General features: G+C 37.6%; 5 protein-coding genes and 4 long non-coding RNA genes across 21 annotated transcripts; 4 read left to right on the forward strand and 5 right to left on the reverse strand.

Moving 5' to 3' along the window:
- The first annotated feature begins 8,725 nt into the window (after positions 1–8,725).
- On the forward strand, positions 8,726–10,046 carry LOC141406678 (uncharacterized). The gene is made up of 2 exons (XR_012413469.1): positions 8,726–9,606; positions 9,681–10,046. It is a non-coding gene; the product is annotated as an uncharacterized lncRNA (long non-coding RNA).
- On the reverse strand, positions 9,030–10,221 carry LOC141406690 (uncharacterized). Its single transcript, XR_012413475.1, has 2 exons — positions 9,956–10,221; positions 9,030–9,887 (listed from the first exon to the last, which is right to left on the reverse strand). It is a non-coding gene; the product is annotated as an uncharacterized lncRNA (long non-coding RNA).
- On the forward strand, positions 10,220–22,548 carry LOC141406655 (uncharacterized). 3 transcript variants are annotated; one of them, XR_012413456.1, is made up of 9 exons: positions 10,220–10,629; positions 10,690–10,773; positions 10,838–10,950; positions 11,024–11,219; positions 11,323–11,637; positions 11,704–11,940; positions 12,566–12,778; positions 22,006–22,106; positions 22,181–22,548. It is a non-coding gene; the product is annotated as an uncharacterized lncRNA (long non-coding RNA). The 3 variants fall into 3 exon arrangements; XR_012413457.1 differs by having other exon boundaries at positions 11,708–11,899; XR_012413454.1 differs by having other exon boundaries at positions 10,222–10,629; positions 11,708–11,940.
- Positions 22,549–27,560: 5,012 nt separating this feature from the next.
- Positions 27,561–30,587, reverse strand: LOC141406645 (uncharacterized). Its single transcript, XM_073992490.1, has 2 exons — positions 28,244–30,587; positions 27,561–28,169 (listed from the first exon to the last, which is right to left on the reverse strand). The coding sequence occupies exon 1, from the start codon at positions 28,980–28,982 to the stop codon at positions 28,278–28,280; it is 705 nt and encodes a 234-aa protein (XP_073848591.1). The 5' UTR covers positions 28,983–30,587; the 3' UTR covers positions 27,561–28,169; positions 28,244–28,277.
- A 3,600-nt stretch (positions 30,588–34,187) lies between these two features.
- On the reverse strand, positions 34,188–238,338 carry alpha-Cat (catenin alpha). Of its 4 annotated transcripts, none has more exons than XM_073992454.1 (14): positions 238,054–238,214; positions 237,801–237,978; positions 202,644–203,020; positions 202,255–202,572; positions 201,995–202,198; positions 149,747–150,431; positions 149,538–149,689; positions 99,207–99,279; positions 99,081–99,148; positions 96,938–97,119; positions 96,640–96,880; positions 96,458–96,574; positions 37,342–37,519; positions 34,188–34,858 (listed from the first exon to the last, which is right to left on the reverse strand). In XM_073992454.1, exons 2-13 carry the CDS (start codon positions 237,952–237,954, stop codon positions 37,355–37,357), a joined length of 2,736 nt encoding a protein of 911 aa, XP_073848555.1. In that variant the 5' UTR covers positions 237,955–237,978; positions 238,054–238,214; the 3' UTR covers positions 34,188–34,858; positions 37,342–37,354. The 4 variants fall into 4 exon arrangements, with proteins under 4 accessions (XP_073848555.1, XP_073848549.1, XP_073848539.1 ...); XM_073992448.1 differs by having other exon boundaries at positions 34,188–34,875; XM_073992438.1 differs by lacking the exon at positions 34,188–34,858 and having other exon boundaries at positions 36,114–37,519.
- Positions 65,439–68,509, forward strand: LOC141406661 (uncharacterized). Of its 7 annotated transcripts, none has more exons than XR_012413466.1 (6): positions 65,439–65,624; positions 65,704–65,799; positions 65,876–66,002; positions 66,081–66,664; positions 67,887–67,951; positions 68,013–68,509. It is a non-coding gene; the product is annotated as an uncharacterized lncRNA (long non-coding RNA). The 7 variants fall into 7 exon arrangements; XR_012413467.1 differs by having other exon boundaries at positions 65,918–66,002; XR_012413461.1 differs by having other exon boundaries at positions 65,704–66,002.
- On the reverse strand, positions 114,572–124,744 carry LOC141406638 (uncharacterized). The gene is made up of 2 exons (XM_073992478.1): positions 115,028–124,744; positions 114,572–114,953 (listed from the first exon to the last, which is right to left on the reverse strand). Exon 1 carries the CDS (start codon positions 123,239–123,241, stop codon positions 122,255–122,257), a length of 987 nt encoding a protein of 328 aa, XP_073848579.1. The 5' UTR covers positions 123,242–124,744; the 3' UTR covers positions 114,572–114,953; positions 115,028–122,254.
- LOC141390569 (zinc finger BED domain-containing protein 4-like) lies at positions 146,241–147,188 on the forward strand. Its single transcript, XM_073963519.1, has 2 exons — positions 146,241–147,006; positions 147,073–147,188. Exons 1-2 carry the CDS (start codon positions 146,241–146,243, stop codon positions 147,186–147,188), a joined length of 882 nt encoding a protein of 293 aa, XP_073819620.1.
- Positions 238,339–252,029: 13,691 nt separating the features above from the next.
- Positions 252,030–266,667, reverse strand: LOC141406647 (uncharacterized). Of its 2 annotated transcripts, XM_073992506.1 has the most exons (3): positions 266,391–266,643; positions 265,496–265,894; positions 252,030–252,444 (listed from the first exon to the last, which is right to left on the reverse strand). In XM_073992506.1, exons 1-3 carry the CDS (start codon positions 266,503–266,505, stop codon positions 252,383–252,385), a joined length of 576 nt encoding a protein of 191 aa, XP_073848607.1. In that variant the 5' UTR covers positions 266,506–266,643; the 3' UTR covers positions 252,030–252,382. The 2 variants fall into 2 exon arrangements, with proteins under 2 accessions (XP_073848607.1, XP_073848616.1); XM_073992515.1 differs by lacking the exon at positions 265,496–265,894 and having other exon boundaries at positions 266,391–266,667.
- Positions 266,668–288,358: the final 21,691 nt, after the last annotated feature.

Genomic DNA, 288,358 nt, shown 5'->3' on the forward strand with positions numbered 1-288,358 from the left:
AGTGGAGACTGCCTTGCATGAGGTGATCGGGCATGTTGAGAAGCATATGGGAAATTCAGGCTACACGCTGGCGGCCATCCTCGATATAGAGGGAGCTTTCAATAACGTGAAGCTTGAATCAATCCACAATGCTCTCAGCAACACAGGCATTTCCTCCATCCTTGTAGAATGGATTGATGAGATGCTGAAGAGTAGAATCATCAACTCATGCATAGGAGAGAGTTCCGTGAAAAAATCTGTTAACAGATGCACTCCGCAGGGAGGAGTTCTCTCACCCCTGCTATGGCTTCTGGTAATAAATGAAATGCTTGTGTGCTTCGACCGGCTGAAGATCAAGGTGGTTGCTTATGCTGATAAGTGGAAAATTCCTGCCAACCCTGTCTGAGCTCATGCAAAGAGCCTTAGTAAAACTTGCATACTGGGCCCAGAACAACGGTCTGGGAGTAAACCCGGAAAACAGAGCTTATACTATTCACTAAGAAACGCAAAATTCCCAATTTCGAGCCTCCAGTCCTGGTCGGGGTGGCCCTGGAACTTTCTACGGAAGCTAAATATCTCGGCACTATTCTGGACCATCGCTTGTTACGGAAAAGAAATGTAGAGGAGCGAACGAAGAAAGGACTCATGGCACTCTATTCCTCTAAGAACTCCATTGGGAAAAGCTGGGGATTGAGACCACAGATCATACACTGGTTGTATGTAACCGTGGTCCTGCCCATACTTACCTATGGTTGCTGTTGTAACAGAGTTTTTATTATGTTTATATGTTCGTTCCTCTGTTCAATCTGGCTCTGGGTCTATCTCCAGTTCCAGAAAAATGGCTGCTTCGATGGGATGTAGCCACAGATCCACTGGAGTTAGATGGGTAGGTTTGGCGGGGCAGTTAAAAAGGTGTTGTGTGTCGTGCGGGCCCATGCCGCATACTGGGCATATGTCTTGCAAGGCGCGATCGATTTCCGCCCAATACAAATTTAGGCGACTGCAATATCCCGAGCGTAGTTGAGCCAAAACTACTCTAGTTTGTCGTGGCAGCTGACGCTCCTCAGCTGCGATAGATGGAGGATGTACTCCGAGTACTTTATTCACACTATAATTGCTTAAGGCCTTGGCAACTGCGTCCGTTTGAATGCTATTCAATCCTGCTTGATATGTTTTTTGATCTAGGGATTCTCTCCTGTATCGTTGGACCTCTCCCTCTAGAGCATGGATATCCTTCCTGATCTCCCTGAATGGGCCGGGCCTACCCACAAGATGGTGATTGGAATGGCTCACACGATAACATCCAAGCAGGTACTGCAACGAAAGCATCTCATTGTGTTGCTTTACAGGAAGAATTTTTGCCTCCTCATGTAGATGGTCCACTGAAGATTTGAGGAGGCACCCTGTTGCTGTTCTCAGGGCGGCATTCTGGTTTGAATCTTTTTCCAGTTCGTATCACACAATCTCGGGGACCAGACTGGAGCCGCATAGCTTACCACAGACCGACCTATCGCGTTATACGTGGCCAACAAGGTTTCTTTATCTGCACCCCAAGTGCTGCCGGCCAGGGACTTGAGGACCTTGTTCCTACTTTTCAACTTGTCGCAGATAGCTGTGGCGTGTGCGCACGACGTGAATGTAGTGTCGAATGTGACCCCTATAATTTTAGGGCAGTTTGTGGTCGGAATTCTGCTACCGTCGACCACGACATTCAACTCACGTCCAAACTGCGCTGTCCATGTGGTGAACAGAGTGGCTGTAGATTTTGTGGCGGAAATCTGCATATTCCTCGAATGGAAAAAGGTGGTAAGATCGGTTAAATAGTTGTTCAGTCTCTCACAGATGTCATCAGGATAGGTACCCGACGCCAGGATCGTCACCTTCACGTCACGATCTCAATGCCGTCTGGAGGGGGTGGAATACAGGAGAGGTAGAGGTTAAACAGTTCCGGAGATATCACCCCACTATGGGGAACTACCTGTTTCACTCTACGGGGTTTGGATTTCTTATTCCTGAATTCCACGTACGACTGGCGTCCACACATATAGTTGACTATCCAACGTTTCAAGCTTGGTCGGAGGGTTGTCTGCTCAATGACCTCAAACAGCGTGGAGTGCCTGACTGTATCAAAGACTTTTGATAAGTCAAGCGCCACCATCACTGTTCTATCGCACGGCCGTCCCTGGCTGAGTCCTTTACAGATATATGTGGTAATGGCGTGCAGCGCTGTTGTCGTGCTGTGCTGCTTACGGAATCCATGCAGATGATCGGCAACTTGATAGCTGTTTCTAATGATGGGGGGACTAAGGGTCTTCCCTACAGTTGACAAAAGCGAAATCGGCCTGTACGATTCACCTTTGCTGGCATCCTTGCTTGGCTTCAGTAGCGGGACCACTATGCCCGTTTTCCAGACTTCGTGGACAATAAGGGTGGCTAGCAACAGGTTGAGAACTTAAGTGAGATACTCCACCCCCGGCTCAACCAGCTGTTTCAATATTACCATGGAAATTCCGTCAGGGCCCAACGCTATGGATGATTTAGCGTTCCTGATGGCATTCGCAACATCATCCATTGTAAACTGTGGTGGTTCATCCTCGTCAGGAAGAGATCTAATGCGACGTAACACTCTTCGCCCTGTCACTCTCGGGATGCTCGGGATCTCTTAAGTGTCGTCTGATAGATGTTACGTTAACTATATCTTCTTCACTATCATCAAAAAATAGTTCCACTGAGCTTATCATTTTAGAAAACTATAACTTTTGTGTACAATTTGTTCTGATATTTTTTCTAATTTATTGAAATCAAAAGAAAAAACTCTCCGCTACATCACCGATAACTTGTTATCGATGGTTAAATCATCTGAAGAGCTGCAACATTGGAGCCGGTATAGGTGAATTGCGGGCAACGGTTAAGTTACTCACGAACCCTGGAAGAAGGGAAGATAGGATCTCAGTCACGTTTGGCGAAGTTTCGTTGACTGACCCGAAGAGGTGCGCAAGTAATTTCAATCGAGCATCCCGAGAATGACAGGGCGAAGAGTGTTACGTCGCATTAGATCTCTTCCTGCCGAGGATGAACCACCACAGTTTACAATGAATGATGTTGCGAATGCCATCAGGAACGCTAAATCATCCATAGCGTTGGGCCCTGACGGAATTTCCATGGTAATATTGAAACAGCTGGATGAGCCGGGGGTGGAGTATCTCACTAAAGTTCTCAACCTGTTGCTAGCCACCCTTATTGTCCACGAAGTCTGGAAAACGGGCATAGTGATCCCGCTACTGAAGCCAGGCAAGGATGCCAGCAAAGGTGAATCGTACAGGCCGATTTCGCTTTTGTCAACTGTAGGGAAGACCCTTAGTCCTCCCCAAACTTAAGAGATAAATCTAATCCTTTAGAATTGCCATCAGTATTGTTAGTTTGTTTGGTTTCCAACATTCATCAAAATAATTGTTCATTTTTTAGGTTTAAAGCCTATTTTCGGCTTCTAAAAGACGCTGTTATTTATATAGTGGAGGCATTAAAAATGACTTCAAAAAACCCACAGATCAACAGCAATACAGCCACTACTTAAAGTGTGTGCTGCTATAAGGTTTTTTGCAGAAGGAAGCTTTTAAAAATCTCATGGCAATGACTTTAACCTCGGGATGTCTCAACCCACATTGTCAAAGGAATTAAGCGAAGTTCTGGAGTTAATAGAGGAAAAACTGTGTACAGTTTGGATTGTTTCCAAATTAACAGAAGAGGAAAAGCGTCAAAATAAAAATCATTTTTATTCAAAAACAAATTTCCGGGGCGTTGTCGGATGCATTGACGGAACACACGTATATGTACGTGTGGGACCAAAGGAAGATTTTCGCCATTTATATCTGAATAGAAGAGGATATTTTAGTTTAAACGTTTTGTTGGCAAGTACGTAGTCAATTTTTACTTCATTTTGAGGTTTTTCATTTTCTACCTCAGCAGATTGTCCAATTTCACAGTTATTATCATCCCATGTCTCTTCAATTCCGTATAGCACCTGCAGGTTTTGTAACCATATTAATTTGTTTGCTCCATCGACGACAAAGATATTTCTTGAGATAGTCCACCTCCTGTAGCTGTAATGTTCTTATTTTAAGAAATTTTGTTTGTTTTGTTTGGATTGAAAATGAGTCCAAACTCTGTTCCATTCATCTGGTGGACGCACACAACTATTTAATTGCTCCCAAACATCCTTCCACATCTCATCAAAAGTGGCTTTAGTTTCGCCAAAAAGTCTGACTCCACGAGCGGGCTTCCATTTTTTCAAGTAGCATTTCAAATTGCTGTTTTGTAGTAATTTTTACCAGTATAAGTACTGAAAACCCAAAAAACGTATAAAATATTAAATAAATTCACTTAAAATAAATGAAAATGCGATATACGTTTCATTTTTTCATTTTTATTCGTTTGCAAAAATGCACGGCGACAGCTAATTTGTTGTCGCCGGAAAATGAACTTTATGGCGACAGAATTTGACGTCGTCGGGCGACTTTTGCCATACGTAATGGAAAAATTGCCACTGGCAACGCGACACGACTCCCGTCGCAATACGGAATCGACCCATTGGTCTTACTTCGGGTATTCGACCAGCAGGGATATGGCGAGCGGCTGCAGCAGTGATGATGTCCCGGAACGTCCTTTCCGCTACCCGAACATCAGAAGGATTAGGCAATTCTCTGAAGCGGTGATTGGTGAACTCTCTGAAACTCGGCCAATCAGCTTTTTTATGATTGACGAACGTGCGGCGTTCAGAGGTGATGAAGTCGGGTGGTCTGCTAATGGAGACAATTATGGGAAGATGGTATGATCCAAGGGAAATGACGGGTTGCCAGGTAACGTCATTTGTCAGACCAGGTGACACGATGGTTACGTCAGGCGAACTGTGACACTCTTCTCTAATTCTGGTAGGGGCGTCCTCATTGACCGTGCAAAACGTAGAGCTATCAATCTGCTCAGCCAGCGCTGTACCTCTCTGGTCGTTTCCGAGGGCCGAATGCCACATCTCATGATGCGCATTAAAATCCCCCAGGACCAGACGATTATGACCTTGCAAGAGCGGGCTAATGTCAGGCCTATAATCAGGGATACAGCTATTTCTCGGCGGGATGTATACATTCAGCACATCTATCTCGGCAGCTCCACACCTGACTGCTACCCCATACATTCCATGTACGGGTCATTACAGATAGGCTCAAGCGAGATAGATCTGTATTGGACAGACTGGTGCAATAGGAAAGTCAATCCCCCACCTCCACTTCTGGTGCGATCTTTCCTCAGAACATTGTAACCATCACAATGCTCTAAGCAGTGGTTGTTGTTCAGCTTGGTTTCCTGCACCGCCGCAATCTTGATGTTCTTCCGACTCATAAAATCTACTATCTCCTCGATCTTACCTCGGAGTCCATTGCAATTCAATTGCAAAAAAGCTGCATTTTCGGGGATTGGGACAACAACGGCTGGTGTTAAAGGCTGCGTGTGCGGTTGTTGTCGAGGGGACTGCGGGGGAGTTTCGTAATCAGACGACGAGGGAGTCTCGTAATCCGACGACGACTCACTGGGGACTGTGTTCACACAGCATGCAGCAACATAGTCCCTCACGTGGACGAGTCCAGAGCAACCCCTTAGATGCACCCACTCCTGACATCTATTGCATCTCACCGAAGGTTGGATGTGGGTGAAGATGCGGCTGTGACAAACTGAGCAAAGATATATTGGTCCTGGGTTTTCCTCCGTCCCGGCTCGGACCAATAGAATTCGGAGCAGGCATTCCGGGATATCCTGCTCCCAATACAGAAAAACGAAACAAATACAAACATGTTCACACTGAGGTGGCAGCCGCTGGCCGGAACATTGGTTTTGTGTTGTTCCGGGTCAATCCGGTACGAAAGAACCCGCTGCCGTGGGATTGGGACGGGTCTGGTGGCAAGCTCTTGGGAACAAAGCGTTACTTTCCAAATTATCAAGTGTACAAAGAACCGTGCCACTGCTCATTACCGGATCGATTAAAAGCACTCCTCAAGCTGCTTTAAACGTCATCCTGGATCTCCAACCTCTGGACATCCTAATCCAGTTTCAGGCGGCGAGAACTGCTTTTAGACTCCGGGAGTCAGGGTGTTGGCGTGATTCACACTTTGGACACTCGAATGTCCTAAAACTAGTTGATAGTCGACTTGAGTTAGGTGACAATGATTGCCTACATTATGTTTACATTTACGAAATCCACTCGATTTCAACTGTCAATTCCATTGCTCAAACGTCAAATGAAATCCAATCGATTTCAGATGAGTTTTCATTTGACGTATACACAAAGGAATTGACAGATGAAATCGAGTGGATTTCGTAAATGTGTTAGCTCTTCAGAGGGTACGCCAAGAATGGCTTCTTTTCATTTTATTTCATCATACTCAGTTCTCTATACTAGTGTACATATAGATTACAAATACATTGTTGTGTTTTATCGTACTAAATGCTATCGATAAGTGTATTATTTACAATGGGTGTGTTCATTACTAAATACAACTACACAATGGGTGTGGTCGTTACCAAATTCGACTACAGCTCGGCCAACCTGACAGTAGTGACCGCCCCGGTCACTCGGGGTTAAGGTAAGTATGTGCTACGGGATAAGGTTTTTAAGCTAAATGATTATATACTTAAACTACTTAAGCTAATACTATATACATACTACGGGGCAGAGCAGCCCTGGGTCCCCGTATCTACATCGAGCGTTCTCCACAATCGCATGTTACATGCCTCGATCACTCCGTCGTAGAGAATTTGAGTGATCTGGCAATTCTCAATGTCTCCGACAACATATCGATCGTTCGGTAGCACCCTGCGCACCACATAAGGTCCCTTGAACTTTGGCAGTAATTTCTTGTTAACCCCCACAGACGTGTCAATGTTCTTAATCACCACAAAGTCCCCTTCCTTAAATATATTGACTTTGTAACCCTTTTCTTTAGACCGTTGTTCATTATATTTCTGCGTTTTCACAATAGCTGCCTCCGCTTTGTCTCTTATGTCTCTAGGTATTCTGAAAGTTTATCTATTATTTCACCTCTTTGGTTGACCCCAAATAAGACTCTGTTTGGTGTATCCCCAATAGACCTGTTCACTGTATTGTTGAAAGCAAATTCTATTTTCCCCAGTTGTTTCACCCAGTCCGCGTGACCTACTGGTTCACTTAATTTTGCTAGCATTCCCACTAAGGTCCTGTTCACTCGCTCCACATGACCGTTGGCTTGGGGCGAGTGGACAGCCACCTTTACATGGTCTATGTTTTTCTCTTCCAGGAACTCCGCGAACTCTTTTGACGTGAAACAACTTCCTCTATCTGTTATACACCTAACTGGTCTGCTGTAATAATCAAAATACTTTAAGAGTGCCGCCTTGACCTCCTTAGTACTTGTTGTCGGTACTGGATATAGTCTGACAAATTTTGTAAACGCGTCAATTACCACTAAGATATGTTTCCTCTTTGACTGCAATGAAGGTAGGGGACCCAAATGGTCCAGGTGTATAGTGTGAAAGGGTCGTGGTTCCTTAGGAATACTGTGCTCTCGCATTTGGGCGGTGAGGTGCAGTATACATAATGCATTTTACGCAACCTTTTCTATATTTTTCTATTTTTTGCTTCATTTCCGGGAACCAGTAATGTTCCCTCATATTCAAGTAGACTTTATCCACCCCCAAATGTCCTAACTTTTCATGAATATTTCTTATTATGTCTGTTTCCAGTTCCTTTGGAACGAAAAACCGCATAGTATCGTTTACTTTTTTATAAACTTCCCCGTTCACCATGTCATATCCATTTACCGGCCCTTTCTCTAATCTTAGTTTTAAATCGTTTATTTCTTTGTCCCGCTCCTGAGCCGCGCATAGTTGGAAATCAATGTCTTCTGATTCTATCGTTGCTACCTTCCTATCATTATCTTGTTCTATCCTGGAAAGCGCATCCACGTGCCCCATTTTCGTTCCCGTCCTATGCACGATAGTGTAGTTATAGTTTTCTAATTCGAGGGCCCACTTTGCTTTTCTGCTGTTAATATTTCTCTTTGCTAGCGTTAATGTAAGCGAGTTACAGTCTGTTAAAATTTTAATCTTTATTCCCTCTAAGTACGCCCTGAACCGTCTCAACGAGTAAACAATTGCTAACGTTTCTAGTTCAAAACTATGGTATCTGCTTTCCGCATCTGTGGTCCGTTTTGAGAAATAGGCTACTGGGTGGAACACATTATCATCTTGTTTTTGTAGAAGGATGGACCCCAATCCTATGGCGCTGGCATCGCAATGCAGCTCGGTCTCCCTCTTAGGGTTATAAATTGCTAGTGTCGGACTGGATGTTAAATGCAGCTTAAGTTCTTCAAAAGCTTTCCTACATTCTTCTGTAATTTCATATTTAGCTCCGTCCTTCGTCAATTCGTAGAGGGGTTTCGCCGTTAAGGAAAATCCTTTACGAATCTTCGGAAATAGGAGCATAATCCTAAAAACGCTTGCATCTCCTTGACGTTCTTTGGCAATGGGTATTGCTTAATCGACCGCACGTGTTCTTCTGATGGCTCTAGATACCTTGTATCCCAAGTATTCTATTTCATTAAACGCGAATCTGCATTTTTGGATTTTTATCTTTAGTCCGTACTCAGCTAGTCTGGCCATAACCCTTTTTAATAGATGTATGTTGTTACATTCTGCCTTTCAGCGGCGTTTTGGTGGGGTTCCACACTAGCTCAGATAGGAGCACACCTTCAGGGGGAGGTTTTTAACCCTGCCACCAATACCCTTAGGGAATGAACACGTAAGTAATTGGATCTTATAAACAAGACAACTAACAACATGAAAACACATACACACCATACCACGATGACACAGGAGCTTGGTATCTTTTGCTCCCCCACTATGCCCGCCCTGCCATGACCCTTTTGTCCAAGCGTTGAAATATTAAAAAGGCCCCGAACGCCACACACACTTACCACTTCATAGCATACCCCTGATGCCCTCTCTTACAAACAAACTAGAACAACATATTTACGATAAAGTTTACATAAAAGAATTATAATTTATTGCAAAAGTCATATTTCTTAAAATAACAAAACAATCAATATCATATGGCAATTCATGGATCATCAACACCTAACAATTACTTCGTGAGCCAATGACTCAGACTACCATCCAAGTACGAAGAAGAATTCTTTAGTTTGCCAACTCTGGCTAAATTTTAGAGAAAATTATATCAACCCTCTAATTGAGCTCGATTAGCGGCGTAATGATGGACGTTATCAATCTGTCCACAAACAAAATTCACCTACTCCTTTCGTAATCTTTGGGGTAACCCTACGCCCACTGTTAAAATTTGGTGTTAATAACCCTCACAATCAAAACGTACTTATATACTAATATTCTATCTACGGACAATCACAATTTAGTTTGACACTAATATAATAAAATATAACACAAAAAGTTTCAGTCTTTGAATTTTTCTTGCGTCAATTAGTTATATTTCTTCTCGTTCCTTACAGGCAAACACAAGGCACCAAGAAAGCGCTCCTGCGCAGACGTAAGCAGTCGTTATCACTTTTGTACGTGGATCAATTTTGCTATTCGGTAAGTCTACAACAATATTTTCTTTTACCTTCGCATCCAGTTTACTTATATATTGTGTCTTTATTTTTTTATAGGCACTCTAGCTGGTATAAACTTTGGCTGCTTTCCGTCACAAATACAAAATCATCAATTGCCTGGTTGCCCTGGCTCGCACACTAATGTGGTTTCTCTGGCAGAACAATATTTACGATTTTTCCCCAAAGATCTATGACCTCCTCCAGGCAGACACTTAGAGGGGTCAATACTTGGCTGGTTTGGTTGACGCTGGGTTTTGGCGATATCTTTAAGAAACACACAAAAGAACAACCAATCAAAGCCAGACCTTGTCACAGACATAATCTCAACTTACTCTAGCTTGCTCGCACAAAAACATCCATGTAACAAACAACCGACACCAATCAATCAATAAAAAAAATCACAAATCTTTTGTATGAAAATTATATCGTTTTTTTCTTTTATTTGCTGACACTGGTTTTATCTGGGTTTGTATAAAAGAATCTGATCTCTAACTCCAAAGACTGATTAATGATGGCGGAATTTCCCTCCGTTAGGCCTTTTATAGGGAACCATTTTCCCTTATTATCCAACTTTTTGCGCTTTTTCCTACATTTATTTAATTTTATTCTGTACGCCTCTACTGAACCCTTTACGCCCCTACAGTGCTGTATTTTATCTGATTTTGAGCTGGCAACACTGATAGTTGAACATATGAACCGACCGTTTAATGTATCCGGTTCGCTCACTTTTTCTTTGCCGGCAGCTACGTGTCACACGTTTAAAAAATGCTGTGGGCTTCGACAAACAAAGAAAATAAAAATGCATAAAGCATAAGTCACCCGCAACAAAACTTCGGCATTTTCGAGGCATTCCAAGAAAAAGGCGATGTGCGGGCTTTTAAGGTGCTTATTGAAACTCTCTGTAAAGAATGGCTGTGAATTAATGGGATGAACGATTTCCCTTAATGACCATTAATCTTGGTTAGTACATGGTATGACCGGAGATATATGGAACGCTGACAAACAGGTAAGTTCATGCAAAATTCTGGCCTGAAAATTGATATAATAACTATTATTTTCTTTACAGCCATGATTTTTTCGCCAGTATGTTTGTGCGTACGCACTGCGAAAATTGTAGCGTGGTTCGATACATACGTACGCATATACATATGTAAGTATGTGTTTACCGGTTCCATTCACCGATTGACTGTTGTCTCATTCCATTACATGACTAGCTGTTGGTATTTAACCAGGGAAATTTACATGTGTGTGTGTGCGCGCAGTTGAGTGTTTCACAACTGCCCTGGCTATACCAGAATGAATGTTATCAGTTAGAAGAAGACTGTTGGTGAGTAAAATCAATAATATATGTTATCTTATTAATAGTAATAGCTAATGTTGTCCATATCTTTTCTTTTCAGGAGTGAGGACCTGCTTCGCAGTTGGCTGTTTCTTCTTTTTTATGTTATTTTGCGGACGGCAGACAATATCTATGGAAAATACTCATTTTTCGTGCCATTATGACCGTAGGTCTGATTTCATGAGTATCGTAATGTTCATAATCTCCCTTGGATAGCCTGGAAGACGGGAAGAAAAACCCACCCAAAAGAGGACCAGGTATAAAAAAGTGTTTTATTAAAAAAAAAAAAAAAAAAACAAATAAAATCATTAACTTCCATTTCCCACAATTCACATTTTTTCTTCTACCTATCTATTTCAGCAAACGGCTTGCCTGGTAACCACCATGTGTACCCATTGGCACATACATACATATAAGTGTACACACATCGAATCGGTCACACACAACATTCCCCCACTCGCCCTTCAAATTGCGAGGATGTGTGTGTGTCACAATGTGTGCTGATTAGCGGAATCACCATTTAATACAAACTATTGTAGCTCGTTGTCATGACGTCGTACATCGACGTCGCTGTCCATTGCAAGTTTGTGACAAACTTCAATGAAAAAAATTATTCTATCCACTCACAATAATGTTTACTCACAGCAGCTTTTGTTTACATTCATAGTTAGGCAGGTAATATATGTATTCATCGCGAAACAATTGATAATTGTGTTTTTATTCTTACATTTTCTTTTGCAGGTAGTTAATTGTTAAATTTTCGTGTACGGGGATCTTATATGTATGTGTGCCAATAACCCACATCGGAGTCGACATTGGAACAACCGGTTATACTTTCCCGACCCAATTCCGTCAATAAAAGTGATTTGTATTGTACTATTAAAGTCAACAAAACATGGACAATATAATTTTGGAATATTCAAGCAGACAGGACAGGGTTAGTTGCCTCTATTGCATATTGAATGATTTGGAAGACAGGTTAGTTTATAATTTTTTATTATTATGGCTGATAAACAAGTGTGAATGTGCAATTTAAAAACAAGTGTTTCTCTGTGATGTCAATGGGATTTCCGTGTTAATAAAAAAAGAATTCTATGGGTAAAGTGATGGTGATCATTGTTAGTGTTGTTTCTTAACAAGGCAGGTAACCAACGATATTGGTCGTGGAAAACAAAAAAGTGGCTCAACTGCCTGACTAACGACACAGTGTTAAAATGAGAGCAGACCGAATATTGTATAACATCCAACTATTATCTACAACCATCTTCGACACCACGGTACACGGGTACCTGTAAACAAATGTTGGCCACCTTTATGAGGATTTTATAAATTGTCGTTGACCTTTTATAATTGGTTACCTCGGTATAGCTTGTTTACCGTGTGCAATGTTTGATTTCTTTTTTTTTAAAAGAATAAAAAATACAATATTGTGTGGGCAAACGATTTGGAAATGTTTGGCCCATTTGCTTGTGAACATTTACCATTTCAATCCCATCCCTTAAGCCTATTGGTTTCCTAATGCCTATATTTATTTTTTATTCTTCTTTCTTGTTGTGTCCGGTGTTGTGGTTCATTACTAACATTTTTTGTTATTTCTTTTCAGACTAATATTTCTATTCGTGTTGCTGTCTTACTTTATGGGTACCTAACAATTAGTGGCTGGCATTAATGTGTGAAACAGACTTGCAAACTTTAGTGAATTTATATGTGACAAGCTGTGTACCATCTCATTTGTTCCTGAAAACAACATCAACTACCTGTGATGGTGATGTTCCGGTTATTCCGTCAACTCAGCCAGGAAACCGCATACATGCAGGTGAGTTTTGTTTTGTGTATCTTTATGGGAATGGCAGACATAGTGACGTTGTGTAGAGGGGGCTAAACGATGTCGGTTCTCGTGTGTTTTGTCTTGATATACCACAGTGCGTTAAGGGGGAGATCATAACCTTGTTGCATGACATTTTTATCGCATGCGATAATTACACTGTGATACAAAAGTGGACAAAATTTTTTTGCAGGATTTCTGATGCACAAATTCGGTTTTGTGGGAGTCCATAGAAGACGAAAATACCTTTGGTTTCTTTGGGTCACTTCGGGTTTTGATTTTATAACGGTAAATGTAGTGAAAAATGGGCTTTCTTGGATTTTCAAGTTTAAACGGACATTTCTTCTTTTTTCCACAACCGATTTGCACACACTGTGTTTCATTATAAAGGGGAGAGTAATGCCTTTCGAACAAGCCATAGGTTTTTAAAATCGGTTAACAAATGGCTAAGTAATAGTGGTTTAAGTGTGACAAAAACTCAAACAGCAAGTAGGAAATTTAGTTGGCTTTCCAAAATGGGAAAAACCAACGAAATCGGTTGAAAAATGAATGCGTTATGGCATTTTTTGTGTTTCAACTTTTTGGTTTTTTTCACATTTTCCTTTATAAAAGATGGGTATCTTAGCATGTATGATTCCAATTGCGATTATCCTGCTTAACAATTACGCACAAGGTATCAATGTTTTATAAAGGAAAATATTAAAAAAACCAAAAAGTTCAAACACAAAAAATGCCATAACGCATTCATTTTTCAACGGATTTTGTTGCTTTTTCCCATTTTGGAAAGCCAACTAAATTTCCTACTTGCTTACTGTAAATAATTGTACTGTTAGGTATCATTTACGCAGCCTAGAGCACAAGGAAAAACATTTTACTGTTTTTTAATGCTTTTTTGTCACACTTAAACCACTATTAATTAGCCATTTGTTAACCAATTTTAAAAATCTATGGCTTGTTCGAAAGGCATTACTCTCCTCTTTATAATGAAAGACAATGTGTGCAAATCGGTTGTGGAAATAAGAAGTAATGTCCGTTTAAAGTTGAAAATCCAAGAAAGCCCATTTTTCACTACATTTACCGTTATAAAATGAAAAACGGAAGTGACCCAAAGAAACCAACGGTATTTTCGTCTTCTGTGGACTCCCACAAAACCGAATTTATGCATTAGAACCCCTGCAAATTTTCACTGTAGCACAGTGTTATTTACGTGTGAGTCAACTCTAAGTAAATTATATTGAAATGAGGGAATATCGGTGGATATTTATAAGCATTCATTTTTTTACTGCGTAAAACCGCTTGAACACATCTATTGAACAATTTTAATTTAATGTGAAACGATCTTTAATCAGAATAAAATATCAGTGGATTATATAAAATAGTTTTTTTTATTGAATGTGGAGCGCTGGGATAAATACAATATCGGGGGATGGTATTGAAGAATATTAATTTTACGTGAAAATATACCTGGAGCAATCAAATGAAAAATATTAATGGGTTATAAAATTGTTTATTGAATCTAGAGAGATATATGAGATAAAAATGTCAGTGGATGATATTAAAGAATATTAACTGCACGTGAAAATATACCCTGAGACAATCAAATGAAAAATGTTAATGGATTATACTATAGAATTGTTTATTGAATCTGGAGAGATATCTGAGAAAAGAATTTTTGTGAATGATATTAAAAACTTTTATCTGGAAACAATTGGGGATGGTGATTCAGGGGAAATTATACGGAATACAAATTGAATAACTGAAACAAAATATATGTTCTCTTTTCAGAATCTGATATTGGTTTTGATCTGCGAAAAATGTTTATTTTTATTTTGGGTATCGCAATGTTTTGCCGGGAAGTCTTATAGCTTTTCGCATAACATATGAGGTGGATAGTTTTTCAAAAAAAAATTATGTGCAAAAAAATGGGGGTTTATTTCATTCTTTCTTTGGATGAGTGTGTACAGGTTAAAGGGCCGCTACCTACCGGGAATTTATGTTGTTTTTTTATTTTATGTTTTGGTTGTGATTTAATTACATACTCTTCACATTGGTTATAGTTGGAATACGATTCGGGGCAGGGCGTTTATGTATGGGTGGGTGAAACTTTTTCATCTGATAGATTTTTATGCTTTTGTTATTATCCCATTTTTCAATTGCCATTTCTCGTCTGAGATTGTGACCATTGCTTAGCCTTTTTTTTTTGTTAAAAATAATTTGGTATACTTATTTATTTGTATTAATATGTACTGATTTGGCTATGCTTATCCCAACGTGGGGAACTCCCACGCCCTGTTTGTGTCATTCAGCCGGGCTATTGTGACATCTCCTACGCTATGGTAAATAAAATATGCAATAATAACTGATACAAGAATTCTTAGAACGATAGATTAATAAATCGGGACATTCACAAACAGATTCATTAAACCTATATTAAACTAAGATATTCGGTATCACAGTTTTATATTGCACATGTGTTGAATAATGACATCTTCGGCCCGAACAAATAAATGTATCTTTCAAAGGTTTTTATCATGGGATATTTAAGATAATTAATTCGGTAAATAATCTGTTCAGCAAATAATCGGTTTTTTTTATCATAGGATATGTAAGACAATAAATTCAGTAAATAATCTGTGGGTATATAAAAAACAACTAGTACAACATAAATTAAAAATGGACATGCACAACACACATTTTTATTCTAAATTGCACTTAGTTATTTATTATATCACAGGCTTCTATCACAGTTTATGTTTTAATATCCTTAACATGATAATTTCCGAGCGATTTTCCCTGTAGAGTTTCCAACTCGAACATGTTGTTCCCGACAGGTCTCACTATTCTGCATTTCAAGAATTTTTTGCAAAATGTTGCATTTATATTGTTCTTGAAATCAGACAGCATGTGATTCCTCCGGTATACTTCCTGTCCTGGCCTAAAAGTTACATTCCTCGCTCTACTGTTGTATCTTTTAGCACTGGACTCATATGCCTGATGCATGTTGTCTTTGATCTTTTCCCTCAACAACTCTAATCTTTCGTTTTTGTCCAGTTGTAGAATCTGGTGGTCCGTAAGGGATTGAAGTTTTTTCGCTAGTTTAAAGTCAGTTCCGTTTGTGAACATATTATATCCGAACAACGCAAAGAACGGATTTACTCCTGTGGAGGAGTGCACGGACGTTCGGAGGGCTTGTTCAATTTCTGGCAGGTATATGTCCCAATCACGATGGTCCTTTTCCACATAAGTTCTTATCGCCGCCAATACAGATCGATTGACACGTTCTGCCGCATTAGATTGTGGCGAATAGAAAGCGGTCGTTATGTGATTAATTTTGTAGGTTTTAGTCATATCTTCGAACAATTTCGAAACAAATTGTTTCCCGTTGTCGCTGTGGATGCATTCGGGTACACCGAATATGTGGAAAACTTGATTTTCCAAAAACTTTACCACATTTTTAGCCGTTGCTTCTTTCATCGCGTGTAAAAAGATAAACTTGGAAAAGTGATCCAACACTATAAATATATAGGCGTTGCCGTTCTTGGATCGTGGATACTTTCCAAGGAAATCTATGTAAAGTTTCTGGAACGGTCTTCCAGTTACTACTTCGTTTCCCATAGTAGGTCGCATAACCTGATTCGTCGACTTTGTTTCCTTACAAATTTGGCAATTAGAAATATACTTCTTGACCTGAGATAACATATTGGGCCAATAATAGTATGTTTTTAAACATTTTACTGTTTTGTTTATGCCATCGTGCACAGCTTGGGTGTAGTTGTGTGCTTTCTCGATCATGACGTAGGTAATTTCTTGTGGTATCCACAATTTCCATTCAAATTCCATCGTTGCCTCATCGAAATGTTTGATTCTAATAAAAACCTTTTCATTATCCACTTTTAAATCAGGGAGACGTTCCTGGTTAGCTATTATGGTATCTCGCAGCGCCATGTACTCCTCGCTTTCAAAAGCTGTGGTCTCGAAATCCAGAATATCGTCAGCCGAAATTTCTTCTACCATTACATCCGAATCAATAGGTATTCGTGACAGGGTATCCGCTACAACATTTTCCGCGCCTTTACGGTGTTCAATTGAAAAATCGAACGCTTGAAGTTGTAGGGACCATCGGGCGAGCCTTCCACTCAAGTCCTTTAATGACATAAGCCATTTTAGGCTCGCGTGGTCGGTAATAATCGTAAACTTCATAAGCTCGACATACGGGCGAAACCTTTTGACAGCCAGTACCGCACCCAAACACTCTTTTTCTGTGACGGAGTAGTTCCGCTGACTCGCATTCAATTTTTGGGAATAAAATGCGATGGGATATTCCCCACCGTCATCATCCCTTTGAAACAAAACCGCTCCAATTCCATAATCCGAAGCATCACACTGGATGAAAAATTCACTTCGGAAATCCGGATGTCGGAGAACGGGGGCCGATGTCAGGGCTTTCTTCAATTTGTTAAAAGATTCGGTGGCTTGGGGCGTTGTCATAAACTTCTGTCCCTTCTTCACTGTGTCTGTTAGCGCTGCGGAGATGGTAGCGAAGTCTTGTATAAATCGTCGGTACCATCCTGCGGTACCCAAAAAGCTCCTCACTTCCCTAGGACTTTTTGGTATTGGTATTCTCATAATCGCGCTCACCTTTTCCGGGTCAGTCTTCAGACACCCATTTCCGATGATAAACCCTAAGTATTTCAGTTCGCGAAAGCAAAATAAAGATTTTTTTAGACCGATTGTTAACTTCGCATTCCGAAGGCATTCTGCTACCTCGTTCAGCAATCTTAAGTGGGTATCAAAGTCTTCCGAAATTATCAGTAGGTCATTTAAGTAGATGAATACGTTCGATTTAAGTTTGCCGGGGATTACTCGATCCATTAAGCTACACAATCTCTGAGCCGCGTTGCATAGACCAAACGGCATCATCCTGAATTGATACAGCGGCCGACCTGGTACCGTGAAGGCGGTGTATGGTTTGGCATCTTCTTCCAACTCTATTTGCCAAAACGCATACTTCAGGTCGACGCTGCTGATGAAGTGGGTTTGGTCTATGCGGCTCAGTATCCCATCAATATTTTGTAAGAGATAAGCGTCCTTGATCGTTAAAGCGTTGAGCTTCCTCGCATCTAAACAGAAGCGGTTCTTTCCCGGTTTTCGCACAACGGTTGTCCGATTGCTCCATGGCGAATCGCTAGGTTCTATGACCTTCAGCGCCAGCATATGATCAATTTCTTTGTAAACGATATCCTGTACGGCGGGCGATAGAGGGTAATGTTTATCTTTTACGGGATTTGCCCCGTCCACTAATTTTATAGCATGCTTCTCCAACGTGGTGCATCCCAACCCATTCTTTTCAAACGTACGGAACTTTTCAATTACTTCGGTCAGTTTCTTCTGTTGGTCATCAGTCAGTTCATGCATGTTACTGTTTTGATTTGTTGAGTTTCCGTGGATTTTGATCTGAAGGTCTAGACCGATTTCAGAAACAGGAAAGATTTCTGGTGCAATTTCAAATATCTTCCAGAAATCTATACCTAGATATAGTTCCTGTTCTAGATCGGGACACATAAATAAAATCATTTTAGCTATTTTGTTTTGGTACTCAATGTTTACCTCAACCGTTCCTAAGATTCGGTGACGTTGACCAGATGCTGTAGTGACATTTGAAATATACATTTGTACGTCTGCCCCTATCTCTTCCACTATTTCTCTACATGATTTCCCTAGAAGACCGACTGTTGCCCCTGAGTCTAGCAAACCCTTCATTACTTTTCCGTCTATTTTTACATCGGCATACGGCCTTTGGTCCTTACGACTTTGGCATCTTACAATTGCTTCGGACACGGATTTCTTTAATACTTTATGCTGCTTTTGTTTTTGCCTAAGTTTTAATATCTTTTGCCAACTCTTAGCATTCTTCTTCTTTTGTATTTCGTTGTCCGCCCATGAGTTTAGTTCCTGGTTTTCACTTTTATTTTCGGTTTTATCTTGAAAAATTCTAGACCTAGCGCGGTCATAATTTTCTTTTCTGACCTCTAACGGCAAGTAATGCCTAATTTTGGAATAATTTATTGAGTTATTTTGTTCACATTCTGATTCAGTTGAAGGTCCGGTTCGGCGGGTTGTTCGATCGAACGGCGGTTCCCCGCGGCAACCACGTTCTTTCTCGAGTTTCCCGCTCTACAGTTTGCGCATTTAGGGGTAATCGTATTTTGTTTTCCGCACTTAAAACAAAATTGGTTTTTCTGTGAAGACGTACATTCTCTAAATAAGTGGCCTGGGGTTTGACAATTCCAACATATTAGTTGGGTATTAATAGCTGAAATGTCTATTTCTTCCTCTTGTTCACAAACTACCTGAAAATCGTCCCTTTCGTTTCCTTCTTGTAAAGCATTGACACGCACGGGTTTGTTGATGATTGGGTTTGATATTGGAACCGATTCACGACGGAAAAAAGTTTTATCTACCTCAATACATTCTATTCTTAATTGTTCAAGGGAGGACACTGGCATTGAGTACACAATGCTTGATATATTCTTCCTCAGATTTTTCTTAGCGAGGGCTATCATTTCATACTCCTTTACGGGTTTTCCTAATTTAGCTCTCATAGAATTCAAATAATGGAAGAAGGCATTGATAGATTCTCCCGGCATTTGCTTACGCTCAAGCAAATCCCGCATTTCTTCGAAACAAGTTCGTTTTGTCTTAAACCTCTCGCCTAAAGCATGTTTTAATGATTCCCACGTAGAAATATTTTCATTCATTTGCTCGAGCCAGAACCATTCATTGGCTGTTCCCGAAACTAGAACATGAAATTCATTCAATATATCTTGCCAAGGTAGATTATAGAGCTTTTGGAAGTGCTCCAGGCGATATATGAAATCTTCCACTGCCAGTGTATTGGGACGACCAGAGAAATTTAATCCTAAACGGTCCAGCTTTATACCTTGATAATTCAGACTGGTCACAAATGATGGGACGATATTGGAACTACGGCTTGTACTTGCATTACCTCTCACACTCCTTGGGGTTGAGGGCGGTCCAGAACTTTGATCAGTATTTTGTTGTTGTTGGTCTGGTTGGTTTTGTGACGTAGTTTGCCCATTAAGTGAAAGCCTATTTATTGAATCGTTCAATCTGTCTATGACTGAATAAACCTTTTCCATTTCTTTAGTAACCGATGCCTGTACCATAGCCTGTATTTTAGTCTGTGCCTGATTCAGGCTATCATAGACCATACTCTTTACTAGTTGGTTCAGTTCAGAATTTGAGTTCGGTTGGTTACGGTTGAGTGGGAGACCTCCAGCAGAACTAGTACTACTATTAGGGTTATTGATGGAACCCGATAGATCCCGGATGGTTGGATCGATGTTAGGGCTATCAGTTGCCATTTTGGATTCAGGTCTTTTTTTCTTCTGTTTAGGTAACACAATAAAAGGTCTACTCAAATCAAATGATCTATCTCTTTTCAAACGTCTTTTACCCGCGGCTGCACTCATTAGCTTATGTTAAGTTTAGCGTTTATTTAAATTGCCGATTTTGCCCTCACAAAGAAAATAAAAAAGAATAACGTAAGGACATAAAATCATAAAACTAAGATTTAACTAGAACTAATTAGGTTACTGTACTTGATCTATTTTTTACTTAAAGGCTTATATTAGTATAAAAATTAGACTAGGATTTTAAAAATATGAAGACAGGTTAGTCGTCAAAACAAAAGTTTTTTTTCTCCTTTTTTATAAACAAATACACATACAAGAGGTGATCAGAGGTGTTTTCAGCTATACGTAAGATAGTGTGTGGATTATTTCCCTAAAAAAAGAAACTATCTTTATAGTTTAGTGGCCTAATCAGGTTGTCATCGGGTATTGAATAGCTTGGACTTTACACTAACGAACATAAATTTAGGAAGTAGGTCCATGGCAGTTTTTTTTATATATCTAAAAAAAAAGGATCTCATGGAAGATGATCAAATTGAACGATACAGTTTCTGGCTTTTATGGCCTGAACAGATATCGCAATTTATCCTATGCTACCCATTTTCTATGGACTTTACTTTAAACAAACAAAAAAATAACAGACATATACAAACACTGGTCATAAAACAATACATATTTTGTTACACTTGACGAACAAAAGCTATTGTACTAGACCCTAATCTCTGGAACGAGGTATCCTAATTTCTAACTTTCCTATACTACATATTGCACTTTTATCACAGTTCGATCTATAAACAGTGGATACAATATCCGATAGGTTGTTAGAAATGCGATACTTCGCTTTAAACTATTGTTCCCTATGATCTATTGTACAGTGCGTAGGTTATATTGCACATGCTTAATTATTCATGCCTATAAGGCATTAACGATTTTAATTGGGCGCCATACTGTTACAATCTGCCTTTCAGCGGCGTTTTGGTGGGGTTCCACACTAGCTCAGATAGGAGCACACCTTCAGGGGGAGGTTTTTAACCCTGCCACCAATACCCTTAGGGAATGAACACGTAAGTAATTGGATCTTATAAACAAGACAACTAACAACATGAAAACACATACACACCATACCACGATGACACAGGAGCTTGGTATCTTTTGCTCCCCCACTATGCCCGCCCTGCCATGACCCTTTTGTCCAAGCGTTGAAATATTAAAAAGGCCCCGAACGCCACACACACTTACCACTTCATAGCACACCCCTGATGCCCTCTCTTACAAACAAACTAGAACAACATATTTACGATAAAGTTTACATAAAAGAATTATAATTTATTGCAAAAGTCATATTTCTTAAAATAACAAAACAATCAATATCATATGGCAATTCATGGATCATCAACACCTAACAATTACTTCGTGAGCCAATGACTCAGACTACCATCCAAGTACGAAGAAGAATTCTTTAGTTTGCCAACTCTGGCTAAATTTTAGAGAAAATTATATCAACCCTCTAATTGAGCTCGATTAGCGGCGTAATGATGGACGTTATCAATCTGTCCACAGACAAAATTCACCTACTCCTTTCGTAATCTTTGGGGTAACCCTACGCCCACTGTTAAAATTTGGTGTTAATAACCCTCACAATCAAAACGTACTTATATACTAATATTCTATCTACGGACAATCACAATTTAGTTTGACACTAATATAATAAAATATAACACAAAAAGTTTCAGTCTTTGAATTTTTCTTGCGTCAATTAGTTATATTTCTTCTCGTTCCTTACAGGCAAACACAAGGCACCAAGAAAGCGCTCCTGCGCAGACGTAAGCAGTCGTTATCACTTTTGACAGTGATCACTTTTGTACGTGGATCAATTTTGCTATTCGGTAAGTCTACAACAATATTTTCTTTTACCTTCGCATCCAGTTTACTTATATATTGTGTCTTTATTTTTTTATAGGCACTCTAGCTGGTATAAACTTTGGCTGCTTTCCGTCACAAATACAAAATCATCAATTGCCTGGTTGCCCTGGCTCGCACACTAATGTGGCTTCTCTGGCAGAACAATATTTACGATTTTTCCCCAAAAAGATCTATGACCTCCTCCAGGCAGACACTTAGAGGGGTCAATACTTGGCTGGTTTGGTTGACGCTGGGTTTTGGCGATATCTTTAAGAAACACACAAAAGAACAACCAATCAAAGCCAGACCTTGTCACAGACATAATCTCAACTTACTCTAGCTTGCTCGCACAAAAACATCCATGTAACAAACAACCGACACCAATCAATCAATAAAAAAAATCACAAATCTTTTGTATGAAAATTATATAGTTTTTTTCTTTTATTTGCTGACACTGGTTTTATCTGGGTTTGTATAAAAGAATCTGTTCTCTAACTCCAAAGACTGATTAATGATGGCGGAATTTCCCTCCGTTAGGCCTTTTATAGGGAACCATTTTCCCTTATTATCCAACTTTTTGCGCTTTTTCCTACATTTATTTAATTTTATTCTGTTCGCCTCTACTGAACCCTTTACGCCCCTACAGTGCTGTATTTTATCTGATTTTGAGCTGGCAACACTGATAGTTGAACATATGAACCGGCCGTTTAATGTATCCGGTTCGCTCACTTTTGCCGGCAGCTACGTGTCACACGTATAAAAAATGCTGTGGGCTTCGACAAACAAAGAAAATAAAAATGCATAAAGCATAAGTCACCCGCAACAATGTGCTCATTCAGTGTTTTCGACGCTATCACGATATCATCCATGTATATAACCATTTCGTTGTTTTCTAAAAAGTCCTGAAATATCCCCGTAATAAATCTTTGGAATATAGCCGGTCCGTTTTTTAACCCAAATGGTAGCCTCAAGAACTCATATTGTCCATTCGGTACTACGAAGGACGTATACTTAACGGATTCATCTTCCAGTCTGACTTGGTAAAATCCCGACTTCAGGTCCAATATGGTGAACCATGCTTTTGCCTCGAGATATTCCAAGCAGTCTTCTATTAACGGTAACGGATAATTGTCTCTAACTGTGATTTTATTAAGGGCCCTATAATCTATACACATCCTTGTTTCCCCGCTCTTCTTCTTAGTGAGGACGATGGGGGATGCGTATGGCGAATTGCTGGGTCGTATAATCTTTTTGTCCAAAAGTTCTGTGATAATTTTATTAACCTCCCCTTTCTCTGCAAAGGATTGCCTTCTAGGCGAGCAATAAGTTATATTTCCTGAGTTAACTAATATGGAGGCCTTATAATCTGCTTCCTTCGGGTTATCTTCCAGTTTCCTAAAATATCCCTCCTTTACTATATCCTGAATCTCTTTCTTTTCCTTCAATTCCAACTGCGGATTTATGTTCCATGTTTCCTCCTGGTTATCTATTTCAATTTTACAAACTTCTTCCCATAAGTTTTGTTGGAATTCCCCTTTTTGTTTTTCCCACCCTTCATTCTTATTTGCATTCTGCAAAGTATCTAAACTTTCTTTAATAATTTGCTTCCGTTCATTTTCCTTGAAATTTTCTTTAACAATCGATTCCCCGTTGTTTTCTTCAAAATTTTCTTTAATGATCGAGTTTTCATTGTTTTCTTTAAAATTTTCTTCAATATTCAGTTCCTCGTTATTTTCCTTGAAATTTTCTTTAATAATCAGGCTTCCATTATTTTCTTTAAAAATTTCTTTAATAATCAGTTCCCCATCATTTTCTTTAATAATCAGGCTTCCAATATTTTCTTTAAAATTTTCTTTAATAATCAAGCTTTCATTATTTTCTTTAAAATTTTCTTTAATAATTAGTTCCCCATTATTTTCTTTAAAATCTTCTTGAGCTTGCTCTTTCTCTTTTCCAAAATCATATACGTTCTCTTCCGTCTGTCCGATATCCCTTTTCAAGTTTCCCCCAGTTTTCTCATGGTCACTCTTTAAATTTCCGAAATTCTCTTTAATTTCTTCCAGTGCTCCTATGTGCTCTTCTTTCTCTTTATTAGTTTTCCCCAACCGACTTCTACCTTCTTTTCCCCCTTTTAAAGAAACACTGCACAGTTTTCCGATGATTTCATTTTTTATTTTTTCTGGCTCCACCTTGTCTTCATTTGTGGAGTCCATACCAAAAAATATCTTAGGGCTACTATTACATTTGTTTGTATTTAGGTTTTTGTGTTTTACACTTAAAATGATATTAAAAAGATTTAGAAAATCTCTCCCCAATATTAGGTAGCAAGGCGCTTTTTCATTAAGTATGTTTAAATTCATTTCTTTCTTTTCCCCATGAAATTCTATTATTACTTTTTTCTTCCCGCAGGTCTTCAGTTTTTCCCCATCTAAACTTTTATATTTTGACACCTTTTCCTCCTCAATTCTAGCCTCTGGGTCAATGTAGTAGATAACGTCTTTATTTATGAAGCTGCAGGGGCTACCAGTATCGATAAGAGAATAAATAAATTTGATGTTAGATTCTGAATAAGGGGACCCAAAGACTACTCTTACCTGCATGTTCCATGTGACTTCTTCCCGCTCCTCTTCATCTTCCATTGCTGCTACCGCTCTGAGTGGGCAGTGTGGTCTGATGTGCCCTTGCACCTTTAGGTTTGGGTTGCTTTGGGCATGATGTGGCATAGTGCCCAAAGTTTTGGCAATTGTAGCATCTCACCTCACTTAGATTTTCTTTAGCCCCTGCGGCCCAACGGCGTTGGCTTCTCTCCCGGACTAATTTCTCGTAGCGTGGAATGTTGCGCTTGAATACCTCGAGTGACGTCACGTTGAGGAACATCGCTGTTGCTGACGTCTTGTCCCGCATGCCTTCCACGATAAACTCTATCAATTCGGCTTCATTGATAGGCGCCTCTTCAGCCAGCTCCTGCATGGCCAATACATACCGGTGGAGACTTTCGGCTTGTCTCTCCCATTTTCTTTCCTCCAAAGTTTTTAGGGCCTCTTTTACCCCTGTTGATCTTTTGAACTCACCAGTCAGCTCTGCCTTAAGTTCTTTCCAAGTGGTGGCCTTCGAAGAGCGCAAAAACAAGCTGACGCTGCCCGTCATCATCCTTCTAGCAAACACAAACTGTTCAGCAGCGGTACATCCCATCACTGCAGTAATCTTTTCGAATTCTCTTGTCCACTTTGAGATATTGTACTCATTATCTCCGCTGAATTTTTCAAGGGCATTCTCGATGTCCACGAAACTTACATAGCTTTTCGGTTTTCCACTTTTTGTTTCCAGCTCGCTTATTTCGAATTGCAATTGTAGCAAGCGTAGTTTGGCTTGCAGTCTGTCTATTTTTTGTGTTTCGTTTTCATCAGCCTTACTTGCCTTGTTGGATGTACCCGCATGTTCGTTTGTCTGTGTGTGTGTGTTTGCTTGCTTTGGCTTGTCTGGGCGCTGCCACTAGCTTGCTCGTTTTGGCTTGTCTGGGCGCTGCCACTGGCTCGTTCAAAAATGTCTGCTTGCTCGTTTTGGTTGCTGCCGCTAGCTTCTTCGTTTGTTTGTGTGTTGGTTTCACCGGGCATATCTTTGTTCTTGGCAGTTTTTTCTGCCGGCCCACCAACCACCTCCTTCAACAAGTCTCGTAGCTGCATTTATGTGGCAGTTTCTGGAAACTGGATGCCGAGTTTTCTTAGCTCTTCTCTTAAATTTTCACAAGACATTTTTCAATTTTAGTTTTTCTTTTCTTTTTAGAATTTTAGTTTTTCTTTTTCTTAGAGTTTTTCACTATCTATTTTTTCTTCTAGTTCTCCGCTTAGTTTCACTAAATTTCTTCTTTTTCTTTCAGTTTTTTTCCACTCCTGTTCTTTTGCGTTTTAATTTAATTTCACCATCCAGTTTTTTTCGCCGACGGGGTCTTTGTCACACCTGAGTTGTTAGCTCTTTAGAGGGTACGCCAAGAATGGCTTCTTTTCATTTTATTTCATCATACTCAGTTCTCTATACTAGTGTACATATCGATTACAAATACATTGTTGTGTTTTATCGTACCAAATGCTATCGATAAGTGTATTATTTACAATGGGTGTGTTCATTACTAAATACGACTACACAATGGGTGTGTTCGTTACCAAATTCGACTACAAATGTAAACATAGTATAAGCGATTATATGCCTACCTAATTCAAGTTTGACTCCTTAACTGTTATCTTACCAAACAGAGTCGCATGGGCTGAGTGCATATCTCCTCTGGACGGTCTGGCAATTTACACAGACGGGTCCAAGATGGAAGAAGGAACTGGCGCTGGCGTCTACTGCGAGTATCCACTTATTAAAAACTCATATAAGCTTGACGATAATTGTAGTGTTTTTCAGGCGGAGATTCTTGCTATCAAGAAAACAGCTTAATTGGTGAAAGGGCTGTGAGGCAGTCTTACAGGACCGTTGACTATATATGTCGATAGTCAAGCGGCCCTCAATTCACGGAACATAAATTCAAGAGCTATTCTTGATTGTAGGAGAGCTCTGCAGGATATACACGATATCGTAAAACTATGATGGGTTCCGGGTCACAGCAACATCATGGGAAACGAGGTAGCAGATGAACTGGCTCGAGGTCTATCGACTTATCAGTTGATGAAACTGTCCGGCCACCGATGTGCCACTACATTGGCAAACTTCGGGAGATCTTCAACAAGAAAGCACATCAAAGATGGCTATTGGAACCTGGTTGTAGGGTATCCAAGGCAATCTGGCCAGTGGTTTCTCGTCGAAGAACGGCTTCCCTTCTATCACTTGATAAGCTAGGGATAAAAATCGCGGTGGGACTATTTCCTGAGTTAACTAATATGGAGGCCTTATAATCTGCTTCCTTCGGGTTATCTTCCAGTTTCCTAAAATATCCCTCCTTTACTATATCCTGAATCTCTTTCTTTTCCTTCAATTCCAACTGCGGATTTATGTTCCATGTTTCCTCCTGGTTATCTATTTCAATTTTACAAACTTCTTCCCATAAGTTTTGTTGGAATTCCCCTTTTTGTTTTTCCCACCCTTCATTCTTATTTGCATTCTGCAAAGTATCTAAACTTTCTTTAATAATTTGCTTCCGTTCATTTTCCTTGAAATTTTCTTTAATAATCGATTCCCCGTTGTTTTCTTCAAAATTTTCTTTAATGATCGAGTTTTCATTGTTTTCTTTAAAATTTTCTTCAATATTCAGTTCCTCGTTATTTTCCTTGAAATTTTCTTTAATAATCAGGCTTCCATTATTTTCTTTAAAATTTTCTTTAATAATCAGTTCCCCATCATTTTCTTTAATAATCAGGCTTCCAATATTTTCTTTAAAATTTTCTTTAATAATCAAGCTTTCATTATTTTCTTTAAAATTTTCTTTAATAATTAGTTCCCCATTATTTTCTTTAAAATCTTCTTGAGCTTGCTCTTTCTCTTTTCCAAAATCATATACGTTCTCTTCCGTCTGTCCGATATCCCTTTTCAAGTTTCCCCCAGTTTTCTCATGGTCACTCTTTAAATTTCCGAAATTCTCTTTAATTTCTTCCAGTGCTCCTATGTGCTCTTCTTTCTCTTTATTAGTTTTCCCCAACCGACTTCTACCTTCTTTTCCCCCTTTTAAAGAAACACTGCACAGTTTTCCGATGATTTCATTTTTTATTTTTTCTGGCTCCACCTTGTCTTCATTTGTGGAGTCCATACCAAAAAATATCTTAGGGCTACTATTACATTTGTTTGTATTTAGGTTTTTGTGTTTTACACTTAAAATGATATTAAAAAGATTTAGAAAATCTCTCCCCAATATTAGGTAGCAAGGCGCTTTTTCATTAAGTATGTTTAAATTCATTTCTTTCTTTTCCCCATGAAATTCTATTATTACTTTTTTCTTCCCGCAGGTCTTCAGTTTTTCCCCATCTAAACTTTTATATTTTGACACCTTTTCCTCCTCAATTCTAGCCTCTGGGTCAATGTAGTAGATAACGTCTTTATTTATGAAGCTGCAGGGGCTACCAGTATCGATAAGAGAATAAATAAATTTGATGTTAGATTCTGAATAAGGGGACCCAAAGACTACTCTTACCTGCATGTTCCATGTGACTTCTTCCCGCTCCTCTTCATCTTCCATTGCTGCTACCGCTCTGAGTGGGCAGTGTGGTCTGATGTGCCCTTGCACCTTTAGGTTTGGGTTGCTTTGGGCATGATGTGGCATAGTGCCCAAAGTTTTGGCAATTGTAGCATCTCACCTCACTTAGATTTTCTTTAGCCCCTGCGGCCCAACGGCGTTGGCTTCTCTCCCGGACTAATTTCTCGTAGCGTGGAATGTTGCGCTTGAATACCTCGAGTGACGTCACGTTGAGGAACATCGCTGTTGCTGACGTCTTGTCCCGCATGCCTTCCACGATAAACTCTATCAATTCGGCTTCATTGATAGGCGCCTCTTCAGCCAGCTCCTGCATGGCCAATACATACCGGTGGAGACTTTCGGCTTGTCTCTCCCATTTTCTTTCCTCCAAAGTTTTTAGGGCCTCTTTTACCCCTGTTGATCTTTTGAACTCACCAGTCAGCTCTGCCTTAAGTTCTTTCCAAGTGGTGGCCTTCGAAGAGCGCAAAAACAAGCTGACGCTGCCCGTCATCATCCTTCTAGCAAACACAAACTGTTCAGCAGCGGTACATCCCATCACTGCAGTAATCTTTTCGAATTCTCTTGTCCACTTTGAGATATTGTACTCATTATCTCCGCTGAATTTTTCAAGGGCATTCTCGATGTCCACGAAACTTACATAGCTTTTCATTGTTTTCTTTTTTTCCGATGATTTCATTTTTTATTTTTTCTGGCTCCACCTTGTCTTCATTTGTGGAGTCCATACCAAAAAATATCTTAGGGCTACTATTACATTTGTTTGTATTTAGGTTTTTGTGTTTTACACTTAAAATGATATTAAAAAGATTTAGAAAATCTCTCCCCAATATTAGGTAGCAAGGCGCTTTTTCATTAAGTATGTTTAAATTCATTTCTTTCTTTTCCCCATGAAATTCTATTATTACTTTTTTCTTCCCGCAGGTCTTCAGTTTTTCCCCATCTAAACTTTTATATTTTGACACCTTTTCCTCCTCAATTCTAGCCTCTGGGTCAATGTAGTAGATAACGTCTTTATTTATGAAGCTGCAGGGGCTACCAGTATCGATAAGAGAATAAATAAATTTGATGTTAGATTCTGAATAAGGGGACCCAAAGACTACTCTTACCTGCATGTTCCATGTGACTTCTTCCCGCTCCTCTTCATCTTCCATTGCTGCTACCGCTCTGAGTGGGCAGTGTGGTCTGATGTGCCCTTGCACCTTTAGGTTTGGGTTGCTTTGGGCATGATGTGGCATAGTGCCCAAAGTTTTGGCAATTGTAGCATCTCACCTCACTTAGATTTTTTTTAGCCCCTGCGGCCCAACGGCGTTGGCTTCTCTCCCGGACTAATTTCTCGTAGCGTGGAATGTTGCGCTTGAATACCTCGAGTGACGTCACGTTGAGGAACATCGCTGTTGCTGACGTCTTGTCCCGCATGCCTTCCACGATAAACTCTATCAATTCGGCTTCATTGATAGGCGCCTCTTCAGCCAGCTCCTGCATGGCCAATACATACCGGTGGAGACTTTCGGCTTGTCTCTCCCATTTTCTTTCCTCCAAAGTTTTTAGGGCCTCTTTTACCCCTGTTGATCTTTTGAACTCACCAGTCAGCTCTGCCTTAAGTTCTTTCCAAGTGGTGGCCTTCGAAGAGCGCAAAAACAAGCTGACGCTGCCCGTCATCATCCTTCTAGCAAACACAAACTGTTCAGCAGCGGTACATCCCATCACTGCAGTAATCTTTTCGAATTCTCTTGTCCACTTTGAGATATTGTACTCATTATCTCCGCTGAATTTTTCAAGGGCATTCTCGATGTCCACGAAACTTACATAGCTTTTCGGTTTTCCACTTTTTGTTTCCAGCTCGCTTATTTCGAATTGCAATTGTAGCAAGCGTAGTTTGGCTTGCAGTCTGTCTATTTTTTGTGTTTCGTTTTCATCAGCCTTACTTGCCTTGTTGGATGTACCCGCATGTTCGTTTGTCTGTGTGTGTGTGTTTGCTTGCTTTGGCTTGTCTGGGCGCTGCCACTAGCTTGCTCGTTTTGGCTTGTCTGGGCGCTGCCACTGGCTCGTTCAAAAATGTCTGCTTGCTCGTTTTGGTTGCTGCCGCTAGCTTCTTCGTTTGTTTGTGTGTTGGTTTCACCGGGCATATCTTTGTTCTTGGCAGTTTTTTCTGCCGGCCCACCAACCACCTCCTTCAACAAGTCTCGTAGCTGCATTTATGTGGCAGTTTCTGGAAACTGGATGCCGAGTTTTCTTAGCTCTTCTCTTAAATTTTCACAAGACATTTTTCAATTTTAGTTTTTCTTTTCTTTTTAGAATTTTAGTTTTTCTTTTTCTTAGAGTTTTTCACTATCTATTTTTTCTTCTAGTTCTCCGCTTAGTTTCACTAAATTTCTTCTTTTTCTTTCAGTTTTTTTCCACTCCTGTTCTTTTGCGTTTTAATTTAATTTCACCATCCAGTTTTTTTCGCCGACGGGTTCTTTGTCACACCTGAGTTGTTAGCTCTTCAGAGGGTACGCCAAGAATGGCTTCTTTTCATTTTATTTCATCATACTCAGTTCTCTATACTAGTGTACATATCGATTACAAATACATTGTTGTGTTTTATCGTACCAAATGCTATCGATAAGTGTATTATTTACAATGGGTGTGTTCATTACTAAATACGACTACACAATGGGTGTGTTCGTTACCAAATTCGACTACAAATGTAAACATAGTATAAGCGATTATATGCCTACCTAATTCAAGTTTGACTCCTTAACTGTTATCTTACCAAACAGAGACGCATGGGCTGAGTGCATATCTCCTCTGGACGGTCTGGCAATTTACACAGACGGGTCCAAGATGGAAGAAGGAACTGGCGCTGGCGTCTACTGCGAGTATCCACTTATTAAAAACTCATATAAGCTTGACGATAATTGTAGTGTTTTTCAGGCGGAGATTCTTGCTATCAAGAAAACAGCTTAATTGGTGAAAGGGCTGTGAGGCAGTCTTACAGGACCGTTGACTATATATGTCGATAGTCAAGCGGCCCTCAAGTCACGGAACATAAATTCAAGAGCTATTCTTGATTGTAGGAGAGCTCTGCAGGATATACACGATATCGTAAAACTATGATGGGTTCCGGGTCACAGCAACATCATGGGAAACGAGGTAGCAGATGAACTGGCTCGAGGTCTATCGACTTATCAGTTGATGAAACTGTCCGGCCACCGATGTGCCACTACATTGGCAAACTTCGGGAGATCTTCAACAAGAAAGCACATCAAAGATGGCTATTGGAACCTGGTTGTAGGGTATCCAAGGCAATCTGGCCAGTGGTTTCTCGTCGAAGAACGGCTTCCCTTCTATCACTTGATAAGCTAGGGATAAAAATCGCGGTGGGACTTACGTCACGGCAGAGTGAGGTCCCTAACTTCAAAATGGGACGACAGTGGCATTGACTACTGCAGACTATGCGAAGATGCGGAGGAGATAGAGACTGTCGAACATCTGCTTTGTAGGTGTCCCATGTTGCAAACAAGGAGATACCGTACACTAGGCAGTTATGAGATAGACACTCTGACCTTCCTGTCTAACATAGACCCCACCGTCCTACTCAACTTTGCCAGACATCTAGCATGGCTTGGCAAAGGTCCTTAACAACCCTTAATAATCATACTCTTTTCGCTCTTCCAGATAATTCCTTGGCGTCAATCTCTACATCTCATACACTCACCATCATCTCTGTCCTATCATCCTCATCTCATCAAGCTGCATTAACACTCCATCATCTCCTTCATCTTTAATCATCTCAACAACACACCTCCATCATCTTTAAATCATCATCTCCATCATCTTTAAATAGCCTACACAGGATGAACACAATGGACCAACGGTCTCCGAGTGAAACAGTCTAATAGAGGGCTGCGCATCCTTAAACCTAACACAATTTATAAAGTACATACAGTAGAGTGACTCTACTGTACAGTAGAGTCGCGATAATTCGTAATCTTCGATATTTCGTATAAGCTGCCGGTCCCTTGAAGCCATTTCCTTCGCATTTTAACTTCGCTAATTCGAAATCTTCGATAATTCGTATAAAATTGCCGGTCCCTTGAATTACGAATTATCGAGGTTCTACTGTATTAGCAACAATCATCAACAATAGGCTACATGTGATCGAGCGCTCACTACGCGACGAACAAGCCGGTTTCAGATCCCATCGCAGTTGCATTGACCAATCGAATACACTTCGAATACGGATCGAGCAGTCTATCGAATGACATTCGCCCCTCTATATAGTGTTCATTGACTTCACGAAAGCCTTTGATTCGGTAAAACGCACCGCAATATGGAATGCTTTACGAAACAAAGGAGTCCCACATAAATAACCAACATAATAAAAGCTATGTACGAGAATGCACCCCTCAAAGTTCGACACAACAACATATACAGCGATACGTTCACTACAAACATCGGAGTGAAACAAGGTTGTCCTCTATCCCCACTATTGTTTGCGTTAGTGCTTGATACTGTTATGGCTGAAGTTTGCAAAAGAAAGAGAGGAATTGTATGGGGATTCCAGCGTCATCTTGAAGATCTAGACTTTGCAGACGACATTTGCCTAATATCCCATAAACATAGCGACATGCAAAGTAAAATCAATGACTTAATAAGGCTCTGCAAAAGTATCGGCCTAGAAGTTAACATCGGAAAGACTAAAGCCATGCCAATAAACTGCAACATCATACGGAAGTTAATATAAATAATATAGGTAGAGTAATACCAGCGTCTCTCAGGACTGAGGTTTTGTTCTACCTGGACGACTTTCTAGTGGTATGACGTTCGAAAGGCACATCGATGTTCTCAAGGAAGTAGCTAAGTGTTTGCGCATTGCGGGAGTCACAATAAATGTTGAGAAGAGCAAATTTAGCATGAAAGAGGTTCGGTATTTGGGCCACATTGTTGGAGATGGCACTATACGAACCCCCAACTCCACGGTCAGTTAAAATACATGTAATTTGTGTAGCAAGGAATCAAGTAGACATTTTGAGTTTTTTTTCAGATTGGTATGTGATTCAGCTATTGCCCAATGGTTTTAACCGAGGTTACTAAAGGTGGTCATTTTGTAGCCATTTTTCACATTTTTGTCCAACCTTACATTGATTCAGATGCAGAGCTTTGCTGCAATGCTAATCAAAATATTTTCTTTGGCGAAAAAGGATTTTACATTGGTTGCTTAATCGGTTTATACTGGTATAAAAGTTGCAAAGTTTTATGTTGATCGCGAACTTTGTGCTGTATTTTGCTGTGCTATTTACTGAATTTTTCAATTACCAATGGAGAGTGCTGAGAAAATTCTGTTTTGCATTCGCCTTCTTTTTAGGGGGATCCATGTATTCAAACCTGCCTGTGTCATATGTTGATACATAGTTTAATACTCATTTGGTCTTCCTTACTTCATTGATGAACATGTATAGTTGCCAAAAGAATTTCTAATTGTTTTTTTTATTTGTTACTTTCAACGTAAAACACAAAAAAATACAATTGATTATCATTACAAATGCAAAATATTCGTTTTTGCCGATTTTTTTTTTTCTATAAAAAATTTTCATATTTACATTTTTTTGTTCAACTCACCTTGATTTCTGTAGTGAGAAAAAATTGCCTCACATTCTCACTTTTTTGACATTTATGATAGCTACTTTTCTCACGAACGTGAGTTTTGTTCTCCCTTATGATGTTTATAATAAGGGAGGAAGCGAAAGTGAAAAAACTCACTGTGAAATGATGTTTATGATTGGGCTGAATGTCATGACAAGCATTTTCAGGAAGCAGGCGATGGAGTCAATTTAAACTTCTATCAGGCATGTCACAGATTCCGATCGTGTTGTGTACTTAAATTGAAAGTAAGCACGCGTTTGATACTGATTAAATAATGATGCTTTATTTTATAAATAAGTAACAACAAAGATATAAAAGATTAACAATGGAGTCGAACGTTTTGATCTGGTTGATAGTTGAAATCGAAGTGAACAAGTTAATGATAACTAGTAAGAAATATGGAAGTAACTAAAAATGTAACGAATACTAATTAGTACAAAAGATACATTGATAGAATAGAAAAAGCATAACATAGAATCAGTGTTGCCATATGTATGAAATATACTATTGAGATACACTATAGTCTCCCAGGCTTAATAAGGACTTGGTCCGTCAGGAGAGCAGGATGTAGTTTCCTTAGACTTGATCGTTATCTGGCGCAGCATGCACTTGCTGACTTCATTGATGGCATGGCACTTCACCAAAGCAGGTTTTACATTTTGAAACAGGTTGATGATTCTGATTTGATGATTTGTTGAATTGACTTGGATTGATGATTGATGCATTTTTCTCTGAAAGGGTGTTTCGATTTTGTTGAGTTGTTGATGCTGAATTTTAGCTGTTGTTGTTTTTCCGCACTAGGATTTGCACCATGTTTGATTCGTCGCAACTTGTTAACGATGACACCGATTTGTTGAAACGACCATTTTTATTTGAAATGTAGTGTTTTGTGTTTATCCTCGTCGCCAATTTGATACGCGTTTGATACTGATTAAATATTGATGCTTTATTTAATAAATAAGTAACAACAAAGATATAAAAGATTAACAATGGAGTCGAACGTTTTGATCTGGTTGATAGTTGAAATCGAAGTGAACTAGTTAATGATAACTAGTAAGAAATATGACAGTAACTAAAAATGTAACGAATACTAATTAGTACAAAAGATACATTGATAGAATAGAAAAAGCATAACAAGAATCAGTGTTACCATATGTATGAAATATGCTATTGAGATACACTACAGATCGGAATGGTTTCAATGTTTTAGCTTCTCCAGATTTCGATCGATTTGGTGAATTCCGAAAATCTTATTTTTTAGTATAAATATGGCAACATTAGAGGAAACAAAAGAAACAAAACAAAAACATATGATTAGAAAACACTGTAGAAGTGGGAATTCTGAAAATATTGTGTTTAAAGAAAGTTTTTTTGTGTGAAAATAATGTTCATTTTTATTGGATTTTCAGTTTTACTGTGATTGAGGCGCAAAAAATCAACATAACTTTGAAAAATACAGTGTTTGAGTTCATTCTTATTTTGTTCTTTTTTATGTTTGCTTTAAGTTATCATTCGTAATGCCAGCTTGTTTAGTTTTTAGAAATGATAAATCGTTGTTCGAAGAAAAACGTGATTTTCACGAAAAAATATGTAGCAACATTTTGTTAATAATTGGTTTTGTTGATTTTCAATAAAATGATCAAAAATATGAAACTAAATGTGATTTTATAATAAAACAATATTTTTATTATTTTTAAGTGCTTTTGGAGTGTTTTAAAGTGACATGTTACCAAAAAATACAATTCCACTTGATAAACCAAAAGTGATTTCATTCCGAAAGAATCAATTCTACTTTCGATCGGAATTGGTTTCTGTGACATGCCTGTATATCTAAAACCTAAAAAACACTAAAAATGTAACTTAAACTTATACACATATTTCAAAAATCATAAAGATCAATCTTGCAGATAAATTTCACAACTACAACATTTTAACCTAGATTTATTTTTTCCATCTGTGAAAATTGTAGTTTCAATATCTGAAAAAACTTCCCAGGTATAAGCACTTTTAATTTAGTTAGTTAAGGCGCACCGTGTATTACAAAATAGCAAAGTTGTACGTTTTGTATAAAGCTTTCGCGAACGAAGTAACTGGCTCTTGCTATTACTCCGAATATGAAGAATCTAGGTTTTTTACAAAATGTTGATGTTGACTGTAATTTTCCATGCAAAACAACAAAATATTTGGAATTTAATTGTATTGATAATATGCTTTATTGTATAATGTATTAGTTAATACTGAAGACCAACGCCATTAAATAAATTGGAAAGAAAAAGTATGAATTAATACCAGGTAATTATACTAAATGTGTACAAACTGAGTTTATCTCATAGTTTGTAAGAAGTTACCCTTGATTTTAACAACCATCGGGATGTGGGATGAAATATTAATGTACAGTTTGCGAAGTATTTTTGTAAATGCCAACAATTGCAAATTTTGTTGTTTTATAAAATACGATAACAAAAATGACAAAGTGTTGAGTCTTTTGCACAAATAAAAATAATATTGTTCTAATATAACCGATTGTCTTGTATACGATTCTTCCCACGATTTCTCTACCGAATAGAAGAGTATGTAGAAGATTGATTGAAAATATGAGACCATTGTGTTCTAGGAGCCAATTAAAAACCAATAAGTTGTTGAGGAAATTGCAAATGAGGCGTTCTCAAGTGAACCCAATATGAATTTCAGAAAAATCGACAAAAAATTTCATGTCTTGAAATGGAATTTTGGAATTTACTTAATCCTGATCTTATGTTAATGTTTTACAAATGCTACGATATCTGTGAAAGAAACATTTTTTAAACCTTACTTATTGTTTATTAGCATCAATTGTATTTGTTTTTTTTTTGTAGCTGTTACCAAAACGAAAGAAATGTTAACAACGTTTCAATTAATATCAGTTATTAAATTCCTACACAGGAATATTTAGAAGATTAAGAATTCGAATATTATGGTCCTCTTGAATAATAAAATTTATTAAACATCTTTATTTTCAAAATTTTGCCGAAATCGTTTATATGATAACTATTCTATATCATCTATTCTTTTTTTCTTCAACTTTTATAAATGTTATTATAATTAGAAACAATCTTGTTTTAAACAAATAGAGCATCTTATTTGTGCAAAAAAAAAAAACTTCATATACATATATCACCATTTGTTATAAATTTTTTAAACTCATCGTATAAATTGAGGCTATAATGGGTATATAGGCAGCAACACGTAAACCATACAAACCATTCACAAACTGTACGTAATTGAAAATTAATATGGGTTAGTACATAATGTATCAAATATAAAATACATTATCACTTAGATGAAAGTAAATTAATTTATATATGCTTCATTGTAAGAACATCGAAAATTCGTGAGTTTTTCATATATAATACGTGCATAACAGAGATTACTTTTATTTTAATTTTAAACAGCATCAGCTGGGCTTTGAAATTCCGATAATGCATGAATGGGATTCTGAATCTTTTTTTGGGATCCCTTCCGGACTTTCGCCCGCACTTCTTCCGGTTTCTCGGGTCGCACCAGCGGTTTCTTTTCTGGGGCTTTCATTTTCCAAACAACAATTGGTGACTGAAAATAAGAAAATAGTATGTTATTACAAGGGCAAACAAAATAAGAACCGATAAAAAAAACTTTTTAACATTATTAATAATGTAAATTAGAAGCAATTAGCCATATTCTGGACTTAACCGTGTATTCGATACACATTACACTCACACTTTACCGCTTGCCACAAAGACATTTCTGTCTATCACGTGTGTAGAACTTTCAAATTTCTCTAAGAACATATTAAGCATTGGCCGTGAAGCTTTTTTGGCGGTCAAAGAAAAAAGTCTGTCGAACTTACTGAAATTGGGTACTTTTCACTTGGACTGAGGTGAATGCCGAACAGGCCCGAATAACTCGGTAGAAATTTAAAGAACATAATAGGTTTGTCCTCGTACTTACTAAATGTTGCTGAAACACTTTTTTCAGCAACTTTTCCTTTATACAACTGTCACAATTTGAAACATTTGTAATTATTACAAATTAACGAGTACGCAGACAGGCATAATATGTGGCTTTCTATGTTTCAATTCCAAGGTAGTTTTTTCCTCACTTCTTCGAGTTGATTCAAACAACATAACAAATAATAATCAACAAATTTACGGCAATTACTTTTTGTTATTGGCTGAATAATTTTTCATTTAAATTTTCAGACGGCTTCTTGGAAGTAATTGGCGTGTCTTTTTACTTACCAAATGTTGCTGAAACATTTTTTCAGCAACTTTTGCTGAATTATCACGTAAAAAGACACAGCTTATGTTAGCAAATATACCTTATTAAAACTACAGGGTTATCCATTTTGTGGTTTCAAAAGTATGGGACTGGAATTTGACATCTGTCAAACTAAGCTGTCAAACCAATTTTTTCTTTTCAGTTGATAGTCTGACATTGAAATGGATCGCTTAACAAACACACAACGTATAAACAGTTGTGTCTTTTTACTTTTTCAGTGATAATTATTCAGTAACTTGTTTTCAGAGAGTAGGAGAGATTTTACTCTTTGATACGAAAATAGAGAAAAAAGTAAAAAGACAACATTTAGTAAACATTAACAAAATAACAGTTGATGACCAAAACATTGGCGCCAATGCATGAAAGGAAAACTAACTCCAAATCAATGAAAATGTTCTTCAATTTTAAGCAAAATAAATAAAAAATAATGAATATATATATTGTACACGTCTTGTTAGTTCGGCAATCACTCTAACGAATGACGCGATTTATTCATTCAACTCTTATCGTCTAACAATGTTGTTATCGATTACTGATAAATACATGATTATGTTATCGTATTAACTATTACCGATGTGTGTTTTACTTATAATAGGTGTGTTCATTGTGTTATTCTGCTACAGCTCGGCTAAAACAAACTAGTGTATAGTGTACTTAAACCAGTGAACTAGATACTTATTCTACTTAACCTAATACTATGTACAATTTACTAATACTACTATGTACAATTTACGGGTCGGAGCAACCCTGGGTCCCACTATCCGGATCATTCATCTTCCATAATCGCATATTGCATGCTTCTATCACTCCATCATAAGGAATCTGAGTGATTTGAAAATTTTCTATGTCTCCGCCGACGTATCTGTCGTTCGGTAAAACTTTACTCACGGTGTAAGGCCCTTTAAATTTCGGAATTAATTTCTTATTAACCCCCACTGTGGTGTCCACGTTTTCTATTACCACAAAATCGCCTACCTTGAACGAACTCACTGTATGTCCCTTCTCTTCAGACCTCCTCTCTCATTATATTTTTGCGTCCTCGCAATAGCAGCTGCTGCTTTTTCTCTGATCTCTTTGATACCTTTGATACATTCTCGGAACTATTTGGAATTAAGGAAATAAAAAGAACGAGGAACGAGAAAGATGCATTGAACTATAACGGTCCCGGAACTATTTGGAATGAAGGAAATAAAAAGAACATGGAACGAGAAAGATGCATTGAACTATATCGCTCTCGGAACTATTTGGAACTATGGAACTATATTAAGGAACTAGTTCCTTTTGGCAAAAGGAACTAGAAAGATCGATCCGCTCCAGGAACTATATTGCCCAACTCTAGGTATCATATAGACCTGTTTACAGTGTTGTTAAATGCAAACTCTATTTTGCTGAGTTGTTTCACCCAATCGGCATGTGCTACAGGTTCGCTGAGTTCGCCTGAGGCGAGTGCACTGCTACCTTTACATGATCAATATTTTTCTCTCCCAAAAAGTCTGCGAATTCTTTTGATGTGAAACAACTCTCCCTCTGTCGGTTATACACCTAACTGGTCTGCTATAGTAGTCAAAATATTTCACAAGTGCTGCCTTAACCTCCTTGGTGCTCGTCGTCTAAACGACTAAGGGGTCGATCATCGATAACAATTATCGTTGAGTGGCGTTGCCAGTTGTCAAAATTGATCCACGTATGGCAACTCTCAACTGAAGTTGCGAATCTCAGTTGACGAAGCGGCTGTTTTTCAGCAACCAGTTATTTTCAGTTGCAGTGAATATTTTCGAAGAAACAAGAAGTAAAATAGAAGGAAAAATAAAAAATTTGTTAACAATTATTGATTCTTTGCATCATTAATTAATTTTGTGTATCAATATGGTGAAAATAACGACAAAGCAGCAGTTCGAAATATTAATTGATAAACTGAGTGAAAATCCAAACTTAGCCCGAGGAGTTCGGGAGTTTTGGTGAAACCAAAGCCACAGCGGATGAAGCGTGGAGGTCCATTTCGGACAGTTTAAAAAGCCATGAACCTCCAACACGAACACCTGAAGAGTGGCAGAGTCTGGATTCACTTTAAAGCAAAGTTGAAAAAGAAAATGCCTCAAAATAAAATAAACTTAAACGACACTGGTGGTGGTCCATCACAATAAGTGAATTTATCGCCTTTGGAGCGGACAGCAGCAAATCTTTTGCAAATGAATTTGGTGACAAATACAGTAGGTTCAGTTTAAGTACAAATGACGAACATCCTACATATATATATATATATATATATATATATATATATATATCCAACTACACCAGGGAATTTCGTTTTTGAATAAAAATGGTTTTTATTTTGCCTTTTTTCCTCCTCTGTCAACTTCGAAACGATCCAATTTTGGCACAATTTGTCCTCTATCAAGTGGACAACTTCCTTCAATACTCTCGACAATGTAGATTGAGCCATGCAATTGTTGAAATCATTGCCATGGGAAACTTCCGTCCTCCAAGAATCGCAACGCTGCGCAAGTTTAACACTTCCACAACGAAAACTACGGCATCCTTTGGCAAGAGAAAATACGCCTTAAACCTGAAATAATTTACTCGGATCTTTCCACATGATCATCAGCTTACAGTGCAGATGGCAATTCCAATGGATTCGACTTGTCCCTCAAATTTCTTCTAATAGATGCAATGTCCTGTACATTTTCTTCATCATCAAAAAATAATTCCACCGAACTTATCATTTTTTTGGGACAGCAAATAAAACTTGACGATCCGAAGATTCAATGGGCAGGTTATATTCCAATCTTGGGTTGTTTTCCAAATTTGCTCGAAAACTCAGCCAAAATATTAAAATATTATCCAGAATACACAAAAGAGTTATCCAAAGCGCAATTATTTTTAAAATGTTTTTTTTTTTTTGCGAATAGAGGTCGCAAGTTTGAAAAAACACTGATCGATAACATGTTTATCGACCACCCAGTTGAGTTGACATTAATGGTACATTTCGTCTCAGTCGCGCAGACAACTGACAACGCAACTCAAGTTTAGTGGCAATACAAGATAGACCCATAAAATGTGCTTCCTTTTCGACTGTAATGATGGTAGCGGTCCCAAATGGTCCAAACGAATAGTGTGAAAGGCCTGGGTTCCTTTGGGATGCTATGTAATGCCCTCGCATTCGGTTTATGGGAGGCTGAATACATAATGCACATAATGAAATTCTTTTTATATTCTTAAATTTTTTGTTTCATCTCTGGAAACCAATAGTGATCTTTCATTTTCAGATAGCATTTATCAACCCCTAAATGACCTAATTTCCCATGCATTTCCCGTATTAACTCAGTTTCCATGCTTTTTGGAACAAAAAATCGCAACACGTCATTAACTTTTTTATACACAACTCCCGTTTACCATATCATATCCATTTACGGTTCCCTTTTCGAGCTTTGATTTTAGTTCGCCTATGTCTCTATCCCTAGCTTGGGCCGCGCACAGCTGAAAATCTATATCTTCTATTTCAATTGTTGCCACTATCTTGTCATTATTTTCCTGTTCGACTCTTGATAGGGCGTCAACATGTGCCATTTTTTCTCCCGGTCTATGTATGATGGTGTAATTATAATTTTCCAATTCTAGGGCCCAGCGCGAGATACGGCTGTTGATGTTCCTTTTTGCCAAAGTTAAGGCCAACGAGTTACAGTCTCTCATTATTTTGAATTTAATCCCTTCTAGATACGCTCTAAACCTCCTTAGGGAATAAATTATTGTCAATGTTTCCAACACGAAACTATGGTACTTCGTTTCTGCGTCCGTTGTTCTTTTGGAGAAAAAAGCTACAGGGTGGAACACGCCATCGTCCTGCTTTTGTAGTAATATGGATCCAAATCCTATCGCACTTGCATCGCAATGCAGCTCTGTTTCCCTTGTCGGGTTATAGATTGCTAGGATTGGACTCGAGGTTCCCTACACTTATCGGTTATTTCGTACTTAACTCCATCTTTCGTTAATTCATATAATGGTTTAGCTATTAGGGAAAATCCCTTTACGAACTTTCAGAAGTACGAACATAAACCGAGAAAAGCCTGCATTTCCTTAATATTTTTCGGCATCGGGTACTTCCCGATTGCCTCTACATGTCCGTCCGATGGCTCGATGCCCTTTCGTGACACCTTATACCCTAGGTACTCAATTTCATTATATGCGAACTTACATTTTTGTATCTTTATTTTAAGTCCATACTGGGCTAACCGTTCCAGTATTTTCCCTACCAATTGGATATGTTCACCTAATGTCTTTGATGCCACCACAATGTCATCCATATACACTACCATTTCACCTCGCTTCAAAAAATCCTGGAAAATTCCCGCGATGAATCGTTGAAACACCGCTGGTCCATTTTTCAAACCAAATGGCAGCCTTAGGAATTCATATTGGCCATTCGGTACCACACAGGATGTGTATTTCGGACCCGGACGTGATAGAAGCCCGACTTGAGGTCCATTATGGTGAACCATGACTTTCCCTCAAGGTACTCCAAGCAGTCCTCTATCAGTGGGAGGGGATACTTGTCTCGCACTATAATTTTATTAAGGGCCCTATAGTCCACGCACATCCGTACTTCACCACTTTTCTTCTTGGTCAGTACGATGGATGAAGCATAGGGAGAATTGCTCGGTCGGATAATTCCCTTTTCTTGCAAATCCGCTATAATTTTCCCTACTTCCTGTTTTTCCGCGAAAGACAGTCTTCTAGGCGAACAGTAGGTCGCATTCCCTGAAGTCACTAGGATTGACGCCTTGAACTCTGATGTTTTTGGTTCGTCTTCAAGTTTATCGAAATAATTTTCTTGAATTAGTTTACGCATTTTATATTTTTCGCTTACGTTTAGTTTCTGGTTAATATCCCAGTTTTCCTCAGTGTCCTCAGTTTCTACGTTACCTACTGTTTGCAACTGTCCCAACTCCTGTTTGTTTTCTATTTCTTCTACTATGCACGCATTCCTTTCCCCAAAATTTCTTTACTTACTGTCTTCGCTTTGTTATTAATTACTTCCCCAGAATCGAGTTTCCCATTCTCTTTAACCTTCTTACCATGTTCTGCGGTCCCTACAGGGTTAAGTCCCCACTCCTGTGGGCCGTCTGTTTTTGTTACTTCCCCTTTCTCACTTCCAGAAAGAACATTATTTTCATTCAGTTTCATTTTTTCATTTATTTTTAGCAGCCCTGGATTTAATTCAGGTTGAGGGTCTGCTTTTAAAAACAAATTAATACATTTTTTCCCGAATTTATGACAGAATTCAATTGGGTTCGGGTTCCCATGTTTTAAACATAAAACAATATTGAATAACTTTAAAAAGTTACGCCCGAGCACCAAGGTGCACGGGGCACTATCAGGTAAAATCATAAAATTATTTTTTCTTTTAACACCTCCGAACTCTAATACCGCTGGAAGTTGTCCACATACTTTTAGTTTTCTACCGTCTAACCCCTTTAGTTTGGAAACCCTCTTTTTCTTCATCTTGAGTTGTGGGGACACGGACCGAATCACTGACTGATTAATAAAGCTACATGGGCTACCGGTGTCGAGCAAGAAAGCGATGAATTGATCATTAGACCCGGACATATTAGAACCCAAAGTTACTCTTACCTGTATATTCCACGATACTTCGTCCTCATCTGGAACGGCTGCTACGGCAATTGATTTTCATATGCCCTTTTCTTCCACATGTGAAACAAACCATCGGCCGCTGCCCCTCTATGCAGTTCGTTGAGTAGTGATCCTCCTTCAAGCATCTAAAACACCGGACTGCTGGTGGTGTCTGCTTCACCGCACTGCTCTTCAGCTGACTTTGTCTTCGGTCCTGCCACCGTAGCCACGTTGAAGAACATTGAGGCAGCTACAGACTTATCCTGCATACCATCTATTATGTATTCCACCACCTCTTTTTCTAGGAGTGGAGTGTCCGCCGCCAGTTCCTGCATTACCAGGGCATACCGATGTAGGCTTTCCTTTTGTTTGTCCCACTTTCTGGCATCCATCTTTCGCAGGGCTTCCTTTGCCCCAACCACTCTACCAAACTCATTTATTAATTCCTCCTTCAAACCTTCCCAGGAATTTAATTTTGTGCTGCGTAGAAAAAGTGCGGCACTGCCTTTCAACATACGTCTTGCGTAAATAAATTGTTCTGCTTTTGTGCATTTCATTACATTAGTAATGTTATCAAATTCCTGCACTCATTTTGTTACTGTGATTCACCGTCCCCAGAAAATTTGGGCAACACACCTTCCACATCAGAGAATGTGTCAACACTTTTTTTTGTTTCCAACATTCCTTCCAATTCACTGATTTCCTTTTTTAATTTCAAAATTTTTATTTGTTTTTCTAGCTCTTGTATCATATCGTTTTGTTTACTTGCATGCCCTGATTTATTTGCTGTTTCGTCATTTTGTTTATTTGCATGCCCTGGTTTGTCTGTTGCCGTTTCAACCGTCTACTTGCTTGCATGCCCTGGTTTGCTTGTCGTCTTTCTTGTTGTTGTTTGTGTTATCGGCGACGACGTGCTTACCGGCAGTTGAAGTGGCAATGTGCCCGTTGGCAAAATACATATGTACTCGCTGTTGTTGTTGTAGTGGTGTTGGCAAGACATCTGCTTGTTGCTGTTGTTGTAGTAGTGGTGGCGATGATGACGCACTCGATGGAGTACTGGCTCCCACCACTTCTCTCAACAATTCACGCAGCTGAGTGATCGTTGCTGTTGGTGGAAAATCTATTCCTGCCAGCTTTAGCTGGGCCATTAAATGATCACGCACCATTGGCTTTTGTGTATCTATTGTTTCTTTTCTTTTAGATTTCACACAGTTTTTCTTTAACACTGTTAACTTTTTATACCCTCCACCATAGGATGGGGGTATATTAAGTTTGTCACTACGTTTGTAACTACTCGAAATAATCATTGTAGACCCCACAAACTATATATATTCTTGATCAGCGTGTAATTCTACATCGATATAGCCATGTCCGTCCGTCTGTGGAAATCACTGTAGCGTCCGAACGGATTGACGTAGGTGGATGAAATTTTGGGAAAATCTATTATATGTACGTAGGACTTTTGGTATTGAAAGCGGGCTATGTAGGTCCACGCTTTCGTGTAGCCCCCATACAAAATGACGCGTGACGCGTCGTCGTTTTAAGGAATTTTTAAGATATTTGTCCCATTTTACCACCGAATTGGTTGTAAATTGGTGTTTTGTGTCTCCAGAGGCCAAAAAACATTCCTACCAAAGTTGGTTTATATAGGTCCACGTTTTGGTATAGCCCCCATATAACGCCCCATATAAAGTACGCGTCATTTTAATATATTTTGAATGTATTAGTCCCATTTGACAACAGAATCGGTTGTAACTTTGAATTTTGTGTTTCCAGATGCTAAGAAATATTTCCACAGTAAAGTGTTTATATAGGTCCACGTTTAGACATAGCCCCCATAGGACGATATCTCCCGATTTTCGGTATTTTGAAAGTTTTGGCCTCATTATCACACCGAGATGGCTGAAATTTGGTATTTAGTTTTCTTTGGGGGTACAAAACTTTCCCCCAGAAATTTTTAGGTATAGGTCCACGCCATCATATAGCCCCCATAGAACGGTACCTTCCGATTTTCGGTATTTTGAAGGTTGTGGCCACATTAATCCAACGAAATAGCTGAAATTTGTGGTGGAGGGTATAAAAAGTTCGGCCCGACCGAACTCAACGCTTTTCATACTTGTTTTCTTTTAGTTTCACAGCGTAGTTTTCTGTTTTTATTTTCTTCAGTTCCTCAGTTTTTTTTTGTTTTTTTTTTCTAATGTATTTTTAATTTAATTAGAAAATTTTCACTATTCGTTGTTGGCACGAATTTCACAATGCTTAGCTTGGTTGAATTTCACAATTCGCGTGTTTTCGTTCCGCACCTGAGTTGTACACGTCTTGTCAGTTCGGCAATCACTCTAAAGAGGAGTACACACCATCAATCAAAACTGACAGTCAAAGCACTTTTAGAACAAATTTCTGGCAAATAAAAACACTTGTTTAGCAAAAAATGCTTGAAATGCAATATGTAAAGTATTATTTAGAGTTTAGAAAAGTAATTAATCAGCTAGACTTTGAAATTAACGAAATAGACCTTCATGACTGTCAGTTTTGTTGTTCGGTGTGTACTATGCTTTAAGCGGGGTACACACGATCAGTTTTGACAGTCGATTTTTCGGAATTATCGATAACTGTCCAACCGTCCAGCAACCACAAAATATTTTGTGGTTGCCTGATGACTGACAAAAGTGAACGGCCACACTGACAAGCAACCGATTATTTGAGCAAAACTGACAGTCAAAACTGATCGTGTGTACCCCACTTAACGAATGACGCGATTTATTCATTCAACTCTTATCGTCTAACAATGTTGTTATCGATTACTGATAAATACATGATTATGTTATCGTATTAACTATTATCGATGTGTGTTTTACTTATAATAGGTCTGTTCATTGTGTTATTCTGCTACAATATTAATAAAATAATCAATAAATATAGCTGAATTGTAATATTTAAAGTATTTTTCCACAAAAATTAGATAAACATTGAGCAGCTGACCATTAGCAGATGATCAAAAAATAGCTGATCGAACTTGCTAAATGTAGCTGGGAAAAATTCTTTCAGTAACTTTTAACAATTTCTCAGCAAACAACTGTCAAAATTGTTCTCTCACTCCGCTCCCTTTTACTGAACTTTTCTGTAAAAAGACAGCATTTAGTGACATTTCGTAATAATTATTACAAATTATCACGTAAGAAGACACACCTAATATTGCAGATTTTGACAGTTCGTCGGTGTCATGCTTAAGTGTTCCATACGCCATTTTTGATTTTTTGAGATACAGGTGGTTTCTAGGGTTTTTGGGTATGCTCTTTATGAATTTCTAGTCGGCTTTCTCCTATCTGCTCTAGTTTCCGAGATACCAACGCCTCGACGGAAAAGCATAAACTTTTTTCAGTTATGAAATTAAAATTTTAAAAACTTAGAAGTTTAAAAACCCTTTTAAAAATTCAGAATTTAAATTTTCGATTTAGAAGTATTTAATTTATTGAGGCAAATATGGAATTTTTTTTTTGTCACTTTGTTCCATGTGATTTGCAATATTTCACTTTTGTGTCATAAGTGCGGATATGGAACAAATCGATAAAAATTCTTTTTTTAAAAAAATTTCAAAAACTTTTATATTCCAATACATATTCCTCTAAATTTTTGCAAATATGTACTAATAGTATAGTAATATTTCAAGTCAAAAATATAAATATTTGCCATAGTCAGCTCCACACAGTTGTGACGCAAAACATTACAATGCGATTATCTCAAAACGGGAAAATGGCGTATGGAACACTTAAGCATGACACCGACGAGTTGTATAAAGGAAAAGTTGCTGTAAAAAATGTTTCAGCAACATTTAATAAGTGAAAAGACACCCCTATTATCAACACCTACTACAAAAGTTGCGTTTTTTTTTTTTGATTGATTTTTTGAACCAGGGGGGTTACTCTGTATTGCGATGCGTTTGCGTTTTGGTATTTTGTTAACGCAAGATATTTGCATTAACGCACGATTTTGACATACACTTTTGTATTACAGATTGCGGTGATGCCAGAAAGGAAAAAGGAATATAAATAGTTGCGAAAGGACATACGTAAACGAATTAGAGACGCATTTAATTAGGTTACGCATCGCAATTTTCTTGCGCATCGCAATAGAGAGTAACCCCCAGTTATCTTCAGCGATGAAGCACATTTCTCACTCGGTGGGTTTGTTAATAAACAAAATTGTCGTATTTGGCTTTCTGAGAATACTCAAGTAACTGAAGTGGGGTCATTGCAGAAAAAGTCACTGTTTGTTGCGCTCTTTGGTCCGAAGGTGTGATTGGATCTTACTTCTTCGAAAACGATGATGGAACGACTGTCACCGTCAAAATGGAGCGTTATGGTCAAACGATAACCGGCAAGAATTTGGATTTGGAACCAACTTCCCATGTCACTACGTACTTTCTCAGATCCTGTCCATGCATTTAAAAAAAGCTTGTTGATTTTGCACTTAACAACCTTAATTTACAGCTTTACCAGAGTAATACTTACAATACAAAATTCGTAAAGAATTTTCACAGCTACTTGCCGTTTTCAAGCAAAATCGTGAAAACCTACAAAAAAACCTAAAAACATGAACTTCAACACCTGAACTTCTAAATCTCAATTCCCTCGCCAGGGATAACAATCTTGACGCGATGCGGGGGCTTAAGGTCACAGTTTCCACACTCAACACCCTGGAAGTGTTTAGTTGGGGAACTGTGACCGACCAAAGGTTATCCAAGTAGCGGTCTCCTACTTATTAGAGACCCCCTAACGCCGGGGTGTCAGGCGAAACCGTGCCCATCGGTGTTCTAAGGTTTGCAGTTAGGGTACCAACTGTATTAGAACGGAGCCTCGTTGATACCTGGGCATCTCAACGCAGTAATGGCTTAGTTGTCATGTCCTTGCCATGGTACAGGAGGGCTATGCCATGGTGGACCTCACTTCCCCCACTAAATCTATGACGTATGGAGAGCAAAAATTTAAACAAAAAAACAACCAAAACTAATCCGATTGATGACAACAATGCAATGCCAAAGGACAATTCTTCAAAATCTATTACCAAGTCTGGGGCAACCCAGTCAACGGTTGACGGGACGGTAGTGTCGGGAGGGGACGGACCGAAGGTACCCACTCTGGGAGCTGTCACTGACAGTTTGGCTGAACAAAGCCGGAAACTCCTGGAGATACTGGAGCAGACGTTGGCCCTGCGTCTCAGTCAGGGTGGCTATTCTACTGGGGCCGAGGACGGCTTATCGGATGACGAAATGAACACCACAGTCATTCCAGCGACTGTAGTCAACGATGAGTCGGCCTCGACCTCAGTGGAAGCAGCCACCTGTATGAACTCTGGACCAACCGATGCACCAGCTACCCAACCATCGGCCGCAGCCGATGTTGCTGGCTCAAAAGGACTGGCTGCTGTTGAGGAAGGAGCTCCGACCAAAATACCGGCCGGGAAAGCTCCCACCACCTCAGATAGCTCTGCTAGTAAATGGGCCAAAAAGAGGAAGGCGTACCACAGAGCAATGCACTTCCTCAGGAAGTTCATTGACAGGGAACCCTCATCTATAACGCTGAGAGAATTCAAGCTGATCAGGATTAATCTCAAGGTAGTGAAAAAGATCGAAAGATCTCACCCTCACTTACCCAAGGGAAAACCTGATATCAGCAAGCTTTCTCTTATTACGGCAAACGAAGAGGTTAGGTCAATGCCAAACTGGGAGCGATGTTGACATGATCCGTAAACCATCAAATGATTCGCCTCCTTCGACCTCAAAGCTCTCTTCAAAGGGATGTCCCGTCACACAGACAGGGCAAACCTCAAAGAAGAAGGCAGCCAAGCCGAAGGGGACGCATCATAAGAGTTCAAAATCTGGGAAGTCCGACCGAACACCGGTCTCCGCACCTGGGGGAGCACCTACCAAGCCCAATCCATCTCCACCAAAAATCGCGGTGAAGAGAGACAGGTCAATGGAGGAGCCACTCCCCAGTGCAAAGAGGCCCACTTCAGGTCAAAAACCCATTATTCATACCTCCCCAGCCGGTTGCCCTAAGACTGGGAACAGGAAAGATGCCGCAGCCAGTTCAGCCTCACAAGCTAACTTGGGCCACAAGGAATCTTCCAGTTCCCATCTCAAGACCAACAGCAGGGGAAAAAGAACAAGCAGACCGATGGTGCCGGATGAGTTGCGAGCAGCGGTCATCGATAAATCTGACCCTGATTGGATAATCAGAGAGGATCGATGGCTACTTATCGAAACTCGTCTGCGTGACATCGTGTTCGCAGGAGAAGGGGAACCTCCTAAACACACCCAATTTGGCAGTGCCGCTCCATACAGAGGCGTTAGGGTCATCTGTTGTGAAAATAGGGAATCTCTGGATTTCCTCACTTCCACGATAGAGGGTCTTGGCGAACTCTGGGAGGGATGTCAATTGGCAGTCGTTGGGGTCAACGAGGTCCCTTTCAGAAGAGTGTTGTCAGCTTGGGTGCCACCTCCACCTGTGGATCCCGCGCGCATACTGACCATACTCGGCAGACAAAACCCCAATCTCCGGACCAGCACATGGAATCTGGTCAGCCACAATCCGGAAAATGGAGGTGTTGCCATCAGGGTGTCAATAGACACTCAGGGGCAAGAGTACTTAAGGACTCGTGAGGGCAAACTACATTTTGGTCTAGGATGGATCAGATTCCGCCTAGGACGAAAGTAGTGGAGGAACGGAGGCAGCAGCCGCTTCGCATAATGCAGATTAATCTGCATCACTGCAAAGCGGCTGCTGCTGAACTTCTTCTAGCCCTCAAGAAGTCTGAAGTTGACATCGTCTTAATCCAGGAGCCTTACTTATACAAGAATAAGGTTGCTGGGTTAAACGATAGCAACTACACCACCTTCGCCACATCCAACGGGGACAAGGTAAGAACCTGTGTAGTTGCTAAGAAGAGTCTTAAACTAATATTCCTCTCTAATTTCAGCGGAGGTGATATTACGGCTGTAAGGATGGAATGCAGCTCCCATGGAGCCACCATATTCTCGTCCATTTACATGCCATTCGAGAGCCCTGACCCACCGGGTAATGACGTGGAGAAGCTTGTCAAAGAGATGGGTAGCACTTGCCTCATCATCCTAGGATGTGATGCCAATGCTCACCATTTCCACTGGGGCAGCAGAGACACAAATGCCAGAGGTGAGTCCGTATTCGATTTTATCTTAAAATATAATCTCAGAATATGCAACAGGGGAAATGAATACACTTTTCAAAATAGAATCAGGGGGGAGGTTATAGACATAACCCTCACTAATAAAGACGAATCTATTATCAGTGACTGGAGGGTATCGGAAGAATGCTCCTTTTCGGATCATCGGAAGATATTCTTCCAAGTCTCTGTTAATGGCATTCGACAGCCACCATTTAGAAATCCACGGAAAACCGACTGGAACAAATTCAATGAACTAGTAAGCTCCAAGCTGGGAGTGTCACGATACCCCCAAACAGCCACAGAGGTTAATAGTGCAGTGAATCACGTGACAGAGGTTTTGGTGGACAGCTATGAGACCGCCTGCCCACTCACTTACCCAGGCAGAAGATGTCAACCGGTCTGGTGGTCGAAAGATCTGGCTAATCTCAGGAAGATTAGCAGAAGGCTCTACAATAAAGCCAACAAAACGAAGTTGTCCACAGATTGGGAGAACTACAAGGTATCTTTCAATAAGTACAACAGCGAAATAAAGAAGGCTAAACGCAGATCTTGGGTCTGCTTTAGCGAGTCTATAGAGGGAGTAAAGGATGTAGCCAGGTTTCGTAGAGTACTGTCGAAGGACCCTAAATCCATCGGCAGTATCAAGCGGGATGATGGCACATGGACTAACTCCGGTCTAGAAACTCTGGATCTCCTGGCCAAAACCCACTTTCCCAACTGCATGGATGCACCAGATCGCTCAGCCGATCCACCATTGTGTAACCAAGCCACAGGGGAAGTGAGTGTCATCGAGGAGATCATAAGTCACACAAAGATAGCTTGGGCGATAAACACTTTTAAGCCCTTTAAATCACCTGGTCCAGATAGTATCTTCCCTGCTATGCTACAAAATGCATTGGAGGTGTTGATACCACACCTGGATCATATTTATAGGGCCTGTCTACGTCTATCGTTCACACCGGTTCTGTGGAGGGAGGTCACGGTGACATACATCCCCAAAGCGGGGAAGTCAAGTCACACGCTTCCCAAAGACTACAGACCAATCAGCCTATCTTCCTTTCTATTGAAAACGTTAGAAAGATTGCTTGACCTAGGAATAAGGTCCAAACTTGGAAACAGTGTTATTAGTCCTGCCCAACACGCCTACATCAAAGGCAGATCGGTGGAGACTGCACTTAATGAAGTCGTTGGTTTAATCGAGAGGAATATGATGGGCTCAAACTATACGTTAGCAGCGTTTCTATTATTTGACCAACTACGTATAAAGACTGTAGCTTATGCTGATGACGTGGTCATAATGATCACCGGGAAGTTCCCACAAACGCTATCGGAACTCATGCAAGGAGCTCTGGACAAATTATCAAGATGGGCACACAATAATGGACTTGGGGTGAACCCATCTAAGACAGAGCTGGTTCTATTTACGAACAAGAGAAAAGTAAAACCATTCACCCTACCAACGCTGGATGGAGTGGCCCTAAAGCTCTCCCTAGAGGCCAAGTACCTTGGCATTATCCTGGACCACCAACTAACGTGGAAAAGGAATGTCGAGGAACGTGCCAAGAGAGGACTTATAGCCCTTTATTCTTGCAAGAACTCTATTGGTAAGAGTTGGGGTTTGAAACCACAGGTCATACACTGGATTTTTACGGCCATAGTTCGCCCCATTCTAACTTATGGTTCATTGGTATGGTGGAATGCTTTGAGTAAGACATCCCTTCTCCGTAAGATTAATGTCGTTCAAAGAGCGGCATCTCTTCTAATTACCGGTACCATGAAAAGCACTCCACAGGCTGCTCTCAATGTATTACTGGATCTTCATCTCGTGGTACAGGAGTTGGCAGCAAAGAGTGCTCTCCGACTCAAGGAGTTAAATTCATGGCGTAACTTCGACTACGGCCATGCTGCTATCTTACGACAATCTGGACTATCGGTGGGTTTGGAGGTAATCAGTGACTATATATCACCACAATTACACTTCGACGACATTGAAGTTCGGATACCTGACAGAGAAGCCTGGACTCACAACTCCCTACCTCTACCCGGTATAGAGATTTATACCGACGGATCCAAGATGGAAAAGGGAACAGGAGCGGGCGTCTACAGCGATACCCTCAACTTACGGATCTCGTACAAGCTAAGCGAAAATTGTAGCGTCTTCCAAGCCGAAATCTTTGCGGTCACGAAAGCAGCAGAATTGATTAAAAACATGGAAGGGGATATAACCGGACCGGTGACTATCTATGTGGATAGCCAAGCGGCCCTAAAATCACTTAGATCCCATTCAATCAAATCTGCTGCGGTCTTGCACTGCAGGAAAGCTTTGGAGGCCCTACGATCAATCGTTACCTTGTGCTGGGTCCCGGGGCATTGCGACATCGAGGGAAATGAAAAGGCGGATGAACTGGCACGTCGCGGATCTGAGTCAAACGACATCGAAATCGATAACTCAATCAGGCCACCCCTGTGTCACTTCATGCGGCTCCTAGAACAAACATACAGGGAGAAGGCTGGTCAGATCTGGAATAACGAACCTGGCTGCAAGGTATCAAAGGCAATCTGGCCCAACCTCTCCAAAAGGAAGACCACTTCCCTACTCTCTATGAGAAAACCCGATCTAAAACTAATGATTGGAGTTATCACGGGACACTGCAGGATAAGATCAATGACCTGCAAATGGGATAGAGATGACCCCACGGACTACTGCAGATTATGCGAAGACGAAGAAGAAACAGAGACGATTGAGCACTTATTATGCCGTTGTCCAATGCTCAGGACCAGGAGAGTTCAAACAATGGGTGAACATACATTATCATCTCTGACAACATTCTGCCAAGCCGAGCCGACAACACTGCTTCTTCTCGCCAAGGGTCTGAAGTGGCTTCAAAACGAACAAACTACAGCATCTTAATACGGCTAACCTCCTTACTCGCTCTCTCTCTCTCCTTACAAATAATCTCTCAATCCATAGCACTTACTTAATCATTCTCAACCAGGGATGTAAAAATAAAAATTTCAAAAAGTACTAAAATGGTACATTTTTCATTGAAAAGGTACTTCTTATTTTTTAAGGAAAAAAAAAAGATTATATTCAGTAAAATACAACAACAAAGTCTTAAATCTATGAAATCTGAAGAATGTTCCAAAATGATATATATTTTTATACCATACTGGATGGTATAATTAACTGTGTCATTCAGTTTGTAACACATCGAAATATTCGTGTGAGACCCTTTAAAGTATATAACCAGGACCGTCCATCTGTGGAATTCTAGATACAGCTCTCAATATTTAATATGGAGCTGTTTTATTTGGTACAGAAGCTTCAATTACTCCTAGGGAGTTTGGTACTAAAAATGGGATCCATCGGTTCACCTTTTGATATAGCTCCCATACAACGGTACCTCCCGATTTTCGGTATTTTGAAGGTTTGAGCCACATCATCATAGCAAAATTGTTGAAATTTGGTATTTAGTCTTCGTTGGTATTTAAAAGATTTAGCCTCCTTATCCCATCGAAATTACTGAAATTAGATTGTTTGTATTCGATATGGGTATAAAACATTCCTATAGAGAATGTGGGTATAGACGCACGTTTTAAATAACCTAGAGCTGGCAAACGATCGATAGTCCAACTATCGTTTTGATCGCTGTCGTAAAGCCTTGTTTATATTGAACTCTGAACAAATTATTTTTTAGAAAAATTCGTGAATTCGTCAGTAATCAAAACGAAAGTCAGACTGTCGATAGTTTTCCAGCACTAATATAGCCCACATAAAAGAGGTATTGCAGATTCTCATATTGGAATGTACTTCGATACCGCTTGATATGTAATATTTTAAATGATTAGTCTACCGTAGCGACTGTAACTTGATATTTCGGATTCTCAGGAAGAAAATGATCAATATATGTTAATATTTTGGTATATTCCTAACATAAAGGCACATACATACATATGTATATCCAGATTTATAAATTTTCTAGTAATTTTAAACCTGAATTTTGCATTTTTAGTTCCACATAAAATTTTTCTAGACGAGTATGGAAATGGTACTGAATTGGCCGCGGGGGTACTTCGGTACTTTTTATGGTGAAATGGTACTGAAAAAAGTACTATTGTACTGAATTTTCCATCCCTGTTCTCAACTATAATCTAACTTACTTAATTATTCCTTTTCCCTATTTCTAAACTCGATATGCTATTATTTCTTTTCTTTTCTCCTACCCTTACTATAGGATGAACACAATGGACCATAAGGTCTCCGAGTGGAGTGGCTGTCCAACACGACAGCTGCGCGTCCTTTAACCTAACCTAACCTAAATCTCAATTATAATGGTCTTGTAGAATTTTCACAGCTAAAACATTTTCTTTAGCTCCATTTTCGTTTTCAAGAAAAATCCTGAAAACATAAAAAACTTTTTTTTATTTATTATTGTCTTTTTAGGACGAAGGTCATTATTTATGAAAGTTTTTAATTAATTAATTGGATTTGTCGCTGCCGCTGATATTTATTATGTTTGTTTACATTTTATTTGATCTCAGTTTACATACAGCATCATATGGGTGACGGTGTGACGTCACTGACACAGCCATCCATATGTTTGCATGTGTGTTTTTCTATGTTTTGATTTATTTAGTTTTGAGTCGTTCTGATCAGTTGAGCCTTTGTTATGTTTTTTGTTTACCGCAGTCCTTTTCTTCTCATATTCTACTGCATTGATTGTCACTCAAACAGGTTTTTGTTGGAACAAAACCGTTAGAAATTTGCAATGCAGTAGAATTTTGTGGTTTATTATTGTCGCCCTTTTTTAATAAATTTAGTTCGTGAGGGATAAAGACTGCGGTAAGTTGTGTGGCTCTATTTAATTTTTTATTAGTTTGTAATTATATTTTTTTTTTGTTAGAAATAAACGCTCTTTACGCTACGTGCGCTACTAAATACCCACATATACACATACATATAAATTTATGAAGGTGTTTTTATTTGGTTGGTGGGAATTGGTGGCTCACAGGGAGTTGTTAAATTCGCTATCCCTCCCAGGAGAAACTCAAGTCGCAGCCAGCGACAGGATTAATCGAGCTAACATGGCCTAATGAGTTTTGTATTGAAAAATGAATTCTAGCGAAATACCATACACTCAACCATTACGCTACGATCGTTTCGCCTGGTGGTTTAAGCCAACTTTTAAAAATACTTTTTGACCGCGATTTATTTAATTTTTTTTTTCATTGTTCTCATCTATGAACATTGTTGTTTCAGAATCCGCAAAAACTTACCAGGTGTAAGCACTTTTCACGTATTGATGTCCTATTAGGACGAAGTTCATTATTTACGAAAGTTTTTAATTAATTGAATTAATCGAGCTAATGCGTTTTGTAGTCAAAAAAGGAAATCTAGCGAAGTCCCAAACATCCAACCAATATGCTACGATCGTTTCACTGGTGGTTTAATTCAGCTCATTAGGCATATCGGATGTGAATAGGTAGGAGACAAAGGCTGAGTTTGATAACTTCTAGTTAAACAAAAATTATTACAAATTTGCAGATAGGAAGTGTCCTGTCTAGAATCATTTCTGAATACATACACACGTACAAATCAAAGGGGGGTTTCCTTCATGAATTGTAATTCCTTCAATTTCGAAAGTTTGATATGATAGATTGGCAGTAGCTTAGAACGCTGAGACCTCGACAACATTGTCGGTTTGTTGAAGAGGATCCAGGTTCAAACCTCTGCCGGGACAGTCGGACTCTGCTGTGAATTTTTATTTATTGTTGTCTTATTAGGACAAAGGTCTTAAAGTTAGTTCAGGGGCACCATGTCTATTAAGTTCAGTTTTATTACACTTTTTTCTTTTTATTTTTTCCCAATTTTTCTACCACAGAACAAAACTCCAACATAAAATAAAGCCCAACAAAGTGGCGGCAAAACAATCAGCAGTTCTACAACATTTGTAAAAATTAAGTACTGTTCATAAAAGAACAACACAATATGTTAGATCATGTATTTTAGATAAGTAGATCATAAACGATGTAAAGCATAAGTGATAGAACTTTATACGAACAGCTGGGGTGCACTGATAATAAAGGCAATGCCCAACAGATAGTTACTGAGCAATGGAGCTAGAGATAAGTGCTTAGAATAAGAGAAGATAGGCTAAGAATTATTTTGCAACTTAGTTCTTAAGACTCATTTTAACATTAATAAAATTAGAACTGAATATTCAACCAAAGACAATGGTTGTGCAATTATTTCTCAACATTTTGGTCCTTCGAGAAAAAAAATGGAAAATAAAACGAAAATATTTGAATTGTTAATCGAAAAAAAAAAATTGAAATATAAAAGAAAAAGGAATAGAATCTTTAACCGCGTAAAAAGAAAAAAATGAAAAATTAAACAAAAAGGAATAGAATCCTTAATCGTGGAAAAAGAAAAAATTAAAAAAGCAAACAAATAAAACAAATCCTTAATCAAAGAAGAAGAAAATAAAAACCAAAAAGGCAACATTTGAAGGAAAAAAAGATCGAAAAACCGAAAAGTCTGAAACAGAGAACGAATAAAAACCAGACAAAACAAAATTAAATACGAAAAATAAAAGTATAAAACTAAAAAAGCAGTTATTTTCTAAAAAGGAAGAAAAGTACTGTTCATCTTATGAAATTTTGAAAATTACAAAAAAAAAACATATCCAAGAATTCGGATTCTAAGTAAAGGGGAAGTTAAAAAAAAGAAAAGATAATAAAATTTGAAAAGAGGACAAGAGTCCCATTAAAAAAAATATACAAGGAAACAAAAAGAGGACACATGGTCCCACTGGAAGGAATATAGAAAAGCTTGGAAAAAAGGACAGAGGTCCCAAATAAAAACATCGAGTACTGCAAGTTGCAATCATGGAAATCCAAATGCACGCAATGTGGGAGAAGGTGCAGCAGCGCATGTTTGACTTCTTGGAAAAACAGGAAGAGAAACGACGAGATAAGGAAAAGCAATTCGAAAAATACATGCTTGAAAAGATGAATCGGGCTATGTTACAATTAGGACAGCCATTGCGAAAAACCACTTGTGGAAGAATATCAAGTGGGAAGATTACGTGCCCATTAGATGCCGAAAGAGAAAAAGAGGGCCCTAAAGAAATATTGGAAACCGCAAAAGATATTACCCACACGACTGCGAATGTGACTGGTGCATGCCAGTCTGAGCTATGACCAAATGGAAACCTTCCCTCCGGCAAGTCCTCAGGTTGAGTAAGTAATAGAAGCAAGAGCCATGAATGAAGATAACAGTTTTTTGGAAATGGATAACACAGCCTTGGAAAAACTGCGCACAGAGCTGAAAGAAACCAAACGTTATCTCGATGTCGTGCAACAAGAAAATACACACCTCGTAAAGGAGGTGAAGTTACTGAAGTTTAATGTAGCAGAAATCAAAGAATCATACGAATAAATTAATTGTATCCAAAAGAAGACAACGCAACAGCTGGAAACACAGCTCTATAAAGAATACACTAACAAAGAAACGTTATGGTGTAAGGTTGAAGGCCTCCAGGAGAAGATATCAGAAATTAAGAACGTAGTTGCGGATGTTCTTATAAAGTTTAATTCATTGCAGTCTTCCAATGAAGAATCACAAAACCGTAATCAACAATTAGAAGAACAAAATTTACATAAAAATATAGATGTAAACAAAGCAAGTGAAAACAAATTACAACAATCTCTGCAGGAGTTTCGTGATGAAATTAAAACGCTGCATACACAAGAGATGGAAAGTATTAAAAGTAACTCTAGCGCTATCGAAGAATTACTTATTAATCGTACACGTGTTGATAGCATGAATGGACGTATTAAGGATTTGGAATCGACAATTGCTAAATTGAATGCCCGCATATGTAATTTAGAACAATTGCTAGAAAATCAGCGTACAAGTCATATTTCGAATATGTTAGGGTTCCACTGTAAACAATCAGAAACTAGGCATCATTGTTATTATGCATGCATACATACATACACACACACATGCAATCCTCATGCTATACTCTTTCTCACTCAGTCGTCTCTTTCAGTCATTCAGACAACACAGTCATTGTATTACACCACAAGTAGTAACACGCACATCAACTCATTGTAACGTATTTTCAGTTTCCAGAATTAAACAGAATAAATCTTGCTTAAGTTTGTTAATTTATCAATAAGTCTTTTATTTACAACATAAAAGCACAACTAAATCTTTTACTCAAACATAAGAGTACAACAACTGGCGACGAGGACGGTGAATAAAGAAATAAATTCTTTAATTTCAATTCATCTACGCAAAAATCAACTGCACATAAAATGTCAAGCGAGAACATTGTGAAATTACTAGCTGAACAGCAAGCGGCTATGAATCTTCAAACGCAGTTACTGCAACAATTAACAAATCTACTTCAAGCACAGAGTACTGGAAACACCAAAGATGCTACGAGTCCCAGCACTTCAAAAGCAGCATTAATGGAATCTCTTTCACATTCCATGTGACGTAGGGGATGAATGATACCAAGCAACGGTCTTGACCGGCTTTAACACGGCAAAGCCCAGGATTTATCTTGGTCCCTCTTTCATCTCAAGTGGACACTGACCTCCCCGTGGTGTCACCTGGAGAACTGCCTTTAACACCCGTTAAAGGTAGTGAGCTAACATGTGCCGCGCGTTCACCCATAAGAACGTTAAAAACTTGGGTTTGGGCGTCGGGTTAGTAACCCTCCCCTAGAAAAAACATCCTACTATGAAAAAACGAAAGAAAAGAAAAACAAACCCCTCTAAAGTTGACGAACCCCGCAAACGTTTTAAGGACCATAATCTGCGAATCTGCACCTGGAATGTTCGCACTCTTTATAGAGAAGGTGCAGTCTTCGCATTGGCAGACGTACTTGAAAAGTACAAGGCTGATATTACTGCCATACAGGAAATACGATGGATTGGGAAAGGCGTCACAACAACACCTAAAGGTGACGCACTGTATTATAGCTGCCATGACGTAAAGCCTGAGTTTGGTTGCGGATTCGTAGTTAGTCGGAGACTAAAACATCTGGTATCCAGCTTCACCCCAGTGAATGAAAGACTTGCTGCAATTCGAATAAAAGCTAAATTCTTCAACATCAGCTTTATTTGCGCTCATGCTCCCACTGAAGAAAAGGACGAACAGACCAAAGATATATTTTACGAGTGCTTAGAAGAAACATATGACCGTTGCCCTGCCCATGACATTAAAATCATTCTAGGCGATTTTAATGCCAAAATTGGAAAGGAGAACATCTTTGGCCCAACAGTCGGGAAATTCAGTCTCCACAGTGAAACATCTGACAATGGTATGAGGCTGATAGACTTGGCAGCTGCAAAAACATGGTAGTTAGCAGTACCAGATTTAATCATCTCGATATTCATAAGGGCACCTGGCTGTCTCCAGATCAAAGAACAAGTAATCAAATTGATCATGTTGTGATAGATGGAAGACATTCATCCAGCGTGTTGGATGTACGATCGTTCCGAGGCGAGCAAAGGTACGTACCCGTCTAAACGTTGCAAATAAAGGACGAACAGACACAACGCGGAAGTTGGACATCGATAGGCTGCAAACACAACAGATAGCCACAGCATATTCCACTCAACTAGCCCGATTGCTTAACGCAAGCACTCCTTGTCCCGATAACATAACAACACAATGGCAAAATATTGCCCACTCCATGCAAACAGCCGCAAAATCCATACTTGGATTCCAGAGACCTCCACAAAGGAATTCATTGTATGACCAGGAGTGTCGTGCTGCTACCGAAGAGAAAAATGCGGCATATAGAGCTACTTTACAATCAGTAGCAACGCGTAGCGCACGAGAGAGATATTGGGAGAAAAGGAGAGAAGAGAAACGTCTTTTCCGCAAGAAAAAGAGACAAATGGAAAAGCGGGAGTGTGAAAAAATCGAGATGTACAGGAGCCAGAATGAAGTCCGAAAATTCTACCAAAGAGTGAAGCATCAAACAGATGGCTTTGGTACAGGCACATCCTCCTGTAGAGACCAGCAAGGTAATCTGGTAACAGATACAGATAGCGTGCTCAGGATATGGAAGGAACATTTCTCCAATCTGCTGGTATCCAATAGTAGCGCAGACGATGATACCACAGATCCAATTCCAGAAGATGGTATAGAATGTATACCGCCCGGCCAAGATGAGGTAAAAACAGCAATCAACCGGCTGAAGAATAATAAAGCAGCAGGAGTCGATGGCTTACCAGCCGAGCTGTTTAAAACCGGAGGCGAAGCGCTGATAAGGTGTATGCATCAGCTAGTTAGCACCATCTGGCAGGAAGAACGCGTACCCGACGATTGGAACCTGAGTATCCTATGTCCCGTCCACAAGAAAGGAGATAAGACTGTATGCTCAAACTATAGGGGCATAAGTCTTCTCCCTATTGCCTATAAGATAGTGTCAGGGATATTGTGCGAACGACTAAAGCCAATGGTCAACGAAATAATTGGACCATACCAATGTGGCTTTAGACCTGGCAAGTCCACCATTGACCAGATATTTACCCTGCGGCAAATCCTAGAGAAGACCCAAGATGTGCAGATCGACACATTTCATCTTTTTGTCGATTATAAAGCAGCATTCGACAGTCCCCTCCGATCAAAGGTATTCCACGCAATGTCTGAATTTGGTATCCCCGCAAAGCTCATCCGGCTTTGTAAGATGACATTAACTGATACTAGGTCCTCAGTTAAAATTGGAAAGAACCTCTCCGAAGAATTTTGTACCAAAAGAGGTTTCAGACAAGGAGACAGCCTTTCGTGTGATCTTTTCAACATTTTGCTGGAAAAGGTAATACGAGATGCAAATGTCAAAAGAAATGGCACAATTTACACCAATAGCCACATGTTACTTGCCTATGCTGATGACATAGACATCATGGGACGATCAGTAAAGGAAGTAACTGATACCTTTATGAAGGTCGAAGCAGAATCTGCGAAAGTGGGTCTGGCGGTAAACGGCGAAAAGACCAAATTGATGGTGTCGACGCGCAAAGCGTCCATAGAGCTCGGACCAACCGTGGAAGTTGGTACCTACGATTTTGAGGTAGTTAAAGACTTCGTCTACCTCGGCTCTGCCATAAACACAACAAACAACATCAGTTGTGAAATAAGAAGAAGAATTGTATTGGCCAACAGATGCTACTATGGTCTAAGTAAGCAATTTAAAAACAAAGCCACATCTCGTCAAACAAAAATAACACTATACAAAACGCTGATACTACCCGTGCTAATGTATGGCTCCGAAGCATGGGTACTTGCGCAAGCAGATAAGGCAGTGCTTGGTGTGTTTGAGAGGAAAATTCTTCGAAAGATCTACGGGCCGATTTGCGTTGACGGTGAATATCGACGTCGTATGAACCACGAACTATATAAGCTATACAAAGAAATGAATATAGTTAAACGTATCGAGATGCAACGATTGCGTTGGCTAGGCCATATCATGAGAATGAGCGACGATGAACCCGCTAAAAAGGCGTATGAATACATGCCCCATGGCGGTGCACGCAGAATCGGCAGGCCTAAGCTTCGATGGAGCAAACAAGTGGATGAAGAAATTGAAAGGCGCGGTAATCCAAAAAGTCAAGCGAAAAACAGAGAGGAATGGAGATCTTTTCTTAGTTCGGTCTATGGAACAAATGTTCACATTCCATGACAGACTTCGTTTATGAACCGGAAAGCGGATTAATTTTTCAAGCGTGGTACAATCGCTACCAACATGTCTTCGAAAAAGAAGCCCAATCTCTGGACGATCATGACAAAGTTGCGTTACTCTGGAGAAAGATGTCAAACAGTGTTCACGAAAGATTCAGGAACTACGTCCTTACAAAGAATCCAACAGAAATGAGTCTCAAAGACACCCTGGAGAAACTTAACAAACTATTTGGTAAGGTAGAAACTCAAGTGTCTCAACGCTACAAGTGTTTGCAAATGAAAAAAACTTGATGGAGAAGACTATAAGGAATACGCCGGTAGAGTTAACTTACAGTGCGAACTCTTCAAGCTAAATGAAATGCAAGTGGATCAATTCAAGTGTCTAATCTATGTCTTAGGTTTACAATCAAGCAAAGACAACGACATTCGCTTACGTTTACTCAAATTGCTAGACGAAGCAAAGGACTCCATAACTCTAGACACTCTTGTAGATGAAACTCAACGACTCATGGATTTGAAAACAGACAATACATTGATCGAGCATCAATCGCAATCAATTTGCGCAGTCAAGAAATTCGCCAAGAACAACAACAAGCATTCCAATAAAATTCCTATGCGGAGACATGCATTACTCAAAATACTGTCCATTTAAAAATCATAAATGTTCAAAGTGTCAGCAGACAGGTCACAAGGATAACTTTTGCAAAAGCGCAAAACGAGGCAAGTCCACTACAGACAAAACTGAAGTCAAGTCGGACAAAAACAAAAAAACAACGCCAACGCTGTATTCTCTTCGAAGCAACTCCAATTTCAACAATTGCGAAAATATACCACCGTGGAGATAAATCGACACAGCATCTGATATTTCAATCATATCACGATTAACATGGGAATACATAGGTAAGCCACTGGTACACAAAACAAATGATACTGCAACAGACGTGAATTCCAACAGCATCAGCCTAATCGGAAATTGTCAATGCAACATAACGGTATCAGACAAAACGCTAACTCTACAATGTTACGTCACGGAAATCGATAACTTAAACATAATGGGTATCGACTGGATACAAAGTTTTAACCTTTGGGACAAACCAATTTCAGCTTGGTGTCGCCAAATATCAAACGATGAATACATATCAAACCTGAGAAGCAAGTTCAAACCTGATTTCGACAACAGCAGTCTTGGCCTTTGTGCAAAAACCAAAGTGCATATTAAACTTCTTCCAGACGCAAAAGAAACATTCATTGCAAAACGCCCAGTACCATATGCCGTGAGAACAGAAATAGAAACAGAGCTAGATACACTTGAAAAAGCAAATATCATCACACCAATCAATTCTTCAACATTTGCAGCGCCAATAGTCGTGAGTAGAAGGAACGGAAAAATTAGAATTTGTGCAGACTATTCCACGGGTCTCAACAATTCAATTGAACCAAATCAGTATCCTCTGCCCACTCCTGAAGAAATTCTCTCAGATTGTCACGATTGTATGATATTTAGTCATTTTGATCTATCTGACGCATATCTACAAATAGAAGTCGACGATCAAAGCAAAGACTTGCTAACTATTAATACTCACAAAGGGTTATACAGATTTAATCGCCTCACTCCAGGTATAAAATCAGCACCAGGATCCTTCCAGCGAATCATGGATGAGCTATGCACAGGCATCCAAGGAGCACGAGCGTACATAGACGACATAGTCTTGGCAAGTAGATCTCTTCACGATCACAAAACTAATCTTAATTTGTTATTACAGAAAATTCAAGATTACGGGTTCAAACTCAAATTCGAAAAAAAATGTCGATTTTTCAAACCACCAATCAAGTATCTAGGTCAAATCATAGATAAAAATGGCATACGACCTGATCCAGATAAAATTCTTTCAATACAGAATCTCAAGGTCCCTGAAAACATTTCAGAAGTACGATCTTTACTTGGCTCCATAAATCACTATGAAAAGTATGTCTACGACATGAGAAACATCCGAAAACCACTAGATGATCTCTTAAAAAAATCACAAATTCATTTGGACCAAAGAATGTCAACAATCTCTCAACGAATTCAAACGCATTCTAACATCGGATTTACTACTAACTCATTACAATCCAGCATTGCCAATTCACATTGCAGCGGACGCATCATCACATGGCATCGGAGCCATACTTACCCAGACAACAGTGTCAAAGCCATTCATCACGTCTCAAGATCACTTACTCCAACGGAGCGAAATTACAGTCAAATCGAAAAAGAAGGACTAGCACTAGTTTTCGCCGTACAACGTTTCCACAAAATGATTTTCGAAAGAAAATTCACCCTACATACCGACCATAAGCCATTACTCACCATATTTGGTTCCAAAAAAGGCCAGAAAACAAAAACAGCATAGTGAAACGGATCGCCTTATTTTATTAGGGCGCACACAATGTGTGTCGACCTTAATATGACTGACGACATACGCGATGCTATACGCTACGTCAATCATTAAGGATGGCCTAGTGGCAACACTGGAGTTTGGCACCACTGTAAGTCTAGTAGTAGTAGTAGTAATAAAATTTATTGAGTCTTCTTTCTTTTCGTTTACAATTCGTTGTACTTATCGATAACAACTATAAATCGCAAAACTGTAATCGTTTTGTTTCGCTGCACAATGACATTCGTAAAGGCTACTTGCCATTATAAATAAAGAGTAATAGTAATATAGAAACATGTGAATGAGAGAGTTTAGATTTGCTCACGATCTATGTTTTGACATGCAAAGCAAATGTTTGCAAAATACTTAAAGACTAATCAACACTTAAATACTAAATTTAATAAAAACAAATATATATGCTAAAGCGAACTGATAAACTGTGGTAAGTATCAAATAAAAAATTGAAAACATATGGATGTGTGTCGAAAACACATTTCAAAAACAACAAATAATTGCGACAGCAATCAATTGTGAAAATTGTAAACAATGCGTAGATAAAGGGTAAATCATTTGGAATGTAACGAATGGAGATCAATAATAAATAATTTTTTCACAGGGTAAGTGTATATAAAAATCAGGTACTATCGTGGTAACTTAGACTCTGAATAAATAATTGTAAATAAATTATCACAGATTATGGCGAACAATGTTCTAATTATCCCCTGTGTGTTCCAGGAATCGTCTTGTTGAAAAATTGAGGTAGTGAGTATTGATCGGGATCGTTGTCAAGATTTTCATTTAATATGCCAATTGGCGAAAGGTAAGTGGATCCGGACCATGTTATATTTCTCTCAGCAGCATATATATCGCTTAATAACTGATTGTCATGTACTTCCAGATTTTCTACAAATCTCTTTTGCAAGGACAGCGCATATCTACAGAACGGCACAATGTTAGCGCTGCTGTAAATATGTTGATTAGAGAAACGCTTAGTGGGATTCTGGAAATTCTTGCCAACGCATTTTCTCAAGATTTTCCGTTCAAATAATTCAATATCTTTTGCCACAGTTGGAGAAATGGAAAACCACATTGGGAAACCATAGCAAATAATGGGGCGAATTGCAACTTTGTACAGCAGCAACTTGGTACTCTGACGCAGATAAGTATTACACATCATAAACGAAAGACGGCCAGCTGTCCTTTTGGCTTTTTTTAATGAGGCTCTGGCGTGATCATTAAATTTAAATAGTTTGTTTATATTCACTCCCAAATATTTGAAGGTATCACTAAATGGAATTTCTACACCATTAAGAGAGAGATGTAATATCTTGGATTCAGGCACTACACTTCTGTGGCATTTTCCTGAAGCATTTCTGATGCAAATTGCCTTTGATTTAGCAGCATTTATGGAAATTCCCCAGGTTTTGTAGTAGGCGTTTATTGTGCCTAGATGATGAGCCGCATTGCTGAGAGCAGAGATTGGTGAGTTATTGTGACTATAAATCAGACAATCATCAGCGTATAAAATAGCTTTGGAATTTTCAGCGACGTGAGGAAAATCGTGCAGGAACAAATTGAAGAGGAAGGGTGATAGTACACTGCCTTGGGGGACCCCACTTTCAATAGCGCCATAGGTAGACATAGAATCGTTGATTAGTACGGTAAATTTTCTGTTGGTCAAAAAACTCTGGAACAATTTGATTAAAAAGGGATCTACATTAAGCTCTATTAGCTTGTATAGTATTCCTTTGTGATATACCGAATCAAACGCTTTCTGAATGTCTAGAGAGATAGCTACGGTACATGTCTTCTCTCTTAGATGGCTCGTTATATCGCTGTGAAATTTGAGTAAAGCGTGATTTGTAGAATGAGCTGCTTTGAAACCAAATTGGAAGGGCGAAACAGGATGTATAATGAATTCATTTTCCAGTTTTTCTCTTAGAATACGTTCAAATATTTTTCCAATATTCGAAACTAATGAAATTGGTCGGAATTCTTCAGGTGTTGCACTATCAGGCTTTTTCTTTACAGGAATGATTTTTGCCAACTTCCATGCGTCCGGGAAATAACCGTTGTTCAGGCAATTATTGAAAATGATGGTAAGAAATTTAATGGCTGTTTCTGGAAAATTTTTTATGACGAAGTTTGATATGCCGTCTAAGCCACTCGATTTTTTCGTATTTATACAACCAATATATGATTTGACGATGGAGGTAGAAGTAAAGTGATAATTATCCAAATTATCCAGTGAGTTGAATTCGTCATTAAAAGTATATATATGGTTGGATATGGGCTCCAAACAAGCTGATATGCAATTTTCAATATCAGGAGGCGGAGTCTCTGGTATGTTCTCACGAAATGTATTCACAAAGTGGTTATGAAAAGCACTGGCAATTTCAGGGCCTGTAGTAATTGTTACATTATCTATATGCAACTTCTGACAAAATTGTGATTTTCCTTTTCCAACAATATTATAAACTTCCTTGAAAGCAGTGGGCCCAGGCTTAATGTTTTTTAATTTATCGTTAAAAATTTTTGCCTCTTCTTTATTTATAAGGTCTCTTATAATTATTTTTAATAACTGTATTTGTTTAGATAGTAAGTTGTACTCACTGCTTAATCTGTTTCCATTTCTATGGAAGATGTTTTTTAATTCCTTTTGCCACTGATATTTAATTTTAAACATTTTTTTTTATATTTTCAGAGAGTATAATTTTATGATTTTTGAACTCAATTTTCTGGCAGTGTTGATCGTGTATGGTGTGGAAGGTATTTTCAAAATCCTTTATATAGTCATTAATTTCATCATTATTCAAACTTCTATTTGCAGGTGGCAGAATTTGAGTAACGGCTGAATCAAATTGATGGCGATAATTGACCCAATTAGTAGTTTTATAAGAAATAAATACTGGTGGAGACCTCAGGATTAGATTGGCCGTATCGAAGGTTATTTCCAACTTCATCGGAAAATGATCAGAGAATGAAGGAAGGCTCGTGATCTTATAATTTCCAGAATGGACATCAATTAAATTGGGGCTAAGAAGAAAATGATCCAGGAAGGAACATCCGTTTGGGTATGACGGAGTTGAGCAGCAAATTCTCAAAACATCCATAGCATTATCAAGCAACCAATTATTAAGAGATCTTCCATTGGAATTATCAATGACATCTCCCCATGAAACATTTTTTGAGTTAAGGTCACCACCAAAAATAAAACCATCATAACCAGATGTTGCTAGAATACAATTATTTAACCCATTGATAAGTTTTTGTGAATTGTAGTTGCATGGGATATATAGTGAGCCCAGCAAATATTTGCGCACAAAATTATTTCTTGTTTCGATTTCTACAAAAACGGCATTAATGCCAACATTTTGGATTTCAAGACGTCTGTAGCTTAGGGTACGTTTTATTAAAATAGCCACCCCAATGTGGGAAAAAGATTTCATCAAATATTTTTTTAACTTTTTCTGTATCAATTCCATGATACATTCCTCTTAACACAAGATACACTTGTTTTAGTTGTTTTGGAGTGTAGGAGTATGCCTGTACAGGTTTTTCACGCAATTTTTCCAACATTGCTCTATGCGCTTCAGGATCTGACAAATATAGCTTGCATTTATTCAGACCAGTATTTTTTAATTTATAGTCAATTTTTGGTTCCATGGCTTCTAGTTGTTCAACTAGACGTTTTACATTTATGTTGTGGAAAAAAATTGGCGGGCAAAAGGTTTTGCTGGGTTTTTGATTATCAGACGTAGATTTGGGATCATCATTGCTGTGTTGTTGACGACGTTGTTGTTGGGTATTTTCTATTTCTAATTGCGCAAACATTGCAAACCTGTTTTGGTTGTTAGGATCATAATTTAATCCAGTGATATCAATTTCTGCCGGCGGCGGTCCATCTTCTAACCGCAAACGTTTGTTGTTATTGTTGTTTATACCAATATTCGATGGCGGTGGTTGAGTTTGTTGCAACGGATTTGCAATTTCCATTGCCGATGAATGTTGATTTGCAGGTATCATCAGACTTGGTAACATCTGATAGAATACCTGCTAAAATTGTTAATAAATTGTTGAATTCTTTTTAATTCGGAAAAAAATAAAAAGCGCTTATAAAATTGCAACCAAATGGTTAGGGTTCTAAAATCCGAAATCCACTGTAAGTCTAATTACATTCACTATCACACATACGTATGTGTAAATGTGAAACACGATCAAGCCATCACAGTGATCATTTATTAATAATCAGCAAAGGGAGCACAACAGCAAGAAAATAAAAATCATATTTCGACCGTAGTGAAAATAAATATTTTAGCAAAGTGTGCACGAATGTTAAAGACTGTCACATAACCTCTTTAAAAGGGGATATTCTAATAAGAAGATCTTCAAATAATAAGAACCTTAATAAGTGAATATTACATTGTGACATTTTGCAAAGACCTCAAGCCTCACAAATGAATTTGCATTTAATGCAATAAATTTGAATTATTTTCAAGGCATTGCAAAATATGCATGTTTGCCCAAAGTGATTTTTTTTACTGATTTTGCGTTTTAATGCATAGTGACATCAACAAAACTGGAAAATTCCAAATCTTGTAAAGGGCATTCCTGACCTTACATTGGTGAATTGCGAAGAGAATTTACAACAACAATTACGAGTATTATTCTGGAATTATTGACGTCACTGCCAAGCAAAGGAACAGATCTCTATAGACACAGAAGAAAGAAAAAAAAAACCATCAATCCTTCCCAGCTGTGGGACATGCACCCAGACATAACCACGTAAACAATTTATGCGGTGATGTATTAATGAAATTAAAATGTAGTGATTTGTGGAAATTTAGAATATTATAATGTGGAAATTTTAGACATCATAAAACTTTTACAAAATAGTTTCGTTCCACTTAATTTTTGCCATTTCCATAAAAATTAACCTGCTGCAAATAACGGTTCATAAACGACATATTTACATATTGATAAATATGTAATACATATGTATGTATACATAATTTTTTTTCGAGTTATTGAATTTTGCTTTTCCTGAATTTCTTGCTTTCTGTACATAACGGTACTTAGTTGACCTTCATGTGCATACATAAATAGACATACATTTTTTCTATTCTTTTTTGTAAATAACATCCCGTTAGGAATTTAAGAATAGTTTAGAGTTTTTGTAAAAGAAGATGAGTGTCAAATATTAGAACACAACCCAGCAAACATTTTTAGACCTGACCCAAATATAATATTTTAATGGGTAATTTTTTGAGTGCTAGATTATTGAGCTCAATCATCAGGCTTCCTAATTAGACTTTTTGGTTAGTGCCATTGCACAAAATGGGGTTTTTGTTATAAACGAAAATATTTTGACATTTAGCCTTTTTTCTAGCTTTTTCTTCTTATTTTTTATGTTTAATTAACATCTTTGTGTTTATTTCAGCTTTAGTCCATATTTTGTTGTATTCAAGTATTTGAATAACAACAAAATGTTTTACAGTGGATATGAAATTGATTAGTTGCGGGCGGAGGGTAGGGAATACTATAGTTTCAGTTGTCACCAAACAACTTCATCAGTTCCCTTTTCCGCCGACTCTGTATCGATAAACATGTCAATAAGCCCATCCAGCAAATTAAACAAAATGAGAAATTTGCTATATGGCCCTAAAGCTGATTACCCTACAATTTGAGTCGAACAAAAGAATTTCATATCCATTAATTAATTTAATAATTAATGCAAATATGCAATTAATTTTTCATTTTTAATTTCAATTAATTTTTTCTTAAAATTATTATGAATTATGTTCAATAAAATGAATTTTGTTATGAATATGAAATGCTAAACTGACTTCGCATTTAAAAGGAATGTTGGGTAACCAAGGCTTTTAGGATTTGAAGGTCACATTAAGGGACATTGCTAAATTAAAGGTACATACAATGTCATAGGCGACAGGGTGGGACAAGTGTACCTCGGTATGACATTAGACCTCGTCATACCACAAATGGTCACAGGTAAGGTGCATCAATGACTCACAATTGACCTTGTGCAATATAATTTAAAATCAACTCTACTTTTTAATAAACGTTTGGTTTCCGTGGCATGGAATGTTTATTTTAATATGTTCGCGCGCTGAAGAATAACGGGTTGAGAACTTACCTCGTGGATGAGTTAGCCAGGCAAATTTGTTATCTTACCATGCCCAAACCGACCTCGTATATTTTTCATACATTTTTATTCGATTTTATGCTTAGATTTTATTCAGCGGATAGCCGGCGCGTAACATATATGGCGCCCAACGAAATACATTTTGTGTATTTTGACCTTTTGATTTTAAATTATTTTTGCAACTTTTTCCAAAAATCAGTTCTTTTGAACAAATTTAAAAATTCTGAGTCATTGATTGGATCTTATTAACGATTGTTTTAATTGAATCATATACAGGTGATTTCTGTTGGAACATTTTAGTGACATATTTGTTTTTTTTTCTATTCATGGATATTTTTGACATTTTTATAAGACCTTTTTACTGGGACCTGTATATACTTGGTAAAATTGACTATAAAATGACATACATTGAAATAAATAGATCTGTATTCAGATTTCTATTTTCAAATGCCTAGATCTTTTTTATCTTTTGATGAGGAATTTAGAGTCCAGACTGACGACTAAGAGTAGTTCAGTTTATGTTGCATAAAGGAATCATTTCTAGGTAAATCGATTTTGTCTTGACTTTTCCTTCAGACTTTTGTCTGGTCTTTTATAAGATATTGGACAATAGACGCTGGTCAATGTTAGGACATAAGGCTAAAGCACTAGAATAATAAAAATAGATCAGCAGATTTCTGAATATGAATAAATTTACCTTTGAGTCATCAATTAATTTCTTCATTTGGGAGATATTGATGAGCCAAAGATATATAGAATAGACAGTATACTTCGGTATCTTTGCAATTCTTTGAGTGTGACCTGAAGACTTAATAGTATTGTTACTCAACATTTCTTGAAATTTTATGAAATATTTTCGATTTATTTGAAAACTTTAATACATTTAAAGTTATTTTCTGACATATATATATATTTTTTTTTTTGAAATATGAGCAAACGTGTTACTCGATCGACTTCAAGTACATCAAGTAAACGTTCACTAAATACACCATTTTCCAGTACCAGAGGTAGAGGTTCTCCAACTACTAGGATTTACAATAGAACTAGTAGTGCAGGACTTTTCAGTACCAAAGCTAATTCTAAAAATATTTTAAATACTTCTGCTACTTCCACTAGAGGTCGAGGTAAATCATTATTTTTATCTATTGAGTCAGAAGATACTGATTCGTCTGAAGACTTAATTAATCCACCAAATATGGCGTCAGAAGAAAATAACGAGGGATCTGGTAGACCTCCTCCACCATTGACAAAACGCCCTGATAATCAGGACCTTGATTCACAGTCACTTCTTTTATATTTCCGAGAAGTTATGAGGGAAACTCAGGAAGAATTTAGGAGAGAAATTAGCTCGATTCGACAGACATTAAGCCAACCTACGGGTTCTAGAGCGACTTCTGAGAACAGAATTGATGGGGACTTACCTTCTCCAAATACGAGCATACCTTCAAACTTTTCTTCTAGATTTTCGAAAAATCTTAAAGATTGGAATATCACATACAATGGTACAGGTAGTGTTTCGGACTTTTTATTTAAAATAGATACCCTTACGAAAAGGTCTCAGTGCCCATATGATCATTTAATGGCAAATTTTCAAGTTTTCCTGAATGGAAAAGCTGATGAGTGGTACTGGATGACCTACCCTCAGCTCAAAGCTGCCATGACCCGCGAATTTGGAAATCTTGAAAGTGATCATGAGGTAATTATAAGGATGTCTACTCGTAAACAGCATTCTAAAGAAAGTTATGATGACTTTCATTCAGTAATAGTCCAAATGAACCAACGGCTTGGTCAACCATTACCTGATGCTTCAGTAATAGACATTATTAAGAAAAATGTGAATACTGACCTTAAGATTATGCTTTTCATAGCTAGCCCAAAGGATTTAAGTGAGCTTAGGGACATTGCTAGGAAGGCCGAGAAGGTACTTCAAGAAAATAAATCCCAAATTACTGTAACCCGACCTAGACATGTAAATGAGATCTCGGTTGAAAATGTTTCCGACGATTCTGATGAAGAACCCGATCCACAGGTTGAAGCTTTGAGGGTAACCAGACCTCAAAATAAGCGAGATTATTCTAGCATTAAATGCATGGTAGAACAAATACAAGGTAAAGTTAATACTACAACAAATACAACTCAACAACAACCACATTGAAATTTGTTTTTGTTTGTAAACCTTAGTGTCAACGTACATGTAAACAAAACAAGGAAATTATAAATTATTGGAATTTAAAAAACTAATAATTTTTCACATTTGATTACAAATTTTGAAGAACATGAATGGAAACTCGTTAGATTTTCAATTTGAATGTTTCCATATTATTCCACTGAATGCATAACTTCTCGCAGAAAGTAGAATTCTTGCAAAAATGTTTGGGGTCGCTGGTAATTCATTGAAAACAGAGAAGCTGCTTCAATCGTTTGTTTTTGAAAACGAAAAAGCACATGTTTATTAGGGTTTTATTATTTTCAAGTTTAACAAAATACCACGCATATTAACAAATATTGTACCGCCTCTATAAGCGGTGTTTTAGTGTGCGGCATGTCGTTCGGACCTGTAGGAGGTTACAATCAATGATATGAAGCCGTCTTTATGGGAAATAGTTTTTTTTTTATGAATAAATTTGTTCTTCAAAAATATATATCCCTAACATACATCGAACATAGAAATAAATACATAAAATGTCGTATGGAATTTGACACTAACACTACAACCCAGTTCAGTCAGCTGGGTATTGCTGCTACCTTTTCTTGTTCTACCATGCATTAAATGTTGGAATTGCCTTCAAATGGGGCATAGTTATATTTATTGTCCTGATGAATCGAGACATATTTTTTTGTTTCAAATGTGGAAATAGGGGAGTAACCACACCTAAGTGTACGAATACACATAATTTAAACTTCCGTCGGAGCGAGAAGTTAACCGGGGACCCTCGTTCCCAAAATTAATTCCCGAATCGAATTTTACATCGGAAGGAAATATTCTACAGGGACATTTCTCTTCCGATCAATTACCAGAATGGACTAATAAATTAATAATTCAGCCTACGTGGCAGATCTTAAAATGCAGAGAAAGGTACAAAAAGAGAAAAATATTTAGAAAAGCTATCGAATCATCATTCTTATCCACTTCTGATGATGGTAGACCATATGCCAGGATTACAATTTTTGATTATGACCTTCTATGTTTGCTAGACTCTGGGGCAAATGTATCTGTTTTAGGAAAGGGTAGCTTAGACTTTATAAAGAAAAACAATATTAAATTGGATAGATTTAGATCTAAAATTTCAACAGCAAATGGTACGAAGAATGAAGTTCTTGGTTTTTGTTCACTTCCAGTGATATTTAAAGGTGTGAAGAAAAATATCGTCTTTTATATAGTTCCGACCTTATCTCAAGAGGGATATCTTGAAGTGGATTTTTGGAGAGCATATGCTCTTGCTCCCAAGATTATACCCGACATTTCAAGTTTGGAGATAAAAGAAAATAAAGACGCTTTATTTCACGACCTCACCCCAGAACAAAAACTTGAACTCGACACCAGAATTTTAGACTTCCCATCTTTCGAAAAGTTAGGGCTTGGTTGCACAAAACTTATTGAGCATCATATTGACACTGGAGATGCAACTCCTGTCATATCCAAGCATTACCCCCTTTCGCCCCCTAGACAAGCAGAAGTTTACGAGGAGTTAGATCGACTTTTAGACCTCGGTGTAATAGAGGAATCAAACTCTCCTTGGTGTAGTCCCATAGTTACAGTTAGGAAGCCTGGGAAAATAAGACTTTGTCTTGATTGTAGGAAGTTGAATTCCTTAACTAAAAAGGATTCCTACCCACTTCCTCATATTAACGGCTTATTGAGTCGTCTTCAAGACACCCATTATATAACTGGGATAGACCTTAAAGACGCTTATTTTCAAATAAAATTGTCTGAGACCTCTAAAGAAAAGACAGCCTTTGCAGTACCAGGGCGACCTCTTTATCAATATAAAGTAATGCCTTTCGGTGTTTGCAATGGACCTCAGACTATGAGCCGTCTTATGGACAAAACTATACCTTCAAGGATAAGAGACCGAGTCTTTATTTATTTAGACGACCTCCTCGTAAGTAGTCCTGACTTTGAAAGCCATATGACCTTATTAGCCGAAGTAGCTCAGTGCCTAAAATCAGCTGGCCTCACAATTAATGTGAAAAAGAGCAACTTTTGTCAACGAGAGATGAAATATCTTGGTTATAGGATAGGAGGTGGAATTTTGAAAGTTGACCCCGACAAAGTCGAGGCTATTGTTAACTTTCCTCTCCCAAAGACCCCACGCCAAGTTAGACGTTTTGTTGGCATGGCGAATTGGTATCGTGCATTCATCGATAATTTTTCTGACCTTTCTGGACCTCTTACTGATTGTCTTCAAAAGTCAAATAAACCTTTTAAGCTCTCACCAGAAGCCATACACTCATTTTCGAAATTAAAAGTTGCACTTTCAAGCGCACCTGTACTGGCACAACCAGACTTTAATAGGGAGTTTGTAGTCCAGTGCGACGCCTCCCGAGTAGGAGTAGGTGGTGTTCTTTACCAAGTAGACGATGAAGGAAAAGAACATCCCATCGCTTTTGTGTCACAAAAACTGAATAAGGCTCAACGCAATTATACAGTGACAGAGCTTGAATGCCTAGCAGCCATCACTTGTGTACAGCGATTCAGACCTTATATTGAAGGACTTCCTTTCAAAATTGTGACCGACCACTCAAGCCTCAAATGGCTCATGAGTCAAAAGGACCTGTCTGGTAGACTTGCTAGATGGAGCCTCAAGCTCCAAGGTTTTGATTTTAAGATGGAGCATAGGAAAGGTACGTTAAACGTAGTTCCAGATACTTTATCAAGATTTAATGTCGATGAACTCGACCTTAATTTAGCTCCACCTGATATAAACCTCACGTCACCCGAATTTGACAGCCCTGATTATTCGAAATTGAAAAATAACATTCGGGAAAATAAAGAATCATTACCTGACCTTCGTGTTTCTAATAATGTGATCCACAAAAGGGTTCGTGATGGAGAAGAAACCGAAGAGAGTCTTTGGAGGATATGGCTACCCCAGACCTTGACTCATGACATTATTAATAAAGCTCATGAACAAGGTTGTCATGGAGGTTACCACAAGGCACTCTATAGACTTAGACAAAAATTCTTTTGGCCACGGATGGCACGTGATGTTAAAGACTTTATCAGGAAATGTGATGATTGTAAGATGATTAAGCCGAATAATCGGATCTCTAGACCACCAATGGGTGAACAATTTATTACTTTTAGACCTTTTCAGAGGTTATATTGTGATTTCTTGGGTCCTTACCCATGTAGTAAGTCGAAAAATTGTCAGTTGTTCATTGTGGTTGATCATCTTACTAAATTTATTTTTCTGAAGCCTATGAGATCGGCCACTTTATAAACGTCATTGACTTCTTCGAGAATGAGCTCTTTTGCACTTTCGGTGTTCCACAATATGTCCACAGTGACAATGGTAGACAGTTTGTCTCCAAAGAGATGCAAGACTTCTTTTCACTTTTTGGAATCACCCACATAACAACAGGTTTTTACTCTCCGCAGGCGAATGCCTCCGAAAGAGCAAATAGAGAGATTATTTCGAAGATTAGACTTTTCCTTAAAGATGAGTCTGACCATACAAATTGGGATAGAGACATTTATAGAATTTTATCGGTATTACGCAGTGATTACCATTCTGCTATTCAGACTTCACCTTATTTTGCAGCATTTGGTCAAAATATGATTTTGCATGGGTCGACATATTCAATTTTAAATCAATTGAATATGATAAACGATGATACCAGAGTTCAAAATGCAGATCGACTACAAAATATACGTGATAAAATTCGAAAGAATCTTGACCTAGCACATGAGAAAGCTGCCAGGACCTATAATACTAGAGTCAGACCCATTAATTTTGTTGAAGGACAGGAAGTCTTTAGGGTAAATCACTGTCAAAGTGATTTTAAAAACGCTATTAATGCGAAATTTAATCCAAAATATGTCAAATGCCGAATTCGGAAGAAAATAGGTAATGCCCTATATGACATTGAAGACCTCAAGGGGAATTACATTGGTAAATACCATGCTTCAGACCTTCGAGCATAGCATATGCATATTTCTGTTTTTAGTAGAGCCCGGCTTCGTGGGTCGAGCCACACGTTTTTTTTCGGCTATCCTGCCTGTTCGTTCTACGATCATAGATCTAGAGACGAAGGATGGCCTAGTGGCAACACTGGGGTTTGGCACCACTGTAAGTCTAATTACATTCACTATCACACATACGTATGTGTAAATGTGAAACACGATCAAGCCATCACAGTGATCATTTATTAATAATCAGCAAAGGGAGCACAACAGCAAGAAAATAAAAATCATATTTCGACCGTAGTGAAAATAAATATTTTAGCAAAGTGTGCACGAATGTTAAAGACTGTCACATAACCTCTTTAAAAGGGGATATTCTAATAAGAAGATCTTCAAATAATAAGAACCTTAATAAGTGAATATTACATTGTGACATTTTGCAAAGACCTCAAGCCTCACAAATGAATTTGCATTTAATGCAATAAATTTGAATTATTTTCAAGGTAAGGCATTGCAAAATATGCATGTTTGCCCAAAGTGATTTTTTTACTGATTTTGCGTTTTAATGCATAGTGACATCAACAAAACTGGAATATTCCAAATCTTGTAAAGGGCATTCCTGACCTTACATTGGTGAATTGCGAAGAGAATTTACAACAACAATTACGAGCATTATTCTGGAATTATTGACGTCACTGCCAAGCAAAGGAACAGATCTCTATAGACACAGAAGAAAGAAAAAAAAACATCAATCCTTCCCAGCTGTGGGACATGCACCCAGACATAACCACGTAAACAATTTATGCGGTGATGTATAATTGAAATTAAAATGTAGTGATTTGTGGAAATTTAGAATATTATAATGTGGAAATTTTAGACATCATAAAACTTTTACAAAATAGTTTCGTTCCACTTAATTTTTGCCATTTCCATAAAAATTAACCTGCTGCAAATAACGGTTCATAAACGACATATTTACATATTGATAAATATGTAATACATATGTATGTATACATAATTTTTTTTTCGAGTTATTGAATTTTGCTTTTCCTGAATTTCTTGCTTTCTGTACATAACGGTACTTAGTTGACCTTCATGTGCATACATAAATAGACATACATTTTTTCTATTCTTTTTTGTAAATAACATCCCGTTAGGAATTTAAGAATAGTTTAGAGTTTTTGTAAAAGAAGATGAGTGTCAAATATTAGAACACAACCCAGCAAACATTTTTAGACCTGACCCAAATATAATATTTTAATGGGTAATTTTTTGAGTGCTAGATTATTGAGCTCAATCATCAGGCTTCCTAATTAGACTTTTTGGTTAGTGCCATTGCACAAAATGGGGTTTTTGTTATAAACGAAAATATTTTGACATTTAGCCTTTTTTCTAGCTTTTTCTTCTTATTTTTTTATGTTTAATTAATTTAATAATTAATGCAAATATGCAATTAATTTTTCATTTTTAATTTCAATTAATTTTTTCTTAAAATTATTATGAATTATGTTCAATAAAATGAATTTTGTTATGAATATGAAATGCTAAACTGACTTCGCATTTAAAAGGAATGTTGGGTAACCAAGGCTTTTAGGATTTGAAGGTCACATTAAGGGACATTGCTAAATTAAAGGTACATACAATGTCATAGGCGACAGGGTGGGACAAGTGTACCTCGGTATGACATTAGACCTCGTCATACCACAAATGGTCACAGGTAAGGTGCATCAATGACTCACAATTGACCTTGTGCAATATAATTTAAAATCAACTCTACTTTTTAATAAACGTTTGGTTTCCGTGGCATGGAATGTTTATTTTAATATGTTCGCGCGCTGAAGAATAACTAGGTCGGAAAATGAGAACAGTTTTCGATTTAATAACAAAGCCTCCACCAGTGAGCAGAGAGAGAAACATTCAAATGGAGAAACATTACAACCGGAAACATGGTACAAAACAACGAAATTTCATCACTGGAGATCTTGTCTACGCTAAACACATACTTACTTACTTAGTTGGCCCATTACAGAACATTTGTTCCATAGACCGAACTAAGAAAAGATCTCCATTCCTCTCTGTTTTTCGCTTGACTTTTTGGAATACCCCGCCTTTCCATTTCTTCATCCACTTGTGTGCTCCATCGAAGCTTAGGCCTGCCGATTCTGCGTGCACCGCCATGTGGCATGTATTCATACGCCTTTTTAGCGGGTTCATTATCGCTCATTCTCATGATATGGCCTAGCCAACGCAATCGTTGCATCTCGATACGTTTAACTATATGCATGTCTTTGTATAGCTTATATAGCTCGTGGTTCATACGACGTCGATATTCACCGTCAACGCAAATCGGCCCGTAGATCTTTCGAAGAATTTTCCTCTCAAACACACCAAGCACTGCCTTATCTGCTTGCGCAAGTACCCATGCTTCGGAGCCATACATTAGCACGGGTAGTATCAGCGTTTTGTATAGTGTTATTTTTGTTTGACGAGATGTGGCTTTGTTTTTAAATTGCTTACTTAATCCATAGTAGCATCTGTTGGCCAATACAATTCTTCTTCTTATTTCACAACTGATGTTGTTTGTTGTGTTTATGGCAGTGCCGAGGTAGACGAAGTCTTTAACTACCTCAAAATTATAGGTACCAACTTCTACGGTTGGTCCGAGCTCTATGGACGCTTTGCGCGTCGACACCATCAATTTGGTCTTTTCGCCGTTTACCGCCAGACCCACTTTCGCAGATTCTGCTTCGACCTTCCTAAAGGTATCAGTTACTTCCTTTACTGATCGTCCCATGATGTCTATGTCATCAGCATAGGCAAGTAACATGTGGCTATTGGTGTAAATTGTGCCATTTCTTTTGACATTTGCATCTCGTATTACCTTTTCCAGCAAAATGTTGAATAGGTCACACGAAAGGCTGTCTCCTTGTCTGAAACCTCTTTTGGTACAAAATTCTTCGGAGAGGTTCTTTCCAATTTTAACTGAGGACCTAGTATCAGTTAGAGTCATCTTACAAAGCCGGATGAGCTTTGCGGGAATACCAAATTCAGACATTGCATGGAATACCTTTGATCGGAGGGGACTGTCGAATGCTGCTTTATAATCGACAAAAAGGTGAAATGTGTCGATCTGCATCTCTTGGGTCTTCTCTAGGATTTGCCGCAGGGTAAATATCTGGTCAATGGTGGACTTGCCAGGTCTAAAGCCACATTGGTATGGTCCAATTATCCCGTTGACCATAGGCTTTATTCGTTCGCACAGTATCCCTGACACTATCTTATAGGCAATAGGGAGTAGACTTATGCCCCTATAGTTGGAGCATACAGTCTTATCTCCTTTCTTGTGGACGGGACATAGGATGCTCAGGTTCCAATCGTCGGGTACGCGTTCTTCCTGCCAGATGGTGCTAACTAGCTGATGCATACACCTTATCAGCGCGTCGCCTCCGGTTTTAAACAGCTCGGCTGGTAAGCCATCGGCACCTGCTGCTTTATTATTCTTCAGCCGGTTGATTGCTGTTTTTACCTCATCTTGGCCGGGTGGTATACATTCTATACCATCTTCTGGGATTGGATCTGCGGTATCATCGTCTTCGCCACTATTGGATACCAGCAGATTGGAGAAATGTTCCTTCCATATCCTGAGCACGCTATCTGTATCTGTTACCAGATTACCTTGCTGGTCTCTACAGGAGGATGTGCCTGTACCAAAGCCATCTGTTTGATGTTTCACTCTTTGGTAGAATTTTCGGACTTCATTCTGGCTCCTGTACATCTCGATTTTTTCACACTCCCGCTTTTCCATTTCTCTCTTTTTCTTGCGGAAAAGACGTTTCTCTTCTCTCCTTTTCTCCCGATATCTCTCTCGTGCGCTACGCGTTGCTACTGATTGTAAAGTAGCTCTATATGCCGCATTTTTATCTTCGGTAGCAGCACGACACTCCTGGTCATACCATGAATTCCTTTGTGGAGGTCTCTGGAATCCAAGTATGGATTTTGCGGCTGTTTGCATGGAGTGGGCAATATTTTGCCATTGTGTTGTTATGTTATCGGGACAAGGAGTGCTCGCGTTAAGCAATTGGGCTAGTTGAGTGGAATATGCTGTGGCTATCTGTTGTGTTTGCAGCCTATCGATGTCCAACTTCCGCGTTGTGTCTGTTCGTGCCTTATTTGCAACGTTTAGACGGGTACGTACCTTTGCTGCAACAAGATAGTGGTCCGAATCAATGTTTGCGCCTCGGAACGATCGTACATCCAACACGCTGGATGAATGTCTTCCATCTATCACAACATGATCAATTTGATTACTTGTTCTTTGATCTGGGGACAGCCAGGTGCCCTTATGAATATCGAGATGATTAAATCTGGTACTGCTAACTACCATGTTTTTTGCAGCTGCAAAGTCTATCAGCCTCATACCATTGTCAGATGTTTCACTGTGGAGACTGAATTTCCCGACTGTTGGGCCAAAGATATTCTCCTTTCCAATTTTGGCACTTCAAAGGTAATAAAAGCTACTGGGTTCCAGGTGAAATTATCAACAAAGTGGGAAATGTTACCTACAACACTCTCATTCAAGTGGATAAGAGACAAATTCTTGTGAGATCTCACGCAGATCAACTCCGAGCAAGAGAAACCGATCAAAATGTACCTGCAGAGCAAAATGATAATCTTCCTCTTCAAATCCTACTAGAAGACTTCAACATTAGTCCACCAACGGAAGAAGATTTCACAACTCCACCATCATCACCGGTTATACACCCACAACGCATCACTTCTCGAAGAAACCCTGTACAGCCAGTATCCAGGACCCCCGAGAAGTCTCAAAAATGGAGATGTTAGGGTTCCACTGTAAACAATCAGAAACTAGGCATCATTGTTATTATGCATGCACACATACATACACACACATGCAATCGTGCTATACTCTTTCTCACTCAGTCAGTCTCTTTCAGTCATTGTATTACACCACAAGTAGTAACACGCACATCAACTCATTGTAACGTATTTTCAGTTTCCAGAATTAAACAGAATAAATCTTGCTTAAGTTTGTTAATTTATCAATAAGTCTTTTATTTACAACATAAAAGCACAACTAAATCTTTTACTCAAACATAAGAGTACAACAGAATATAGCCAATTTGGAAGCCGAATTGCAACGTTTACGTAATGCGATCGTACCAAACATGCAAGATGATCAACTTTTAATGGACATGGAAAGTTAATTGGGCTTAGAAATGGCTTCCTACAACGAACTATTTAGTAGCAAAGACTATTTTAGCAAATTTGAATGTTTTGTAACTAGCAGTGAAAAGAGGAAAACCAATATCTGTGAAGATGATTTGAATGAGACGGCTGGAACAGACACGGGAAGCAGTGATGAAGAAAGGGATGTGGAAGAGTTTGTGCATAGCAAAAATACAATCAATCAAGACACTCCAGGAGAAGAGTATGAGCTTGGAAAAGATTCCGAGAATGAAGAAGAGTATGAACTTGGAAAAGATGCCGAGAATGAAGAAGATACTACTGACGACAGCAATGAAGAAATATTCGATGCAACTAATAAAACTGATGACAGGAATAAATACGATTTATGTATGAGATAAGTAGAGCATAAACGATGTAGAGCATAAGTGATACCACTTTATATTAACAGCTGATAACAAAGGCAATGCCCAACAGATAGTGTACTGAGCAATGGAGCTAAAGATAAGTCCATAGAATAAGAGAAGATAGGCTAAGAATTATTTTGTAACTTAGTTATTAAGACTCATTTTAACTTTAATAAAATTAGAACTGAATATTCAACCAAAGACAACGGTTGTGTATTTATTTCTCAACAAGTACAATACTTTTTGGTGGAGTAAATTAACAACCCTGTATGTGTGGACCCCAAAAAACGAAAAGATCCCGTAAAATTGGCGATAAAAAATGGCTATCCGACCAGGCCAGGTTGTCTTCAAAAAATTAACAACACTGTAGTAAATAAAAATGTAATGTATTTTCTTGTTGTGGTATTGTAAACAGTTGTATGTCTACACTATTAACAATATGTACAAGATATACAATACCTCCTTACCACGATTTGTGAATACCGGAAATTATCTTGGCTTTTGACAATGGAAAAGATTGGTTAAACATATTTGTGGTTTAACTTTTTGGTTTTTTATGCATATCCGTCCGTCTGTGGTAATCACTAGCATCCACAAAAATTATGATAGGACGTTGAAATTCTGGAAAGATCCGTCTTTTGATTACAGGCAATCAAGTTCGATGATGGACTATATCGGTCCACGTTTTGATACAGACCCTATATAACGGTACCGCCCGATTTCGGGTATTTTGACGTTTTAACTAAATTTGTTGACGGATTTAGCCATAATTTGGCATTTGATAATTCTATAAGTTGTCAAAAAACTAATTATACCGTTTGGTAATTCTAAACAGCCTAAAGCAATTCCCTGTTTTTTGTAGCCTTTGTTTAGCACCTTTAAATAAAAAAAAGAATAGTAGAAGTCCGTTGTAAAACAAGAAGTTATGCCCGTATAAAGTTGAAAATCTAAGAAACTGCATTCTCACTACATTTACATTTTATAAAATCAAAAAACAAAGTGACCCAAAGAAACCAAAGGTACGTTCATCTTTCATGGGCCCCAACAAGATGGAATTTTTACATTTAAACACTTGAATAATTTTCGTGTAGCACGGTGTTATCGTAGTAGGCTCTGTGAGATTGAGGAGGAGATGGAAACGAATGAGCATTTACTATGTCGCTGTTGCATGCTTAGAGCAGACGTGTACACGGGCAACCACTTGTGTTGCTGAAAGATACTCATAATTGCTGAGTTTGGCTAATTGACTATTTCGTTTTGTGCTTATATTCTGTAACATTAGTTTATTGTGTTGTTGCAACAGTTTACCTGATTTGCTTGTCATCCCAAAACAGAACTGCAAACGATTGCTTTTTATTTAAAAAAATAACAGCCCTATTCCTAACGCGTATTCTGAATAAAATATTATGGGAATTTTTCCCAGTTCCTATATCCCCTTATTCTGGATGAAGTTCAAATTGGGTAAAAAATATGTATTCCCAATCTACAATTGTGGAAGAATTTTTAAATTGAAAACAGTTTTTAAAGAATTACTTGTATTGTTATCTGTATTGATTGTAAAGCATAGATACGCAAAGAGTGGGATGAGGTTCAATTAACAGAAGGTAAGTTAAAATATCCTCATATCAGAATGTGATCGATATCACTCATCTGCGAAGTAACTGAATTTATTGCAGACAAATGACGAAAATATAGAATTGGATCAGATGTTGGTGGAATAGTTTATAGTTGGATAATTCTATACAAATGCCTATGAACTCAATATCATCAAAATTATTTAATATAATCAAATTAGAGGAAAAAGAAGAATCGGAGGATATAAGAACACCAAAGCCTTCTTTATTAAAAGGTCCATTCCAAACATTTGATAAAAATTGTTGTATAGGGAGATGACTCCCCTCCACTTTTCTTAACAATTGTTAAGTGAAGTGCAGTGGTTAGTGGCTATGATTAGGGAGTCTATTTATATTTACATTTCCATGAATAGTATGCATAGTATTTATGTATATATATATATATATATATTTATGTATATATATATGGCGAAAAACAAAAATTTTTTACAATCGATGAATCCGAGTTTCACCCTTTGAGAATTCGCGAACTTATAACATATTCTATATAGTATGATATACATTCTTTAAACTGAAGTGTTTTAGGAGGAATCCCATAAGGTCAACCATTAAAATTAATTTACGTCGAAGCTGTGTTGGCATCAATGTAGAAAAATAGGTAAAAATGGGTTGAAGCCAACAAGTTTTTTTACGCTCCCTTCCGATTTTAGGCTTAACCTTACATTTTATAGACATATGCCCAAAGAAAGACTCAAAGAATACTTCATGGGCAATATGATACTAGTGTATCATTTTTCGATATATCCACTGCATCCACCTAAAATTGATGCTGACATTTTGAAGCCGGAATTTCGGGGTTTTTTGAATTGTTTTAATAATTCGGACGCGCAACAAGATAATATTCAAAACTCACATTAGGATTATAAAACTCGTGATTCTACGTCGTTTAATGCATATCTCATGAGTGTGCTCCTTACAGCATCCTAGTAATTGGAGTCTAAAGGCCAATATTTGATGCGTGATTTTTTTTAAAAAACCTATTTTTTGCGTTTAAAATTTACAAGTGCCATTCAATTTCCTTTGTACCCCGCGTGAATTTAGTTTTTTTACGCGACGGATCTAATGAGACCTTCCGCTATCGAATCCATCCACTAAAACCGCGGATATAGATACCCTGAAAATAGGAAAAGCAGCAAAAAATGATTTCGACAAATCCGCGTACTAAACCGCGATTTTCTTGAAATTTTTTTACGTAAATGGAATCCTTTATACGCGATTATAATATTTGCGAAAACTCGTGTCATAAATTACAGAGATTCGCGTGTAATATGGGTTTTTTACCAAAAATAGAATGTGGAGGCACATCCGCGGTTCTTGAAGAATCTAATTAAAATTGGTATATTTGGACGTATTTTTGATAGGCGCTGACGAAAGCGTATGCACATTGCGCGACTTTTACCAACTTTAAGGTTTTTTGCAGTGTATGATGCAACTGGTGGCACACAATGGCCCCTGAGTGAAACATCGAAATATGCATAAATTTTGACAGAGATTGATTCGCTGTATCCAAAAACGGATGCGCATCAACCGACTTTAACTAATTCGCGAATAACAGGCTTTTTAATTATAATATTAATTGAATGATTGTAATTTCAATAGTACTCTTAATTTCCTACCCTTATAAGTTATCACAGTAATCAGTTAAACTCTCGCGATGGTAAACCATATGTTTTGATGAAGTTTTAACTGTATACATTTATTATTCTATGGGATTTTAGCAAAATAGTTGGAGAACTCCCAAATATTTTTTTTCTAATTTTTAGAATCAAACCAAAAAAATATTTGCAACAATATTTTCCAACAATAAGTTTTTCTCTTTTGTTGTTGCTATAATATGCAATTTATGTACCCAATCTCTATAAATTTGGTATCATATTTTTCTACGCATTGTCTAGATTCCGCATATATTCTTTAATTTATTTTTAGAGGTTTGTACGGATTCTGGGGCAGGATAATTTGGATTTACTTCAAAATTGTTTTATTATTTGTTGACTTTCCGCGAAAATAATAATAAATTTAATAACTATTTAAACATCTACGAATAGATATGGACTGCTGTTAACGATTTATGCATACATTTCCTCATAACAACAAAAAAGATATTTTTAAATATTTTTTCTTTATATGAGAATAAAAACCGCTATAACTTTTGCGCGCATTGGCCAATTTCGTGAACGCGAGCAGATTTGAAACCGGATTTTTTTCCTTTACCTCTGTACCAAAAATCGTAGATGTGCTCGTAAAAAAAATTTTTAATTTTTTTCAAATGGAATTGTAAAGGAATTTTGTTATTCGCCATATATATATATATATATATTTTTTTTTTTATTTTAATTCTTAACTTTTAAGTTCTTGAATGTTTGGATATTGTAGTAGGATAATATAAGTTATTGGCCATGTTGGCTTTTTTATATTACAATTGATGAATAAGTGAAATGAAATAACGTGGACAAAGAATTTCACTATTTAGGATAGATGACTTTAACCAAGTCTCGGAAAATGCTAAAAATGTATATGGTAAAAACAAAAAATATTTTACAATCGATGAATCCGAGTTTAACCCAGAATTCGCGAACTGTAAACATATTCCATGTAAACATATATATACATATATTCCATGATGGTATGATTAAAATTCTTTAAAATGAAGTGTTTTAGGAGGGATCCCATAATGTCCACCATAAAAATTTATTTTCGTGGAAACTGTGTTGGCATCATTCATTCATTTTCATTTCATTTCATTTATTTACTATGTAATATAAACAAGCCAATATGGCCAATATCTTATATTAACAATATACAATTCAAATAAAGTTAACAACAAAAAAAAAAAAAAAAATAGAAATTAAAAACTAAAATTAATTACCTATCATATACATATATATAAAAAAAAATATACTCAGTTAACAAAATAGGCATCCTGAGACTATCCCAACACCACTGTACCTTTCTAAGCCAATACTTAGAAAAGTAGAGCAAGAGAAGGGATTAGGAAGAAATAATCATTCCCTATAATTCGCTCCACAAACATGGAACAAGTATAGCACTACAACACAAAGTGAATATAAAGATAAATCTAAGCAAATTTAACAATGCAAATATGGCTCCCCAGCCCAACAAAACAAATAAAATTAAAAAACAAAAAAAATATATAATAACCCATAATTAAGTAAAAACACAACTCATAAAATCATAAGGAGTTATTCCGCAAGTACTCAAAGCACCTTGCTCTATATTCTCCTGTCAAACCATTAAAGCGTCGAAGCTCTAGCGGCAACTGATTCCATAATCTATCAACCCGAACAACAAAAGATTTTTCACCAGTTCGGGACGAAAATCTGGGGTACAATAATTGAGGGTTACGCAAAGACCTCAATCTTACAAAATCACTACGTAGTGGGATATCAGTATTCCTCATTATACTATAATAACACTGAAGAAGGCGAAAATTTATATAGTTTTCAAAGGACAATCCAAGAAAATCAACAACATACAGAGATACATGGTCCCAACGACACAAACCATACACATAACGAACAATAGAGTTAACAATTCCAGAGATTCGTTCAACTTGGCCAGAAGATGCACCAGATATAATTTCCAAACAATAGTTCACATGGGTCATCAAAAGCGACTGAGCCACTCTCTTCCTAATATCCAAAGGCAAATATGCACTAAGGCTGTACAATTTCCGAAGCTGGAACCTCACACGAGATAAGAGCATATCAATATGCACATTGAAATCCAATCTACTGTCAATAACAACACCCAGACATTTTATGCAATCAACAAGCTCAACATCCATCGAATTAACAGAAATCCTTAAAGCAGAATTAACGTCATGATTATTAAAAACTACTGCTTTAGTTTTAGACCAATTCATTACAAGCCCATTAGAATCAATCCACTGGGACAACGAGTTAAGATTTACGTTCACCAATGCCTCCAGGTGAGAAAGGCTATCGCACTTAAAAAACACATGCACATCATCTGCATACAAAAATAATTTACATCTCTCCAAAGAAACAGAGCGAACAATATCATCAATATACATAATGAAAAGTAAGGGTCCCAGGACAGATCCCTGAGGAACTCCACACCGAACACTACGACACTCAGACCAAACACCATTATGAGATACAAATTGAGATCTACCAGATAAGTACGTGCCCACCAACTATATATATATATATATATTTATGTATATATATATGGCGAAAAACAAAAATTTTTTACAATCGATGAATCCGAGTTTCACCCTTTGAGAATTCGCGAACTTATAACATATTCTATATAGTATGATATACATTCTTTAAACTGAAGTGTTTTAGGAGGAATCCCATAAGGTCAACCATTAAAATTAATTTACGTCGAAGCTGTGTTGGCATCAATGTAGAAAAATAGGTAAAAATGGGTTGAAGCCAACAAGTTTTTTTACGCTCCCTTCCGATTTTAGGCTTAACCTTACATTTTATAGACATATGCCCAAAGAAAGACTCAAAGAATACTTCATGGGCAATATGATACTAGTGTATCATTATCGATATATCCACTGCATCCACCTAAAATTGATGCTGACATTTTGAAGCCGGAATTTCGGGGTTTTTTGAATTGTTTTAATAATTCGGACGCGCAACAAGATAATATTCAAAACTCACATTAGGATTATAAAACTCGTGATTCTACGTCGTTTAATGCATATCTCATGAGTGTGCTCCTTACAGCATCCTAGTAATTGGAGTCTAAAGGCCAATATTTGATGCGTGATTTTTTTTAAAAAACCTATTTTTTGCGTTTAAAATTTACAAGTGCCATTCAATTTCCTTTGTACCCCGCGTGAATTTAGTTTTTTTACGCGACGGATCTAATGAGACCTTCCGCTATCGAATCCATCCACTAAAACCGCGGATATAGATACCCTGAAAATAGGAAAAGCAGCAAAAAATGATTTCGACAAATCCGCGTACTAAACCGCGATTTTCTTGAAATTTTTTTACGTAAATGGAATCCTTTATACGCGATTATAATATTTGCGAAAACTCGTGTCATAAATTACAGAGATTCGCGTGTAATATGGATTTTTTACCAAAAATAGAATGTGGAGGCACATCCGCGGTTCTTGAAGAATCTAATTAAAATTGGTATATTTGGACGTATTTTTGATAGGCGCTGACGAAACCGGATGCGCATCAAAAGCGTATGCACATTGCGCGACTTTTACCAACTTTAAGGTTTTTTGCAGTGTATGATGCAACTGGTGGCACACAATGGCCCCTGAGTGAAACATCGAAATATGCATAAATTTTGACAGAGATTGATTCGCTGTATCCAAAAACGGATGCGCATCAACCGACTTTAACTAATTCGCGAATAACAGGCTTTTTAATTATAATATTAATTGAATGATTGTAATTTCAATAGTACTCTTAATTTCCTACCCTTATAAGTTATCACAGTAATCAGTTAAACTCTCGCGATGGTAAACCATATGTTTTGATGAAGTTTTAACTGTATACATTTATTATTCTATGGGATTTTAGCAAAATAGTTGGAGAACTCCCAAATATTTTTTTTCTAATTTTTAGAATCAAACCAAAAAAATATTTGCAACAATATTTTCCAACAATAAGTTTTTCTCTTTTGTTGTTGCTATAATATGCAATTTATGTACCCAATCTCTATAAATTTGGTATCATATTTTTCTACGCATTGTCTAGATTCCGCATATATTCTTTAATTTATTTTTAGAGGTTTGTACGGATTCTGGGGCAGGATAATTTGGATTTACTTCAAAATTGTTTTATTATTTGTTGACTTTCCGCGAAAATAATAATAAATTTAATAACTATTTAAACATCTACGAATAGATATGGACTGCTGTTAACGATTTATGCATACATTTCCTCATAACAACAAAAAAGATATTTTTAAATATTTTTTCTTTATATGAGAATAAAAACCGCTATAACTTTTGCGCGCATTGGCCAATTTCGTGAACGCGAGCAGATTTGAAACCGGATTTTTTTCCTTTACCTCTGTACCAAAAATCGTAGATGTGCTCGTAAAAAAAAATTTTAATTTTTTTCAAATGGAATTGTAAAGGAATTTTGTTATTCGCCATATATATATATATATTTTTTTTATTTTAATTCTTAACTTTTAAGTTCTTGAATGTTTGGATATTGTAGTAGGATAATATAAGTTATTGGCCATGTTGGCTTTTTTATATTACAATTGATGAATAAGTGAAATGAAATAACGTGGACAAAGAATTTCACTATTTAGGATAGATGACTTTAACCAAGTCTCGGAAAATGCTAAAAATGTATATGGTAAAAACAAAAAATATTTTACAATCGATGAATCCGAGTTTAACCCAGAATTCGCGAACTGTAAACATATTCCATGTAAACATATATATACATATATTCCATGATGGTATGATTAAAATTCTTTAAAATGAAGTGTTTTAGGAGGGATCCCATAATGTCCACCATAAAAATTTATTTTCGTGGAAACTGTGTTGGCATCATTCATTCATTTTCATTTCATTTCATTTATTTACTATGTAATATAAACAAGCCAATATGGCCAATATCTTATATTAACAATATACAATTCAAATAAAGTTAACAACAAAAAAAAAAAAAAAAAAAAAATAGAAATTAAAAACTAAAATTAATTACCTATCATATACATATATATAAAAAAAAATATATACTCAGTTAACAAAATAGGCATCCTGAGACTATCCCAACACCACTGTACCTTTCTAAGCCAATACTTAGAAAAGTAGAGCAAGAGAAGGGATCAGGAAGAAATAATCATTCCCTATAATTCGCTCCACAAACATGGAACAAGTATAGCACTACAACACAAAGTGAATATAAAGATAAATCTAAGCAAATTTAACAATGCAAATATGGCTCCCCAGCCCAACAAAACAAATAAAATTAAAAAACAAAAAAAATATATAATAACCCATAATTAAGTAAAAACACAACTCATAAAATCATAAGGAGTTATTCCGCAAGTACTCAAAGCACCTTGCTCTATATTCTCCTGTCAAACCATTAAAGCGTCGAAGCTCTAGCGGCAACTGATTCCATAATCTATCAACCCGAACAACAAAAGATTTTTCACCAGTTCGGGACGAAAATCTGGGGTACAATAATTGAGGGTTACGCAAAGACCTCAATCTTACAAAATCACTACGTAGTGGGATATCAGTATTCCTCATTATACTATAATAACACTGAAGAAGGCGAAAATTTATATAGTTTTCAAAGGACAATCCAAGAAAATCAACAACATACAGAGATACATGGTCCCAACGACACAAACCATACACATAACGAACAATAGAGTTAACAATTCCAGAGATTCGTTCAACTTGGCCAGAAGATGCACCAGATATAATTTCCAAACAATAGTTCACATGGGTCATCAAAAGCGACTGAGCCACTCTCTTCCTAATATCCAAAGGCAAATATGCACTAAGGCTGTACAATTTCCGAAGCTGGAACCTCACACGAGATAAGAGCATATCAATATGCACATTGAAATCCAATCTACTGTCAATAACAACACCCAGACATTTTATGCAATCAACAAGCTCAACATCCATCGAATTAACAGAAATCCTTAAAGCAGAATTAACGTCATGATTATTAAAAACTACTGCTTTAGTTTTAGACCAATTCATTACAAGCCCATTAGAATCAATCCACTGGGACAACGAGTTAAGATTTACGTTCACCAATGCCTCCAGGTGAGAAAGGCTATCGCACTTAAAAAACACATGCACATCATCTGCATACAAAAATAATTTACATCTCTCCAAAGAAACAGAGCGAACAATATCATCAATATACATAATGAAAAGTAAGGGTCCCAGGACAGATCCCTGAGGAACTCCACACCGAACACTACGACACTCAGACCAAACACCATTATGAGATACAAATTGAGATCTACCAGATAAGTACGTGCCCACCAACTTGCATGCAGAAACAGAGAACCCAAATTTTAGCTTCAACTTATCCAACAGAAGAGCATGGTCAATCGAATCAAACGCCTTGGACAAGTCAAGGCCAACTAACATACCCACTTCAGAGCCATTAAAAACATCCCTGATTAAGTCTGTTAGATACAACAAATGCATTGTAGTGCTACGCCCACGCCGAAAACCATACTGAGAGCTACTCAAGCATTTACGGTCATCCAAGAACTCAACAATGGCATCCTTAATTATATGCTCTACAATCTTCGACATGACAGGGAGAATACTTATGGGACGCAAATTCGAAACATCATACGATTCACCGCACTTAGGAACAGGAACCACACGCGCTACCTTCCACGCCTGCGGAAAGGTCGAAGTCATAAAGATACAGTTTACTAAATGCAGAAAATGACTGGATATAAAAGGAAATACACTTTTGAAAAACTTTATTGGTATACCATCAACACCGACAGCTCCTGACTTAACTTTACGCAGCGCATCAACAACATCATCCATAAATATACAATAAAACCTAAATACATCCTGCTCACATGTGGCATCAGTACCACCAAGTCTACAATTTATAACCGGAGCTCTCACACTACTAAAGTAATCATTTACAATATTAACATCAATATCAGGAACATCATCCACATTATCCAAACAACCAAATGATCTGAGTGACTTCCACAGCTGACTACATTTCATAGGACCAAATATTCTATTGTAAAATTTTCTTCTCTCATTTCTCATGACTCCCTTACAACGGTTTCTATACAGGCAAAAAATACGCCTGTTAATATCCGTAGGTCTTCTACGCCACTCAGCATATGCAAAATCCCTGAGAGCTCGGACTGATCTCACAACATCATATTGCAACCACTCATCACCTCTGGGTTTGACACTACGTGTAACCATTGGAACAAAAGACATCAATTCTGCAAATAAAGTATTAAACAGAGACACCTGGAAGTCAACATTAGTCGTAAAATATAACGGGCTAAAATCAAAATTGCACAAAAATTCGTTAATACCTAACCAATCAGCCCTGCTGAAATCCCTATACTCAATAAACTTCTCATTTATGACTACAGGGAATTTAAGTACACCAAATATAAGGGCATGGTGAGATATACCAGGGCACTGACCCTGTGAAGCAAATTCCAAACACAACAGATCACTGACAAGACAGTAGTCAATTAATGACGTCGAGTCATGTGCTAAATCATAATGCGTTGGTCGCGAGTTGTGAACAACATTCAACCCCAAAGATCTGCACATATTCCTTAGCACAATCGAATTGGAAGTCCGAAACAAATTATAATTAAAGTCGCCCAAAACAATCACATTAGCATACATGTCCAGTATACCCTCATGCACACTGTAAAAAAAATTAATATCCCCATGGGGCAAGTAAACGACGACTACAAGTATAATAGTTGACTCAACTCTAAGTTCAATACATAACGACTCACATATACCATATCGATCCGAGCGAAAAACAACCTTATATGATAATTGGTCGGAAACATACATGGAAACACCACCACCAACACGGCCAAGACGGTCACTCCGCAACAGCTTATAACCCGGAATATTTAAGGACCTTGATGACACTGACGAATTGAGCCAAGTCTCAGTAACTGCAAAGAAATGAATCCCTAGAAAAATGTGTAAAAATGGGTTGAAGCCAACAAGTTTTTTATGTTCTCTTCCGATTTCTAGCTTAACCCTACATTTTATTGACCTATGCCCAAAGAAAGAATCACTGAATACTCCATGGGCAACATGATACTTGTGTATGATTTTTCGAAATATCCACTACCTCCACCAAAAATTTATGCTGACATTTTGAAGCCGAAATTTCGGGGTTTTTTGATTTTTTTAATAATCCGGACGTGCAACAAGATAGTGTTCCAAACTCATAATAGGATTATAGAACTCGTGATTCTACGTCGTTTAATTTATATCTCATGAGTGTGCTCCGTACAGCATCCTATTAATTGGAGTCTAAAGACCAAAATTACATGCGTGAATTTTCTTAAAAACCTATTTTTTGCGTGCACTTTTTCCGTCCACTAAAACCGAGGATATAGATACCTTGAAAATAGGAAAATCGACAAAAATATATGTTGACAAATCCGCATACTAAACCGCGATTTTCTTGAAAATTTTTTAGATAAATGGAATGTTTTTCAAATGGGTTTTTTACGCAAAATTGAATGCGGAGGCATATCCGCGGTTCTTAAAGAATCTATTTGAAATAGGTGTATATTGACGTATTTTTGATGGGCGCTAATGAAACCGGATGCGCATCAAAATCGTATGAACATTGCGTGACTTTTACCCACCTTAAAGTTTTTGGCATTGTGAGATGCAACTGACGGCACAAAATGACCCCTGCGTGAAACATCGAAATATGCATAAATATTGAACTAGGCTGGTTCGCTGTATCGGATGCGCATTAACTGATTTTAACTAATTCGCGAATTACAGGCTTTTTAATTTTCATATTTTTTGAATGATTGTAATTTCAATATTACTCTTAATTTCCTACTTTGTATCATCGTAAAATTTAGATTTTCTACTTTCATTTTCATGGTTTGATTTTGGGAGGCCACCAACAAATGTTTGATAATTAAATTCGCAAAAATGAAAACCTGGGTTTCATTACCGATATATTCGTTGTTTGACCACCATTCTTTCTTTTTACGATACATCGTTAAAAAGGTGATATTTTCTACTTTCATTGTCAGGTTTTGCTTTTGGTATTCCCCTTATAAGCGCTGAGGTATTTGCTTTGGAATAAAACGTTGACTTTTTCTCCAAATACGTTTTTTGCCCATTGCGACCCCTGAATATTATCCGGCCATAATAAAAATCAAAAAGACCCCACGTTTTGAGCTGAAATGTTGTCGTTTGTTACATAACTTTTCTGAAAACGCATGCTTGTGATGGGAAATTAATATAGAGAAATTTGTATATACTCATACATGTAAAAATGCGCCATATATGTCAGGGGTGCTCAAAGGGAGTTTGCTGTCGATGTGTGTCAATTTTAAAAAGAGAACATTTGTTGTTGTTTTTTTTTTTGAAAATTTTCAAAACACCGATTTTTTATGACAAAAGACAACCCAAAGTCCATATTTACAATAGGCAATTTTCCTTGCGGCAATTGTCAGTTTGATGGAGAGAGAGGTGAGGCATATGGTAACCATTTGCCTCTCAACGCCCTCTCTCACCGACAAACTGACAATTGCCGCAAGGAAAATTGCCTAATGTAAATATGGACAAACATACTAAAATTACTTGAGATACTTTTAAAAGAAATTAAAATTGAAGTTTTAAATTGAATATTTTTTGAGATTGCCACAGGGAACGCAATTTTTAAAGAAAACAATTAAAAAAAATGTTCAAAATAAACGTTATGGAAACACTCCAATATATAACGCTTTTCGGAATCAGTTTTTTTCATTTTTAGGTCGAAACCTAAAACTTTGCGTGTTGCGTGTGCGTTCAAAAAAACAAAATACATGTATTTTAAATTGAAGTACATGTAATTTGTATTTGTTTTTTCGAAGGCACACGCAACACGCAAAGTTTTAGGTTTCGACCTAAAAATGAAAAAACTGATTCCGAAAAGCTTTAGTTTTAGGTTTCGACCTTAATAAAAACCAAATTTTAAAGGAGTACGTTTGAGTACGAGCAATTGTTAAATAAACACAAAAACTTACCGTCACAGTTCCTTGTCTAGTATATTTTGTAGATGCAACATATGAATATTTGACAGTTAAGACAACAGCGTTCATAAGATTTTTAGCTGCTTGAATTAAAGATGTTGCACTATCCAACTGTAATAAGTAAAGTTATGCATACACAACTAGTTGTGAAAAATGTAATATCACGTTTAACTTACCCCAGATACAATTAATTCGCCGCTGATGTTTTGTACATCAGCTTTGACTTTAGATGTTATTTGAATTTGATGACAGTAAAGAGCTATGCGTTGCAAATAAGCCAATAAATCTTTTTTCGTAGAACTCTCAGGACATTGTTCTGCTATTTCACGAGTTAATTTATCGAGTTTTGTGCCGGCCTCAGAAATCTTTTTAGCTGCATTTATAACGTCCATTGTCGTTTTTAATGGGCCACGACCTCTGAAATACATATGTATACTTTACATTCTTAGATGTAGTATTTAATAAACAAAATACCTAGTGAAGTCCGTCATTTCCATCATAATCATACACATATGTTTTGCTAAAAATATAATATCATTTCCGGTATCGTCCCATTTAGCTACCTCAGAATCAAATGTCAATTTCTCCCTTCGGAATAGCTCCACCTGTTGGGCAATTTTTTGTTTGTCCTCTTCGGTCATTTTCCGCATGGCCTCCTAAAAATAATAGAATAAAATATTTTTGTCTTTTAAATTGCGTGTACAGTAGCTTATTATTAGGAAAATACTTTGTATCTAACTACTTTTACCTTTAATTTAAATGCCTGTTCTAGAACCTGGAAGAATCTACAAATATTTACTACGATAACAAATTTTTCTTTAAGAAAAGAAAGAAATAGTACAAATAAGTAGATTCTTGCTTAGGCCGGGCCGATTTGAAAACCTTCATGGGCCCTTCGCGTTTCTTATTCCTGGGATTGAACTGAGCAAAAAAGTCCACTGGACTATATATCTACCGTGAAAATCGAGCCTCCCAATTTTGACTTTAAGTTTTTCATTGACGTTTTTTGGATATTTTGCCATATAGCAGCCAAACCATTGAGATTTTCGATCCAACACAATGCCAAACATTGTAGCCAAGACAGTAATTGAAAACTCTCTAATACATCGCAAAAGCATTGGAACGCTCCTTTAGGCAGTTTTGGCCTTAAGAATGTGCAAACTTTTCGGAAAATGTCGATAAATGACATTGTGCTCTAGAATTTGACCCGAAAAATATGCGAAATGCAAAATTATATCGTGCTGGGATCCATGGGCAACGACAATGCCTTTAGTTCGTTTGGGTCACTTCGTTTTATTTTTTTATAATGGTTAAAGTAGTGAAAATCTGGGTTTCTTACATTTTCAAATTTAAACGGACATATCTTCTTTTTTTTTTCACAACGGATTTCTAGTGATCCTTCTTCCTTTTAAAGGGATGAATAATATCTTTAGAACAAGTTATTATTTGTTTAAATCGGTTAAGTGGTTTAAGTCTGAAATTATAACTGAATTTCTCATAATTTTCAAAAATATAATGTTTTTTTGTTTTGTTCAATAATTATTTTCAAAATTATGAGAAATTCAGTTATAGTTTTTTTGAGGCGGGTTTCAGACTTAAACCACTATAACTTAGCCATTTGTTAACCGATTTAAACAAATAATAATTTGTTCTAAAGATATTATCCATCCCTTTTAAAGGAAGAAGGATCACTAGAAATCCGGTGTGAAAAAAGAAGATATTTTCGTTTAAATTTGAAAATGTAAGAAACCCAGATTTGCACTACTTTTACTGTTATAAAAAAAATAAAACGAAGTGACCAAAACGAACTAAAGGCATTGTCGTTGCCCATGGATCCCAACACGATATAATTTACCATCAGAACACTTGAATATTTTTCGGGTCAAATTTTATAGCACAATGTCATTTATCGACATTTTCCGAAAAGTTTGCACATTCTTAAAGCCAAAACTGCCTGAAGGAGCGTTCCAATGCTTTTGCGACGTATTAGAGAGTTTTCAATTACTGTCTTGGCTTCAATGTTTGCCTTTGTGTTCGTTCATTGTCGTTGCCCATGGATCCCAACACGATATAATTTACCATCAGAACACTTGAATATTTTTCGGGTCAAATTTTATAGCACAATGTCATTTATCGACATTTTCCGAAAAGTTTGCACATTCTTAAAGCCAAAACTGCCTGAAGGAGCGTTCCAATGCTTTTGCGACGTATTAGAGAGTTTTCAATTACTGTCTTGGCTACAATGTTTGCCTTTGTGTTGGATCGAAAATCTCAATGGTTTGGCTGCTATATGCCAAAATATCCAAAAAACGTCAATAAAAAACTTAAAGTCAAAATCGGGAGGCTCGATTTTCACGGTAGATATATGGTCCAGTGGACTTTTTTGCTCAGTTCAATCCCAGGAATCAGAAACGCGAAGGGCTCATTAAGGTTTTTTTCCTTCCACACAAATCGCCCCATCTTATTCTTGCTGTTCTGGAACAGACCAATATTCTTCTGTTTGAAAAATTTTGTGTTTTGTAATTTTAATTTTAATTTTTTAACGATATATTTGAATTACAAATGAAATGTTGCAAATTAAAACAACGACATTTATTCAAGCAATTAATTAACTCACCCTTGCCGTGCAAATACCACTTATATCGGGATACTCATCAACTGTTTGGTCAGCGGTATGCGCGCTTGCTGTAATGAGATTGCAATGTAATGTTTTAATTGCATATAAAAAATTGAGTGTACTTACATCGACTACGAGTTTCCAAAGTCATGTCCTCAACAGGTTCAAACTCAGTGTCTGTATCCAAATCCTCGGAGCTCTGCAATAACAGAATGTAAATGATCAAATATAATAAATGCTATAGGAATATAAATTAGTTGTTCTGAAAACAGTAGTTATATTTATTGCATTCTTCCCTCTATTTATCTTTAATCATAAGAACTGATATACGAATTACTACTGCGATTTGTTAACGATTACACGTTCCCTGATTCGATTGGTACATGGATGTACACTGATGAGTAAAAACGTTGCAACGCATTTAACAATTCCCAAAACACTTCCGTGGTAAGGAAAGTATGGTTATAACTATTTGCCAAACCCACGGCAGCGGGTTCTTTCGTACCGGATTGACCCGGAACTACACAACATCATTGTTCCGGTCAGCGGCTGCCACCTCAGTGTACATATGTTTGTATTTGTTTCGTTTTTCTGTGTTGGGAGCAGCATATCCCGGAATGTCTGCTCCGAGTTCTTTTGGTCCGTGCCGGGACGGAGGAAAACCCAGGACCAATATATTTGTGCTCGGTTTGTCACATCCGCATCTTCACCCACATCCAGCCTTCGGTGAGATGCAATAGATGTCAGGAGTGGGTGCATCTAAGGGGTTGCACTGGACTTGTCCAAGTGAGGGACTACGACAGGGACTATGTTGCTGCATGCTGTGTGAATACAGTCCCCAGAGAGTCGTCATCGGATTACGAAACACCCTCGTCGTCTGATTATGGGGTCGATTACGCCACTAAACTTGAGTTGCGTTGTCAATTGTCAGCACAACTGAGATGAAATGTTGTATTATTGATGTCAAACCAACTGGGTTGTCGATAAACGTGTTATAGATCAGTGTTTTTTTTAAGTTGTGAACTCTATATTAATCCAAACGGCACAATTCGCAAAAAAACTATTTTAAAATGATAAGTTCAGTGGAATTATTTTTTTATTAGAAGAAATTTGAGGGACAAGTCGAATCCATTATAAGTTGAAGCTCATGTTGGAAAGATCTGTATAATCAGTAAATTATTTTAGGTTTAAGGCGTATTTTCGATTGCCAAAGTATGCCGTAATTTACATTGTGCAAACGTTAAAGGATGACTTCAATGTAAGTTACAGATTAACAGCAATACCCCCACTTTTAAAAGTCTGCGCTGCGTTGAGATTTTTTTCGGAGGGAAGTTTTCAAAAGTCCCATGGCAATGATAACACTTGATAGAGGACAAATTGTGCCAAAATTGGATCGTTTCGAATTTGACGGAGGAGGAAGAAAGACAAGACAAAAATCATTTTTAGTGAAAAACGCAATTCCCTGGTGTTGTCGGCTGTATAGGTGGAACCCATGTGCACATTGGATTTGCACTCAATTTATCAATTAATATTTCAAACTGTTGTTTCGTTTGTTATTGTGTTACATTCTGCCTTTCAGCGGCGTTTTGGTGGGGTTCCACACTAGCTCAGGTAGGAGCACACTTTCAGGGGGAGGTTTTTTAACCCTGCCACCAATACCCTTAGGGAATGAACACGTAAGTAATTGGATCTTATAAACAAGACAACTAACAACATGAAAACACACACACACTATACCACGATGACACAGGAGCTTGGTATCTTTTGCTCCCCCACTATGCCCGCCCTGCCATGACCCTTTTGTCCAAGCGTCGAAATATTAAAAGGGCCCCGAACGCCACACACACCGCTTCATAGCATACCCCTGATGCCCTCTCTTACAAACAAATTAGCACAACATATTTACGACAAAGTTTACATAAAAGAATTATAATTTATTGTGAAAGTCATATTTCCTTAAAATCTATAAAACAAGAAACATTATATAAAAATTCTTGGAACACTAACACCTCTTAAAACTTTTTGTGAGTCAATGACTCAGATCACCTGTTTACGCAGGTTTACAAACCCAAACAAATCAATCACAAACAAATCACTAGGGATATACTATATATTTGCTTAATAAATTCCTAAAAGAGCTCTCTTAGCAAATCTGGGGGTATTACATTAGAACCCACGACAAATAATGAATATTAAAGACAAAACCTCTTCTCGTAATCAGGGTAACCCTACACCCCTCCTTACAATCGAGATAAACTTACAAGCTAGTAACTAACTACGAACAATACAATTTATTATTTTAAACAACACAAACACACATATAGTTGATTAAGTCAGCTATCCTTATTTTATTTCTTTTTCTATCGTTTAGTATAGTGGTGCTTTTCTTGTTTTATTTGTTGTTTTGTGATTATTTGTGTTGCGGATAATTAGCGGGTTTTATTTGGCCGGCACCACTTTGTAATTGAAAATGGCCGAATTTTATCTTTTTTTCCTTTTATAAGCGGATAAAGGACGCTAATTTTCCCACTTTTCCGCCTTTTCTTGATTTTCCGACATTTATTTATCTTTCTTTAGCTTTGTTCCTTTACTTTTTTAATGGTAAGAGTGGTAAAAGAGAAAAGTGTCAAAATTGTTCAAAATTGCTCTCTCATGAACATTTTTACCAGAAAAGTAAAGGAACGGAAAAATGGTAGATCCGGCAGCAATGTCAGAAAAAAAAACATAAAAAAATCAATTTTCGTCTTTTATTTCATTGTTTTTAATTTAGTGTTGTCAGTGTTCGACTTTTTCTTCGGTCAATCGTCAAAAAAAAGTCGAAAAATCAGTGCTGCCATTTTCTACCTGCAGAAATTTTGCTGGTAGCCTGTGGTAGAAGAGAAGAGATAGAATTGCTTCCAGTTTTGCCACTTTTCGGGGTTAAGGAACGCTTTGCAGGTTAAAAATGGTAACAAGTGGTTAAAATGGTAACCTCAGGTAAGTAAAGGAATACAGATTTTATTTACCTCGATCTACGAAACCCTATGGATATATACAGAGTTGCATTTTGATGTACGTCCATCATTGGCAAAGTATATTCAATAGGTAGTGGTATCACCTATTCCATTCGTTCCTTTCCGCATCAATTTTCTTTTGCCGGCCGACATGTAAAGTATAAACGTGATTGAGTTACTGTCGAACTTCCATTCTTATTTAAGGGGAATATAATTGGAAAATAATACCACGCAACAAAACTTCAATATTCCCAAGGAAAACGCTGGGAATATTGATGTGCGTGTATTCTTCAATAAAAACCTTGGCCACGCATAATACCAAATTCTAAAAAGATTGAAAAAAACGCTGATTGTGTGACCACGCGGAAAAGAAAAATATGGTCAATTTAGCGCTTTACCCCTAAATCCCTTGGAAAGACGGTAAGCACAGGAATATAACCATTATTTATTTATAATTTCTTAATAATTTATTTTTTATGCATTTCCCAAAAAAAAAAAAATGGACAAGATCCATTGATTCCAGTAATTTCTGTTCACGCATGCAAGAACCTGTGTGTGTGCTTTTACAACTCATTCACACAAACCTCCGTTACGCGCCAAGCTCATGGTTTGTAGATTTATACACCCCTCCAACATATCTACCATTTATACTTTGCTGCCCTAGTTATAATGCATGTATGCATTTTTTTGTTAATTTGATGCAGTCTCAAGCAAATGTTCCTTTGTGTACGCTATTGCTCACACCACCGACATAACAACATTAACCCCGAAAAGCATGGTATAATAGGCCGTTTACATATAACCGGGTTAACCCAGTGGGTCTGGGTTTCAAATGTCATTCCCTAAGGGTATTGGTGGCTTGTGTGTAATCATCGATTGCAAGCTTAGTTTTGTAACGCATATTGATGTTCTGTTGTCTCGTGTTCGCTTTCAGCTTAAGAGACTTTATAGTCTCCAAGCATATTTACCCCTTAATGTGAGGTGGAATGTTGCTATGTCGTTGTTGATGTCTCATGTAAACTACTGTTTGGAGGTTGTTTCTGAAGCTAATTCTTGTCAAATGCTGCGTGTTCGTAAGGTTGTTAATTCTATTGTGCGTTATGTCTTTGGTTTGCGGCGTGGTGACCATGTTTCGCAGTTTGTTGTTAAATTTCTGGGCTTGTCCTTTGACAAGTATGTTGAATATCGCCTTCATTTATGCCACTATAGGATAATGAAGGACGTCAATTCTCCCCTCTTTAATAAGTTTGTGTTTAGTCGATACATCAGGAATCCTCAATTGTCATTTCCTATATTTTCGACGTGGATAGGAGAGCATTCTTTTGTTGTTAGGGTTGCAAGATTTTGGAATCAGTTACCTCTTGACCTACGTAATTTTGCTTTCTCCACCTTTGTTTTTAAGAGAAGGTGTTTTGAGCATCTCTCTAATAGATTAAAGTAGATTAATGTTTGTTTACTAGTCACTAGTTACATATATATGTATATATTTGTGATTTTTATGGCTGGGGAGCCATATTTATATTGTTTGTTTTTTTACATTTTTTATGGGTTTGATTCCTGTAGACCTTCTATGTTCACTCTGGTGATTGAGTGAAACATAGCATTCATTCGTGTAGGGACCTCCCTTGCTCATTTCCCCTCCACTTTTCTTAACAATTGTTAAGTGAAGTGCAGTGGTTAGTGGCTATGATTAGGGAGTCTATTTATATTTGTATTTCCATGAATTCCTTTGATAGACATTAATCATAGTATGCATAGTATTTATGTATATATATATATATATATATATATATATATATATCAGGAAAAATGTCTAAAATTGTCTTTTCCATTTCAAAAAAAATCAAAAAAATTTTTTGATACTACATCAATGATTTTTAGTACATAGATTAAGAAAAAAATCAGCATTTCAAATCTGTTTTCGTTACTAACTTTGATCGTTGCGCGCAAAAGATATGACCGTTTTAATTATGATAATTAGAAAAAAATCTAAAAAAATCGCGGTTTAATATAGTTAGCTGTTATATACTATTATCGTTAACTGAATTCGTAACCTTTGCGATGATGGAAAAAATAATCGCGAAGTCTCAATGAATTTGCGAAAAATCAAATTTGTTAAATAATTTCACGTATTTACAAACATATTTTTGAAACAGTAGCGCTTATACTTACAAAAAATATATATAAAAAAAATAAAGCAGCATCCAGACATTGTGAGGAATAAAATGAAACCTAAGCCGTGAAGTTTGGAGCTATAGTATTCATGTTATTTGCAAAAATACAATGAAAATATGACGAAAAAAATAAAAATCATGTCATTCTAATTTTATTTTTTTATGGTTTTATAGGAAATGTTGAAGAAAAAATGTTTGAGTTCTTCGTCATTTTCGTCCAAATTTCAGGCAATAATGAAGATATTCCGTTGCAAAAGATGTTTCGCTTATAGTTTTCCTATTCGCGAATATTTTTAGAACATTATATTAAATCACAAAGAATTCCAATTGTGGCGTAACAATAAAAAATTGTTTTATTGAATATGACAACATTTGAGACACACATAAACCGCGTAATTATGAAAATGACATGATGCGCATCCGATTTTCCAACACAGCGAATCAATCCCTTTTATTTGATGTACAGTTTGTCAAATTCTATTTGGCGGCCACGATGTAGCATCTGCTGCATTTAAGGGTGCAAAATACAGTAAAATGGTCATAATTTCCGCGAAGTTCATTTACATTTTATGCGCATCCGATTTCAATAATCACCATTAAAAAATACATCCTTCTACGCCGTTTCAATGCGATCCATCAAGAACCGTGGATGTAGCATCGCACTCAATTTTTAGAAAAAATCTATTATATCTCTGGATTTACGAGAGTTTTTAAATATCTGTTTTCGCGCAGTTTAAACACGTGTATCGGTCTATTTATTTAAGTAGAACTGACACATCCAAAACGCGTTTTAATATGCGATATTTTTAAAATAATTTTTTGCAAATTTTCGAAATTTGAGGGGTATCATATCCGCCGATCTAGTGAGTGGATTTTTACGCGTCGTGGCTTGTTAGATTCAGGACGTAAAAAAACTAAATTTACGCGGGTTTCCACGGAAATCGAATGACGTTTGTAAATTTTAAACCAAAAAAATAGGTTTTTGAGAAAAATTTACGCACAAAAATTTCGTGTTTAGGCGCAGATTACTGTGATCCTGTGAGGGCTACACCCTCATGTTATACATTAAAAAATGCGAAATCGCAAGTACTACAATCCAATAATAAGCTTTTAGGGAAATCCAGCTGCGCGTCCCGATTAGAGCAAAAATTCAAAAAACACCATTTTTCAGGTTTCAAAATGTCAGCATCCGTTTGAGGTAGATACAGTGGATATATTAAAAAATCATACATTAGAAACTTCAACTCTGAAGTGTGCTCTTTAACTTCTCCTTTGAGCATTAAGCTCTACATTGTGTTGTAAAACCACTAATTGGAAAATAACATAATGAAACTCGTTTATTTCAACGATTTTTTCCGATTTTTTTACATTAGTACGACCACAGCTTCCGCTCAAATTATTATTTTAAGAGACCCCTCGGTGAATCGGGCTAAAACAGTATATTTTACCGAAATGCGGTCAAAAGTTATGGTATAGTTAAACTGATCGCGAGTTACAATACCTCATACCTCAGTTTCAACATAAGTTAATTTTCTACAAAAAGCTTGATATACATAAATATATATATATATATATATATATATATATATATATATATTTTATTTTAATTCTTTACTTCTAAGTTCTTGAATGTTTGGATATTGTAGTAAGATAATATAACTTATTGGCCATGTTGACTTTTTTATATTACAATTGTTGAATAAATGAAATGAAAAAAGTAGCCAAATTTAAGGGAATAATTAAACAATAGAGTTAAAGGTGTGTCTAATGTACAGTGCTGCTCAAAACATTTGCAACTCAGATGCCTATATCACATTCAGTCTATTTTTAGGGACATTTTGTGTTTTGAAATATGTTTGTTTTTGTTATTTGATTTTTTATTGACCATATTTTCAAGATTTAAAAAGGATTATTCAGTTATGAACACTTATGTTTAAAAAATGTGCGAAATATCGGAGGAACACATGTTTTAGCCTGCTCAAAACATTTGCAACTCCGTGGTACGAATATCTATTAGTTCATTTTTGACGAGTTTTTTGTATTGATGGCATCAAATTGTTTTTAATCAGAAGAAGGGGACAAAAAGCTTCCATGATGAGTACATTTTATCCCACATATGTTTACTTTTGTTAGACAAGTATGCCGAAAACAAGACATGTCTAATTTTTTAAGAAAAACTTAAATTATGACCAGAAATTTTTATCAACGCTTTGCTAAAATGGTAATTTTTGAAAATTGTGGGTCCAACGAGGTCCAAAAATAAACATAGGAACATCACAATATCTAAAACTGGGGCTGGATACCGCGTAAAAAGAACTAAGATCGCCATAAGATGGGAAGGGGATGCAAGGACAACAACATCTACTGCAGAGGATGATCAAATAATTATATGAATTATTAAGCAGATTTCTTAGAGGTCATCAACAGATGTTAAAAAAAGACTTGACACCGATAAATCTATACAAACAGCTCCGATACATACCAAGACAATCCCACGGCAGCGGGTTCTTTCGTACCGGATTGACCCGGAACAACACAAAACCAATGTTCCGGCCAGCGGCTGCCACCTCAGTGTGTAGATGTTCGTATTTGTTTCGTTTTTCTGTATTAGGAGCAGCATATCCCGGAATGCCTGCTCCGAATTCTACTGGTCCGAGCCGGGACGGAGGAAAACCCAGGACCAATATATCTGTGCTCAGTTTGTCACATCCGCATCTTCACCCACATCCAACCTTCGGTGAGATGCAACAGATGTCAGGAGTGGGTGCATCTAAGGGGTTGCTCTGGACTCGTCCACGTGAGGGACTACGACAGGGACATGTTGCTGCATACTGTGTGAACACAGTCCCCAGTGAGTCGTCATCGGATTACGAGACTCCCTCGTCGTCTGATTACGAAACTCCCCCGCAGTCCCCTCGACAACAACCGCACACGCAGCCTTTAACACCAGCCGTTGTTGTCCCAATCCCGGAAAATGCATCCTTTCTGCAATTTAATTGCAACGGACTCCGAGGTAAGATCGAGGAAATAGTAGATTTCATGAGTCGGAGGAATATCGAGGTCGCTGCGGTGCAAGAAACCAAGCTCAACAACAACTGTAGCTTACAACTTTGCGATGGTTACAACGTGCTAAGGAAGGATCGCACTGGAAGTGGAGGTGGGGGATTAGCTTTCCTATTGCACAAGTCTGTCCAATACAGACCTATCTCGCTTGAGCCTGTCTCTAATAACCCGTACATGGAATGTATGGGGGTGGCAGTCAGTTGTGGAACTGCCAAGATTGAGTTGCTGAACGTATACATCCCACCGAGAAATAACTGTATCTAAGATTACGTGCCTAACATTAGCCCGCTTTTGGAAGGTCATAATCGTCTGGTCCTGGGGGACTTTAATGCGCATCATGAGATGTGACATTCGGCCCTCGGAAACGACCAGAGAGGTATAGCGCTGGCTGAGCAGATTGATAGCTCTACGTTTTGCTCGGTCAATGGGGACGACCCTACCAGAATTAGAGGAGCGTGTCACAGTTCGCCAGACATAACCATCGTGTCACCTGGTCTGACAAATGACGTCACCTGGCAACCCGTCATTTCCCTTGGATCAGACCATCTCCCCATAATTGTCTCCATTAGCAGACCACCCGATTTCATTACCTCTGAACGCCGCACATTCGTCAATCACAAGAAAGCTGATTGGCCGGGTTTCAGAGAGTTCACCAATCACCGCTTCAGAGAACTGTCTAGGTTTCCATCGGAAACAACGGCTGATGATATAAATTATGATGATATAAATCATTATATCAAATCAAAGATTGAAGGTGACTATTTTCTACGAGTTTTTAACCTTCGATCGTCATTTTCTATAAATAGATCGTCTTTTAAAATCGTGGTAAATGAGAATATTTTCAATCAATTGATGTTGAAGGAATTTTGGCCTGCTAAGGCGTTCATAAAAGAATTTGTTGAAAGATCTGACAATTTAGCCCATTTACCTCAGAGACCACTTTCTTTGTCAAAAAACTAAATAATTCTTTTTCTATATGTTATCAGAATGTAAGAGGGTTAAACACAAAATTAACTCGCTTATTTACTGATAGTCTTGGATTTGATTATAATATAATTGCATTCTCGGAGACATGGTTAAAACCATCGGTATTAAGTAGTGAAATTTTATGTTCAAATTATCAAATTTTTAGAAGGGATCGCATTGATAAAAAAGGTGGTGGAGTTCTCATTGCAGTTGATTGCAAATATTAAACCCACTTAATTGAAGTAAATTACTCGGACATTGAATTTATTGCCACATCCACTGAATTTCACAATTTTAAGTTATTTGTCACTTGTTCTTATATACCTCCATCATCCCAGCTTGATACTTATAATAAACATATATTAGCAATAAGCTCAATACTTAGAAAAATGAATGATTCTGATAGAATTTTGGTCCTTGGTGATTTTAATATGCCGTCTGTTAAGTGGCTTTCATTGCCCGGTTCTGAAGCATTGACTCCTTTAACATCTGATGCAAATATTAATCAAGATACATTTGATATTGTTAATCGTTTTTGTGACCTCAGTATTCAACAAATCAATAATATTCGAAATAGCTATGATAGAATTCTAGACCTAGCATTTGTAAATTTTACACAATTTTTTGAAATAATTAGAATTTTTCCAATTTCTACACCTGAAGATAATCATCACCCTACATTATGCATATCCATGATCAATAATAATAATACCATTGTAGACAATCAGTCTAATTCAACCAAATCCGTTCTTGATTTTAAAAAAAAACGACTTTAGAAAACTTAACTCCCTAATTTCTTCTGTCGATTGGACATCAGTATGCCTCTGTAAGAGTCATGCTGACCTTGAATTTACATTAGCTAGATTTTATAATATTCTAGATCGATTTGTTTCAGAATGTGTCCCAACTGCTAGAATCAAAAACTCAGGTAAATATCCATGGATAACACCTGAACTTTCATCAATAAAAAATTCCAAAAATAGGCTTTTTCGAAAATATAAAAAAAACTGACTCATCTGTTGACTATGCCAAATACTCCATTGCTCGATCAAAATATACTTTTGAGTCCAATAGATTGTATAATAATTACCTCAGCAAGATCAAGGATAGTTTAAAATCAAATCCAAAATCCTTCTATGAATTTGTTAACTTGAAAAGAAAAGTTTCTTCTAAACCTACTATCTTGAAATTCAATGATCATGAGTATGTAAAAGACTCTGATATCGCTGAAGGTTTTAAAAATTTTTTCGCTACAACATATTCAAATGCAGTTTATCAATTTAAAAATACATATCCTTACAAGATAGATAAGATAGACCAAATTTGTATGCCATATTTAAAAACTCAAGACGTTTCCAGAAGTCTACGAGCTTTAAAGTCAATTAAAAGTCCAGGCCCTGATGGGATTCCCAGTATAATTCTTAAGTTCTGTTCGTCTACATTATCAAATCCGTTAACACAATTATTTAATTATTCCCTTAAATTTGGTCACTTTCCTGCTTTATGGAAATCATCTTATATTATACCTTTACATAAATCTGGCAGTCTATCAAATGCTTCGAATTATAGAGGAATTGCAAAATTAAGCGCTATTCCTAAATTGTTTGAAAAATTAGTCACGGAAGTAATTTCCAATAAAATTCAACCCATGCTAAGTCCTTATCAGCATGGTTTTCGTAGTGGTCTCTCAACAATAACAAATCTTATTCAATTTACATCTATTGTAATAAAAGGATTTGTTCGACGTTACCAAACTGATACAATCTATACAGATTTTAGCAAAGCTTTTTACAGAGTCAACCACAAGCTTTTGCTATATAAATTAGATTTTATAGGATTCAATGAAAACTTAGTCAAGTGGATAGCATCTTACTTGCACAATAGATCGCAAGTAGTTCTGTTTGACGGATGTCGATCAACATCGATTATAGTTCCGTCGGGTGTTCCTCAGGGAAGTCACCTTGGGCCGGTTCTCTTTCTTTTGTTCATAAACGATTTACCAAGTTCAATAAAGCACTCAAAATTGCTAATGTATGCCGATGATGTTAAGTTGTTCTTTACCCATAATTCTGTGAAGCAAGCTGATTTACTTCAAAATGATTTAAATAACCTTTTTCAGTGGTGTAAGGTAAATTGTATGGATTTAAATTTGAATAAATGTAAACATATGTGTTTTTCCAGATCATCTTCTTTAATAAAGCAATTCATTATTAATGATTTTGTTTTATCTTCTGTAGAATCGTTTGTTGATCTTGGCATTTTAATGGATCAAAAATTAAATTTTAATAATCATGTAATTTCTATGGTAAATAAAGCCTATGGTGTCTTAGGATTTATAAAAAGATGGGCCAAAGAGTTTTCTGATCCATATATAACAAAGCAATTATTCACTTCCCTTGTCAGACCTATATTAGAATACGGGTCTGTCATATGGGATCCGCAATATGCTTCTTACTCTGATAGAATCGAATCAGTGCAAAAACAATTTCTAATTTTTGCATTGAGGGGATTACATTGGAGTAGTAATTTTGAACTGCCTTCATACTCTAGCAGGTTAAAATTAATTCGACTACTGTTGAAACACGTCCGTTCAGTTTGCCGATCACACAATGAATGTCTGCATGACGCGATTATTTATTCTTATCGACCCTTATTATCTACTGTACAATTATCGATTACTTAAATACATGGTTGTATTCAACCCAATAACTACTATCGATATGTGTTTTACTTAAACTAGGTGTGTTCATTACTTTATTCGACTACAGCTCGGCCAACCTGATAGGTGTGACCGCCCCGGTCACATGGGGGTTAAGTTAACTACGCAAGTGTATAGTGTACTTAAACTAATGGACTAAATACTTAAACTACTTAACAACTACTATGTACAATTTATTTACAACTATATACATCGGGCAGAGCAGCCCTAGGTCCCATTACCGGGGTCATCGGTCTTCCATAATCTCATATTACACGCTTCTATCACCCCATCATAAGGAATCTGGGTGATTTGACAATTTTCTATGTCGCCCACAACATATCTATCATGTGGCAACACCTTGCGCACGGTGTAAGGCCCTTTGAATTTTGGTATCAATTTTTTATTTACGCCCACTGTCGTATCTACATTTTTGATTACTACAAAATCACCTACTTTAAATGAGTTTACTTTGATACCTTTTTCTTCGGATCGCTGCTCGTTATATTTTTGCGTCCTCGCAATAGCTAATTCGGCTTTGTCTCTAATTTCTTTGATACCCCCCCCCCCCCCCCGGGCCTGAAAAGTTCTCCTCTAGGTATTCTGTAAGCTTGTCAACTATTTCTCCTCTTTGGTTAACTCCAAAAAGTACCCTACTCGGAGTATCCCCGATCGATCTATTCACCGTATTATTAAATGCGAATTCAATTTTACTAAGCTGTTTCACCCAGTCGGCATGTGCTACTGGCTCACTAAGTTTAGCCAACATTCCCACCAAGGTTCTGTTCACTCGCTCAACCTGACCATTTGCTTGGGGCGAGTGGACAGCCACCTTAACGTGGTCTATGTTTTTCTCTTCCAAAAATTCTTCAAATTCCTTTGAGGTGAAACAACTTCCCCTGTCTGTAATGCATCTAACTGGCCTACTATAGTAATCGAAATACTTTAATAACGCTGCCTTGACCTCTTTGGTGCTCGTCGTTAGTACTGGGTAAAGTCTAACGAATTTCGTGAAAGCATCTATAACAACCAGAATGTGCTTTCTTTTTGATTGAAGGGATGGTAAGGGGCCCAAATGATCCAAATGAACCGTGTGGAACGGTTTAGGTTCCTTCGGGATACTGTGTAGCGCCCTTGCGTTAGGCCTATGAGGAGCGGAATACATGATACACTTGATACAAGTCTTCTTATATTTTTCTATCTTTTGCTTCATTTCTGGAAACCAATAATGCTCTTTCATTTTCAAATAACACTTGTCTACTCCAAGGTGTCCTAACTTCTCATGCATGGTTCTAATAATCTCCGTTTCCATGTCCTTCGGGACGAAAAATCGCAAATCCTCAATAATTTTCCTATAAACCACCCCATTTACCATATCATATCCATTTACCGGTCCTTGTTCTAGTTTCACCTTCAATTCACTGACTTCTGCATCCCTAGCCTGCGCTGCGCATAACTGAAAATCTATATCCTCTACTTCTATAGTTGCTACCACCTCGTCCCTATTACCCTGTTCTATTCTTGACAATGCATTTTCTCGCCCGCTCTATGGACGATGGTATAACTATAGTTCTCCAATTCTAATGCCCAGCGCGCTATTCGGCTATTTATATTCCTCTTTGCTAATGTTAACGCGAGCGAATTACAATCTGTCACTATCTTGAATTGTATTCCTTCAAGGTATGCTCTAAATCTTCGTAATGAATATATAATTGCCAACGTTTCTAACTCGAAGCTGTGGTATCTTGTTTCCGCATCTATCGTTCTCTTCGAAAAATAAGCTACCGGATGAAATACACCGTCATCCTGTTTCTGCATCAGGATAGACCCAAACCCTATTGCACTCGCATCACAGTGCAGTTCCGTTTCCCTACTTGGGTTATAAATCGCTAAAATAGGGCTTGAAGTTAAATGACGCTTCAAAATTTCGAAGGCCTCCCTGCACTCGTCGGTAATCTCATATTTTGCCCCATTTTTAGTTAATGCATACAAGGGCTTTGCTATTAATGCGAAGCCTTTAACGAACTTTCTGAAATATGAACATAACCCTAAATATGCTTGCATTTCTTTTACATTCTTCGGGTACTCCTCGATTGCCTTAACATGCCCGTCTGAAGGTGCAATACCTTTTCTCGAAACCTTATAGCCCAAATATTCAATCTCGGTATATGCAAACTTACACTTCTCTATCTTGAGTTTCAGTCCGTACGTGGCTAGTCGGTCCAGTACCCTTTTCATCAATTGGATATGCTCTCCTAATGTCCTTGATGCTATCACAATGTCATCCATATAGATTACCATTTCGTTCTTTTCCAAAAAGTCGTGAAAAATTCCCGCAATGAACCGTTGAAATACCGCTGGTCCATTTTTCAACCCAAATGGTAACCTCAAGAACTCGTACTGACCGTTTGGCACTACAAATGACGTATACTTCACCGAGTCCTCTTCTAGTCTCACATGATAAAAACCGGATTTCAAATCCATTATCGTGAACCACGATTTTCCCTCAAGGTATTCTAAACAATCCTCAATTAGGGGCAAAGGGTAATTGTCCCTTACGATCATTTTATTAAGTGCTCTATAATCCACGCACATCCTAATCTCCCCACTTTTCTTCTTGGTCAGCACTATTGGTGATGCATAAGAAGAGTTACTAGGCCTTATGATCCCTTTCTCTAACAGGTCCACAATAATTTTGCTAACCTCTTGCTTCTCCGCGAAGGATAGTCTTCTAGGCGAACAGTAGGTTGCATTTCCTGAGTTCACTAAAATTGACGCTTTGATGTCAGAAGCTCTCGGTTCATTTTCCATTTTTTCAAAATAATTTCTCTTAATCAACTTGCAAAGCTCTCTTCTTTCATATTCATTCAAATATGGATTAATATCCCACCTCTCCTCAGTGTCCTCCGTGTTTGCACTATATTCATCTTCCTTTTGTATTTCTTTAACAACATACACTCCCTGTAGGGGATTATCTTCTCCCACTAGCACCTCAGATTCATTAACTTCCTTACAATGATGAAATTCTCCACAATCCACCTCCCTTTCGGGCTCATTATGTTTGTACTCATCACCCTGTATCTCATTATCATTTACTTTATTTATAAGTTTTAACTTCGCACCCTGTTCCCTTTCATTAGCTCTGTTCCAGAACTAAAAAGTTTTTACAATTTTTACCACTTTTACACATTTTGCGTTCCCGTAAACTAAATTTATATGAAAATCGTTTACGACTTTCACAACTTTTACGAGTTTTACCACTTCATAAAGTACGGGAACAGGCCAATTATTATTTATTTCCTTTAAACGTTTTATTTCCGTACCCTGTACTTTCTCATTGTTCATTTCCTTTACCAGTTTTATTTCTTTACCCTGAACTTTCTCATTGTTCGTTTCCTTTACCAGTTTTATTTCTTTACCCTGAACTTTCTCATTGTTCGTTTCCTTTACCAGTTTTATTTCTTTACCCTGAACTTTCTCATTGTTCATTTCCTTTACCAGTTTTATTTCTTTACCCTGAACTTTTTTATCCATACTCACTGCTTTTACAGGGTTAGGCTTTTCCCCTTTATTGGGATTAGAAAGAACACCACACAGTTTATGATTTAATTCATTTTTTATTAGCGGCCTTTGTTTTCTTTCATCATTTGGGTCCGCGTTTAAAACCATCTTAACATAAGTGTTCCCGGTATTTTTACATGATTCACTGGGATCCGGGTCCCCTTTTCTTAAACATAAACTAATTGAAAATAATTTCAAAAAATCTCTTCCGAGCACCAAAGTACACGGAGCCTTATCTACTAAAATTTTTAAATTAATCACTTTTGTTCTCCCTCCAAATTCGAGGACTGCCTGTATTTGGCCACACACTTGTAATCTCCCTCCATTCAGGTCCCTAAAGCGAGAGGGCTTCTCCTTTTTCATTCTATACTTTGGACATAGGGACCTAACCAGCGCCTGGTTGATGAAGCTACATGGGCTACCCGTGTCAAGCAAGGAAGAAATGAGATAAAAATTAGACCCGGAATTTCTAGGACCTAAAGCTACTCTTACCTTAATATTCCAGTCAACCTCCTGCTCCTGCACCGCTCCCACAAGCTCTGAGTGGGCAATGTATTTTCAAGTGGCCCGACCGACCACACTTAAAACAGGCCCCCTTGGGCCGCTGCTCCTTCTTACAACTGGACTGATAATGTCCGAACCCCTGGCAATTGTAGCATCTGGTTCCAGCCAGGGCTGGACTGACTGTGTTGCTTCTTGCTAGCCGCTGGGCCTTCTCGGCCACCATTTTTTCATAACGTGGAATTAATCTTTTAAAAGCACCCACTGTTGCTGCATGTAAAAAAACTAGTGATGCCGCCGACTTGTCGCACATTCCCTCCACAATATATTCGACAAGCTCCGCTTCTGTAATGGGAGCCCCATCTGCCAACTGCTGCATCTCCAATGCATATCGATGCAGGCTTTCCTTGCCTCGCTGCCACTTGCGGTTGTCTAAACGCCGTAGTATTTCTTTAGTTCCAAGTGGCTTCTGGAACTCATCGCACAATTCCTTCTTTAGTGCCAACCAGCTTTCCGCCTTTGCTCCTCGCACGAACAAGCCTGCACTACCAGCCAGCATTCGACGCGCATACAAAAATTTCTCTGCCTCCGTGCAGTTTATAACGTTCGTTACTTTTTCATATTCTGCTACCCACTTAGTAACAGCATACCCGTCGTCACCAGTAAATTTTGGCAGCGCTGCTTCTATGTCCGCAAACGTAACCACATTTTCCTTCTTCTCTTTCTCTTTTTCCTTCTTCTCCTCCAACAAGTCCCTTAGCTGCTGGGCCGTTGGTGTTTGTGGGCAATTTATGCCCATTTGCTCGAGATGAGCCTTTAACTTTTCGTTCACCATTTTCTTTAGTTTTTAACCACTTTTAGTTTTAGGTTTAGTTTCTTTTCTTATTTCCTCAGTTTTTTGTTGAAATTTATTTTCAATAGCCTCAGTTCTTCAGTTTTTTATTTTATTTAATTGATTTTCATTAACTTTTGTTAAAATCACACTTTCATTGGTTGGCTTGTCTTATTTCACAATTGGTGGTTGAGCGTCGTTCTTTTATACACCTGAAGTTGTTGAAACACGTCCGTTCAGTTTGCCGATCACACAATGAATGTCTGCATGACGCGATTATTTATTCTTATCAACCCTTATTATCTACTGTACAATTATCGATTACTTAAATACATGGTTGTATTCAACCCAATAACTACTATCGATATGTGTTTTACTTAAACTAGGTGTGTTCATTACTTTATTCGACTACACTACCTACATTAAAAAGTAGACGCATTATGTTAAATACTATGTTTGTGTTAAAAATATTGAATGGTAGTGTGCCGTGTGATTTCTTAATATCGTCTATTAGAATAAATGTTCCTTTGAGATCTACTAGATATTATCAATTCTTATATATAGATTTTCACCGTACCAATTATTCTATGGGTGAACCCCTTAGCAAAATGTGTATTGATTTTAATTCCATGTACTATAATGTAGACTTTTGCACGAGTTTGGAAGTTATAAAATCTAATATAATCTTATTTTTAAATAATTAGTAGTTGTATGATTTTTAAAACTGGCTGATGAAGTAGATTCTGTAGCTGGTTTTCGAATTTCCTTTCTATATCCCATCATGGTGCGGATCATGGTGTGTACGCGATCCCTACGAAAAGGGAGGTCGCCCCCTCGGTCGGCAGGGGTGGGAAAGAGAGGCGTGGGAACGTTCGAAAAAGAAAAAAAAAAAAGTTGCCGATCATCAGCATGGATTCCATAAGCAGCACAGCACGACAACTGCGCTGCACGCCATTACCACACATGTTTGTCAAAGACTCAACCAGAGACGACCATGCGATAGAACAGTGATGGTGGCGCTTGACTTATCAAAAGCCTTTGATACAGTCAGGCACTCCACGCTGTTTGAGGGCATTGAGCAGACAACCCTCCGGCCAAGCTTGAAACGTTGGATAGTCAATTATATGTGTGGACGCCAGTCGTACTGGGAATTCAGGAACAAGAAAAAGCCTTTGATACAGTCAGGCACTCCACGCTGTTTGAGGGCATTGAGCAGACAACCCTCCGGCCAAGCTTGAAACGTTGGATAGTCAATTATATGTGTGGACGCCAGTCGTACGGGGAATTCAGGAACAAGAAATCCACGCCCCGTAGAGTGAAACAGGGAGTTCCCCTGTATTCCGCCCCCTCCTGACGGCATTGAGATCGTAACGTATGCGGATGATTGCACGATGCTGGCGTCAGGTACCTATCCAGATGACATCTGTGAGAGACTGAACACCTATTTAACCGATCTTACCACCTTTTCCATTCGAGGAATATGCAGATTTCCGCCACAAAATCAACAGCCACTCTGTTCAACATGGACAGCGCAGTTTGAAAGAGAATTGAATGTCGTGGTCGACGGTAGCAGAATTCCGACCACAAACTGCCCCAAAAATTTAAGGGGTCACATTCGACACCACTTTCACGTCGTCCTCGCATGCCAAAGCTATCTGCGATAAACTGAAATGTAGGCAGATAAAGAAACCTTGTTGACCACATAAAACGCGATAGGTCGGTCTGTGGTAAGCTATGCGGCGCCAGTTTGGTCCCCGGAATTATGTGATGCGAATTGGAAAAGGATTCAAACCTATCCGAATGCCGCACTGAGATCAGCAACAGGGTGCCTCCTTAAATCTTCAGTGGACCATCTACATGAGGAGGTAAAGATTCTTCCAGTAAAGCAACACGATGAGATGCTTTCGTTGCAGTACTTGCTTGGGTGTTACCGTGAGAGCCATCCCAGTCACCATCTGCTGGGTAGGCCCGACACATTCAGGCATATCAGGAAGAATATTCATGCTCTAGAGACGGAGGTCCAACAATATAGGAGAGAACCCCTTGATCAACAGACATATCAAGCAGGTTTAAATAGTATTCATACGGATGCAGTTGCTAAGGCCATAAGCAAATATACAGGCATGTCACAGATTCCGATCGTAATGGTTTCAATTGCGTAATTTCATTTCGATCGTTTTTGTTTTAGCTTCTTCAGATTCCGATCGATTTTGTAAAATCGGAAAACTTCATTATTTAGTTTAAATATGATATTAAATGTAAATTTGTTAACAAAACAACATTTTTATTATTTCTAAGTGTTTTTAGAGTGTTTTAAAGTGGCAAATTAAAAAAATAAAAAATACAATTTCGTTTGCAAAATCAAGTGGTTTCATTCCGAAAAATTCTTCGTTTTTCGATTTTTTAAGGAAGCAAAATACGGAATGAATTCCACTTTCGATCGGAATTCGTTTCTGTGACATGCCTGATAGTGTGAATAAAGTCCTCAAAATACATCCCCCATCTATTGCAGCTGAGGAGCGTCAGCTGCCACGACAAACTAGAGTAGTTTTGGCTCAACTACGCCCGGGATATTGCAGTCGCCTAAATTCTTCCTTTTCAACTGCAAAGCCAAACCTACTCATCTAACTCCAGTGGATCTGTGGTTACATCCCATCAAAGCAGCCACTTTCCTGGAACTGGAGATAGACCCAGAGCCAGATTGAACAGAAGAACGAACATTCAAACATAATAATAAACACTGTTACAACAACAACATAACTTTTTGCATTTTTTGCAAATATCAAAAATATCACTGCATACCCGAGTAAAGGATAGAAAAAAGTGAGCAAAGGCTATAGTCGTTACGGGCCCGACTAGGTGACACCCTACACCACTACCCCTGTGCAATCCCGGGGCAGCGAGTTCTTTCGTACCGGATTGACCGGAAACCAGTGTTTCGGCCAGTGGCTGCCACAACCCAGCATCAAATATACGTTTCTAAGTAGGTTTCTATGCTGCTACCACAACAACAGATATGTAATAGCTTTTCACGGTAAACATTATTACAGCACTCTCGAAATCTATGTATTTTCATTCATAAATGTACAGCGATTACTTTTAAACTCTTATGTCCTATAGAAAACTCGAACTCGGGAAAATAACACCGACATAATTTATATTAATTTTAAAATGAAAGTCCTCTGAAAACTATGATTAAAAACAGTAAACTTGCACGAATTTTAAAGTTAGATGTTTCTTATCTATTTTTTATTTATTTAAAATTCTTTCATGTAAACAAAGCCTTAAGGCTAAAAGAGATGATTACATTATACATACTCCAAAATCGGGACAAATAATCCTATATTAATATTATTAAAAAGCATACTAAAATCTAGTGAGATAAAAAAATATTTTAAAGGTTACATTATGAATAACACTGGGAAAAATTCACTACTCCAAAATCAGGACATAATTATTATTAAAGAAATTATTAAAAATTATTAAAAAAATTTAGTGAGATAAAAAAAATATTAAGGGTTAATAATAAGACTGTAATTAACACACGTTTTTAAGTTCAATATAAGTACGTTTGAACTATTAGATGTTATCCAAAGTGATTACGAAGACGTTTTGAGAATGTAGAGGGAGTCATGGTGAAAATTTTCAATTTATTAAGCAAGTCGTTGTACAATCTGTGACACGCACCAGAAATGATTCAACCGTGATATGGTGAATAGGAATTTGATTACGACTACGCCTAGTTGAGGCGAAGAAGACAAATTGGTCCACCATAGACTGAGGGCATTGATGTTTGATAGCCTTGAAAAAACTGAGGAGTCGAGAATTTACAAGGGACTGAAACGTGCAACCAAAAAATCACATAAGGGGTGATATGAACTCAGCGCTTTAGCTTATATAGGAAGCGAATAACCCTATTGACTGCTAACTGTAATATATGAAGATTACTCCACGTTGTACCAGAATACGTTTCAACACAGTACAGGAAAATAGGCATCACTAATGCATTAGCCAAACGCTTTGTAATAAAAAGTGGCAAAGCCAGGTCAGTGGTGTAAAGACCACGCAGAGAGGAATTAAGTTGGTATGTTACCATGTTAGGTTAGGTTAGCAAAGCTTAGCTTGTCATCAAGCATCACTCCCAAACACAACAACAAAGTCAACATGAACCGAAACATAGTTATTATTAAATGTAGCAAAAAATACAGCCTTTGTGTTTGAAGGATTAATGTCAAGAAAGCTGTTTACCATCCATGAACGCAACGCTTTCATGGCGTCATCAATTTTAGCATGAGCCACTGATGCAAAGCGAAAATCCCCTTGGAAAACCAGCTGTACATCATCAGCATACGCATAAGGCTCACACAAATAGCTCAAATCCTGGAAAAGGTCATTCAAAAACATAATAAAGAGGAGAGGGTCCAATACCGATCCCTGTGTAATTAATGTGTAGCTTCGACTTCAGCAAGTGTAATTTACTCATATTATAGACCATGTAATGAGCAACGCTTAATCTTGAAAAATTCTCAATAATAGTGCGATTACAATAAAAGTAAAATGATATAATATTGGGATAGATTGACACCTTTTGCTAGATATTTTATATTTGACCACTGTCTACAATCTACTTGGTACTAATTTAAAGCTCCAAATAGAAGCAGAGATATTTGCCATTGAAATAAAAATTTCAAAATATTTATGTTGTTGTTGTAGCAACGCATATATGTTCGTTCGTGTATTATTTCAGTTATCAAGTTCCTCTGTATCCAGACTCAAGAATTCTGCAACCTGGACTGGTTGCGTCCATAAAGAATGAGGAGACAGGTGAGTGGGGTTAGCTGGGCAGTTGAATAAATGCAGAGTATCGTGTGGTCCCAATCTACATGCTGGGCATATGTTGGGTATCTTGGCGTCAATTCTGGCCCAATACGAATTGAGGCGGCTGCATCGTCCGGATCTTAACTGAGCTAAAACCACTCGTGTTTGCCTTGGCAGCTGTCGTTCTTCTGCTGCGATGGATGGGGGATGGTTTCCAAGTACGGCATTCACACTGTATCTTCGTACTGCTTGCGCAACCATGTTGGTGTGAATGCGATTCTCACTCACTGCGGTAACACCCAAGCAGGTACTGCATCGACAACATCTTATTGTGCTGACGCACCGGTAAAACCTTCGCCTCCTCATGAAGATGGTCCACTGGTGTCATGAAGAGGCACCCTGTTGCAGTCCTCAGGGCGGCATTCTGGCAGGTTTGAATCTTCTTCCACTGCGATGCGCTAAAATTTTCAATTTATTAAGCAAGTCGTTGTACAATCTGTGACACGCACCAGAAATGATTCAACCGTGATATGGTGAATAGGAATTTGATTACGACTACGCCTAGTTGAGGCGCAGAAGACAAATTGGTCCACCATAGACTGAGGGCATTGATGTTTGATAGCCTTGAAAAAACTGAGAAGTCGAGAATTTACAAGGGACTGAAACGTGCAACCAAAAAATCACATAAGGGGTGATATGAACTCAGCGCTTTAGCTTATATAGGAAGCGAATAACCCTATTGACTGCTAACTGTATTATATGAAGATTACTCCACGTTGTACCAGAATACGTTTCAACACAGTACAGGAAAATAGGCATCACTAATGCATTAGCCAAACGCTTTGTAATAAAAAGTGGCAAAGCCAGGTCAGTGGTGTAAAGACCACGCAGAGAGGAATTAAGTTGGTATGTTACCATGTTAGGTTAGGTTAGCAAAGCTTAGCTTGTCATCAAGCATCACTCCCAAACACAACAACAAAGTCAACATGAACCGAAACATAGTTATTATTAAATGTAGCAAAAAATACAGCCTTTGTGTTTGAAGGATTAATGTCAAGAAAGCTGTTTACCATCCATGAACGCAACGCTTTCATGGCGTCATCAATTTTAGCATGAGGCACTGATGAAAAGCGAAAATCCCCTTGGAAAACCAGATGTACATCATCAGCATACGCATAAGGCTCACACAAATAGCTCAAATCCTGGAAAAGGTCATTCAAAAACATAATAAAGAGGAGAGGGTCCAATACCGATCCCTGTGTAATTAATGTGTAGCTTCGACTTCAGCAAGTGTAATTTACTCATATTATAGACCATGTAATGAGCAACGCTTAATCTTGAAAAATTCTCAATAATTGTGCGATTACAATAAAAGTAAAATGATATAATATTGGGATAGATTTACACCTTTTGCTAGATATTTTATATTTGACCACTGTCTACAATCTACTTGGTACTAATTTAAAGCTCCAAATAGAGGCAGAGATATTTGCCATTGAAATAAAAATTTCAAAATATTTATGTTGTTGTTGTTGTAGCAACGCATATATGTTCGTTCGTGTATTATTTCAGTTATCAAGTTCCTCTGTATCCAGACTCAAGAGTTCTGCAACCTGGACTGGTTGCGTCCATAAAGAATGAGGAGACAGGTGAGTGGGGTTAGCTGGGCAGTTGAATAAATGCAGAGTATCGTGTGGTCCCAATCCACATGCTGGGCATATGTTGGGTATCTTGGCGTCAATTCTAGCCCAATACGAATTGAGGCGGCTGCATCGTCCGGATCTTAACTGAGCTAAAACCACTCGTGTTTGCCTTGGCAGCTGTCGTTCTTCTGCTGCGATGGATGGGGGATGGTTTCCAAGTACGGCATTCACACTGTATCTTCGTACTGCTTGCGCAACCATGTTGGTGTGAATGCGATTCAAGCCTGCCTGATAGGCTCGTTGATCTAGCTGTTCTCTTTTATACCTTTGGACCTCTGTCTCTAGATCATGAAGGTCTCTCCTGACGTGCCTGGATGGGGGGAGCCTGTCCATTAAATCGTGACAGGGATGCTCACTGCGGTAACACACAAGCAGGTACTGCATCGACAACATCTTATTGTGCTGACGCACCGGTAAAACCTTCGCCTCCTCATGAAGATGGTCCACTGGTGTCATGAGGAGGCACCCTGTTGCAGTCCTCAGAGCGGCATTCTGGCAGGTTTGAATCTTCTTCCACTGCGATGCGCTAACCTTTGCGGACCACGCTGGCGCCGCATAGCTTACCACAGACCGGCCTATTGCATTGTAGGTGGTCAACAAGGTTTCTTTATCAGCACCCCAAGTGCTGCCGGCCAGCGACTTGAGAACCTTGTTCCTACTTCTGATCTTATTGCAAATAGCTGTGGCTTGCGCGGACGACTTGAACATGCTATCGAACGTTACACCCAGTATTTTAGGGTAGTTAGTGGTCGGAATCAGTGCACCATCGACCAATATGTTCAGTGGGAGCCTCATCTCAGCCGTCCATGTGGTTAACAGCGTGGCTGTGGATTTAGCGGCGGATATTTTCATATTCCTCAGATGGAAGAACTGCACTAGTTCAGCTATGTAGACATTTAACCTATCACATATGTCATCGACGATAGGACCCGACGCCAAGATCGTACAATCATCCGCATATCATCACGATCTCTATGCCGTCTGGAGGGTGTGGAATTTCAGAAAGGTAGAGGTTAAACAGTTCCGGAGATATCACCCCTCCTTGGGGAACTCCCTGTTTCACTCTACGGGTTTTGGACTTCTTGTTTCTGAATTCTACAAACGACTGGCGTCCACACATATAGTTGATTACCCAACGTTTCAAACATGGCTGGAGATTAGTTTTCTCTATATCCTCGAACAGCTTGGCATGGTTGACGGTATCGAAAGCCTTCGATAGGTCAAGAGCCACCACGACTGTTCGGTCGCACGGCCTTTTCTGGATCAGTCCTCTACTGATATGTGTGGATATGGCGTCTAATGCTGTTGTAGTACTATGCATTTTCCGAAATCCATGTTGATGTTGGGCAACTGGAAAACACCTTCTCATCGTGGGGAGGAGTAGCGCCTCTAGGATCTTTGCTACTGGCGACAGGAGTGAAATCGGCCTGTATGATTCGCCTCTGCTGGCATCCTTGCCAGGCTTCAGTAGCGGGACCACCATGCCAACTTTCCAGGCATCCGGTACAACATAGGTGGCTAACGATAGGTTGAGAACACTTGTTAAATACTCAACTCCAGGTTCATCCGGCTGCATTACCATCGATATTCGGTGCGGGCCCAACGCTTTGGATGATTTAGCGTTTCGGATGGCATCTGCAACATCGCTCATCGTAAATTGTGGTGGTACCTGCTCGGCTGGAAGAGCTCTTCTTATACGGCGTAGCACACTTCTCTTCGACTGCTTTAGTGATGATGTCTCGGAAAGTTCTCTCAGCTACCCGAGGATATGAGGGGGTGGGCAATTGACTGAAGCGGTGATTGGTAAATTCTCTGAAACCTTGCCAATCAGCTTTTCCATGGTTCAGGAAAGTACGGCGTTCAGAGGTTATGAAGTCGGGTGGTCTGTTTAGGGAGACGATGATAGGGAGGTGGTCTGAACTAAGGGAAATGACGGATTGCCAGGATACGTCATTTATCAGAACTGGTGCCACATTGGTGATATCTGGCGAACTGTGGCAGTTTCCTCTAATCGTCGTAGGAGCGTCTTCATTCACCGCGCAAAACGTGGAGCTATCGATTTGCTCTGCCAGCGCTGTACCCCGCTGGTCATTACCTAGGACGGAGTGCCAAAGCTCATGATGAGCATTGAAGTTCCCTAGCACCAGACGGTTATAGCCCTCTAAAAGCAAACTAATATTGGGCATATAACGCTGGGCACAGCTATTCATCGGCGGTATGTACACATTAAGCAGCTCTACCTCGGCAGTACCACACTTTACACTCCATGTATGGGTCACTAGAGCCAAGCTCAAGTGAGATAGGTCTGTACTGGACAGACTGGTGTATTAGGAAGGCAAGTCCTCCTCCTCCGCTTCTTGTGCGATCCTTCCGCAAAACGTTGTAACCATCACAGCGTAAGCTACAGGTGGCGGTGAGCTTTGTTTCCTGGATCGCGGCGACCATGATGTTTTTCCGACTCATAAAGTCCACAATTTCACTGACCTTATTGCGGAGACCATTGCTATTGAATTGCAGGAATGATGCATTTCCTCGTAGGAGCGTCTTCATTCACCGCGCAAAACGTGGAGCTATCGATTTGCTCTGCCAGCGCTGTACCCCGCTGGTCATTACCTAGGACGGAGTGCCAAAGCTCATGATGAGCATTGAAGTTCCCTAGCACCAGACGGTTATAGCCCTCTAAAAGCAAACTAATATTGGGCATATAACGCTGGGCACAGCTATTCATCGGCGGTATGTACACATTAAGCAGCTCTACCTCGGCAGTACCACACTTTACACTCCATGTATGGGTCACTAGAGCCAAGCTCAAGCGAGATAGGTCTGTACTGGACAGACTGGTGTATTAGGAAGGCAAGTCCTCCTCCTCCGCTTCTTGTGCGATCCTTCCGCAAAACGTTGTAACCATCACAGCGTAAGCTACAGGTGGCGGTGAGCTTTGTTTCCTGGATCGCGGCGACCATGATGTTTTTCCGACTCATAAAATCCACAATTTCACTGACCTTATTGCGGATACCATTGCTATTAAATTGCAGGAATGATGCATTTCCGGGCCGTCGAACAACAACATGTGGTGTTAGATGCTGCATTTGTTGTTGTTGTTGGGGAGACTGCGGGGGCTGTAGGGGCACCTGTAGATACCCTTATGCTCTTAGATTTTTGACTTGTTATGGCACCCCCTATAATGAGAGTTGGACATCCGTTCTTACATCTGTTGTCGGCCCAAATGTTAACTTACATTATGGTTTACAGATGTTATCGCACATTACATTTTTTTAACATTCTATTTATAGAACTTCACTTGGGATGAGACAACAGAACAGAGCTACTGTTTTCTGAGTTTGTGATCACCACCACATCAAACATTAACATTACAGCATAATCGGTTGTTGTTCGCCCTAAGCTCGATGGTAACCCAAGCTTACGATAGCTTAATGGGTGTGTTGTGCGCTACGGGTCGTGGAACCCAGGTTCGATTCCCGCGACCAGCGATGTTTTTTTTTTGTTTTTTTTTTTTTATTACTATAATTTAGACAAATGGTTTTTCTTATAGATTTTCATTTTTTTGTCTTATAACTTAATGGAAATTATATCGAGATAAATGCACATAAATTATGGTTTGATGGTTACAATTTCTTCCCAAAAGCTTTGGTTTTTGTTCCGGATGTTAAAATTTCCCTTTTGTAACAGAAAGTGGAGAGAAATGCTTTCCTTTTTTATTACCTTTCTCTTTTCATTCAATGTCATACCCACACATAGATAACCCTGTCATACTTCGTTGAGTGAAATATAATCTTTTTTTTATGATTTTATTAGAAGCCATATTTCTTCTGGAATTTTGGTTCTGTATTGGTAATTCAGCCATTTCTCTTGCAAAATAGCCGAGGTTACAAAAGGTGGTTAAGTGTGACATTTGCGGATCATTTTGTTCTAACCTTACAAGTATTAAGTTCAATCTTGAAGTATTTTATTATCCTTGTCGTTAATAAAAAAGTGTGTTATCCTTGCTGGGGATCCGGATTATATCCTTGATCGCGTCTGAGAAAACCAACATTGTATTATATACAAACATATCGGTTGCAGCCAAAAGTGGCTGATCTATCTATTGCAGTGGCAATTGATTTGGGTTTTTTTTTTGCCAAACATGATTTTTGCTGGAAGCTTCTGATCGCCACAATCGCCATATGTTTGCTTTCTGCAAGGATTTTGCCAGCTTTTATGTATAAGCGACCTTACTTTAAATCCTGCTCCTGGTTTCTTGATGATTTAATCCCCTGGCAATGCTATCTAAATTCGTTTGGATATTTCTATTTTGGTAAGCTTACGACAGCTAGATAAAACCTCTCTAACACATGAGAGCTAATTTGCCATCGGTACCTTCTGCTTTCTTATGTTCTAGAATACCCCCTGTTCCTGGTTCTGCATCATCGTTCCCCTTGTGTCTACAAGCTATTGCACTCAGAGACGGCCATAAAGTACCAGTAGTGGTTAGTTGTTATCGGTGATCGTGCTAAACAGTTGTGTAACTATCAAAACCGGCGGGAAGTTGATGTCGAAACGTTTTTCATAACTCGTCCAAAAAAAAAGTGATCCTCGGGAGTCTAAAAACAATCCATATCGTGTCAATGAATATTTTGGAATGAGTGAACAATTCATATATAGTACCCGCAGTTTTATCGTTGTTTAATTTAGTTTAATTTGGTTAAGAATTTCAATTTGTTTTTTATTCGGTTTCTATATGGTGTGGAAAAAAATTAGTTTACTCTCTTCTTTACGGTGATCAAGTAGAAACGAACGGAATTGAAGCAAAAATTTGCACAAATTGAGAGAAAGAAAAAGAAAAATATAATTAAATTTTCTCGGAGTGCTTTTGTTTTGGTAGTAAATTATTTTTAAACCATTTTAATTTAGCTAGAAATCACATCTGACTATAAAAAACATTAAGTACAGTGTTAAAAAGTGCATAAAATACCTAATATTTGCTGAAACGTGGGGAAAATTCGTTGTTTGGAGCTTGCTGTGGGTATAATTCACCATCACCCCAACCCCCTCGAAAGGCCTTTCAACGTGGGAGCAGCACCAATTAACAAGTAAGTGATCAAACTATTTTGCCCGTATCAAACAAACCCAAACAGTGCTCACAAAATTAGAGAATAAAAGGAAAACCCGTTATCTCTCTCAATCATACCATCATTCAAAAGGTTGATAAACATTATAACCAAATTGTGTTATATAGTTTAGAACTTTTTGAATTTCTTATAATTTTAAATAAATTTCAAAAATATCCTTTGGTTCATTTGTGTTTGTTTGATCGTTTAGCGTTTATACACTAGCGGTGTAGATCTGGTTGTGATTTTAATGTTAAGCACAGTGTTAACAGTCGACAAGCTGTTAAAGGCATTTTTCCTCTGTTAGCTCTGTCAAAGAGAGAATAAAGTTTGAAAAGCTCTGCTTAATTTTTCAATTGCTTAAATAACTACTTTTTCTTTGGATCTTTGTTTAAATAATTCTTTCAATTTGTCATTAACAATTGCAACCAGTATACATCAACGATTATTGTTTTTATAATTGATGTGATTTTGCCATAAAAACCGATTTTGTTTGATAAAAATTCAAGTTTAAAATTTTGCGTTGTGACATAGAGATGACTGAATACGTTAGTATGTGTGTGCAAAAACCAATTGAGGTCATTGCACCCACAGCTGTTTTGATCTTCATAATCAGAAACTAAACGGGAAAAAAGGAAACATACACATCTACTTACCTCACATATTAACATAATTTTTTTTTGAATTTTGACATTTTAACGTAAAGTGTGTAATTTGCTTCAAACCTAAATTTCTATTTCCTGGCCGGTTTTACATCCACATCCATGGATGCATATATTTGAATAGATAGAATTAACAGAACAACATTTAATGAATTCCTTAATCTCGCACCATATTGCTTTGATATAAAAATTGTTGTTATTTATACTATACTTATAATAACCCCATATACTTATTTGGGTTATTATTCATTTGTTTATTTTGAATTTGCCTCTTATATCTTGTCTAAATACTGTTGATATATCTCTACATTAGCTTTTTAAACCCGAAGATATTGACTTGTTATTCATATTTAATATGAATTTCCTGTGTCTAGAATATACCCTTTTGGTTATTGTTTTCTCCGCCTCATTTCTTTGCTGTAGAATTTAGTTGAGGATTATTTATAACTTTTTTTAATGGAATATATTTTTAATAAAATGTCTGATTCTGTAATCATGTACTAAACGAATTTTTTGAGTTTGATTAGTAGGGGTTCGGTATAGACGGGTAAGGAAATGGATATGGGTTTACTATGAGTATTTGGATCGGTTTTAGGACTTGATAGTAAACAGGTAGGGAGGGTCTACATGCAACTTCCAGCTATGCATGTCATAAACCAGCTATGGTGGAAATAGCTCTTTCTTTCTATTTCTTACGGGACTATGGGTATTTTCTCCTCTTTTTTTTCGATTTTCAACTACCTGTCTTTTGTCTTCTCACAACATTTAATACACGCAATAAAAAAAAATTAAAACTAATAGCTCGCAAAAATTAGTTGTTGATCATTGGCAAGATCCCACCCCAACCCACGAGCAATAAGGCCGGTGAATATGCGTGTAGCCTATTGATCCATCTTAGTCAACATCCTTTGGAAATCATCTTAGCTGAATTAAACCGATGCTCGCTACAGTTTTTGGCGCCCAACGTGGGGCCCGAGTGGTATATAATTTATCTATATATTATCAGAAATTCTTGTTGTTTCATTGCAACGTAGCAAATCCACTTGGGTTCCCTTTTTAATCTGCTATACTTTATTTTCTTACTTTTTTTTTCATTTTTCTGTCAGTATAACTTTTAGTCTTTGGAATTTTTATGTTTTGAATGCAGAGATGCTATGACATAATACCGGGATTGATGTTATTCTGCCCTTTTTATTCTACTTAAGAGTTTTCTCTAGATGTTATGGTCGATTGAAATCAGTTATTGGATGAGATTCTAGTACTGACATCAACTTTAATGTCTCAGATGAAGCTTTTATTTCTATCGTTTTTTATGATTTGGAGTTTACAGGCATTATGGATGATGCTTGTAACCATCGTAAAATCCTATCCATAGTCCTTTCGTTTTTCTATCCTTTATTTTCATTATCCTTTTTTATTTCCTCATGTACTGGTTTATTTTTTAATTTTTTTTTTCCTCAACCTTATCCTGATTTTCCGATCACCCGAAGAAATCAAACTCGTTCTTTGAATTTTTTTGCCGATTTTTGATACAATTTGTTTTAATTTTTTTTTTACTTTTATTTTGGTTTCTGGTCTGAACTTTGTTGATTTAAATAATGCCTCTGGAAAGGAGTTCTGAGGACATTTCTGCCAGCGGAGCAGCCGCTGCAGAGTATGCAATCATTTGCAGCATTTGTAACTCAGCCATACAGAATCCATCAGTTTTATTTGAAACTGCATGCAAGCACTCTTTCCACAAAATTTGTATTACCAATTACGTAAGGACACATTCTGATTGTCCCGTTTGCAATGCGAAAATTGTAGGCAATAGCAAGGCGTCAGGTTCTCAGAAACCTACATCCTCCGTTTCAACAAGATCGTCTTCTAAAGCGAAGAATTTTGACTCTAATAGGACCGAAGATTCCCTTCGCCAGGATCTGGCATCTAATTCCAATTCCAACAGTACGAATGCTCCTCAACCAGGTCTTACTGCTGATAATGTTCGAGATATTGTTTCGTCTTTGATGAGTAGTCAGCGGGCTGACCTTGTCGAGACTTTGACTGTTCAAATGGCCTCCATGGTGGAAAGAACAGTAGAGGCTAGCTTTGCTCGTCTGAATCTCAATACTGACCCTCAGACTCGTGATGCTTCGTCTCCGGTACTGCCCAGAGGTGGTCCAGAGATACCACATGTTAGTGATGTCGAACAGAGGGCGTTAGAGGAACTGTTAGGTATACCTCCTTCTAATAATGGGCAAGGTGTCAATCATTCTGATCGTGGTAACTCTGGAGGGAATTCTGCTAACAGGTCTAGTGATAGCTTTCCGTCAACCAGCAGTGATTTGTCTACACGTCCAGACAAGGTTAGCCAGATAATTGCTAACTGGAAGTTAAAGTTTAGTGGAAGTTCCAATAGCATGCCAGTAGACAACTTCATTTATAGAGTAGAAGCTCTTACCCGACAGACCTTAAATGGCGATTTTGACACTCTTTGCCGAAGTGCGAGTGCTCTCTTTGATGGGAAGGTCAGTGATTGGTTCTGGAGGTACCATAGAACTGTGCGTGTGGTGCGTTGGTCCGGGCTTTGCACGGCCTTGCGACAACAGTACAGGGACTCCAGAACCGACATTGACATTAAAGAGCTGATCCGAGACAGGAAACAAAAGCCAAATGAACCGTTTGATTCATTTTATGATTCTGTCATTGATTTAGTCGATCGATTAAACAAACCTATTGATGACAGGACACTTGTTGAAATACTGCGCAGAAACTTACAGCCAGATATTCAACACGAAATTTTGAATATGACAATTAATTCCGTGAGTCAATTGAGAGAGATCTGTCGCCGCCGAGAGTTTTTCCTGCAGGATATAACCCGACGACATGGATTCTCTGGTAATAGAGGTAACAACTTCTCTAGACGAGCAGCGGAGCTTGACCTAGATGAACCTGTTGGTAATGAGTTACTTCTGTCTGAGGAAGTTTCAGAGATCTCGTCCATTTGTTGGAACTGCAGGATGCCAGGACACAGATACCAGGAGTGCGTAGCCGATCGTACGGTATTCTGTTATGGCTGCGGTACACCTCAGGTTTATAAGCCAAATTGCAGCAAGTGTAAAGGAAGTTCAAAAAACTTCCATGGTTCAGCACTGAAGAGTGCGGCCAAACCATTGACTCATCAGCAGTCCCCAAAAACCAATTAAAGATCCTGGCTCGTCCTTCCGATTGTTCAGGTAAGGATATCGAAAGCAAACAACCCTACCTTGATTGTTCTGATAATATACCGATTGAGTCAAGTAAAACCACCCCCGATACCAACGTTTTGATGAACAATTCTTCTTCTTCCCCAAAAGGACCTCGTCCTCTCATACCCTTTCACGTCAGATTAGAAAACTACAACAAAATTAGGAATCGTATTTTCAATAAAGAACCCAAAACTACTCGTTCTGCCAATAGAATGCGAGGTTTTTGGAAAAAAGTGAAATCCTTAAAGAAAAAGTTTAGTGTTTCTATCCTTGAGAGGCCTGGTGACATTCGTCCTTATGCCGAGGTTCAGTTGTTAGGCAAGACTATGCGCGGTCTTTTGGATACAGGTGCATCCGTGACATGTTTTGGATCACAGGCAGCTGTTGATTACCTTAGTTCTGCATGTCCTTATAAAAAATTAAATACCATTATCAATACAGCGGATGGTAAACCACAGACCATTGCTGGTGTTTTTACGACGGATGTCTCTTTTAGAGGTTTTACACACCCTATTACAATATATATTGTGCCAAATTTGTCTGAAGACCTAATTTTGGGAATTGATTTTTGGCAAATGTTTAATCTTCTTCCCCCTTCTCTTCTGAAAAATGTCTCTAGTTTGGAACTGTCAGTGCAAAATGATAGCTCGTTGGATCAGAAACAATTGACCATGCAACAAAAGTATCAGCTCCAATGTGCGATCGATATGTTTCCCTCATTTGCGAAGGAGGGCCTGGGAAAAACCAATGTCATATGTCATTCTATAAACACTGGTAATGCCACCCCCATAAAGCAAAGACATTTCCCAGTCTCTCCGGCGATAGAGAAACTTATCTACGAGGAGCTAGATCGCATGTTGTCCATGGGTGTTATTGAGGAATCCTCGAGTCCTTGGTCTTCTCCTATAGTATTACACAGGAAGCCAGGAAAAAACCGTTTATGTTTAGACAGTAGGAAATTGAATGCCGTAACTGAAGGAGATGCCTATCCACTTCCTCATATCGAGGGAATATTAAGCCGATTGCCCAAGGCCGAGTTCATATCCAGCCTTGATCTCAAGGACGCGTTTTGGCAGATACCGCTGGACGAATCGTCGAAAGGTAAGACTGCCTTTACAGTACCTGGGAGACCGCTCTACCACTTTAAAGTCATGCCCTTCGGGCTATGTAACGCCCCACAAACAATGTGTAGGTTAATGGACAGAGTGGTTCCGGCGTCTCTCAGGACTGAAGTGTTGGTCTACCTGGATGATTTGCTAGTGGTATCTCCAACGTTTGAACGGCATGTTGAGGTGTTAGTGGAAGTGGCAAAGTGTCTCCGGAAGGCAGGTCTAACCATAAACGTTGAAAAAAGCAAATTTTGTATGACGGAGGTACGTTACTTAGGACACGTTGTCGGAAACGGTACGATTAGGACCGATCCTGACAAGATTTCCGCCATCACCGAGTTCCCTGTACCTAGATCCGTAAAACAAGTTCGACGATTTCTTGGTATGTCCGGTTGGTACCGGAAGTTCATCAGGAATTATGCTGCTATTTCTACCCCATTGACCGATTTGTTGAAAACCAACCGAAAATTTGTGTGGACCAATGAGGCCCAAAAATCCTTTGAAGATTTGAAGTCTATCCTTAGTTCAGCCCCTGTCTTGCATAGTCCAGATTTCTCACAGCCGTTCTTTATACACTGTGATGCAAGCAAGACAGGAATAGGAGGAGTCTTGGTGCAAAAAAATGCGGAGGGCGACGAGTTTCCGATAGCATTTATGTCTAAGAAACTCAACCAAGCCCAACGTAACTATAGCGTCACCGAACAAGAATGCTTAGCAGCAATGCTTTGCATTAAAAAGTTCAGAGCTTATGTCGAGGGACATGAGTTCACGGTGATCACCGATCACGCCTCTCTTAAGTGGCTCATGTCCCAGACTGACTTAAGCACACGGCTGGCTAGGTGGGCCTTGAAACTTCAAGGATACCGGTTTAGAATAGAACATAGAAAGGGGTCGCAGAATATAGTTCCTGATGCGCTTTCGCGTACTAACACTGAGGATTTATCGGAAATAGGATGTTGGTCGGCGGTAATTGACGAACGTGGCGTTTTCGTTGATCTAGAGTCGGTTCACTTCTCTTCAGATGAGTACAAGGAATTAGTTAAAAAGGTGGAGGACAATATTGCTTCTACTCCAGATCTAAAAGTGATTGATGGTTATGTCTATAGGAGAACCGAACATGCAGTAGGTGACCCTGTTACTGACGATTTAGCATGGAAGCTTTGGGTTCCTAAGAGTATGGTTCCTGAAATTCTTCAGAAGTATCACGATGATCCAGTGTCAGCTCATTGTGGCATCAATAAGACTCTGGAGAAAATACGCAGATTTTTGTTCTGGCCTAATCTGGTGAATGATGTGAAACATTATATTAATTCGTGTGAAGTCTGCAAGAGCACGAAACACCCGAATGTGGTGATGAGACCTCCAATGGGAGACACTGGTACCACATATCGCTTTTTCCAACGTCTCTACGTTGACTTCATTGGCCCTTACCCTCGGTCTAGGTCAGGGAATATAGGGATTTTCATTGTTTTGGAGCATTTTTCCAAATTTTGCTTCCTGAAACCTGTAAAAAAGTTTACCGCTGATGCGGTCCTAAAATATATGGAAGAAGATTTATTCCACACATTTGGTGTTCCAGAGTGTTTAATATCTGACAATGGGACCCAATTTAAGGCGAAAAAATTTAATGAGTTGTTAGATTCTTATAAAATATCGCACGTTTATACCGCAGTTCATTCGCCACAGGCGAATGCTTCTGAAAGGGTAAACAGGTCAGTCATTTCCGCCATTAAAGCCTATGTCAAACCCGACCAAAAAGATTGGGATGAGAAGCTAAGCCATATTGCTTGTGCTCTTCGTTCCACTGTGCATGCTTCCATTGGAACCTCGCCTTACTTTATGACATTCGGTCAGCACATGGTGACGAATGCCTCGACATACCAACTTCTGAGAAAGCTAAATGTTTTGGATGATAGATCCATGAATTTTTCCAGATCGGATACATTTGACATCGTCAGATCTAAAGCTGCGGATGTTATGAGGAGACAACAGGAACGTAATGAAAGACAATATAATTTACGATCCAGACCTGTTTCATATGACGTAGGACAAGAAGTTTACAGGAGGAACTTTAGCCAAAGTAATTTTGAAAAAGGCTATAACGCAAAATTGGCACCAACCTTCATTAAAAGCAGAGTCAGGCGTAAACTTGGTAATTGTTACTATGAATTGGAGGACCTCCAAGGCAAATTAATCGGAACATACCATGCCAAGGATATAAGACAGTAGTCTGTATCTCCAGGTGGTATCAGCCTTTATATCCCTTTGGTCTAGTAAGTCTGATTTTGGAGGGGGGTATATGTAGGGGCACCTGTAGATACCCTTATGCTCTTAGATTTTTGACTTGTTATGGCACCCCCTATAATGAGAGTTGGACATCCGTTCTTACATCTGTTGTCGGCCCAAATGTTAACTTACATTATGGTTTACAGATGTTATCGCACATTACATTTTTTTAACATTCTATTTATAGAACTTCACTTGGGATGAGACAACAGAACAGAGCTACTGTTTTCTGAGTTTGTGATCACCACCACATCAAACATTAACATCACAGCATAATCGGTTGTTGTTCGCCCTAAGCTCGATGGTAACCCAAGCTTACGATAGCTTAATGGGTGTGTTGTGCGCTACGGGTCGTGGAACCCAGGGTCGATTCCCGCGACCAGCGATGTTTTTTTTTTGTTTTTTTTTTTATTACTATAATTTAAACTAATGGTTTTTCTTATAGATTTTCATTTTTTGTCTTATAACTTAATGGAAATTATATCGAGATAAATGCACATAAATTATGGTTTGATGGTTACAATTTCTTCCCAAAAGCTTTGGTTTTTGTTCCGGATGTTAAAATTTCCCTTTTGTAACAGAAAGTGGAGAGAAATGCTTTCCTTTTTTATTACCTTTCTCTTTTCATTCAATGTCATACCCACACATAGATAACCCTGTCATACTTCGTTGAGTGAAATATAGTCTTTTTTTTATGATTTTATTAGAAGCCATATTTCTTCTGGAATTTTGGTTCTGTATTGGTAATTCAGCCATTTCTCTTGCAAAATTGCCGAGGTTACAAAAGGTGGTTAAATGTAACATTTGCGGATCATTTTGTTCTAACCTTACAAGTATTAAGTTCAATCTTGAAGTATTTTATTATCCTTGTCGTTAATAAAAAAAGTGTGTTATCCTTGCTGGGGATCCGGATTATATCCTTGATCGCGTCTGAGAAAACCAACATTGTATTATATACAAACATATCGGTTGCAGCCAAAAGTGGCTGATCTATCTATTGCAGTGGCAATTGATTTGGGTTTTTTTTTTTGCCAAACATGATTTTTGCTGGAAGCTTCTGATCGCCACAATCGCCATATGTTTGCTTTCTGCAAGGATTTTGCCAGCTTTTATGTATAAGCGACCTTACTTTAAATCCTGCTCCTGGTTTCTTGATGATTTAATCCCCTGGCAATGCTATCTAAATTCGTTTGGATATTTCTATTTTGGTAAGCTTACGACAGCTAGATAAAACCTCTCTAACACATGAGAGCTAATTTGCCATCGGTACCTTCTGCTTTCTTATGTTCTAGAATACCCCCTGTTCCTGGTTCTGCATCATCGTTCCCCTTGTGTCTACAAGCTATTGCACTCAGAGACGGCCATAAAGTACCAGTAGTGGTTAGTTGTTATCGGTGATCGTGCTAAACAGTTGTGTAACTATCAAAACCGGCGGGAAGTTGATGTCGAAACGTTTTTCATAACTCGTCCAAAAAAAAGTGATCCTCGGGAGTCTAAAAACAATCCATATCGTGTCAATGAATATTTTGGAATGAGTGAACAATTCATATATAGTACCCGCAGTTTTATCGTTGTTTAATTTAGTTTAATTTGGTTAAGAATTTCAATTTGTTTTTTATTCGGTTTCTATATGGTGTGGAAAAAAATTAGTTTACTCTCTTCTTTACGGTGATCAAGTAGAAACGAACGGAATTGAAGCAAAAATTTGCACAAATTGAGAGAAAGAAAAAGAAAAATATAATTAAATTTTCTCGGAGTGCTTTTGTTTTGGTAGTAAATTATTTTTAAACCATTTTAATTTAGCTAGAAATCACATCTGACTATAAAAAACATTAAGTATAGTGTTAAAAAGTGCATAAATACCTAATATTTGCTGAAACGTGGGGAAAATTCGTTGTTTGGAGCTTGCTGTGGGTATAATTCACCATCACCCCAACCCCCTCGAAAGGCCTTTCAACGTGGGAGCAGCACCAATTAACAAGTAAGTGATCAAACTATTTTGCCCGTATCAAACAAACCCAAACAGTGCTCACAAAATTAGAGAATAAAAGGAAAACCCGTTATCTCTCTCAATCATACCATCATTCAAAAGGTTGATAAACATTATAACCAAATTGTGTTATATAGTTTAGAACTTTTTGAATTTCTTATAATTTTAAATAAATTTCAAAAATATCCTTTGGTTCATTTGTGTTTGTTTGATCGTTTAGCGTTTATACACTAGCGGTGTAGATCTGGTTGTGATTTTAATGTTAAGCACAGTGTTAACAGTCGACAAGCTGTTAAAGGCATTTTTCCTCTGTTAGCTCTGTCAAAGAGAGAATAAAGTTTGAAAAGCTCTGCTTAATTTTTCAATTGCTTAAATAACTACTTTTTCTTTGGATCTTTGTTTAAATAATTCTTTCAATTTGTCATTAACAATTGCAACCAGTATACATCAACGATTATTGTTTTTATAATTGATGTGATTTTGCCATAAAAACCGATTTTGTTTGATAAAAATTCAAGTTTAAAATTTTGCGTTGTGACATAGAGATGACTGAATACGTTAGTATGTGTGTGCAAAAACCAATTGAGGTCATTGCACCCACAGCTGTTTTGAAAAGGAAACATACACATCTACTTACCTCACATATTAACATAATTTTTTTTTGAATTTTGACATTTTAACGTAAAGTGTGTAATTTGCTTCAAACCTAAATTTCTATTTCCTGGCCGGTTTTACATCCACATCCATGGATGCATATATTTGAATAGATAGAATTAACAGAACAACATTTAATGAATTCCTTAATCTCGCACCATATTGCTTTGATATAAAAATTGTTGTTATTTATACTATTTATAATAACCCCATATACTTATTTGGGTTATTATTCATTTGTTTATTTTGAATTTGCCTCTTATATCTTGTCTAAATACTGTTGATATATCTCTACATTAGCTTTTTAAACCCGAAGATATTGACTTGTTATTCATATTTAATATGAATTTCCTGTGTCTAGAATATACCCTTTTGGTTATTGTTTTCTCCGCCTCATTTCTTTGCTGTAGAATTAAGTTGAGGATTATTTATAACTTTTTTTAATGGAATATATTTTTAATAAAATGTCTGATTCTGTAATCATGTACTAAACGAATTTTTTGAGTTTGATTAGTAGGGGTTCGGTATAGACGGGTAAGGAAATGGATATGGGTTTACTATGAGTATTTGGATCGGTTTTAGGACTTGATAGTAAACAGGTAGGGAGGGTCTACATGCAACTTCCAGCTATGCATGTCATAAACCAGCTATGGTGGAAATAGCTCTTTCTTTCTATTTCTTACGGGACTATGGGTATTTTCTCCTCTTTTTTTTCGATTTTCAACTACCTGTCTTTTGTCTTCTCACAACATTTAATACACGCAATAAAAAAAAATTAAAACTAGTAGCTCGCAAAAATTAGTTGTTGATCATTGGCAAGATCCCACCCCAACCCACGAGCAATAAGGCCGGTGAATATGCGTGTAGCCTATTGATCCATCTTAGTCAACATCCTTTGGAAATCATCTTAGCTGAATTAAACCGATGCTCGCTACAGGGCGTCTCGTATTCCGACGACGACGAAGAGTCGGACGACGACGTAGAAGACGCACTGGGTGATGTGCTGACGCAGCAAGCAGCAAAATACCTGTCGCTGTAATCCCGGGTGCTACTAAGGCCAGAGCACCCACGAAAATGCACACATTCCATACATCCATTACATCTCCCCATTGTTGACATGCGGTGGATGCGGATCTGGCAAACGGAACAGATCCATACTGGCCCGGGGTTCATTTCTATCCCGGCACGGACCAGAGATTCCTCCGAGTCAATCCGGTGAAAAATATTTATATTTACCGCCTATTGCAATAACTCTGATATTTGACCAAACGGCCTAATTTCTTTATCACTTTCTCCCCTTTGAGTATGTCCAAAAGTAGTAAGATATCTGTCATAGAAATAAAATTTCACAAATTGAAAATTGGGATACGTGGGAGGTCTCTTCCATGTCTATGGTAATCGACCACTTTTGGTGACGGAATTGGGATAAATTTAAAGCTCAGAATGTCTTCTTTAATAATGGACACTTTCGTTGAAATCGCCGAACCAAAGCTGCCCCCTTTTCAGTAACTACTCATTCCCTGTAGGAAGCATGGAGACATGTGTTGACATGTCACCATTTTGTCCACTATTATGGTGACAAAGTCAACACTTTGTCAACAGGTTGTCATCAATTGATATATTTTACCCTGTAGGAAGCATGGGGACATGTGTCGACATGTCACCACTTTGTCTACTATTATGGTGACAAAGTCAACACTTTGTCAACAGGTTGTCAACATTTGATACTTTTACCTTAATAAGAAGAAGCATTGTTTATAGTGAAAACTGATAGCCCAAAGAAGCATCTTATTTTTTCTTCATTTTCGTAATTGTTTGACATAAAATAATGTGTTTTTGTGAAAAATCAATAAAATATATAATTTTAATAACAACAAGTATGAGCAAAGGAAATTAGGAAAGGAAAATAACAGACAAGTGAAAAAATAGACAATTCTATATCAAAATGCAGGTTCTGAGGCGGCTGACAACATTTGTGGTGAAACTTCGACTATTAGACATTTTATGTAATCTTTAGAGAAGATGACGAATATTGTCCCGTCTCGCTGGAAATGATGAACGCAACTTACATCTGATATTTGGACATGGCATAATAATGAGTTAGAATGTTGAAGGCAGTGTTCGGAAACAAACAGTACCTTATCATAAGGTACCGTACATGTACACAAACACTAAAAAAAATTATAAAGTTTATGTACGCGTACACAAACATTAAAAATCCATTTTAGTGTTTATGTAAGTGTACCCAACGAGATTCGAAAAGTTCGTCAAACACACATGTTTGGTACGCAACCTCCATCGTAATGTAACAACCACGTACCCAACCGAAAAGGTTGCGTACATCAGCGCGTACATTAAAAAACCACGTAGAGTACATCATAATGTACCTTTAGAAAGAAAGTGTTGCTAGGGTACACTTACATTTGTTTGGTTAATAAGGTATTAAAAATATTAAGTTTAATTTTTGTGGAATGTATACAAATGAAATACAAGTAAATATAAATGAATATGTATCTTCAACTAATTAGGACTATAAATACATTATTTAAATGTCATAAATACATATGCAAGAAGTTAGTAATGCCTAAACAAAACGCTCTCATCGAATATCTAAAATCTAGACAATTTACAAAAGGGTTGCTATAGGGCTGTAGGTTATGGAGGTGTTTTTTTATTATTAAAAATCGTATCATTTGTATTGTGAAAACAGGTGGTTCATTTTCAATATTTTAGCAAAGTCAAGAAAGAATCGAAGAACAGTTTCAAGTAAGTTGTTTTCAGTATCAACATCATCTTACAAAAAGAAATGCTACACCACCACAATAAGAATTACTTTTTGCTTTTTTGTGTTTTTCCAAATTATGAATTGCCGTTGAGGTACCCAAGGACTGGTACCTAGCTGTGAAGGCAACATCCGGTCTTTGAGTCTGCTATATTTTTATAGTTTGTTTACAGGTAGAATTATCTGAGTTTTTGGTTTTGATAAGTTAGAAAGTAAGAACTAGGTGGAAATATTATTCCTCGCACACCAATACCATAAAGTACATGTCTTTTTTTACATCATAAAAATTATGAGTTAAAAAATTGTAAACCACAATATTGGTTTTTACCTTTCTTGTGTATTGTAATAAAATATAACCATTCAGGTTTTTTCTAGTTTTTGAGTTTGAGTTTTGATTTACGGAAAATTTCGCGAAAACCCTTTGGAATAGTTGCAGGTAGCGTAATTTTTTAACAAAATTCATTTTTTGCAAACTATATATGCAAAGAACTCCCGCAAATGCTATTTAGTTCATTTTTAAACGTTGAGTGAAAATAATAATAAAAATGCCAATACAAAAAAATATTGTTCTTCGTGATATGTTCAGTACAAACGAATCAAATCAAACAGTGTGCAATTTACAAAATTGTGTCAACAATGTTTTAAATTGGCATTCCGCAAATTTAGAGCGACATTTGAAAATTGTTCAACTATATTAATCAAAAACGGGAAAACGTAAAAGAAAAAAGAGTCATCAAAGTATTATTAAAAAAAGTGTGAATCCAAAAAACATTGAAACAGCATTAGTGGAACTTTTTACAAAAAATGGACGTCCTTTACATATGGCCGAAGATAAAGCCTTCAAAGTTCTTATAGAACCTGTTTTAAGTGTACTCGGGATAACTGTAAATGAACATAACGTAATGGAACGAATTATCGCCTTCTCAAAAAATATTAAAACGGGAATCTCAAACGATCTTAAAGGGATATTATTTTCCCTTAAGATGGATGTCGCAACAAGGCTGGACTTAAGTATGCTGGGTATTAATGTTCAGTACATTAAACATGGTAAAATCGTTGTTAAAAAGTTGGCTATTGTTGTACTCTTACGTTTGAGTAAAAGATTTAGTTGTGCTTTTATGTTGTAAATAAAAGACTTATTGATAAATTAACAAACTTAAGCAAGATTTATTCTGTTTAATTCTGGAAACTGAAATACGTTACAATAGTTGATGTGCGTGTTAATACTTGTGGTGTAATACAATGACTGTGTTGTCTGAATGACTGAAAGAGACTGACTGAGTGAGAAAGAGTATAGCATGAGGGTAGCAAGTGTGTGTGTGTGTATGTATAATAACAATGATGCCTAGTTTCTGATTGTTTACAGTAGAACCCTAACATCTCCCTTTTTGAGACCTCTCGGGGGTCCGGGATACTGGCTGTACAGGGTTTCTTCGAGAAGTGATGCGTTGTGGGTGCATAACCGGTGATGATGGTGGAGTTGTGAAATCTTCTTCCGTTGGTGGACTAATGTTGAAGTCTTCTAGTAGGATTTGAAGAGGAAGATTATCATTTTGCTCTGCAGGTACATTTTCATCGGTTTCTCTTGCTCGGAGTTGATCTGCGTGAGATCTCACAAGAATTTGTCTCTTATCCACTTGAATGAGAGTGTTGTAGGTAACATTTCCCACTTTGTTGATAATTTCACCTGGAACCCAGTAGCTTTTATTACCTTTGAAGTGTTTAGCGTAGACAAGATCTCCAGTGATGAAATTTCGTTGTTTTGTACCATGTTTCCGGTTGTATTGTTTCTCCATTTGAATGTTTCTCTCTCTGCTCGCTGGTGGAGGCTTTGTTATTAAATCGAAAACTGTTCTCATTTTTCGACCTAGGAATGATTCCGCTGGAGAGAGTTCATTAGGTGAGTTTTTGTTCGGTGTTGAACGATACACTTCTAAGAATGTTTGTAGTGCATTAGATGCCGTCTCCTTTCCCTCTGATTTTTTTAAAGATCGTTTGAGAGTATCGACGAATCTTTCTGCTTGACCATTGGAACTTGGGTGATATCGAACTGTTCGTGTATGTTTGATTCCTCGTTGAGAACACCAATTTTCAAAATCCGCTGAGGAAAATTGTGTTCCATTGTCGGATACGATTTGTTCAGGATTTCCAAACTGTGAACAATAAGTTGTTAGTAACCTTAATGTTGCTGCGGTCGTGGTTGATGAAGTTTCATATATGACGGGATATTTGGAATATGAATCCACTATTACGAGGTAGTAAATGCTTTTTACAGGACCTGCGTAATCTATGTGAACACGTTCGAGAACGCGTGTTGTTGTGGGCCAAGGACAAAGGTTGGTTTTGATGGGACTTTTTGCTGCGACTTGGCAATTGTTGCATTTCTTGACGTAAGTCTCTATGTCCTTGTCTATGTTTGGCCAATATACGTAGCTGCGTGCGATAGATTTGCTTCTTTCTGTTCCTATGTGTCCGCGATGCAGTTGTTTGAGAATTTGTTTTCTGTAGCATTCGGGTACTATTATGCGCGTATTGAACATAAGACAATCATCTGTTATTGATATTGAATCTTGCCTGTTGAAATATGGAAGAATTGAAGAATCTATGCTGTTTTTGTTTTCTGGCCAGCCGTTGTATACGTAGTTTGAAACTGTTTGTAAGGTTGAATCCTTTTTGGTTGCATTCTGTATCATTTTGAAGCTAACTGGCAGTGTTGATACGGCGTCTGTGATGTCATATCTTATGTCGTTTTCTAGGTTGATTGAAGCTATGATGTACTCGTCTGATGGTTTTTCATGTGCGCTTATCAATCTTGACAGAACGTCTGCATGTCCAAAATCCTTTGTATTAGTATACTTTATATCGAAATCGTAGGTGAGAAGGATGAGAGCCCAACGTTGTAACCTGTTCGCGGTGTAGACCGGAATACCTTTTTTGGAACCAAATATGGTGAGCAATGGCTTATGGTCGGTATGTAGGGTGAATTTTCTTCCGAAAATCATTTTGTGGAAACGTTGTACGGCGAAAACTAGTGCTAGTCCTTCTTTTTCGATTTGACTGTAATTTCGCTCCGTTGGAGTAAGTGATCTTGAGACGTGATGAATGGCTTTGACACTGTTGTCTGGGTAAGTATGGAATATTACCGCTCCGATGCCATGTGATGATGCGTCCGCTGCAATGTGAATTGGCAATGCTGGATTGTAATGAGTTAGTAGTAAATCCGATGTTAGAATGCGTTTGAATTCGTTGAGAGATTGTTGACATTCTTTGGTCCAAATGAATTTGTGATCTTTTTTTAAGAGATCATCTAGTGGTTTTCGGATGTTTCTCATGTTGTAGACATACTTTCCATAGTGGTTTATGGAGCCTAGTAAAGATCGTACTTCTGAAATGTTTTCAGGGACCTTCAGGTTCTGTATTGCAAGAATTTTATCTGGATCAGGTCGTATGCCATTTTTATCTATGATTTGACCTAGATACTTTATTGATGGTTTGAAAAATTGACATTTTTCGAATTTGAGTTTGAACCCGTAATCTTGAATTTTCTGTAATAACAAATTAAGATTAGTTTTGTGATCGTGAAGAGATCTACTTGCCAAGACTATGTCGTCTATGTACGCTCGTGCTCCTTGGATGCCTGTGCATAGCTCATCCATGATTCGCTGGAAGGATCCTGGTGCTGATTTTATACCTGGAGTGAGGCGATTAAATCTGTATAACCCTTTGTGAGTATTAATAGTTAGCAAGTCTTTGCTTTGATCGTCGACTTCTACTTGTAGATATGCGTCAGAGAGATCCAAATGACTAAATATCATACAATCGTGACAATCTGAGAGAATTTCTTCAGGAGTGGGCAGAGGATACTGATTTGGTTCAATTGAATTGTTGAGACCCGTGGAATAGTCTGCACAAATTCTAATTTTCCCGTTCCTTCTACTCACGACTATTGGCGCTGCAAATTTTGAAGAATTGACTGGTGTGATGATATTTGCTTTTTCAAGTCTATCTAGCTCTGTTTCTATTTCTGTTCTCACGGCATATGGTACTGGGCGTTTTGCAATGAATGTTTCTTTTGCGTCTGGAAGAAGTTTAATATGCACTTTGGTTTTTGTACAAAGGCCAAGACTGCTGTTGTCGAAAACAGGTTTGAACTTGCTTCTCAGGTTTGATATGTATTCATCGTTTGATATTTGGCGACACCAAGCTGAAATTGGTTTGTCCCAAAGGTTAAAACTTTGTATCCAGTCGATACCCATTATGTTTAAGTTATCGATTTCCGTGACGTAACATTGTAGAGTTAGCGTTTTGTCTGATACCGTTGTGTTGCATTGACACTTTCCGATTAGGCTGATGCTGTTGGAATTCACGTCTGCTGCAGTATCATTTGTTTTGTGTACGTGAGGCTTACCTATGTATTCCCATGTTGATCGTGATATGATTGAAATATCGGATGCTGTGTCGATTTGTAATTTGACTTGTTTCTTGTTTATTTCCACGGTGGTATATTTTCGCAATTGTTGAAATTGGAGTTGCTTTGAAGAGAATACAGCGTTGGCGTTGTATTTTGTTTTGTCCGACTTGACTGCAGTTTTGTCTGTAGTGGACTTGCCTCGTTTTGCGCTTTTGCAAAAGTTATCCTTGTGACCTGTCTGCTGACACTTTGAACATTTATGATTTTTAAATGGACAGTATTTTGAGTAATGCATGTCTCCGCATAACCAGCAGGGCGTTTTAGGAATTTTATGGGAATGCTTGTTGTTGTTCTTGGCGAATTTCTTGACTGCGCATATTGATTGCGATTGATGCTCGATCAATGTATTGTCTGTTTTCAAATCCATGAGTCGTTGAGTTTCATCTACAAGCGTGTCTAGAGTTGTGGAGTCCTTTGCTTCGTCTAGCAATTTGAGTAAACGTAAGCGAATGTCGTTGTCTTTGCTTGATTGTAAACCTAAGACATAGATTAGACACTTGAATTGATCCACTTGCATTTCATTTAGCTTGAAGAGTTCGCACTGTAAGTTAACTCTACCGGCGTATTCCTTATAGTCTTCTCCTTCAAGTTTTTTCATTTGCAAACACTTGTAGCGTTGAGACACTTGAGTTTCTACCTTACCAAATAGTTTGTTAAGTTTCGCCAGGGTGTCTTTGAGACTCATTTCTGTTGGATTCTTTGGAAGAACGTAGTTCCTGAATCTTTCGTGAACACTGTTTGACATCTTTCTCCAGAGTAACGCAACTTTGTCATGATCGTCCAGAGATTGGGCTTCTTTTTCGAAGACATGTTGGTAGCGATTGTACCACGCTTGAAAAATTAATCCGCTTTCCGGTTCATAAACGAAGTCTGTCATGGAATGTGAAAGAGATTCCATCAATGCTGCTTTTGAAGTGCTGGGACTCGTAGCATCTTTGGTGTTTCCAGTACTCTGTGCTTGAAGTAGATTTGTTAATTGTTGCAGTAACTGCGTTTGAAGATTCATAGCCGCTTGCTGTTCAGCTAGTAATTTCACAATGTTCTCGCTTGACATTTTATGTGCAGTTGATTTTTGCGTAGATGAATTGAAATTAAAGAATTTATTTCCTTATTCACCGTCCTCGTCGCCAGTTGTTGTACTCTTACGTTTGAGTAAAAGATTTAGTTGTGCTTTTATGTTGTAAATAAAAGACTTATTGATAAATTAACAAACTTAAGCAAGATTTATTCTGTTTAATTCTGGAAACTGAAATACGTTACAATAGTTGATGTGCGTGTTAATACTTGTGGTGTAATACAATGACTGTGTTGTCTGAATGACTGAAAGAGACTGACTGAGTGAGAAAGAGTATAGCATGAGGGTAGCAAGTGTGTGTGTGTGTATGTATAATAACAATGATGCCTAGTTTCTGATTGTTTACAGTAGAACCCTAACAGCTATAAAGGAGCTTAGATCAAGTCACACTTCTGAATATTTAAAAACAGTTATACTGGATGTTCTAAAGGAATATGATGTTGATATACGTAATATTTTAACTATTACAACCGACAACGGATCAAATATGCTCAAAACTGTACGAATCCTGAACTGTGAAATGCAATTGTCGATAAATAATGATACCGTGGATTTCGAAGAAGATGAAGATGATATCGATTGCCGAATAGATTCTGACACAATTGAATCAATTGATTTTAACATCTCATCGAACACAATTACTAGCATTCGTTGTGGTGCTCACACTCTCCAACTGTGTGTAAACGATGTTCTGAAACAGTCGGCAGTAAAAGACAATGTCGATAAGATACGATTCGTGGTAAAAAAAAAACTTAGAAGTAAAACGATTTTAAATTTTCTAAGAAGTGAACTCTACAAAAAACCTATCATTGATTGTGCAACACGTTGGAATTCAACAAATAAAATGATTGAAAGATGCCTGGAAATGAAGGAAATTATAAATACACTAAGCAAGGATTATCCTGATTTATTTCTTGAATCTGAAGAATGGTCTTTCGCAACTGAATTCTTGGGACTATTTAAACCTATTTACAATGCTACCATTAAGTTACAAAGCGAACAGTTGTGCTATAGTGAACTATACATTATTGTTATGGATATAACATTTCAAATTGACGCTTTACCGGATAGCAACATGAAAACCCTTCTCAAGGAGTCCTTGAAGATAAGAAAGGATAAACTTTTAGAAAATGAACTGTTTAACGCAGCTGTGTTCTTGGATCCACGAATCAAAGTATGCTTAACCTGCGAACAAAAACAAAGGGCGAAGAACTACATACTATCGTTATATAAACGCATGAACTCAACAGAAGGTAAGTTTGCTTAAGTAAACCAGAACAATGCCTATTTATTTATATCATTCATCTTTTATGTTTCAGAACACAATACAAGTCACCTAATATTAGAGGAAGCTCCATCACCGAGTAGACCAGATGCAGCCAAATCTTTTTCCGATTATCTGCAAATTATAGATCCTACCACAGAAATTGATTGATTTTGCCAATTATGAGCGGCAATCAAGATTGCCACTAAATGAAAATATAATAGCGTTTTGGAACTCTCAGAAAACCATCATCAGTGAGATTGCTAATATTGTACAGGCAATAACGTCAACCCAAGTAAGCGTGGAACGCTTATTTTCTGCTATGAAGTACATATTATCTGATCAGCGCAACCGCATGTCAGCAACAAATCTTGAACATATATTAATGGTAAAAGTTAATGGGGATTTCAATTATGAAAGTTGAGCTTTCTCCTGTTAAATTCTATTTTCTTTAGTATGTTAATATTTTTATATTCGTTAATTTTTTATAAAATAAATAAATGTTTTCATATTTACTGGTTAAATATAAATATAGTTACTTTTGTATTTTATGTATACGATATTCACTCTTATTTTTATGGTTGCATTTTTCCTCATGCCATTCATATTTTATATTTCTTTATAAACATCACTCAGGTGTACGCAACCTCTTTATAAACATCACCCAGGTGTACGCAACCTCTATTTATTTTTTAGCGTACATAATGATGTACGCTACGTGGTTTTTTAATGTACACGCAACATTTATAACGTACGTACCCAACCATTTCGGTTGGGTACGTGGTTGTTACTTTACAATGGTGGTTGCGTACCAAACATGTACGCTACGATTTTTGTTGGGTACATGTACACAAACTCTAAAATTTTTTTTAAAGTTTGTGTACATGTACCGTACCTTATCGTAGTGTAACTTTTCATGCTAGGTACGCTACAAAACGTTATTGTACGGTACCTTAGTGTAAGTTTTCGAACGCTGGTTGAAGGGTTATTTGGCAAAAATTGATTGCGAGATTTTTGCAATGTTTATACGGCTGTAATGTAAGAAAATTTAAAGACAAGAACCACCAATTCTTAGGCGATGATATTTCTGACAATGAAAACGATTTTTTTATTATTTGTTAGTCAGCCTTGAAAACATTGGCTTTATTTACTAATTTTGGAATCTTGGGCTTAGCCCTTTATAAAGAAAAAAGACTGTAATATGCAATTTGTACTTTTAAGTATTTTCATAATTATATGTTATTCTATAATAAAATATACCACTTAAACAAAAGTATAAGTTCATCGTCTTATAAAACACACTATATATCCTTTTAGTCTATAAAAAGTTTCAAATAGGCCAAAAAACTTAATAGTGAACAATTTGGTACCAATGTCTCCATATGACCCTTTATGTACTATTGACTCACTACCTCCAATGTCTCTATTGACTCACTACTTCCAATGTCTCTACTGACTTACTATCTCCAATGTCTATACTGACTCACTACCTCCAATGTCAACACATGGTTCCTCAGGAACTACTTACTATTGACATACTAGTTCCATTGTCAGTACTGACTTACGAATGACACGTTCATACAAAATGTCTATAGGAAATTACATTAGTTGTTTACAGTTTGTCAATAGTACTGTTAACAATGTCAGTAGTAAGTCAGTATAGATTCACTATTGACATTTCCTACAGGGGTACTATTGACTCACTACCTCCAATGTCTCTATTGACTCACTACTTCCAATGTCTCTACTGACTTACTACCTCCAATGTCTATACTGACTCACTACCTCCAATGTTAACACATGGTTCCTCAGCAACTACTGTCTTACTACTGACATACTAGTTCCATCCTCCATCTATCGCAGCTGAGGAGCGTCAGCTGCCACGACAAACCAGAGTAGTTTTGGCTCAACTACGCTCGGGATATTGCAGTCGCCTAAATTCGCATTGGGCGGAAATCGATCGCGCTGCAAGACTTTTGCCCAGTATGCGGCATGGGCCCGCACGACACACAACATCTTTTTAACTGCCCCGCCAAACCTACCCATCTAAATCCTAAAATTTAAAAATTGGGTTGGATTAGCGACTATTGCGACATCTCCGTTGTTTGACCACTTGCTCCAACTTAATTTTCATCATTATAAAGGTGATATTCGCTTCTCACAAAGCGTGGGTGCAAAAGTATAATTAGGAAGATTATAAACATATGACTATGTTTTGGTAGCGACTCCGCCTCCACGCAGAAAATGTTCAATATAGGTTCATGTTACACTGAAGTAGGCAGGAGGCTAAATAATGGAGGTATCGGTACTTGGGGCCTTTTAGAAATAGGGAACATTTTTCAGGGAGATTTTTTCAAATTTTTTCGTAGGCAGATTGGCAGTGTATTTATTGTATGTTTAAATCTTACATACCCTAAACTATTATATAATGCTTTTCTATAAATTTAGCTTGACTATTTTTCGTCGAGATCTACGTGTTTTACTTTATTAAAAACGTATTGTATTATAAATATTACTCACCCTATTCATTAAGACAGCTCGTCGTATTTCTCTCACACCATCATATACCAAACGTGATGCATCTATAAATTCATTTTCGTCAACTTCTTTATTTGACTTTGATAATAGTGCTTCCACTGCTACATCAACTCTTTGGTCAAACTTGGGCATAACTGCAAGTAAAAGAAATTTTAGCCGTACTATCTAATCTGTAAGTAATAAATAAATACCTTGATCGCGTAAAACTTTAACTGCTTCAAGCACACGCTTGGTGTAAATGCATGGTTCATAATTATCCATTTCGGCTTCAACAACATTACAAACTCTAGCTGATCTTCCTTGAATGGCCCCAGACGTGACACGTAAGACTTCAGCGTCTCCCATTTGTAAAGCCATAACACATTTGTTAACATCTTCAAGAATATGATTTTCCGATACTGCTAAGAAGTCATCTATTGTTGTTATATCATCAACAGCTTCAGTTAAAATTCTAACTTGAACTTCCCATGCTTGACGGTACGCTGTCATATTTTCATGTGCAACTTTCGAATTCGGCCTAACTGTTAAAATTGATGCTGCATTTATGACTTGTGGGCACAAGCTTTCAATTTGAGCAGCAGCATACCGTACCATTTTTACTCCATCTTCGTTGCTTGACATGCTACAAACAAGATTAGCAACTTCTACCAGCTTTTCTGCATGCTTTGTAAAAATTTCTGATTTTTCCCGAACAAGTTTCTCATTTCCAGTTTTCGCTGCTTCTATCAAATCGATTAAAGGAGTTGTTGTTTCCAAAAAAGAATCAGAAACATGATCAACGACAGCTTTACGCAATTGTCGGCGCAAGTCTCTAGTTTTTCTACACATCTGGTCAATAGCGCGATCCAGACCTGGAGAATTATCTTTTTGTCCCACCTTGAATGTAAAAAAAAAACATTTGTGTAAAATTTAATTAAACAAAATGTGTTAACAATTACATGCAGAATAGAATTACATACACTATGCAACACTGAAAATGCAAACAATATCTAGTTGGAATTTTCTGAAAGTATATATTGGGAAAAGTTGCTAGTGGGTTTTGTGTTGTGAGATCGAATTTGGATTTTTTTTTTTCAATTCTTTCTTTATTCCGTATAATATTAATATGGCTTATCCCCCGCCGGGAATAACAATCTTGAAGCGATGCGGGGGCTAGACGTCACAATCTTCTCATTTAACTTCTTGTAGTGTTGAACTGGGAGGCTGTGATCGACCAAAGGTTATCCACTCTCTGTCACGCAACAACTTAGTGCACTGGAACCCAAGTGTATCTCCAAGTTGAGTGACATATATTTGGTAGCGATCTCCTACCAAAGTAATTGTGAGATCCCCTAACACCGGGGTGTTACGCGACCTCGTGCCCATCGGTGTTCCTATGGTTTGCAGTTAGGGTACCAACTGTATTAGTACGGAGCCTCGCTGATACCTGGGCACCTCAGCGAGTAGTCAGCGCCCTAGTCATGGTAGAGGAGGGCTATGCCATGACTGTCCTCATCTCCCCCATTAATCAAATTTTTCTATGGATAATTCAAATTTTAAAACAAACCCCCAAAAAACAACAAACCTCAATCAACCCTCGATATTGACCCCGGCTACGACAACTGACAATGATGCACCCAGTGCAGTAATGACCCCATCCATGGGCGGGGACGACAGAACGACGACTCTGACAATGGACGTAGTCAGCGACGCCTTACATACTCAGAGCAGGGAATTGCTCGGTCTCCTGGAGGAGAATGAGACTTTCAGACTGAGTCAGGAGAGCCCCCCGCCGTGGGACTGGGAGGACTTCCCTCTGACGGACGACGAGATGGATGTCACAATCATTCCATCTCAATCGTCCAAGGAGGTAACTCCTTCAGCCACTCAAGGGGGTATAGTTCCAGCAGTCGAGAGACCTACTCCCTCAGGGGAAAAAGCGTCGGTCGGTACCGACAAGCCCTCCCTGTCTAGGCAAGATGCCTTGGTGAAAGGGGATGAAGAGGAGGAACTGTCATCAGACTCCTTATCCTCAGCAGCCAAGAAGAGCGGGCCCAGACAGAGGAAAGACAAGTATAATTATAAAAGGGCTATCTTCTACTGCAAGCGCTTCATAGGCGTGAATCCCGCTGAGGTAACTCAAGCGCAATTTCGGGAGATCGGATTGAAGCTTCGATTCGTGAGGCGTTTTGAGCGCAAATATCCTCACGTCGAGAAGATCTTCCTTCCGATCGACCAGCTTCCAACCCCTGGAAACGAAGCAGTCTCCAGCCCAACGGCTGTGATGAAGGCAGCGTCTCCAGGCAATAAAGAAAAACCGGGAGTTTCGGGCAGCTCGAACCCTTTGCGGACAACCTTGGTGTCTGCGGTAGGGTCAAGCGATCCGATACCCTCGGCCCCTAGGATGTCGGATCGGTCAAAAGCCGATTCGAATTTGGCGCGGAAAGAGAGACAGACGCAAACCAACCAACCGCACAGGGTGTCTCCTACTTCGGCTGGTTCGTCGGCGTCTGCCTCTGGATCTGCAGGGGCAAAGAAGAGCGGAGAGTTATCAGGAGCTCCGATTGTACAGAGGACTGGCTCACAGACCACTGTAGGATTGCCTGCCCCTGGTAAATCTTGCCCTTCTGTCGCTGTGAGGAAAGGCGTTGGTACAGCCAGGAGGATAGTGACTGGTACGTCCGATGGTCCATCGACCTCAAAGCAGGGTGGGAAATCGAAGACATCTGCGCAGGAATGCGTAAAGAGGGTTAGATCTTCTGAGGACCCACACCCGACTGCTAAAAGGACGGCGGAAAATCGGGCGAACAATCACTCGGCCTCCTTTGCTGAAGTGGCCGCTCACCAGACGGTTCAAGGGGCTCAAACAGGGAAGACCACCCAAGTCGGCCAGGGTTTGAAACCCCCACAACCTTCAGGTGGGAGGACGCGGGATCCAACAAGATCCGCTAAGATGATCGCCCCGGATGACCTCCAGGTTGCGATCATCGATAGATCTGATCCGGACGGCATGATCGACGACGACCACTGGCTCCTGGTGGAAACTCTTCTGAGGAAGGTGATTACCTCAGACGAGGTAGATGCCAGGAATACCGGCTTTGGCAGGGCAGTCGTCCATATGGGCGTCAGGATCCTGAATTGTCAGGATGAGGAATCTAAGAAATTCCTCATCCAAACAATTAAGGACTCTGGTGCACTATGGGACGGCTGTAGGCTAGCCGCGGTTCCTGTGGGCGAGATACCTCGCAGGATCGCAGCCACGACATGGGTGCCACCGCCGGAATCAGACTTGGCGGATGTCCTGAAAATGATCAGGAAGCAGAACAGAGGTCTTCTGACGGACAGCTGGAGGCTGGTGAAGTCCTTCAAAAATGGTGGAGGAACCGTGATGAAATTCACGATGGATAATGAGAGCGCGAGCTATATTAGGAACTGTGAGGGAGTACTGTACTTCGGATCTGGAGGACTTCGGTTCCGGATTCCGCAGTTGCAGTAAGGAGGTTAGGCAGCATGGCCTTCGTGTGGTGCAAATTAATTTGCATCACTGCAAGGCTGCGGCTGCCGAACTCCTGCTCTCCCTCACAGAAACCGAAATAGACATCGCTTTAGTCCAGGAACCCTATTTATACAAAAATAGGGTCTCTGGACTAAACGATGGTCGCTACTCTGTCTTCTTTGCATCCAGTGAGGATAAGGTAAGAACCTGTATTGTAGCCAAGAAAAGTCTTAATCCTATTCAACTCTACAATTACAGCGATGGCGATACGACTGTAGTGAGGCTAGAGGAGGATACCGGAAGGGCCTTAGTGCTAGCCTCGGTCTACATGCCGTATGAGACACCTGACCCGCCGAACAGACTGGTACGTAAACTGGTGGAGGAGACCATGGGCAGTTGCAAACTTGTGATGGGCTGTGATGCAAATGCTCATCACTTCCACTGGGGAAGCAGTGACACCAATGTGCGAGGTGAGTCCATATTCGACTTTATTTTAGTTAATAATTTGCGAGTATGTAATAGGGGAAACACTGCCACCTTCCAGAATAGGGTAAGGGAGGAAGTCATTGATATTACCCTTACAAATTTGGAAGATACTTTTATAGCAGACTGGAGAGTATCGAAGGAGTGTTCCTTCTCGGACCACAGAGCGATACACTTTCGAGTCTGCTATAGTAGTAAAAGGCAAACGCCTCATCGCAATCCAAGAAGAGCCAACTGGGAAAACTACAACTCTCTCGTTTCTTCAAGGCTGAGTGAGCTTCCTGAGCCCCACACAGCGGAGGAAATTGATAGACAGGTTGAAGGTCTCACAGGCATTCTTCGAGGTTGCTATGAGAAGACCTGCCCATTAACATATCCTGGTAGGAGAACTCAACCAGTTTGGTGGAACAAAGATTTGGCCAAACTTAGGAAGAACAGTAGGAAAACTTATAACAAGGCTAGTAAATCAAAACTCAGTACCGATTGGGATCTTTACAGAGATGCCTTCAACAAGTACAAGAGTGAGATTAGGAAGGCCAAAAGAAACTCATGGATAAACTTTAGCGAGGCCGTAGAGGAGGTTAGTGCAGCAGCGAGGTTCCGCAAGGTGATCTCAAAGGACCCCAAACCCATTGGGAGCATTATGCGAAACGACGGTACCTGGACTAACTCCGCTTCGGAGACTCTTGACCTGTTAGCAGAGACCCACTTCCCAGGGTGTAAGGATGCCAATCCGGGCCCGCATAGGGTGGCTTTGAGCAGGACTTACACCTTGTAGGATTCGGTCCTTGTTGACGAGCTAATAAGTGATCACAGAGTTTCATGGGCGATTAGTACTTTTCAGCCCTACAAGTCTCCTGGACCTGATGGTATAATTCCAGCGATGCTTCAGAATGCACCGACTAGTTTGGTTACCATACTGCGAAGGATCTTTAGGGCCTGCATTCTACTTTCGCACATACCGGCACTATGGAAAGAGGTAACTGTGACCTACATTCCCAAAGCAGGGAAGCCAAGTCATTCGTTACCTAAGGACTATAGGCCGATAAGCCTTTCTTCCTTTCTTCTAAAAACTTTGGAAAGGTTACTAGACTTGGAAATTAGATCATACATGAATGATGACATCATAAGCAGTTCACAACATGCTTATACCAAGGGGAAATCGACAGAAACAGCGCTGCATAACGTTGTGAGTTGTATAGAAAAGAATCTGGATGGTTCGAGTTCCACCCTAGCTGCCTTCCTAGATATCGAAGGTGCCTTTAATAACGTGAAACTCGAATCCATTCATTCTGCTCTAGAGTCACTGGGTGTCCCCTCTATCCTTACTAATTGGATTGATAGCATGCTGGAAAGTAGGCTTATAAATTCAAGTATTGGGAAGAGTTCCGTTAGGAAGTCGGTCACCAGAGGCACTCCACAGGGGGGAGTTCTATCTCCCCTACTTTGGCTTCTGGTGGTTAACGGGATACTTAAGGAATTTGAAAGACTAGGAACTCGGGTAGTTGCATATGCAGATGATGTAGTAATCCTAATAAGTGGGAAATATTTATCTACACTGTCTGAGCTTATGCAAGGTGCTCTGGTCAAACTCTCACGCTGGGCATACAACAATGGTCTTGGTGTGAACCCAGCAAAGACAGAGTTGGTACTATTCACCAAGAAGAGGAAAATAAATGAATTCACACCACCTACGCTAGATGGGGTGCGATTGACCCTCTCTACTGAGGCGAAATACCTGGGAGTGATCCTTGACCATCGGTTAAAATGGAAAAGGAACACGGGGAGCGTACTAAGAGGGGTCTAATTGCACTTTATTCTTGCAAGAACTCCATAGGTAAGAGCTGGGGCTTAAGGCCACATGTAATACATTGGCTGTATAGGGCAGTGGTCTGCCCCATTCTGACCTATGGATGTCTTGTCTGGTGGCAAGCCCTGAACATTAACGCCAACCTGTCTAGGATATCTTCAGTGCAACGGGCTGCATCAGTTCTCATAACTGGGGCAGCAAAAAGCACCCCTCAGGCAGCCCTGAATGCTGTTCTGAATTTCCAAACACTGGACATTCTGACACAGTACCAAGCATCCAGGAGTGCCTTGAGGCTTAAGGGGATAAATCAGTGGCGTTGGTCAGAGCTTGGACATGCTAGTATTCTGAAACGGATAAACAGCCAGATTGGACTATGTGACAGAGGGGGTGATACTGACTATATTTCACCATTCCTGGACTTTCACAAAGTGAACGTGTTTATCCCTGACAGAAGTGCTTGGGAACAGGACAGACCACTGCCCGAGCGTCTACCCATTTTTACCGACGGTTCAAAAATGGAAGATGGTACGGGAGCTGGTGTGTACTGTGAAGAGTTGAATATTAGCCGCTCATATAAACTTAGCGACGACTGCAGTGTCTTTCAGGCCGAGGTTTTTGCTATTTTAAAAGCTTTAGAGCTACTAGCAGAAATGACACACAATGCAGATATAACAGCAACCATTTACGTGGACAGCCAAGCTGCCTTGAAGGCGCTTGGATCTTGCACCATCAAATCTAGGATTGTTCAAAACTGCAGGTCTCTTCTTAAAACAAGCAATTTGAACGTCAATTTTTGTTGGGTACCAGGGCATTGTGATGTTGAGGGTAATGAGATAGCTGATGAATTGGCGAGGCGTGGCTCCCAATCCTCGGACCTAGGGGTAGAGGACTGTGTAAAGCCACCGCTCTGCTACTTCCTCGGCAAACTCAGGCAGCTCTACGCAGAGAAAACCGTAAGAATTTGGCAAGACACACCTAGATGCAGGGTATCTAAGTCAATCTGGCCGGCAATCTCAGGCCGTAGAACTGCGTCCCTTCTTTCACTTTGCAAGTCAGAAATCAGAATCGTTACAGGGGTCATAACTGGCCATTGCCGAATAAGATCTATGACTTGTAAGTGGGATGACAACAACATTGAGTATTGTAGGTTATGCGAGGATGAGGAGGAGACTGAGACAATCGAGCACCTTCTGTGTAGGTGTCCTAGACTAATGGTCAAAAGACATAAACTTTTTGGTGCGCATGTGATTGAATCTTTCTCTTTCTTCTCCACCATTGACCCTACAGTCCTGTTAGTTTACTGCAAGAGCTTAAATTGGCTCTGGGGCAGATCAACATAGGCTCCGAGTAGTCTTATATATACTCCTTTTAAAATCAATCCTCTTCTAAATCTGGTAATTTCCTCTACAATCACTCATTCTTTTTATTCCCCTCTACAATCACTCATTCTTTTTATTTCTCTTTCTCTCGTCTCATCACTCTCCACCTCCCTCCTTTCCCGTTTTTCCAACATAATACACCATCTTCTCCCATACAGCACACTTCATCATCATCATGTATCACCATCTGCAGGCAAAAAAGCACCACTCAGAACACACATCACAGCCATCTCTCTTGCACACCATCATCACCGTATGCACAAATCACCATATAACCAAAATATACATCACATCCATGTCATACACATCACAGTCATGTCTTTAGCATGCCATCACCACTGTATGCACAAATCACCATATACCCAGAATATACATCACAGCTCATGTCTTTTGTACACCACAATCACCGTATGCACAAATCACCATATATCCATCACCGTACATCATCATCTATAGTCACCTAACATCATACAGCATCACCCATAACAAACATCACACTTCTACTCCACATCATCACCATTTACTTGCACACATCACCATATAGCCGGATCCGCAATTATTTCATTCATAGACGACTTACAACCCCTTCAAATCATCACCATTTACAACACAATAGTCAGGATGATCACAATGGACCTTAAGGTCTCCGAGTGGAGTGGCTGCCGACACGGCAGCTGCGCATCCTAAACCTAACCTAACCTAATATGGCTTAGAAATAAAATATATATAGACAAGAGGTTAGGAATTTCTAATTCCTTTTCTACTTTATAATTATTTTAAAAATGTAACAATAATAGAGTAAATAAATTAACATATATTTAAATGGGAAATACGCAAAAACAAAACCCTTTTAAACCATTTTGATGTAAGTTACGTTATTGAGGTAAAATTATGATGATATTAAATCATTAATATACTGATATTGAGATGTTTGGCATTTTTCAATAAAATTTTCTGTCATCTTATTTATTTTTTGTTGAACTAATTCGATTCCTGTAACATGATGTAGACGTTGTGTCGAAAATAACCATGGAAGGTGCATATCATTTTGAGAATTTTGTTTTTACAAATTTGTAATTTTTTGATATGACACATCGCCGAAGATGACCATACTGGTATTTGGATTTTATTGCCTCATCTAAACAGGGATAAAATTACACTTTTTTTGCTTTCTCTCAGAAACGTATAGGAATTTTGCTTTGCAGTCTTTAGCAACATAGTAGTTGTTGAACATACATATGTGTCAAACAAACTAATCAGGAATGGTATTTAGGCAGTCTACATAAACGGTAAAAGGGTATCGTAGACCTCGTACATCTTGAGAATATTGTAGACATACAACTGTTTAAAATACCACAACAGCAACATGAAAGATTGTATTATAAACTATTATACTATGTACCATAGGATGACCCAAAAAAGGAAAAACAATTTTTTTGAATGGCCTATCCAGGGATAACAATCACAGCTTCCACACTCAACATTCTGGAAGTGTTGAGTTGGGGAACTGTGACCGACCAAAGGTTACCCACGTAGCGGTATCCTACGTATTAGAGAATATTTCGTTTGCATATAGCATTTTTTCTACTCCTCTTCTATTTATTTGTTCGTGTGTTTATTCCTACCCATCCACAATCGGTCAATCATTACAACAGCAGTTGTTGATGTTAGAGACCCCACGAGCATTGCAGTGTCCTTACCAGCAGCACTGCTTTTCATATAAACACCCACACGCACATTACTTCTATTCATTCTCCTGCATTACTGTTGAGTAAGTTCACTCAGTTAACAAGCAGTTATCTATCCAACTATTCCTGGTTTCACTCAACAGAGATAAAACTGTTCCCAGTACACCCTACACCAAGCCCGTTTATATGGTCGGACTTCAACTTGTGTGTGACATATATATATATATATATATATACTCCACGTCACTAGAATAGAACACCTACATTTTTGTTAATGTTAGCTTATTTATCCCAAAACGAATGAATCTGCGTTTTTAATCTTATGGGGATTTAAAGTCAATGATGTTCCGTATCAAACACAGAAAAGATAAGTTTCTAGTTCTTCGCGAAATGATTTTCTGATCATTTTTCCGATAGTACTATGAAAAATAGGCATTTATTTTTGGTCATCAGGATAGAACATTCATTTTATTTTCCCGAATTAGTGAGATATTAACGCCGAATTTCCTTTCAGTCGATAAAGCAAGGCTTTCTAATCACTTTTTATCAATGAAAACCTATAAATAATTCCGCGAACACCGAAATAACAGCGTTAAGGGGTTTAAATTGACAGATATTTGAAACGTCTCGGAATATCAATAAGAGTAGCGCAGTTATGTCATATTTCTTCACAATAAGATAGAATATGACATAGACAACCTCGACGGATACAATCGAGTGCTTCGGATGCTGATAAGATGGAACATTTTCAAAATAATTATAAAAAACGTCAAAATTTCTTATAAAACCCATGATGTTTTGTTTAATAAAATGGTTTTCCGCGAACAAGTCTGCCGTTTAAAGGTTTGGAAATATGCTCCACATTTAGGGAAAATAATATGATATTAAAACAACCGCTATTTTAATACACTGAGGGAAATTTTAGCACATTTTCAAATTGAACACACCCTTTAGACCTTGAATTTTATATGTGTTCTTATTTCGGTGTCCGCGACTGTTCTCAACAGTGTTATGCTCCAATATAAATGGATCAGGTTATGCTCTCCATACCGGATTTTACGAATTAGTGTTTTTTTACCAGAACTCGCAAATGTAAAAGCCCCGTTTTCGCGGAAAAACACAGTCATAGAAATGGAGGTTTTTGGTTTCGTATGTTATTTTAAAAAGTACTAAAATTTCTCTCAGTGTATTAAAATAACGGTTGTTTTCGTATCAGATTATCTTCCTCCAAATCTGGAGTATATTTCCAAACCGTTGAACGGCACACTTGTTCGCGGAAAACCCGTTTTATTGAACAAAACATCAGGGCTTTTACAAGAAATTTTGACGTTTTTCACAATTATTTTGAAAATGTTCCATCTTCTCAGCATCCGAAGCACTCGATTGTATCCGTCGAGGTTGTCTGTGTCATATTCTATCTTATTGTGAAGAAATATTACATAGCTGCGCGACTCTTATGGATATTCCGAGATGTTTCTATTATCTGTCAATTTAAACCCGTTTACGCTGTTATTTTGGCGTCCGCGGAATTATTTATAGGTTTTCTTTGATGAAAAATGCTTAGAAAGCCTTGTTTTATCGACTGAAAGGAAATTCGGGGTTAGTATCTCAAAAATTCGGGAAAATAAAATGAATGTTCTATCCTGATGACCAAAAATAAATGCCTATTTCTCATAGTACTATCTGAAAAATGATCAGAAAATCATTTCGCGAAGAACTAGAGACATAACTTTGTGTATTGACAGATGATAGCCCAACGCATCTTTTTTTTTTAATTTTCTTAATTGTTTGGCGTAAAATAGTTTTTGCGGTTGGTGAAAAAATTGTTTTTGTATATAGTATTTAAACAAATGTGTAGCTTCATCTTCTTATTAAACGTACTATATAGCTGTTTTATCTATGAAAAGTTCCAAATAAGCTAAAAAAATTAGTATTGAAAATCTGGTACTATTGACTCGCTACCTCCAATGTCTATACTGACTCACTACCTCCATTGTCTATACTGACTCACTACCTCCAATGTCTATACTGACTTACTACCTCCAATGTTTATACTGACTTACTACCTCCAATGTCTATACTGACTCACTACCTCCAATGTCAACACATGGTTCCCCAGGAACTATTGACTTACTATTGACATACTAGTTCCATTGTCAGTACTGACTTTCGAATGACACGTTCATACAAAATGTCTATAGGAAATTACATTAGTTGTCTACAGTTTGTCAGTAGTACTGTTGACAATGTCAGTAGTAAGTCAGTATAGATTCACTATTGACATTTCCTACAGGGTATATATATATGTTATTGTATATTAACGTCTACAGTTAAGTGAGGTGTCGAGACACTTCATTCCTACATAATTGTAGTTCACCATATCGCCGCTAGAGGGTGATATTCATATACAAAAACACTTGGAAAATATTCATTTTTCCGATTTTTTCGTGGTTGTCGATATTATTTCAGATTATTTGGAGTTATTGTCTGACCACAACTTTCCGCCACCCTTAGTTTTATTGTCCTCCGATAGGTGGCGCCACATACATAAAGAAAAACCTCCAAAAACGCATTTCCCATTTTTTATTCCAAGTTTTCGGGAATTCTGCTGATTCTTCCGGGAAATCTTTATAATCGACGACTTGATCTCTTATTTCGGAGACGTAGTGTCGCGTACCGCCGATAGAGGTCGCTTTTCATATAGTTCAGAGTCGAAATTTCTTATTTTTCGTTATTTTTCCAAAATTTTCAGATTTTTTCTCTTTTCTATGGAAATAGTCTTCAGCATTTCCATTATTCAAATTTTTCCCAATTTGTAGTGCACCTTACCTCCGCTAGAGGTAGCTTTATAAATAGGACAATTACCGAAAACCGTCAATTATTCCGTTATTTCTCCGATTTCTTCCCGATCTTCGAAACTTTTCAGTAGTGCGATTCTGTAACTTTTTGAAATAACGAACCGACATCGGTAGTTAACAAAAATATTCGGTTGAATAAACGATTGTGCTATTCTGTAACTTTATGTTACCGATTGTAGAAATCGTTAACTCATACCGAAGAATATCAATGTGAAGAAAAATGTCAATTATTATATTTTATATTAATTAAAATATGTTTTGAAGCTGAAAACGTTATTTCGTCGCGAATACAAAACATAAAGCGTTTAAGAAGGAAACAATTCAGATTTTTGAAGGAATGTGGCTCAAATGCGTGTCTTTTGGATGACTACGGATGCCAGTAAAGAAGCATTTCTTTAGATGTTTTTATTGTGTGTGTGTGATTTAAAGTGATAAAACCATCATTATTCTTTTTTAAAAGCGCAGTTGTATTTTTTTAATCAAAAGTTGGGATCATATTTTTGGTTGTGGCGCTCTGTAAAAATTCAGAACAGTGTAAAAAGAGCTAGATTCGCCATATGATGATTGAGCTTTGATATTTGACAGGACTTAAGCTCCTTCAGTGATCGTGGATCCACGTTACCGTCTTTTGAGTTTATATATTCACATATTCAATTCACGCCCACATTAAATGAAATTTCTCATAGCGGAGAGTATGAAAAGTTCGAAAATCCAAGCTTATACGCCATTTTTGGCATTCTGATTGTTAGTGATGCTGAGTTTAAATCTATAAGATTATCGCAGAACAAAGTAGGTTATAGTAATACTATTAACGTGTTGGCCTCAATGCCCTCAATGCTAAATTAAAGCCAACGAAAGCCTCCTAGAAAGATAGTGTTAAGGACATTGGTATAGGTCTTACATAGCAGTACCACACTTGAGTTCTTTTGAAACATTAGCTAACGTTTTTCCTCTTTAATAAGTAAAACAAAGGTTAGCACAGTCTTCATACGTTGGGTAGCATGGGGCAGCTTCGCCAGCGCCGATTTAATTGATGCTACATAAAGGTGGTCCAAGGGAAAGTTATGAGTTAATCGAAGATCTACAAGTTCTCTTTGATGAACTTTATGCAGCTTCAATAAAATCGGCGCTGTCGAAAGCACAACAGTGGCGAAGCTGCCCCATGTTATTCTACACAGTTAACACTTATGTAAATCCATTAAGAAGATTTTTCTCAAAAAGGCGGAATTTACCGTGTGTACCCTCCTTATTAATATAACATATCTTTATATAAAAACGCCGTTGTTAAAAGAAATCAGCGAAATATTGTAATAATGTACTGTCGTTAAGACTTAACGACTACACTTTTTTGGATGTTAACTTAACAATCATTTTCGGTAATTAACGACAAAATTTACCGACAAAAATCGTTAAAATTTGTATACAGAATAGCACTTACCGAAAATTGTCGTTAACTACCGACATTTGTCGTTAATTCTGTCGTTAAGGAGTTACAGAATCGCACTACAGGATTCTTTTCCAATAGCAGTGTTTCCTGCCGTGTAGTGCATGCGTCAGCCTCTAGAGGGCGTTACCCATATAAGTAAACACTTATACAGGCGACATTTCATCAACATTATTCCTGTAAATACTAAGGTTTTGGTATATCCTGAAAAGTTAATCACTAGATCAATTCCGGGGTGCTTATTTTTCCATTTAAGCCATACAATTTCTGAGAAAACAAGTACTGTTTTCAATATTTCCATTGGAAAAAGAGAACACACCTTTTTCTCGTTCCCTATTTAACTACCGACTTAGTCTCACCGAACTTACTTTGATTTACTTCATTCCCGATCGACTCACATTTCTTAAACAACCTCGAAATGGCATTCCAGACATTAATAAGTTCCGTGAGCCGCCTTGTACTGCTTAATTCTGGCGTGACAAGCGGCATTATTCCGACTTTGTTCATCATCGTTACACACAATCCGAATGGGTCCTTCATTCATTTCTTTGGATCCACTTCAGCGTTGTGCAAAGATTAAAGAAGTAGGTCTTTGCTGCAATTGCTTTTCCCAAACGCATCGTGTGAGCAATTGCCCCTCCAAAGTTACTTGTGTCCATTGTCAAAAGCGACACCATACCATGCTCCATGATGATTCTGACAACAATCATTCATTAAATCAGTCACCTACACAAAGTTCCGATCCTGCTTTGAATGTCGAGTCTACTCGAAGTTCCAATCCTTCTGTACAGTCCACTGGTTCGAGTAAAAGCATCCAAACATATTTTCCAAACTCCAAATGTGGTGTGTTTGATTCGGATTTGGTGAATGATTCTCCCTTCAGTGCTACTCATCCTGATTCCAATCCTGGTTTGAGTGTCGCATCCACTCAACATTCCGATCCTTTAAAACAGTCCATTTGCTCCGCTGAAGGCATTCAAACATATTCTCCAAATTCCAAGTGTGGTCTGTCCGGTTTGAATTTGGTGAATAAATTTCCTTCCGGTGCTACTTCTCCTGTTCCTATACTTCGCGATTCCTATCCAAAGAAGCCCTCCATTTCCGAGAGGCTTCCTGATACATCCATTTTTCCAATACATGATGAGGAGTTACTCATCCAGTTCTTCCACTTCATGGCTCCAATCCAGACCTCCATTTTCGAGAGGTCTCCTGGTACATCCATTGTTGAGAAAGGAAACACACCAACCTAACGGTTCGATTGCTATTTCGATTCTGATTTTTATTAAAAACCATTTTATTTACGAACTACATAAACTAATCTAACTTGGCCTAATCTTAGCCACTCAGTTTAACAGAGCACATGGAGGTGTTTTGTCCCTACACATAAATGTGCATCTTGCCTACTGAGTGTGTCGATCTCTCCGTGTGTGGACTTTATCTTATTACTTATTATTAGTGCACACACAAATCGATTTTACGACCGCTCATAATTTTCCATACATTACAAATGTATTAAGCACTTATCGTCTGTGCTAGCGCGCAATGAGTCATTGCCAATGACTCATATGGTATTTTATGGCACTGGGAAATTTATATTTGGAATATTTATTTTTAATTGTCTGATTTTTCCAAGTGCCTAAAACTAACCCAAAAATATGTACAATTTATTTGTACATTCTCCCGGGCGGCTTAATGTGAATATTTGAAGTGGACTGTATTATGTGTACTTATAAGCTATGAGAATACAAAATTGAAATAATTGTAATATTTGATGATTTAAAAGTATATGATGATATAAAACCAATGTGTGCATCTCAGTATTCGCATCACCGTCTAGGTCACGGCCCCAACGAATGACATCAACCATCTCTCTAACCTATATCTCTTTTCAGTTCCTCCACCTTTGTCCGCCGGCTTCATTCTCCACGTCATCAGCATATTTTTCTTCGCCCTCTTCCTGCAGCGTAACAGAACTTCCTTCGATTGTGGCATGTTGGTTTGCTCGTCATATCTTCTGTTCCGCTCTTAGTTGTTGGGCTCGTTCGCTGTCAAAACGAGCTCCCATGTTGCCATCCTTCGCGGCACATTCCTCCAGTCTTTTTATCCTAGTTAGTTCAATTTGTGCCACGTTAGATTGTCTCTTTTCTTCATTGCCGTCTGCTCTATCGGGCATTTCTTCGCCGCTGTTGTTAGTAGTACCTTCTTCATTCTCGGCATGGGTTTCTTCTTCCTCGCTCAGGTCATCTTCGTCGAAAACGTCTTGATTGATTGCATTTGTGCCATGTACAAGATCATGATCCTCATTTCTTTCTTCATCACCGCTTCCCGTGTCTGTTCCAGCATCACCGTTGGGGTGAAGATCACCTTTTAACACTTCAAGATTTTCCACGTAATCCTCGACTTCACTAAATTCGGCTTCATCGATCTCTACTGCGTCCATTAAATTTTCGTGAAAGGATTCGTTTGCACATATGTCTTCTTTCATTTGTCGTTTTCCAAAGTAGAAACTGTTGCTTGTCATTTAATTTCGTAATCGTTGCAACTCATCTTCCAAATTGGCTATATCCGAAACATGGCGGGTACGCTCAATGTCAAGCAATTGCTCCAAATCACATATGCGTGTATTCAGTGTAGCATTTGCTGACTCCAGTTCACTAATGTGGCTCTTCAAGCTATCAATACGTGTATGAGTATCAAGTAATTCTTCCCTAGCACTCGCAGATGCACTTGAGCTACGATTGGCTGCAACTTGAAGGTTTTTAATCTCTTTTTCATATATCGCTTCAATTTCCTCAATATTAGTACGCATTTGTCCTTCGTACTGTTCATGAATTTCCCGTAGACTCTGCATGGCTTTTTCTAAATCACTACGGGCCAGTATCTCATCTTCCAATTGTTCGCGTAGAATCGCCATTTCTTTTTTCACTTCCTCAAGGCCATCCATGGCTTTGATGCGGTCAGCAATTGCAGCATTGTATTTGGCATTTACTTCAGTAATTTCTTCCTCATTCTGAGGACTTGCGGGCGGGAATAGTTTCCATAAATCATATTTTCGGCTGGCCTCGCTAATGCACCTATCGCATTCGCAGTCGTGGAAATAAAATAGCCAATATATTCTGGCCTTCTCGACAATTTCTCCATAACATTCCCACAACATGTCCTCTCTTTCTGTATTTATGGGACATGTTATGTCTCCTTCCAAAACTTTACCACATATTGTAAAGCGCACAGACTCCGGATGTATTCCGGTACCTTGGGAATACAATTTTGGCGCACTCTTCAATTTCTCTCGCTTCCTCCTCCAGGGGCAAAAAAGAGTACGCGTTTACCAGATTCCAATACGATGGTGGTTTTATCAGCTGCTCAATTTCAATTTTCTGATCGCTCTGATCGGCTACGACGAGACTTTCATCCACTTTCCTAGACATATTCTCGTTATCTTCTGGACTGTCTGCATATCGAAATGCTTGCTGGTGAACGTATTACGTATTTTCTACCAGTGTTTTATACGTATCTACATTCTTCACATTTTTAAAATTGGTTGGTGAAGCCAATTTCGTGCAGAAATAATCTGCCAGTTCCCTAATATTCTGTCCGGAATCCATTATGTTTTTTTTTTTTTAATTGGGACTTGTATATGTCCTCTTTTCAAATTTAGATTTTGTTATTGTTATTTCGATTCTGATTTTTATTAAAAACCATTTTACTTAAGAACTACATAAACTAATCTAACTTAGCCTAATCTTAGCCACTCAGTTTAACAAAGCACATGGAGGGTTGTTTTGTCCCTACACTTAAATGTGCATCTTGCCTACTGAGTGTGTCGATCTCTCCGTGTGTGGACTTTATCTTATTATTTATTATTAGCGCACACACAAATCGATTTTACGACCGCTCATAATTTTTCATACATTACAAATGCATTAACCACTTATCGTCTGTGCTAGCGCGCAATGAGTCATTGCCAATGAGTCATATGGTATTTTATGGCACTGAGAAATTTATATTTGGATTTTTCCCAGTGCCTAAAACTAACCCAAAAATATGTACAATTTATTTGTACATCCATTTTTGCATTCCAGGAGGAGTTTACTTCTGGTGTTACTCATCTAGTTCCTGTACGTCGTGATTCCGATCCAGAGGAGCCCTTCTCTTCCGAGAGGTCTTCTTGGACATCAATAGTTCCATTCCAGAATGAGTTTCCTTCCGGTGTTACTCATCCCGTTCCTGTTCTTCGTGGTTCCAATCCAGGGGCGCTCTCCATTGCCGAGAGGTCTCCTAGTGAATCCATTATTCCGTTCCAGAAAATGAATTTTTCTGGCTTAATGGAGTATGATAAATCCTTTTCCAAATACATTGGTCCAGAAGACGAAATTTCAATCCATGGGTATTACAAATCCATTCAAATATCTATTTCAAAGATAATGTTCATATTCTGCACTATTCGGAATATGATAAACTAATTCCAGAATTTATTCGATTAAAAGAGACATTTCCGATTCATCCTCTGTACGAGGGCAGTTCGGAAACTTCTTAGCCTACCACAAAAAGCGCGGTATTAACAGAAAAAAGTTAAGTGTTTTGGAAACTTCCATCTCTGTTATGAACACATCTTAAATTTTGTTTCGATCTGGCAACTCCTTCATATAGAAACAGGTGTTCAAAAAAGACGCATCCGCAATTTTTTTACAATGGAAAAATTAGAAATGCGTGCTGTCATTAAATATTTACATAAAAAAGGTTTATCGGGACAAGAAATTCATAATTATATGGTGAATGTGTTAGATGAAAGTGCTCCTTCATATGCAACAGTAAAAAATTGGGTTGCTGAATTTAAACGTGGTCGTACAAGCATTGAAGATTAACCACGTAGTGGACGTCCAAAAATAGCAACAACAGAAATTGTAGCCAATGTGCATGATATGGTATTAAACGATCGACGAATAAAAGTGCGTGAAATTGCTAATATCATGGGCATCTCAAATGATCGAGTCCATTTAATTGTGCATGAAGAACTACAGATGAAAAAGCTTTCTGCAAGATGCGTGCCGCATTTGTTAACAGTCGATCAAAAACGCATAAGAATAAACATTTCTCAAGCTTGTTTGGATCGTTTTAAGCGAAATAAAATGGATTTTAAGCGTCGTTTCATAACTGTTGATGAGACATGGATCCACCACTATACTCCAGAGACAAAAGAACAATTCAAACAATGGACTGAAGCTGGAGGAAGTGCCCCAAAGAAGACAAAAACAATTCAATCGGCTGGTAAGGTTATGGCAACGGTTTTTTGGGACTTCAAATGTATTTTATTGATTGACTATCTGCAAAAGGGTAAGACAATAAATTCAAAGTACTATTGCAACCTTTGGGTCAATTAAATGTACAAATTCGATAAAAACGTCCTGGCTTACAACACAAAAAAATATTTTTTCATCAAGACAACGCACCAGCGCACAAGAGTGTTTTAACAATGGCTAAAATCAACGAATTAAAGTACGAGTTGCTTGACCACCCACCTTATTCTCCTGATTTAGCTCCCAGTGACGTTTACTTGTTCCCAAATCTAAAAAAATTCCTTGCTGGCAAGCGTTTTACCTCAAATGAAGATGCAATTACAGTTGTAAACCACTATTTTGAAGACCTTGGGGAAACTACTTTAATCAAGGGATAGAAAAGCGTTGGACTAGGTGTATTGAAGTTTCAGGAGATTATATTAAAAAATAAAAATATTTTTGAAAAACTAACTATTCTCTTTCATTGATAGGCTAAGAAGTTTCCGAACCGCCCTCGTACTTGAAAAGCATTATAACTTGCTGACAGTCGCCATTAATGCGAATGTTTTCGGCACTCAGACTCCAAAACTGAGTATCTTGCGTTATTCACGTCTTCCAAACTATCCTCCAACATTGAGGTTCATCCGAGAAAAATTCATTTTCCATAAACCCAAATTTCATCCCTCCAATCATACTCCATATCAGATAATTCAATTTAGCAACCAGCCTGGTGACGAAATTCATGAATTCCAGTTACTAACCGACACATTACTTGTCGTTGGTAACCCGTACTGTGCTATTCGCATTCTTTTCCAATTATCCGATCAATTTCCATTTATAATTCCTGATGCCAGCCGAACATTTTGTATTACACATTCTGTAACCCAATTCTATTCTCTTATAAAAGTGATGTTACAATCACGAGAATCCTCATTTCAAGTACATTATCTATCTCCAGGTTGGATTAAAATTCGTAACGACTACTATGGTTATACTCGATCAAGTGATGTACAACTTTTCGGTTTCTTCCGAGTTCCGAAAGCTTCGTCCGTATTTAGTCGCTTGGGTTATTCCGAAGTAAGTGTTGCTCCAGTGGAAACACTGCCCAATCCGAGAATCATCCAGGCATTTATTCTATCCATTTGTCAGATTCATTTTTCAGCCTTTTTGTATTACTTCCAAAATACAAATAAAAATTTCCATTCCAAAGAAATGTTTCCCATATTATTGTACTATTTCCGAAGTACAATTCCAAAATTATATTTCAGAGGAAGATGTTCCACACTGTTGTACTGTTTCCACAGTACAATTCCAGAGTTATGTTCCCAGAAACAATTTTCTATACTTTTGTATTCATTCCAAGGTACAAATTCGACATTATATTTCAAAGAAGCATTTTCCGTATTGTTGTACTGTTTAAAATATACACATTCAAGTTTTCAACGAGGATTTCCTATGCTGCTGTACTCTTTCCGAAGTACAAATTCAAGATCATGTTTCAAATTCACTTCTGTTCATACGATTTTTTGTAAGCACTATTGTATTTTCCTCCCTACAAAGCACAAACTGCCATTCCAGATATCTACGCATTCAATATTCCAAACGAGAGCCGCTAATCTACTCCGCAATGGGTCCTCCCACCATGGAAACAACGTAGCAGTATATTTTAACTATAATTTCGTTAGTTTTAAGTTCAAACTTTTAATTCACTTCATAATTTACTGTTCTATTTTAAATTTGTTTCCATTTATATTACGCAATGAGAAACTGCACGGTACAGTCGAGGCATGTTTTATTGCAGTGATACTACAAGGGGCCCGGGATGTTTACGTCGGATTTCCCCAACTGGCAACCCTATTTTCATTGTTCAATGTTCCGATATTTGTATTCGGCATCCCTAACTCTGTCCAAAATTGTGCCATGTATGCTCTCATTCTCTCTTTGAATTTTCTTACTGAACTTGCCTTTGTAACTTACTTTCAATAAACACTTGTTAACTGAGCATCAACCAATACTGTTGTCCTTGGTAAGCAGCCGCTTTGTTTCACTGAATTCAATAAAGAACCATTATTGTTCTTACTCCAAACCTCTAATACATCGCATTTTCTTTCCTTTTTTCCATTTTCATATTTCCTTGGGGGATGAATCTTCAGGAAAATATTTCCACTATTGAAATATTTTCGAGGCTCACAGCAGAAAACCAACCGCCCTTCATTCTAGTGAGAACACCCACAATTGGCGTTTTCATGGCCGTTTAAATTTGAAAATGTAAGAAACCCGGATTTTCACTACTTTTACCGTTATAAAATAATAAAACGAAGTCGTTCCATTCATTCGCATTCCAATGTTGGCAACAATTTTGGTCTTTGTGTTGGATAGCAAATCACAATGTTTCGGCTGTTATATGCAAAAATTTCCAAAAAAAAAAAAAAAAACAATAAAAAACTTCAAGTCAAAATGGGGAGGCTCGATTTTCATCGTAGACATATGGTCACGAATCAGAAATGCGAAGGGCCCATTAAGGTTCTTTCCTTCCATACAAATCGCCCCGGCCTAATGTACGCGTATGTCGAGCCTATCAAAACTAGCTTTTTTCGAACCCCTGCCGACCGAGAGGGCGACCTCCCTTTTCGTATGGATCGCGTACACACCATGATCCGCATCATGATGGGCTTTGAGAAGGAAATAGAAAACAAGCTACAGAATCTACTTCATCAGCCAGTTAAAATTTAAAGGATACATATACTACTCATTTAAAAATAAAATTATGTTATTTTCGTGATTCCGATCCAGAGGAGCCCTTCTCTTCCGAGAGGTCTTCTTGGACATCAATAGTTCCATTCCAGAATGAGTTTCCTTCCGGTGTTACTCATCCCGTTCCTGTTCTTCGTGGTTCCAATCCAGGGGCGCTCTCCATTGCCGAGAGGTCTCCTAGTGAATCCATTATTCCGTTCCAGAACATGAATTTTAATGGCTTAATGGAGTATGATAAATCCTTTTCCAAATACATTGGTCCAGAAGACGAAATTTCAATCCATGGGTATTACAAATCCATTCAAATATCTATTTCAAGTGATAAACTAATTCCAGAATTTATTCGATTAAAAGAGACATTTCCGATTCATCCTCTGTACGAGGGCAGTTCGGAAACTTCTTAGCCTAGCACAAAAAGCGCGGTATTAACAGAAAAAAGTTTAGTGTTTTGGAAACTTCCATCTCTGTTATGAAAACATATTAAATTTTGTTTTGATCTGGCAACTCCTTCATATAGAAACAGGTGTTCAAAAAAGACGCATCCGCAATTTTTTTACAATGGAAAAATTAGAAATGCGTGCTGTCATTAAATATTTACATAAAAAAGGTTTATCGGGACAAGAAATTCATAATGATATGGTGAATGTGTTAGGTGAAAGTGCTCCTTCATATGCAACAGTAAAAATTGGGTTGCTGAATTTAAACGTGGTCGTACAAGCATTGAAGATTAACCACGTAGTGGACGTCCAAAAACAGCAACAACAACAGAAATTGTAGCCAAAGTGCATGATATGGTATTAAACGATCGACGAATAAAAGTGCGTGAAATTGCTAATATCATGGGCATCTCAAATGATCGAGTCCATTTAATTGTGCATGAAGAACTACAGATAAAAAAGCTTTCTGCAAGATGCGTGCCGCATTTGTTAACAGTCGATCAAAAACGCATAAGAATAAACATTTCTCAAGCTTGTTTGGATCGTTTTAAGCGAAATAAAATGGATTTTAAGCGTCGTTTCATAACTGTTGATGAGACATGGATCCACCACTATACTCCAGAGACAAAAGAACAATTCAAACAATGGACTGGAGCTGGAGGAAGTGCCCCATAGAAGACAAAAACAATTCAATCGGCTGGTAAGGTTATGGCAAAGGTTTTTTGGGACTTCAAAGGTATTTTATTGATTGACTATCTGCAAAAGGGTAAGACAATAAATTCAAAGTACTATTGCAACCTTTGGGTCAATTAAATGTACAAATTCGATAAAAACGTCCTGGCTAACAACACAAAAAAATATTTTTTCATCAAGACAACGCACCAGCGCACAAGAGTGTTTTAACAATGGCTAAAATCAACGAATTAAAGTACGAGTTGCTTGACCACCCACCTTATTCTCCTGATTTAGCTCCCAGTGACTTTTACTTGTTCCCAAATCTAAAAAAATTCCTTGCTGGCAAGCGTTTTACCTCAAATGAAGATGCAATTACAGTTGTAAACCACTATTTTGAAGACCTTGGGGAAACTACTTTAATCAAGGGATAGAAAAGCATTGGACTAAGTGTATTGAAGTTTCAGGAGATTATATTAAAAAATAAAAATATTTTTGAAAAACTAACTATTCTCTTTCATTGATAGGCTAAGAAGTTTCCGAACCGCCCTCGTACTTGAAAAGCATTATATCTTGCTGACAGTCGCCATTAATTCGAATGTTTTCGGCACTCAGACTCCAAAACTGAGTAACTTGCGTTATTCACGTCTTCCAAACTATCCTCCAACATTGAGGTTAATCCGAGAAAAATTCATTTTCCATAAACCCAAATTTCATCCCTCCAATCATACTCCATATCAGATAATTCAATTTAGCAACCAGCCTGGTGACGAAATTCATGAATTCCAGTTACTAACCGACACATTACTTGTCGTTGGTAACTCGTACTGTGCTATTCGCATTCTTTTCCAATTATCCGATCAATTTCCATTTATAATTCCTGATGCCAGCCGAACATTTTGTATTACACATTCTGTAACCCAATTCTATTCTCTTATAAAAGTGATGTTACAATCACGAGAATCCTCATTTCAAGTACATTATCTATCTCCAGGTTGGATTAAAATTCGTAACCACTACTATGGTTATACTCGATCATGTGATGTACAACTTTTCGGTTTCTTCCAAGTTCCGAAAGCTTCGTCTATTGTTACATCCGATCTGCGAATAGCTACATGTACGTCCGTATTTAGTCGCTTGGGTTATTCCGAAGTGTTGCTCCAGTGGAAACACTGCCCAATCCGAGAATCATCCAGGCATTTATTCTATCCATTTGTCAGATTCATTTTTCAGCCTTTTTGTATCACTTCCAAAATACAAATAAAAATTTCCATTCCAAAGAAATGTTTCCCATATTATTGTACTATTTCCGAAGTACAATTCCAAAATTATATTTCAGAGGAAGATGTTCCACACTGTTGTACTGTTTCCACAGTACAATTCGAGAGTTATGTTCCCAGAAACAATTTTCTATACTTTTGTATTCATTCCAAGGTACAAATTCGACATTATATTTCAAAGAAGCATTTTCCGTATTGTTGTACTGTTTAAAAACTACACATTCAAGTTTTCAACGAAGATTTCCTATGCTGTTGTACTCTTTCCGAAGTACAAATTCAAGATCATGTTTCAAATTCACTTCTGTTCATCCGATTATTTGTAAGCACTATTGTATTTTCCTCCCTACAAAGCACAAACTGCCATTCCAGATATCTACGCATTCAATATTCCAAACGAGAGCCGCTAATCTACTCCGCAATGGGTCCTCCCACCATGGAAACAACGTAGCAGTATATTTTAACTATAATTTCGTTAGTTTTAAGTTCAAACTTTTAATTCACTTCATAATTTACTGTTCTATTTTAAATTTGTTTCCATTTATATTACGCAATGAGAAACTGCACGGTACAGTCGAGGCATGTTTTATTGCAGTGATACTACAAGGGGCCCGGGATGTTTACGTCGGATTTCCCCAACTGGCAACCCTATTTTCATTGTTCAATGTTCCGATATTTGTATTCGGCATCCCTAACTCTGTCCAAAATTGTGCCATGTATGCTCTCATTCTCTCTTTGAATTTTCTTACTGAACTTGCCTTTGTAACTTACTTTCAATAAACACTTGTTAACTGAGCATCAACCAATACTGTTGTCCTTGGTAAGCAGCCGCTTTGTTTCACTGAATTCAATAAAGAACCATTATTGTTCTTACTCCAAACCTCTAATACATCGCATTTTCTTTCCTTTTTTCCATTTTCATATTTCCTTGGGGGATGAATCTTCAGGAAAATATTTCCACTATTGAAATATTTTCGAGGCTCACAGCAGAAAACCAACCGCCCTTCATTCTAGTGAGAACACCCACAATTGGCGTTTTCATGGCCGTTTAAATTTGAAAATGTAAGAAACCCGGATTTTCACTACTTTTACCGTTATAAAATAATAAAACGAAGTCGTTCCATTCATTCGCATTCCAATGTTGGCAACAATTTTGGTCTTTGTGTTGGATAGCAAATCACAATGTTTCGGCTGTTATATGCAAAAATTTCCAAAAAAAAAAAAAAAAACAATAAAAAACTTCAAGTCAAAATGGGGAGGCTCGATTTTCATCGTAGACATATGGTCACGAATCAGAAATGCGAAGGGCCCATTAAGGTTCTTTCCTTCCATACAAATCGCCCCGGCCTAATGTACGCGTATGTCGAGCCTATCAAAACTAGCTTTTTTCGAACCCCTGCCGACCGAGAGGGCGACCTCCCTTTTCGTATGGATCGCGTACACACCATGATCCGCATCATGATGGGCTTTGAGAAGGAAATAGAAAACAAGCTACAGAATCTACTTCATCAGCCAGTTAAAATTTAAAGGATACATATACTACTCATTTAAAAATAAAATTATGTTATTTTCGTGATTCCGATCCAGAGGAGCCCTTCTCTTCCGAGAGGTCTTCTTGGACATCAATAGTTCCATTCCAGAATGAGTTTCCTTCCGGTGTTACTCATCCCGTTCCTGTTCTTCGTGGTTCCAATCCAGGGGCGCTCTCCATTGCCGAGAGGTCTCCTAGTGAATCCATTATTCCGTTCCAGAACATGAATTTTAATGGCTTAATGGAGTATGATAAATCCTTTTCCAAATACATTGGTCCAGAAGACGAAATTTCAATCCATGGGTATTACAAATCCATTCAAATATCTATTTCAAGTGATAAACTAATTCCAGAATTTATTCGATTAAAAGAGACATTTCCGATTCATCCTCTGTACGAGGGCAGTTCGGAAACTTCTTAGCCTAGCACAAAAAGCGCGGTATTAACAGAAAAAAGTTTAGTGTTTTGGAAACTTCCATCTCTGTTATGAAAACATATTAAATTTTGTTTTGATCTGGCAACTCCTTCATATAGAAACAGGTGTTCAAAAAAGACGCATCCGCAATTTTTTTACAATGGAAAAATTAGAAATGCGTGCTGTCATTAAATATTTACATAAAAAAGGTTTATCGGGACAAGAAATTCATAATGATATGGTGAATGTGTTAGGTGAAAGTGCTCCTTCATATGCAACAGTAAAAATTGGGTTGCTGAATTTAAACGTGGTCGTACAAGCATTGAAGATTAACCACGTAGTGGACGTCCAAAAACAGCAACAACAACAGAAATTGTAGCCAAAGTGCATGATATGGTATTAAACGATCGACGAATAAAAGTGCGTGAAATTGCTAATATCATGGGCATCTCAAATGATCGAGTCCATTTAATTGTGCATGAAGAACTACAGATAAAAAAGCTTTCTGCAAGATGCGTGCCGCATTTGTTAACAGTCGATCAAAAACGCATAAGAATAAACATTTCTCAAGCTTGTTTGGATCGTTTTAAGCGAAATAAAATGGATTTTAAGCGTCGTTTCATAACTGTTGATGAGACATGGATCCACCACTATACTCCAGAGACAAAAGAACAATTCAAACAATGGACTGGAGCTGGAGGAAGTGCCCCAAAGAAGACAAAAACAATTCAATCGGCTGGTAAGGTTATGGCAAAGGTTTTTTGGGACTTCAAAGGTATTTTATTGATTGACTATCTGCAAAAGGGTAAGACAATAAATTCAAAGTACTATTGCAACCTTTGGGTCAATTAAATGTACAAATTCGATAAAAACGTCCTGGCTAACAACACAAAAAAATATTTTTTCATCAAGACAACGCACCAGCGCACAAGAGTGTTTTAACAATGGCTAAAATCAACGAATTAAAGTACGAGTTGCTTGACCACCCACCTTATTCTCCTGATTTAGCTCCCAGTGACTTTTACTTGTTCCCAAATCTAAAAAAATTCCTTGCTGGCAAGCGTTTTACCTCAAATGAAGATGCAATTACAGTTGTAAACCACTATTTTGAAGACCTTGGGGAAACTACTTTAATCAAGGGATAGAAAAGCATTGGACTAAGTGTATTGAAGTTTCAGGAGATTATATTAAAAAATAAAAATATTTTTGAAAAACTAACTATTCTCTTTCATTGATAGGCTAAGAAGTTTCCGAACCGCCCTCGTACTTGAAAAGCATTATATCTTGCTGACAGTCGCCATTAATTCGAATGTTTTCGGCACTCAGACTCCAAAACTGAGTAACTTGCGTTATTCACGTCTTCCAAACTATCCTCCAACATTGAGGTTAATCCGAGAAAAATTCATTTTCCATAAACCCAAATTTCATCCCTCCAATCATACTCCATATCAGATAATTCAATTTAGCAACCAGCCTGGTGACGAAATTCATGAATTCCAGTTACTAACCGACACATTACTTGTCGTTGGTAACTCGTACTGTGCTATTCGCATTCTTTTCCAATTATCCGATCAATTTCCATTTATAATTCCTGATGCCAGCCGAACATTTTGTATTACACATTCTGTAACCCAATTCTATTCTCTTATAAAAGTGATGTTACAATCACGAGAATCCTCATTTCAAGTACATTATCTATCTCCAGGTTGGATTAAAATTCGTAACCACTACTATGGTTATACTCGATCATGTGATGTACAACTTTTCGGTTTCTTCCAAGTTCCGAAAGCTTCGTCTATTGTTACATCCGATCTGCGAATAGCTACATGTACGTCCGTATTTAGTCGCTTGGGTTATTCCGAAGTGTTGCTCCAGTGGAAACACTGCCCAATCCGAGAATCATCCAGGCATTTATTCTATCCATTTGTCAGATTCATTTTTCAGCCTTTTTGTATCACTTCCAAAATACAAATAAAAATTTCCATTCCAAAGAAATGTTTCCCATATTATTGTACTATTTCCGAAGTACAATTCCAAAATTATATTTCAGAGGAAGATGTTCCACACTGTTGTACTGTTTCCACAGTACAATTCGAGAGTTATGTTCCCAGAAACAATTTTCTATACTTTTGTATTCATTCCAAGGTACAAATTCGACATTATATTTCAAAGAAGCATTTTCCGTATTGTTGTACTGTTTAAAAACTACACATTCAAGTTTTCAACGAAGATTTCCTATGCTGTTGTACTCTTTCCGAAGTACAAATTCAAGATCATGTTTCAAATTCACTTCTGTTCATCCGATTATTTGTAAGCACTATTGTATTTTCCTCCCTACAAAGCACAAACTGCCATTCCAGATATCTACGCATTCAATATTCCAAACGAGAGCCGCTAATCTACTCCGCAATGGGTCCTCCCACCATGGAAACAACGTAGCAGTATATTTTAACTATAATTTCGTTAGTTTTAAGTTCAAACTTTTAATTCACTTCATAATTTACTGTTCTATTTTAAATTTGTTTCCATTTATATTACGCAATGAGAAAGTGCACGGTACAGTCGAGGCATGTTTTATTGCAGTGATACTACAAGGGGCCCGGGATGTTTACGTCGGATTTCCCCAACTGGCAACCCTATTTTCATTGTTCAATGTTCCGAAATATTTGTATTCGGCATCCCTAACTCTGTCCAAAATTGTGCAATGTATGCTCTCATTCTCTCTTTGAATTTTCTTACTGAACTTGCCTTTGTAACGTACTTTCAATAAACACTTGTTAACTGAGCATCAACCAATACTGTTGTCCTTGGTAAGCAGCCGCTTTGTTTCACTGAATTCAATAAAGAACCATTATTGTTCTTACTCCAAACCTCTAATACATCGCATTTTCTTTCCTTTTTTCCATTTTCATATTTCCTTGGGGGATGAATCTTCAGGAAAATATTTCCACTATTGAAATATTTTCGAGGCTCACAGCAGAAAACCAACCCTTCATTCTAGTGAGAACACCCACAATTGGCGTTTTCATGCCCGTTTAAATTTGAAAATGTAAGAAACCCGGATTTTCACTACTTTTACCGTTATATAATAATAAAACGAAGTGACCCAAACGAACCAAAGGTATTTTCGTTCCATTCATTCGCATTCCAATGTTGACTACAATTTTGGTCTTTGTGTTGGATAGCAAATCTCAATGCTTCGGCTGTTATATGCAAAAATTTCCAAAAAAAAAACACCAATAAAAAACTTCAAGTCAAAATGGGGAGGCTCGATTTTCATCGCAGACATATGGCCAGTGGAATTATTTGCTCAGTTCAATCCCAGGAATCAGAAACCCGAAGGGCCCATTAAGGTTCTTTCCTTCCATACAATTCGCCCCGGCCTAATTTACGCGTATGTCGAGCCTATCAAAACTAGCTTTTTTCGAACCCCTGCCGACCGAGAGGGCGACCTCCATTTTCGTATGGATCGCGTACACACCATGATCCGCATCATGATGGGGTATGAGAAGGAAATAGAAAACAAGCTACAGAATCTACTTCATCAGCCAGTTAAAATTTAAAGGAAACATATACTACTCATTTAAAAATAAAATTATGTTATTTTTTACAATCAGCACACATTTTACACATATAGCCCTTTGAATAAATTGTGCGGTGAAAATCTGTCTAAAGAATTTGATAGTATCTACTAGATCTGAAAGGAACATTAATTCTAATGAACGAAATTAGGAAATGTGATGGCACACTACCATTCAAAATTTGTATCACCATTATAGTATTCAAATGGGGCTGAAATTGCTGACGTCAATAGCTTTATATACCTTAGTAGCAACATTTCAACTGACGGTGGAACGGATGCAGACGTAGCAAATCGTATAAACAAAGCACGTGGCGATTATGCTTCCCTCGCTAAAGTATGGAATTCATCGCAAATTTCGAGGCGGCATAAAATGTACATATTCAATTCTGTTATTTTATATGGCTGCGAATCATGGAAGGTAACAACGAAGCTCCAAGTATTCGTAAACAAATGCCTTAGAAAAATAAACAGAATATTAGGGCCCGACTGTATTACCAACAGTGACTTGCATACGATAAGTAACCAGAGGTCAATAGCACAAGAAATTCGACAGCGAAAGTGGTCATGGATCGGACACACTCTACGTAGTAAAAGTGTCAATGACATCGCTAAAACCAGTCTGCAATGGAACCCTCAAGGAAAACGAAATGTAGGCAGACAAAAAAGCACTTGGCGCAGATCAGTGGAAGCTGAACACCGAAACCGAGGTCTATCCTGGGGGGTTACTGTTAAAAGACGTGTTTTAATATTGAAAACAAGCAAACGAATGAAAATATTATTTTCAATATATACATATAAAACTTATGTATGACAAACATTATATCAAAGCAAACTACAATGTATATTATTACAGTTTATTTTATCAAAGTACAGTCTTCAATCTCAACACCCCCACTAGATTGGTCTTTGATTCCAAGTAAATTGCAGCAGTGGATATGCTTAGAGGATGGCAATGCTTTGGTCATCACGTCTGCTACCATTTCTCCTGTTTTTATATAGGATATTTTTATTTGATCTTCTTCAATTAATTCTCTAATAAAGTGGTGGCGAATGTCGATGTGTTTAGACCGAGCATGAAACTTGCTATTTCGAGAAAGACAAATTGCACTCTTGTTGTCACATTTGATTTCGATAGATTGAAATTCATTAAGCTCTGTGAGAAGTGATTTCAACCACATGGCTTCTTGTGCTGAAGTCGATAGTGCCATGTACTCAGCTTCGGTGGTAGAAAGTGCTGTGGTTTGTTGCTTCTTTGAGTTCCAGGATATTGGCCCGTTTTGGAATTTGAAAACATAACCGGTGGTCGACTTTCTGTCGTCCACGTCACCAGCCCAATCTGCGTCAGTAAATCCATCTATTTGGCTTGAATCATCTTTGCTGAATTCCAATGCGTAGTGGTTTGTGCCTTTCAAGTACCGAAAAATTCTCTTGACGGCTTGCCAGTGAGCTTTCCCCGGATTTTTATTAAATCTCGAAAGCACCGCCACTGCATATGAAATATCTGGTCTTGTTACCTGGGCTGCATATATAATGCTTCCAATAGCTTCTTGATATGGTACGTTTACCATTTCACTTTTTTCTTCTTCGCTTGTAGGACACATATCTTTGGTAACTTTCTGATTAATGTCCATTGGAGTTGAAATTGGGTTGCATTGATCCATGTTAAACTTTTTCAACATATCATCTATATATAGTTTTTGATCCAACCATAGCTTTCCATTTTCTCTATCTCTTGTAAGTTTCATCCCCAATATGTAATGCGCCGGACCAATGTCCTTCATCTTGAAGCATTTTGAGAGACTTTCCTTTATATGCCCTTTTCGTTTTTGATTATTCGAGAAAATTAATATGTCATCGACATAAATTGCAACGTAAATTTTCTCCCCATTTTGTGTTTTGAAATAAATACAGGGCTCGGTTTTGGATTGTGTAAGACCAATTTTCTTAAGTTCTTCGTCCAATTTTCTGTTCCAAACCCTACTTGCCTGTTTCAAGCCGTATATCGATTTCTTTTGGCGGTAAACTTTGCGTTTGTCCTCTTTGCACCCTTCTGGAATCTTCAAGTATATTTCTTCCTTGAGATCACTTTGTAGAAATGCAGTCACCACATCCATTTGATCTATGTCCAAATCGTAACGCACTGCCAAGCTCAGGAGGAGTCGAACTGATGAATAGCGCACAACAGGAGAAAAGGTTTCACTGTAGTTGATTCCTTCTTTCTGTGAGTATCCTTTTGCTACGAGTCTCGCCTTGTAGCGTTCAATTTCACCGTTGGAATTTCTTTTTATTTTGAATGTCCATTTGCTATCAATTGCATTCTTTCCTGGAGGCAAATTTGCTATTTCCCAAGTACCATTTTCAGCTAAAGCATTTAGTTCATCAGCGATAGCTCTTTTCCAGTGATCACTTTTTAGAGCTTGTTTCATACTTGTCGGCTCTTCAGGGCATTCAATATGTCTCACTTGCGCATATCTTGGATTAGGTTTCATAGCTCTGGAAGACCTTCTTAGTTGCGGAGATGTGATTCCAACTTCATCATTCATTTCGTTTGTCAAATCAGTACATTCTTCAAACTCTTCTTCGGAATTTTCTTCCGGACCAGTAATATTTACAATGTTGTGTACTTCCTGAATGATGGGACTTTCTTCCCCCACTGAAACACATCCGAGATCAATTTTGTAAAATGAAACTCCATTTTGTTTAGGTTCCGATTCGTACATGAAATCTGTTGGTTTTGGAATCGTAAAATCTGTAAGAAGTCGGATGTTTTGAATAACCAACAAAAATAACCTCTTTGCCTTTTGGGTCCAACTTCTTGCGTTTCTCCTTTGGAATCTGAATGACAGCTTTGCATCCAAAAACTTTCAAATTTTTCACATTAGGCTTCACACCATACCAGGTTTCATCAGGACTCTTGAAATTTTGGCTTTTGCAAGGAGTGCGATTCAATAAATATACCGCAGTATTAACAGCCTCTGCCCAAAAATCTTTAGGCAGATTGGAATCTATTAGGAGGCATCTTGCTTTGTCGATAATAGAACGATTCATTCTTTCTGACTTACCGTTCTGTTGCGGTGTGTAAGGCACGGTAGTTTGATGCTGAATACCACTTTGCACGGTGATAGATTTAATTCTGGAATTGCAGAACTCAGATCCATTGTCGGTCTTGAGAATTGTGATTGTTTTGCCAGTCTCGTTTTCGACTTTGTTCTTGAATTCCAAAAACATCTCAGCCACTTCACTTTTCGCCTTTAAAAAATATACGAAAACTTTTGAGGAAAAATCATCAACAAAGATCAGCATGTATCTTGAGCCTGCAAATGAACGACATTCCATTGGACCGCAAACATCACAGTGTAGCAACTGAAGGACATCAGTGGTACGATTTGCTGATTCGTGAAATGGATGCCTTGAAAATTTTCCTTTGTAGCAAGTAACACACTCAATGTTACATGGCTCACAAGTGATCCCAGTTACAGCTCCTTCAATCATTTTCTTTAAAATTTCACTACTCACATGTCCTACTCGCTTGTGCCACATTTTACCATCTTGTGGAGTTTTGCCCATGTAAGCACCATGATTTGAAGTCTTCAATTGAAACATGCCATTCACATGATATCCAGCTGCAATTACTTCCTTATCTTTGTTGATAACTTTGCAGCCATTATTATTAAAATGAACTTCGTGACCATTTTGCACTATTTTTGATGTCGATAAGATTAAGGCACAATTCAGGTACAAGCAGTACATCATTGAGCACAACGCTTCCGGATTGCTTATCCACACGAGTTGTCAATTCCACCTTACCCATGCCTTTAACATTGATTTTTGAATTGTTCGCAATTGTCACTTCGGCAGTCTTGGGTTCCAGCTTCCCATTGAAGAACATCTCGTTGGAGGACATATGAGCCGAAGCTCCAGAGTCAAAATACCAATTTTCCTTTGCGGTGCTACTTACAGAGAAAGAACCAATCATAGCATTTGCCTTCTTCTTTGCATTCGACTTATTTGGACACCTAGCAGCAATATGTCCATATTTCTGGCAATTGAAACATTTTGGACCTTCCGATTTTGGTTTCTGGCGGCTAGGAAGAGCTATATTTTCGTCATCACGGGGTCGTACATCCTGCAAAAGTTTCAGCTTGATAGAATCACCAGTGATTTTCATTCCTGAACTTTGTATGCCCATGATCATTGGTTTGTACTCCTCAACTTCAATCCAGCACTCCTTAGCTTATGCGCGCTCGTCAGTATATCGTTTACATACCCTTCCACGGACGCAAAACTATTAAGTTTCGCTGAACAGAAACTCTGGATAAGGCCGACTCTTCTTATTAGACCAGAATCAGCAAAGACTTCATTCAATGTATCCCATATTTCTTTGGCACTGCTGCACTCTCGAATATGAGGATACACACATTTATCCACTAACATTATTAATTCTGCTCTAGCTTGAGTCTTCTTTTCCGGCTTGGTTTCCGTGCCTTCCACGGACGCCCATAATTCTTTCATTTGAAAATAAGCCATTACGGCAAACTTCCAATCCTCGAAGTTTTCATTTCCGCGGAGCTTCTCAATAAGGTTATTGTTCGTCGCCATTACAGATCGAAATTGTAATCTCAAAAAAGTTTAACAAATTTTACGCGTTCAGGCCCATAACCTGTTAAAAGACGTGTTTTAATATTGAAAACAAGCAAACGAATGAAAATTTTATTTTCGATATATACATATAAAACTTATGTATGACAAACATTATATCAAAGCAAACTACAATGTATATTATTACAGTTTATTTTATCAAAGTACAATCTTCAATCTCAACAGTTACTCTGTATTGCGATGCGTTTGCGTTTGGTATTTTGTTAACGCAAGATATTTGCATTAACGCACGATTTTGACATACACTTTTGTATTACAGATTGCGGTGATGCCAGAAAGGAAAAAGGAACAAAAATAGTTGCGAAAGGACATATAAAAACGAATTAGAGACGCATTTAATTTCCTTACGCATCGCGTAACCCCCCTGGTCCCAAATACGTCACATGGCGCAGGATAGAGTCAATTGGCGATTTTTTGTAGATTCCTTATAATGAAGTATTAAAAAATGAAATGTAAAGTAAATGTGTTGTAATATGTGTGTTTGCTAGAAGCTGCATCTCTGGAGTAGCACGATTTTAGTGCAACTAAATAAAAATAGTATTCAACATAATGCGTCTACTTTTTAATGTAGGCAATCGAATACATTTTAACCTGCTAGTTTAGGAAGGCAACACAAAATCGCTATTCCAATGAGGAACCCTTAGTGCAAAAAGAAGAAATTGTTTTTGCACGGATTCGATTTTATCAGAGTATATTGCATAATGGGGATCTCATACCACGGAAGCATATTCTAAAATATGTCTAACAAGAGACGTAAATAGTTGCTTTGTTATATACGGGCCAGAGAATTCTTTGGCCCATCGTTTAATAAACCCTAAGACTCCATGGGCCTTATTTAGCATAGATATAACATGGACATTAAAATTCAATTTTGGGTCCATTAATGCACCGAGATCAACAAATGATTCTAATGTGTCAGTCTGACTACGATTTCGGAATCCTTTTATTACAGTTGATGTAAATTGAACCAGGTTAGTAACGGTTGAAAGACCACTGCGAAAACCATGCTGATATTGACTTAGAGTGGGTTGAATTTTGTGTGGAATTACAGCGGTAATTAATTTTTCAAACAATTTCGGAATAGAACTTTATTTTGCAATTCCTCTATAATTCGATACATTTGTTAAAATTCCGGACTTGTGAAGACGTATTATGTATGACTTTTTCCATAAAGTGGGAAAATGATCTTGTGATCCCTACATGACAAGTCTATAATTTTTGCTCCGTCAAGTAAATAATTAAAAGTTGAAATTTGAAGTTTATCCAGTAGTACCCGGCTGTATATATGCTTTTAGCAATTTTTGAGGTTGACTGGAAGTGATCTTTGTTGGAGTCAATAAGTAATTCCTGTTTTTTTGCTGTGCCGCATCGATTTATTTTACCTGCTGTTTTTTGCCGGTTGTTTTGGTTTGCATAACCTCACATACATACGTACGCACATTTGTAAACATGCCATCCCAATGTATCTGCAATGTTTGTAATGAACATATTTCAAAAACTTAATATAAAATTGGATGCACTGGCTGTCCACATTACTTTCACTTGGACTGTGTGCGATAAATTTTCCTATAAGGTGGTTCTTCGGTCGATGAATTATGGTGTATGTGAGTCTTTGTGCGTTGAACTGCGTTTGGGTGGCGCCATCGTGCTTTTTACTGTTGTGTATTTGCCCCGTGGCGATATTGAGTGCTTTCACAGAGTTCATGAGAATATTTTTGATTCGTATTCGAATGTTATTGTTTGTGGTGACTTCAATTATAATCACCCTTATTACGGTTGGCGTTGTCGTATCCAAAATTGCAAGCTGACGTGTCGTAACGTCTAATTGGTATTATGTATGTTTTTGTACAAAAAAGCTAAAATTTCAACTTTTAAATAATTCTTTTGGCAACAAACATTATTAGAATTATTAGTAGATCATTTTTAAACTTTTAATTCAGAAGAAAAACTAACCCTACAGTTTTTACAATCAAAATAAGTGTTTGGCGTAGTCGTTGTCGTAGGGATATTTTTTGGTACCACGTAACATTTACGATAACGACAATTTTTTTCTCATACTAAATTTAAAAAATATATTTTTTTAATTGTAAAACAATTCGTTTGAAATCATCTTTTGAGCAAAAACTAAGAAAATTACATTGCATCAATCGTTATATGAGGACTCTAACAGATTTTCAATAGAAAGTTTGTCATCTGATAAAGACACGAAATTTATCTCATGCAAATGAAGCATAGTAGTAAAATTTGTATTTATTATAGTTATTTTCCAATATATTTTAATAACACTGTGATACAAAAGTGGACAAAATTTTTTTGCAGGATTTCTGATGCACAACTTCGGTTTTGTGGGAGTCCATAGAAGACGAAAATACCTTTAGTTTCTTTGGGTCACTTCGGTTTTTCATTTTATAACGGTAAATGTAGTGAAAAATGGGCTTTCTTGGATTTTCAACTTTAAACGGACATAACTTCTTTTTTCCACAACCGATTTACACACACTGTTTGTTTTTTTTTTTCATATTTTCCTTTATAAAAGATGGGTATCTTAGCATGTATGATTCTAATTGTGATTATCCTGCTTAACAATTACGCACAAGGTATCAATGTTTTATAAAGGAAAATATGAAAAAAAACCAAAAAGTTGAAGCACAACAAATGCCATAACGCATTCATTTTTCAACGGATTTTCTTGGTTTTTCCCATTTTGGAAAGCCAACTAAATTTCATATTTGCTAACTGTAAATAATTGTACTGTTAGGTGTCATTTAAGCAGCCTAGAGCACAAGGAAACACATTTTACTGTTTTTTAATGCGTTTTTGTCACACTTAAACCACTATTACTTAGCCATTTGTTAACCGATTTTAAAAATCTATGGCTTGTTCGAAAGGCTCTACTCTCCCCTTTATAACGTAAAACGGTGTGTGCAGATCGGTTGTGGAAAAAAGAAGTTATGTCCGTTTAAAGTTGAAAATCCAAGAAAGCCCATTTTTCACTACATTTACCATTATAAAATGAAAAACCGAAGTGACACAAAGAAACCAACGGTATTTTCGTCTTCTGTGGACTCCCACAAAACCGAATTTATGCACTAGAACCCCTGCAAATTTTCACTGTAGCACAGTGTAATCATTGCCAAAAAAATCTTTTAAAATTAATTTGTTTTTACTTTTATATACTGTCGTTTACAAAATCGGTCACGACTCTTTCCTCGTATTTCAACGCCATACGTAATACCAATTTGTCGTATTACGCCATACGTAATACCGATTTGTCGTATCAAAAAAAATAAATGTTGTATTTAAACCAAGAAATGCGTTCTGGGAATTGCAAATGTATTTCTTTCGATTTTTTAAGGATATAAAATGCTGTAAAAGACAGAAAATTTCGTTCTATATAATTTTTCATCATTTAAAAATGTATCTTACGACTACGCCTACGACAACGTCTACGCCACTTGAACGTCTACGACTACGCCAACCGTAATAAGGGTGAATTTGTTTAGAGTATCGAATGCAGTGTCGTTGCGTAACTTGTGTCGATCTCTGGGATTGTCTATTGTCCACAATTGCAAGCCAACGCACTTTGATCATGGTTCCACCTCGTTGATCGATTTTTGCCTCGTCAGTGATGCCTTGAGTGTAGGGTTTTCCTCCCAGGGGCAGTGCCGTGGAGTTTCTCATCATGCTTTAATCTTTGGTATGATTGAAATTCCAGTTGTGGTTGAAGAGAAGGTAATTGAGTTCCTGGATTTTAATAGAGCTGATTGGCTGGGAATTGGAAACTTTTTGTGTAATTTCGATTTTAGCCCTTTGTATAACACAAGTGATGTTGATCATCAGCTTGCCCTTTTTGATCTGTTGTTTCAAAACTTGTTCTCTTTTTTGCCTGTTGTGTCTCGTCGAGTTAAGTTTTATGAAACAATGTTTGGTCGTATGAATGATACTCAATTGTGGAAATCGCTTAAGTCCTTTGGTTGTCTCGATGATGGTGTGGTTAATGATTATTTTTGTGGTGTGAGCAACTCGAGTTTGATGGTTAATAGGATGAGACCAATGTTGAGGATTCCTTTAGGTTTTACTGTGTGTATATTGGAGATGTTGTGAGTGCTTTGCGTAAGGTTAAGTCTGGTGCTGTTGGTGTTGATGGCTTGCCTATTAAGTTTTTTGGGTGTGTCTTTCCTTATATATGTGGTCACTTTTTGCATTTTATCAACACTATTTTTATGACATCGACGTTTCCGCAAGCCTGGAAGGTAGCTCGTGTTGTGCCTTTGCCAAAGAAAGGGGTTTCGTATAATCACACGAATCTTCGAAGATTGTTGAACACATTGTTAAAAATGCTATTGTAGAGTTTATTGATTACCGTAAGTGTTTGAGTAGTTCCCAGTATGGGTTTCGACATGGCCATAGTAGTACTTTGCATTTGTTATGGTTGGTTCTGATGTTGGTTTCTTGTTGGTCTTGATTTGTCCAAGGCCTTTGATTCCGTTGATCATGGCCTTCTGCCCCACAAGTTGAGGCATAAGTTTGGTTTTTCTCTTTCTGCCTGTAGTTTAATTTCTTCGTATCTAGTGGGAAGGCCCCAGTTTGTGGAGCATAGGGGTGTTCGGTTTGATGTTAGTGATGTTCGGTGTGGTGTCCCGCAGGGTTCGGTGCTTGGGCCCCTGTTATTTATAATGTTTATTGATGACATTGTGGATTCAATTTCGGGTTCTGGCTGTAGTATTTTTATGTATGCGGATGCCATCCATGTTTTCTTCAGGAGTGTAAATCTCTCGAATCTGGAGAATTTATCAAACTCTGTGCTACAATCCCTATCACTGGGGATCTCCTCTAATGGGTTGGCGATCAACTGGGATAAAACTGAAGCTGTTGTTTTTAATGCGCCTGTTAATTCGGTAGTTCCTAATATCTGTGTAAGTTCTTCTGTTGTTATTGTTGTTGGTGAAATTCGGTGCTTGTGTGTAATCATCGATTGCAAGCTTAGTTTTGTAACGCATATTGATGTTCTGTTGTCTCGTGTTCGCTTTCAGCTTAGGAGGCTTTATAGTCTCCAAGCATATTTACCCCTTAATGTTAGGTGGAATGTTGCTATGTCGTTGTTGATGTCTCATGTAAACTACTGTTTGGAGGTTGTTTCTGAAGCTAATTCTTGTCAAATGCTGCGTGTTCGTAAGGTTGTTAATTCTATTGTGCGTTATGTCTTTGGTTTGCGGCGTGGTGACCATGTTTCGCAGTTTGTTGTTAAATTTCTGGGCTTGTCCTTTGACAAGTATGTTGAATATCGCCTTCTTTTATGCCACTATAGGATAATGAAGGACGTCAATTCTCCCCTCTTTAATAAGTTTGTGTTTAGTCGATACATCAGGAATCCTCAATTGTCATTTCCTATATTTTCGACGTGGATAGGAGAGCATTCTTTTGTTGTTAGGGTTGCAAGATTTTGGAATCAGTTACCTCTTGACCTACGTAATTTTGCTTTCTCCACCTTTGTTTTTTAGAGAAGGTGTTTTGAGCATCTCTCTAATAGATTAAAGTAGATTAATGTTTGTTTACTAGTCACTAGTTACATATATATGTATATATTTGTGATTTTTATGGCTGGGGAGCCATATTTATATTGTTTGTTTTTTTACATTTTTTATGGGTTTGATTCCTGTAGACCTTCTATGTTCACTCTGGTGATTGAGTGAAACATAGCATTCATTCGTGTAGGGACCTCCCTTGCTCATTTCCCCTCCACTTTTCTTAACAATTGTTAAGTGAAGTGCAGTGGTTAGTGGCTATGATTAGGGAGTCTATTTATATTTGTATTTCCATGAATTCCTTTGATAGACATTAATCATAGTATGCATAGTATTTATGTATATATATATATATATTTTTTATTTTAATTCTTTACTTCTAAGTTCTTGAATGTTTGGATATTGTAGTAAGATAATATAAGTTATTGGCCATGTTGACTTTTTTATATTACAATTGTTGAATAAATGAAATGAAAAAAGTAGCCAAATTTAAGGAAATAATTAAACAATAGAGTTAAAGGTGTGTCTAATGTACAGTGCTGCTCAAAACATTTGCAACTCAGATGCCTATATCACATTCAGTCTATTTTTAGGGACATTTTGTGTTTTGAAATATGTTTGTTTTTGTTATTTGATTTTTTATTGACCATATTTTCAAGATTTAAAAAGGATTATTCAGTTATGAACACTTATGTTTAAAAAATGTGCGAAATATCGGAGGAACACATGTTTTAGCCTGCTCAAAATATTTGCAACTCCGTGGTACGAATATCTATTAGTTCATTTTTGACGAGTTTTTTGTATTGATGGCATCAAATTGTTTTTAATCAGAAGAAGGGGACAAAAAGCTTCCATGATGAGTACATTTTATCCCACATATGTTTACTTTTGATAGACAAGTATGCCGAAAACAAGACATGTCTAATTTTTTAAGAAAAACTTAAATTATGACCAGAAATTTTTATCAACGCTTTGCTAAAATGGTAATTTTTGAAAATTGTGGGTCCAACGAGGTCCAAAAATAAACATAGGAACATCACAATATCTAAAACTGGGGCTGGATACCGTGTAAAAAGAACTAAGATCGCCATAAGATGGGAAGGGGATGCAAGGACAACAACATCTACTGCAGAGGATGATCAAATAATTATTTATTTATTTATTTATTTATTTATTCAATATCAAAACAAAGAAAGCTTACAAAGCCTATTATTTATTATTAATTATATGAATTTTTTTTTAATTATATGAATTATTAAGCAGATTTCTTAGAGGTCATCAACAGATGTTAAAAAAAGACTTGACACCGATAAATCTATACAAACAGCTCCGATACATACCAAGACAATCCCACGGCAGCGGGTTCTTTCGTACCGGATTGACCCGGAACAACACAAAACCAATGTTCCGGCCAGCGGCTGCCACCTCAGTGTGTAGATGTTCGTATTTGTTTCGTTTTTCTGTATTAGGAGCAGCATATCCCGGAATGCCTGCTCCGAATTCTACTGGTCCGAGCCGGGACGGAGGAAAACCCAGGACCAATATATCTGTGCTCAGTTTGTCACATCCGCATCTTCACCAACATCCAACCTTCGGTGAGATGCAACAGATGTCAGGAGTGGGTGCATCTAAGGGGTTGCTCTGGACTCGTCCACGTGAGGGACTACGACAGGGACATGTTGCTGCATGCTGTGTGAACACAGTCCCCAGTGAGTCGTCATCGGATTACGAGACTCCCTCGTCGTCTGATTACGAAACTCCCCCGCAGTCCCCTCGACAACAACCGCACACGCAGCCTTTAACACCAGCCGTTGTTGTCCCAATCCCCGAAAATGCAGCCTTTTTGCAATTGAATTGCAATGGACTCCGAGGTAAGATCGAGGAGATAGTAGATTTTATGAGTCGGAAGAACATCAAGGTCGCGGCGGTGCAGGAAACCAAGCTGAACAACAACCACAGCTTAGAGCATTGTGATGGTTACAATGTTCTGAGGAAAGATCGCACCAGAAGTGGAGGTGGGGGATTGGCTTTCCTATTGCACCAGTCTGTCCAATACAGACCTATCTCGCTTGAGCCTGTCTCTAATGACCCATACATGGAATGTATGGGGGTAGCAGTCAGGTGTGGAGCTGCCGAAATAGAGTTGCTGAATGTATACATCCCGCCGAGAAATAGCTGTATCCATGATTATAGGCCTGACATTAGCCCGCTCTTGCAAGGTCATAATCGTCTGGTCCTGGGGGATTTTAATGCGCATCATGAGATGTGGCATTCGGCCCTCGGAAACGACCAGAGAGGTACAGCGCTGGCTGAGCAGATTGATAGCTCTACGTTTTGCACGGTCAATGAGGACGCCCCTACCAGAATTAGAGGAGAGTGTCACAGTTCGCCTGACATAACCATCGTGTCACCTGGTCTGACAAATGACGTTACCTGGCAACCCGTCATTTCCCTTGGATCAGACCATCTCCCCATAATTGTCTCCATTAGCAGACCACCCGACTTCATCACCTCTGAACGCCGCACGTTCGTCAATCATAAAAAAGCTGATTGGCCGAGTTTCAGAGAGTTCACCAATCACCGCTTCAGAGAATTGCCCAATCCTTCTGATGTTCGGGTAGCGAAAAGGACGTTCCGGGACATCATCACTGCTGCAGCCGCTCGCCATATCCCTGCTGGTCGAATACCCGAAGTAAGACCAAATTTCCCAGCAGAGGCGACGGGATTAGCAAACGAGCGTGATGAGCTTCGTCGTATCAACCCCAATGACCCCAGAGTCAGGGAGCTGACACTGGAAGTTAACAGGCTGGTCGGCGAGCATAAGCGGAACAAATGGTTAAATCATCGGAAGAGCTGCAACATTGGAGCCGGTATATGTGAATTGTGGGCAACGGTTAAGTCACTCTCGAACCCTGGAAGAAGGGAAGATAGGACCTCAGTCGCGTTTGGCGACGTTACGTTGACTGACCCGAAGAGGTGCGCAAGTAATTTCAATCGACAGTTTGTCGAGCATCCCGAGAGTGACAGGGCGAAGAGAAGAGTATTACGTCGCATCAGATCTCTTCCTGCCGAGGATGAACCACCACAATTTACAATGGATGATGTTGCCAATGCCATCAGGAACGCTAAATCATCCAAAGCGTTGGGCCCTGATGGAATCTCCATGGTAATGTTGAAGCAGCTGGATGAGCCGGGAATCGAGTATCTCACCAAAGTCTTCAACTTGTCGCTAGCCACCCTCGTTGTTCCCGAAGTCTGGAAAATGGGCAGGGTGGTCCCACTACGGAAGCCAGGCAAGGATGCCAGCAAAAGTGAATCGTACAGACCGATTTCGCTTTTGTCGCCCGTAGCAAAGACACTTGAGGCCTTGATCCTCCCCAGTATCAGAAATAGCTATCAAGTTGCCGATCATCAACATGGATTCCGTAAGCAGCACAGCACGACAACAGCGCTGCACGCCATTACCACATATATCTGTAAAGGACTCAACCAGAGACGGCCGTGCGATAGAACAGTGATGGTGGCTCTTGACTTATCAAAAGCCTTTGATACAGTCAGGCACTCCACGCTGTTTGAGGACATTGAGCAGACAACCCTCCGGCCAAGCTTGAAACGTTGGATAGTCAACTATATGTGTGGACGCCAGTCGTACGTGGAATTCAGGAATAAGAAGTCCAAACCCCGTAGAGTGAAACAGGGAGTTCCCCAAGGTGGGGTGATATCTCCGGAACTGTTTAACCTCTACCTCTCCTGTATTCCACCCCCTCCAGACGGCATTGAGATCGTGACGTATGCGGATGATTGCACGATCTTGGCGTCGGGTACCTATCCTGATGACATCTGTGAGAGACTGAACAACTATTTAACTGATCTTACCACCTTTTTCCATTCGAGGAATATGCAGATTTCCCCCACAAAATCTACAGCCACTCTGTTCACCACATGGACAGCGCAGTTTGGACGTGAGTTGAATGTCGTGGTCGACGGTAGCAGAATTCCGACCACAAACTGCCCTAAAATTTTAGGGGTCACATTCGACACTACATTCACGTCGTGCGCACACGCCACAGCTATCTGCGACAAGTTGAAAAGTAGGAACAAGGTCCTCAAGTCCCTGGCCGGCAGCACTTGGGGTGCAGATAAAGAAACCTTGTTGACCACATATAACGCGATAGGTCGGTCTGTGGTAAGCTATGCGGTTCCAGTCTGGTCCCCGAGATTGTGTGATTCGAACTGGAAAAAGATTCAAACTTGCCAAAATGCAGCCCCGAGAACTGCGACAGTGTGCCTCCTCAAATCTTCAGTGGACCATCTACATGAGGAGGCAAAAATTCTTCCTGTAAAGCAACACAATGAGATGCTTTCGTTGCAGTACCTGCTTGGATGTTATCGTGTGAGTCATCCCAATCACCATCTTGTGGGTAGGCCCGGCCCATTCAGGGAGATCAGGAAGGATATCCATGCTCTAGAGGGAGAGGTCCAACGATACAGGAGAGAACCCCTAGATCAACAAGCATATCAAGCAGGATTGAATAGCATTCACACGGACGCAGTTGCCAAGGCCTTAAGCAATTATAGTGTGAATAAAGTACTTGGAGTACATCCTCCATCTATCGCAGCTGAGGAGCGTCAGCTGCCACGACAAACTAGAGTAGTTTTGGCCCAACTACGCTCGGGATATTGCAGTCGCCTAAATTCGTATTGGGCGGAAATCGATCGCACCGTGCAAGACATCTGCCCAGTATGCGGCATGGGCCCGCACGACACACAACACCTTTTTAACTGCCCCGCCAAACCTACCCATCTAACTCCAGTGGATCTATGGCTACATCCTATCGAAGCAGCCACTTTTCTTGAACTGGAGATAGACCCAGAGCCAGATTGAACAGAGGAACGAACAAATAAACATAACAAAAACACTGTTACAACAACAACAACAACAACCACAGCTTAGAGCATTGTGATGGTTACAATGTTCTGAGGAAAGATCGCACCAGAAGTGGAGGTGGGGGATTGGCTTTCCTATTGCACCAGTCTGTCCAATACAGACCTATCTCGCTTGAGCCTGTCTCTAATGACCCGTACATGGAATGTATGGGGGTAGCAGTCAGGTGTGGAGCTGCCGAGATAGAGTTGTTGAATGTATACATCCCGCCGAGAAATAGCTGTATCCCTGATTATAGGCCTGACATTAGCCCGCTCTTGCAAGGTCATAATCGTCTGGTCCTGGGGGATTTTAATTCGCATCATGAGATGTGGCATTCGGCCCTCGGAAACGACCAGAGAGGTACAGCGCTGGCTGAGCAGATTGATAGCTCTACGTTTTGCACGGTCAATGAGGACGCCCCTACCAGAATTAGAGGAGAGTGTCAGAATTCGCCTGACATAACCATCGTGTCACTTGGTCTGACAAATGACGTTACCTGGCAACCCGTCATTTCCCTTGGATCAGACCATCTCCCCATAATTGTCTCCATTAGCAGACCACCCGACTTCATCACCTCTGAACGCCGCACGTTCGTCAATCATAAAAAAGCTGATTGGCCGAGTTTCAGAGAGTTCACCAATCACCGCTTCAGAGAATTGCCCAATCCTTCTGATGTTCGGGTAGCGGAAAGCACGTTCCGGGACATCATCACTGCTGCAGCCGCTCGCCATATCCCTGCTGGTCGAATACCCGAAGTAAGACCAAATTTCCCAGCAGAGGCAATGGGATTAGCAAATGAGCGTGATGAGCTTCGTCGTATCAACCCCAATGACCCCAGAGTCAGGGAGCTGACACTGGAAGTTAGCAGGCTGGTCGGCGAGCATAAGCGGAACAAATGGTTAAATCATCTGAAGAGCTGCAACATTGGAGCCGGTATAGGTGAATTGTGGGCAACGGTTAAGTCACTCTCGAACCCTGGAAGAAGGGAAGATAGGACCTCAGTCACGTTTGGCGACGTTACGTTGACTGACCCGAAGAGGTGCGCAAGTAATTTCAATCGGCAGTTTGTCGAGCATCCCGAGAGTGACAGGGCGCATCAGATCTCTTCCTGCCGAGGATGAACCACCCCAGTTTACAATGGATGATGTTGCCAATGCCATCAGGAACGCTAAATCATCCAAAGCGTTGGGCCCTGATGGAATCTCCATGGTAATGTTGAAGCAGCTGGATGAGCCGGGAGTCGAGTATCTCACCAAAGTCTTCAACTTGTCGCTAGCCACCCTCGTTGTTCCCGAAGTCTGGAAAATGGGCAGGGTGGTCCCACTACGGAAGCCAGACAAGGATGCCAGCAAAAGTGAATCGTACAGACCGATTTCGCTTTTGTCGCCCGTAGCAAAAACACTTGAGGCCTTGCTCCTCCCCAGTATCAGAAATAGCTATCAAGTTGCCGATCATCAACATGGATGGATTCCGTAAGCAGCACAGCACGACAACAGCGCTGCACGCCATAACCACATATAACTGTAAAGGACTCAACCAGAGACGGCCGTGCGATAGAACAGTGATGGTGGCGCTTGACTTATCAAAAGCCTTTGATACAGTCAGGTACTCCACGCTGTTTGAGGACATTGAGCAGACAACCCTCCGGCCAAGCTTGAAACGTTGGATAGTCAACTATATGTGTGGACGCCAGTCGTACGTGGAATTCAGGAATAAGAAGTCCAAACCCCGTAGAGTGAAACAGGGAGTTCCCCAAGGTGGGGTGATATCTCCGGAACTGTTTAACCTCTACCTCTCCTGTATTCCACCCCCTCCAGACGGCATTGAGATCGTGACGTATGCGGATGATTGCACGATCCTGGCGTCTGGTACCTATCCTGATGACATCTGTGAGAGACTGAACAACTATTTAACCGATCTTACCACCTTTTTCCATTTGAGCAATATGCAGATTTCCCCCACAAAATCTACAGCCACTCTGTTCACCACATGGACAGCGCACTTTGGACGTGAGTTGAATGTCGTGGTCGACGGTAGCAGAATTCCGACCACAAACTGCCCTAAAATTTTAGGGGTCACATTCGACACTACATTCACGTCGTGCGCACACGCCACAGCTATCTGCGACAAGTTGAAAAGTAGGAACAAGGTCCTCAAGTCCCTGGCCGGCAGCACTTGGGGTGCAGATAAAGAAACCTTGTTGGCCACGTATAACGCGATAGGTCGGTCTGTGGTAAGCTATGCGGCTCCAGTCTGGTCCCCGAGATTGTGTGATTCGAACTGGAAAAAATTCAAACTTGCCAGAATGCCGCCCTGAGAACAGCAACAGGGTGCCTCCTCAAATCTTCAGTGGACCATCTACATGAGGAGGCAAAAATTCTTCCTGTAAAGCAACACAATGAGATGCTTTCGTTGCAGTACCTGCTTGGATGTTATCGTGTGAGCCATCCCAATCACCATCTTGTGGGTAGGCCCGGCCCATTCAGGGAGATCAGGAAGGATATCCATGCTCTAGAGGGAGAGGTCCAACGATACAGGAGAGAACCCCTAGATCAACAAGCATATCAAGCAGGATTGAATAGCATTCACACGGACGCAGTTGCCAAGGCCTTAAGCAATTATAGTGTGAATAAAGTACTCGGAGTACATCCTCCATCAATCGCAGCTGAGGAGCGTCAGCTGCCACGACAAACCAGAGTAGTTTTGGCTCAACTACGCTCGGGATATTGCAGTCCCCTAAATTCGTATTGGGCGGAAATCGATCGCGCCGTGCAAGACATATGCCCAGTATGCGGCATGGGCCCGCACGACACACAACACCTTTTTAACTGCCCCGCCAAACCTACCCATCTAACTCCAGTGGATCTGTGGCTACATCCCATCGAAGCAGCCACTTTTCTGGAACTGGAGATAGACCCAGAGCCAGATTGAACAGAAGAACGAACAAATAAACATAACAAAACACTGTTACAACAACAACAACAATACATACCAAGAACACCGGTATACCAAAATAGGCAAATTTTGGGAAAACAATAATTTCCAGGAAAAATTTAATTTTTCATAGAAATTATTCAAAAAATGTGTGGTTATGTTTTTGGAGTAGTGAAACCGAGTACTTCTCCTATAAATAAATTAATATTTAAGTTATATGACTTGAAAAATTTGATTGGTCACCAGAACGAAAGATAATAGAAATTGTCCCCTTATACGAAAAATTAATTTTTTTTTAGTTAACTGGTTTCCTTTACGATGTCTCCAGATAATAAATAACATGTTTAATTCACAATATATTATCAAAACAAAAATAATTTCTTCAGATTTTGAATCAAATTTTCTCAGTTGCAAATGTTTTGAGCAGAACCAAAAGTGAGTTCGAGCTTCGTTTTGTATATTTTTTGTAAAATAAGTGGAAATTTTCCAAATTAATTTTTAAATCTTTAAAAGGATTTAATAAACAAGCAATCTACAAAAATATTGGGATTTCAAATCCACAAACTACCTCAGAACTATACAAAATATGAACTGGTCATTCCAGTTGCAAATGTTTTGAGCAGCACTGTATATGACCCGTCTGGACCTGGACTTTTAACAGATTTTGAACTCCGTAGACTTTTGGATACATTTAGACATTGTAAAAAGGGCATATACATTTGGTCGATCTTAGATAGCTCGTAAGAATATGAATCTAGAAATTGATACGTTGAATTAGAATAAGTTGTGGCAAAAAAAAAAATCCAAAACATTCTGCAATATCAGAGTTGTTCAGGTATGTGATGAATTTCAAATTGATTTGCCCAAAACGAGTGAATTGGTTTTAGGTGTGATGGGAACCGCATCGAATTTCAATTCCACGTTGTTTCAATTTCATTAAATTCCCACAAACAAAAACAGACTAGTGCTTCCTAATCTGCAGAAGAAAAATAAAAATGGCGTTTGTCTTCGGACGGCTCACAGAGCACACGCATTTTAATTTGTGAAACGCGCCTACGGGCTATAATTTTGAATAAAACAAAATGGCGGATTTTTAAACCGTCGTTTAGCAAACCACGGTTTTTCTTAACAAGGACATTTTTCTTGGCAGAAGAAGAATTCGTAGCCTCCGCATGGCTATATGCCAATAATAGCCTAGACAGACGGCAGAGTTAATTTGCATTAAAAATGTCCTAATTTGAATTAGTTTTTCACCCTGACAGACGATAGTTTCTGCATTTATGAAACAGCTGTTTGTGTTGTTTGTTTGTACCCAGCAGACCATTTCATAAAGCTTTACAAAATATGCGAAACAAATACACTTTCTATCATTGACCTTTTCACCACGATGAAGCAAAAAATAAATTTAATTTATTCGCGATATTTTTGAGTTTTTTTAATATTATAAAAATATTGCAAAACTTTAAAAAACATTTTCGATAGAATTGGTATGGTGGGTAATGACATTTTTTGTGGAAATAAAAATTTTAAAAAGAGATTTGTTAGAAGGCGTGGAAAACGATTAGCTGCTATTCTACTCGCGAAAGACCACTACTTATTTTGAAGAAACGCGAAAATTGCTGATTTCTTTCCTTTTTTATTTTCTTAAACATGGACATTTTGACAAAAGACAATTGATTTTCTACAGCATTGCCATATTGAAATTGCTAAATTCAGTTTAAATTTCCTTTGATTTTGTGCATTAAGAATGTGGATAATGCACGAATTAATTTGAATTAAGGCAGTTAATGCAAATTAACGCTGCCGTCTGTCTAGGGTATAACATTACTCAACCGGTTGTACAAGATTAATCAACGCAAAGACGATAATTAAATAAAATCCGATAGGATAAACAGACAGACGTAGAAAGTCTACATATCGCATGGCACTGTACCAGCTAATTCCACAATTTTCTTTGACTTTATGGTGATGGTGTGGGCTAAGGGTTGAAGGAGGACTTAAAAGCAAAAAAAAATAGAAATAGAAATAAAAAACACTTTTTTAGTCCTGGCGATGGCAAAAGCCAAAAAAAAATTAATAAGAAATAAAATAAATTTGTGCTCTTATTTAAATTGGCCTTTATCGTCACCATAAATGCCCGAAGACGTAACCCACAAAATAGAAACTTTAAAGGAAAAGCAAAAAACGGTGTAAAATGAAAAACTGTTTTATGGAATATAATTCTTATGAGGGCGAGTATACGGGATATTATCCTATACGAATGGGAGTAATAAATGAAACCAAAACAGCGGAAATGCTTGGTTTGGGATACGTCATTACAACAAAATCTGCAATATTATTCCATTTTCCGATTTGCCATTTCTTCAATAGGATCGTTGTTTTTGAACGTAGAAGATTGAAATGTTGCCAGAGCATGTATTTTAACTTTATGTAGCAGATCCCATCAAAAAACGAATTTCGATTTGAGTGTGGGTTTCGTCTTCGGGTATTTTCGGTGACGATATGGAAGTTTAGTGTCGAAAACAACATATTAAGTTGGAGTTCACCAATTTGGAGAAAACAAACATGTTAAAAGTAGATTTTTTGATCTGTGCTTTTTTTATAGAAATATCAAATATTTTCGTAACAAGATTTACCAAAAATAAGGAAAATAAATGTGAACTTATCTATTCTATATCCGTGTTTAAATTTTCAGCTTTTTTCCTAAAAACAATCTCAAAATTCATTACATCGTTTATAAATCGACCACAAAGATATGGCCGTTTTCAAATCGTGAAAAATAAACGATTATCGGATTGCATCAGACGTTGTTTTCCATAGAACACAATGGAATATGAAACCTATATCAAAAACAATACGAAATCGGAAAATGTACATGCATCACACCTACAATCGTTTTTGACTCGTTTTGCGCTCGAAATCGATTTCCATCACATACCTGGGGCCTAATTACGTGATTCGATATCGAGTTGTTTCGACCCGAGTACTCAAAGTTGGGATGACAACATTCGTTATTGAGTAAAATTATCGAGAAATTGAGCATAAATTTGCGAGTAATTTCTCGTAGCAAAATGGCCTATCGTAAATAAACGAAATGAAAGATTTCTTATTGTATTTTTGTTTAAAATGTAAAAAATTGTTGTTTATTGACAGTTTATAGAGGAAAAATGATATTAGTAAATAATTGTGAGCATTTTTTACACAAAATAACAAGAGAAATTGGGAAAAGTCCTTTTCAGTCGTTTTGAGAAATTGTGATAAAATTAGAATTAAAATAAATACATATGCATGCTATCATTAACCAAAAATTAGTGTTTGCAGTCGTTAAAATACAAGTTGAAAAAATATGAATTTCTGCAAAACAAAAAATTATTTAAAATTAATAGCCTTCATTTTATAGGTGAACAACTTTTAATAAAGTGCATTTTAAACAGTTCATCCCCCGTTTTTTACCAAAGGAAATACTCTCTCAGAGAGGCTAAGTCAAAACACCGACCAAATTCTCTCATTTATTTTGTGAGAGAATTATTAAGGTAGATGTATTAGCAAACTGTAACAAGAATGTCAAAACAATTTTGCAAACATTACTAATTTTCATATTTTCTTAGCACAACTTCATTCCGAAATTATTATTCAATGTATTGTTCAAAAAATTCCACAAATATTTACATTTTTCATCCATAATTTTGTTTTTTAGTTTTTGCTTTGAAATAAACACATTTTTTTGACATCTACCTTCATAACATTCCCTGAAGAACACATAGTTCGATTACCGGTTACTCTCGAAACATTCGATCAACGATTTCGATTGAGTCTTATCATGCCGTTTTTTCCTCGTGTCGAAAACTTATTCACGAGTAAATTCACAATCGAATCGAATCACATAATTAGGCCCCTGATTGACAAATTCTTCATTTTGAAATTTCAATAAAGAAGGTTTGGATGATGATTTCCTTTTTAAATTGAAAAAATCATAAAAAGATTTAGGATTGTATTTAAAATTATCCTTAATCTTGCTGACGTAAGCATTCTATAATCTACGAGATTCCAAGTTATACTTAGACCTAGCAACGGACTAATTAGCATAGTGTACGGATGAGCCTGACTTTTTATATTTTCGAAATAGTTTGTTTTTTGAATTTTTTATCAAAGATCAAAAATCAGATATTATCCAAGGACAGCTTGTCTTATTATATGTTGCATTTATATCGAAATAATTAAGAAAGTGTATATGCGAATTATTTGCGTCGAAAGCACACTATTGAATATTCAACGCTTTCTACTGGTTGATCTCCAGATGACTTTTAAACTAATGCAACCAACTATAAGGTTACAGAATAATTGCTTTGTAATTATTTTCAAACTGGTTGATAACTAGTGCAATGATAATCAGTTTTTTTACTTTCCAATCTGGTTGATCTATAGATGACTTTTCAACCAATTTGTAGTTAATTGTAGACGCATTTATAACTAACGATTATTTTCAACCGTTTGAGAAAAGTCCCGCACGGAATGATGGATGCATATCCTTATACCTAACCGAACAGTGTTTATTTGACCATTGTCTTGCAACACAAAATCATTTTGGAGAAAAAAGTTTAAAAAACGTAGCCCTACTGGACATACATATTTCTCTTGCCTTGCTACTGCTTTGTCGTACATGATGACGCCGCAGTGTTGCATTTATGTAGTCAATGTTTCACATTTCTTGTGTATCACTGCCATATGGAATAGATGCTTAAGGCTCTAACAAAGTGACTGATTTTTTGGAAGTCAACCACACTTACTAATCTTACATGCCATTTCCTAGTAGAAGGAAATTGGTTAAATTCTTTTTTCAAATTATTAGTATTATAAAGCTCGGGTGCCACCGTGGTGCAATGGCATGCACAACCGGCTTGCACGCTGAAGGCTGTGGGTTCGATTCCCCGGCCAAGCAACATCAAACAATTTTCAACGGTGGCAAAATAACCCTCAGTAATGTTGGCGAGTATTTCAGCCATGTAAAACTTCTCTACAAGTGGTGTCTTAAGACACGCTGTTCGGACTCGGCGATAAACTGTAGGTCCCATATCATTGAGCTAATATGAATCGGGGTGCACTCATTGATATGAGAGAAGTATCCCTTGTTCCATCTGGAATGTTTGTGTACCAATAATTATTAGTATTATAAAGTTCAGAAAGTGTTGCGCATAAATGTTTGGTACAAAATAATACCTTTAATAAGTTTTGTATTTGGTGCAAAAACATCTCTGATAATTTTACATTACTTTATAAAATAAAATATTTATAAAATAATGAATATGACTTACATTTGACATATATTCAGTCAATAAGTCCTGCAATGCCTGTCGTACTGCATTACATTCAGCAACAATACGTTCACGCCTTTCATCACGGGTACAATCAGCGTCGGCCATAAGAGCTGCAGCACTAATAATACTTTCTAATCGTTCTTCTAGCAATTGTCTGGACCGTTTTTCACTATATGTCAAAGGATCCATAATAACGCCTTCCTAAAATGTAATAAATGTTTAGAATAACACTATATCAATATTCCAAACAACTTTACATCAAAATCGTCCAGAGCAGCGGCCAATTCTCCTGCCCCACTATAAATATCAGTAGGCTGGCATGACTTTCCTTGGGCGACATCACTAATTGTGTTGACGGCGTCGCAAACTTGTTTCAAAATAAAATCTCTATTGACTTTAGCCAAGTCCAGTTCTGGGTGACGAACATAAACTTTTGAAGCAGTCAACAACATTGTCGAATGTTTTTTAAGCATTGCACGTGCAGCAGCCAAATCATCACGAAGTTGTGGATCTTTCAGTTCTTGTTGTCTTTTAGCAGCTTGCTTTATTAATTCATTTGCATTTCTGCCAAATTGCTACAAAATATGTTTAAAAATGTTTATAATAATGAGTCAGACAAATAAGTTGATCATAAAGTTCTACCTACCCTCATATTGTTCATAAGTTCATCCTGACTGGATGCATTCTTAAGACGATTTAAATCATCTTCCACTACATGTAACGATTTTAAAAGAAGATGTACGTCGACCATGTCGGCAAGTATTAATAGCCGCGTCACTGCTGATAGTAGATTACGAGCAGCACGTACCATATTACCTCTCTTGAGCGAACTGCACGGATCTTCAGAAAATTCCCTAGCAGCAATACTCATGGCATCCCCAGACTTTCGTACTTCATCAACTGCAGACAGCATTTCTTGAGTAATGTCGGGATTTTCATAAGCAATTTGTTCACCTTTTTGGATAAAGTTTTCGGTTGCCTTTTCCACAGCTGCAACAAGAGCACTAGCTCGTTTGGATTTCCCTATAAAGTATAAAGTAAAGTATATATTATTATTTAGTAAAGTATAATTAAAAGTTTTCAGACTTTTATGAAAATAAATTCATGGGCATTATTTATTCCGGCTAATAAAATTACAGTAATATTAACTCCCCTGTTAATTTTACTGTCATTTAGACAATTTTTCGTTTAAAGAATCTTATTTAATTAATCCAACAAAGTATTTTGTTCTAGATAATCCGCTGTTTGGGGAACATCTTAAATAAAACCACTATTTAGAAGGCATTTTGAACTATATGTACAATATTAGAACTGTTTAAGATGAAAAATCTATTAGAAACGTTTTTTTTTTTAAATTACAAATTACCTGAATGAAAAATTAAAAAAAATCAGGGAAGAAACACTATCCCCCATATATAATACGTCTTATTTTGTTATAATTTGGATTTTACGACCAGATTTATAACGTTCCGATTAACTTAAAGTTAAAAGTTATTTTTAAATATCAAGGAGGACATTCTTGGCACTAACTTTTAGTGTGAAAATTATATTTTTAATGCCTAATAATAAAATAATTCAAATCCATCCAATAGTAAAAGAAAACATATAAAAATTTGATGCATATTGCTTGGTCGTCGAGTGTAAAAAATAAAGAGCAATTGCGGCATAATTTAAATATGAAACTGGTAATCCTTTATTATTCTACCTCATAAACCCAAGGAAACCAAGTTATTTTCATGAATTACAACAGCTAATGCCTTGTTCATACAAAGGCTAATTCGGTCTCTATTCGTTGTTCGAACCCAAATTACGATGTAATCATAGACTAATGAAACATAGACGTCGGAACTCTCTCACCGACTATGTTCGAATTGAGTGTTGTAAATAAGAAACTCAATCAGGGCAATCATGAATAAAAATTCCGTGAGGAATTTTTTCCCTTTCCTCAATTTCAGCATTTTTTTCCATATTTATGTCTAACAGGAGAATATTTTTTGTCGATTCAGTGAGAATATTGCATAATTAAGCGACTTCAGTAGTTTCCAATGTTTCAAAATATTGATTTTAAAAGAATTTCACTTTTTAAAATTATTTTCCGTGCGGAAAATTACGAGGGAAATTTTCATGATTGCTCTGAATATAAAATGCCAAAAAGAATACAACTTAACAAATATTTTGTTCTGGCAAAAGACTACATGGGTTTGGTTATTGATAGGAACTATATCCTCAGGTAAAAATATCCAAGAAAATATTGCAATTTTCCCCAAAAATCGTCTTCCAACTTTTTTGAGTTTTCGGGTTTGAGTGACTTGACTGCGGAAAAATTGAGTGATCCGACGTCTATGTTTCATTAGTCTATGATGTAATTACTTCATTACCATACAAAATTTTGAGAACGAAAAACGATTTTTGTACATTACTCTCCGAACGACGATAAAATATGTTCCATCTCTAACAAATGAGAGAATTTATCGAAATAAATTAATTATGACAGGAAAAAATACAAAATTTAAAAATTTACTAAAAACCAAAACATTTTTAGAAAAACTGCAAAACATGAATGAATAGTAAACGGTTTAACGACTAGTGTACACTAAAATCATAGCAAATGTTGTCTTATCTTTCATTGCAGTTCCATTTCTTGTCCATCGTTTCAAATTCGCGTACAAATCAAAAACCAAATCCCTGCCTCGTTAATTTTAAAAATAGAAAAATTAAAAAATATACTGGGAAGACCATAATTGTGAGTAAAATAGAAAACGTGAATGAAAATAATATAATTTAATATTAAATAGATATCTGAAAGAAGGACAAATATTTTTTCAGTTCATATCAATTAATTTTACTCGTCTTTTGGTTGAAACTTTCTTTAAAATCAGTAAATAAAGAAGAATGAAAATATGAATCATGTTGCTATGAATTGTGTACACCCAGCTAACAATTTTTTCCGAGGGCTCTGATATCAGATTTTTTCTGAGATTTTCTGAATATTTTTTAGAATTGTGGCCGATTTCTCTAATATTTTCCTAGAAATTTGACTGATTTTCTATAAGTTTATTTTAAGAATCTCTGCACATTTTCTAAAGAATCTTAAGAATCGTCATTCCGAATTCGTTCCGATTACTAATGGATTTTCTAAGGGAATTTTTTTTCGTTTGATGTCGAAGAACAAAATTACTGGTCATAAAATTCGCATATACAATTTTAAAATTTTTTAATATAAATGCTACATATAATTATTCAAGCTAGTGTTGATAGCTTCAACATATATGTGGAAGTATACTTCTGCATATTGTTCTACTGTTAATCATAAAATTATAACAACAGGCTATATCATTAGAAAGTTTGAAATTAGAATCTTCCATAAATAGCATATTGAAAGAAAATTGTCTCTGAGTGGGGTTTGTTCTGTACAGTACGACACGTGGCGTCAGCGTCAGAATTGTTTCCGATTTTTTCAGAAAATCTGAACTTTTCTCCGAATTTTTCCAGAATTTCTTTCCGAATTCGGACGGATTTTCTTAAGAAAATCTAAATTTTTCATCGAATTTTCCAGAATTTTCTTCCGAATTCGGACCAAGAATTTACTTCCGAATACGGACAGAATTCGTCGCGAAACTCTAATAGGTTTTTAAGAATTTCATTAGAAAATTCTTTCCGAATTCGGTGACCACGTCCACACAACTTTCGTATCGAATTCGGTACGAATTCGGCATCACAATCGGCTATTTTTCCAGAAATTCTGTCCGAATTCGATACGAATTCGGAAAAAAATGTTAGCTGGGCAATGTCGTATGAACGGGTTTACTCGTGTACGTAATTATGAGAGCGAACAACGTGATTCAAATGCTGGTATGAACATGGCATAACAACTTTACAAAAACAACATTGTTATGGAAAATATAATGTCAAAAAATATTGAACAATTGGAGCTATCGTTCTATAAATGTTCATAGGAAAAATATAAAAACATTTTGAAGGTCCTCCAATTTGAATCAAAGGCTCTTGAAACATAGATATTTCGGAAGCGAAAAATTGATTGATTGTATTTTCCACCTTTTTTAATACAATAAATTTCATTTTCATTTCTTCAGCGTGTAGAAAAACTGAACATCTTTAATTGGGTTTGCTGGATTAATATTATTAATGCTATGCTATGTCGAAATGTTCACAGCATAGCACAGCATATGCATCGTTTTTGGATTTCATGAAAATTTCTATGTGCTGTGCTGTAAAATTATCATGGCCACAGCATAGTCCAAAGCATTTCATGTAAAAATATTCGCAGCACAGCACAGCAATAGTTTTCGTTTTTGTTTTTAATGCTGTGGCTATGTGCTATGCTGCGACACTTTCACAGCGCCAGCGTAGACCCTGTGCTATGCTGTGAATTTGCATACTAAATAACTTTTGAAAATTACAGCAAACTTCTAACCAATACGCCAAAAAGAATACAAAAAGTAGTTCAAAATAAAGGAGAAACACCAAATATTAATAATATAAACATACTAAATTATTGTGGAGCTGATATCTTTTCAACATTTAATGAAATAAAGATAAAAGAATGGTGTGAAAAACACCCGGGTACTGAAACTGGCTGGAGAATTGAACTAATTCTTTACCGACTCATTTCAACCGTTCACGCTTTAAAAAATTTTCGGAATAGAAGTGAAATCGATTGTGTACATAAAGTTTACATCCTGAGGACCTCCTAATTTTATTTGGTCGAGGAGTAAATGACTTATAAAAGCGCTGTTTTGACCGATCCTTTCATAAAGGATTAATGAAAACTGGCTGAAATTTGGTTCATGGTTCAAAATACAACAATTTATGGGATACCAATCATTGTGTTTTGTTTGAGGTAACAGTCAGAGTGTTAAACAACTCTAATCAATAAAGGTTTTGTTTATAAAATCCACTGAATTCCCCAATAAGTGCTTAATTTATTGGAAAAGTCGCCAGAAGGATAATAGCCTGTTTTTAGATACTACCAAAGGACTTTTGTTTTCAAAAAAATTCAAATATATTGTATTTAGTACTATCAACAAAAGTATTTACAGTTTCGGTCGTAAATTCAACTAAAAATAGTTTCATTGTCCTTTTTCTTCCACACTCCTATTTTTTTGAACAAAAAATTTTAAGACGATTTATAATGTTGGTGTAAACATTAATTTATTTAATACAAATTGCCACATTTATGTTAATGAAATAACAGTTGGAATGTCAACAATCTTAACCAAATACAAAATAAACCAAAATGGAGAAGTTTAACCATGTTTTTTTGGACCATTCTCTTTTGTGTATGGGCACTCCTATTATTTTGAACGCAACTGTATATATGTTTATATCTAGGTTATTTTTTATCCTACATTTCAATTTTTTTGAAATTTGTATCACTTGTAGGTCTAGTTGTCCCGAATACAAAAATATATATATAGTCTGGGAGGCGACCATACTTTCCGAGATGTAGGCTTCAAATTTCAAAAAATATATATGTTCATAACTTGGTTGATTTTAGCCGATACCCATCCAAAGGTCGGCTATTTTGAGGAAACTTTATAAATTAAAAGAAAATGTAGTTTCAGTTTTCGAGATTTGCACCTGTCCATAGGAGAAAGTCTTAAATCCCCGGCCGAAGACCGGCTATTTAGAACAAACTTAATAATTTAAAAGAGAATTTGGTTCTTTCTCTCGAGATTTGCACCTGTCCAAAATTCGGAACATCGGTTAAGATATAAACAGTATCGGCCAAAACTAAAGCACCCCCTCAATAAATTTTTTTCAAATGATCATTTTTTATGAAAACTATATTATAAATTTATATTTTATTTTTCTTTTTATTTATTTATATCTTTATAATTGGAAAATACAAAAATAAGGAATTCAGAATTTAATAAACAAAAGTTAGATTTCAAAAACTACTTTAGGTCGCAAATATAAGCGGACAAAACTAAAGCACCCCCCCAATTCGAGGTACAACAAAAACTATTGAAATCAATATTTCGTTGCGTATCCCGTATTCTGAATGACACAATCACATCTTTTTGGTATAGAAGATACTAAATTATTAATTACTGCAGGCGAAATAATTGATTTTCGGAAAATTTAGCTTAAATCCTCAAAATACTGAAAATCGGAAGGTACCGTTGTATGGAGGCTATACCCAAACGTGGACCCAGGTCCACGATTTTTGGTGGATATGTTTAGTGGCCACTAAGAACCCTAAGTACCAAATTACAGCTAATTTAGTAGGAAAATGTGGCTTAAATATCCGAAATACCGAAGATCGGAAGGTACCGCTATAAAGGGGCTATACCAAAACATTAGCCGATATTGTTCATATTCATCCAAAAATGATGCTACAGCATCCACTAGTCAAATACAATACGCTAACGTTTAAAAATTAGCAAAAGAACGAATTGCAGAAGAACGACAGACACGGGCTTATTCAGTCTTTGGTGTGGTATATCTACCACATGGTGATATCGCGTCAATGGAAGAAGAAATTTCTGATATAGTTGTAAGATACCCCAATGTTATTATGGGTGATTTTAACAATAACATGTTTGATTTGTCACGGAGTTTTGTTGTAAGGAATATTTGTAGTAGAATGAATTTATCTGTTGTTCACAATTCTATGCCCACGCATATTGATGTTTCACATGGATCTACCTCGTTGTTGGATTGTTTCTTTGTGTCTTGTCCGAATTTGATTGCTTGTTCAAATCAATTTGCATGTCCTGGTATTTCGGATCATTCGTTTATTTTTCTGTCGGTTAGTATGCATTGTCGTCTGGTTAAGCAGTTTTATGAATATGCGGACTATGACGCTGTTGATTTGTTGGCTCTCGCGGATGCATTTGCTATGTGTGGTTTAGATGGTGTGTATGATGTGGCTGATGTTGATATTCAAGTTGATGTACTTAACCGTGGTTTACGTTATATGCATAGTGTTGTCCCGGTTAAAAAGCGGTTCTGTAGAGTCAATCATGATGATTGGTTTAAATCTCCAGACATACGTTATCATCTGTCTGTTAGAGATATAGCCTACAGTGCATATCTTCGTGACAAGAATATTGTTAATTGGAAGAATTACTGTAGATGTCGAAATCGGGCTAAGAAAGTTATTAGGAGACTTAAATTTATAGCGCATGGTGACATGTTTGCGAATAAAACGTCTAAAGATATTTGGTCCATCTTGAATAAGAGTGGTTTGGGAGATGAGGATAGTGAAGTTGATTGTGTAGATGTTGAACAGTTGAATTATAATTTTGTGTCTAATCAAACGGTGAATGAATTTGATGTTTCTTGTATTCCTGATAGTGTTTATGATGGTTTTTCATTTCGTGCTGTTGATTTGGCTGAAATTGTAAATGCGTTTTATAAGATTAAATCTAAAGCAGTTGGTTATGATGGTTTTCAGCTTAAATTTCTGAGACTTGTGTTCCCTTTAATTGGACGTCATTTGGTGTATATTGTTAATACGATGTTAACTGTGTCTACGTTCCCCTCAGGTTGGAAAATTTCTAAAGTAGTGCCTATACGGAAAAGTAATGATTCTCGGGATTATAGACCTATATCAATTATGCCGATAATCTCAAAGATGGTTGAGCATATATTGAAAGATCAAATGCTGAGTTACATCAATGAGCTATCACTGTTGCATGATAGCCAGTATGGATTTAGATGTAACCGTAGTACAACGTCCCTCCTTGTTGGATTGACTGACAATGTGAGGAAGACTGTTGGTGGGGGTGGTTGTTGTGTTCTGTTGTCTTTGGACCTTGAAAAGGCCTTTGACAAAATTAATCACTTCATTTTGATTAAGAAGTTGCATCGTTTTTTTAATTTTTCGTCTTCAGCGTGTAAGCTTATCTTTTCGTATTTGTTCCGGAGGTTGCAATATGTGAGTTGTAAAAATTGTGTTTCGAGTATGCTACCTGTGAGTAGTGGTGTGCCCCAAGGTTCTGTCCTTGGGCCTTTGTTGTTTATTATGTATATTAATGATTTGTTTGGTTGTATTAATAGTAGAAATTGTTTGTCATTTGCCTTTGCTGATGATATACAGGTTTTGTTTAAAGGGGAATATGTTTTTATGGATGTTTTGCAGTCTTCTATTGATTTTAATATTAATATGTTAGTCACGTGGTTGTCCAACAATGGGCTCTCAATAAATACTAGTAAGACTAAGGCTATGTTTTTTGGCAACTTCCAAGAGAGTTCTATAAATGTTTCCATCTATAGGGAGTCTATAGATGTTGTAAGCTCGATGAAGTGTCTTGGTTTGTTGCTTGATAGTGGTTTGGAGTTTGATCTGCATGTTAATTGTTTAGTTTCCAAGGTAAACTTTATTTTAAGAAAGTTGTACTGTTTGGATATTGTCCTACCTAAGAAAATTAGGATACAGGTAGTACATGCATTGATAATGCCGCATTTTTTGTATTGTATTGAGGTTGTTGGTGGAAGTTGTGGCTGCGTTTTGCGTAAGCTTAAGCTATTGTTTAATAGGGTCATGCGCTATGTTTTCGTGCTTAATCGTCGTGATCATATTTCTTCGTATGTAGAAGAATTTCTTGGTAGTTCGTTTGATGCTTTTCTGAATATTAGGTGCATGTTGTTTTTCTTTAAGGTGATACAAATCAAAGCCCCTTCCTCTGTTTTAGAGTTATTTGTTTTTAGTAGATCGGAGAGGAATAAACAAATTCATATACCGCGTTTGACCCCTTTTTTGGAAAAATCCTTTTTGGTACGGGTTGCCCGTGTGTTCAATGGTTTACCGCAAGATCTTAAGACATTCAGTGGCTCCTTAATCTGTTATAAAAGAAAGTTATTTGAATATTTCAATCGGAGTGATTTTGAAGATTAATAATTTTTCGACTAGTACAAATTTTTGTTATGATTGTTTATGTTCCTTATTTTTAATATTGCTTAGCTGATTTACTAAACAGATCTTCATATTTTCTTTAATTACATCCTGTTAATGAATTTTAAGACTATTAAATTTAATGTATTGTTAGTTTTAAGCTTTTGGAGTAGTGTATGTTTTGTAGCTTTTGGAACCGCTCTTGGCCCTATGGGCTAGGTTCCCATTTATGAAAATAAATTGAATTGAATTGAAAAATTGACATCGGATTTTGCATATTTGCATATTTTTTAATAATAGAGATACGAAGATTCTGATTGGACCAAAATTCGTTTCAAAGAAATCTAAATTCAATGGCAGGGTCATATTTTGTATTTATTTTGCATATTTTGCATATGCAAAAAATATGCAAAATATGCAAAAAATATGCAAAAAATATGCAAAAAATATGCAAAAAATATGCAAAAAATATGCAAAATATATGCAGTATGCAAAAATATGCAAAATATGCAAACAGTTTTTGGCCGAAAATCGTCATAAAAGTCGTAAAATTGACAATTAAAGTTGGGAAAAATCATCAAAGTGTCCTAAATTAAAATTGTTGGCCGTTTAACGTCGCTTTTTAGCAGATTATTATGCTATTGAGACCCCTTACCACAGTGTGGATATAAAAATATGGTTATATGTATATTGTAATACCATTTTTTATTATCAACCTATTAAAAAATATAAAATTTGTTAAATTGTCAAATATTTTATTTAAAATTCAATATTTTCTTTGTCTTAATTTGTTGCATTAGTCTGGTTTTAACTCAAAGGGAAAAAATCGATGTCGGATTTTTTTATGCGGCACTCCCCTAAAGTCTTTAGTTTGGTTAGATTTTAAGATTGTTAAAGTTTGAGCACAATTGGAATATGTTAACACATGCCACTGGGTCCTCGTAGTTATGAAAATCTCGACTTTTTGGCTATTTGACGACTTCAGCTACCCATATCTATGAAACGGTTAAAACTATTTGCCCGTGTTATGCATTAAATTAAATGCCATACTATTCTTGATATTTTGCCGAACAACAAAATACGTAGTATTGTAGTAGTAAGTAGTACTGAATTCAAGATAATAAAGCCAATGTCCCGAAAACGCCTTAGGGTGAAAATGGAGTCTATTGTGAAAAAACCCTTTTTACAGTGTTTAATTTAACTTGCTTTTGTGTCTGTTTAGTTCAAATCTAGTAACTTATTTTCCACACAGTTGTAGTTGACCAATAGAACTAAAACTTTGCACATATTTCAGACTTGGATGACAATACAGGAATATGAAACCAAAACCAATATGGGTCCATTTTTTTCTTAGAGCCCCCATATAGCGGTACCACCAAATTTAAAGTACTTTAAGGATTCTGGTTAAATTTTTAGGCCGAATTGGCTATAACTTGGCATTTGGTGTTCCCAATGGTACAGAAACTTCCTCACTAAAAATGTTGGACTCAGGTCAAGCTTTGGTATAGCCCCTATACAACGGTACAACACGATTTCAGGTATTTTAAAGTTTTTCGGCCTAAATTGGCTATAATTTTGTTATGAGGTTCCCAGTGGTCAAAAAAATTAAATGCTGAAAAGTTAAAAATAAAAAAAAAATTAAAAAAATAAGTTACAGTGTTTTATTTACAAATGCACTTAAAACTAGAAAATATTTTTTAATGATTAAATCTCTCAAATAAAACGCTTGCATTTGAATTAAAAATTGTGGCAATATTAAACGGCCACCAGCGTTTTATTTGAGAGAATCCATCATTAATAATTATGTTCTAGTTTTAAGTGCTTTTATAAATAAAACATTGTAAATTAATTTTCTAAATTATTTTTTATTTCTTCCCATATTATCAATTTTTGGGAATGAAAACAAATGTCTTTTACATTTTGTTCATATTTAAATTTATTTAAGGGGCTGACATAATGTGATTTTGGGGACATCTGGGTAAAAATGACTACTTGGTGATGAACTCGACTCCTTGCTCTGCTATGTCGTTCACAACTTTCAAGTTGTTTAACATCCTTTACCCTTCCTGGTAATTGATGTTCTGCGGTCAAGTTACAGGATCTTTTTCAAGAGTTAATGCTTAATCTCTTGATCAACAAGTAAGTATACCCTGTAATTACGCCTGGTAGACTTTTTCTGGAAATTTCGGCAGTTGTTCTTTTGTTATACCCCGGTTACACATAGCCGGATTAACCCAGTGGGTTTGGATTTCAAATGTCAATTCTATAGCGCAAACGTCAAATAAATCCTCTCGAAGTGGGTTAACCCGACAAAAAAACTCTAGTGTAACCGTACTATTAGTTTGGTTTTTGTTGGCTTGGCATTGTTTGTTCCGACAGTGCAAAACACCGTAAAGAGTCAAATGGCGACAAAAATCTTAACAAAGCGAAGACGGAAACTTCTCCGGAAATATTCGACCCAAACTTACAAAAGAACAACTGTTCGAAATTCATAAAAAAGTCACATTAACTCAGAGTCGAGCTCACCACAGATTACAACCAATTAATTACAAAGGACGAACAACTAAAACAATGCGTTTTCCAAGTAGTCGGCTATACCCAGTAGGCTCCATTTTCGCCCTAAGGCGTACGTAGTCACGTTAATCGGGACACTGGCTTTCTATCTCGAATTCAGTAATACTCACGCATTTTGTTTTTGAATAAAAAATAAACAGAATGGCCTTTAATTTAATGCATAATACGGGCAACCGTTCCACAGATATGGGTCGCCGAGAGAGACGAGATTTTCATAACTTCGAGGCTCCAGTAGCACGTGTTAACTTATCCCAATCTTAATCTTAAATCTATCTAAAATATAATCTAAGTAAACAGTTTAGGCGGCACCCCCGCCTAAAAAACTCCGACATCGATTTCTTCCCTTTGAGTTAAAACCAGCCTAAAGCTACAAATTAAGACAAAGAAAATATTAAATTTACATAAAATGATTGATATTTTATATTTTTGCATAGTTTAACAATAAAAATAGTATTACAATACCATATACCCTACATCATACCGTCGTAAGAGGTATCAATAACACAATAATCTGCTAAAAAATCGACGTTAAATGGCCAACAGTCTTAATTTAGGACACTTTAAAGTTTTTTTGATGCTTTTTTCCAACTTTAATTGTAAATTTTACGACTTTTTTGACGATTTTCGACCAAAAACTGTTTGCATATTTTTTGCATATTCTGCATATTTTTTGCATATTTTGCATATTTTTTGCATATTTTGCATATTTTTTGCATATTTTGCATATTTTTTGCATATTTTGCATATTTTTTGGCATATTTTTTGCATATTTTTTGCATATATTTTGCATATATTTTGCATATTTTTTGCATATTTTTTGCATATTTTTGATATGACCCCAAATATCGAAAAATTGACCCTCAAAATGCCTAGATCCAAAATTTGAGTCCAATCGGATGAGAAATAAAAAACATGCAAAAATCCGATGTCTACTTATAACATTTTAGAGATGTATTGAACAACTTTAAGCTCGACGGTAAAATATTAAAAATTCGAGCAACTCTCACATGAAAAGACTTCTCCAATATAGGAGTGAGACGAGGTATACATAATTGGGTATTTCGTGGGAAATGTTAACACGATTATCTCTTTTTGGAAATGTAGTCCGCTGCCTGCAGAGATGTGCAAACTGATTTATGTACATGTAGGGATCTCTAACAACAGCTAATAAAATGTAGTGAACGGAGTGCCTTTTTCACGACTCCGTTTGCACTGCATCCGGATGCTGTTAATTTGTGAGGAATTGGAGTGCCTTTTTCACGACTCCGTTGAACTGCCTCCGGATGTTGTTAAAATGTGATAAATGGATGTGATTCTTTGGATTGCATCCAAATGCGGTTAAAATGTGAGGAATGGAGTGCCTTTTTCACGACTCCGTTTGAACTGCATAAAAACATGCCGTGAAAGAACTAGTCTACATTGCACTACTCCCAATTTATTTTGCTGGGTATGTTTGCGACCTAAAATGTTTTTTGAATTTTAACTTTTGTTTATTAAATTCTGATCTCCTTATTTTTGTATTTTTCAATTATAAAGATATAAATAAATAAAAAGAAAAATAAAAAATAAATTTATAATTTAGTTTTCATAAAAAAATTACCATTTCAAAAAAATTTACTGAGGGGGTGCTTTAGTTTTGGCCGATACTGTACATATAAATATTTGGAACTTTGAAGGCCTATATCTCGGGAAGTATGGACTTCCCCCGACTATATATATATATATATATATATATATATATATATATATATAGAATTATAGTTATAGTTAATATAAGGATAATTACAAAAAAGGAATACAAGAGCATTAGCTACAAAGGCCATCAGCTTTTTACATTGTTTTCTTTTAGATAATAATATTTTTTCGTTTCAAATCCTCTGCTTTGCAGAAGAGTGCGTTGTTGTTTAGATAGGATGCTGCAAGATTGTAGTATATGTTTGACGTCTACGACAGCTCCACATTTGGGACATTTATTATCCATGTTCTTATTAATTAGGTGTTGATGTGTTAGGATTGCATGTCCCATGCGTTAACGGGAAAATATCTTAATTTTCTTTTTCTCAATGTTCGTAGGATATACTGCTGCTTGGTTTTGTGGGTTAACATCACTATAGTGGTGATGTTTAAAACTGTTCATGTTAGCAACGTGTTGTTCATGAAGGAGGGCTAAAATGTTTGCTTTGAGATCAAGACTTTCGATAATATTATCAAGGAGCAATGGGGAGTTGCAAGCTAACTTTGCAGCAGCGTCAGCATGCACATTACCAGATATCCAACATGTCCGGGAATCCACGCTATCTTTATTTTATTGTTGTGTGATGTAAGTAGGTCCCTTATTTTGTTGATGCCAGCCCACTTGGTGTTTGATATATTCAGTATTGATTTTATAGCAGATAAACTGTCAGTAAGAATCATTGTTTTTCCTTTGGAATGTTTTGCTATAGTGATAGCTTGTAATATTCCTGCTACTTCTGCGGTAAAAATAGAACAGTAATTGGATGTAATTTTTGAAGCAAGTATGTTGCCAGCTTTTTTTACAATTGCATAAGCGGTTGTAAAATCATTTTTTGAAGCATCAGTAAAAAGTGTTGACCAGTGACACATATATCTCGTTGGGTGAGTTATCCTTTTTGAAAAATGATAGATATATCACATGAATTTTTGGGGAACAGCCACAACGTATATTTTGGAGAGTAACTCGTCACTTTATTTTTAAAATCAATGATATTGTTGTGGATACATTCATATATAGAGATGGTATTTACCGGGTATTTACCGGGTATTTACCCGGTAAATACCCACACGGTGGGTAAATACCGGGTAAATACCCATTTGTGGGTATTTATTTGGGTATTTACTATATTGAATGGCAAATACAACATTTTACACCCTATTTCTGGGTTTAGGTTGTAAATTCGTTTCAAAATGGATAGCTTTACAATACTTTAAACTAGTGGGTAAATACTTGGGTAAATACCCGAGTATTTACCCAAGTGTGGGGTAAAAACTCATTAACTGCCGAACCACTTGACGTAGGCTGACAAAATTTGGCTCACATCTTTCTTATGTCAACAGAACTTCTGGTACTAAACATGGGGTCTCTGGGCCCATGTTTTGATATAGCCCCCACATAACCGTACCTCCTGATTTAAAGTATTTTTTGTATAATAACCACATTTTACAATAATATTGGCTTAGCTTGGCACAGTGAGTTCTCAATGTGTAAAAAATATCCTTGCAAAAATTGGTCAATATAGGTCCAAGTTTTCTAATAGCACCCATATAAAGGCACCCCGATTTCGAGTATTTACCCAAATTTTGGGTAAAAACTCTTTAACTGCCGAACCACTTGATGTAGGCTGACAAAACTTGGCATAAATCTTTCTTATGTCAAAAGAACTTCTGGTACTGAACATGGGGTCTCTGGGTTCATGTTTTGATATAGCCCCCATATAGCCGTACCTCCCGATTTAAGGTATTTTTCATCTATTAGCCACATTTTACAACCAAATTGGCTGTAATTTGGCACAGTGAGTCCTCAAGGAGTATAATATATCCTTGCACATATTTGTCATCGTAGGTCCACGTTTTCCAGTAGCCCCCATATAAGGGTACACCGATTTCGAGTATTTATCCAAAAGTGGGTAAAAACTCATTAACTGTCGAACTCCTTGACGTTGGCTGACAAAATTTGGCTCAAAACTTTCTTATATCAATAGTAATAAAGGTATTGAAAATAGAGTCCCTGGGTCCATGTTTTGATATAGCCCCCATATAGCCGTACCTCCCGATTTAAGGTATTTTTCATCTATTAGCCACATTTTACAACCAAATTGGCTGTAATTTGTCACAGTGAGTACTCAAGGAGTATAATATATCCTTGCAGATATTTGTCAACGTAGGTCCGCGTTTTCTTGTAGCCCCCATATAAGGGTACCCCGATTTCGAGTATTTAAACAAAAGTGGGTAAAAACTCATTAACTGTCGAACCCCTTGACGTTGGCTGACAAAATTTGGCTCAAAACTTTCTTATATTGATAGTATAAAAGGTATTGAAAATATGGGGTTTCCATCTGTAATTTTTTGTAAAAGTTATGCCCAGAATTTTTAGCTCATTGACATATGGAATAGTTATGTCCTCAACTGAAAATTCGTTGGGTTGGCATCTCTGCTTTCTGCAAATGTGGAGTATTGAGGATTTCGATGAGGAAATTTTTGAACCAGATGTTTTGCACCAGTTTAACAACTCAAGGATTATTTGGGAAAATGTTTCATTGGTCTGGTTGTTGTCTTTTTGAAGACTTAAAATATAAACATCGTCAGCGTACAAGCAATGGTAGATTTTGTTGTATTTGTTGATTATAGCGCTGATGTGGTTAAAAGCAATTTGGAAAAGGGTTACTGACAGCGGCGATCCTTGTGGTATGCCATTTTGCAAAGTGAAATTTTTAGAGTAAAAGTTATTTATTTTCACTCTAAAAGTTCTTCCAGAGAGAAACGATGGAACCGCAACCCCAAGATATTAACGAGTCGATGATGACGTGGATACCAATATGGTCAAATGCTTTTTCAAAGTCAATAGCCAAAATAGAGATGTGGTTTTTCGTGGGTGGATATGGCTTTTGTAGCAAAAAAGTCTATATGGAGAAGGGCATCGGAGCAACCCTGCTTGGCTTTGAAAGCTACTTGGTTTGATGAAACTAGTTTCCTTGTTTTCAAAAACCATGCTAATCGATTGGAAATTATACGTTCCAGTAAATTCGAAATGCATGGTAGTAACGAGATTGGCCTATATCCGGAGAAATTGGTATTACTCTTATATGGTTTTGGAATGGGGACAATTATGGCTGATTTCCATGAGTAGGGTATAACACCAGTGTCAAAAATTGCGTTGTATAAGGAAAGGAGTTTATCTTTGCCTATACTGGAGAGGTTTTGTAAGAACACATAAGAAATCCTGTCATGCCCAGGTGTGTAACCTTTAACTTTTTTTAAGGCTAAATTTAATTCCTAGATGGTAATCTGATGTTCCATAAAAGATGAGTATTTATTGGTTGCAGGGTTGGAGAAATTGTTTGGTATGACGTTTTTTGCGCTACAAAATTCTGGGGTGTAGTTTTCATCCAAGGATTCTGCGGACCATTTACGACCGAAAAGGTTTGCAATTTCAGTAGGATTAGTAAATATGTCATTATTGTCTTCCATGGCAGTGAATGTGTGGAATGTATTCCGGTTGGCCATTCTATTTACTTTACTCCAAATAATAGACAAGGGCGAATCTCTGCTGATTGTATTTGTAAGGTGTATGAAACATTTTATTTTTGCTTGCTTACATTCATACCTGAACTTTGCGTTTGATTTTTTGTAAATAATTTTATTGTTGACTGTTGGACATCTACGGAAAATCCGATATGTTCTTATTTTGTTTTGTCGATAGGTATTTAGATCTTTGTTCCACCAGGGGACGTAATGTTTCTTGTAATCTCTTTTTATTGGTACATACTTGTTTGCCGCAGATAGTATTGCTTTGGTTATTGTAGCGCTGATTTTGTTGGGATTGCTGCTGAATGATTTGCCGTCTAAATCTGAATCCACGGCAGAACTGTAGAGTGGCCATTTCGCATTTTTAAAATTGTATCTCGGCATACGTTTTACAGATGCCCAAGAAGAATTGGTGTTTATTGTTGTTGCAATAGGGAAATGGTCGCTGCTATATAGATTATTTATTGTCTCCGATGATGCAATTGGTAAAAGGGCAGTGGAGCAGCACGCAATATCAATGTTCGTAAATGTGTTTAAGGTGGATAGATGAGTAGGGTTGCCATCATTTAAAATACACATATTGTGCATATTCAAAGCTTCCCTGTAGGAAGCATGGGCACATGGTTCGACATGTCACCACTTTGTCTACTATTATGTTGACAAAGTCAACACTTTGTCAACAGGTTGTCAACAATTGATACTTTTACCTTAATAAGAAGAAGCATTGTTTATATTGAAATCTGATAGCCCAAAGAGGCATCTTCTTATTTTTTCTTCATTTTCTTAATTGTTTGGCGTAAAATAATTTTGGCGGTTCGTTAAAAAAAGTGTTTTTTGTGAAAAATCAATAAAATATATAATTTTAATAACAACAAGTATGAGCAAAGGAAATTAGGAAAGGAAAATAACAGACAAGTGAAAAATATACAATTCTATATCAGAATACAAATTCTGAGGCGGCTGACAACATTTGTGGTAAAACTTCGTCAACTAGAGAAGATTGTGGAGCCTGACGAATATATGGTCTGTTCCAGTACTGCAAGAATCTACTAATTTTTACTATTTTTTCCGATAACATAAAGGAAAAAATGTTATCGTAGTAAAAAATAGTAGCTTCTTGCATGTTCTGGAACAGAGCAATATTGTCCCGTCTCGCTGGAAATGAACGCAACTTACATCTGATATTTGGACACGGCATAATAATGAGTTAAAATGTTGAAGGGTTATTTGGCAAAAATCGATGGCGAGATTTTTCTAATGTTTATACAGCTGTAATGTAAGCAAATTTAAGGACATTTTATTTATTTATGCTCATTTATACATGTTTATTCTTTTCAATTCCTAGATGTTATATCAATATTCAGCGAATCGCCTAATAAAACGTTAAGTGCAGCAGAAGAAGAAATTCTAATGGCCAAGGACCACCAATTCTTAGGCGATGATATTTCCGACAATGAAAACGATTTTTTATTATTGGTTAGCCTGCCTTGAAAACATTGGCTTTATTTACTAATTTTGTGCTTATGTGGAACTTGGGCTTAGCTCTTTATAAAGATAAAAAAGACTGTAATACGCAATTTGTACTTTTTTAGTATTTTCATACTTATATGTTTTTCTGTAATAAAATATACTATTTAAACAAAAGTATAAGTTCATCGTCTTATTAAACACACTATATAGCTTTTTAATCTATAAAAAGTTCCAAATAGGCCAAAAACTTAATAGTGAAAAATTTGGTACCAATGTCTCCATATGAGCCTTTATGTTAGAGCTGGCAAAAAATCGATGGCACTATCGATAATATCGATTATTATTTAAATATTCAATATCGATAGATAGTTTTGCCTATCGATATTATCGGAATAAAACCCCCTAACCTGAAATCCATTGAAATAAATAGAAATTTCGCTGCTTTTCGGTTATGTGTGTGTGTAAGAAAGTAAGTCCGTAGTCACACGTACACATTTTTCTGTAAAATAAAATGTATTTTTTTACATTTTTTATAAAATAAAAGCAGTTGTTTTTTCTCCTTTACAGTTCTGTGATCTACTTTTGCATAATTTCAAGATAATTATTGACATTTCCGCCATTTTCATCTCCAAATTAATGGCGAGGACAACTTAACGATAATATCGATAGCAATCGATATTTTAAAACATTATATCGAAAATATCTAATGTTGGGAATATCGATGGTTTGCCAGCTCTACTTTATGTACTATTGATTTACTACCTCCAATGTCTCTATTGACTCACTACCTCCAATGTCTCTATTGACTCACTACCTCCAATGTCAACACATGGTTCCTCAGCAACTACTGACATACTAGTTCCAATGTCAGTACTGACTTTCGAATGACACGTTCATACAAAATGTCTATAGGAAATTACATGAGTTGTCTACAGTTTGTCAGTAGTACTGTTGACAATGTCAGTAGTAAGTCAGTATAGATTCACTATTGACGTTTCCTACAGGGTTGTTCCAGAAGTACTCCTCTAGAATTATTCGTTTGAGAACCCCATAGTATATTCCAGCAGTTGACGTCTCCAATTAGTAAAACTGGAGAATGGATGTTTTCAAAAAGTGAGGAAATGTCGTTAACAGTAAATGATTCATTTGGATGCCACCGTGGTGCAATGGTATGCACGCCCGCCTTGCACGCAGAAGGTCAGGGGTTCGATTCCCCGGCCAGGCAACATCAAACATTTTTCAACGGTGGCAAAATACCCCTCAGTAATGTTGGCGACATTTCCTGAGTATTTCAGCCTTGAAAAACTTCTCACAAGTGGTGTCTTAAGACACGCCGTTCGGACTCGGCGATAAACAGTAGGTCCCATATCATTGAGCTAAATATGAATCGGGGTGCACTCATTGATATGAGAGAAGTCTCCCTTGTCCCGTATGGGATGTTGTGGAACAATGTTTTTTTTTTTTTTTTTTTTGTTTATATAGCGAAATGACTGTTATTTTGATATTTAGTGTTATTTCCATAACGATGTTTAGGAGTTTAGAGGAATTGTATATCCTTTTGTGAGGAATATGTTTCTTGATGAAAACAGCTAAGCCATTTTTTCCACCTATATTTGAGGGGTGGTTGATGGAGTAAGCAGTAAAAGTGTTTGGTGCTATAGCTTGGGATTGAAATGGAATATGTGTTTCCTGTAGTGAGATGAAATGTGGGTGATGATCTTGGATTAACACTTGTAGATCAACGTAATTATTTATTAACCCTTTGATGTTCCACTGCAGTATCTTGAAATCAGTCATGATTGAGAAAAGGAAAAAAGGAATAATGTTTTAGATAAAACATTATTCATTCATTTGTATATCTTGAAGATCGTCGATTTCGAATCTTCTTGCCGTTATTTTGGCTGGAGTGTCAGTATTTACATTTGATTCGCTTGAGGATGATGTTTGAGATATATCTGTATATTTAAATACTTGTTTGTTTGTGTTGTTTTTGTTGTTGTTTAAGCTTTCTATTTTTGATTTGAAGCTTTTGAGTAATTCTTCTCTATCTATATGTTTTGTGTTGAGATTATCGTCCTTTGTTTTGGTGATGGTTGTGTGATGAGTTTTATTTGAGTTTGATGGTTCTGAGTTATTTTGCTCATTTGATGGGGTTTGTTTACTTTGCTCCCCCACATAACCGTACCTCCTGATTTAAAGTATTTTTTGTATAATAACCACATTTTACAATAATATTGGCTTAGCTTGGCACAGTGAGTTCTCAATGTGTAAAAAATATCCTTGCAAAAATTTGTCAATATAGGTCCAAGTTTTCTAATAGCACCCATATAAGGGCACCCCGATTTCGAGTATTTACCCAAATTTTGGGTAAAAACTCTTTAACTGCCGAACCACTTGATGTAGGCTGACAAAACTTGGCATAAATCTTTCTTATGTCAAAAGAACTTCTGGTACTGAACATGGGGTCTCTGGGTCCATGTTTTGATATAGCCCCCATATAGCCGTACCTCCCGATTTAAGGTATTTTTCATCTATTAGCCACATTTTACAACCAAATTGGCTGTAATTTGGCACAGTGAGTCCTCAAGGAGTATAATATATCCTTGCACATATTTGTCATCGTAGGTCCACGTTTTCCTGTAGCCCCCATATAAGGGTACACCGATTTCGAGTATTTATCCAAAAGTGGGTAAAAACTCATTAACTGTCGAACTCCTTGACGTTGGCTGACAAAATTTGGCTCAAAACTTTCTTATATCAATAGTAATAAAGGTATTGAAAATAGAGTCCCTGGGTCCATGTTTTGATATAGCCCCCATATAGCCGTACCTCCCGATTTAAGGTATTTTTCATCTATTAGCCACATTTTACAACCAAATTGGCTGTAATTTGTCACAGTGAGTCCTCAAGGAGTATAATATATCCTTGCAGATATTTGTCAACGTAGGTCCGCGTTTTCTTGTAGCCCCCATATAAGGGTACCCCGATTTCGAGTATTTAAACAAAAGTGGGTAAAAACTCATTAACTGTCGAACCCCTTGACGTTGGCTGACAAAATTTGGCTCAAAACTTTCTTATATTAATAGTATAAAAGGTATTGAAAATATGGGGTTTCCATCTGTAATTTTTTGTAAAAGTTATGCCCAGAATTTTTAGCTCATTGACATATGGAATAGTTATGTCCTCAACTGAAAATTCGTTGGGTTGGCATCTCTGCTTTCTGCAAATGTGGAGTATTGAGGATTTCGATGAGGAAATTTTTGAACCAGATGTTTTGCACCAGTTTAACAACTCAAGGATTATTTGGGAAAATGTTTCATTGGTCTGGTTGTTGTCTTTTTGAAGACTTAAAATATAAACATCGTCAGCGTACAAGCAATGGTAGATTTTGTTGTATTTGTTGATTATAGCGCTGATGTGGTTAAAAGCAATTTGGAAAAAGGGTTACTGACAGCGGCGATCCTTGTGGTATGCCATTTTGCAAAGTGAAATTTTTAGAGAAAAAGTTATTTATTTTCACTCTAAAAGTTCTTCCAGAGAGAAACGATGGAACCGCAACCCCAAGATATTAACGAGTCGATGATGACGTGGATACCAATATGGTCAAATGCTTTTTCAAAGTCAATAGCCAAAATAGAGATGTGGTTTTTCGTGGGTGGATATGGCTTTTGTAGCAAAAAAGTCTATATGGAGAAGGGCATCGGAGCAACCCTGCTTGGCTTTGAAAGCTACTTGGTTTGATGAAACTAGTTTCCTTGTTTTCAAAAACCATGCTAATCGATTGGAAATTATACGTTCCAGTAATTTCGAAATGCATGGTAGTAACGAGATTGGCCTATATCCGGAGAAATTGGTATTACTCTTATATGGTTTTGGAATGGGGACAATTATGGCTGATTTCCATGAGTAGGGTATAACACCAGTGTCAAAAATTGCGTTGTATAAGGAAAGGAGTTTATCTTTGCCTATACTGGAGAGGTTTTGTAAGAACACATAAGAAATCCTGTCATGCCCAGGTGTGTAACCTTTAACTTTTTTTAAGGCTAAATTTAATTCCTAGATGGTAATCTGATGTTCCATAAAAGATGAGTATTTATTGGTTGCAGGGTTGGAGAAATTGTTTGGTATGACGTTTTTTGCGCTACAAAATTCTGGGGTGTAGTTTTCATCCAAGGATTCTGCGGACCATTTACGACCGAAAAGGTTTGCAATTTCAGTAGGATTAGTAAATATGTCATTATTGTCTTCCATGGCAGTGAATGTGTGGAATGTATTCCGGTTGGCCATTCTATTTACTTTACTCCAAATAATAGACAAGGGCGAATCTCTGCTGATTGTATTTGTAAGGTGTATGAAACATTTTATTTTTGCTTGCTTACATTCATACCTGAACTTTGCGTTTGATTTTTTGTAAATAATTTTATTGTTGACTGTTGGACATCTACGGAAAATCCGATATGTTCTTATTTTGTTTTGTCGATAGGTATTTAGATCTTTGTTCCACCAGGGGACGTAATGTTTCTTGTAATCCTTTTTTATTGGTACATACTTGTTTGCCGCAGATAGTATTGCTTTGGTTATTGTAGCGCTGATTTTGTTGGGATTGCTGCTGAATGATTTGCCGTCTAAATCTGAATCCACGGCAGAACTGTAGAGTGGCCATTTCGCATTTTTAAAATTGTATCTCGGCATACGTTTTACAGATGCCCAAGAAGAATTGGTGTTTATTGTTGTTGCAATAGGGAAATGGTCGCTGCTATATAGAATATTTATTGTCTCCGATGATGCAATTGGTAAAAGGGCAGTGGAGCAGCAATATCAATGTTCGTAAATGTGTTTAAGGTGGATAGATGAGTAGGGTTGCCATCATTTAAAATACACATATTGTGCATATTCAAAGCTTCCCTGTAGGAAGCATGGGCACATGGTTCGACATGTCACCACTTTGTCTACTATTATGTTGACAAAGTCAACACTTTGTCAACAGGTTGTCAACAATTGATACTTTTACCTTAATAAGAAGAAGCATTGTTTATATTGAAATCTGATAGCCCAAAGAGGCATCTTCTTATTTTTTCTTCATTTTCTTAATTGTTTGGCGTAAAATAATTTTGGCGGTTCGTTAAAAAAAGTGTTTTTTGTGAAAAATCAATAAAATATATAATTTTAATAACAACAAGTATGAGCAAAGGAAATTAGGAAAGGAAAATAACAGACAAGTGAAAAATATACAATTCTATATCAGAATACAAATTCTGAGGCGGCTGACAACATTTGTGGTAAAACTTCGTCAACTAGAGAAGATTGTGGAGCCTGACGAATATATGGTCTGTTCCAGTACTGCAAGAATCTACTAATTTTTACTATTTTTTCCGATAACATAAAGGAAAAAATGTTATCGTAGTAAAAAATAGTAGCTTCTTGCATGTTCTGGAACAGAGCAATATTGTCCCGTCTCGCTGGAAATGAACGCAACTTACATCTGATATTTGGACACGGCATAATAATGAGTTAAAATGTTGAAGGGTTATTTGGCAAAAATCGATGGCGAGATTTTTCTAATGTTTATACAGCTGTAATGTAAGCAAATTTAAGGACATTTTATTTATTTATGCTCATTTATACATGTTTATTCTTTTCAATTCCTAGATGTTATATCAATATTCAGCGAATCGCCTAATAAAACGTTAAGTGCAGCAGAAGAAGAAATTCTTATGGCCAAGGACCACCAATTCTTAGGCGATGATATTTCCGACAATGAAAACGATTTTTTATTATTGGTTAGCCTGCCTTGAAAACATTGGCTTTATTTACTAATTTTGTGCTTATGTGGAACTTGGGCTTAGCTCTTTATAAAGATAAAAAAGACTGTAATACGCAATTTGTACTTTTTTAGTATTTTCATACTTATATGTTTTTCTGTAATAAAATATACTATTTAAACAAAAGTATAAGTTCATCGTCTTATTAAACACACTATATAGCTTTTTAATCTATAAAAAGTTCCAAATAGGCCAAAAACTTAATAGTGAAAAATTTGGTACCAATGTCTCCATATGAGCCTTTATGTTAGAGCTGGCAAAAAATCGATGGCACTATCGATAATATCGATTATTATTTAAATATTCAATATCGATAGATAGTTTTGCCTATCGATATTATCGGAATAAAACCCCCTAACCTGAAATCCATTGAAATAAATAGAAATTTCGCTGCTTTTCGGTTATGTGTGTGTGTAAGAAAGTAAGTCCGTAGTCACACGTACACATTTTTCTGTAAAATAAAATGTATTTTTTTACATTTTTTATAAAATAAAAGCAGTTGTTTTTTCTCCTTTACAGTTCTGTGATCTACTTTTGCATAATTTCAAGATAATTATTGACATTTCCGCCATTTTCATCTCCAAATTAATGGCGAGGACAACTTAACGATAATATCGATAGCAATCGATATTTTAAAACATTATATCGAAAATATCTAATGTTGGGAATATCGATGGTTTGCCAGCTCTACTTTATGTACTATTGATTTACTACCTCCAATGTCTCTATTGACTCACTACCTCCAATGTCTCTATTGACTCACTACCTCCAATGTCAACACATGGTTCCTCAGCAACTACTGACATACTAGTTCCAATGTCAGTACTGACTTTCGAATGACACGTTCATACAAAATGTCTATAGGAAATTACATGAGTTGTCTACAGTTTGTCAGTAGTACTGTTGACAATGTCAGTAGTAAGTCAGTATAGATTCACTATTGACGTTTCCTACAGGGTTGTTCCAGAAGTACTCCTCTAGAATTATTCGTTTGAGAACCCCATAGTATATTCCAGCAGTTGACGTCTCCAATTAGTAAAACTGGAGAATGGATGTTTTCAAAAAGTGAGGAAATGTCGTTAACAGTAAATGATTCATTTGGATGCCACCGTGGTGCAATGGTATGCACGCCCGCCTTGCACGCAGAAGGTCAGGGGTTCGATTCCCCGGCCAGGCAACATCATACATTTTTCAACGGTGGCAAAATACCCCTCAGTAATGTTGGCGACATTTCCTGAGTATTTCAGCCTTGAAAAACTTCTCACAAGTGGTGTCTTAAGACACGCCGTTCGGACTCGGCGATAAACAGTAGGTCCCATATCATTGAGCTAAATATGAATCGGGGTGCACTCATTGATATGAGAGAAGTCTCCCTTGTCCCGTATGGGATGTTGTGGAACAATGTTTTTTTCTTTTTTTTTTTTTTTGTTTATATAGCGAAATGACTGTTATTTTGATATTTAGTGTTATTTCCATAACGATGTTTAGGAGTTTAGAGGAATTGTATATCCTTTTGTGAGGAATATGTTTCTTGATGAAAACAGCTAAGCCATTTTTTGCACCTATATTTGAGGGGTGGTTGATGGAGTAAGCAGTAAAAGTGTTTGGTGCTATAGCTTGGGATTGAAATGGAATATGTGTTTCCTGTAGTGAGATGAAATGTGGGTGATGATCTTGGATTAACACTTGTAGATCAACGTAATTATTTATTAACCCTTTGATGTTCCACTGCACTATCTTGAAATCAGTCATGATTGAGAAAAGGAAAAAAGGAATAATGTTTTAGATAAAACATTATTCATTCATTTGTATATCTTGAATCGAATCTTCTTGCCGTTATTTTGGCTGGAGTGTCAGTATTTACATTTGATTCGCTTGAGGATGATGTTTGAGATATATCTGTATATTTAGATACTTGTTTGTTTGTGTTGTTTTTGTTGTTGTTTAAGCTTTCTATTTTTGATTTGAAGCTTTTGAGTAATTCTTCTCTATCTATTTGTTTTGTGTTGAGATTATCGTCCTTTGTTTTGGTGATGGTTGTGTGATGAGTTTTATTTGAGTTTGATGGTTCTGAGTTATTTTGCTCATTTGATGGGTTTTGTTTACTTTGCTCACTTGATGTGCTTGTGTTTTGTTGATTTTGCTTTGACTTTAGTAGTGATGTGTTGGTATTGTTGTTGGTAACTGGACCGATATTAGAGGGATTCTCTGAGTTGTTTGATTTGCTGTTTAGTGCTAATCTTTTTTTACGCTCTTCAATGGCATCTGAGAGTTTCTCAGTAGGAATTTCATTTGGAGTGTGCTTTGGGGCATTAATAGATGCTTCTTTAAAAGAACATTAGTTATGTATTTTGTACCTGAGTACCGTTTTTCTTTGTTGGATCTCTGGACAGTTTTTGTTTGTGGCTCTGTGTTCATAACTGCAGTTGATGCATTTAATATGTGTGCATGGTATTGGGTCATGTAAAGAAGAAGCACATACTTCACATGCCGGAGAATTTTTGCAAAACTTTTTCGTATGTCCCAACTTGAAGCAGTTTTTGCATTGTATGGGGTTTGGTATGTACTTCTTTACAATGCAAATAATAATCCCGATTTCAATTGTTTATGGTATCTCATACAAATTGAAACTTAGTATGTGTGAAGGAGTGTTGTATACAGTACCATCGGTAAATCTAGTAACTTTCTGACAGTCAATAACACCGTGAGATTTTAATCCAGTAACAATTTCTTCTGTAGAAAGATCTGTAAGTAGATCGCAGTATACAAAACTTTTAACTATGTTCAATGTTGGATGATAAAAACACTCGACAGGACAGGTGCCAGCAAGGTTTTTGGTTTTTATAAAGCGGTTGGCCTGGGCTTCATTTTTTGTTAAGAAAAGAAGATTTCCATCACGGGTGAATATTGTTTTGAGAGTGGGTTCGGAAGAAATTCCTTGTATTGCTTTTGATATCAGGAAGATGTTGAAAGATTTTAGCGTTTTCTCCGTATTTTTGCTTTTCATTACCACATATTTTGGACAAGCTTGATTTTTGGGTTTTTGATGAGTTAGGCTTGGGAAGTTTAAAGAGCTTCCCAGAACTAAAGGTGTAGTCTTTTGTTTTTTCCGTTTGGGGGATTGGTTACCCCCATCGGGATCTAAGATCCCATAGTAATTTCCTCCTGAGGAGGATGCCATGATGGCGATGGCCTAATTATTATCACTGTAGCACTTTACACTTAAGAAAATGTTCGTAAAATATCGTTGTTGTAAAGAGAAAAATGTAACTGCGTGCGCTGAGAAAATATGTCCGTTCACAACAGGTGTTGAGAGTAAACTGATGTATATATGTATATATACAGCTGTGTTCAAAATAATAGGAGTGCCCATTCACACCAAGGGAATGGTCGAATAAGCATGGTTAAACTTACCCATTTTGGTTTATTTTGAATTTATTTAACATTGTTGACATCCCAACAGTTTATTCATCAGCAGAAATGTGGTAATCTGTTTTAAATTATTTACTGTTTACACCAACATTATAAATCGCCTTCAAATTTGTTGTTCAAAAAAAATAGGAGTGCGGAAGAAAAAGGACAATAGAAATATTTTTAGTTGAGTTTAAGATCAAAATTGTCTATATTTTAGTTGACAGTAGTGAATCCAATAGATTTTGTGAGATTTGATGGCTGTTTGAAAACAAAAGTTCTTTTGGAGGTAGCCTAAAAACAGGTGATTGTCCTTGCAGCGATTTTTTCCATAAATCGAGCACTTATTGGGTAACTCAATGGATTTTGTAGACAGAACTTTAGTGATTAGAGCTTTTTGATGCTCTGGCTGTTATCTCGAACAATATATAATGATCGGTATCCCGGAAATTCGTGTATTTTGATCCTTGAGCCAAGTTAAAGCCGGTTTCCATTAACTCTTTACGTAAGCATCGGATAAAAAAGCGTATCTATAAGGCATTAATTTCTCGACCAAGTGATGTTTTGAGGTTCTTAGCATATTAACTGCACGCAGAATTGATTATATGGTTCATTTTTGAATAATTGGATGATTGGCACATATGAGACATTTTTCAAAACGCTTTGTTGAGAAGGAAACATTAAAGACAAACTTTTGAAGTTGGCCTAAGACTATTTTTATTAGGTTTTGCATCGTATAATAAACAGTTTTCTAATGAAACTAATCTAAATGAAGTACTTTTGAGTGAAAAACGTAAGTTTATATTGAAAAATATATTACGGCGTATACCAACCATAGTGCAATCCCAGCCTGCCTATCACTAAACGGTTCAAATTACATTTCAACCGTTCACGTTTTAAACATTTTTTGAATAGAAGCGAAATTGCATCCTAAGGACTTCCAAATATTACTAGATTGGGGAATAAATTCCTTATAGATACGCTTTTTTTGGCCGATCCTTACCTTAAGGGCTAATGTAAACTGTCTTAAACTTGGATCAAGGATCAAAATACACAAATTTATGGGATACCAATCATTATATATTGTTAGAGATAACATCCATAGCATCAAACAAATCTAATCGTTCAATCTTTTGTCTACAAAATCCATTGAGTTGCCCAGTAAGTGCTCAATTTATGGAAAAAAATTCTGCAAGGACAATCACCTGTTTTTTGGCTACCTTTGTTTTCAAACAACAATCAAATCTCATAAAATCTATTGTATTTACTACTGTTAACTAAAATATTGACAATTTTGATCCTAAACTCAACTAAAACTATTTTTATCGTGCTTTTTCTTCCACACTCCTATTTTTTGAACAAAAACTTTAAACACGATTTATAATGTTGGTGTAAACATTAAATAATTTAAAGCAGATTGTCACATTGCTGCTGATGAATTAACTGTTGGGATGTCAACAATGTTAAACAAATTTAAAATAAACCAGCGCTCCTATTATTTTGAACGCAACTGTATATATATATATATATTAAAATTTTTTTGCAATTTTTACCACAGGCTTCAGTGCTATGCTAAGTCAATATTTGTTTATAACTTCTGTTCGGATTGACCGATCATTACCAAAATTTGACAGAATTTAAGTTAAAGGACGTTCGACACCTCCAAATAATAGTTTGCTAATTCTGAACAGTGAGTTTTGCAGGAAAAGTTCTAAAAGTATGGAAATTTCTTTGACCTTCAGTACTATGCTAAGTAAATATTTGTTTATAACTTCTGTTCGGATTGTCCGATTATTACCAAAATTTGGCAGAATTTAAGTTAAAGGACGTTAAATATAAAAATGTGAAAACTTGAAAACATGCTAAGTCGACTTTGCATACTATTTTTTGGAGGCGTCGATATTATGTATTCAGCACAGCGAGGCCTACCTGTGGTAAAAATTGCAAAAAAAATTGTAATGTCGGATAAGAAATAACCTAGCTATAAACATACATATTTTTCGGAACTTTGAAGGCCTATATTTCGGGAAGTGTGGACTTCATTCAGACGATATATATTTATTTTTGTGATTAGGGAAACGAGACATACCTGTGGTAAAAATTGCAAAAAATCGGAACTTTGAAGGCCTATATCTCGGGAAGTATAGACTTCCCCACTTCTATATATATATATATATATATATATATATATATATATATTTTTTTTTTTTTGTATTCAGCACAGCGAGGCCTACCTGTGGTAAAAATTGCAGAAAAATCGGAATGTCGGATAAGAAATAACATAGCTATAAACATACATATTTTTCGGAACTTTGAAGGCCTTTATCTCGGGAAGTATGGACTACATCTAGACGATATATATATTTTTGTGATCAGGGCAACGAGAACTACATGTGGTAGGACGTGCGCGTGTAAACCCGTCTTGTTCCATCATACGTTTTGGAACTAGTACCGTGAAATAGGAACTAGATTACCAAATCTAACTATTATAAAGCACGAACAATAACTGACGTTTTGGAAGTCAGCCATATGCCTACTCTTTTGTTTTGGAAAGAAATGATGCCGCTACTTCCACAAAGGCCCCACATATAACGTTGTCTTTTATGCTGATCCGAACGATTTTTAAAATACATATTTACATACAGTCAACCAAAAAAGTCTACATACACTCTATAAATCTCGGGTTTTAAGGGTAAGGAAGCATTTTTATGAAAATCCAAGTACATAGTTCTATCTCTATCCCTACTAAACAATATTACATACAACAAAAATATATCCCATACTACGAATAACGGTAAATTCTATAAAAATTAAAAAATTAATAGGGAACAAGTGGGAAAAGCTTTAAGTTCGGTCGGGCCGAACTTTTTATACCCTCCACCACAAATTTCTGCCATTTCGGTGGATTTTTCGGAACTTTGAAGGCCTTTATCTCGGGAAGTATGGACTACATCTAGACGATATATATATTTTTGTGATCAGGGCAACGAGAACTACCTGTGGTAGGACGTGCGCGTGTAAACCCGTCTTGTTCCATCATACGTTTTGGAACTAGTACCGTGAAATAGGAACTAGATTACCAAATCTAACTATTACAAAGCACGAACAATAACTGACGTTTTGGAAGTCAGCCATATGCCTACTCTTTTGTTTTGGAAAGAAATGATGCCGCTACTTCCACAAAGGCCCCACATATAACTTTGTATATATATATATATACAGTGTTTGTCACAGAATTAGCACACCCCTTTGGGACAAAATGATTTCAGTCAGCTAAGAGTTTTGGTAGGGCAAATTGAAATATTTTCGTAAACAAAATCCTTTTCTATAATGTATTTAACAGATTTAATGATATAAGTGAATAGTATTATCAGTGGTTTTTTGAAAATAAAAGTTTTGTGAAAACGCCCAAATTATTAAGGGGACATATAATTAGCACACCCTACTATTTTTCAATTTAATTCAATTAATATACAAAAATTTATTTATATTAAAGCTAATTCATATTCGAATCGTATTGAAGTAAACATTTTTTGAAAGAAAAAAAATTTATCACCTCGGAATCTGAAAATATATCCCAATAGTGGACCATTTTTCGTAATGTACTCTTAAACACCTGAAAGTCGCCAAAACTTTAAAAACAAATGTACAATTGGATTTGAAATTATTGAAATTGTTAACCGATTACCGAAATTTAAATATAAAGTGCAAAAACTTTTAAAAAATTGTTTAAGGACGATGATTCATTCAAGGAAATGTTCGATTTGGAAGGGGTTTATAGAAAGAAGATCAATAAAATGCACCCTTATGTGAAGAAGGAACAACTTATAACACCATTTGTTATTACAAATTACACGTCTGAATAACACCGAAGACCTATTGCTACCAAACTGTCAACAAATCACTAGGTGAACACGTAGCACATGAGTATGTTTAAAGGTATAACCCCTTTCTAACAACAAAGGATTTTGAGGTTTGCTGAAATTGGTTAAAATCCATGAAAGTAGGCATATACTATTCAAAATAAATGTTTTCTGGATTATTGAATTTAAATTTAATCGTTTTAAGCTCCGGGAAGCATATTATCTTGCGGTATCACTAGACTATCTCCCATTTGCCTTATGTTTAGAAAATTATTGAAATTTGCGTAGGTCCCATAGAGATGAACATAGGTTTATGGTGGCATACATCACGACATATCGGTAAAATTCAGTCCAGATGGATAAGTATTTATAAAATCAATAGCTGAAAACATCATATTACAGTTTTTAATGAAAATTTTTGTGGCAAACGGACTTTACACATGCACACTGCTGGTGGGTACATCCCACTATTCGCAAATTTAGAAAGATGAACAAGAATATGATGTTTTATTTGATGTTTCTATGAACTACTTGCATCAATGAATTTGTTTACATGTGAAAAATTCGATAAAAAACACTAAAAAAACTGAAATTTCCATCAGTCCTTCGGACCCAAAGTGTACCCCATATAATTCCCTTCTGACACTGAAATTTCGGAGACTGGTGGAGAGTATAACTAGCAGATTGGAACTTATTCCCAAACGAAAGGGATTTAAAACTGAATATGGACGAAAATATTGAAACTATTCACAATATCAGTGATTCTTTTAAGGTGTGCTAATTATGTGTCCAGTGAATTTAGGACATTTTTTACATTTTTCGAGGTTATTCAAATTGACAGTTATTTTTCAGTTTCTATATTGCGTTTTATTCTTTAAGCATACTACTGAGAATATATTAGTACAAATACTTCATTCAATACAACTACTTTTGAAGGTCTTTTTAGGCAAAATAAATGTTGGTAGTGGGGTGTGCTAATTGTGTGACCAACACTGTATATATATATATATATATATATATTTTTTTTTTTTTTTTGTATTCAGCACAGCGAGGCCTACCTGTGGTAAAAATTGCAGAAAAATCGGAATGTCGGATAAGAAATAACATAGCTATAAACATACATATTTTTCGGAACTTTGAAGGCCTTTATCTCGGGAAGTATGGACTACATCTAGACGATATATATATTTTTGTGATCAGGGCAACGAGAACTACATGTGGTAGGACGTGCGCGTGTAAACCCGTCTTGTTCCATCATACGTTTTGGAACTTGTACCGTGAAATAGGAACTAGATTACCAAATCTAACTATTACAAAGCACGAACAATAACTGACGTTTTGGAAGTCAGCCATATGCCTACTCTTTTGTTTTGGAAAGAAATGATGCCGCTACTTCCACAAAGGCCCCACATATAACGTTGTCTTTTATGCTGATCCGAACGATTTTTAAAATACATATTTACATACAGTCAACCAAAAAAGTCTACATACACTCTATAAATCTCGGGTTTTAAGGGTAAGGAAGCATTTTTATGAAAATCCAAGTACATAGTTCTATTTCTATCCCTACTAAACAATATTACATACAACAAAAATATATCCCATACTACGAACAACGGTAAATTCTATAAAAATTAAAAAATTAATAGGGAAGAAGTGGGAAAAGCTTTAAGTTCGGTCGGGCCGAACTTTTTATACCCTCCACCACAAATTTCTGCCATTTCGGTGGATTTTTCGGAACTTTGAAGGCCTTTATCTCGGGAAGTATGGACTACATCTAGACGATATATATATTTTTGTGATCAGGGCAACGAGAACTACCTGTGGTAGGACGTGCGCGTGTAAACCCGTCTTGTTCCATCATACGTTTTGGAACTAGTACCGTGAAATAGGAACTAGATTACCAAATCTAACTATTACAAAGCACGAACAATAACTGACGTTTTGGAAGTCAGCCATATGCCTACTCTTTTGTTTTGGAAAGAAATGATGCCGCTACTTCCACAAAGGCCCCACATATAACTTTGTCTTTTATGCTGATCCGAACGATTTATAAAATACATATTTACATACAGTCAACAAAAAAATTATATCCCCAACGAAGACTAAATACCAAATTTTAGCCATCTCGGTGTGATAATGAGGCCAAAACCTTCAAAATACCGAAAATCGCTATATCAAAACGTGGACCTATATAAACATTTTATGGTCGAAATGTTTCTTAGCCTCTGGAAACACAAGATACAAAGTTGCAACCGATTCTGTTGTCAAATGGGACTAATACATTCAAAATATATTAAAATGACGCGTACTTTATATGGGGCGTTATATGGGGGCTATACCAAAACGTGGACCTATATAAACCAACTTGGAGCAAGTTGAATGTAGTGGCTGGATTTTAAACTTTTTTCACAAAAAGTTTTCAAAAATTATTTTTTTTGTCGAAAATAGCCGGACTTCGGCCGGGATTTAAGACTTTCTCCTATGGACAGATGCTAAACATGGCTAACGCGATCATATTTTTTCAAAATTAATTTTTTTGTCAAAAATCATATGGTTTTTCGGAACTTTCGAAGCCTATATCTCGGGAAATACAGATTTCCCATGAATGATATACATATTGGCGTAATCAGCATTCCAAGACCTACCAGTGGACAAAATTTCAAAACTTTCTGAATCCAGCCACTACATTTATCTTATGCCACCAACTTTGGCAGGAATGTTTTTTGGCCTCTGGAGACACAAAATGCCAAATTACAACCAATTCGGTGGTAAAATGGGACAAATATCTTAAAAATTCCTTAAAACGACGACGCGTCACGCGTCATTTTGTATGGGGGATATACGAAAGCGTGGACTTACATAGCCCACTTTCAATACCAAAAGTCCTACGTTCAAATAATAGATTTTCCCAAAAATTTCATCCACCTACGTCAATCCGGTCGGACGCTAGAGTGATTTCCACAGACGGACAGACGGACGGACATGGCTATATCGATGTAGAATTGCACGCTGATCAAGAATATATATAGTTTGTGGGGTCTACAATTATTATTTCGAGTAGTTACAAACGTAGTGACAAACTTAATATACCCCCATCCTATGGTGGAGGGTATAAAAAGTGTACATACCTACACCCAATGAAATATTAAGATTACCCTAAAATTTATGGAATAAGCAATACAAATTTTACATTTTATTACTTTATCGAATGTCTCTGGTTGTCTATGATATATTTTAGACAAAATAGGAACATATTTGTGCTTTAATTGACGTTATTTAAGGTCAGACTTTGCGTATAGCTCGTTAAGGCGGACCCTTGCAGATTTCCTTGAGTTTTTCAGTCTGGTAGTTTATGAAACCCCAGGAAATACAGTGGGACTAATTATTTTGAGATCCTAGAGCGGTTTGAAGTTGTTCTTATAGATAATATATGCTCCTGAGCTTCGCTAGATATGCGAATTCCTGAGTTTTTCATAAATTTTATAGTTTTCACAGCATATTTTGTCTAAAATATATCGTAGACAACCAGAGACATTCGATAAAGCAATAAAATATAAAATGTGTATTGCTTATTCCATAAATGTAACGGCAATCTTAATGTTTCATTGGGTGTATGCACACTTTTTCCCTATTATTTTTTTAATTTTTATAGAATTTACCGTTATTCGTATTATGGAATATATTTTTGTTGTATGTAATATTGTTTAGTAGGGATATGGGCTTAACTGGAGTTTAGCCGCTCAGCTCCGATTTTGATGAAATTTTTTTTACAAGTAGATTTCACTTCCCTGATCACGAATGTACACATAATTTTTTTGGGAAGTATATACTTCCCGAGATATGGGCATTTGAAGTTCCAAAAATTCCCTTGTAAAAAGCCACTTAATAAGAGAAAATTTTTAAATTAGAAAAAAATTGTGCTCCCTTGCCCTAGATTTGCTCCTGTCCATAGGAGAAAGTCTTAAATCGCCGGCCGAAGGCCGGCCAATTAAAAAAAAACTGTAAATTAAAAAAAAAAAATTGGGATGAGCGGCTAAACTCCAGTTGCTCCGGGATATGAAATAGAACTATGTGCTTGGATTTTCATAAAAATGCTTCCTTACCCTTAAAAATCGAGATTTATGGGGTGTATGTACTTTTTTGGTTGACTGTATATCCAAAGGAGGTCGGTAAACGAAAGAAAAGCCAAAATCTGCAATACTAAAAAATCTTGTTTGCGTAGCCGAGATTTGCATCTGTACATAAGTTATAAACAAGGAAATTTTCGGCAATTCAGACCTCTTGTGGACTGATCATATAAAAGTTATATATTATCGTGATACGGAGACGAGACCTACCTGTGGAAATAAATGACCCAAAGTCTACGCCTCCCCCACCAAAAGCACACATACACTTGCATGGTACCTATAAATGTGTGTATGTGGCGTCTACATTGTACAAATTCTTCCTTTGCTCTATATTAATGAGCATGAATAAAATTTCGCAAAGAAAGAATATTTAATTATTCTTAGCACACATATTTATGAAAAACTTACCTTTTTTCTTTTTGCTTGGACCTTTTGTGTTGACCAATGTTGTAACTTGCAAAACAAGTGGTTCCAACGTTTTTTCGACAGACATTGTTCGAATTTCCAAATTTTTTGGATCCCACTTTAAGGCAATTTGTCCAAAGTCTGATAAGGTTCCCATATTAATTCTTTTTGTTCTCCAAGCCTAATCAATTAGATTCAAAATGCAGATGTCTCTTTTACTAGACACAAAAACACAAATTTAGAGCATACACAGTACCAGAAAAATATCGATTTTATCACTAGATATCAAACAGACGTTTTTACTGAATTAAACACAAAACCAAAAAACTAAGCAGCGTTTTATATATATCTTCCTTTCTGGAACACAAAGCCAAGGTAATCATTCAAAGACGGCGTCAATGCTACTTTTCAACCGGCACGGCACAATAATCAAGGTCGATGATTGTGTTTTTTTCCCTAACTCTGCGTTTACACATGGCAGGACAGTTGAGTGTAACGTAGGCGTCCCGACAACTGCAAAAACAGTTGTAAAATTATGAATGACAATCATCGATTGCTTTTGTTTTCCGTTCACATATTTTTTTTGCGCATGTTCTTTAGTTTTCAACACATTTCAATTATTATCTCACAAATTTTTATAAAAAATGTCAAAACCAGACTGTCTATGAAAAATGATGGACAGCTGGGAGACAAATGACAAATGTATTTATGTGTTAGTAAATCAGAGTTGTATTTGAAGACAAACTGTCCGGTGTAAACGCCTAGTAATGGAAGAAACACAATGGCCCGTTCTTATGGATACTTTACACGATATGTTTTTACATATGCACTGTCACTTTGGATATACATTTTGTACATAAAAAGTGACAACTCATATGTAAAAAACATATCGTGTGAAGTGCCCATTAATGTGCCGTTTTCACGGTACGTCGTTCGTTCTCTATTCGTTGGTCGACCCATAACTGCGAATAAATTACTTATTTCCCCACATAAAATTCTATGAATGAACGACGATTTTTCTACGTCGTTCGAGTAGAAATACAAATGAGAGAATTTATCGAAAAAATTAATTATGACATGTCTAAATTCAAAATTGAAAAATTTGTTGAAAACACAAAAATTTTTATATAGATGCAGAAAGAAGGTTGTGTTTCCTTCTTAATTCCACACACATTTCTTGTTAATAAGTTCAAAATCGCGTGAAAATATGAGAAACAAAAAGGAAACAAATAACTGAAAGTCTGTGTACACAAACATTGTTTTGACATGTCTCTCTCTCTCTCTCTCTCTTCAATTTTGAAAATAGCAACATATATACATAAATAAATTGAAAATACAAAATTATTCAGAATTTATGGAAAAAAATGAATGAAAAGGGTATAGTCAAATATAGAATATACATTACATTATACATTATAGAATATACATACATATACATTTGAAGGAAAGTCTATTGCTTTTCCTGTTTTTTAATGTATATTTTATGTATGTTTCGGTTCAAATTTACGTGAAAACAAGGAAACAGAAATGAAAGAAATATTGTTTACGAGTATGTTTCTGTTAATTACGAATGGTGTCGTGAAAACGGGTTAATTCGTGTACGTCGTTCGACAGGCGATCAACGTAATTGCGCTCGTGTGAACATGACATAAGCTGAAAACACATCCAACGTTTGAGTAAAGTTTTGTGTCATTTCTGGTAGAAGAATAAAGAAAAATTTAAACTGGGCAGAACTTTGTCTTTTATTCTTCTACCAGAAACGAAACAAAACTTTACTCATACGTTGGATGTGTTTTCAGCTTTACATCTTGTCTTTAAAGTCCATTTTTGTTATAGCTTCGTTCCCGTACTTTTTAATAGTAAAACTCGTAAAAGGGAGAACTGTAAAAAAATTGTTCTCAAACAAAAGTTTTTTGAAATAGTTCGGGAACGAAAAAAATGGAAAATGCGACAAAAAACTGGAACAAATGTCAAAGTCGGCGTCAAAGTCAGCCAATCAGACGCCGGCAACCATGTTACTATTTTTTACACGCTCAAATTTGTCGAGTAAACTTTTTTTAAAAAGAGCGTAATTCAGCGCCATTTTTGTTTAAAGAGAAGTGAACATTTTACAACTTGTTTGTGTACGGGAACGGGGTTTCCGGTAAAATGTGTAAAAGTAGTAAAAATTGTAAAAACTTTTTAGTTCTGGAACAAAGCTTATACCTTACTTTAAGAAAAGTAGGGAATAAAGTTAGCATTCCCAGAGATTTATTACGTCTGCCATTTATGCTATGTTCATACCAGCATTTGAATCACGTTGTTCGCTCTCATAATTATGTACACGAATTAACCCGTTCATACGACATGGTACACAATTCATAGCAACTTGATTCAAATTTTCATACTTTTTATTTATTGAATTTAAAGAAAGTTTCAGCCAAAAGACAAGTAAAATTAATTGATATAAACTGAAAAAATATTTGCCCTTCTTTCAGATATCTATTTAATATTCAATAATATTATTTTTATTCATCTTTTCTATTTTTTCTCACAATTTTTGTGTTTTCAGAACATTTTTTAATTTTTCTATTTTCAAAATAATCGAGAGAGAGACCTGCCAAAATAACTTTTTGGTATACAGACTTTATGGCAGGCATTTGATTTTTGCTTCTAAATTTGTACGCGAAGAGAAAATTTGCTATGATATGAATGTATACTAGTCGTTAAACCGTTTACTTTTCATTCACGTTTTGCAGTTTTTCTAAAAATATTTGGGTTTTTAATAAATTTTTAAATTTTATATTTTTTCTGTCATAATTAATTTATTTCGATAAATTCTCTCATTTGTTATGGCCCCGGCACATACGGTACGTTGTGCGTCGCGTTACAACAACCACATGAAAACTTCAAGAACAAACTTGGCATCACTTACATTTTTTCATGTGGTTGTTGTTCTTAACGCGTGACGCAACGCACAACGTACCGTATGTGCCGGGGCCATTAGAGATGGGACATATTTTATCGTCGTTCTGAAAGTAATTTAAATTGAACAATGTACAAAAATCGTTGTTCGTTCTCAAAATTTTGTATGGGAAATGAAGTATTTATATCATAATTTGGGGTCGAACAACGAATAGATAGCGAATTACCGTCAGTCTGAATAAGGCATTAAAATACATGTTACATTTTGTAAAAATCATGGTAGAATAATAAAAGGTATTCGCATCTGTCAAATTTAGATAAATACAACCCTGTATGTCTGTACGGGAGCGTGTCAAGTACAAAAAAAAAAAAAAAAAAAAAACAATAATACCGCATGACATTTCATATCAAAAAGAAAACAAGTTTGTTTATTCATTTTTGTATTTTTGCTGCCAGGTTTATTAACGCCAAATCTTTCAATAGATTAATCAACATATGTACATATCTAACCGAAGAAAACATCTAAATATTTCCGCCAACACCGAAGTAACAGCGTGAAGGCCCAAAACAATTTGCTTGTTGGCAAAAGCTACCATTGGCCCGGAAATTAAACTAGAGAAGAAGCCGAAAACTTCATGGTAACCAATATGATGCGCTTAGGACTAAAATTTTCCAACGAGGCCACGATAAGCAGCGAAATAAGCAGAACCACAGATGAATTTCATTTCTGAATATAAACAACCATATTGTGACGGAATTAGGTTTAACTAATCTCCGTGTAGACGTTGTTTTATTCCCCGATACGATTTGTACCAAATAAAATAGGGCTCGTTTTAGATTACGTTTCTACAATGCTTTATTTAATTTATCAAGGCCGCTGCACATACGGCGCGTTGAGCGTTGCGTTACAACAACCACATGAAAACTTCAAGAACTTACTTGGCATCACTTACACATTTTTCATGTGGTTGTTGTTTTCAACGCGCAACGCGTCGCACAACGGACCGTATGTATTTGGCCCATTACACTTATTTGGAACTAAGTACACAGCTTTACTTTACTTCTTTACTAGTCGATGTTTACACTTCACAATAAAATTCATAACTGATCACTGTTTGCCCGTCATCTCATATTTATATGCCCACATTTATCGTTTGGAAGTATCTAGAGCATGCATCTGGCAACCTCGAGAAGCTAACTAACAACAAACACACAGACGCACACTCGCCCCAAGCGAACAACAACAACACACATATACGGGATACAAACACAGAAGACAGACATGACGTAATGGACTATTATACAAGAAAGTACAAGAAATGGCAACTAGGCGATAATTGAATGATTATGGCAAAACAAATATAAACAAAGGCACATTAGTAACATGTAAAGAACTAGAATGATGAAGATAATTCTACATGGTAGTTGTTGTTGCTTAAATAAAGTAACTGCGTAATAAAACTTTACGTTACAATTCAAGTTTTTAAATTAACGGAAATTAAACTAATATAACATAAATCTATCAGTTACATTCATAACATTGCCTCCCGCTTAAGCCTGTTCGTCCCGAATAGGCACAGTTCCCTCTCTGTGGTATGGGCATTGGTAACACTGCCTCCCGCTTAAGCCTGTTCATCATGACCTGGCACAGCTCTCGTTCCATAGCGGGCCAACTGTTCTAGATGTACCACCTTCATCTTTGATCTAGGGCTGTCGCTCTTCTGTATGCGATACACGACGTCATTTTTTTTCGTGACTACCTTGTAGGGGCCTTCCCAGTGCGTTTGTAATTTGGGGCATAGTCCTTTTTTCCGTTGTGGGTTGAACAATAGTACTAGTTGCCCTTCTTGGAACCCATCAGTATTTGCCGCTCGATCGTACCTCGCCTTCATGCGGTTGCTGACCATTTTTATCCGATGGCGTACTGCATCGTGGACTTCACTGAAAGAGTTTTGACGAAGATCAAGTCACCAGGCAGCTTCAATTCATTCCCGAACAAAATTCTGGCTGGGGTTCGAGATGTGGAGTCATGAATGGCCGACCTATAGGCTAGTAGGAATTTTGGAATATGCTCATCCCAGTCTCTTTAGCCGCTATCTACCACCTTTCGTAGATGCTCTTCCAGGGTGCGATTAGATCTTTCCACCATGCCATCTGATTGTGGCTGCAGGGGCGTTATCCACGTTTTTTTGATTCCGTAGGTGTCACACATTTCTTTGAAGATCGCTGACTCAAAATTTCTTCCTTGATCGGAATGAACCTCGGATGGGACACCATAACGACAAATCCAATTCTTGCTGAACACATCCACTATTGTCTTGGCTTCCTGGTTGGGAATGGCATAAACCTCTGGCCATTTGCTGAAGTAATCCATGACCACTAAGACATACCCGTTCCCAGAGTCGCTTATTGGAAACGGTCCAGCCACATCCATTGCGATTCTTTCAAATGGAGCTCCTGAATTATACTGTTGCATGTCGACTCTTCCGTGTTGGACCTTTAGCTCTTATACACCTCTCACAATTGGCAATCCAGTCTGCAATGGATTTCTGACAGCCGACCCAGTAGAACCTCTGCTTTATCTTTTCAGCAGTCTTTGTTACACCAAGGTGTCCTCCACTCGGCCCTTCGTGAAACTCTGACAAGACATCTTTTATTTTGGAGTCTGGTACGACAATCAAGTTACGGTGAGTTTTTCCATCGTCGCTCTCCCACTTACGATGTAGGCACCCATCTATTAGAAGTAGACTGTTCCACTGGGCCCAATAAGATTTCAAAAGGGGGCTTTCGGGCGCTATTTCTTTGCGACTAGGGCGTTCGCCCATTTCCATAGCAGAAATTATTTTGCCTAGGGTGCGATCTTTTGTTTGTTCCGCCGACCAATCCTCGCCGGACTCAACCTGCAGTAGCCGGACATCGGCAATACTTGCTTTGCGTTCAGCCTTCGAGCAATGTCTGCATTCAATTTTGCATGGCCGACGAGACCTTTTCTGTGCTCGATTCTTAGGTCATAACTCTGAAGCCTCTCGATCCAACGGGCCAATTGACCTTCCGGGTTCTTAAACTGGAGCAGCCAACGCAGAGCGGAATGATCGGTTCTTAGCAGGAAGTGCTGTCCATACAGGTATTTGTGATAGTGTTTGACGCTCTCCGCAACTGCCAGCAGCTCTCTCCTCGTCACACAGTAATTCCTCTCAGGCTTTGACCATGTTCGGCTGTAGTACCCGATGACTCTTTCTTGGCCGTCTATTTCCTGGGAAAGGACACCACCGATCCCGTATGCACTGGCGTCAGTGTCCAACACAAACTGTCCATACAGGTATTTGTGATAGTGTTTGACGCTCTCCGCAACTGCCAGCAGCTCTCTCCTCGTCACACAGTAATTCCTCTCAGGCTTTGACCATGTTCGGCTTTAGTACCCGATGACTCTTTCTTGGCCGTCTATTTCCTGGGAAAGGACACCACCGATCCCGTATGAACTGGCGTCAGTGTCCAACACAAACTTACCACCGGGTACAGGGTACGCCAAAAGAGGGGCTTTGCAGAGCATGTCTTTGAGTTTTTGCAATGCCTCTTCCTGGTCGTTGCTTCATAGAAATTTCTGCCCTTTTTGTGTCAGTCGGTGTAAGCTTGTGGCGATGTTGGCAAAATTGGGGACAAACCGACGGTAATAGGTGCAGAGAGGAGGTTTCGAGGCTGCGGCCAGTCTCTGACGGCTTTAATCTTCTCGCTATCCGTCGATATGCCCTCCGTCGTCACATGGTGCCCCAGGAACTTCACCTCTCGCTGGAAGAGGTTACAATTCTTCGGGTTAAGTTTTAGACCCGAACACGATAGCTGCTGGAGTACATTCCTTAAATTCGTGAGGTGTTCGTCGAAAGTCTGTCCCATGACTATGATGTCATCCAAGTATATAAGGCACGACTTCCACTGCAACCCTTTTAGCACCCGCTCCATCCGCCTTTCAAAGGTGGCCGGGGCGTTGCAGAGCCCGAATGGCATGACATTAAATTGCCAGAGACCACCGTTAACGCCAAACGCTGTCTTTTCCTTATCTTTTTCGGCTATCTCTACCTGCCAGTAACCACTCTGCAGATCGAGGGTAGAGAACCATGACGTCCCGGCTAAGGTGTCTAGTGTGTCATCGATTCTTGGGAGCGGGTAGCTATCTTTCTTGGTGACATCATTTAGTTTTCTGTAATCAACACAAAATCTGGTACTTCCATATTCTTCTTGACCAGAACTACTGGGGAACACCAGGGACTCGACGACGGTTCGATCACACCACTCTCCTCCATTTCGCTTATCAACTTCTGTAGGCCTATTCTGTAAGTTTTTAACAACTTTACTCATTGTTTATTTTACAACAATTTCATTTGTTAGTTTTGTAGTTGTTACAAAAACAAAAGAAATTTTAACAGCATTTGAATCGATAAAGGTTAAAGAATTCCTACACGCTTCTTGGGGCCTGTTTTATTGGTCCTGCGTCTGCCGTGTTTATTTCATGTTTCACCACCGATGTTTTTCCTTGATGCCCTTTTAGCTGGGTACACATTGTCAGTTTTGAATGACAGCTTTGTTGTTGCTTGCTAGTGTGGCCGTTCATTTTTGTCATTCGTCATGCAACCACACAATATTTTGTGGTTGCTGGACGGTTGGACAGTTATCGATAATTGCAAAAAATCGTCATTCAAAACTGACAATGTGTACTGTACTTTTGTAGACGCAAAGGCAGAGGCATGTTTCCATCATAACTGCTTGGCCTTGTTCCTCTCGGAAGGTGAGAAGTTGTGTGTCCACTCTTTGATGCAACAATCGAGGTGCTTCTTTTCCATGGCTGCTGATTTTTCGGTGTTATTTTCTAAATTGATTACAGTTTCAGCTGGTGTACATTGTCCAACATCGGAAAATTTACAAATTTGTTCTTGTTTGTCTCAAAGGTTCAAAACTCTAACTGGAATCCATCCATCATCGTTGCTTTTCACCAGGGCATTCGCTATTAAGATGTTACTATTTTTGTTTTTTGCTGGTTCCACCACCCACAATTTCCTGACTCCACAATCTCCATCCATTGGTACCCATATCAATGTTTCGGCACAAGGCGGTATAATCTCTGGATGTTCCGTAGTCAGACGTCTAATAGGTGTGTTTTCATCGTAACCCATATTTAATGGAATTTCCACATTGAACCATGTCATCACACGTTCTTTCATATCCAGATTAAGACCAAATGCAATCATAAAATCTTCGCCTATTATAACTTCGTCTACGATATCAGCCACTATAAACTCGTAATCGACCGATTTATTGACAATAATTAGTCTCGCGGTTATCTTTCCATGTACTGCCGCAGGCTCCCCTGTTGCTTTGCACAGTCTGACTCCATTTAGTGGCGTTATCTTTCCCTTGGCCAGATCTGATCTGATGATGGACTTTGATGCGCCTGTATCCAAGGTCAGAATTCGCTTGTCGCCATTGATATAACCATTGTTTGTAAGGTTGTGGTTTTTCTGTTGTACTATCGCTAGGGAGATTGTGGGGCCGTCGTCGATGGGAGCCAGTTCACGCCCCGCTGGACTGGCTCGATTTAGTTTAACGGTGACTCATTTGCAGAGCGTTGAGCCACTCTTTTGCTTTCCCTTGACGGGGGTGGTGACGATGACCTCGATCGCTTGCGCTTCGCTCTACAATCACGCGCAAAATGACCCATTTTGTCGCAATTGTGACACCTACACCTGGGCTTAGTTGGTGCTGCCGTATAACTTTCGTTTAATGCCCGCTTCACTGCTCCCTCGATCTTGTTAATAAGAGATTCGGGTTCATCGAACTCGGTATCCAGTTTACGGACCTTGTGAGTCTGGGGATTGGTGATTATTCTTGCCGTCTCTTGTGCAAGGGCGTACGACACCGTTTCAGCAAATGACGATTTTGGTGACGCATACGTTGCGCGTTTGATCTCGGAGTCTCGTATACCATTCACAAATGTATCGATTTTCATACGGTCCAACAAAGGATGGTTTTCTCCTGGATACGTCATTAGCATCAAACGTTCTACCTCCGTTGCGAAGTCCTGTAAGGTCTCGTTTGGCTTCTGTACTCTTCCCCTTAATTCCATTAAGTAGATGTTTTGCTTATGTTCGCCACCGTACTTACGTTCGAGAGCAGCCATTATATCTGCATAACTGTTTCTAGAAGCGGCTGGAATAGTCTATATTACCTCAGCAGCACCGTTCCAAGAATCTCTAGCAGCCACGGTCTCGAACTGTAATTTGAATACATTGAAAGAGGGTGAGCCGTCGAACACAGGAGGCTTGATTTTTAACGTGTTATGAATAGCTCTCGCAGGGCCACCTTTGATTTCCAGTTCCGACATTTTCTTTTCTATGCCCAGAATCTTCTCATCTTGAGCCAGAATTTTCTCGTCAACAGACAAAATCTTTTTATCCAACTCTTTAATTTGTACCACCACGTTTTCTACTCTCTTTTCAATCACCATCGTGGTGTTCTCGAGTTTCTCGTTAATTGTTCTAATTTCTCTTCCATGCCCTTAACGATTTTTCCAGAGTTCTCTTCTAACTTTTCCTCTAAGTTGTCGTCGAATTTGGCAAATGTTTCCTCCAATTTTCTGGAATTTTCTTCACTCTTTCTGGACATCTCTTCCAACATTTTGCGGGAATTTTCTTCCATTTTAGCATCTAATTTCTCCATCATTTTCTTTAACCATTCTACAATTTTCTGGCTTGATTTCCATCATCAAGTCTGGAAGTTTCTTCGCTCTTCCTGGAATTTTCTTTCATTTTCTTATACATTTCCATGGAGCTTCCTTCTATTTTCCTAATTTCCACCATCATCATAGCCAGCACTGATTTCAAATCGTCTCCACTGGCAGCTACCGACGAAAGGAAGCTCAACGCTGGATTCGCTCTTTGCCGATAAGTCGACTTCCTCCTTACTGTCGAACTCATATGCGTCGATGTTCATTTCACGCCCTCGAACTCTTCCAACAAGCGTTTTTGTAGTTTGGCCTTGTTGCCAGTAGAAGACAACTCCAACTTACTTAGCCCCTTCTTCAAGTCTTCCACTCGTAGATTTTTAAACTTCATTGTAGGATGATCGTAATCTCACTGCTGACACCAATTGTTACGGAATTAGGTTTAACTAATCTCCGTGTAGACGTTGTTTTATTCCCCGATACGATTTGTACCAAATAAAACAGGCTCGTTTTAGATTACGTTTCTACAATGCTTTATTTAATTTATTACACTTATTTGGAACCGACTGTTATAGCTAAGTACACAGCTTTACTTTACTTCTTTACTAGTCGATGTTTACACTTCTCGATAAAATTCATAACACTGTTTGCCCGTCATCTCATATTTATATGCCCACATTTATCGTTTGGAAGTATCTAGAGCATGCGTCTGGCAACCTCGAGAAGCCAACTAACAACAAACACACAGACGCACACTCGCACCAAGCGAACAACAACAACACACATATACGGGATACAAACACAGAAGACAGACATGACGTAATGGACTATTATACAAGAAAGTACAACAAATACAAGAAATGGCAACTAGGCGACAATTGAATGATTATGGCAAAACAAATATAAACAAAGGCACAATAGTAACATGTAAAGAACTAGAATGATGAAGATAACTCTACATGGTAGTTGTTGTTGCTTAAATAAAGTAACTGCGTAATAAAACTTTACGATACAATTCAAATTTTTTAAATTAACGGAAATTAAAGCTTTGTTCCTTTACTTTTTTAATGGTAAGAGTGGTAAAAGAGAAAAGTGTCAAAATTGTTCAAAATTGCTCTCTCATGAACATTTTTACCAGAAAAGTAAAGGAACGGAAAAATTGTAGATCCGGCAGCAATGTCAGAAAAAAACATAAAAAATCAATTTTCGTCTTTTATTTCACAGTTTTTAATTTAGTGTTGTCAGTGTTCGACTTCTTCTTCGGGTTTTTCGTCCATTTTGTGAAATAATCGTCAAACAAAAGTCGAAAAATCAGTTCTGCCATTTTCTACCTGCAGAAATTTTGCTGGTAGCCTGTGGTAGAAGAGAAAGCCATTTTCGCTCTCTCTCCCCTCTCACTCTCTTAAAAATTGCTTCCAGTTTTGCCACTTTTCGGGGTTAAGGAACGCTTTGCAGGTTAAAAGTGGTTAAAATAGTAACCTCAGGTAAGTAAAGGAACACAGCTTAAACTAATTTAACATAAATCTATCAGTTACATTCAGCTTCGTTCCAGTACTTTTTGAATGGGAAAAGTTGCAAAAGAGAGAACTGTCAGAATCGCTCTGTAAATACTCATTTGCCAGAAAAATACGGGAACGCAAAATAGTAGGAAAATAGTAGTACCCAAGCAAAAAATGTCAAAAAACTGTCACAACATTATAGATACAGGAAAAAATAAGAAGCCATTAACTGAATTAAATAAAAAAGGAAAAAAACCGTGTGAAAGCAAATGTGCCGCAAATTATACAAAAATGGATCATCTGTATGGTAAGTGGATATAAATGTACATACATATATTATTTTGTTATTTCATGTAATTATTTTCAGAAAATATAATTGAATATGAGGAGGTGGATCTTGAAGAATGTTTAAGCCCATCAACATCGGGAAAACAAACCTGGTTGGAACCTGCAGTCTAGCTAATGATATCCCTTTTGGAGGAAATGTTGCCAAAGGCTGGCAAAAGCGCATTTTTAAAAAATAAAAAAAAACTTTGGCAGTTGATTGCGGACAATTTGCAACTGAATGGGTAAGTTATATTTGTCAAATACGTATCCTTCCTCAGATTTAGGAACTCCTTTCCTTTACCGACAGTATGCAGAAAAATATAAAAAATTACCGCACATATTGATTTTTGCCCTGATTCCAACGACATATAAAACTTGTTGGGGAAATGTATACTTCCCGAGAGGTCCACATGGGCCCACACTTATTACCCATGTAAATCAACACAAAAAATTATGAAAAAATATGATAAATAAATGGGCAGGTGCAAATCTCAGGAATGGGACAACATTTTCTTTTAAATTATAAATTTTCTCTAAATAGCCGGCCGGGATTTTAGACTTTCTCCTATGGACAGGTGCAAATCTCGGGAATGGTACAAAATTTTCTTTTAAATTATAATTTTTTCCCTTCGGCCGAGGCCCATATCTCGGAAAGTATGTATTTCACCAACAAGTTTTATATTCTGTTGAAATCAGTATGAAAAGCACTATTTACAATAATTTCTTAAAATTTTCCGCGTTGAATTTCAGGCGTAATAAGTGGGGGCCCATGTGGATTTTTCGAGGCCCATATCTCGGGAAGTATACATTTCCCCAGAGAGCATTATACGTCTTTGGAATCAGGACAAAAAACACTATCTGTGGTGAATTTTTCATAATTTTCTGAATACTGTCGGTAAAGGAAAGATAAGCCCAGATTTGTAATATCAGATGATCGTAAAAAGCTTGAACAGTTCGGCTGGTACAGTGTCTTCATCGTGACTCCTGTGTGGAATCGTGGCTTGGGCGTCTGGTACCAATGTGCCGATTTGGCAGCCGTTTACATGGAGTGTGCAATATTTAAGTTCAGTGGAGTAATGTGCTTCTTGTTATTGCAGCTTTCCTACATCCAGGTTTCATATTTGTTCGCCTCTTTAAAACAAGATAATTTTATATTACCTGTGCACGTTTTGATATAACACCGATTTTTGGTATTATCCAACCGGAATTGAATTTTGTATTTTGTCTTTGCTAGGAGTCCAACATTGCCGGTATATGTCCACATTTTGATATAGCCGCATAGAACGGTACTGCCCGATTTTCGATATTTTTAATCCTCATTATTCAACAGATATGGCTAAAATTAGGTACTTGGTCTTCGGTAGAGGTATGAAACATTTCTTTCGATAATTGGTATAGGTTCACGTTTTGACATTGTCCCCATAGAACGACACAGCAGTATTTTAAAGTTGTAGTCATATTATCCAACCGAAATTTGCTAGTAAGTATTCGGTAGGGATATAAACTGTTATTACATAGTCCAATTTTATGTACTTCCAAGGTATTTGTCACATATTCGAACTGTAAATGCGGTCTTTTGATATTGCGGGTCTCAGTGGTACATAAATCAAAATCGGGAAATTATTAATATAGGATCATGTTTTGTTAAGTACTCCGAAAGCTCGTTTCAAGTTCTTATAAAGGGGTTAGCAACAATTTCCTACTGAAGTGGTAATTCAAAACTTCCGCTTTGTATTTGTGTGGATAGAAACCTCCGTGCATGTAGGGACACCGTATCTCAATAATTCGTTATTACAATTAAAATTATTGGCTGCAGAGGGGCGACAAGCCTTGATACATCCCAAAAATATAATGTTAAATCTTTCTAATTGAGAAATGGTTAAGCTGTGTATTTTCTTTTCCAATTATAGGTACATATTTTCTGCAGACCAAGTGCAGACAAAATTCCGCACAATGGAAAGGCGTTATAAAAAAGCCAAGTTAAACAACTCTCTAACTGGTCGAAACAAAATGACGTGCCCGTTTGAGATGTAAGTTTTAGTTCTATAAGATTGTAGAATATTAGTTTCGTACACCACCACCTGTGTGTGATATTATTGATTTTCATTCAATGCACTTTGTTTCATTATGACATGGGCTGTGGTGAACATTTAATTTGTTAGGTTGGCGACATGAGTTGTACTTTACTTTTTTAATAGGGAACTAGATAATCTTTTCGACGAAAAGAAACCTATTAACCCTGAATATGTCCTGGATAACGAGAATGTTGAGGGGAAGGCAGGCATAAGTGTCAATATGAACGAGAATTCGGATGACAGTGGTAGGAAATGCATACTACAGTTGAAAATTCATCATTTATATCAGGCCGTTTTTGTGTGTCCTGTATGTACACTTTTTTTGCTTTTCAAAATTATAGGCCGGCATACACAAACAGCCTCTTATCCCGATTTTAGCACAATGTGTAAAATATAAATGTAATTAAGCTTTACATATTATTTTTCAGATACGCCTTCCAGCCAAAAAAAGTGTCCAGCGAGAAAAAATGTAATTAAAAAAATTATAGTTATTTGGATTAAAAATTGTAACTACTTTTATTAATTTACAGGTATAGAAAAATGCAAATCGAAACAAAAAGCTTTACAGGTGCTTCAGGAAATAGCGGAGGAAAAAAAGAACTTTCATTTGGGGGTGCTGAAACACTTGGAGGACAAGGAAAAAAAAGCTGATAGAAAATTGGAGTTGCTTGAAAAACTGGCATCTCACTTTTGCAACAATAATAACTCTACTTAATTTTTCTTTTTTCATTTATTTTAAAGAATAATTCAATTGAGTAATACTATATACATTTTTTGTACCACAGACTAATACTATTTATGTAATATAATATTTTTAGCATTCTTTTAGCATATCAACAATTACTTCGTTTAAACTTTTGTTTTGAACAAAAGCTGTTGATATGCCAAAATCCTTACTCTTCATTGATTAAAATAACTGATTTCTAAACACAATTATCTAAACATTACTTTATATATGTACATACATATGAATTAAAGACTGAATTTAAAATAAAATTAGCATTGAAATAAATTTATATATGTATGTATATGGAATTTAAAATAATCAGTGGCAGTTCATCGTAATTTTTATTGTATTGTGCCCGTGAATTTCCCACAATGTGACCAGATATGCACATTTAAATGAAGACCTAGAAAATGAATAGAAATTAAAGAATGGTGACAATAAGCAATTTATATAATCAGATTGATGGAAAAAGGTTTTATTATTCAACTGTACAACAAAATTCGTGGTTTAATAATATGCCTATTAAAAGGGGGTTGTAAGATTTAAAGGCGACATCTACATATGAAATCGGTGCCTTACACGTGGTTTAAATTTACGAAATCGAGTCGATTTCAACTGTCACTTCCATAGTGTATACGCGAAACGAAATCAAGTGGATTTCAGATGAGTTTTAATTTGACATATACACTATGGAATTAACAGTTGAAATCGACTTGATTTCGTAAATTTAAACCATGTATTATTGGACTGTGAGTTCGCCGTTGTGGGGTGGGGGGGTTGAAATGTGGGCGTTGAAAGGGTTTATTTTGAGTTGTGTTTTGTATGCGAAGTAAAAAATTAAAACTCGTGTTCATATTTGGAAATCGTAGATCACTCCAGTTCAAAATAGACGATCGCATTACATTTTTATGGCTTTGTTTAGAATATATAAATCTACACTTTGAATTACTTTAAAAATTAAAAATTTATTGTTTACTTTTTATGAAAAAATATAGGACTTTTTTTCTTTAAAATCAAATGTTGATTTCGACTGACCACCATTTCTATGAAGATTAAAGCCGAAAACACATCCAACGTTTGAGGAAAGTTATAAGTCATTTCTGGTAAAATAGCAAAGAGCGAGCCAAATACGAGCTTGGTTGTCTTTTATTCGTATACCTAAAATTGTGTTTTCGATTTAATACTTTGTAAAACCTTTTATTAAAGACTAAAATAAACTCAAATTTAACTATTTCCGTACACATATTTTTGTATATATTTTAGATATTGAACTTTCAAGCAATGGTAGCCACTACAGACTGCTTTAATTAAAACAGTCATATAGTACGTTTACATATAACGAGATTTAAGAAATCCACTGGGTTGTAAATGCGAAAAGGCTGAGGGTAGAACCTTGAAATACTAAATGTAGTTTACTGTTGGTGTGTAGGGGCGAGATAAGGGTATGTTTTTGGGATAACAATCTTGACGCGATGCGGGGGCTTAAGGTCACAGTTTCCACACTCAACACCCTGGAAGTGTTGAGTTGGGGAACTGTGACTGACCAAAGGTTATCCAAGTAGCGGTCTCCTACTTATTAGAGACCCCCTAACGCCGGGGTGTCAGGCGAAACCGTGCCCATCGGTGTTCTAAGGTTTGCAGTTAGGGTACCAACTGTATTAGAACGGAGCCTCGTTGATACCTGGGCATCTCAACGCAGTAATGGCTTAGTTGTCATGTCCTTGCCATGGTACAGGAGGGCTATGCCATGGTGGACCTCACTTCCCCCACTAAATCTATGACGTATGGAGAGCAAAAATTTAAACAAAAAACCAACCAAAACTAATCCGATTGATGACAACAATGCAATGCCAAAGGACAATTCTTCAAAATCTATTACCAAGTCTGGGGCAACCCAGTCAACGGTTGACGGGACGGTAGTGTCGGGAGGGGACGGACCGAAGGTACCCACTCTGGGAGCTGTCACTGACAGTTTGGCTGAACAAAGCCGGAAACTCCTGGAGATACTGGAGCAGACGTTGGCCCTGCGTCTCAGTCAGGGTGGCTATTCTACTGGGGCCGAGGACGGCTCATCGGATGACGAAATGAACACCACAGTCATTCCAGCGACTGTAGTCAACGATGAGTCGGCCTCGACCTCAGTGGAAGCAGCCACCTGTATGAACTCTGGACCAACCGATGCACCAGCTACCCAACCATCGGCCGCAGCCGATGTTGCTGGCTCAAAAGGACTGGCTGCTGTTGAGGAAGGAGCTCCGACCAAAATACCGGCCGGGAAAGCTCCCACCACCTCAGATAGCTCTGCTAGTAAATGGGCCAAAAAGAGGAAGGCGTACCACAGAGCAATGCACTTCCTCAGGAAGTTCATTGACAGGGAACCCTCATCTATAACGCTGAGAGAATGCAAGCTGATCAGGATTAATCTCAAGGTAGTGAAAAAGATCGAAAGATCTCACCCTCACTTACCCAAGGGAAAACCTGATATCAGCAAGCTCTCTCTTATTACGGCAAACGAAGAGGTTAGGTCAATGCCTACATCGACTCCCACAGCCCCCAAGGGCCAAACTGGGAGCGATGTTGACATGATCCGTAAACCATCAAATGATTCGCCTCCTTCGACCTCAAAGCTCTCTTCAAAGGGATGTCCCGTCACACAGACAGGACAAACCTCAAAGAAGAAGGCAGCCAAGCCGAAGGGGACGCATCATAAGAGTTCAAAATCTGGGAAGTCCGACCGAACACCGGTCTCCGCACCTGGGGGAGCACCTACCAAGCCCAATCCATCTCCACCAAAAATCGCGGTGAAGAGAGACAGGTCAATGGAGGAGCCACTCCCCAGTGCAAAGAGGCCCACTTCAGGTCAACAACCCATTATTCATACCTCCCCAGCCGGTTGCCCTAAGACTGGGAACAGGAAAGATGCCGCAGCCAGTTCAGCCTCACAAGCTAACTTGGGCCACAAGGAATCTTCCAGTTCCCATCTCAAGACCAACAGCAGGGGAAAGAGAACAAGCAGACCGATGGTGCCGGATGAGTTGCGAGCAGCGGTCATCGATAAATCTGACCCTGATTGGGTAATCAGAGAGGATCGATGGCTACTTATCGAAACTCGTCTGCGTGACATCGTGTTCGCAGGAGAAGGGGAACCTCCTAAACACACCCAATTTGGCAGTGCCGCTCCATACAGAGGCGTTAGGGTCATCTGTTGTGAAAATAGGGAATCTCTGGATTTCCTCACTTCCACGATAGAGGGTCTTGGCGAACTCTGGGAGGGATGTCAATTGGCAGTCGTTGGGGTCAACGAGGTCCCTTTCAGAAGAGTGTTGTCAGCTTGGGTGCCACCTCCACCTGTGGATCCCGCGCGCATACTGACCATACTCGGCAGACAAAACCCCAATCTCCGGACCAGCACATGGAATCTGGTCAGCCACAATCCGGAAAATGGAGGTGTTGCCATCAGGGTGTCAATAGACACTCAGGGGCAAGAATACTTAAGGACTCGTGAGGGCAAACTACATTTTGGTCTAGGATGGATCAGATTCCGACTAGGACGAAAGTAGTGGAGGAACGGAGGCAGCAGCCGCTTCGCATAATGCAGATTAATCTGCATCACTGCAAAGCGGCTGCTGCTGAACTTCTTCTAGCCCTCAAGAAGTCTGAAGTTGACATCGTCTTAATCCAGGAGCCTTACTTATACAAGAATAAGGTTGCTGGGTTAAACGATAGCAGCTACACCACCTTCGCCACATCCAACGGGGACAAGGTTAGAACCTGTGTAGTTGCTAAGAAGAGTCTTAAACTAATATTCCTCTCTAATTTCAGCGGAGGTGATATTACGGCTGTAAGGATGGAATGCAGCTCCCATGGAGCCACCATATTCTCGTCCATTTACATGCCATTCGAGAGCCCTGACCCACCGGGTAATGACGTGGAGAAGCTTGTCAAAGAGATGGGTAGCACTTGCCTCATCATCCTAGGATGTGATGCCAATGCTCACCATTTCCACTGGGGCAGCAGAGACACAAATGCCAGAGGTGAGTCCGTATTCGATTTTATCTTAAAATATAATCTCAGAATATGCAACAGGGGAAATGAATACACTTTTCAAAATAGAATCAGGGGGGAGGTTATAGACATAACCCTCACTAATAAAGACGAATCTATTATCAGTGACTGGAGGGTATCGGAAGAATGCTCCTTTTCGGATCATCGGAAGATATTCTTCCAAGTCTCTGTTAATGGCATTCGACAGCCACCATTTAGAAATCCACGGAAAACCGACTGGAACAAATTCAATGAACTAGTAAGCTCCAAGCTGGGAGTGTCACGATACCCCCAAACAGCCACAGAGGTTAATAGTGCAGTGAATCACGTGACAGAGGTTTTGGTGGACAGCTATGAGACCGCCTGCCCACTCACTTACCCAAGCAGAAGATGTCAACCGGTCTGGTGGTCGAAAGATCTGGCTAATCTCAGGAAGATTAGCAGAAGGCTCTACAATAAAGCCAACAAAACGAAGTTGTCCACAGATTGGGAGAACTACAAGTTATCTTTCAATAAGTACAACAGCGAAATAAAGAAGGCTAAACGCAGATCTTGGGTCTGCTTTAGCGAGTCTATAGAGGGAGTAAAGGATGTAGCCAGGTTTCGTAGAGTACTGTCGAAGGACCCTAAATCCATCGGCAGTATCAAGCGGGATGATGGCACATGGACTAACTCCGGTCTAGAAACTCTGGATCTCCTGGCCAAAACCCACTTTCCCAACTGCATGGATGCACCAGATCGCTCAGCCGATCCACCAATGTGTAACCAAGCCACAGGGGAAGTGAGTGTCATCGAGGAGATCATAAGTCACACAAAGATAGCTTGGGCGATAAACACTTTTAAGCCCTTTAAATCACCTGGTCCAGATAGTATCTTCCCTGCTATGCTACAAAATGCATTGGAGGTGTTGATACCACACCTGGATCATATTTATAGGGCCTGTCTACGTCTATCGTTCACACCGGTTCTGTGGAGGGAGGTCACGGTGACATACATCCCCAAAGCGGGGAAGTCAAGTCACACGCTTCCCAAAGACTACAGACCAATCAGCCTATCTTCCTTTCTATTGAAAACATTAGAAAGATTGCTTGACCTAGGAATAAGGTCCAAACTTGGAAACAGTGTTATTAGTCCTGCCCAACACGCCTACATCAAAGGCAGATCGGTGGAGACTGCACTTAATGAAGTCGTTGGTTTAATCGAGAGGAATATGATGGGCTCAAACTATACGTTAACAGCGTTTCTAGATATAGAAGGCGCCTTTAATAACGTCAAACTCGAATCCATCCACAATTCACTCTTGAACTTAGGTGTTTCCACTACACTGATCAATTGGATCGATGGAATGCTTAGCGGCAGGATAATCAATTCAAATATCGGTGAGACCTCCATTCGGAAGTCTGTCACCAGGGGCACACCACAAGGAGGTGTATTATCACCACTGCTGTGGCTCCTGGTGATTAACGAAATACTTAAGGAATTTGACCAACTACGTATAAAGACTGTAGCTTATGCTGATGACGTGGTCATAATGATCACCGGGAAGTTCCCACAAACGCTATCGGAACTCATGAAAGGAGCTCTGGACAAACTATCAAGATGGGCACACAACAATGGACTTGGGGTGAACCCATCTAAGACAGAGCTGGTTCTATTTACGAACAAGAGAAAAGTCAAACCATTCCCCCTACCAACGCTGGATGGAGTGGCCCTAAAGCTCTCCCTAGAGGCCAAGTACCTTGGCATTATCCTGGACCACCAACTAACGTGGAAAAGGAATGTCGAGGAACGTGCCAAGAGAGGACTTATAGCCCTTTATTCTTGCAAGAACTCTATTGGTAAGAGTTGGGGTTTGAAACCACAGGTCATACACTGGATTTTTACGGCCATAGTTCGCCCCATTCTAACATATGGTTCATTGGTATGGTGGAATGCTTTGAGTAAGACATCCCTTCTCCGCAAGATTAATGTCGTTCAAAGAGCGGCATCTCTTCTAATTACCGGTGCCATGAAAAGCACTCCACAGGCTGCTCTCAATGTATTACTGGATCTTCATCCGATGAATCTCGTAGTACAGGAGTTGGCAGCAAAGAGTGCTCTCCGACTCAAGGAGCTAAATTCATGGCGTAACTTCGACTACGGCCATGCTGCTATCTTACGACAATCTGGACTATCGGTGGGTTTGGAGGTAATCAGTGACTATATATCACCACAATTACACTTCGACGACATTGAAGTTCGGATACCTGACAGAGAAGCCTGGACCCACAACTCCCTACCTCTACCCGGTATAGAGATTTATACCGACGGATCCAAGATGGAAAAGGGAACAGGAGCGGGCGTCTACAGCGATACCCTCAACTTACGGATCTCGTACAAGCTAAGCGAAAATTGTAGCGTCTTCCAAGCCGAAATCTTTGCGGTCACGAAAGCAGCAGAATTGATTAAAAACATGGAAGGGGATATAGCCGGACCGGTGACTATCTATGTGGATAGCCAAGCGGCCCTAAAATCACTTAGATCCCATTCAATCAAATCTGCTGCGGTCTTGCACTGCAGGAAAGCTTTGGAGGCCCTACGATCAATCGTTACCTTGTGCTGGGTCCCGGGGCATTGCGACATCGAGGGAAATGAAAAGGCGGATGAACTGGCACGTCGCGGATCTGAGTCAAGCGACATCGAAATCGATAACTCAATCAGGCCACCCCTGTGTCACTTCATGCGGCTCCTAGAACAAACATACAGGGAGAAGGCTGGTCAGATCTGGAATAACGAACCTGGCTGCAAGGTATCAAAGGCAATCTGGCCCAACCTCTCTAAAAGGAAGACCACTTCCCTACTCTCTATGAGAAAACCCGATCTAAAACTAATGATTGGAGTTATCACGGGACACTGCAGGATAAGATCAATGACCTGCAAATGGGATAGAGATGACCCCACGGACTATTGCAGATTATGCGAAGACGAAGAAGAAACAGAGACGATTGAGCACTTATTATGCCGTTGTCCAATGCTCAGGATTAGGAGAGTTCAAACAATGGGTGAACACACATTATCATCCCTGACAACACTCTGCCAAGCCGAGCCGACAACACTGCTTCTTCTCGCCAAGGGTCTGAAGTGGCTTCAAAACGAGCAAATTACAACATTTTAATACTGCTAACCTCCTTACTCGCTCTCTCTCTCCTTACAAATAATTTCATAATCATTCTCAACTATCCTATAACTTACTTAATTATTCCTTTTTCCTATTTCTAAACTCGATATGCTATTATTTCTTTTCTTTTCTCCTACCCTTACTTTAGGATGAACACAATGGACCATAAGGTCTCCGAGTGGAGTGGCTGTCCAACACGACAGCTGCGCGTCCTTTAACCTAACCTAACCTAACCTATGTTTTTGGAAAATATATTAAATCTGTAACTATGCTATTTAGATAACGTCTATAGTTAGATAATGAAATTATGAAAGAAGAAAACAGACCTTTTTACATGTTTTCTTGCATTTCTTGGCATAATACATCTCGACGTGCGTTATTTGCCACAGTGTCGTATTGACATTCACTTTCGTCTTCAGGTTCGATTTCGATCTCGGTAAATTCGAAGTCGTCCTCGCTTGCGATGTTGTGTAAAACACAACAAGCTCTCACAAAATGGCATAACTTTTCCATCCCGCGCAGCTTGCAGTAATATAATTGCCTAAATCTTTGCTTTAGTATTCCAAATGCATGTTCTATCTTAACTCTTCCAGAACTAAGTTTTACATTAAATTGTTTTTTTGAATGCGACAAGTGACCGTTATCCCTGTACGGTGTTACCAGGTACTTATTGCAAGTATATGCTGAGTCCCCAAGCATATAGTTATCTATGAAAAAATATTAATGCGTGGGAGATACATATAACACACCGCAAGATCTTACCACCACATTTATTGGCTATATTATGGGAAAGAGGAGAGTTTTGGTAAACCCAACTATCATGTGCTGACCCCGGGTATCCAACAAATATATCTATAAATTGGCGCTTTTCATTACACACACCTTGCAGTTTTATAGAAAATGCCCTTTACGATCTACGTAATCGTTTCTTCCGTTCTTTGGGGGATCAATAATGATATGGGATCCATCAATACAACCTATTTAGTATTAAAAAGTACACAGTAAACATACATAAAAAGGAACATAGAAAGATATGGGTCAATATCATGCATATAACTTCTTAGGTGACGATTTGAAGTTGATGTCAATTTTGTTGCTTTTCTTCCTCAAATTACCATCTAGGAACTATAATCTAAATCGAGTGGAGGCCGTCATTTTCTATAATCTAAATAACAAATAGGCATATGTATGTCTACAACTTTCAAATTTGAATTAGTCTAGTGGCAATATTATGATGACTGTTTAAAGCCGATACTGATTATAAACTCAAAAAAAAAAAAACAAGTGAGCAAAGGCTATAGTCGGGACGGGGCCGACCATGTGATACCCTACACCACTACCCCTGTGCATGAGCTTTTCACTGGTAAACATTTATTTTAGGGAACATAATCCGACTACCACCAAACATATTTTGGTTTTTAATAAAAAAATATGCCTCTTTCTCTCTGGGACCCCCATAAGCAACCAACATTTTGTGACCATCCGATCAAAATTTCGACCTGTAGAATGGAAGAATTGGATGCATTACCGACTATTGCGATATCTTCGCCGTTTGATCACCTACGAGCACCAACTTTACATCATTAGAAAGGTTATATTTTCTACTTTAATTGTCTTTTTGTATAACCCATACAGAGGCTGAGATATTCGCTTTGGAAAAAAACGTTGTCTTTTTATCCACCTACGTTTTTTGCCCTTTCCGACCCCTAAATATTATCCAACCATCACCAAAATCAATAGGCTTCTTCCCCTCCGGGACACCCATCAATATCCAATATTTCGTGACGATCCGATCAAAATTGCGACCTGTAGCGTGATTACAAGGTTTAGATGGACAGAGGGACGGACGGACACACATAGCCAGATCGACTCAGCTCTTCGAGACATTCTACGACCATTATTTCGATGCGTTACAAACCTTTTGGCCAAAACCAATAATACCATACCATAGTGGTGTAGGGTATAAATATTGGGGTCAAAGGTAATTTCTTGTAGCCCTAACACATTTTTTTTTTTTGGTTTTTCTCAAAAACGGTAAGAGACAAAGTAAACACAATATTTTTGACGTCTTTATGCTTGGTTTACATTTACGAAATCCACTCGATTTCAACTGTCAAATCCAAAGGTTAAACGTCAAATGAAATCCAGATGAGATTTCATTTGACGTTTGAGCTATGGAATTGACAGTTGATATCGAGTGGATTTCGTAAATGTAAACGTAGTATTAGAGGGGTTTTGAACTTTTGGACCAACTTATCAGGAAGTATGGATTTGACCTCGAAAAAATATACCGTCGTTTCAAGGGCCCCAAGGATAACTGTTGCAAAAAATTTCAAAAGGATCCGAGACGAGTCATTAAACTGCACTCATTCAAAACATTGTGGAGGTATCCGAGGTAGTGGTCCAATGTAGTCCATATTCGGACCTAATCCTAAGTCTCCACATTGGGCCCAATGACAGGTTTTTGAGGCAACAAGTCACTGGAAGCAGCTGGACCATTCAAATTTCGTTCCAATATTTTTAAAGAGCAGAAAAACACATCTGCAAATTTTGGTGGGAATCGGTTCAGATATAGATATAGTTTTTACATATATGTTTCATCCGATTTTATATTTAAGCCGCGCAAATGTCACAATTTGCATCCGATCGCTTTAAAATTTGATTTGGTAAGTTCTGTTCAATTTAGAATCACGTCTGGAAAATATAGTTCTCATCGGTTCAGATATACATATCTATATATACAAAAAAAATCTTCAGGTCTGCCATAATATTCGAAATAGAACTTCTCGGAAATGCGTGGACGGATTTGGCTAAAATTTCATTTGTAGATTCGTTAAGTTAGAAAATATATTGGAAAGGAGTTTTTAGAACGAATTTAGGGGACGGGGGACCACCCCATAATGGGTGATAGCCAAACGCGAAATCTCTGAGATTATTAGAAGTATTGGAACTCAATACAAAAGTAATTCTGATATCTATCATTAATGGATGTTTTTGAAGTAGAATACCGCGATCGTGTCCGATTTTTTAAAGTTTTATAATTACAGGTTAAGAATTTTAAATTTAGTAGGTGTTTATAGTCCCAGTTACTAAATTTAGAGAGCTTGAAGATAAAAGATTTCAATGATTGGTACAACTCGATAAAAATTACTATAAAATTTGACGGATTGTGTCATATGAACAAGTCCCACTCCCAGCCTAGACCAATAATTAAAAATATCGAAATTTTTAAGTGCCACGCTATCTGCAAGTATTTATCTATAAGTTTTCGGATCCATACGGACATGAAATTTTCTACACATATAGTACTCACTATTACCTTCTATCACATATATATATAGTTTCGACAATACGTCGCAATACCGAGAGTTCTATTCCAAAAACCATATCAACTACAATACAAACTACACAAAAAATACACCACAAGTCTACATCAAATATTCCTTACCAAATCTAACTTCTTTTAATTCTTAATCAGAATATTAATTTATATACCTTTACACGTGTTATCCATTAAAAAAACTGTTAATTAAATCAGCGGTTTTTAATTGTCGAGCGAAACAAATTTGTTCTTCGTTTGATCAATTTTTATAAAATTTTACAATGTAAGATGCAATATCTTTGACAGCCCGGTATGTGACCACGAAGCGTTTCCAGGTTGAAATGATTTTGTTTCTAAGTGGCTCAAAGTGTTAAGAATCTAATCCCGTTACTATTTTATACAAATATATGACTTCAAAAATAGACTTTTTGCCTCAGAAACCTGCCCTTGGGCCCATTGTGGTCTCTAACAAATAATACGATGTGCAAAACTAAATCGGTTACTCCCTTCGAGAGTTATCTTTCTCACTAGCCAGTTTAATTGATGCCGGCAGGGTTTATTGGAGTTTTTGGGCTATTAACTGTGGAAGTATGGGCTTGTCTCCGGAAAAACTGCACCGTCGTAACAGGGGCTGCAAGGACAACCTGTTGTAGAAAATGTTAATATGATCCGAGAGGAGCTGTTAAACTATACATGTTCCAAATTTTGTAGTGGAGGTACCGAAAGGTGTGGACCGACGTGACCCATCTTCGAAATTAAACTATGTTTGGTGAAAATATTAAGTTGTACACAATTTGGACCCAATCAGCAGGTCCAGACAGACAGACAAGGCTAAATCGACACCAAATTTTCTGAAACGGATTTCGTATAAACATACTTGGCTTCTAAAACCATTATTTTGATAAGGCAAATATTAGGTCGTATCGTTAGCGTTAATACTGCTATTACATTGCAAAACACAGCCTGTATATTCTGATAGTCCCCTCGTATGAAAAAAGATATTGTTATTGACAGTATCAGTAGTATTTTAAACTGATACTACAATATTTTCCATACCAAATATTCATATTTAAAATATTAGTTTGTCTTCAGATCAAGCAAAACGAAACCATATTCATCATGTTAATCGTTAATATAATACATTGAAGTTCACTTAATCGGATATAGTCCGGTCAAAATAGACATTGAAATAGCAAAAATTCCCACAGGGCTGAATTTTGGTGGAGAGCTAGGGTTGGCCATTAGAAGCAACGTCCTAAAAGTCCCCATCGATCCCATGTGTGCAAAAAAAGTTATTCGGGGTCAAAGGTAAAATTTTAATGTTTTTAAGGTTTTCGGATTTATTTTTTGAAAATGGTTGTTCTAATCAAAAAGTAACTAAAGTGTAGAGAGAAAAATTATCTACAAGTTTGATCTTTATAATTTTTTCCCTAGAAGGAACCATTCTTGAGATATAGCTGTTCTAAAAAACACATGATTTTTATGCACTTATAAGGGAAATGTGCACATATTCATACGAACCGGCTAAAATAAGCGAAGTAACCGGTTCTGTCCCCCAAAAAATATATATTTTCTTGAAGAGCGAAATTATAGCTATATTTAAAAAAAAAATAATACAAAATCGAAAACAAAATCGGAAAAAAAATTGTATGCAAAAATAGCCCATTTAACCCACATGTGTAATTGTAAGTCCAACGGGAACGACCCCAACGAAAACTCTCCGATTTTTTTCACGTTTTGTCAGAAGGTAGGGTTTGTTGCGCTGATTACGGAAATGTATAATTTTCAACGGTTGCGGATCCGGTTCGCCGGTTATTCGACCCGAAAGGCCAAATTTAAAAACCGGGTTAGACCCGGTTCTACTGAATCGATTACTGCAAAGTGGATATCGTTTGAAAGCTTATGAAAGTATCTAACACATAGTGTCATTAATTTAACCGGTTCGCCTCATAATGTACTTACGCGGCTAATTTTTTATTTGACCTTTAGATCGCGATATCTCGAAAATGGTAAGTCTTTATTAAAAATCATAAAGACCAATCTTGTAGACAATTATTAAATCTACAACTTTTATTTTAGCCGGCTTTTGCTAAGTCTTACCGTTTTTGAGAAAAATTAAAAAAACTGAATAATGCTTCCAAAAATGACCTTTGACCCTGAATAACTTGTTTTGCACACATGGGATCGATGGGGACTTTTAGGACGTTGCTTCTAATGGCCAACCCTAGCTCTCCACCAAAATTCAGCTTTGTGGGAATTTTTGCTATTTCCCCCTTATACGCATGTCTATTTTGACCGGACTAGATAAACTAATATCGATTCATATATTTCCTGGTTACAACCAAGATTCGTCTAAATTTAGCTACACAGAAAATGGTTGCAAAGAAACCCCTCAAAATTTAGACGATATTAGCTCTACTCTTGGTCACTTGCTTCAAGAAAGCACTAAAGGCCCAAATTCATACAGTCCGTTGATTGGCGCGCTACAACAATCACAAACAAACAGTGTAAGAAAAGGTGGTATCACTTCACTTTTTTCATGTGGTTGTTGGTTTTGGCGCTCCACTCAACGGACCATATGAATTTAGCCCTTAATTGTCCTCGAAAACACCCATAGAATATATATCCTCCAGACCGTCTACCATAGGACCGGCTTCATCCAAAATACACACACGATATGTAAGACATACCCTTGTTAATACCACTACCATTAGGCATGTCTTCGAAAGAAAATATCTGCTAATGATCTGCGGAACAATCGACGTGGACCGTAAATATTGGCGTCGTATGAATAATCATCCATACCAGCGTTACAACATACACATTTTAAAATATATTACTTTATAGTTTTTATGGCCCGGGTTCCGAATAAGTAGGTATTTTTGTTCCATATTTATTAATAACACGATAAACTATTTGTAATCATCTTACCAATGGCGCCTGCAAATCCACATCTTGCTTTGAAAAACTGGCTAGATGCAGCTTTTTCTTCATCGGTGGGCCATTTTATAACTTGCGGACTGAGGCGGCTCAAAAAGTTTGTAACTCGCGTTATCGTCCGACTTACAGTTGATATGGTTACGTTGAACCGATCTGAAATATCCCTGAAACAGCTGGCTTCGTGTCCAGCGAACCAAAGAAAGATTGCCAGATGGTCCTCACTGGACATCCTTTTGTCAGCACGAAGGTTCTTGTAATATTCGCTATCCGCAAACATAGAACATAGTGTGTTAAACATGGTTCGGGATATGCGAAAGTGCATTTTAAATTCTTCCTCCGTGTATTTCGTGATAACAGACGTGCTATAGTTGATAATTGAGTTTCGTCTTCCTAAGATTATTAAAATTACAAAAGTCACGCTATATTTGGCATATGCCGAGTTCATGCCCGGTCCCGCATTAAATTAATATATATACCACAGGTCCTCCCTGATGTCCTGAGTAAAACGAGATACATTTTGTCTTGCTCAAGTCCATACTTCCCGAGATATGGCCATTTAAAGCTCCGTAAATACCCATGTTTTTGTGTGAGCAAGTCCATACTTCCTTAGAAATTTGGCTGAGGGTATTTCACTGTCGGCGCAGCTGACTAATACTCTCTCACTTGCATTAGCCGCTGTTGGATCCTATCCATAGGTGAAGGTCTTAAAATTCCATCCAAAGGCCGGCAGTCCACATAAACTTTTATTTTTAAGAGGTAAATTTTACCCATACTTACGGAACTTGGAAGGCACATTTCTCTGCAAGTATGGCCTTGTGGAAGACAATGTATCTCGTTTTACTCAGGACCTCATGGAGGACCTGTTCCTTATATTTCATCAACTTACCTTTTACCGACAGTACTAAATTCTCGAGTAGCTCCTCGTCCTCTGATTCCTCAAACACGAATTCATCTTCACTACTGGAATCATCCAGAATGTGTAGAAATAAATCTTTATCCATTTCTTTTAAATTCAAAACAAATCTTTGTTAATTTTTTGTTTTCACAATTGTATGACGTATGTATTTTTTCTTTTCTATCAAATAAACGTCAAACAACATTGCTACTTTCTACTACACAAAATTTGTGTAGTAGAAAATAGCAGAAGAGAAAGCCATTTTTGTGCTTACTCTCTTAAATTTGGGTAAAATTTTTGCTACTTTTAGGGGTACTGGAACACTTTTGTAGTAAAAATTTGAAAAATAGTGCAATATAGTACTATTTTGCAGGTTCTGGAACACAACTATTCGTAACAATATGAAGTGTCAACTACTCAATTTCTCAAGAACAAAACAACAACCACATGACCGTGTTTAGACATTCAAACTGGAAAGAAAATTTTTCTTCTCAATTTCTTTTAAAATTTCCTTGTTGTTTAGACACGGAAATCATGATTGTGTCAATTTTATAATTTTTCTTATTCTTCTTCACACTAATTTTCTCATTGCGCCGTTCAAAAACAAAGCCAAGGCAAAATTGTAATGAAAAGTAAAAATGGACGTGTGTGATAAACAATTAATTGAGCCGCTCAGTGCACACTTCGACTAACTCCACTTTTTGAAAAATTTGAGATTTTAGTGTCAAAGCCTTTGATATCGCCATATCTATTTATGATTATAATATCTTTCCTGAATAATAAAGATGAGCACCTTTAAATAACAAGTTTTTATTGACCACTGAATAATATGCAATTTTTTTCAGTGCACACTTCGATTAACTCCACATTCAAATGTAGCTCTGCTCGCAACGTGCACATGCAATATTCTTTCGGCTTTTGTTGAAACCATAGATGGCCTTTAGAAAATTATGACGTATATAACATACATTTTTGACGTATATTACATACGTCGAAAACGTCGTAAACCTAGCCATGAAGAATGACGCTAACATAAAGCTAACATGAATTAATTACAAATATTGTTTTATAACCGAACTAGCAACATTAATTTTTATGTGAAACCTGTAATATATGTGTATAAAACTAAGTTTTTCGTAAAAAAAAAATTTAAAACCTAACTTTATTACTTTTTTTCAGTGCACACTTCGATTAACTCCACCATTACCACAACATTACTAACGATTGTTTGTTGACTATTGTTTTTATTTTATTTTATATACCGTTAGATGAAAGCTATACCTGCTATTATGCATTATACATTATATATTTGAATCCATATTATCAGGGGAATTTTAAAAAACAATATACATTTCATCATTGCTTTTCTCAACTTTTTGTTTTATGGAGTTAGTCGAAGTGTGCTCTGAACGCCTCAATTATTAAAGGAACTCTTGAATTGCATTTTAATTTTGATATTTCCATTTATTTCGAATTGTTTTTGCTTAAAAAAATAGTTCTTCCTCCAAATGTTTTTTTTTTTTCAATTGTCTCCGCTGTTGTTTGTTTCTCGACAGAGAAAATAAAATGAAAGAAAATGCAAAAACAAATCTGCAGCCAACTTCAGGTTGTATACGAAGAAAAACGAAATAAAACAGAATTTGCCAGTACAGAGGTGTGTGTACCCCCTCTTATTCCTCTCTACTCCCTCGCCCATAAACTCAATTTTCTTTCCCATCAACTTTCCCTGTATAAACAGGGACCATCAGCAGCAATACGATTTTTAGGTTATGGGCGAATCGTGGGCGCTATGAACTTCATATTAAATATTTGAATACAGGACTATATAGCAAACACCCTGAGCATATCCGGAATGCCATATGAAGCTTCTATGACTTCCCCCGATGACGTAATTACAGCTTAAAGTACTCAAAATATGCAATTTTTACAAGATTCATCGTATGTTTTCTATATTTTTTGATAAATATTCGCCATAATTTTTCCAAAAAGGTTTTGTATCGAGCGAACAACATCTTCTTACTACATTAGTGTCGAAAAACCCGCAAAAAATATTTGTTTGTATCCGAAAATAACGAAATTCTGGGTAAAACTCTTAAAAACCGATTTTGAGCTATATCTCAAGAACAAGAGCTGATGGACAAAAACCGTGACCAGATTTGAAAATAGCTCGCCGATTTCATTTAGAAACAACAACAACTTCGGTTGAAACAAAAGTCGTGTTGACCAGTGTTATTAAAGGAAACATGTAAGAACAAAAACGTGTTATCTGTCCGATACCGGTCAAAATTTAACTACAGAAAGGATGTAATAATGGGCCAATGACTTTTGTTGCTTGCTTCACGCTCAATTTCATGTAAACGAATAAAGGCCAGGTCCTGGATTTCTTTATTCTTTTACAGAACTTGAGGCTTCGCACCTTTAAGGTGAGAACACAATGAGAAATTCATTTTTATCCAAGCCTGAATTTCTGTAAAGGAATAAATAAATAAATCCAAAATCGCACTTGAATTAGGTAGTACCTGAACATTATTCATTTACTTGAAATTGAGCGTGAAGCAAGAAACAAAAGTCATTGTGTTTCCACCTTTACACTTCCGTTACACATGCCAGTAAATTGGTGCCAATTGAGTACATGTATTATACTCGAAAATGCCGAAAAAGTGTTCGACTGGCATGCAGTTTTCTGGTGTGTTTACACATGCCAGCGCAAGTTCAATTCCAAAATTATTTTAAGCCGCATATAACACAAAATTGCATTATATTTCAGATTTAAAACACAATTCACAACATATTTTACTATTTTTATTTTATTTCGTTTTAAAAAGATTGTTTTCAGTCATAAACATAATGAATCTGGTATTGCCGCCTTTTCAATATTGTATAATCCCAGAGGGGAAATTATTTATCAACCTATATTTTCTTGAAAAACATCAAAATTATGATTTTATTTACCACCAATATATTGCAGCTACCGAGATGTATTATTTGTGTTTCATAACCTTTTTGAAAATGTGCATTAAATCTTTGCATTCTTAAAAGAAACAAAAATGTACATGAATTAAAAAATAATCTCGGCAACTCTTTTTTCATTTTCGACATATCATTGGCAGCCAGCTCAAAATTTTGCTGGCATGAAAAATCTAGTGCCAGTGGAGTCGACAATTCAAAAAATGTAATTGTTGTAGTAAAATATTGTGTATGTATTGGTTTTTTCGAACTGTCACTGGCATGTGTAAAGGTTGGGTTAAGGTGTGAACAGAATGAAATACGCCGCTTTCACGCTCAGTTTCATGTAAAAGATTAAAGGCCAAGTACTACCTAATTCAAATGCTAACTAATTCACTGAGCGTGAAAAACGGCGTATTTCATAGTGTTTCTACCTTTAACTCTTATGTTACATGCTAAAACTTTCATACGAAACTTTCCCATTATTTTGGCGTTCATAGATCGAGTTCCATACAAAAGTAATTTTATGAAATTACTGTAATGGGGAACTCGACCTAAGAACGCCAAAATAATGGGAAAGTTTCGTATGAAAGTTTTAGCGTGTAACATAAGAGTAAGGTGAGAACACAATGAGAAATTCATGGTGTAATAATATAAGATGTTTGCATGAATTACAACAACTAACAATTTTACAATAACAACATAATTTCATGGGAACTAAATGACAATGGCAACGTGTGAATACTAGGGTCTTTTCAAAATGTTCAGAAAAATTTACAAGTAATAAATAAAAAGATTTTCAATTCAATTCTAATTGGCATCGAAATTACTCTATACATAATGTGATACATTCTACACATGGTACAAAAATAAAGGTAGTTTCATGCTAACAACTGTTTTAATTGTTTTTCAAATTTTTTTTTCTTCCTTTCTGGAACACAAAGCCAAGGTAATCATTCAAAGACGGCGTCAATGCTACTTTTCAACCGGCACGGCACAATAATCAATGTCGATGATTGTGTTTTTGTCCCTAACCCTGCGTTTACACATGGCAGGACAGTTGAGTTCACGTATTGATTGTCAAAATACCAAAAATTGCTTGTGTGACGTAGGCGTCCCGACAACTGCAAAAACAGTTGTAAAATTATGAATGAAAATCATCGATTGCTTTTGTTTTCCGTTCACATATTTTTTTTGTGCATGTTCTTTAGTTTTCAACACATTTCAATTATTATCTCACAAATTTTTATAAAAAATGTCAAAAATATGTTAACCAGACTGTCTATGAAAAATGATGGACAGCTGGGAGACAAACGACAAATGTGTTTATGTGTTAGTAAATCAGAGTTGTATTTGAAGACAAACTGTCCGGTGTAAACGCCTAGTAATGGAAGAAACACAATGGCCCGTTCTTAATGTGCCGTTTCCACGGTACGTCGTTCGTTCTCTATTCGTTGTTCGACCCATAACTACGAATAAATTACTTATTTCCCCACATAAAATTCTATGAACGAACGACGATTTTTCTACGTCGTTCGAGTAGAAATACAAATGAGAGAATTTATCGAAAAAATTAATTATGACAAAATTATGACAAAATAAATTCAAAATTGAAAAATTTGTTGAAAACACAAAAATTTTTATATAGATGCAGAAAGAAGGTTGTGTTTCCTTCTTAATTCCACACACATTTCTTGTCAATAAGTTCAAAATCGCGTGAAAATATGAGAAACAAAAAGGAAACAAATAACTGAAAGTCTGTGTACACAAACGTTGTTTTGACATATCTCTCTCTCTCTCTTTAATTTTGAAAATAGCAACATATATACATAAATAAATTGAAAATACAAAATTAATCAGAATTTATGGAAAAAAATGAATGAAAAGGGTATAGTCAAATATAGAATATACATTTGAAGGAAAGTCTATTGCTTTTCCTGTTCTTTAATGTATATTTTATGTATGTTTCGGTTCAAATTTACGTGAAAACAAGGAAACAAAAATGAAAGAAATTTTGTTTACGAGTATGTTTCTGTTAATTACGAATGGTGTCGTGAAAACGGGTTAATTCGTGTACGTCGTTCGACAGGCGAACAACGTAATTGCGCTCGTGTGAACATGACATAAGCTGAAAACACATCCAACGTTTGAGTAAAGTTTTGTGTCATTTCTGGTAGAATAATAAAGAAAAATTTAAACTGGGCAGAACTTTGTCTTTTATTCTTCTACCAGAAACGAAACAAAACTTTACTCATACGTTGGATGTGTTTTCAGCTTTACATCTTTTCTTTAAAGTCCATTTTTGTTATAGCTTCGTTCCCGTACTTTTTAATAGTAAAACTAGTAAAAGAGAGAACTGTAAAAAAATTGTTCTCAAACAAAAGTTTTTTGAAATAGTTCGGGAACGAAAAAAATGGAAAATGCGACAAAAAACTGGAACAAATGTCAAAGTCGGCGTCAAAGTCAGCCAATCAGACGCCGGCAACCATGTTACTATTTTTTACACGCTCAAATTTGCTGAGTGAACTTTTTTTAAAAAGAGCGTAATTCAGCGCCATTTTTGTTTAAAGAGAAGTGAACATTTTACAACTTGTTTGTGTACGGGAACGGGTTTTCCGGTAAAATGTGTAAAAGTAGTAAAAATTGTAAAAACTTTTTAGTTTTGGAACAAAGCTTATACCTTACTTTAAGAAAAGTAGGGAATGAAGTTAGCATTCCCAGAGATTTATTATTACGTCTGCCATTTAAAATACATGTTACATTTTATAAAAATCATGGTAGAATAATAAAAGGTATTCGCATCTGTCAAATTAAGATAAATACAACCCTGTATGTCTGTACGGGAGCGTGTCAAGTACAAAAAAAAAAACATTAATACCGCATGACATTTCATAACAAAAAGAAAACAAGTTTGTTTATTCATTTTTGTATTTTTGCTGCCAGGTTTATTAACGCCAAATCTTTCAATAGATTAATCAACATATGTACATATCTAACCGAAGAAAACATCTAAATATTTCCGCTAACACCGAAGTAACAGCGTGAAGGCCCAAAACAATTTGCTTGTTGGCAAAAGCTACCATTGGCCCGGAAATTAAACTAGAGAAGAAGCCGAAAACTTCATGGTAACCAATATGATGCGCTTAGGACTAAAATTTTCCAACGAGGCCACGATAAGCAGCGAAATAAGCAGAACCACAGATGAATTTCATTTCTGAATATAAACAACCATATTGTTACGGAATTAGGTTTAACTATTCTCCGTGTAGACGTTGTTTTATTCCCCGATACGATTTGTACCAAATAAAACAGGCTCGTTTTAGATTACGTTTCTACAATGCTTTATTTAATTTATTACACTTATTTGGAACCGACTGTTATAGCTAAGTACACAGCTTTACATTACTTCTTTACTAGTCGATGTTTACACTTCTCGATAAAATTCATAACACTGTTTGCCCGTCATCTCATATTTATATGCCCACATTTATCGTTTGGAAGTATCTAGAGCATGCGTCTGGCAACCTCGAGAAGCCAACTAACAACAAACACACAGACGCACACTCGCACCAAGCGAACAACAACAACACACATATACGGGATACAAACACAGAAGACAGACATGACGTAATGGACTATTATACAAGAAAGTACAAGAAATACAAGAAATTGCAACTAGGCGATAATTGAATGATTATGGCAAAACAAATATAAACAAAGGCACATTAGTAACATGTAAAGAACTAGAATGATGAAGATAATTCTACATGGTAGTTGTTGTTGCTTAAATAAAGTAATTGCGTAATAAAACTTTACGTTACAATTCAAGTTTTTAAATTAACGGAAATTAAACTAATATAACATAAATCTATTAGTTACATTCATAACATTGCCTCCCGCTTAAGCCTGTTCGTCCCGAATAGGCACAGTTCCCTCTCTGTGGTATGGGTATTGGTAACACTGCCTCCCGCTTAAGCCTGTTCATCATGACCTGGCACAGCTCTCGTTCCATAGCGGGCCAACTGTTCTAGATGTTCCACCTTCATCTTTGATCTAGGGCTGTTGCTCTTCTGTATGCGATACACGACGTCATTTATTTTCGTGACTACCTTGTAGGGGCCTTCCCAGTGCGTTTGTAATTTGGGGCATAGTCCTTTTTTCCGTTGTGGGTTGAACAATAGTACTAGTTGCCCTTCTTGGAACCCATCAGTATTTGCCGCTCGATCGTACCTCGCCTTCATGCGGTTGCTGACCATTTTTATCCGATGGCGTACTGCATCGTGGACTTCACTGAAAGAGTTTTGACTGTTTTCATCGTTATCAATTTCGGGGTTTGGTGTGGCAGCGAAGATCAAGTCACCAGGCAGCTTCAATTCATTCCCGAACAAAATTCTGGCTGGGGTTCGAGATGTGGAGTCATGAATGGCCGACCTATAGGCTAGTAGGAATTTTGGAATATGCTCATCCCAGTCTCTTTAGCCGCTATCTACCACCTTTCGTAGATGCTCTTCCAGGGTGCGATTAGATCTTTCCACCATGCCATCTGATTGTGGCTGCAGGGGCGTTATCCACGTTTTCTTGATTCCGTAGGTGTCACACATTTCTTTGAAGATCGCTGACTCAAAATTTCTTCCTTGATCGGAATGAACCTCGGATGGGACACCATAGCGACAAATCCAATTCTTGCTGAACACATCCACTATTGTCTTGGCTTCCTGGTTGGGAATGGCATAAACCTCTGGCCATTTGCTGAAGTAATCCATGACCACTAAGACATACCCGTTCCCAGAGTCGCTTATTGGAAACGGTCCAGCCACATCCATTGCGATTCTTTCAAATGGAGCTCCTGAATAATACTGTTGCATGTCGACTCTTCCGTGTTGGACCTTTAGCTCTTATACACCTCTCACAATTGGCAATCCAGTCTGCAATGGATTTCTGACAGCCGACCCAGTAGAACCTCTGCTTTATCTTTTCAGCAGTCTTTGTTACAACAAGGTGTCCTCCACTTGGCCCTTCGTGAAACTCTGACAAGACATCTTTTATTTTGGAGTCTGGTACGACAATCAAGTTACGGTGAGTTTTTCCATCGTCGCTCTTCCACTTATGATGTAGGCACCCATCTATTAGAAGTAGACTGTTCCACTGGGCCCAATAAGATTTCAAAAGGGGCTTTCGGGCGCTATTTCTTTGCGACTAGGGCGTTCGCCCATTTCCATAGCAGAAATTATTTTGCCTAGGGTGCGATCTTCTCTTTGTTCCGCCGACCAATCCTCGCCGGATAGTGTTTGACGCTCTCCGCAACTGCCAGCAGCTCTCTCCTCGTTACACAGTAATTCCTCTCAGGCTTTGACAATGTTCGGCTGTAGTACCCGATGACTCTTTCTTGGCCGTCTATTTCCTGGGAAAGGACACCACCGATCCCGTATGCACTGGCGTCAGTGTCCAACACAAACTTACCACCGGGTACAGGGTACGCCAAAAGAGGGGCTTTGCAGAGCATGTCTTTGAAATGCCTCTTCCTGGTCGTTGCTCCATAGAAATTTCTGCCCTTTTTGTGTCAGTCGGTGTAAGCTTGTGGCGATGTTGGCAAAATTTGGGACAAACCGACGGTAATAGGTGCAGAGACCCAAAAAGCTTCGCAGCTCATGGAGGTTTCGAGGCTGCGGCCAGTCTCTGACGGCTTTATCTTCTCGCTATCCGTCGATATGCCCTCCGTCGTCACATGGTTCCCCAGGAACTTCACCTCTCGCTGGAAGAGGTTACAATTCTTCGGGTTAAGTTTTAGACCCGAACACGATAGCTGCTGGAGTACATTCCTTAAATTCGTGAGGTGTTCGTCGAAAGTCTGTCCCATGACTATGATGACATCCATGTATATAAGGCACGACTTCCACTGCAACTTTACTCATTGTTTATTTTGCAACAATTTCATTTGTTTGTTTTGTAGTTGTTACAAAAACAAAAGAAATTTTAACAGCATTTGAATCGATAAAAGTTAAAGAATTCCTACACTAGACTTCGTCGCTTTTTGCCAGTGGAACGCTTCTTGTGGCCTGTTTTATTTGTCTTGCGTCTGCCGTGTTTATTTCATGTTTCACCACCGATGTTTTTCCTTGATGCCCTTTTGTAGACGCAAAGGTAGAGGCATGTTTCCATAATAACTGCTTGGCCTTGTTCCTCTCGGAAGGTGATAGGTTGTGTGTCCACTCTTTGATGTAACAATCGAGGTGCTTCTTTTCCATGGCTGCTGATTTTTCGCTGTTATTTTCTAAATTGATTACAGCTTCAGCTGGTGTACATTGTCCAACATCGGAAAATTTACAAATTTGTTCTTGTTTGTCTCACAGGTTCAAAACTCTAACTGGAATCCATCCATCATCGTTGCTTTTCACCAGGGCATTCGCTATTAAGATGTTACTATTTATTTTTTTTTTTTTGCTGGTTCCACCACCCACAATTTCCTGACTCCACAATCTCCATCCATTGGTACCCATATCAATGTTTCGGCACAAGGCGGTATAATCTCTGGATGTTCTGTAGTCAGACGTCTAATAGGTGTGTTTTCATCGTAACCCATATTTAATGGAATTTCCACATTGAACCATGTCATCACACGTTCTTTCGTATCCAGATTAAGACCAAATGCAATCATAAAATCTTCGCCTATTATAACTTCGTCTACGATATCAGCCACTATAAACTCCGATTTATTGACAATAATTAGTCTCGCGGTTATCTTTCCATGTACTGCCGCAGGCTCCCTGTTGCTGTGCACAGTCTGACTCCATTTAGTGGCGTTATCTTTCCCTTGGCCAGATCTGATCTGATGATGGACTTTGATGCGCCTGTATCCAAGGTCAGAATTCGCTTGTCGCCATTGATATAACCAGTGTTTGTAAGGTTGTGGTTTTTCTGTTGTACTATCGCTATGGAGATTGTGGGGCCGTCGTCGATGGGAGCCAGTTCACGCCCCGCTGGACTGGCTCGATTTAGTTTAACGGTGACTCATTTGCAGAGCGTTGAGCCACTCTTTTGCTTTCCCTTGACGGGGGTGGTGACGATGACCTCGATCGCTTGCGCCTCGCTCTACAATCACGCGCAAAATGACCCATTTTGTCGTTATTGTGACACCTACCCCTGGGCTTAGTTGGTGCTGCCGTATAACTTTCGTTTAATGTCCGCTTCACTGCTCCCTCGATCTTGTTAATAAGAGATTCGGGTTCATCGAACTCGGTATCCAGTTTACGGACCTTGTGAGTCTGGGGATTGGTGATTATTCTTGCCGTCTCTTGTGCAAGGGTGTACGACACCGTTTCAGCAAATGACGATTTTGGTGACGCATACGTTGCGCGTTTGATCTCGGAGTCTCGTATACCATTCACAAATGTTTCGATTTTCATACGGTCCAACAAAGGATGGTTTTCTCCTGGATACGTCATTAGCATCAAACGTTCTACCTCCGTTGCGAAGTCCTGTAAGGTCTCATTTGGCTTCTGTACTCTTCCCCTTAATTCTATTAAGTAGATTTTTTGCTTATGTTCGCCACCGTACTTACGTTCGAGAGCAGCCATTATATCTGCATAACTGTTTCTAGAAGCGGCAGCAATAGTCTGTATTACCTCAGCAGCACCGTGCAATGCCATAAGTAGTGATACAGCCTTGTCGTTGTCGTTCCAAGAATCTCTAGCAGCCACGGTCTCGAACTGTAATTTGAACACATTGAAAGAGGGTGAGCCGTCGAACACAGGAGGCTTGATTTTTAACGTGTTATGAATAGTTCTCTCAGGGCCACTTTTGATTTCCAGTTCCGACATTTTCTTTTGTATGCCCAGAATCTTCTCATCTTGAGCCAGAACTTTCTCGTCAACAGACAAAATCTTTTTATCCAACTCTTTAATTTGTACCACCACGTTTTCTACTCTCTTTTCAATCACCATCGTGATGTTCTCGAGTTTCTCGTTAATTGTTCTATAATTTACCTTTAATTTCTTTTCCATGCCCTTAGCGATTTTTCCAGAGTTCTCTTCTAACTTTTCCTCTAAGTTGTCGTCGAATTTGGCAAATCTTTCCTCCAACTTTCTGGCATTTTCTTCACTCTTTCTGGACATCTCTTCCAAGATTTTGCGGGAATTTTCTTCCATTTTAGCATCTAATTTCTCCATCATTTTCTTTAACCATTCTACAATTTTCTGGCTTGATTTCCATCATAAGTCTGGAATTTTCTTCCATCTTCTTATACATTTCCATGGAGCTTTCTTCTATTTTCCTAATTTCCACCATCATCATAGCCAGCACTGTTTTCAAATCGTCTCCACTGGCAGCTACCGACGAAAGGAAGCTCAACGCTGGATTCGCTCTTTGCCGATAAGTCGACTTCCTACTTACTGTCGAACTCATATGCGTTGATGTTCATTCCACGGCGCTCGAACTCTTCCAACAAGCGTTTTTGTAGTTCGGCCTTGTTGCCAGTAGAAGACAACTCCAACTTACTTAGCTCCTTCTTCAAGTCTTCCACTCGTAGATTCTTAAACTTCATTGTACGATGATCGTAATCTCACTGCTGACACCAATTGTTACGGAATTAGGTTTAACTAATCTCCGTGTAGACGTTGTTTTATTCCCCGATACGATTTGTACCAAATAAAACAGGGCTCGTTTTAGGTTACGTTTCTACAATGCTTTATTTAATTTATTACACTTATTTGGAACCGACTGTTATAGCTAAGTACACAGCTTTACTTTACTTCTTTACTAGTCGATGTTTACACTTCTCGATAAAATTCATAACACTGTTTGCCCGTCATCTCATATTTATATGCCCACATTTATCGTTTGGAAGTATCTAGAGCATGCATCTGGCAACCTCGAGAAGCCAACTAACAACAAACACACAGACGCACACTCGCACCAAGCGAACAACAACAACACACATGTACGGGATACAAACACAAAAGACAGACATGACGTAATGGACTATTATACAAGGCGATAATTGAATGATTATGGCAAAACAAATATAAACAAAGGCACATTAGTAACATGTAAAGAACTAGAATGATGAAGATAACTCTACACGGTAGTTGTTGTTGCTTAAATAAAGTAACTGCGTAATAAAACTTTACGATACAATTCAAGTTTTTAAATTAACGGAAATTAAACTAATTTAACATAAATCTATCAGTTACATTCGTAACAATATGAAGTGTCAACTACTCAATTGAAATCCTTGATGAAAACAACAGAACAGCCGCAAACCTTACGGAGATTCTCTTTATTGATTTTACACAAACCAGACCAGTTAGCCAATTTCTTGTGGGAATCTACACGGTTCGGGCAATTATAAGCATCTTGTAACAAAAAAAAATTTACGTTTTCTATAAAGGTAGTAGGCTTGCGAATACAAAACGACCATCAGCATACATCGACAAATGTTTACAACTCTACCAACATCGCGGAGGGAATATCTGTATAATTGCTAGCCATTTGTTAATGTATTTGTTCCTTTTGCTTTTTGAGAACCATGAAGAAAGGAAATTCAAAAATATTGTTTAAAAGTTTAAAGTTAAATTTACATTTTTGCATGTATACACATACATAAGCATTGCGTGTCAAATTCAATTTGACAAAAATAAAAATTTTGAAAAAAATTTTAGTCAACTGTTAAAGTGTGAATAGCATGAAATACGCCGCTTTTTTCACGCTCAGTTTCATGTAAAAGATAAAAGGCCAAGTACTACCTAATTCAAATGCTGCCAAATTCATTTGAATTACAGACAGTAAGGAAGACAAATTTTTGGCATTTTTGTAAAAATAAGTGAGATAATAATTGAAATGGGTTGAAAACAAAAGAACATGAACAAAAACAAAATATGTGAATGGAAAACAAAAAGAAATTGACGATTTTCATTCAAAATTTTACAACTATTTTTGCAGTTGTCGGGACGCCTACGTCACACAGGCAAGTTGTGGGATTTTGACAATCAATACATGAAGTCAACTGTCCTGTCATTTGTAAACGCAGGGTTAGGGTGACAACACAATGAGAAATTCATGGTGTAATAATATAAGATGTTTGCATGAATTACAACAACTAACAATTTTACAATAACAACATAATTTCATGGGAACTAAATGACAATGGCAACGTGTGAATACTAGGGTCTTTTCAAAATGTTCAGAAAAATTTACAAGTAATAAATAAAAAGATTTTCAATTCAATTCTAATTGGCATCGAAATTACCCTATACATAATGTGATACATTCTACACATGGTACAAGAATAAAGGTAGTTTCATGCCAACAACTGTTTTAATTTTTTTTTTCAAATTTTGAATTTGAAGTACCCTCATTGTCACTCTGAATTTGACACAGTATGAATGTATTTGTGTCTTTAATATTGATTTGTTTTTATAAACTGAAATGAAAAATTTTTGTTTAAAAATTATGTTTTTCTTGGTCGTCAAAATGTACAAACGGGAAGTAGGTATATTAAAGAGGCTGCTATTGATGTAACCTTCACTGATCCGCTGTTGGAGGAACTATGTACATTTGAAGAAATCCCTTAAGCAATTTACAGCAGTTCCGTTGTTGTCAACGAGAATTTCGGAGTAGAAACCCAAGCTTTGGATGACATCAAGGAAGCTGTGTTTCAATAGTGTGTAACTAAACCATATCTGTAATAGATTTACAGAAGTGAAACATCATTTGTTATGTGTAAAACCTTTTATTAATAAAAAAGTAAATAAAAATTAACAAGATCTGTTCATCTGTGCGTAGACTCAATTCTTCCTGGACTGGCTGCGTTCATAAATTGGGGGCGGTCCCAATCCACATGTAGGGCATGTCTATTGAGACGGCTGCATCGTCCGTTATAACTGTCTTGGCAGTTGGCGTTCTTCTGCTGCGATTGATGGGGCGGGGGAAGCCTGTCCTATAGATAGTGACAGTGATGCTTAAGGAGGTAACACACTTGCAGTTACTGCATCGACAACATCTTGTTTTGGTGATGTACTGGTGAAATCTTCGTCTTCTCAACGAGATGGTCCACTGGCATCATGAGGAGCCACCCTGTTGCAGTCGGAGCTGCATTCTGGCAGGTTTTAATATTCTTCGATTGCGTAACGCCAATATTTGCATACCACGCTGGCGCCTTATAGCTTACCACAGACCAGTCTATTGATTTGTAAGTCCCGGTCCACACTAGCGTCATTTTTGGAAAATACATTTGGTGTTGTTGCCTGCAGATTTCGTTGTTCCATAGCATCTATAACGGCGGGATAGTTGAAATTCGGTGGTGTCAAAAGTGGATTTTATAAGGGCCCCTTACCAGCCAGCGGAATTACTGATATTTTCAATGACTTTTTTGAAGAACAAAAATGTAATCAGAAACAAATGTAGTTTGTTTTCATTTTTATTACGAAATGTCATGTCAAATATTTGTTGTTCTTTATTTGACACGGTCCTGTACAGACATACAGAGTTGCATAAACATTCATTTCATAGATGAGATTACCTTTAATTTTGGAATATTCGGGGAAGATCCTAATAAAGTCTGACAATTCAGTTTAAAAAAGAGTTCAAAGCCGTATAGGCCTGGCTACATAAGCTGCTTTGCCTGGTTGCCTTGCTTTCCTGTTTCATTTTTGACATAATAAAAATAAAAGAATAAAGGAGGCCGAGCAAATTTCGAGCTGGGCTGCCCTTTCCTTTTTCTTCTTTTATCAGAAACAAGCAAGGCAACCAGGCGAGGCAGCTTATGGACGTAGGCCTTAAGATTGTCACTAAAGCCATGTTTATATTATAGCCTTTTGTAGTGTTAACCTTGTTAATGAGGATTTATTTGACGCATACGCAAAGGAAGTGACATTTGAAACCCAGTGGGTTTGTTTAATCTGGTTATATATAAACGTACTATTACACCATATATTATTACACCATGGAGTAATTCATACAAATGCGATTTTGGATTTCTTTATTCCTTTACAGGCCTGGATAAGCCATGGTAGAATGATTAAAGGTAACCCCGTGCTAACAGCTGATTAAAATTTTTTTCAAAATATTTATTTTGACATACTTTCATTGTATGTGTATACATGCAAATGTATTTATACAAACATGTCAATTTCACTTAAAAATTGTAGCAATATTTTTGAATATATTCCTGGTTCTCAAAAAGCGAAAGGAACAAATAATATATCAATAAACGACTGGCAATTATGCAGATTACCCTCCGCGATGTTGGTGGAGCTGTAAACATTAGTCGAGGTATTCATGAAGGAATCGCTCATTGCTGATGGTCGTTTTGTATCGCCAGCCTACAAACTTTCTGGAAAACTTCAAACTGTTTTGCTACACGATGCTTATAACTGTCTTTCGTCGTTAACCATTAATCCGTGCAGATTCCCTCATGAAATAAATGGTGCGGTTTGTGTAAAATCAATAAAGAGAAGTTCCGTACGGTTTGCGGCTGTTCTGTTGTTTTCATCAAGGACTTACATACGTGGTTCTGCTTACACAAAGAATAACTGTTGCGAGGACTGAATGAACTGATTTCGCTAAACAGAAAAGTGATTTTATGGTTTGAAACATTTTTATTAATTAATAAAAGTAAAACAAAACAACTAAAAACAAGATTTTTGTATCTTTTCAAAGGCGTGATTTGTGTATCCTCCACAAGATAGTAGACGTTGACGGTTCTGGTGAGGACTTCGTAAACCATACAACCGTCAATGCTTTTTATTGCTGCTGCTGTCGTTGTTTCGGCATATTTTGTGGTTGAGCGATTGGGTATTGAGGTTGACATGGTTGTTTATATTCAGAAATGAAATTCATCTGTGGTTCTGCTTATTTTGCTGCTTATGGTCTATCGTGGCTTCGTTGGAAAATTTTAATCCTAAGCGCATCATATTAGTTACCGTGAAGTTTTCGATTTCTTCCCTAGTTTGATTTCCGGACCAATGGTAGCTTTTGCCAATAATCAAATTATTTTGAGCCACAAAGAATCATCATCATCTATCAATTTATGTCCCTTCACGAAATTACTTCGTTGTCCGCGGAAATATTTAGAGGTGTTCTTTGGTTAGAAATGTTGATTACTCGACTGAAAGATTCGGCGTTAATATATGTATCTGGCAGCAGAAATACAAAAATTAATTGATTTGATTGTTCACAGAAAATACCTATGCATTTCAAAAAAATAAACAAACCTTTTTTTGTTTTTGTTATGAAATGTCATGTCATTGTTGTTCTGTACACGCTCCCGTACAGACATACAGGGTTGTATTTACCTAAATTTGACAGATGCGACTACCTTTTATCATTCCACCATGGGATAAGCTTGGATAAGCATGAATTTCTCGTTAGCTTCGTTCCAGAACTAAAATGTTTTTACACGTTAAACACATTTTGCAAATTTTTCCCCAAAATGCGTTTCCGTACACCAAAAAAGATGCAAAATATTCACTTCTCTTTGAACAAAAATGGCGCTGAATAGCTTTCTCTTTAGAAATTTTTTACACGACAAATTTGGGCGAGCAAAAATGTGCAACATGTTTGCCGGCTTCTGATTGGTTGATTCGCCGACTTGACATTTGTTCCAGTTTTTTGACGTTTCTGTATGTGGAACTCATTTTCGACAGTTTGCTCTTTTGACACTTTAATCATTAAAAAAGTACTGGAACGAAGCTATTGTGTTCTCACCTTAACCCTGCGTTTACACATGACAGGACAGTTGATTACATGTATTGATTGTCAAAAACCCAAAACTTGCCTGTGCGACGTAGGCGTCCAGACAACTGCAAAACCAGTTGTAAAATTATGAATGAAAATCATCGATTTCTTTTTGTTTTCCGTTCACATATTTTGTTTTTGTTTTGTTGCATCCCATTCCTGTTGTCTTTTTTGTTATTTGAAAGAGTTTTGTTTTCATTTGTTCAAAAATGCCCATTTTTTCTGTCTACGAAAATTACCAGACAGTGCCGAGGCAACTAGCCAAATGTTTGTATGTATTAGTATGTCAGAGTTGTATTTGCAGACAGTCTGTCTTGTGTAAACGCCAAGTAAAGGCCTGGGTACTTAAGCTGCCTCGCCTGGTTGCCCTGCTGTCCTACTTCATTTTAAGTGGGGTTCAGACGATCAGTTTTGACTGACAGCTTTTGGTCAAATATCAATTGTTTCAGTTTTGTTGTGCTGTTCGTAGCGGCCAAACAGTCATTCAAGTTGGATGACAAACCAACAGTCAAGTTGAAAAATTACTGTGTTCACATAGCTATAAAATCATATAAATAACAACTTTTATTAATAAATATGGATGACAAAAAGATTGGATGTGCTTTTTTGATCATTTCGCTTTTAGAGGAAGAAAATAAAGTGACAAGAAGAAGGAAATGGGTAAAAAAATGAATAGCCTCCCGAAAACAATATTCACATGTGAATATTTTAAAAGAAATTCGAGATTCTGAGCCAATGGACTTCAAAACTATTTTAGAATGTCAGATGAGAATTTTAACTACTTGCTCAGATTAGTGACTCCGCTTATTAAAAAGGAGGATACAACAATGAGAGAAGTCATAAATGTGCACGAAAGATTAGCACTGACTCTGCGTTTTTTGGCAACATGACGCAATAACTCTGCAGAAATTTGCAGGCATCAAACCAGCAAATCTTTGGTTGGTAATCGCTGTCCACTCCAGCTACAGAAGATTCAGATTGCTTTATTTTTTTCAATTCCCTTCTGTACGATGAGCGGATTACGTTTATTTTCTTCTTGACGTCGTCAATAGAACAATCCTTCTTGTATTTCTTCATAACATTTAGTAGTTCACCATATGCTTTTGTTTTAATGTCGCAGAGGCATCTTTGCATTTCGTAGCAACATAAAGATTCCATTTTCATTGTCCATGTTTGTCGTTTTGTTTGCAATTTTTTGCTTGACCGATATTAAAATGAAGAAAAAGATTTTTGTCTGCTATTTTTATCTCTTATTCGCGAAAATAATCAATCAAATTAATAAAAACACACGACTTTTTTAACATTTATTTGATATTTACTCTGCTAATTTATTCCTTGACTGACGTTGTTTCGTTCACACGGTCAAACAAACAAACAAACAACCAACAGCTGACTGTCCAACATCCACAAAAAATTTTGTGGTTGCCTGATGACTGACAAAAATGAACGACCACACTGGCAAGCAACCGATTATTTGAGCAAAGCTGTCAGTCAAAACTGATCGTCTGAACCCCACTTTTGGGATACGCAGTGGAATGCAATAATCGGTTTTTCGATTATACGGTTTTCGTGAGTCGATTTCGGTTAGTCGATTATTTGAGAATGTACTAAAAGTCGATTTTCGATTATTCGTTAACCGCCGAAAACCGATTATAATCGACCATTTTCATTGATGCGATCCGTGATGTATATGTATAAAAAAGTACCGTCCATTACGCGGTTTTAGCACACGCAATTGTCAACTATGACTAATAGTCGTCCACGATTAATAGTCGACTACGAATAATATGGTCTGTTCCTTTACTTTTGAAAGTGGTAAAACCGGCAAAAGTAGCAAAAGTTGTAAACTGCTCCCATATGAATTGTATGGTGTATGAAGTAAAGGAACGCTTTTCGAGTAAAAAGTGGTAAAACTTGAAGATTCTTGCACGTAAAGGAACAGAGCTATTGTTGACTCCGTCTTTCGAAAGTCGATTAAGAATAATCGATTAACCGGCCTTCGCAAACTCTTGTGCCAGACACTGAAAATAACACATGAAAATATTTTAGCTTTTAGGAGAGAGCGGAGGTGAAGGAGCTCCCTTTCTCCCTTCTTACCCATAAGCTCAAAACATTTTCATGAAAATTTTCATAGTCTGGCCCAAGACAAAGTCTATAGTCGACTACGACTTTTAGAAATTTTGCGGCTAATAATCGATTAACCGAAATCGATTTTATGTATCCCAACTTAATTTTTGACATAATAAAAATAAAAGAATAAAGAAAGCCGAGCAAATTTCGAACTAGTTTGCCTTTTTCTTTTTTATTCTTTTATCAGAAGCAAGCAAGGTAAGCAGGCGAAGCAGCTTGTGTACCCAGGCCTTAAAGGCCTCGACACAGAAGAAGTATGGCATTCTTGCTGAAGTCGTATCTGATATAAGACTAAAGACCAAGTTCGACCTAATTCAAATATGATTCTGAAATCTTTTTATAAGGTCGAACTTGGTCTTTAGTCTTTTATCAGATAAGAAAGTAGTCGTAAAAGCCTGAGTACATAAGCTACCTCGCCTGCTTGCCTTACTTGATTCTGATAAAAGAATAAAAAAGAAAAGGGCAACCCAGTTCGAAATTTGCTCGGCCTTCTTTAAGTATAGTACACATTGACACGTAAAACTGACAGTCATCGAGGTCTATTTCGTGAATATCAAAGCCTAATTGAAAAAATTCTTTTATAATCTCTAAATAATATCGTAAATATTGTATTTCAAACGTTTTTAGCTAAATAAAAGTTGTTATTTGCCGGAAAATTGTCCTTAAAGTACGTTGACTGTCAGTTTTGACTGTTAGTGTGTACTCCCCTTTATTCTTTTATTTTTATTATATCGGATATGAAGCAGGAAAGCGAGGCAGCTTATGTACCCAGGCCTTAAAGCTCTACAGATAGCAACAGTGCTGTCAAGTTCTATTTGAACTTTTCATTCATAATTATGCGTTTTAATTTTACCGACATTTGTCGGTAACTCAAAAAAATGAGAATCGCACTACAGATATATTCTCAATAAGTGGACCTTTCAATTTTTATTTATCCAATAATCAGTTTATATTTTACATGTATTACAATTTTCGAGATATAACTTAAAGATTTAACAGCAATTTAGATTCTTGCAATGTTACATTAATAAGTGCATTTCATTTTGATGCAGTTATAGGGAAAAGGATACAAAACCTATCATTAAATTATATTATGGAGATTTCAAATATAATTAGAAAACTAATTGATTAAAAATAGATTATATGTACATAATCAGTCTTACCCTCATTATTATAAGTCTTCTTTTGTTATAGTTTGAATTTACCGAACAGATTTATAGCGTTCCGCTTAACTTACAGTTAAAAGTGATGACTGAATTGCAAGGAGGAGCTTATTTGCATTAACTTTCCTTGTCAAAATTATACTTTTAATGCCTCCAAATTGGTTTATTTTGCGTTTTCAAATCCATCAGATAGTAAAAGAGCACATATAATAATGGCCCATAATACAATAATTTTCCATTTGATGATTATAAATTGTTATATTACAATATATTAAAATTCTTCTATACATTCATGTATTTTAAAATATCGTGATGTTAAAATTTTATTGAAATAATTATCATTTAGTCTTTTACAAAAGCCATGACAGTGGCCTGCAACCGGTGCCATTTTTTTTAGTTTGCGGTATGCTTTTTGTTTGCCCATTTTCGTGTGGCCCGATCATCGTTGATCAAATGTAATGACGTGTTCACCCTTTGCCTAACACAGCCTTTGCATAACAAAGGAACACTTCACTTCCATAAATTCTTTATATATTTTAGACAACTATGTTCTTACTATTGCGTTGTTGTTGTTTTCTCTTCTCTCATACTTTTTTACGGGTGTTTTTGCTGCTCTGTACCAAAAGGGAGACGCATAAGAAATAATTGGGCGAATAACGCTTTTAAAAATTAGGTGTTTGTTTTTCAGGCTTAAACTTGATCTTTTGTTTAGGAAAGGCCATAAAGAACGAAAGGCTTTTATTAAGGCCAGAACAGAATCAATCGTCGCTTGCTTCCCAAATGTCAAATTATAAAGGAATGCCAGAGCCTCCTAAAGGAGAACCATGGCCCAATTATAAAGGTCCTCTCTCAAAAACAAATGATTTTGATTTGAGCTGTCAAAATTCATATTTGTCATTTGAATTCGCTGTGAGGTAGAGAAATGTCAAAATGTATAGGAACAGGTAGATGTATATCGAAAACAGAAAACAAATTAACTCTATGTTGTACACGTAAAATGTCAACATTTGTTGTGTTTTGTATTATGCCAAGTTTACACTTGCGCTCGAAAATCCACTGGATTTCACGAAATCCTGAAATACACCCCGGTGTTTACACTTATTTTTTGTTGATTTTAAATATATCACAATGATCAAGGTAGATGCATATGCGCAGCTGATCGAACACGAATTTCATCAAAAATATACGACAATATAGAACTTTACAACTTTATTTGAAAAATTATAGTAAAATTATCTATATATCGTATTAATTGTGTATAGTACTAAAAATGAAGAAATAAAAACATGATTTTGTCGTTGAGACGTCTTAATAATAAATTTTGATAGATAAAAGTTGTGCTCAGAACCTGCACAATATTAGTACTTGCAGTAGTTTTCCCGTTTAGTGCTAAAATGCGTTCCCGTACTCCGAAATCTAGCAAGACTTGCACTTCTCTTTAAACAAAAATAGCGCCGAATAACACCCTCTTCTCCTGCTTTCTTCCATACAATTTTGGCCTAGTAGAAACAAGCCGCAATCATGTTCGTTGGCATCTAATCATGATGAAATAATAAGTTGACGTAAAACGTCCAGCCAAATTTTTTGTTATTGTGAAAACGTAAACAAACATTTTGACATATTGAAGAATTTTCCGCCAAAAGTGAGTTGTTGTTGTGCTACTTACGTGACCTATTAAATAGATCTTGACATCTAATATACGTTGATTTTGACATTTATGCTGGAATTTTTGCAATTTCTGTCATTTTTCCGTTCCCGTATTTTTTAAGAAATTTGTATGGGGAAGCAATTTTTGACAATTTGCTCTTTTTTCTAACATTACCATTAAAAAAGTACGGGAACACAATGAAAAATAGCATTGTAACAAATTCAATATTTTTTAACATTGTTTACAAATTTTTATACTAAAATTTTTTGTTGCAGCAATTGAACATCTACCTTGTTTATTGTGATACGTGAAAAGTGTTGCAACTTTTGGTACTTTTATAG

Source organism: Musca autumnalis, unplaced genomic scaffold, assembly GCF_047663935.1.
Source record: "Musca autumnalis isolate F117 unplaced genomic scaffold, ASM4766393v1 scaffold_1, whole genome shotgun sequence".
Taxonomy (NCBI): Eukaryota; Metazoa; Arthropoda; class Insecta; order Diptera; family Muscidae; genus Musca; species Musca autumnalis.

Excerpts from the sequence above, each read along its gene's own strand:
- LOC141406645 (XM_073992490.1), bottom strand. The coding sequence starts at position 28,982 with ATGAAATCATCGGAAAAAAAGAAAACAATGAAAAGCTATGTAAGTTTC.
- LOC141406638 (XM_073992478.1), bottom strand. The coding sequence starts at position 123,241 with ATGAAAATATCCGCCGCTAAATCCACAGCCACGCTGTTAACCACATGG.
- LOC141390569 (XM_073963519.1), top strand. The coding sequence starts at position 146,241 with ATGCTCAAAACTGTACGAATCCTGAACTGTGAAATGCAATTGTCGATA. Across the intron at positions 147,007-147,072 it reads ACGCATGAACTCAACAGAAG|AACACAATACAAGTCACCTA; the intron begins GTAAGTTTGCTT and ends TTTATGTTTCAG.
- alpha-Cat (XM_073992454.1), bottom strand. The coding sequence starts at position 237,954 with ATGGGAACCTTATCAGACTTTGGACAAATTGCCTTAAAGTGGGATCCA. Across the intron at positions 99,149-99,206 it reads TTTGGAAACTCGTAGTCGAT|CAAGCGCGCATACCGCTGAC; the intron begins GTAAGTACACTC and ends ATCTCATTACAG. Across the intron at positions 96,575-96,639 it reads GCGAATTAATTGTATCTGGG|TTGGATAGTGCAACATCTTT; the intron begins GTAAGTTAAACG and ends TACTTATTACAG.
- LOC141406647 (XM_073992506.1), bottom strand. The coding sequence starts at position 266,505 with ATGGATAAAGATTTATTTCTACACATTCTGGATGATTCCAGTAGTGAA. Across the intron at positions 265,895-266,390 it reads TTTAGTACTGTCGGTAAAAG|GAAGACGAAACTCAATTATC; the intron begins GTAAGTTGATGA and ends TAATAATCTTAG. Across the intron at positions 252,445-265,495 it reads TGGATTTGCAGGCGCCATTG|GTCTTCATTTAAATGTGCAT; the intron begins GTAAGATGATTA and ends TTCATTTTCTAG.